Source organism: Geotrypetes seraphini, chromosome 2, assembly GCF_902459505.1.
Source record: "Geotrypetes seraphini chromosome 2, aGeoSer1.1, whole genome shotgun sequence".
NCBI lineage: Eukaryota > Metazoa > Chordata > Amphibia > Gymnophiona > Dermophiidae > Geotrypetes > Geotrypetes seraphini.
This window is the reverse complement of record NC_047085.1, coordinates 251,591,397-251,842,690: the sequence shown is the minus strand read 5'-3', so window position 1 is coordinate 251,842,690 and position 251,294 is coordinate 251,591,397. Positions and strand designations below refer to the sequence as shown.

The 251,294-nt window shown below is 44.7% G+C and overlaps 1 protein-coding gene across 3 annotated transcripts; it reads left to right on the top strand.

Annotated features, from left to right (window-relative positions):
- The first annotated feature begins 10,615 nt into the window (after positions 1 to 10,615).
- On the top strand, positions 10,616 to 191,622 carry SREBF2 (sterol regulatory element binding transcription factor 2). 3 transcript variants are annotated; one of them, XR_004537939.1, is made up of 20 exons: positions 10,617 to 10,917; positions 25,880 to 26,218; positions 30,284 to 30,504; positions 31,552 to 31,698; positions 33,310 to 33,531; positions 46,440 to 46,554; positions 52,871 to 53,052; positions 64,984 to 65,176; positions 86,968 to 87,152; positions 96,010 to 96,271; positions 96,584 to 96,753; positions 105,158 to 105,329; positions 112,004 to 112,115; positions 139,325 to 139,434; positions 149,509 to 149,641; positions 158,611 to 158,779; positions 159,289 to 159,474; positions 178,995 to 179,106; positions 182,720 to 183,435; positions 183,617 to 191,622. XR_004537939.1 is itself a non-coding variant. In XM_033929355.1 (19 exons), exons 1-19 carry the CDS (start codon positions 10,833 to 10,835, stop codon positions 182,938 to 182,940), a joined length of 3,333 nt encoding a protein of 1,110 aa, XP_033785246.1. In that variant the 5' UTR covers positions 10,616 to 10,832; the 3' UTR covers positions 182,941 to 191,622. The 3 variants fall into 3 exon arrangements, 2 of the variants coding, with proteins under 2 accessions (XP_033785246.1, XP_033785245.1); XM_033929355.1 differs by having other exon boundaries at positions 10,616 to 10,917; positions 86,971 to 87,152; positions 182,720 to 191,622; XM_033929354.1 differs by having other exon boundaries at positions 182,720 to 191,622.
- The last annotated feature ends 59,672 nt before the right edge of the window (positions 191,623 to 251,294 follow it).

Here is a 251,294-nt window from a genome sequence, read left to right as displayed (position 1 = left end):
AGCTACTGCTACTTGCGCTAGTAGACATACACAGTACTGTAGAAATATATAACAGAGAGAGAGACAGTTCATGCTGCACAAGCTTGCTTTCTCTGTTGACAACTCGGAGCAAATGCAGGCACTCTTACTGGTGCTGCACCCTAGTGGACCTAACCTCCCCTGGCTTAGGATAGGAACACTTCTCATTGTCCCCTCATTGAAACATATTAGTACAATGAAGAACACGATCTTTTCTGTAAGTGCTCCTTTTCTTTGGAACAGTATCCCCAACTACTTATGGGATAATACATCACTGATCAAATTTAAGGAAATGCTAAAGACATTCTTATTCTGCGATGCCTTTGTAACCTAAACTGTCATTTTAAGGACGACTTAGTTTTTAGAAAAATATTTTAGTATTACTTCCCCAACCTTCTGTTTTTACCTGTAAGTGTTTTCTTTTTTTCTCTAATAATTGGAGTTCCTATCCCTTCTTTCCTCTTGTTCCTGTTCGTTTTTGTCCTCGAATTGTTCTTTTCCCTTGGTCTGTTTTAGATTAAATTATACTTTAACTGGTATATTATTATGATATGTTTGTACACCACCTAGAAGTCTCGAGTAGGCGGTATAGTAAATTTTAAATAAACTTGAAACTTGAATTAGCTCTTCTGAGCATGCCCTGGTGCTTCCCCCAACCCCCTTATACCTGTCCGCTTAGTCTGGGAGTCTGTTAGGTGAACTTTACACGCACAAGATCATCTTTGCTTATCAACCGCTCTCCCCCCTCCACAACTTCAGCAGGTCTCATGGGCACCAGTAGGAGCTTTTTTTTTCCCCTTGATAATGAATAAAGCCACAGACCCTCCAAGCTATCCTTTCACACAGTGAGCCCCTGCACAATAGTCAGGCAAGATAAGTAGAAAAGAAGCAGATAACTCGAGCATCAATCAAACCAGCATGTACCTGGTCTCCCATAGCGAAGACATTGGTCAAGATACCCCTAGAAAAATTATGGCACAGCTCTCATTCCAATGCTGTCTACAGGTCTATCCTTGTGCCTGAAACAAGTAAAGGACAGACTTGCTTCATATGCCCTGGGTTAAATCCAGCCCAAGCAGGAACATTGCAGTCTTAAAGGGATGCACCCTCGGGAACGAGAGCCAGCACCAAAATCTAGCTCCCACTCGAGACACCTCAGGACAGCTACTCATGCCCTCGTTGCAGCTAAAATATAGGACACTAAACCTAGGCAGTAAACTGATGGATACAAGCATGCTTCTGTTACAGTTTCTGCAAAAATCAATCCAAGATGACATGATGCTCTACCCTGCTGCAGACCTGCCAACACACCAGCCATTGTGGAAAACACACAGGATCTCATACTAAATCAGTGTCCTGAGAGAACTTCTAACCTACCTATCCATCATGACTTTGAGGACCTACAGTGAAAAATTTGGCAGAACTTGATCCCTGTAGTGGCCATGTCACTATGTAGACTTTATGCTTAAAGTGTTCCTTGCTCTAGCACACTAACATTTTTAGCTGTCACATCAGTCAAAGTGCAGCTGCATTTCCCTGTTGTCCAGTTGAAAACTGTGATTATAGGTAGGCAGCTGTACTATCAAATTCAAGCATAAGAATTGCCATACTGGGACATCCTGTTTCCAACAGTGGCCAACCCAGGTCCTAAAGAGTAAACAGATTTTATGCTGCTTATCCTAGGAATAAGCAGTGGATTTCCCCATGCCATCTCAATAATGGCCTATGGACTTCTCTTTTGGGAAATTATCCAAACCGTTTTTAAACCCTGCTAAGCAGGCACATATAGAAGACAAGTAATTTCTAATACACACTTATAATGACAGATCCCAGAATAACGGAAGCCTGCCCACAGGGATACAAAATAACAGTGGTCTGCAGAGAGAAAAAAGAGGAGGAGGACTAGCAATCCTAATCAAAGACACCCTAACCCTAAATGTAATTGAAAAAACATCCACCCCATACATGGACCTTCTAGCATGTCAACTCTCAGGCACCACACTAAAAGACACACTAAACTGCATGCTCTGTTACATAACACTGGGAAACTGGACTACAGCAAAACCTGAATTTGAAGACTTCATTTACCAAAACTCGCTAACATCAACCTTATCCTAGGAGATCTAAACCTACATCTTGAAGACCATTCATCTAAACAAGTAGATAACTTTCTCTCATTTCTCAACGCCTTATCCTTCCAAATGTTAAATCCACAAACCACTCATGAGAAAGGTCACCAACTTGATATCGGAGCCTTCATGACCCATCAACCTTCTCTAACAGAAATTCATACATCTAATGGAACATGGACACGATCCCTCTGGTCAGACCACTACACATACACCTTCAACATCAACTGTACCAAAAACAAAACCTTACTAAAATAAAAAAAAATAACTTACACCTCACGCAAACACATTGAACCCTCCAAATTCTGGTCTAAAATAGATGAAACAATCCAAGAAAGCAACCCCCTAGACTTCATTTCACAATGGGATAAATTGAGCACCAACACCCTTGATGAACTAGCATCAGTACAAACCAAAACCAGAATCAGCAGACAATCAGACAAATGGTTTGACAACGATCTACTACTACTCAAAAGACAATGTAGACAACTAGAAAGAAAATGGAGAAAAACTAACCTAGATCATACAAAAACAGCCTGGAAAAAAGTTAACAATCAATACAAACTTCAACTAAAGGACAAGAGAAAAGCGCACTACACCAGCCTGATAGACACAGAAACCCAGGACACCAAAAAACTATTTCAAATACTAAAAGACCTAACAGACACCAAACCCTACCTAACCACAATCAATACCCCCCACCCTCAGCCACCCTATTAGCAGAACACTTCCAGAACAAAATTAAAAATGCCAGATCTACCCTCAATGATTCCCCAACCCACATTATGGAATTCACAATACATCCCAAAGATAAAGACTCAACTGCAGCAGACAGAACATGGTCCCAATTCCCCAACATACAATGGCCCAAATTCAACAAACTCTACAAAAAGTACAGCCATGTTTCATGTGATCTCAATCACTGTCTTCCATATCTCTTTAAAAACCTCCAGCACTAAATACCTAGCTCTTCTCCTACATTGGATACAAACCACGCTCACAAACGGCATCTTCCCAATTGAACTCAGCGAAATCATCATCACCCTGATCCTAAAAGACCCTAAAGAACCAATTGACCAACCATCCAACTACAGACCCATTGCCTCCATACCGCTATATGTCAAAATAATAGAAGGGCTAGTAGCCAAACTCCTCTCCAATTATCTAGAAGACCACAACATATGCCACCCCACACAATCCAGTTTCAGAACCAACTTCAGCACAGAGACACTACTAGGATCCCTCATGGACACTGCTACACAACACCTCAGTACAGGGAAAAAAATGATGCTCATACAACTGGACCTGACCGCTGCATTCGACCTAGTGGACCATAACACCCTACTACAAATTTTGGACACAATAGGTATCGCAGATAAAGAATACTCATGGTTCGAAGGATTCCTAAAATCCAGATAAAGAAAAATCAGAAACTTGGTCAAACCCTGTGGCATACCCTAAGGATCGCCACTATCCCCCTACTCTTTTCAATCTCTACACTGCCTCCCTCGGTGCCCACCTGGACAAACTAGGTCTATCTTCCTACAGTTATGCAGATGACATCACCATTCTCATACCTTTTGATCAACCAAAGCCCTCCATGATAGTCGCACTTCACCAAACACTTGAAACAGTAGCGACTTGGATGAAAGATCACAAACTGAAACTGAACCCAGACAAAACAAAATTCATCCTCCTCGAAAATAACAAAACTCCAACCATAACCAACATAGCAATTAACAACCCCATACAATCCACCGGAAAACTACTAGGAATAGCAATAGACAGATGCCGCACCATGCAACTGCAAATCAATAAAACAATACAGAAATCATTCGCAGTTATGAGAAACTTAAGACAAGTCAGAAAATTCTTCAAGAAAATACAATTTTTGCTCATAGTACAATCACTAATACTAGGACTACTAGACTATTGCAACATCCTCTATCTCCCGTGCCCTGCTACAATAACAAAGCAACTACAAACAATTCAAAACACAGCTCATCTTCTCATTGAGGAAACACGACCACATCACAGAGGCTTGCTTCAACTGTCACTGGCTTCCAATTCCAGCAAGAATACTATTCAAATTCTACCGTCTACTATTTAAAACTTTAAACGGAGATAGCCCAACCTTCTTGAACAACCGCTTCATCCAAACCACCTCAACCAGACATAGGAAAACTCACACCCCATTCACACACCCGCCAATCAAAGAAGTTAAACGGAAAAAAAACTATATGATGGCCTTCTAGCCACTCAAGCAGCAAAAATAGACAACCAAATCGCCAACCTTCTGATAACGACCCCAGATTACAAAACTTTCAAAAAAGAAATAAAGACTATACTTTTCAAAAAATCCCTGAAAAAGGCCTAATCTCTCAAGCTTCCTTCTTTCATCCCTCTAACCCAAGGGTAGGGAACTTCGGTCCTCGAGAGCCATATTCCAGTCGGGTTTTCAGGATTTCCCTAATGAATATGCATTGAAAGCAGTGCATGCAAATAGATTTCATGCATATTCATTGGAGAAATCCTGAAAACCCGACTGGAATACGGCTCATGAGTTCCCTACCCCTGTTCTAACCCCCCAAACCAACCTGCTCTACTCTTTTTTTTTTTTCCCCAAAAAGGACTAGAAATCTTTTTGTAAAACATCCTCTAACTCTTTTGTAATCCGTCTTGAACTGCAAGATAATGGCGGAATAGAAATCCCTAATATACTGCTCATGCCAGAGAAGTTTATAAGGTATGGGGAAAGGGAAGGGGAAATGTGCATGCCCAGGAAGAAGGCGAGGAGGGGCGCCACCATCCTAGGCACTGCTCGCCCTTACTACTCCACTGATGGAGAACCTATATATTACCTTGACTACAATGAAGCAGCTGTATAGTACCAATGAAGCTCCTTAAATAATAGGGACTAATTTGCTCTTAACTGGAAACTAACATACTTTCGAGTGCAATAAGTGAAACATTCTAGACCAGGGTTCCCCAAAGTCCCTCCTTGAGGGCTGAATCCAGTTGGGTTTTTAGGATTTCCCCAATAAATATGCATTGAAAGCAGTGCATGCACATAGATCTCATGCATATTCATTAGGGAAATCCTGAAAACCCGACTGGATTCGACCCTCAAGGAGGGACTTTGGGGAACCCTGTTCTAGAAGTAGGTTATCTCCCAATGGCCGCATGCCATATGCAGAAGGAATCCACTCCGGATTTTTTTCTGACTCTCCTCTAGTTCACTGGGAGCTCTAGCACTGCCTGTAGTTTTTCCCTTCTGCACTCTGCAGTCTCTTTCCATAGGCATGCCACTGCGGATTGCTTCCTGGGTCATTGGGATGACGGATGCCAGCCTTCGGGGCTGGGGAGCCCATTTCAATCATTGTCCCATTCAGGGGAGTTGGACCCTTTCTCAGAAGAAATGGATGATCAACCGTTTGGAGCTGAGGGCCATTTGTTTGGTTCTGGTGCGATTGCAGAAGACTTTGGAGGGCCAAGCGGTCAGAATCTTCTCTGACATGACGGCAGTGGCCTAAGTCAATCTCCAAGGAGGTACAAAGAATGTGCTCACTGGGCAGAGTGCCACCTGAGGATTGGCACTCGCTCGTGGGCTGTAGGGGGCGCTAATGTGTTAATGGAATGGATAGTGTGCAGGACAATGGTGCAAGTATTTTGTGGATTTGGTCTTGAGGGTCGGCGCAGTCAGCCCGCCCTAGCTCTTTGGGACTGCTTTTGTACGTCCCACATGTTTAGAATGTCTCACTTATCTACTGGAAAAGATATTATCAAGGTAAGAACATAAGCTTTTTTCCCAGTGCAATAAGTGAGATATTCTAGACTCTTAGCCTGCCCTTCCTGCATCTGCCTACTGTCTCATTCTTTTTATGCTTCTCCAAGTTGTTCTTGGATGCCAGTCAGTCCTTCAGGGTTTTGAAGAATTCTGTATACAGTATATGTATATGTGCTTGTAGGGATCTGTGTTGGGGCTACTGCTTTTTAACATATTTTGGTAATAAATGACCTTTGGAGTTGGAAGTAGTCCTTTGGGTGGGTGGGAAAATAGGAGGAGGTTACTTTCTCAGCTTTATAAATGTTTGGGCCAAATCATTCTCCTCACAGGGTTGCATGGGTGGAATGGTTACCTTGCTCGTTACAAGAGGAAGACTGGAATGCAGTTTTCCAGGGTGTTGAGCAATGATCAGTATCTGTTACATGTTGACAAATGATGATTAAGATTTCTCTACTCTGGAAGAGGCGGCAGAATCTTTTGGAAGCCTGGGGTAGTCATGAAGGGTGGACTGTAGTGCAGTAGGAAATTCCTTTTATATGTGGTGAGGGTGTGGATTGAATGTCTTATTTGAGCACGTTGCAGGATTGAGATGGAACCTGTGTGTTTTTTCTTGTGCATTGGCAAATGGGAGTGGGGGAGGGAAGGACATTTGTTCATGATAGCCCAGGTGGTTATGGCCTGATCTTGGAGAGAAGCTGCTGATCCATAGATTAAGGAATGCCTGGAGAGTGATGGCAGTGATGGATTGTAGTAATCTTACCTATGTATATGCTGTGTAACAGATGGATGGTCTTGGATGAGATTTGGGCCCCCTTTGTTCAATATAATCACCAATTTTTTTGTGTTCTAATCAGTGCCATCAATTATTACAGGATGTATACTTTCTGTTCTCTATAGGGGGAGACAATGAAAGGGGTAGGGGAGGAAAGTGATTTGTTATTTGGGTCAAGATTACTGTGAAATGGAAGGGGACGAGATAGGTCAGGTGTTATGTCGGGGTACGGCTTGCCATAGATTGTATTGTTTATTTCTTCTTTGAACCATTATTATATATGCAGGTGGCCCTCTTTGACAAATGTACTACTATGTTATGTTCCCTGTTTAGAGAAAACTAAAGTTAAAAAATTGAATGAATGACCTGGAAACAGGACTAATGAGTGAAGTGATCAAATCTGCTTATGAGACAAAGTTATTCAAAGTTGTTAAATCACAGGATGATTGTGAAAAATTGCAAGAGGACTTACAAGACTGGGCATCCAGTTGGCAGACAAAATGTCATGTGAGCAAGTGCAAAGTGATGTGGGTAGGAAAGAGTAACCCAAATTGTAGTTACATGCTCCAACATAAGGAGTAACCATCCAGGAAACGGCCCCAGGTGTCATTGATAATAGGATAATATCCTCTGCTCAGTGTTTGGCAGCCAAGAAAGCAAATATGTTAGGAACCATTATGCAAGAAATGGAGAATCAAAGAATATTATAATGCCTGTGTATTGCTCTATGGTGTGACTACATCTCGAATATTGTGTGCAGTTCTGCATAAAAAAAGGATATTGCTGAATTAGATAAGGGGAAACCAAAATTATATGCAAAACAGTTTATATATATCTATTTACAGGAACTTATATTTGTGCCTGGGGCAATGGAGGATTAAGTGACTTGCACAGGGTTACAAGGAGCAGCATTGGGTCAGTCTAGAGGAGGTGTGTAGGCAGATTGATAGGCTTAAAAGTGATAAATCTCCGGGGCCGGATGGCATCCATCTGAGAGTCATCAAGGAACTGAAAGGGACCATAGCTGAACTGCTTCAACTAATAGCCAATCTGTCGATCAAATCGGGAAAGATTCCAGAAGACTAGAAGGTGGCGAATGTTACGCCAATCTTCAAGAAAGTTTAGAGGGGAGATCCAGGAAACTGACCTTAGTACCGGGAAAGATGGCAGAGGTGCTGATAAAGGATCGCATCATTGATCACCTTGATGGACACGATCTGATGAGGACCAGCCAGCACGGTTTCAGTAAAATCAGATCTTGCCTGACAAACTTGCTGTACTTCTTCGAGGGAGTAAACAGGCGGATAGACAAGGGTGACCCAGTCGACATTGTATAACTGGATTTTCAGAAGGCGTTCGACAAAGTTCCACATGAACGACTACTTCGGAAAATTGCATACCATGGAATCAAGGATTAAAAACTGGCTGGGGCATAGGAAACAGAGAGTGGGGGTAAATGGACAATTCTCAGACTGGAAGAGCATCACCAGCAGGGTGCTGCAGGGCTCGGTGCTTGGACCTGTGCTCCTCAACATCTTTATAAATGATCTGGACATTGGTACGACGAGTGAGGTAATTAAATTTGCGGATGATACAAAATTATACAGAGTAGTGAAGACACAGGGGGATTGCGAAGATCTGCAACATGACATAATCAAGCTCGAGAAATGGGCATCAATATGGCAAATGAGGTTCAATGTGGATAAGTGCAAAGTGAAGCATGTCAGGAACAAAAATCTCATGCATGAATACAGGATGTCTGGGGCGGTACTAGGAGAGACCTCCAAGGAAAGGGACTTGGGAGTTCTGATCGACAAGTCCATGAAGCCATCTGTACAATGTGCTGTGGTGGCAATGGCGGCGGCGAAAAGGGCAAACAGAATGCTAGGAATGATCAAGAAGGGGATCAAGAACAGATCAGAGAAGGTTATCATGCCACTGTACCGGGCCATGGTGCGCCCTCACCTGGAGTACTGAGGAGTGTGTGGTGCAGTGGTTGGATCTACAGCATCAGCACCCTGGGGTTGTGGGTTCAAACCCCGCGCTGCTCCTTGTGATCCTGGGCAAGTCACTTAATCCTCCATAGCCCCAGGTAAGTTAGATAGATTGTGAGCCCACCGCGACAGAGAGGGAAAAATGCTTGAGTACCTGATTGTAAAAACCGCTTAGATAACCTTGATAGGCGGTATATAAAATCCTAATAAACTTGTATACTCAACACGGTACTACTCGAAAGGGTCCAGAGAAGAGCGACTAAAATGGTTAAGGGGATGGAGGAGTTGCCGTACAGTGAGAGATTGGAGAAGCTGGGCTTCTTCTCCCTTGAAAAGAGGAGACTGCGAGGCGACATGATCGAAACATTCAAAATACTGAAGGGAATAGACTTAGAGAAAGACAGACTGTTCACCCTCTCCAAGGTAGAGAGAACGAGAGGACACTCTCTAAAGTTGAAAGGGGGATAGATTCCGTACAAACGTAAGGCAATTCTTCACCCAGAGAGTGGTAGAAAATTGGAACACTCTTCCGGAGTCTGTTATAGGGGAAAACACCCTCCAGGGTTTCAAGACAAAGTTGGACCTGTTCATGCTAAAGTGGGGAGACTCAGTTACCGACAGGTCTGCAGTAGTCAAGTTTGTCACTTCCCTCTTTCCCCTCCCTTGCCCTTTCTCCCCATTGTTCCCCACATCCCTTAAGTTAATTCAACTTGTACGTCAACTCAACTTGTACTCCACTAATCTTTTGTAAACCGCATAGAACTTAACGGTATTGCGGTATATAAACTGTTATTATTATTATTAAAACTCGACTCAAAATAGCCAAGCAATTGTTAGTAAAGCAATCGCTTGGCTATTTTGCATGGGGTTTTACTAATTTGCATGGGAGGATTGGGATCGGATCGCTATAGGCCTTAAGGCTTAAGGAATGGTGCAGGAGGGAAATTTGGTTGCAAAGGACTAGCAAACTCATCGGTTTGCTTAGTGAATCCTGGCCTATCTCTCTTCACTTCTCTCCCCCCTCCCCTGAGCTCTGCTCAATTAGTAAATCCCTCCTATCTGTGCCCTTATCTTCCTCTGCCACCTCCAGACTCTGTCCTTTCTGTCTTCTGTGCCATATGCCTGGAAGAAACTGCCTGAATCCCTACAGTGGGTTCAGTCTCTGGCAGTGTTTAAGTCCAAGTTAAAAGCCCACCTAACTCCTCTCACTTTGGACTCTGCATTAGAGAATGACACGGGGACAAATTTGTCCCTGCAGGAACTCAATCGCCTGCGAGTTTTGTCGCTGTCTGTATCTCTGCCCCATTCCTGTAAGCTCTGCTTTTTAACCGCACAGGCTTCAAACACTTATGGTTTTAAAGTGTTTGAGGCTTGTGCAGATGAGGACAGAGCTTGCAGGAATGGGTCAGGGACAGGAAAAGAACTTGCGGGGATGGGATGGGAAAATGAGTTCCCGCGGGGACGGGGAAAAATTTGTTCCCGTGTCAATCTCTACTCTGCATTCCTAACCCTATATGACAAGACTGTCTGTCCAAGTTAGACTGTAAGTTCTTCCAAGCAAGGACTGTCTATTTAATGTCAAATTGTACAGCACTGCGTATATCCTTTAGCGCTATACCGTAGAAGTATTAAATAGTAGTAGTGGTAGTAGTGATCTTAAGCCGCGCCTCTAATTCATCGCTTCCGACTCTCCCATTGATTCAGTCGAGGATCGAGGCGGGGCGCTATGCAAACCTCCCTAGCTGCTGATCAGTGACGTATCATCACACCACGAGCGACTGCGCGATCTGATTGGACGGCGAGAACTGGTCTCACTGAAAACAAAACAAGAACCATGCGACCGAGGGAGGTTCGCGTCGGCAGGAAGGCGTTAACTACGGTCCGTCATGCGTTTCAAGCCTCATTCTATCTCGAATATCCGTGAAATTCATTGGCTGGCTAGAAGCCGTGGGGTGTAGGCGTCAAAAGAGAGCGAGCGCTACTGAGTGGGTGACGTCATCGAACGAAAGAAGCGTGCGATAAACCAAGATGGCGGTGGCGATGGAAGTACGGGCTGTGGGACTGTGAGCAGCAAAGAGGTGCAGGATGCAGTGATGCGCGGCTAATTTCTTTTCGTATTCCCGAGTTCAGCCATGGAGACCTCGGCGGAGCTGAATGTGGAGAGCATGGAGACTCTGACGGAGTTGGGAGACGAGCTCACGCTGGGCGACATCGACGGTGAGAGATCTCCGTCATCCCCCTCAGCCCTCGAGCGGTGGGATGTCACCGGCACTGCCCGAACCCCGGCTTCAAACTCACTGCCCGAGGGGGAAGGGGGATGGCTTTGACCCCTCTAGTGCCTCAGTTCAGGGGAAAAGGGTGGGAGTGGGAATGTGCAGCTGCTTGTAGTAGAGACACCAGAGGTTTTTTTGATGATCTGAAGATCACAGAGCAAAGGAATGCTATGAATGCATAGAAAGAGGCATAAACTGTGTAATAAAAATTGGTGATAATGCTTCTGTACAAATGGGTTTTACCGCTCTCTTAGACTATTATGTTCAATACTGGAATCCTGACTGATATGGAGAAGATAGAGCTAAACCACAGTAGCGCTACCAAGACTACTATGAGATGAGGCTTAAGTCTTTATAACTAAAGAAGAGATAGGACTTATTCTCTAGTTTTGTGGTTTACCGGTAATTACTTTTGAAAACCTGCGTTCAAGGCAAGTTATATATTCAGGTAGGGTAGGTATTTCCCAGCCCCAGCGGTGGTGAAGGATTGGGTAACTTGTCCAAGGCAACAAACAATTATCATTTGAGAAGCAGGATTTACCCTGTTTTCCCTTGTTCTTTGGCTACTACAGTATTTTAGAAACATTTAAGCAAATGCATTAGAAGCAAGCCTGTGTTTAGGAGACTATGCTCTGGGTTAAGATAAGAGGTCATAGCATAAAAGGTTGGATGGGACAGAATTTTAGAGCAGCATTAAGAAATTTCTTTATGGACATTGTAGTTGATAGTCTATGTTTCTGTGAAAGCAATGTTTATGACATAATGATGATTATATCAGTGGAAAGTTCCTTATTAATAGTTCTTTGTTAAACCATCAGTGAGTATTCACCACTGTGTGTCATACCTTAGTCTTGCAGTAGCCAGGTAACCTTGTATTACCTTTAATGACTTCTTACATGGAAAAGATCTAATCTAATTTAGTTTTCGATTTATATACTGGGTCATCTCCCAGCAGAGCTCGACTTTTTAAAAAGTAATTAAAGACCAGCAAAAAAAGCGAACAAGAGCATAAAAGGAAATAAGTGTTGTAGATCTATCAATTCATTGAATCTTTAGGTAATCTGTTAAGTATTGTGTAAATAATAAAGTTTTTAGGACTTTATGAAATTATTGTAACTGACCTATCAATCTGACAGTCAGAAAGCCCATTCCACATTTCTACCAGTTTATAAGCGAAAGATTGACTGAGTTTCCCAACCGATTTAATTCCTCTGAAGGAAGGGAACAGTAGTTTATATCGGTGTTCTTACCACTGGTCCATGGACCAGTGCCGGTCCACAGAAATTTCCTGCTGGTCCACAGGGCCAGCATTTGCATCAGGCCCAAAACAGTGCTCTTCAACCGTCGGTCCACGGTGCGATAGATGCGGCATTATCTTTGAGCCAGCTCCCTCTTCCTCACTGATTCAGTACACAAAGCCATGGGCAGTGGCTCCTATGCGTGTCCTGCGCCTGAACAGGAAGCCTTCTCTCTGACATTGCAACATCAGAGAGAAGGCTTCCAGATGAGGCACGGGACGCGCAAGGAGCCGCTGCCCACAGTTTTGTGCACTGAATCAGTGAGGAAGAGGGAGCTGGCCTGAAGATAACACTGGGGGCGGCATAAAATGGCCAAGCGGGAGCAGGCCAGAAGGTAAGGCATAGCATGGAGGGAGGGAGACAACAAAGGTAGGGGGAAATGATTTTATTTTTGAATTTAGTGATTGAATTATGTCAATTTTGAGAATTTACATCTGCTGTCTGTGTGCTTTGTGTAGTTTAATGTTGTGGTTGATCATTATGTGTTGTTAATAAGTTTATATTGTGTATCTGTGAAAAATGAATGGAAAAAAATAGTGAGTGTTACAATTAGTACTATTGTGGGGGTAGGATCTGGGGTGGGGATTGGGTAGAGATGGGTGGGGTCTGGCCCACGACTTAGCCCAGTGTTCTTTAACCGCCGGTCCACGGACTGATGCCGGTCCACAGAATAATTCTTTTATTTCTGCCGGTCCATAGGTGTACAAAGGTTGAAAAACACTGATCTCTATGTATTCATCGAATGGCAAGATCTAAGGGTATTCCAGTATAAAGGGACCAAAGGACCAAATATTCCATAGAGAAGCTTAAAAATGACGCAGGCATATTTAAACTGGATCCTAAAATGGTTTGGGAGCCAATGAAGCTTTCTCAACAGAGGGGAGACATGATCGTACTTTCTCTTCCAAAGATTAGTTTAGCTGCCGTATTCTGTATTAACTGAAGTCTTCTTAAACTACCCTGTTTGATACCTAGATATACAGAATTACAATAATCCAACTGGGCAAGTACAATAGATTGTACCAGCACTGAAAAATGATCTTGATGAAATAACAATCTAACTTTCCTTAACATACGTAAACTAAAAAAACACTTTTTTACCAGAGAGTTTATCTGTTCATGAAATGTGAGTGATGAGTCTAGGACAATATCCAAAACACTGGAAGAAAAATCTATCTGTAATAAAATACCTTTGTGATTTGGCATTGAATAGCTGTATTATGCCCATGATGTAACATAGCAGATGACATCAGAAAGAAAACAACTTACTCATCTTGTTGGCCTACTAATCTCTGTCTACACTACAAGAATATATTTAGGATTCTTCGTTAGCAGTTGAGAATAAGGCCTATCAGCAAGGTCTTTTATTTAAAACATTTGTAATCTGCTCCATATACAACTTGGGCCAGAGTACAGGAGAGTATATATAAAAATGAATAATAACAAAAATCAGACCAGACAACTTTCATAGGTTGGCCTGCAAAATATCTTGCATTAACATTATTAATCACATTAGAATTTTTAAACTAAAATACTTGTAAATTGATTATTGGCATCAACATTTTGAATTGAATATGTTAATTACCTCAATGAAGCTAGAAAAGCCTTTTGAAATAACAGTTTTTGGATTCTTTTAAAATACATTCAAAGTTCTTTTCCTATGCCCTCCCCCAAGCCATATGAATGATCCTCTGTACCACATGAATGAAGGCTTTGAAATTATTACTTCAGCATAGTCCAAGTGCTGTGCCTCAGTCCACAGCATCTAAAGTGCCAGCTACCACCACTGAACCTATATATAGCTTTCTGCCTCTAAAGCTAGAGCAGGCTGCAGCACAGATATTAGTATTTGCTTGAAGTAGTGCAGCTGATGTGTTTCAGATAGCTCACTTGTGTGCTCTGGCCTCCCGAAATATTTGCTGCTGCATCAGCCCCTCAGCTTGCAAGGCTATCCTAACTCTGGAGCAGCTTGACATGCTACTTTTCTAGGAGCACCCTTTCTCAACTTCCTTTCCTGCTAAAAATATAAAGTGATGGTAATGAATAAAATAAAAATTATTATTCTGAAACAGGCTAGGAAAGAAAAAGGGGAGATGGGTTGGGAGAGGTGATAATGGAGACACTGGAGAAGAAAGAGAGAGATGCTGGGGAGAATGGAGGAAGAGAGGAAGGAATTATTGGGAGACAGGAGGAGGGAAGAAAGTGGGAACAGAAATGTTAGTGTGCTGGGTGAAGAGGTCATTAAAATCTAGCTTTAAAAAAAACACAAAAATCTAAATTAAAAAAAAAATTCCCTCCTCCCCATTCTGGGATCCTAACTTAAGAACATAAGAATAGCCTTACTGGGGAAAACCAATGGTCTATCAAGGCCAGTAGCCCATTCTCATGGCGGCCAATCCAGGTCACTAGTAACTGGCCAAAACCCAAACAGTAACAACATTCCATGCTACCGATCCAGGGCAAGCAGAGGTTTCCCCCATCCATAATAATAAAACCCTTAGCGTATCTGTGTGCCTCCGCATGTGCAGTGCACTGCTGAGCAGGGAAGCATCTCGGCGCAGTGACAGTAGTCCTGACCTACCAATCCCCCATTCCTTACTCAAAGCAGCAGTGGCAGCACTGTAAACAGGCTGCTCGCGGCAAACCCTGGCAGGGCCTTTCTTCTTATGTGGTAGAAGAAAGGCCCTGTTGGGGCTGGCTGTGAACAGCCTGTTTACAGCGCTGCCACTGCTGCTTTGGGTAAGGAATGGGGTTTGACAGGTCAAGACTACTGCCACTGTTACTGCTTTGGGGCTGGAGCGAGGGAAGAAGGTTGGCGGATCAGGACCGCTGATGCTTTGGGGCACAGATGGAGGAGGAGTTGGTAGGTCAGGACTGCTGCTGCTGCCTCGGGTAAGTAATGGAGGTCCAGGAGGCCTGAACCACGTGGAGGGAGGGAGGGAGGGAAGACCTGTGGGGGAGGTGGACCAGGTGTATGTGTGTGTGTGGAGGGTCTATCAGGGTGAAGGGGAGGGGAGATGGATGGATGTTGGACCCATAGTTGTGGAGGGGAAGGATTGAGAAGTGGGGGATATAAAGTGACAGACCAGAAATGAGGGTGGGTAGGAACAGATACTGGCCCTCCAAATGGGGGTGGGGGTGATAGGGAGAGGAAGAGGAAGAGATTGAGATGGGAAGGGAGACAAAACTATTTTTATAGTAACCCTCAAGCAACCAAAAATTATGGTACAGTTATCCAGTATCTACCAATCCCCATGGATTCCGGATAACTGAGAGTCTAGTGGATTTAGGAATATTCAAGGTGTTTTTTTCAGCTTTTGGGGCAAGCCGCTGCAAGCTTGCCCAAATATTCAGTACAGTGGCTGGGGAGGAGATAGGTGGGAGATTCAGGAGCTAGAGAGAGTGGTTGAGGATACCATTGGCTTGAGGTTTGAATTGGTGCAGGCTCTGGTGTTGGAGTGTGGTTGGGTGAAGAGGGTTAAAGTGGCAAATATTAGAATGGGGAGGAAGACGGTTGCAGTACCGTGGGAAGGGGAAGGGGAGAGACAACAGAGAAATTGGTGCTGGGGTGGGGTATAAGAGAGAGGGTAAAAAAGGAAGAGAAGCTGGGTGAGGGTGGAATACAAGGGACAGGAAGAATGGCCTTGGAGGCAATGGAAGGAAGGATAGATAGGAATTGAGCTGGGACTGAAAGGGTGATAAATGCAGTGGAGGATTGATGAGGGTCAAAAGGGTACAGAGGACAAAGGAAATGATGAAAGGTCAGTTGGAACTGGGATCAGTGGAAGGCAGGGTCTGGGCATGGTAGAGGCATGGGTGGGGTCAGGGTATAGGTGGGGCTATTTTAGCACCCGTTATTGTATTGAATGTAACAGGCTAAAACACTAACTAGTGTCTTAATAACAGACTGGACTTTTCTTCCAGGAATTTGTCAAAACCTTTCTTAAAACCAACTATGCTATCCCCTTTTTTCCACAATCTTTGGCAACACTTTCCAGACCTTTACTATTCTCTGAGTGAAAAAATATTTCCTCCAATTGATTTTAAAAGTATTTCCCTGCAGTTTCATCGAGTGTCCCCTAGTCTTTGTAAATTGATCCACTTGTACCTGTTCTACTCCACTTAGGATTTTGTAGACTTCAATCATATCCCCCCACAGCCTTCTCTTTTCCAAGCTGAAGAGCCCTAACCTTTTGCCAAAGTGCTCAAATCCTGTTTTTTGAGGGGTTGTCTTTATTTTATTTTTTTAAAGTGAAGACTCACTTTTATTTTCACCGATAGTCTCCGGTTTTGTTTTTGTTATAATAATACCTCCTGACTAATCTAGAGGGAAAAAATTAAAATATAATGAAAACTGAAAAAGAAGGTCCCTAAATATTTTTTTAGTTTCAGTTGTAGAGTGCGACCATCTGCGGTATATCTCCTTATCAGAACAGTTTTAGTGCTTTTTCTCATTTTATTCAATTGTTTTGGGAGATGAACATCAAAATCCCCCATTTAGTTCACACCCGTATGCCTCCCCCGTTTACTGCAACTTATTATTTCTATATCACTAGAAGGTGTGCAGTGCTGTGCACATAAAAGGCAGTCCTATAACCTATTCAAGGCAAAGAGGGCAAATAAAAGAATTACAGAAATGCTTAAAAAACGTGAGTATGAACAGAATAATGGATTAGTATTTAAAATTGCTCTTAAAAGGGTGGTCTCGGGAGCAGGATTTGAAAAAGGCCCGAGAGGGATTCTGATAAATTTGCAAAGCTTTGGATTAATACTTTCTGGTGGATGATGCGTTTTGAATACTGCTTCAGAAATGTTACTATGACTCCTGCATTATCTTTAGGTTTTATTTCTCTCAGCTGGTAATAATCTAAAAAACTACCAATATAAACATCATGGTTTAAACTGGTCTCCTAAGTGCCCCTCATAGTCTCTCAGACTTGCCTGTGTGTGTGCTTGCATTTGCACTAAGCCAGGGGTACCCACACTTTTTTGGCTTAAGAGCTACTTTTAAAAATGACCAAGTCAAAATGATCTACCAACAATAAAATTTTTTAAAACCCCACAAAGCATACTGTATGCAGAGAAAATGTTAATTATCATTTATATTCGGGGTTTTTTTCAAGGAGATCAAGGCAGATGACTTTATGCAATGTCACCTCAGTAACAACTATACAAAAATAGTCAAATATACTCCCTCCTTTTTACTAAACCATGATAGTGGTTTTTAGCACAGGGAGCTGCGCTGAATGCCCGCACTGCTCTCGATGCTCATAGGCTCCCTGCGCTAAAATCCACTACTGCGGTTTAGTAAAAGGGTGTCGTAGTGCAAAATATAGACAGCAGATAATTCTCAAAACTGACACATTTTAATCACTAAATTGAAAATAAAATAATTTTTCCTATCTTTTGTCTGGTGATTTCATGAGTCTCTGGTTGCACTTTCTTCTTCTGACTGCATCCAATATTTCTTCCTTTCTGCCTCTTCCAGACCTCATTCCATTCCCCAACCAACATCTGTGTCCTTCCATGAGTCCAACTTTTTCTTTCTGTCTCCCTGCCCCCCTTTCTTTCTCCCCAAGCCACTGCTGGGGCTGCCGTCTGGGAACAGTCCCCCATGCCACCGTTGCCACCGAGTTCTTCTTGTTGCCTGATGCTGCAACAGGCCAGCAGCAACTGCAAAAGCACCGGGCGCACCAGCCATCCCCCCCCACCCTGACGTCAATTCTGATTGGCTGGCCTGGAACTTCCTCTCCGATGTCAGAATTGACATTGGGGGAGGGGGGGAGGAAATCTGGTGGGCCCAGCGCCTCTGCAGTCGCTTCTGGCCTGTTAAATATCAGGGAACAGGGAGAATGCAAAGGCAATGCGAGTCGACATCCCTCTTGCCATTTGTTTTTTTTTTGGAGGGGGGGAGTTGGCATGAAGGTAGGAGGGAGTCAGCATACCTCCTGCCATAGTTTTTTTTTGGGGGGGCTTTATTTATTTTAATCGGGAAGTTATTTTGCGAGTGTAATACATGCAAAATATCTGCCTGAATAAAAATAAACCCCCCCTCCCCCGTGCTTCTCGTTTGCATGTAAAAAAGATATTGAATCAATTGCTGTTTTAAAATCGGCCAACAGCAATTAAATTGCTATCTTTAGTGAATCAGGACCATAGTCAGATAAGGCAAGATCTGGTGTTTTCCAGCCTTGTGAGCAGATGTATTGTCTTGCAAAAAGAGAACTCCTTTCTGCAGCTTCCCTCTCCATTTTCTTTCAATGCCTCCTTTTAATCGGCACAGTAAGTTACAGTAGTATTCTGCATTAATTGTTTGGCCCCGTGAAAGATAGTCATTAAAATACCTTCCTGATTCCAGAAAACTGTGGCTTGAACTTCCTTGGCCTTGGAGAACTTGAGTACCTCAATTGCATGGACTGTTTTGTCTCAGGATCATAGTGGCGTAACTATGTTTCATCAACAGCAACTAGTCATTCCAAAAAGTTGACACTAGCTTACTGAAAATACTGCAAAATCAACTTGGAAGTGTCCACTTGATGTTGTTTCATGTCAGCATTTAAACATTTGGGCATCCACTTGGCTGACAGCTTCTGCATACCCAGCTGCTTGTGGATTGTACACCCAACACATTCCCTGGATATCTATAGTATCTCAGCAATTGTTTTAGCTAATATTTGCCGATTTTCCAAAATCAGGTCATGAACATGGTCAACAATATCAGGAGTTGACACCATTTGAGGCCTCCCAGACCTTGCTGCATCTTCGCTCTCAAAATCTCCACGCTGAAAGTTTACACACCAACCACTTCTTCACTGTGGTGTATGATGGACATTTGTCGCTCAATGTTTGCATTGCTTTGTATTTTAAGGATTTATTGGCATTGCACTATATTTAACTGGGTCTGTTTCCAGTAGATAATTTATTGTGATCCACCATGAAATCATAAGAGCTTTGGTGGAATACAAATTGTAAAGTAATGTATATTCATGGATTTTTCTTTTGCAGAAATAGGGACTTAATGACGACTTGGAGTTCCACACTTGAAGATTCCACATGTTTTATTGACATGGTTCAATCACTGATCTGAAACATTGTCAAAACATAGCATTACGATTCTGCAAATCGGCACTTTGCAAAATAAAATAACACTCTTCAGCTACAGTGGCAAAATAATGCTCAGAATTTAGGAAGTTGGTTGGGCTGAGAACTTTTCTGCACCCCTTTGTATACATTTCCTTAAAATTACATCCATTTAAAACGGTGACGGGACAATCGCGCGCCAGACACCAATGCGCCAACAATCGAGCGCTGACAATTCGGCGCAAGACACCAGTGCGCCACGGGAAAACTTAGTTTTAAAGAACTCCGGGGGGGGAGTGTGGGGGGAATCCCCCCCACTTTACTGCATACTGTTTGCGCTGCCGTTGGGGTGTGGGGAGTGCAACCTCCCACATTATAGAGAAAATGGAACTTTTCTTGAAAAAAATCAGAAAAAATTCTGTTTTCTCTATAATGGAGGGTTCCAAACCCCCACCAACAGCAGCGTGAACACTATGCAGTAAAGTGGGGGGGGGTTTCCCCACTGATACCCCGCTTTGAGCTCTTTAAAACTAAGTTTTCCCGCGGTGCGCTGGTATCTTGCGCTGAATTGTCTGCTCTCCATTGTCGGCGTGCTGATGTCTTGCGCATGACTGACTATGAACCATTTAAAACATATCTCCTTCAACTGGTCTATCAAGAGGAAATGACCTGTGAAGGAAGCGGTGGGGCCGTTGGATGACCATGGATTAAAGGGAATACTAAAGGAGGACAAAGCCATCGCCGATAAACTGAACACAATTTTTTGCGTCTGTATGTACCAAAGAGGATATACACAATATACCAGAAGCCGACAGGCTATAAGCAGAAAATGAAGATGGGAAACTGACAAGGTTGATGGTCAGTCTAGAAGAGGTGTGTAGGCAGAATTGATAGGCTTAAAAGCGATAAATCCCCGGGACGGGACGGCATCCATCCAAGGATAATCAAGGAACTGAAAGGGATTATAGCTGAACTGTTCCAGCTAATAGCCAATCTGTCGATCAAATCGGGAAGGATTCCGGAAGACTGGAAAGTGGCAAATATTACACCGATCTTCAAGAAAGGTTCAAGGAGAGATCCGGGAAACTACAGACCAGTGAGTCTGACCTCGGTACTGGGAAAGATGGTAGAGGCACTGATAAAGGATCGCATCATTGATCACCTTGACAGATACAATCCGATGAGGACCAGCCAACATAGCTTCAGCAAGGAAGATCTAGCTTGACGAACTTACCACACTTCTTCGAGTGAGTAAACAGGCAGATAGACAAGGATGACCCGGTCGACATTGTGTATCTGGATTTTCAAAAGGATGAATGACTACTTTGAAAAATTGTGAGCCATGGAATTGAAAATAAAATACTCACGTGGATTGAAAACTGCTTGGCGGATAGGAAATAGAGAGTGGGGGTAAATAGACAATACTCGGACTGGAAAAGCATCAGAGTAGAATGCCGCAGGGTTCGTTGCTTGGACCTGTGCTCTTTATCATATTTATAAATGACCTGGAAATTAGTACAACGAGTGAGGTGATTAAATTTGCAGATGATACAAAGTTATTCAGAGTAGTGAAGACACAGAAGGATTGCGAAGACCTGCAACATGACATAAACATGCTTGAGAAATGGGCTGCGACATGGCAAATGAAGTTTAATGTGGATAAATATAAGGTGATGCATGTTGGTAACCAAAATCTTATACATGAATACAGGATGTCCGATGCGGTACTCGGAGAGACCCCCCAGGAAAGAGACTTGGGAGTACTGGTAGACAAGTCAATGAAGCTGTCCACGCAATGTGCGGTGGTGGCGAAAAGGGCAAACATAATGCTAGGAATGATTAAGAAGGGAATCGCAAACAGATCGGAGAAGGTTATCATGCCGCTGTACTGGGCCATGGTACATCCCCACCTGGAATACTGCATCCAGGACATAGTACTACTCGAAAGGGTCCAGAGAAGAGCAACTAAAATGATTAAGGGGCTGGAGGAGTTTCCGTACAGTGAGAGATTAGAGAAACTGGGCCTCTTCTCCCTTGAAAAGAGTAGACTGAGAGGGGACATGATTGAAACATTCAAGATAATGAAGGGAATAGACTTAGTAGATAAAGACAAGTTGTTCACCCTCTCCAAGGTAGAGAGAACGAGAGGGCACTCTCTAAAGTTAAAAGGGGATAGATTCTGTATAAATGTAAGGAAGAACTTCACCCAGAGAGTGGTAGAAATCTGGAACGCTGTTCCGGAGGCTATTATAGGGGAAAACACCCTCCAGGGATTCAAGACAAAGACAAGTTCCTGCTGAACCAAAATGTATGCAGGTAAGGCTAGACTCAGTTAGGGCACTGGTGTTTGATCTAAGGGCCGCTGCGGGAGCGGACTGTTGGGCACGATGGACCACTGGTCTGACCCAGCAGCAGAAATTCTTATGTTCTTATCTCTTTCTTTCAAATTTCACATGCTTAGAAATAATTATAGCAATAGATACAAGAAAACAATACAAAAAAACCCCCTTAATGCAATAATGATTATAACTAGCAAACTAAGATTAGTCCTTAATTTCAAGAAAACTATAAAGCTTTTACTGTTCAGTTTTTTAAAACTGTTGCATTTGTAGAATGGCCATTCTGACGACAGACAAGTCTGCAGCATGATGAGACAGTTCTGATGCTGTAAATCATGTGCATCCTTGTTAGGGCTTCTCTGCAAGGCTGCAGTGAAGATGTGCATTGTGGCACCTTACACGTAGCTTGGTCTTTCATCCCTGGGAAGATTATGAATGGAAGGCTTCAACAAGTGTTAAATGGAGGTTTTGTTTAAAACAGTAAATCAGTTAAAACACATCAGTCACTTCATCATTGTTTGGATTATGGGCCTCAGATTTGTTTAGGCTATAGTTCAGTCAGTATCTGCATAACTTCTAGCAAGCCAATGCTTTAATGGAGTGTATCACAAAATGTGTGCCGCGGCGAGATTCCGGGTGTGCTATGAGGCACGTTGTGTAGGGAAATCAGCCAACGCCTCTCCTGGTCTTCGCACCTTCCCACCAACATAGTCATTTTAGGGTTAACAAGCTCAGGGCCCCATCTGGGAGGGGCCTTAATCATCTGAGCCAATCTGCTCGGTGCATCCTAGGATATACTGGGAGGAGCCTAAGACCCTGATTGGCTCAGACACCTAAGACCCCTGAGCCAATCAGAGCCTTAAGCCCCTCCCCTTGCATCCCAGGTTGCACTGGGAAGGGGAAGGCCTGCCATTTTGGAGCGGTGTGCAGGAGTAACGGCATCTCTCCTGCTGTCTTCAGGAAAGAGGTATGGGGCGATTTTGGCGGATCCGTGGGGCTGAGGCAGAAGGGAGTGGGCATCCTTCCTGCTAATTTTTATTCAAAGTAAGGGGAGTGGGACATGGGGGACTTCCACGAGGGGGGGAACACCCAGTGGCAGAAGGGAGTGGGCTATGTCAATCGTCATGGGGCACCAAGAGTCATCTAGTGGTGCTGAAGATCTCCCTCCTCTTGGAATGGGCGGAGGCTCATGTTCTGGACATCACGGCCTCCCACATAGCCAGAGTGGACAATGTCCAGGCAGACTTTCTCAGTCGTCATGCTCTGGATCCTGGCGCGTGGTGTCTTGGGTTGGAAGCCTTCGAGTTGATTGTTCAGGTCTGGGGTCGGCCAATCAGGCACCTCATGGCCACGAGTGTCAACGGCAAATCGCCGAGGTTCTTTAGTCGGCACAGGGATTGTCAGGCCGAGGGACTGGACGTTCTGATTCTGGCTTGGTCAGCGATGGGCCTGCTATATGTTTTTCCACCATGGTGTCTGGTGGGCAGAGTTCTTCGAAATGCCTGACACACAGGCTGTGTGATTCTCATGGCTTTGGATTGGCCCAGGCACCTGTGGTATGCAGATCTGGTTCATCTGCTCATGGCAGATCCTCTTCCACTGCCCTTGTCCGATATCCTGTCTAAGGGTCCCTTAAAAATGTTCGATCTGAGTCCCTTTTGTCTTATGGCTTGACTCTTGAAAAGGCTCGCCTAAGAATGAAGGGATATTCGGATAAGGTGATCTCCACTCTTTTAGGGTCTCTGAGATTTTTGACCTCTCGAGCTTATTTGGTATCTCTTTTGAGAAGTGGTGCTCCACCGGGGGGGGGGAGGGGAGGGGGGTTGTCTTCCTTTCGTGGGCTCTTGCATGGTCTGCTGTTGGCCTCTTCTCCGGATGTGATTAGATTCCTGATAGTTGCTAAAACATCGGTTCCTGCCTGGGACCTCAATTTGGTTTTCTCGATGCTTGTTCGTCCTCCATTTGAGCCTCTCGGTTCCTGTACGTTGAAGGACCTTACTCTTAAAGCTGTCTTCCTAGTGGCCATTAGTTCCTCGAGATGCATGTCTGAACTGCAGGCTTTCTCTTGTAGGCCACCTTTCCTGGAGTTCTCTCAGGGGTGGGTTGTGCTGCGGCTGGCTCCCTCCTTTCTGCCGAAGGTGGTTTCGCCTTTTCATGTCAACCAGTCCATAGTCCTCAAGGTCTTGGGGTAGTCAGGAGGGCTCGTTGGCACAGAGACAGTTGTGCAAATTGGATGTCCGTAGGGTCTCTTGTTTGTATGTTCAGAGGACCCAGGATTTTCAGAAATCTAATCGTCTTTTGTCCTCTTTGCAGGTCCTTGTAAGGGGGACGATGCTTCCAAGGCTACCATTGCGCGATGGATCACAGAGGCAGTGGCAGTAACATTTGACGCTCATAGAATTCCTATGAGCATCTAAGAAGTTGCCGGCGCTAAAACCCACGCTGTGTGTTAGTAAAGGAGGGGGTTTCTTTGGTGATTTCATGAGTCTCTGGTTGCACTTCTTCTGACTGCATCCAATATTTCTTTTTTTCTGCCTCCTGCACGCTTACTCTCCTCTGGACCTCATTCCCTTCCCCAGCCATCATCTCTCTCCCTCTCCCTCCATGAGTCCTACCTACTTTTCTTCCTCTCTCCTTCGCCCCTATTGGCAACATGTCTCGCTCTCTGTCTCACTGTTAATGTCTTTCTTTCATTCCCTCCCTTGCTGCAAAGGGAGTGGGGAAAAAGAGAGAGAGATCCAGGGTGTCCCTCTTCTGCCACATCCATTTCTCCCTCTCTCATCCCCTGGATCATGTGCATCATTTTTCACCACTGCCCACCAGCCCCATTTCTCCTTCTATCACCCCTCTTTAGCACCATGCCACATCTCTCCCTCCATTACTATGTCAAACATTCCTCCCCTTCATTCTGTTCCCTCTCCACCACTATATCCAACATTTCTCCTTCTCATCCTTCTGTTCCCCATTCATCTCTTCCTCACTCCTCTTTCTCTTTGCCCAACTGTTTTCCTTTCTTCCTTTCCCTATGTGCACCATCTCTTTCCCTGTCATACACTCCCTCCTATGTCCCAAGTTAGTGCCCCTTCCTCCCTTCTATGTTCCATGTTCATGCCTGCTCCCTGCCTTCCAGTCTTTGTCCTAAATTTGTGTGAGCAGATTGCTGGGCACGATGGACCACTGGTCTGACCCAGCAGCGGCAATTCTTATGTTATGTTCTTATAGGTCTGATGTGAACTCCCCCGCTCACTAGACCACCAGGATTTTGTGGGAAGGGTTGGAGTGATCAGAAGAGGGGGGGGGGTGCACTTGGTGTCGGAGGGAAGGCAAGGCATGTGCTCGGCAAGGGGTCAGAGAAGAGGAGAGGTGCCGGAGCCCCTCCCACCCACCCCACTCCTCTTACTACGCCACTGCTAATACAATAAACTTCTTGATTTAGCTTTCAAGAGTCATCACCTTATTTTGTTTGTTGCTCTTTATTTCTGTTCACTAAAATAAATTGATTAGGATCTAATTTGGGGGCAAGGTGCTTCAGTTTTGAAATAGGAGCTGGTACTGCTCAAAAGGCCTTTTACATATAGGTTATTACAAAAATCCATTGTCGTTATTCGAAACAAGAAAAGTTCACAGAATATGCAACCTGAATGAAAAGTAATTTTTAAATTCCTTCTTAGTTAGTGCTTGAGTAAATTGAAAGAGAAGATAGTCACAGAGGAACTGCAGTCGGATAAGTTTTGGTAATGTTTTCCCATGTAAAGTGTATCATCACACTGGAAGGTCAAGACAAATTTTGTTCCCTGGAAAGCTTTCAAGCCTGTTTGGCCTGCAGCTTGAAGTTAGCTTGGATAGCTGGACCACTTGGAAGTTGAAGACCTTATTTTGCATACTGAATAAGCTTAATCTTTTTCTAGTGTAATTGGTTCTTTGTCTCTTACCTAGTGCCAGTGTTTTTTAAAAAGACAATTTTGTTGGGTGTGAGAGAGTTCCTTGGCCCACAATGTACATAAGCGTTAACTCTTTCTGGATGGAAGATATGGGACTGGACAGTTGCTCAGTAACTATGTACAGCTGCTTTCAACAGTTCAGTGGGCAACAGTATATTATGTTTGAGACAAAACGGGGCTCGTACATTTTATTTTCTGCCAGCTTTGATCATGACTGTCTCTTCTGTTTTCTTTTGTGCCTGTTCCAGAAATGCTCCAGTTTGTCAGTAATCAGGTTGGTGAATTTCCTGATCTCTTTGATGATCAGCTGTACCAAAGCACGAATGGTTTGGAGCAGACTCTGCAGAGAACTTATAACCAGGTGTCATCGCAGCCCCACCAGTCCTCTCTCCAGTCTCTACCAGTGAAAGTATCCCAGGCTTCCACTCCACCAACGCCTCAGAGAGTTGCCCCCATTCTTCAGCCTCGACCCCCAATCCAGCTCCAGCAACAGACAGTGATGATTACGCCCACCTTCAGCACTACACCCCAAACCCGCATCATTCAGCAACCCGTCATATACCAGAACGCCACCACTAGCTTTCAAGGTATGTCTGAAACATTTTACTCTCTTACTGCTTGAGCATGAAAGCTGTTGAGCTGCCCAAGGTATTCAGCCATGTATGCTGAGATTATTTATTTTATTTAATGGGGGGAGGGGGGGTTAGTGGAAATGTGTTGAAGCAAACAAAATAGGGATTGTGGATTAAGCAAAAGCATATTACAATGCCTGCCCTCAGGATGACTTGTTACTTTGAGAAATATCATCTAGGCCCTGGAAATGTTTTTCCACTGTAAGATTGCAGGGAAATAATTTTTTTTAAAAAAAATTCTTTATTCATTTTTACATAGTACAACAAGTGCAACATAAAAACACAGTTGACCTTATACAACATCACTTGATTAACTTACATATATCACATAAATATAAAGAAAATACCACCCCCCAACCCTAATAATGCATACTTTAGAGTTCATGATATATAGAGTCCATTATATTAATAATATTCCTAATTACAACTCTTACTACCAAATCTGAGATCCTTTCCCTCCCTCCCTATCTTTACCTATGTCCAACCCTAACACTCCAACCATATTCATATATTTATACATCAAACTATTTTCTAAAATATTACCCACACATTCGCATCCCATCATTACAATTATTTTATCTTTGGGAAAATGTTCATTACTCATTACAAAAATCTGTTAATGGTCCCCACACCTCCTGAAATTTACCAAAATATCCTCTCTGTGTTGCTATTGTTCTTTCCATTTTGTATATATGACAAACTGAATTCCACCAGAAACTATAATTTAATCTGCTATGATTTTTCCAATTGAATGTAATCTGTTGGATGGCAACTCCAGTCAAAATAATAAAAGCTTATTGTTTTTTTGAAGTAATCTGACTCTTTGCTCTCATTATTGTGCCAAATAAAATAGTATCATATGTCAAGGCCACTGGATTTTCCAACATCCTATTTATTTGAGGCCAAATTGATTTCCAAAATAATAATATAAATGGACAATAGAATAAAAGATGATTTAATGTCCCAGGCTCAAGATGACAATGCCAGCATCTATTAGGCTTAGAGCTATCTAATTTTTGCAAACGAACAGAGGTCCAAAAATCTCTATGAAGAAGAAAAAACCAAGTTTGTCTCATAGATGCAGACACTGTACAACTCATCCTCCAAGACCAAATTCGTGACCATTGAGAGGCATTAATTTGATGCCTAATCTCAATGCTCCAAATGTCTCGAAAACCAGTTTTTGGTTTTTTATTCACAAATCCAGAAAACTGTGCGGTCTGGTGTCCCATGAAATCTACCTGAAAGCATAAGAATTCCAAACTAAATTGATTATTTAGATTTTTCCATTCAGGGAACCCCTTCTTTGGGAGGTGCAATGCTTTAAAAATTATCCTTATTGTTAGGGATTCAATAATTTCTCCCAGGGTTTACTTGTCAGGGAAGAAATGAACTTTCCATCAGGGTTGGGTTGTAAAGAAGTACAGTTATTTCCTTGTCACCAGCAGTAGATGATGAATCCGGAGACAAGTGGGATATGACCATCCACCAGGAGGTGGAAATAAAGAACACAAAGGTTGTACTCTGTTTTTTGTCTCTCACAAGCTCCTGATTTTCTTGTCTACTTTGCTTCTGAGTTTCTCAGTTTAGTGAAGCAAGGGGGATGGTGGTGTTTAGGCTAAACAGTTCCTACTTTAGGGGAGTACATCTGATGGTACCAGATCCCTCCTTCCATTTTCTGCCCCATTCTCCCTCACAAAAAAGGCACTTTTTGGCATCTTCTAAGTCAGGGCTGCCCAAGTTCGGTCCTCGAGATCTACTGGCAGGCCAGGTTTTCAGGATATCCACAATGAATATGCATAAGAGAGATTTACGTGCACTGCCTTCTTGGTATGCAAATTCCTCTCATGCATGTTCATTGTGGATATCCTGAAAACCTGGCCTGCCAGTAGATCTCAAGGACCGGACTTGGGCAGCCCTTTTCTAAGTGCTTGCGGCTACAGTTTGAAGGAATCTGAATTAGTTCTGAGCCACTGCAAACTGCTTCAGGTCTTTCAGAACCTTTACAATGGTGAGTATACCTTTTAAGTTTCTTATTCTTTTCTATCTCGGCTGGAACTATAACGTGCTGCTCTCTTGCTGGGATATGAAGAGCAATAGCAGAGCATGGTTTGGGATTTCCTTCAAGGTCTCCAGAATCTCCAGATTTTGCGTTGGTGTTAGCAGAGCCATTAGGTTCCTGCACAAACTTATAGCTCAGTCACGCTCAGTCACTGTCACCCATGGTCATTTTGAAACCCTTGTTTCAGGCTCTGCTGGTGAGAGGACTCCTTATTTTATCAGCTAGCTAATTTCAGTGTCTACACAGTTTGCTGTACTGTATTTCTTTCTCCTATGGCTGCTATTACTTCTATCTTGAGTTTGTTTTCTTGGTTCAAGCTGATTCATTTTTGGATAATTTCACTCCTTTCCAGAACTTTCTGAAGGGGCATTCTGCGATTCCTGTTGGCATTTCTGTCAGCTGGTATTTGCAGTGCAAATAGGTGTGTTGTTCTGGACAAATGGGTAATCTCCCTATGGCTGCAAGCCTTTGCAGAAGGAATCCACTCTGGATTTTTTATGTAACCCTCCTACTTCACTGAGAGCTCTACTGCTACCTTTACAGTTTTTTCCTTATGCATGCGATCCTGAAGGAGCATTTCTGTTCTGCGGAGTGTCTCTGTTCTCTGCTTTTTTCTTTTCTTTTAGTTGGTTTTTTTAATTTTTTTTTTTTGCCTCTTTTTCTTCAGTTTTCGGTGTTCAGAGCTTCCCAATTCCAGGGTTCAGTTCTGCTTGCATAGAGAAGAAGCATACTGTGGTCTGCAGCTAACGGCCCAATCCCTTGTGGTACCTATTATCCAGCCTGTAGAAGTGTTTTTGGAACTCGTGGCCGTCCCCAGTTAGCGTTGCTCACCTACTGCTTGACAGGGGTTTGTGCACAGGCCTTCGGGCATTCGTACGAGGCTCAACAGTGTCTCGCAGAGTGCTCACAGGGGCTTGGGAGATCTTTCTGAAGGGGATACAGATGATGATGGGACTCTCGCAATTCCCTTACTGACTTAAGATGCACCCTCCATGTCTGGGGATGCAGGGCTGCAGTCTGGCGCTTGGGATCCCATAGTTGCTCTGGATCCTGGATATGATCTTGGTTCGACACCTATTCAAACCTTCTGTTTTGCTGGATCTCATTTCTGAGTCCCTCCAAGATCTAAATTTGAATTCCCAGGTGGTCCCCTCTATTTCCTCCTACCTTATGAATGGAGCGAGGGTTCAGTCTTCTACATTTCCCAGGCATCCTGATGTTAATAGCCTAGTCACGGAACAGTGGGATTCTCCAGAGGAGTCTCTCAAAGTAGTGAGAGTCATGTCTCAGCTGTAACCTATGGCACAGGAATGCCAGTAGCTGTTTATTCAGCTTCGGGTGGATTCCTGGGTTGCACAGATTACTAAATGCACTTCTCTTCCGTGTGAGGGTGGTTCTCAAAGATAAAATGCTGAGGCTAAAGGTAAAATAGGCATGGGCTGAGAGGAGAGTTGAGAAACGTTTAATGTTCCGATTCGCATGGGGGGGAAGGGGGGCTGCTGGAAGGACTCATGGAGATGCTGACCTGGGTGCAACTTTTAAAAAAAAATTTAACAGGTGAGCAAGATCTTTTACCATACCTTGTTTCTGTATTGGTGATAAGACAGTCCAATTTTTTTCCCATCCACCGCGGTGTTTAGTTACCGTGTCAAGGGCAAAGAGCCCATACCTCAGCTCCTCTTGTCTAGACTTGATTATGTGGCAGATGCTTTTCATGACATTATTTGTTCCATGAGTACAGCTTCAACTTATTTAGTCTTGTAAAGTATATATGTGTAGTTGCTTGTTTTTATTGGATAATTGTGTATAGTGGAACAGCTTTATCAATTAAATAGGCCACTGGCTACAGACTACCACTATTTCTTAAATATGATTTCTATTTCTTCCTATGGCCTAGCTTTTGTCCTTTTCATGTCACCTAATTTTTATTTCTTTTTTGTTTCTTTGTGTGTGTACAGTGCTTCAGCCTCAGGTTCAAAACTTGGTAACTTCGCCCTCAGTTCAACCAGTCACAATTCAGCAGCAACAGGTGCAGAGTATTCAGCAGCAACAGGTGCAGAGGTTACTGACACAGACTGCCAGCAGCGCCATCCAGACGCTGACACCTACAGCGGCAGGCACTATCCAGACGCTAGGCCCCACCACAGTGCAGACAATAGCTCCCCAAGTCCAGGTCCCGGTAAGCATTGAGAGTGAATTACCATTGAAGAGGGCCCAAGGCGGGAGTGCAGCATGCTTTTTTTCTGACTTAAGTTAGAATTTCACTTCCTACCCAACTGCTGTCTGCTTGCCACTTTTCTGTCATGGTACAGAGTATTTCATTTTTAAATTCTTGAATCTTGGATAAGTACTGTACTGGTCCTTCTGGAACTGAGAAGCAGGTAGATAGACATCACTAATAAGTGTCTAACAGAGCAGCACTGGGTTACGGTATTGATTTGCTTGACAGGTACTCCTGTATACTACCTGTTTCCAAGATTATTAGTTACTTTTATACCGCTTATCAATGGAGGTTGTCTAGGTGGTTTTTACATTCAGGTACTCAAGCATTTTTTCCTGGCAGGTTCACAATCTACCTAGTGTAATAATAATAATAACAGTTTATATACCGCAGGACTGTGAAATTCTATGCGGTTTACAATTTTTAGAAATGTTACAGATTGAATGGAATAAACAAAGTACAGACTTAATTATTGGTAGTTCTAGCGATCATTTGTTGAGGATTGAGATTGTATAGGTTGGTTTCCTAAGTATTTCAGGAACAGATGTGTTTTTAGGCGTTTCCTGAATTCCACATAGGTAGTGGGCACAAGCAATTGTTCGAGGTAGTGTACCTGGGGCAATGGAGGATTAAGTGACTTGCCCAGGGTCACAGAGTGCAGTGCTGGGTTCAAACTCACAACCTCAGGGTGCTATGGCTGTAGCTCTAACCACTAGGCCACTCCTCCCTCTCTCTGTCTCATCCTGGGAAAGATGACATTGGAGGTGAAAAGTGTGTATTTAGGCCCCATTAGGGCTAGATCAGCCATTTCTGGTTATCAGTCTGATTTTATAGTTTCTTTGCTAACATGGGCAGACATTTAGAAATTGTAAATTCTGGTTTCGAATGAGATTTTCTGTAACTGACTGATCCTAGTTTGCGTTTTAGTAGGTAAATAAGGCTATGGATGTGTTTGATTTTACTAGCCATTTAATATCTCAAAATTTTCTTTTCTGACTTCTCCAGGTGCTGGTACAGCCTCAGATAATAAAGACAGACTCCCTGGTTTTAACCACATTAAAGGCAGATGGCAGCCCAGTGATGGCTGCAGTACCAAATCCAGGAATAACAACCCTGACCACACCAATCCAGACTACAGCCCTGCAAGTACCTGTATGTACCTTACTCTGGCTTTTTTTTCTTAAGTTTTATAAGCATTATGGGGTCCTTTTACTAAGGCGCGCTGGCCGTTTTAACACGTGTTAACGCTAACGCGTCCATTATAGTCTATGAACGTGTTAGTGTTTAGTGTATGCTAAAACAGCTAGCACGCCTTAGTGAAAGGACCCCGATGTTCTTGTAGTTAGTTATCCTAGTGGTGATATCCTAGCAGCAGGAAAAGCAGAGTATGCAAGGACCGTATCCCCTTCTTTCTCACTGGTCAGGAAGAGGGATTGTCTAAGAAATTAGGGAAGCACTGTTGATGTTTATTTTGTGGCTGGTTTTAATACTGCAAATCCTAAGCTCTTATTTGTGCAGAAAGAAAGGGTACAGCATGGGGTGGCAGAGGTGCTGTCTTACATTACATTACAAATATTCTTGTATTCTGCAAATACTGCAAAGTTCTAGGTGGATAACGATGCAAGAAAATCAGATAAAACCTTAGTAATACATAATCAGTATTAAATTTTTTAAAAAATTGTAACATCAAACCTGTAGGTATTTATTTAGAAGGTTTTAAAAACATTTCCCTAGCAACAGCAGCAGATGAATCCAGAGACCAATGGGTATAGCCCACATCTACCAGCAGGCGGAGATAGAGAAACTGATTAACAGGTGGTCCTATTGGCTGGCACTCCTCCTTATCCACTTATCCAGTATTCTCTATCTCCCAGCAGGAAAAGGTCACTATTCAACTAGCTCCTAAATTCTGGCTGTGACTGGAACTTTATTTTCTCCTGTTGAGGTTTCTCTTCAGTGAGACTGCCATTCTGTTTCTCCTGTTGAGGTTTCTCTTCAGTAAGCTGGCAATGCTATTTCTCCTGTTGAGATTTTCTCTTCAGTGAGACAGGGGTGTCCGGCTGAACGGTGCCGGCTTTAGGGGTTACACCTGTGCCCCCCCAGGTCTCTGCCTCACCCTCCCTCCATTGCTAGAGGGTCTGACTGGGTCTCAATTTTTTTCTTCTTTCCCTTCTCTGTAAAAAAAAAAAAAAAAAAAAAGACCACAGTTGCTACATTCTGCCATGCTTCATTTGCACTATTTTGGGAAAAATAATTCTTACTCATTACAATAAGTTGTTAATGGCCCCCACACATCTTGAAATTTATTGAAATTTACTTTCTGAATAGATATTGCTCTTTCCATCTTATAAATATGACAATGAATTCCACCAAAAACTATAATTCAATCTACTCCAATTCTTCCAGTTAATGTTATTTATTGTATGGCAACTCCTGTTAGGATAAGTAAAAGCTTATTATTGTTGGCAGAAATTTGTCTCTTTGCCCTCAATTTAATGTTACACTTACTGTAAGTTTTGAAAATAATAAAGAATTGGAAGAACATTGTAGCCTGTGGCATTTATGCTGGATTCAGACAGATAATCAAGAAGTGAAAAACTAGCCTTTGACAGTTCTTTTCCTTATACAGATTTCTGGACTTCAGAGTCAATACCAAATGCCTAAGAATGGTCAGATTTCTGGGACTGCCAGGCTGTGTCATTAGGTTACTGGTTTGCAGTAGTTCCTTTCTGTTTACAATATTATTTCCTTTGTATCTTTCAGACTTTGGTTGGCAGTACCGGTACCATTTTGACAACCATGCCAGTGATGATGGGACAGGAGAAAATGCCTATCAAACAGGTTTCTGGAAGTCTGAAACAACTAGAGGTCCCAAAGGAAGGCGAGAGAAGAACAACTCATAACATTATTGAGAAGCGATACCGATCGTCTATTAATGACAAGATTCTTGAGCTAAAAGACTTGGTTATGGGAACAGATTCCAAGGTAAAAAAGATTTGAGGAAGGGGGCATGTTTTAGAGACCAGCAAGAGACATGGCTTTCTTCAGCCAAAGCTGGAATGTTGCATTTCTGTTAATTTTCAATATTTGTGAGTAGGTGTGAGCCAGCACGATATGGCAGCTTAACCGCGGCGCTCCTGAGTCCCAGGCAACAACTGAATAAAAATAAAACTCTTTACTTCACTTGCCCGATTTAAAAATAATAAAAATCAACGTCGGAGATGGCAGCGATAAGGCAAGGAAAGAATGAAAAACCTTGTACATCGGGAGTGTCGGCGAAAAGGTCGAAGGTAACTCCCGTATCGCCGTCCAGTGTACCAATCCCGCTGGAAGCTGAGGAACTTAATGAAAAATCGGACATCATGGCGGAATTATTTAAAATCAAAATAATGTTGACTGATAATGCCAACAAAATATCAGAAGTTAAGGAAGAGCTGATCAATCTGAAACAGGAGATCCAAACTGACAGGCAGAGAATGTCTGTAATAGAGGAAAGAATCTGGCAGTTGGAAACTTTCACACAAAAGTGTGAAGAGGAAAAGAAAGATGTTACAGCCTTAAAAAATCAACTAATTGATATGGAGAATCGAGGAAAAAGAAAGAATATTAGAATCCTTGGCTTAGCTGAAAATATTGAAGGAGAAAACCCTATACAGTTTTTGGAAAATCTTTTGCCTAAACTGCTGCAGCTAAATTCTAAATGGCCGTTGGAGATAGAACGTGCCCACAGAATCCCCACAAGAAAACCAACAAACCAGACAGCTCCTAGACCTCTGATCTTCAAAGTATTAAGATACCAACAAGCATTTGAAATCTTAAAAGTGGCAAAAGCAAATAAAAACCTAAACTATAAAGGATCTAAATTGATTTTCGTTCCTGACTTTGCTAAATATACTGCAAATATAAGGAAACAATTCCTCACATTCAGACAACAATTAAAAGAAAAGGGCTACATATATGGTCTATACTATCCGTCTACAATGAGAATTTCTACTGGGAATAAATCTATGTATTTTCAAGATCCAGCAAAACTGAAAGAATTTTTGACACAAGAAGAACCAATGTCTACATGATAAAACAGAATAAGTAAATGGAAACAAAAAAGGGAAAAAAAGAAGAGGAACCAATGTCTACATAAAATAAGAATAAAATGAAAGTTTCATCTGAAGATAGGATTTAGAAAATGCAAGATAAAATAAGGAAAAAGAAGATGGTTAAAAAGAAAGAAGAAGACAATGACTACTAACAGAACAAGTTATTTTTTTTTTTTTAATGTTGACAATCTTTGATTCAAATATTATTATAATATATTATAATATATTGAATGTTATGATTTTAATTAATTATTGATTTTATTCCATCCATTTAAAAAAAAAAAACATTTTATAATTTTTGATTAAATTATTATTAATATATATATTGGACGTTATGATATAATTATATTATAATAGAAATTAATACTATTTATAAAATTATTGCATCTATATTTAATACTGATAATATTAATTGAAAAAAAATAAAATTTGAATTGATTAAATGAATGGGAAATTATTATAAATTGATATTAATTATATAATCTTCTTGATATAAAAATATATTTTATTTAATTACCTATACATATTAGGTTACTATAAATGATGATATATAAAAATGTTTAAAATAATTTATTAAAATTTGATATATGGAATTAGAAATATATTTGAAATATATTGAATTTAATGTAGGGATAATATATTAGTTATATCTAAGACTTGAAAATATTAATATGATTTATCCAATTATAATTGATACGAATTATTGCATCTATATTTAATACTGCTATTATTAATGAGGAAATTTTTTGGAATAGGTTAAATGAATGGGAAATTACTATAATATAGATATTAATTATAGAATCTTTTTGATATAAAATGATTTTATTAAAATATTTATTATTATCTTTATAGGAATAAATATATCTAATTTATATATATGAGAATTTGATATATGGAATTAGAGCTATATTTGAAATATATTTAATTTATTCTATGAAGGTTTAAATGAATATATAGGATGGGTAAAGAAATATGGAATATATTGAATTAGAAGTTATTTTTAAAATAATTTATGAATGATTTGTTGCCTGGGGAAGGGGAATTAGGTTTTGCATGACCAATGTGTGTTTCAAGTCAAACATTGATAATGGGAGGGTGGGGAGGGAAAATAGAGGGTGGGAATGGGGATCAATATATATTAATTGTGCTAAGATCTAATCATGTATATTATCATAGAATATTGGTTAAAATTTAATGATAAATAAGATGGATATAAAAATTTATTCTATGAATGTCAATGGTTTAAATCATCCTATTAAGAAGAAGAAAATATTATCGTTCCTTAAAAATCAAAATGTGGACATCTACTTCATTCAAGAAACGCATCTTTCTGAAATTGAATCTAAAAAATTATTTGGGGGTTGGATCTCTAATTGTTTATTTGCACCGGCTTTAAAGAAAAAAGCTGGAGTGGCTATTCTGATAAACAAAAAATGTAATGCGAATTTCAAATTAATAAATTATGACCCCTTAGGTAGATGGGTGCATGTCAAAATGGATCTGGGAAATACAACCATGGATTTATTCAATTTATATGCTCCTAATACGAATCAAATGGAGTTTTTCAAACAAATTCAACAGTTACTTTTACCACTGGCTACATCTAATTTAATAGTAGCAGGGGATTTCAATGCTGTAATGGATCCAATTTTGGATAAAAAACCAAGTAGAATTATGAAATCATTAGGCTTAGATAATTTGATTCAATCTTGTGATTTAATAGATATATGGCATATTCTTCACTTTAATGATCAGGAATTTTCTTTTTGTTCTCAGGTCCATAAATCCTTTTCACGAATTGATTATATATTTGTTTCTAATAACCTAGCGCAGCGTGTATTAAAAGCAGTAATAGATCCTATTATAATTTCGGATCATGCTGGTGTGTGGATTAATCTTCAAAATTATGATATTGAACATTTCAATTCAATTTGGAGATTTAATAATAATTTTTTAGCAGATTCAAATTTCCTCGAAGAATTTAAATTAAAAATACAAGAATTTTTTCAAATTAATGATTCAGATAATATTAATGCTGAGATTTTATGGGATGCTTTTAAAGCAACAATGAGAGGAAATATTATTTCATATTCAGCATATATTAATAAACAACATAAAAAACAGTTTCTTGAATTAGGAAAACAAATTAAATTATTAGAAAATAAATTAATTGAAAAATGGGAAAATAATACATTACAAGATTTATTAAAACTAAAAGTTAAATATAATGAGATTTCTTCTCAATTTGTGAGGAAAGATTTATTTAATAGACAAGTTCAATTTTATGGAAATTCAAATAAAGCTGGAAAATTATTGGCCAATTTTATGGAAATTCAAATAAAGCTGGAAAATTATTGGCAAATTTTCTTAAAGCAAAAAAAAGAAAATCCAAGATTATTGCAATAAAAGATATACAAGGTAATACACACACTAACAATAAAGACATTTTAATACAGTTTCTTGATTTTTATAAAGATTTATATTCTTCTGAATCTTATGAAAATAAAGAACCAGATGGACTTAATTTTTTAAATTCATTTATTGGACCAAATGTTCCAGATCATATAAAAGGAAGTTTAGAAGAACCTATATCTATAAAGGAAATAGAATCAGCATTGAAGTCTCTTAGAGTTGGATCCGCTCCAGGTGGTGATGGTTATACGGTTGAATTTTATAAATCATTTCAAAACATTATTTTACCATATCTATTAAAATTATATCAGTATCAAATGAATAATGGAAATATATCAGGTACTATGGCTGATTCATTAATTATTGTCTTACCAAAACCAAACAAAGATCCTACTTTGGTTTCAAATTACAGGCCTATTTCTTTATTAAATGTAGATGGTAAATTAATTTCTAAAGTACTAGCAATAAGATTAGCAAAAGCTCTTCCTTTCATTATTGATGTGCATCAAACAGGATTTATTGCTAAAAGACATTCATCACACAACACTAGATTAGCATTCCATTCTTTAAACCTAGCAAAAACTATAAATGATCCTGCATTTATGATATCTTTAGATGCAGAAAAAGCATTTGATAGAGTAGAATGGAAATTTATGTATCAAGCTCTAGAATGGTTTGGAGTAGGCCCCGGCTTTATTAAAATGATTCAAACCTTGTATAGCTCTCCTGGTGCAAGATTATATATAAATAACAATTTATCAGATAGATTTAACTTGCAAAGAGGAGTTAGACAGGGATGTCCTTTGTCCCCCTTACTTTTTGATGTTGTTTTAGAACCCTTGTTAATTGCAATTAATCAAACTAAGGAGATAAAAGGAATACCATTTTCTAACTGGGAATATAAACTTTCTGCATATGCAGATGATATTTTATTATATTTAAGAGAACCGGGGAATACTATTCCAAGTTTACTTAATCTTCTAGAGGAATTTGGAAAATTTTCTGGATATAAAATTAATTGGAGTAAATCAGAAATTCTTCCTATTAATGTTCATTGTACCAAAGGATTATTTGATTCATATTCATTTATTTGGAAAGAGGAAGGTTTAAAATATTTAGGAATTATGATTAAAAATACAATTGATGATACAGTCAAAGAAAATGAAAAACTTTTATTGAAAAAAATTACAGAAATGTGTGAACAATGGAATCCTTTACATCTTTCATGGTGGGGAAGAGTTCAAACAATTAAAATGATGATATTGCCTGTGGTTTGTTATCAAATGAGTATGATACCAATATTTTTTCAGGGGTCCTTTTATAAAAAATTAAACAATATTATTACAAAATTTGTTTGGTTTGGGAAAAGATCCAGAATAGCTTTAGTATCTTTACAAAGACCAATTGTGGAGGGAGGGGTAAATTTTCCAAATTTTTATAGGTACCATCAAGCCTATATTCTAAGACAGGGTATGTATTGGATCCTCCCAGATCTCATGGAGAATGTACCAGATTGGCTATATTTAGAATGGCGGCTCCTGTTCCCATTACATTTAGATCATTTAATTAGTATAACAATGCCTAGAAAATACAAAGATAATAGAATTTTAATAGACACTTGGAAAACATTAAGATATATTAATAACCTATCACCAGATCCAATTAGTAAATCACTAAATCAATCTATTTGGGTAAACTCCAGGATCAAAATTGGCGGATTTAAGATCGTCTGGAAACAATGGATAAGTGCAGGAATACGAACATTAAATGATGTCATTTCAGAAGGTTCACTGCTTAGTTTTTCACAATTGCAAAATAAATTTGGCTTAAATAAAACACAATATTTTAAATGGATGCAATTGAAGCAGGCCATTCAGGTAGGGTTCTCTGAATGGAAAAATCTTAATACTCAATATAGTATGCCGGTTTTATGTTTCCAGGCGGATTTCTTGGGACACCAAGCCGCAAAATGGTACAAATTGATATATGGATTTTTAAATAAAAAGAAGAAAACTGGTCTTAGAGATATTTGGAGTATTGAGATTGGACAGACAATTTCTGCATCTTAATGGCCACGATTTTGGTCCTGGAGACTAAGATCTACAAAGTCAGCATCTATGAGTCAAACATGGATGTTTTTATTACATAGAGTGTTATGGACCCCTACGCGCCTGCAAAAAATAGATAATACTAGATCCAATAGATGCTGGCATTGTAAAATAGAAATAGGGACGTTAGATCACTTAATTTTTTTTTGTCCCTGTGTAAATGCCTTTTGGAATCTGATTTGGCCCCAAATTAACAAATTACTAGAAAATCATGTAGGACTCTCATATGACACCGTATTATTTGGAACTGCAATGAGAACTCAGAGTCCGATCTCAGTAAACAATAATAAGCTGCTATTAATATTGACAGGAGTCGCCATGCAACAAATCACTCAAAATTGGAAAGACTATACCAAATTAAATTATACGTTCTGGTGGAACTCTGTCTGTCATATCTACAAAATGGAAAAAGTATTAGCATTACAACATGGGAATTTTCATAATTTCAAAAAAATTTGGCAACCATTGACTAATTATTCTAATGATTAGACTTCTTAGCACAATTATAATACTTATATAGGAATGGGGTGGGATATGTATAATTTTTAGAATCATTAATTGTAAAAAGGGGAGGGATTTATAACTTTTGATTATATATAATTTATAATATATACTGTTTATAAATTAAGTTGTATTAATGATAGATACAATGATATATAGTAATTAATTATATTACTTGAGATTCAATTATTGTAAAAAATTGAAAAATTTAATAAATAAAATTAAAAAAAAAAAAAAAAAAAAATATTTGTGAGTAGGTGTGAGCCAGCATTTAACATTGGACGTGTCTCTGGGAGTGTTTGCCCTGTACTCTCAGATTCAGGCTGCCTTTGCAGTCTTTGAGAAGGAGAAAAAAAACAGGACTAATACATCAACGCACACAGTTTAGGAAACAAGATCCTGGAATTGGAAACAGAAATAAGGAATGCCGACCTGGATGTGGTGGCGATATCCGAAACCTGGCTCACAGACTCCCACGGGTGGGACATGGTCATACCGGGTTACAACTTGCTTCGCCGGGACAGAGAGGGTAGGAAGGGAGGGGGTGTAGCATTATATACTAAAGATGACATTAAGGTCACGAAAATCTCAGATGTCCAGTATACTGGGGAATCCCTTTGGGTTAATTTGGCCAGAGGGAAGGACAAATGCTTGTATCTTGGCGTAATTTACAGACCCCCAAGACAACAGGATGACCTGGATATGGAAATAATCGAAGATATAGAAAATATCACCTTGCGTGGGGACACAGTATTGCTAGGTGACTTCAACATGCCTGATGTGGATTGGGTTACACTTGCCTCTGCTTCCGGCAGCAGCAGGAGGCTATTAAACTCTATGAAAGGAGCAAGCCTCAGGCAACTGGTGTTGGAACCGACAAGGGATCAGGCAATACTGGACCTGATACTTACCAATGGAGAAAGTGTCACAGAGGTCTCGGTGGGCGACACATTGGCCTCCAGTGACCACAACATGGTATGGTTCAATATCAGGAAAGGTTTCACTAAATCTACTACACTAACCAATGTCCTCAAATTCAAGGACACAAATTTCAAAGAAATGGGAGACTTCGTTCACCAGGCGCTACAAAGCCAAGAAGAAACCGATAACGTGGAAGACATGTGGTCGACTTTGAAAGCAACCATACAAGAAGCAACAAACCGCTATGTAAAATCAGTAAGTAAACGGCGAAGGAACAATAAGCCACAGTGGTTTACTGCGGAGATCTCAGACCTGATCAAGGAGAAGAAAAAAGCATTCATCTCTTACAAACAATCAGGGAAGCAGGACTCTAGAGCAGACTACCTGGCCAAATCAAAAGCCGTCAAAACAGCAGTCAGGGAGACTAAATTCCTCATGGAGGAGTCTCTAGCAAAGAACATCCAGAAGGGAGATAAATCCTTCTTCAGGTATATCAGTGATAGAAGAAAAAACTCAGGCGGGATTGTACGTCTTAGGAAATCAGACGGAGACTATGTGGAAAAGGATTCGGAAAAAGCCCAACTATTAAATGAATACTTCTGCTCAGTCTTCACCCGAGAAGCGCCAGGGCTCGGCCCTCAGCTACAGACAAGGGTTGGCTCAGTTGACCCGTTTAGTAACTTTGAGTTTACGCCCAGCAATGTCTACGGTGAGCTGTCAAAGCTCAAGGTTAACAAAGCAATGGGGCCGGACAACCTGCACCCCAGGGTGCTTAGGGAGCTGAGTGATGTCTTGGCGGAGCCACTGTCCGCGCTCTTCAACCTCTCCCTTAGTACAGGCAGCGTCCCGTTGGACTGGAGGACGGCTAACGTCATTCCACTCCACAAGAAAGGCTCAAAGATGGAGACAGCAAACTACAGACCAGTGAGTCTAACATCGATAGTGAGCAAACTAATGGAAACTCTAATCAAACACCAATTAGATAAGATCCTGGATGAGGAGAATCTACGGGATCCCCGACAACATGGATTTACTAAGGGGAGATCCTGCCAGTCCAACCTGATCAGCTTCTTTGACTGGGTAACGGGGAAGCTGGATATTGGGGAGTCCCTGGACATTGTGTACCTGGACTTTAGCAAAGCATTCGATAGCGTACCACACCGCAGGTTACTGAGCAAGATGAGTTCTATAGGATTAGGTAACACATTGACGAAATGGGTTGGGAGCTGGCTTGGAGGTAGGCTCCAAAGGGTGGTGGTGAACGGCACCCCCTACGAAATGACGGAGGTGATTAGTGGAGTACCACAGGGCTCAGTCTTGGGCCCAATCCTATTCAACATCTTTATAAGAGACTTGGCAGAAGGGCTTCGAGGTAAAATAACATTATTCGCCGATGACGCCAAACTGAGTAATGTAGTGGGCAAATGCACAACAGACGAAGATTCAGTGCCCGACAACATGATGCACAACCTACTCCTACTGGAGCGATGGTCTAGGACATGGCAACTCAACTTCAATGCCAAAAAATGCAAAGTTATGCACCTGGGCAGCCAGAATCCGTGCAAGTCTTATACCCTTAATGGCGAGATCCTAGCAAAAACGGTAGCAGAACGAGACTTGGGGGTAATCGTCAGTGAGGACATGAAGTCTGCCAATCAAGTGGAGCAGGCTTCGTCCAAGGCAAGACAAATCATGGGCTGCATACGAAGGGGTTTCGTCAGTCGTAAGGCGGAAGTCATTATGCCATTGTATAGATCCATGGTGAGGCCCCACCTGGAATACTGTGTGCAATTCTGGAGGCCGCATTATCGCAAGGATGTGCTGAGACTGGAGTCGGTGCAAAGAATGGCCACCCGGATGGTCTCGGGACTCAAGGATCTACCATACGAAAAACGGCTTGACAAATTACAGCTATACTCACTCGAGGAGCGCAGAGAGAGGGGGGACATGATCGAGACGTTCAAGTATCTTACGGGCCGCATCGAGGCGGAGGAAGATATCTTCTTTTTCAAGGGTCCCACGACAACAAGAGGGCATCCGTTGAAAATCAGGGGCGGGAAACTACGAGATGACACCAGGAAATTCTTTTTCACTGAAAGAGTGGTTGATCGCTGGAATAGTCTTCCACTACAGGTGATTGAGGCCAGCAGCGTGCCTGATTTTAAGGCCAAATGGGATCGGCACATGGGATCTATTCACAGGGCAAAGGTAGGGGAGGGACATTAAGGTGGGCAGACTAGATGGGCCGTAGGCCCTTATCTGCCATCTATTTCTATGTTTCTATATATGATATTTTGACTACAATATCTGTGGAAAGGGTGGGGGGTGGAGGAAATAAATTTATGTATGTAAGATGATAATATTAAGAATTTCAAGTGATGTGTATAAGTTCAATTGAAATAATATTTGTGCACTTGATATAAGATGAAAAAAATGAATAAAGAATTGGAAAAAAAAAAGTCCCTTATGACAGTGTTTTCCTAAGATATCCACAATGAATATGAATGAGGTTGCTTTGCATATCCTGCTTACATTGTATGTAGATCTTTCATACATCTTCATTGTGGATATCTTGGAAAACATTACCATAAGGGACTTATATTTATGTTTAAATCTTTTTATTAAATTTTTAAGAAAATAAGTGCAATAGACAATATCACAGCAGAAAAGTTAAAAATACAACAGAGACAAACCCCCTCCCTCCCCCCTTGGGAACAGCTTCCAATTGGTCCCAAACCATGATGAGCATATCAGTTCAATAGTCTGCTTCTGGCAGTTGAAGTTAGAGTAGAACAAAAGGGTAACCAGCAGCAAAGAAACATTGCATCAGGTTTAGAGTCCATATCAGAGATAGCTTGGCGCTCAAACCCTGCCAATTGAATTATCTGGGTTCACCAATGCGCCAGCGTGGGAGTATGTGGGGACAGCCAGCATTGTAGGATTTTTTTTGAGTCCCATAAAAATAACTTTCTGGACAAAGGCAGCTGTGCCCGGTGGTACCAGCGAGAGTTTGAAAGTAAAAAGAAACTTGTCCGTGGGTATCCAGGTACAGTTCCACACGGATTTAATCAAGAAAAAGAGGCATCTCCAATAGGCCTGAATGCCAGGACAGGAACAAAACATATGGCCTAAAGTGGATTGGGAAGCAGCACATTTTGGTCAACAATCCATGGCACTGATATACCCCCTATAGGCTCTGTTAGGTGCAAAGTAAACCCGAACCACAAATTTATAATAGTGCTCTCATTCCATAGAAACATAGAAGATGACGGCAGAAAAGGGCTACAGCCCATCAAGTCTGCCCACTCTGCTTACCCACCCCCTGTCTATGCCCTAATGACCCAATTTCCTTATCTTGACCCTCGTAGGGATCCCACATGGGTATCCCATTTATTCTTAAAGTCTGGCATGCTGTCTGCCTCGATCACCTGCACTGGAAGCTTGTTCCAATGATCAACCACTCTCTCTGTGAAGAAATACTTTCTGGTGTCGCCATGAAATTTTCCACCCCTGAGTTTGAACAGGTGCCCTCTTGTGGCTGAGGGTCCCTTGAGAAAGAAAATATCATCTTCCACTTCGACATGTCCCGTGAGGTACTTAAATGTTTCGATCATGTCTCCCCTCTCCCTACGTTCCTCAAGAGTGTAGAGCTGCAATTTATTCGGTCTCTCTTCGTACGAGAGACCCTTCAGCCCCGAGATCATCCTGGTGGCTGTCCGCTGAACCGATTCAATTCTGCGCACATCTTTACTGTAATGTGGCTCCAGAATTGCACACAGTACTCCAGATGAGGTCTCACCATGGCCCTGTACAACGGCATTATAACTTCAGGCTTTCGGCTGACGAAACTTCTATTGATACACTGCTGAGATCAATAGTTGCGCATCAAACTTGACACTCCGCTTGATCAAATCTGCAGAAATCTGTATGTTGAGATCATGAGACCAATTAGTTGCCAGAGCCTCATAATTCAAATCACCGGCCAACTCCTGTAGGAAGCGGTGATGAAAGCGTAGTGGTATCGGTACTTGTGCAGTCAAACAAAGGGATTCAGACAACTTCTCCTGAATGTCTTCCAACCAAGCCACTTTAGGACGAGAGTGGACATAATGTTGCAGAGGTTGTAGAGTACCATCAGACTGTAACACCTGGGATAAATATAACAAACCCTTCAGAGACCACTGATGAAATGTCTCTTGACTCATCCCAGGAATAGGAATAAAGTCCCATTTCCCCAATGGGCAAACACAGGGTCACATCTGGCCTAATAGTTAACTGTGCATATAGACGTTTCCAAGTTTTATGTACTAGAAACAGATACATAGCCCCATAAGAATAAGCATGCTCAGGCAAGCGTTTAGTATGGAGCAAGTAACTAAAATGATAAGGTAGGTATGCTTGACATTCTGTCCCTGTTGCTGAAAAGTAATCTATCTTAAAGAACCAATCATTCACATGTCTACTTGGGAAAATGACTGCCTTATGGGAACTGCATGAGAAGCAAATTTATAATTGGGAACTTAAACCTGTGAGATTTTCTAAGTTTCCTTTCTTTTTTTTTTTTTTTTTCAAAATATTTATTCATTTTTCATCTTACATCAAGTGCACAATATTACAACATTTAAATTTATACACATCACTTGAATTTCTTTCTATTATTATCTTAAATACATAAATTTATTTCCTCCCCACCCATCCTTCCCACAAATATTTTAATCATAAAATTTGTATAAATATTACATTCTTATCTACTGATTAAACCTTAAAAAGAACTTTATACCACCTCCCCCATATTATAAATGCACTTTCAATGAAAAATGGCGTCTAATCATTGCAATAAGTTGTTAATGCCCCCAGATCTTTTAAAAATTATTATAATTTCCTTTTTGTATGGCAATTGTTCTTTCCATTTTGTAAATATGGCATAATGAGTTCCACCAGAATGTATAGTTAAGTCTACTACAATTTTTCCAATTCCTGGTGATATATTGTATGGTGACTCCTGTCATCTATAATAATAAAACGCTAGGCGCGCATGCGCACTCACGCTGCGTGTTCCCTGATCCCTGATCTGTCGGGATGTGGCGGCACGAGTGCGCATGTGCGCTTACTACGTATCCGAAGGTGCGCTAGAGACGCAACAGGCGTGTTCGGCAGCGGGACATTTAGAAGCAGCCACAGAGGGGGAAAATAAAAGTGTACCATAGTCGTCAGAAGGCGCGGGGCAGCGGTCCGTGAGTGACAGAAAAGGAAAAGCAAGAGTTGGTGTCACTCGGAGACGGCCTCCACAGCCCCTGTCACAGCCTAGGCCTCCCGGCTACTCACACGCACCCTCCGAAGGGCTGGGGCACAAAGAGCGCCTCCTGCCCCTCCCCCCGGGACGAACCGAGAAACAGAGCTGGCCCGGCCTCCGCGACAGACCCGAGGAGCCCAGCAACTTTCCGCCCCGGCTCTTGTGCTGACCCCGCCGCCAGGGACCCGAGTCCTTTGCTGCCCCCCCTTCCCGCCCCGCAGTCCCGACTATGAACCTGGTGATTCCAGACCCTTCCCACGGTCTGTCCGGCTCCCTTAGTCCCTTACCACCCCCCCCCTTTCTTTCCCTTCCTGCGGTCCCGACTACGAACCTGGCAATTCCAGCAGCGTGTGCAGCAGTCTTCACACGCTGCTTCGGGTCCTTCTACTGCCCTGATTTGCTCTGCCGCGTCTCTGATGATGTCATTTGAAATAACATCATCTAAAATCCGTATACCAGCAATAATCCAATGCTTCCATACGATTTTAAATCCGCCAGTTTGAATCTAAGTTTCCTTTCTGATATTGACCCTATGACAACATTCTTGTTGTTTTTTGTTTGCAGATGCACAAGTCTGGGGTATTGAGGAAAGCAATTGATTATATTAAGTATCTGCAGCAGGTGAACCACAAGCTGAGGCAGGAAAACATGACCCTAAAACTAACCAACCAAAAAAACAGTAAGTATTTGTGTACTTGATACCTTAAGACATCACCATAAAAATATGTTTCACAAAAAGAAAGCCATTGGAAGTGATAAATACCTGTGTAGCTCTTTATATCCATTACATGTTTTACTGTAACTTTTTTATAGCAGGGTTTTCTGTTTCCAAGGAATATGGGTACCTATTGGGCAGAGCCCCCACCCTGCAGCCTTATGCATCACCATGAGGGAGGCCCTATATTGAGGCCAACTGAGGCGGCAACCTCAGGCGGCGCAGTTGAGGGAGTGAAATCTTGCTACAGGCCAGCCTACCTGCTGGTTGGCTTTCTCTGCCGCTCCCCTTCCCAGCATCTAATGCTTTCACTCTTGTGCCATGTGCTGCACAGCATGTGAAAGAGAGGTGGGAGCATTGGTTTTAGCCTCCCCTTTGGTCTCTAGGGCTGAGGAACCTCGGGGGGGGGGGGGGGGCTGTCTGCTACCAACAACAATTTATTATTTCTATAGCATACCAGGTGCATACAGCACTGTACCTTGTATATGCAAGAGATGATCCCTGCTCAGAAGAGCTTATAATCTAATGGGCAGACACACAGAGGGGGCTAAAAGTTGTAGGGGACTATTAAGGGAATGACTGACAGATATGTTGGCTAGGTCAGTATTTAAATGCAGCTTCAAATAAGTGGGCTTTTAGTCTGGCTTTGAATACCACCAAAGATGGAGCCTGACATAGTGAGCCAGGCAGGTTGTTCCAAGCATGAGGCGCAACAAGGTAGAAGGGATGGAGAAGGGAGTTGGCGATAGAGAAAAAGGGTACCAACAGGAGAGACTTGTCTAATGAGTGGAGTTCCCAGAGAGAAGTATAGAAAAGTAATGAGAGGAGAGATACTGAGTAGCAGCAGAGCAAGTACACTTGAACATCAGTGAGGAGTTTGAATTGTATGTGGAGACGGACTGGGAGCCAGTGAAGCAACCTGAGGAGAGGTGTAATGTGGGTAATAACGACTGTTGGAATATGAGGCGCACAGCAGCGTTTTGAAAAGATTGAAGTTGAGTGATATGGCTTAGCGGTAGACTGGTGAGAAATATTGCAATAATCCAGACAAAGGGTGGCGAGGGCATGGATGAGGCTCAGAAAGGAAAGGATGGATTTTAGCAATATTATAAGAGAAAGAAACAACAAATTTTGGCAGTCTGTTGGATATGAGAGGAGAAGGAGAGCGACGAGTCCAAGATGACCTCAAGCTTATGAGCTGTCAAGACAGTGTATGAGAAAATCTCTCCCAGAGCCCTAGAACAGCGGTGTACCTAAGTATAAGAGTGTGGAAGCTGCGGAACTCAAGAGACATAAGATGGAGTTACCTAAAGAGGACTCTGTGATGCCTAGTAAGACTTTTTCTCTTGAATTTGTTAATTTGATGTGGGGAGCTTATTTGGATAGCCAGGATCCTCATATGAAGTCTGGCATTGAACCAGGGGTTGCTCAAGGGGGCTTAAGTTCCCATGGTGCATCAGAGTCATTAACCGTAGCTGCCCAAGATCCTGTGGATTTTTCTGACAGAGACTCAGTCTGTATGCCCTTGCTGTTACAGTCTTCCCTGCTATAGGGGAGATAAAGGGGCACAAATAGGATATAGGGGCACAAATAGGAGGAAGTACACAGGAAGCAGTGGTGGTCCTTGATCAAGGAGAGGATTTCACAGTTCACTGACTGTTCAAACCTTCGGTGCTATTAGAGCTCATTATGGACTCCCTGTGGGAATTACAGTTAGATTCCCTCTACATCAAACCCGTCATCGATATAGCGCAAAAATATAAAATCAAAATCCACTCTTATGCAGATGACATCCAGCTGCTCCTCCCCTTAGGCGAAAACCGGCCATCCCAAATTGCTAACCTCGAACTCTGCCTCACCGACATGAAAACTTGGATGTCAAACAACAAGCTTCAACTTAACGCCTCCAAAACCGAACTCCTATGGATCAGAAACAAAAACACCAAATACCTACGACCTACACTAACATGGGATTCCACTCTACTAACGGCAGCAGATCAAGTTCGCAGCCTGGGAGTAACCCTAGACGGACACCTATCCCTATCTAACCACATATCCCAAGTAGTCTCCACCTCCTTCTACTACCTTCGCCAACTGAAAAGGATCAAACCCTACATCTCCACACCAGACCTTGCCCAACTCCTATACGCAAATGTCCTCTCCAGAATGGATTATTGTAACTCCCTATTTAATGGACTAACCAAAAATAATATCAAACGCCTCCAACGGGTCCAAAATGCAGCCATCCGCCTCCTACACAACCTCAACTACCACGATTCCATCTCCCCGGCACTCCATGCTGAACACTGGCTCCCAATTAGCCAACGCTGTACCTTCAAAGCCCTGGCAATTGCTCACAAGAGAATCTACTCCACCACCCCCTCCTACATAAAATCCAAGCTTCCCATCTACAACCCCACTCGCACCCTCCGCTCAAAGATACGCCTATGCACCCCCCCCCCGGAAGATCCCTGCTCACAGAAACTGCCCATAAACGATCCTACAGCCACTTCATCCCACACCTCTGGAACCAACTCCCCCCCCAACTTAGACAACAGAACTCATTATTAACATTCCGTAAATCGATAAAGACCCTCCTCTTCAACTAAAGATCTCCTCTGTCTTCTCCCCCCCTTAGGCCCCTCCCTCCACTCTCCTATCACCTTCCCGAAATTCCAGTATGACCCTCTCTTACTCTATCCACTAACAAATTGTACCAAAACGCTTATAACTTTCCTTAAACTAAACTACTGTATTTCCCCCTTCTCTCTTTCTGCCTACTCTCCCTGTATTTAATTCTCTCCAAAAACTATAAATCTAGTCCCTAAACCTGTTGTACTACTTATATGTCTAGTTACCCTCCACTGTGTATGTTCATTTGTAAACCGTTCTGAGCTATTGGGAGGACGGGATAAAAATCTAAATAAATAAATAAATAAATTCCCAGCAAAATTCTTCCACTCTGTGTTCTATCCTTAGCGGAGTGAGAGTGCAGCCCACGTCTTTTTTTCCTGGCATCCTGATATGAGTGTTTTAGACAGAGCACTGGGATGCTTCTGAGGGTTCCTTGAAGGTTAGCAAAATAATGTCTAGGCTGTATCCTATGAAACAGGAGTGTCAACAGATGTTCACTCGGCCTAAGATGGATTCCTTGGTTGCTCAGGTAACTAAGTGCACATCCCTGCCAAGTGAGGGTGGCGTAGTACTAAAGAATATGCAGGATCGTAGAGTGGATGTGGTCCTAAAGAGGCAGTTCAAAACTTTGGCCTTAGAAATCAAAGCAGCTGCAGCAACTTCTTTTGTGACACGCGCTTGTCATACCAAGACACATGGGCTCACCCTAGCAGAGGACGAGCCTTTGCCTCAGTTTATGCTAGAAGGGGTGAATTATGTAGCCGATGCTCTCTACGACGTCTTTTCAGCCTGCAGAATGCTCTGGATAAGGCAGTGGGTGGGAGATTCCACTTCCAAGACTACTCAGCAGATTCCCTTTCAAGGGACAGATGTAGTTCAGAAAGGGTCTGATGGCCAGTGTGGCCAAAATCTCTGCTGGACAGCAGACCACGAACCTCTAGAGGTTCAGGGAAGTCTAATTTTCATTATTCCAGGTGCTTTCATCAGTACTCAGGAGGAATCTCGTCTCGGAGATTCACAGGACCCAGGTGAAGCCAAGCCACGAGTACTCGTCCCTCTTTAACCTTCAAGAAGGCACAATGATGTTAGGGCCGAGGTCTTCTCCCTGGGGGGAAGGCTCTCAGCGTATGCAGAGGTCTGGGAACAGATCTCATCACACCACTGAGTGCTAGAGATCATTTAGGGAGGGCACGAGCTTGAGTTCACCCATCCCTTAACAGACTGGTTTGTAGACTCTTTCTGGTGAGGTGCCTAGAAAAGTCATACAGAGTCCTAGCAACAGTAAGAGACTTGTAGAAATTGAGGCCATAGAGCCAGTTCCGCCAGAATAACTGGATTCTGGTAGATACTCCATATACTTCATAGTGTTCAAAAAGGCTCAGAAGACTAGAGACTTATTCTGGATCTTACGCATGGCAACAAGGCCCCGAAGGTTCTACGCTTTTTCATGAAAACCATGCAGTCAGTCATCACAGCGGTGGTTCCAGGGGAATTTCTAGCTTCCATAGAGTTGACAGAAGCCGACCTGCATATCCACATATTTCCAGAACACAGGAGATTCCCGAGATTCCATGTGCTGGAGAGACATTATCAGCTCTCAGTGCTTCCCTTTAGATTTGTAACAGCGCCCTGCATGTTCACCAAGGTGATGATGGTGGTAGCAGGGCAGGATTGCAAGTGCATCCATATTTGATTAGAACTCCATCATTATTGGAAGGGGAACAAGCAGTGACTCAAGTGGTTCAGGTCTTGCAGACCTGGACTGAATAGTGATTTTCGAAAGAACCAAATGATTCTGTCCCAGTACCTGGGAGTACTATTCAACATGGGAGTAGGCTGGGTCTGTCTTCCAGAGGCAAGCAGACAGAAGCTCTGCATTCAAATAACAGTCATGATAGCCAAGCCAACTCCATCTGCATAGCACTATTATCAAGTACTAGTCTCCATGGCAGACATAATAGATGTAGTTCCTTGGGTGAAGGCTCGCATGTGTCCTCTCCAGAATGCCCTACGCTTTGTAGACTCCAGAATCTCACCGCAGTGTGAGTTAATGGCTCCATCCACAGTTGTTATTGCAGGGCATGCTCCTCAGAATAACTTCGTAGGTGATTCTCACAGCAGATGCTAGCCTGTTCGGCTGGCAAGGCCATTGCAAAGGATGCCCAGTTCGAGGGATGTGGCTGGCCTCCCAGAGAAAATGGTCCATCAACAGACTGGAGCTTTGGGCCATTTAATTGGCCCAAAGCTCCAGTCTGTACGTCCAGTCCAGTACGTCCAGGTGCTGATGAAAGGACCTGGAATTACAGAAGCTTGAGAAGATTCTGGAAGGACTGGTGGTCCGTGTCTTCTCAGATAGTGCTTAGTGGTGGCATATGCCAGTCGCCAAGGAGGCATCAAGAGTGTGCAGCTGAGCCTGGAAACCCATTTATTGTTCCGGTGGGCAGAGCTATACTTGCAGGTGATCTCTGTGATACATATAGTGGGAGTGGACAATGTCCAGGCTGATTGGCTCAGCAGGCAGACCTTACATAGACCGGAGAATGGACATTATCTGCAGCAGCATTCCAGTCCACCATTCTTCAATAGGGTCAGCCAACTTTCAGTCTGATGGCTATGATGAGGAACAAGAAGGCGGACAGTTTTCTCAGTCTAAAATCTGAGCCCAGAAGCAAAGGCTTGGACACCCTAGTCCAGCCATGGTCAAAGAACAAGCTCTTGTACATTTTCCTTCCATGGCCCATGATAGGGCAAATACTTCACATAATAGCGAACCACCCAGGAAGAGTTGTTCTCATAGTACCTGATTAACCGTGCAGGCCTTGGTACGCAGACCGTGTGTCTTCAGAGGGACAAGGGTCTCAGACTGCAGCTATAGCCTGATCTTCTATCTCAGGAACCAATGGTCATAGAAGATGTGGATTGCTTAAGTCTTGCGGCATGGATTTTGAGCACATACTGTCCAGAATGATATACCTATGTACTAGAAAAGTTATTTGCAAGGTAAGAGCCTTATCTCTTTTTAAATATGCATCCTATTTCTGATCCCTAAAAGAGGAGAATCCAGTTTAAACATAGGGAAAAGGGTTTCCTACTAGCCTGGAGACTCAGAATTAGTCAATATTACACTAGTAGCTAACATTGGTGTCTTGTGTTTACCAGGGATGAAAGGTGGTGCTGCCACATGGGTAGGAAATATGTGAGGGAGTGAAGAGTAGAAATAGAGGGCAGTTATTTGCTATTAAGAAGAGGTCCCCCAAAGAAACTTGGGATCTGAGTCTCTTTGTCCTTGTAGTCAGTAATGTTGAGCCTTAACTGAGCATCAATAACTAGAAAAGAGGTGACAGAAGTAGATATCTGAGGCAGCTGTAGGATCATTTCATCCAATGCCAATATATGGTGTTGTGTTATACCTCTGAACAGTTCTTGGTGGTGGTGTTCTATTATCAATTGTAAATTGTCTCTCCGTGGTCTATCATAATGAATACCCAGTTGATAAGAATTTTGCCTGTTTTTGCCAGTTTGTACATGGCAGATTTTGAAGACACTTTGAAGACACATCCTTTTGAAAATGATATAATTCTGTGGGTGTGGAGAACAGTGTCCCCGGAACAATTCATCTCAACCTGTGTTCTGTTATCTCTTACAGAGCTCCTCAAGGGCATTGACCTCAGCAGCTTGGTGGACACAGAGATGGATATGAAGATGAATGAATTCCATCAGAACGTCCTTATCATGTCTCCTCCTTCATCAGACCCTGGATCCCCAGCAGGCTTCTCCCCCTACTCCATTGATTCTGAGCCAGCAAGCCCCCTGTTAGAGGACGAGAAGGTATGAATTCTGTTTCCATGAACCAAGATCTAAGTACAGCCTAAGCCTGAGCCATTAATAACATTCTTCTATTTTGTGTTTATGGGAGAAGCCCTAGATAAATCATAGCCTCTATTGTATTGGTTGATGAAAGGTGGAAGGAGCTGTTTCAAGGCAGCAGCATTGTTTGGGGGAAGGGGGTATGGAGGGGATTGGGAGTATTCTTAATGGGATTAAGGAAACTTCACTAGGATAGAGAAGTTGTAGGAGAAGGGGTATTTCTTTTTCTGTCAGGAAGAAGGACTGAGATATTTATTGCTCCTCTTAGCATAGCAGAGTGCTGAAAACCGTGAAATCTTGACATACCGTATTTTTTTGCTCCATAAAACGCACTTTTTCCACCCCCAAAAAGGGTGGAAAAGTGGGTGCGTCATATGGAGCGAGGATGACTACCCCCTCCTCCCAGTACCTTTTTAAAGCACCATTCGCCCTTTAAAAACACGGCCTGCCCGCGGGACTCACAAGAACCAATGCAGCCATTCAGAAAGCGGGGCGGGCCCAGGCAACAGCACAGAAAGCACACTCCTGCTGTCCCATACACTGCTGGCCCACCAGGCTTAAGGGGCGTTTAAAAAGGCACTGTGGGGAAGAAGAAGGAGTTGACTTCCATGCTCAATGGATGAAAACTAGCACGTCCATCTTAGATAAAATTGCCCCAATACGAAAGAGCAAAAGCTGCTCAAACAAATACAACAAATGGTTTGACGTCGAACTCCTAACAATGAAACAATCAGTAAGACGATTAGAGAGAATCTGGAAAAAAACGGGAAAAATGTCAGACCGAAACATCTGGAGATCCAATATAAAACTCTACAAACAAATAAAAGAAAAACGTAAAACATTTTACTCGTCCAAAATCAACTCATCTAATACTGGCTCAAAAGGAGCCAATACAAAAGAACTGTTCAACATAGTTACAAATTTATTCAACACCACACGCCACACTCAACCCATGCATAATGCCAAACTACCCTCAGCAAACGAACTAGCACAACATTTCGACTCAAAAATCAAAAACCTAAGAAACAACTACTCGACAATTCCTGCATACGAACATCAATCAATTGATATACCAAGAAATGAAAAACCAGCGGATATGATCTGGAGTTCCACAACTCAGATTGGAATAACTACATCAAATTATATAACAAATACTCTAATACATACTGTGTCTTGGACTCATGTCCCCCAGAGATTATGAAAACAGCTCCATTAGGCTTTAAATTATCCCTATTGAATTATCTAACCAATAACCTATACAATGGAAATTTCCTCACCAACAATGGTCATATTATAATAACCCCAATCCCAAAAAATTGTAAAGAACCAGCAACATCAATAACCAACTATAGACTTGTAGAATCTATTCCATTTATGGTAAAAATCATGGAAGGATTGGTACACACCCAACTAATGGAATACTTGACCAATTCTCCCTCCTGCACGAAACTCAATCTGGTTTTAGGCCTCTATTTAGCACTGAAACAGTAATTGCGGCCATTCTGGACAATTTGCGCTACTTGTTCAGTAAGGGCCTCAACGCCCTAATCATGCAATTTGACATGAGTTCTGCCTTTGACTTGATGGACTATGGAAAACTGTTATAATGCCTAGACGCAATTGGAATCAGAGGAGAAGTACTGAACTGGTTTCGAGGTTTCCTTATATCACGCACATACCAAGTCCGTTTTAATCACGATCTCTCAGATACATGGAGCAATCCATCTAGCGTGCCACAAGGATCACCGCTATCCCCTTTGCTCTTCAATGTTTACATGTCCTCATTGGGTGCACAACTATCCCAGCTGGGGATAAAACTATTTAGCTATGCTGACAACTTCACAATAATTATCCCATTTACCAACTCTGTCTCAGAATTCACCCCCAAAGCAACAGAAGTATTAAATCGGATGGAGCAATGGATGACCGAATTCAGACTAAAACTAAACTCAGAGAAAACAAAATTTTTCATAGCAGCACCATACCCACTCGACACTAAAGCACCAATGTGTATCAACAACCTTAGTTATCCAATTCAACCCACTATGAAGATATTGGGTGTAACACTGGACCAGAATCTGACCATGAAAGACCAGGTAGACTCCTTGATCAGAAAAATCTTTCACACCCTCTGGAAACTTCGGTCCATCAGAGCTTACTTCGATGCCTCATCATTTCAAATTCTAGTACAATCCCTTATTCTGAGTCAACTCGATTATTGTAACATCGCCTACTTGGCACTCCCCCAGAAGTACATGTGGCGATTGCAACTAGTTCAAATTACAGCGGTTAGACTACTTTGTGGACTGAAGAAGTTTGATCATGTGACACCTTCCTATCGACTTTTACACTGGCTACCGATGGAGGCACGTGTGAAATTCAAGTTTGGTTGTTTTTGCTTCAAGGTACTCTATGGCTTAGCCCCTAAATACATAACAAACCTTTTTTCTTTCTCAACCAATAGACACAAGCGAAGCTCACACCTGAACTTCGTTTCTCCACCGGTTAGAGGTTGTAAATTTAAAAGTCATCATCAACATCTTCTCGCACATCAAGCAGCAATATGGGGTAAAGACCTTGAACAATTGCTTGTGCCTACTACCTATGGAGAATTCAGGAAACGCCTGAAAACACATCTATTCCTGAAATACTTAGGAAACCAACCTATTCAATCTTAGTCCTTAACAACCGAGCGCAAGAACCACCTGTCGCTAAATCTGTACTTTGTTTATTCATTCAATCTATAACTTTGTTTATTCACTCAATCTGTAACATCCCTTATTCTGAGTCACTCAATCTGTAACATTTCTAATCATTGTAAACCGCATAGAACTTCACGGTCCTGCGGTATATAAACTGTTATTATTATTATTATTATTGCATGCAATCGCTGCTGCTGGAGTAATAAGGAGGAACACGGGGATGGGGAAGAGCAGTGGAGAGGAAAGAAAGGGATTGCATTGGGGGAGGGAAACAGAGGGAAAGTTTCCAGCATCAGGGGGGGGGGGGGAGCAGGCCAGAAAGATATGTGGCCTTGAGGTGAGGTGAGATGGGGGAAGGGATCTATAGAAGAAGGTAAGAGATGGGAAGAAGCTGAATATGGGGAGAGATAAGAACATAGAAGAGAGATGCTGGGCAAGGAGGGATCGCAGGGTCAGAGATGTAGACTCAATGGTAGATAGAGAGAGGGTAGGAACAGTGGAACATAAAGGCAATGCTGGAAAATGGAGGAGATTAGGACACTGAGGGACAATGCTGGAAAAGGGGCAGATGGAGACATGGAGGTAGGATAGGGGCAGGGACAGAGAAGGAAGATACTAGGTATGGCAAATAGAGGTGCAGAAGGAACAAGGATGGTGGACCTGGGAATAGAAGAAATGTCAGGGACAGGAGACCCTGCACAAACAGAAGAAACAGATAAAAACAGAAAAGAGACGCATGGAGTCAAAGTAAATTACTGAAAAAACCCAAAATGTGTTCAAACAACAAAGGTAGAAAAAAGTATTTTATTTTGCATTTATTAATTTAAATTAGCTTTTGGAAATCTCTGATATCTTGTATTTCCAAATAAAACAAAAACAGCCTACCACTAGACCACCAGAGGTGAGGGAGGGCAGGTTACATTTCAGGGCAGTGGGACAGGGTACAGAGCCTGGCAGGGAGTGAGGGAGGTTGGATGCACAATTTGGTTCAGAATGTTTTTTTTCTTGTTTTCCTCCTCTAAATCAGGATGCATCTTATGGTCCGGTGCATCTTATGGAGCGAAAAATACGGTATATTCCAGTCTTACCCTCAGCAATTAATCTTGGTTTAACTACATGCACTCATACTTAGGTTGTGAGTTCTAGGAGTCCTTGTATTTTGTGCACTGGTTTATGACAAAATTATATAGTTTAATTCCACTGTGGAATCCTTATGGGTAGAAATTCCATGGATGATGGAGAAAAATATTGAGTATGGTTCTTTATCTTCATTATTCCTCTGTCCTGACAATTTTTGGAGTTCCTTTCTCCTTACTTGGGTTTGATTTGTTTTGAAAAGCAATATATCAAGCAATGAATAAACTGAACTAAGCATTGCTATACTGGGATAGACCAAAGGTCCATCAAGCCCAGTATCCTGTTTTCAACTGTGGCAAATCCAGGTCCAAGAAATTGGCAATATCCCAAAAGAGTAAAACAGATTTTATGCTGTTGCTGCTTATCCTAGGAATAAGCAGTGGATTTTCCCAAGGCTGTTTTAGTAATGGCTTATAGACTTTTCCTGTAGGACCTTTTACAAACCCTTTTTAAATCTCTCTTAGCTAACTGCTTTAATCATGTTCGCTGGCAATGAATTCTGAAGTTTAATTACATGTTGAGTAAAGAAATATTTTCTCAGATTTGTTTTAAATTTATTATTTAGTAGCTTCTAAGTCCCTTGGAAAGAATAAACAAGTGATTCATGTCTACTCATTCCACTCCACTTGGTAAAGCTAACAAATTTAGCCACAGTCACCCTGGTCTTAACTGAGTAAATACCTCACTAGAACACACTATAGGGAGGTCATATTTCTAACTGCTATTGATGACTGTTTTATGGAGCAGAACGACCTAGAATCTATGAGAAAGGAGCTTCTCTAGATTTAGTCCTTGCTACAATGCTGGATCTGGTGCGGGAATAATGGTGGTGAGATTGCCTGGCAATAATGATCCTAGTATGATCAAAGTTTAATATAATTACTGGAGAAAGGGCATTAAAGAGAACTGTTGAAGTTTCAACTTTTATATGGTGTGGACATTATTTAAAAATATTATGTTGAAAGCCTAGATCAAATGCATTCCATGCATTAGATAATATCAAAATGCCAGTTTGGTTAATGAGGTAACCCCCCACCACCACCACAAAAAAGGCTTTCAAAAAATGGAAAGTGGATCCAAATGAATAAGATAGCAAAGATCACAAAAAATGAGGAAGTTTGACATAAGTTTAATAAAGCAGGCTAAAAAAGATTTTGAGGTGGTGGAGAGGAAAATGGTGATGGAATACAAAAAAGCGTGTGATGAACACAGAGGATCTAGAATCAGAAAATAATAGTAAATATTGAAGAACTAAGGCCAGTACTGGGCAGCCTTGCACAGTCTGTGTCTGTATATGGTCGTTTGGGGAAGGATGGGCTGGGGAGGACTTCAATGGCTGAGAGGGTGTAGATGGACTGGAGTGAACTTTGACGGAGACTTCAGTAGTTGGAACCTAAGAACAGTACTGGGCAGAGTTTTAGATTCTTGCCCAGAAATAACTAAGGAGAAGAAGAACAAACCCCCCCCCCCCCCAAAAAAAAAAAAAAAACCCCAACAAATTTTTAGATTGAATGAGGTTGGGCAGACTAGCTGGACCATTCGGATCTTTACTTGCCATCATCTACTATGTTACTATATAAAAGGTCAGTATAGAGGCAAATGCTAATAACTGATTTATTAATGTTTTGAATATTATAAACTAAAACAGAGAAACAGATGGCACATAAAGGCCAAATGGCCCATCCACTATCTCCTCTCCCTAAGAGATCCCACATGCCTGTCCCATGCTTTCTTGAATTCAGACAGTCTTTGTCCTCACCACCTCTACTGGGAGACTATTTTACACATCTACCACCCTTTCTGTTAAAAAAAAAAAAAGTACTGGTTTGAAGAGCAGCATAACCAGGCTAGATTTGATTTAAATCTAATTTAAATCACTAGTCAGAAAGACTTCATTTAAATCATGGCTTTTTACAGAAACACTCATTCTTGCTGGTATCTAATATAATAAAATGCTAGGCCGCGCATGCGCACTAAAAAAAACGTGTTCCCTGATCCGTCCCGAAAACACGAGTGCGCATGCGCGCGTTTTACGTCATCACCTGCTCTCTACCTCGCGCCACCGATCACTCCTCCTGCACTATGCCACGCCAGGCATGTCCGCAACCGGCCTCGAGCTCCTGGGGGCCGGCGGCGTGAGCCGCCCGGCGGTGCAGTGCTGAGGTCCCGCCTCCGCCCTACACGGCGCCGCCAGACCCGGCCCTACACTGAGATCCGCGATCGGGTTGCCATGGAAACCCCGCCGCAGCCTCGCAGCTAGGTAGGGGGACAACAATCGCGCTTATGTTCAAGCCGCCGCCACGACTCCTCTCTCGAACCGCACCAGGATCGAGAGAGGAGCTGCGGCGGGGGCTTGAGCATAAGCGCCATTGTTGTCCCCCTACCTAGCAGGCGGCCTTCCTCACCCGGCCCCACCGTTCCTTCCCTTCAGTTCAGCTCCGCCTATGTTAAAAGGAGCTGCTTTGAAATTGGAGCCCTGCCGCCACCGTAACACGTTCCCTTTGCCGCGGTCCCATATGTCAGAGAAGGAGCGGGACCAAGGCAGAGGGGAATGTGCTACGGCAGTGGCAGGCCTCCGATTTCGACGCGGCTCCTTTTAACATTGGTGGAGCTGCACTGCACTTGATGGAGGGAGGGAAGGAAAGGTGGTTGTGCGCTGTTGAGCCCCTCTTTGCCCTCAGACCCTCTCCTAACTGCTCCCTCCTGTCTCAGACCACTGGGGGGAGGTGCCTGTCTTCAGCTGCCGGGATGGAGGGAGGGAAGAAGAAAGAAGGGGCCCTGGCAAGCGAGTTATCAAAAGCCAACCATAGCCTGGGACCCCTACATGATATGAATAATGACCAGACAACAAAAGGTAAGAAAAATAATTTTATTTTCTGTTTTGTGATTACAATATGTCAGATTTGAAATGTGTCTTGAGGGAGGCTGCTGCCACGGCTTTGGACAGAGGGGTACCATTTTCGTGGGAGCCGGTCTTCGGAGAGGCTTGGGACGTGGGGACGGATGCGGGAGGGGCTGCCGCTGCGAAGGGCTTTGGTGGGGGAGCCAGCCAGACCGCAAGTGTGGGGACGTTGTAAGCGCGGATTGGTCAAGGAGCCGCCGTTGCTGAGGCTTTGAAATTGCTCTCCCACCGTCACTCCCTCCCGCCCCGGCTCTGCCTCTGCCCCTGCCCAAGTTCAAAAGCAGGAGACATCTAGCACCCGTTAATCTAACGGGCTTAAACACTAGTGATCTTAATATTTACAATCAGATGATTTCATTTTCTGAAAAATAACTTTTCAAAAAATTACTGAGTTGGTTAAACTGTTAGAAATACATAAATAATTATGAGTTATTGCTGTACTTAATTGAAAGGAGAAAAATAATCGTTACCTTAATAACAATTTAAATAGTTTTTATTTAACCAAAACAGTAGCATTATAGCATATGTATTCTTGTATTTGATTAAACATCCTTATGTGACTAAGCAAAATGTCTTAAAGAAATTACAGTGCAAAAGGACAGAAGTCTTGACCAGTTTTTCAGCTCTGTGTCTTTGTGTCAGTGGGTAGTGCCCCATCTCCTCAGTTTTTTCTTCTGAAAGCGAAAGTTGAGAAGATGTCTTCTTTTTCTGCTCTGCTCAGAGATCATGTCCTGGGAGGTAGGCTATCTGCCTGGTGCCAAAATTCAAGATGTTATGGAGCAGTTGCCGATATTCATCAAGGCTAATGACTATTATCCAATGCTGCTCATCCATGTTGGCACTAATGATACTGTGAGGTACTCCTCTAAATGTATCAAAAATGACTTTGTGGCCCTGGGAGAGAAGAGATAATAATAATAATAACTTTATTTTTGTATATCGCCATACCGAGGGAGTTCTAGGCGGTTCACATCAATTAAACAAAACTTAATAAGAAATTACAATGAACTATATTTACAAGTAATGAAGATATTGGAACAAAAATTAACAAGAAATTACAATTGATCATAGTTAAAATTGATCAAAATGAGTAGGTCATTGGAGTTAGTGAGATGGGGGAGATCAAAAAGAGGGGGGAGGGGACCGGGAGAGTTGGGTCGTTTGAGGGGGGGGAGAAGGAAATGGAAGAGAGGGGATTAGGGATATTGAGCGTGGAATAAATGAGTTTTAGTATTTTTCGGAAATCAAGGTAGGTGTGGGCCTTGAGCAGAATTTGGGCTAGCCAAGGGTTCTGTTTGGCTGCCTGGAAGGCGAAGGTTTTGTCGAAGAACCTTTTGAGGTGGCATAGTTTTAGGGAGGGGAAGGCGAAAAGATTGATTCTGCGGGAGTTCTTTTTGTTGCAGTTCAGGTTGAAATGAGGGGTGAGGTAGCTCGGAGATAGCCCAAAGACAGTTTTGTAGCAGAAGCACGCGAACTTGAATAGGATTCTAGATTCAAGGGGTAGCCAATGTAGTTTGTGGTAAAAAGGGGTGATGTGTTCCCATTTGTTTAAGCCAAATATAAGGCGAACGGCGGTGTTCTGGATAAGTTTCAGTCTCCTGATGGTTTTCTTCGTAGAGGCCAGATAAATGATGTTGCAGTAGTCTAGGATGCTGAGAATGGAGGATTGTGTCAACAGGTGGAATGAGGTGTCGTCGAAGTATTTTTTTATGGTGCGTAGTTTCCAAAGAACTGAAATGCATTTCCTGACCGTAATGTCAGTATGTTTTTCCAGGGATAGATGTTTGTCTAGGGTGACTCCCAATACTTTTAAGGTTTGTTCGAGAGGGAAGGCAGTTAGGTGCGTGCAGGTAGTATTCTCACTGATCCTTTCTGTCAAGAGTAAAGGTCAAGGCAGAGAAGCTCGCATCTTGGAAATGAATGCTTCATGGATGGTGTTGTCATAAATGTTTTGGCTTCTTGGACCATGGGATGATTTTCCAAGGACTGTTGAGCAGGAATTGGTTGCATCTATTAAAGAAGGGAAGAAATGTCTTTAGCAGCAGACTGAAGACGGCTTTAAACTAAAATTGTCGGGGCAGAGTGATCAAAGCCCCCAGTTAAGTATAAGCCCTCAAGAAAGCGAATTACTAAATACTTGGTTACATAAATGAGGAAAAGGAGCATTTTCTGGAAAGCAGTGTATGCTACTGTAATGCTCAACATATGGGAAACAAGGTTCTTGATCTAGAGGCTGTGATGGAAGAGGCTGAGTTGGATTTAGTGGTGATCACAGAGACTTGGATTATGGAGAATCATGACTGGGCTATAATCTGTGTAGGAAAGATAGGGTAGGAAGAAAAGGAGGGGAAGTGGCATTATATGTAAAAGATCATATTAAAGCCACATAATTGCAGGATCTACAGGATAAGAAAGATGCACTGTGGGTCAAACTGGCAAGAGGAAATGGAAAATATTTATATTGGTGTGATATACAGACCTCCTTCATAGATGGAAGTAGTGGACAGAGATTTAATAGAAGACATTCAAAATTTAGCTGTAAAAGGTGAAGTACTACTAATAGGAGATTTTAATGTGGCAGATGTTGATTGGGGTATCCCTGTTGCAGAATCTCCTGCAAGAACTGTTCCAGCAGTTGATGGGATGGGGCCATACTGAACTTAGTGCTTACAAATGGGGACAGTGTTCCTGATGTTATGGTGAATGATTATTTGACATCCAGTTATCACTGCATGTTGTGATTTGATATTAAGACAGGTGTAGAGAAGGCTTATTCAAAAGTGAATATTCTAGACTTAAAAAAACAACTAACTTTGTTTAGATGGGGATTATGTCAAGGAATTGTTTGGGGGAAAACATCTGGAAGCAGTGGGCAGAACTGAAAGGAGCTATTTGTAAGGGCAACAAGCCATCTTGCAAGAAAAGTAAGAGAAGAAGAAGACCGCTTTGGTTTTCAAAAGTAGTAGTTGAGAAGGTAAGAAAAAGAAATTAGCTTTCATAAACTACAAAAGATTACAGAAAGACAGGCAAAAATAACTGGAAAAGTTAAGGGAGGCTGTTCGAGTAGTCAGGAAAGCAAAGATGCAAATGGAAGAAAAAATAGATAGTAAAATGGGGGGACAAGACATTTTTTTTAGATATATTAATAATAGGAAGAAATGCAAAAATGGCAAATCTCATGTTGTAGAGAAATTTATATGCCAACATTAGGACTTTGAAAATGCAGTGTTTGGTTATGAGCAGCTAATGGGCTGATATCAGTGCTGGAGAGACTGGGTCATGGGCTTGTAGGTTTTTCAGTAGTCTTATTGCTGCATTTTGAACTCGCTGTAGTCATTTCGTGTTTTTTTTTTTTTTTGTTTTAAGACCATTGAATAAAGTGTTGCAGTAATCCAGGCATATAAGGACAAAGGCATAGAATAATTGGGTTAAATCTTGTTCCATGAAGTAGTTTTTTATCTTTCGGAGCTGGCAGAGGTAATAGAAGGATGAAGAGACTACTTGTGAGATGTGTTTGGAGAGTGATTGGTTTGAGTCGAGAATAATTCCTAGGCCCCTTACTTCGTCTTTTGCCATCAAGGTAGTTGATTCCCAGGTTAAGAAGGGCAGGAGTTGGAGCATTTTTCTTTCCTAATCTATAGTAGTTCAGTTTTAGAGGCATTGTTGAAGTTTGTTTGAGGTCATCCAATGTTTAATTTCAGTTAAGCAGTAGTGTAAGGTTTAGATCTGGGTGTTGCGATTTGCTCCTAGTGGTAGGAATACAGTACTCCTCTGAAATTCATGGGGGTTCCGTTCCAGGAACCCCCGCAAATTTTGAAAAACCGCAAATGTGGTTTTTCACCTGTCAAAAGGCAAGGTAGGCTGAAGAGGCAGTAGAGTGCAGTTGGAGTGCTGGCGGGTGAAGAAAATCACTCTCGGTCTGCTCTGACTGCCTCTTCCTGTAGTAAAGTTGGGCTACACCAATCAGGAGCTGCTTTGACACGCAGCTCCTGATTGGTGTAGCCTGACTTAACTACAGGAAGAGGCAGTCGGGGCAGACCACGAATGAGTGAGTTCGTGAACCGCGAATTCGTGGGGAAACACTGTAGTTGAATTTCGTCAACAAAGGAGTGATTTTGATTTGGTATTTTTGGGCTATGTCAAGTACTGATTTGATGTAGAGATTGAAAAGAAGAGGGGATAATAGGGCCCCCTGTAATACTCCATATTTGATTTGTTTCAGTTTGGATAGATTAGTACCGAGTAGTACTCTTTGGGAAAGGGTATGACGTCCTTCAGATGCTCCTTTGATGCTGTTAACCTCACTTAAGTTGGATCCCTTCTTTTGCTAAGGTAGTTTAGAAGATGGAATTGGTTTCTTTTTTCTGCTTTATTACATGAATACTGAGCTTTTATAGGGCTGAACTCACAGCTTAAGAATCTCTTGACTCCCATCCGCTAGCTGTTATAACCCATCACTTCTGGTCTGATCTGGTTTGGAAGGGCTCAAAGAAAGAAAATACAGGTAAAACTTAATTTTTTTTCCTTAGGTTCCTGGAAGAAAAGTTCATAAACATTAGCCATAAAGGCTTCAAAAATCCACCGCTTATCTCTAGGTATGAATTTACTCTTTGGGATCTTGTCGGGTACCTGTGTTTTGCATTGAACACTGTTTGGGCTTGATGAACCCAGTACAGCATGTCTTATCCTTGAAAGACTAACAATGGCAGTACTTGTGGAATCGGCATAATAAAGGGGAATACCTTGATAAAGCCTTTTTTGGCGAAACATAGCCTATGTTGGTGAAGAACCCCTGCTATGCTTTGATAAAGAGATGAGTATCTTTCTTAAACTATTTGAAAAATAAATAAGATAAACTTATATATAGAAAATTTGACCGATGAAGACTTTAGTGCATTTTATGCTGTGAATGAAATCTTCTCACAGTTTGCACCGCTGAGGTCCTAAACGGATAAAACATTAACTCTAGCTAAGGCTATATGGTTTAGATGTTTGATATTTAGCCTTGGAAAAATATATATTATTGCCTTATATACTTGTTTATCCTTGTAAGCACTTCTTATCACTGAAAGCACATCTTATCCTTGAAAGAGGTTTTGTGTGTTTATTTTATGGCCATTTTGACTTATTCCCTCCTCCCTTTGTATGAAGGTGAAAGATGAGCCGGATTCACCTGCAACGTTAGGAATGCTGGACCGCTCACGAATACTGCTATGTTTCCTCACATTCCTCTGCCTCTCCTTCAACCCCTTAACCTCTCTCGTGCAGAGGGGATGGGCCTCCTACCCTGAGAAATCTGCCCGGCATGGCTCTGGGAGGACAATACTAGGAATCGAGATGCCAGGTATGACATCTGCTGAAATACGTCATGGGAGTAGGTGCTTGACTTTGAGATGGGGGCTCGGTCAAAGGTGTTGTAGGACACTGAAGCTGATTGTACATTGTTAGGTAAAACTTGAAAGCCTTACTTTTTGAATCTGATCTTTTAAGAAATGTCAAAAAGATTTGGTTCTCGTAACTACAAGGATGCCCATCATGAATGTCAGGAATTGAGAATATGAAGGTTTCTTGGTGTAATAGGGTGCACAGCTCATTCTCTAACACTAGCAAGATCTACTCCAAGGGGTACTCATAGTTCAAAAGATGGTAAGACTTGCTTTTCTACCTCCCCCCACCCAAATAGACTGGGGGTGGGGTGGAGTGGGAAATAGAAAAGTCCTAGCCAAAAGTCCTAACCAGCTGATCAGTCAAAGCAAGGGACAAGCTTTTGACTTTCCAGGAGAGCATAGGTTCAATTCCCTTGTCTGTTCTGGATGATCTTCCAGTAGGAGAGAGGCTGAATTTTTTCCAAGCAAGGTATCCTCTTGGAACCTCAGACTCAGTTCTCATACTCTGGACAGGATACATTTTGCAATTGGAACATACCCTACCCACCAAAAGCATCAAAGTTGAATTTTGGCTCCAGGAATTAGGAACTCTTCCCTCTTTGTAGATTAGAGCGGTCAAAAAGGGGAAAAAGGAAAGAGATTTTATTCCAAGTACAGTACTCCCCTGAACGGAACCCCTGCAAATTTTGAAAAACTGCGAATGCGGTTTTTCGCCTGTCAAAAGGCAGGAGAGGGCACTTGGAGCGCCGGCGGGTGAAGAAAATCACTCGTGGTCTGCTCCGACCCCCCTCTTCCTGTAGTAAAGTCGGGCTACACCGGAAGAGGCGGTCGGAGCAGACCGCAGATAAGTGAGTCTGCGATTTGCGAACCGCAAATTTGCAGGGGAACACTGAATAACCTGGTCACAAAGAAGATAGGGCCCTGAACCAATACCTGGCAAAATAAGTGATTCGGGCTTCAAGATTGGCTATGCTCTCTGGACTCAGATGCCTGTACTCGCATACAAATACATACCAGTCAGTGGCATACCTAACTTGGTTGCCACCTGAGGTGGAGCACCCATCTCCTTCAGGTACGTCACCCCCTTCCCCCCTTCCCAATATGGAGGTGCATTGAGCAGTCATGGAGCTGCAGTCTACAGGTGCATCGCTATCAGCTCTGTCAGTCCCCTGCCCTGGAACAGGAAGTTGATGTCTGAGGGCCTGGCAGAGCTGACTGCTGCACACCTGTAGATTGCAACTCTGACTGCTCAATGGGCTGTTAATATTATATATAAAAGCGTGATAAATTCTCCAATGTGCATAGAATTCCTGTGAACGTCGGAGCACTTACCTTGCTGGCCCGCACTAGAAACATCTAGCGCAGCTTGATAAAAGGGGCCAATATTTTTATTTATTTATCAGTAACAACACTATTTATATATCAAAACCATAATACTACTAATACAGAATTATCAGATTTTAAACAAAATAGAGGTTATTAAAATAACTTTTAGTCTCCACCTGATCATGATGAGATCTATACCCGCTTGTAAGATCCTATACCGGTCTGGAGAGTGCTAAAGAATACAGAGATCAAGGTTCACAATGTTTTAAAACATACATAACTTATCCCCCTTTTACAAAGCTGCAGTAGAATCTGCTGTGTGGCAAACACTGATATCCCTTAAATCCCTATAGGCATTGGAGTGATTACTGCTGCTTTGTAAAAAGGACCCCTTAAATGCTAGCCTCCTAATATACAATCCAAATTCATTAGAAGTGTTTTATCCACAATTTGGAAATAGCCATAAAAATTATCTCATTAATATAATTTTTATGGCTATTTCCAAATTGTGGATAAAACACTTCTAATGAATTTGGATTGTATATTAGGAGGCTAGCATTTAAGGGGTCCTTTTTACAAAGCAGCAGTAATCACTCCAATGCCTATAGGGATTTAAGGGATATCAGTGTTTGCCACACAGCAGATTCTACTGCAGCTTTGTAAAAGGGGGATAAGTTATGTATGTTTTAAAACATTGTGAACCTTGATCTCTGTATTCTTTAGCACTCTCCAGACCGGTATAGGATCTTACAAGCGGGTATAGATCTCATCATGATCAGGTGGAGACTGAAACAAAACTGTGGAATAGTACATAATAGGTACCTTCCCCTATTCCTATCAGTCTTCTTTCAGTCTCAGCAGGTGTGAGGAGCTGTACCCATCTCCCTTGGTAGGGCTATTGGAATTTGTTTAGGGATTGAGCTTGGGTGGGCCCTGTTTGCGGGTCCATCCAACCTCGGGGGTGTCAAACCCGGTGGGTCTTGTGCTGGGTCCCTCCCCACCCTTTCTTCTACATCCCCAACATTATTTTTAGAGGTGCCTCAGCATTAAGCTTTGCCCCCTAATTCAAGCAAGGCATACAGTCTGTTCTGTGGAAAAATAAAATATTTCTAAGTAGTGCTGGTCTGAAGGGTTGCTTTCCCTTTAAATATGCTGTAAATCACTGTATTTTTTTAACTAACCAGCACTTTTCTTTTAAGCTTGGTCATGTATGGAGCAATTGAGTACTTCTCAGGGGACTTGGTGCTCGATTTGGTTCAGACATGAGGCACTTGCGGCCCAAACAGCTGTTTGGGCCGGAGCAGTCCTGGAGTTCTGTCAGCAGCGACTGCAGGCATCCAGGGCTCCCTGGCCCTAGTGCCTCATGTGTCAGCAGGGAGCAGTGGGGAAGCCTGGTCTTCCCCCACCGCCCATGGAGAGATTCCCTCTCAGCTGTTTTCTTTCACAGCTGATGCCAGCTTGCCTGCTTTAGCGGCTGGGACAGTTCAGGCTTCCCAGCTGCTACAAACCCTGGAGGGGTTATTTTTGGTGGGAACTTCACCATTTTTACAGACAGGCCCCTCCATTTTGTCTACAACCTCAGGTGACCTTCCCTCTGTATTGCAAACACAGGGGCAGGTTTCTGCTTGGTCCCCTGCTATGGCAGGGAGTCCCATGGGTCCCCCTGGTGGGTTTCCCCTTGATTTAATTTTTGCTGTGTGCAGAGCCTATTTTCAGGCAGCTGTGGGTCCCGCGTGCACCAGGGGGGTTTTGGGGGAGGGGTGGTGGTGTTTCCCTTCTTACCCCCTGTGGCTTTGCCTCCCTCTACATCTTTGGCGTTCCTCCTCCCTCATCCAAGCGCCCGAGGGTGTTCTGGGGTGAGAATTTGTGGTCGGAGGAGCGTGTAAGCCTGAATGAGGACCCGGAGTCGTTTTAGGAGTTCCCAGATCCTCTTGAGAGGACGGCCGCTGGTGGCGGGGCGTCGAGTTTCCTGCTTTTCCGGTGAAGAGGCATTCGTAGTTCGCCTTTTTTTTTTCTCCAGAGAGATGAGCTTCCAGACCTGATTCTGCAGGTCTCCTCGGTGCTGCATTTCGAAGAGGTGCCACCGGAGACCCAGCGTGTGGGGGACCCTCTTCTTAGGGGGATCCGTGCTGCTTCCCGCTCTTGTCCTATGCTTTAGGATATTTGGGATCTCATCCTGACGCAGTGGAATACCTCAGAGGTGCCGTTTCGGTTGGTGCGCATCATGGCTCATTTGTATCCCATCCCGAGGGGGATGGTGCTACCTTGAAGTCGCCAGTGGGGGACGCGGTGGTCATGGCAATTGCTAAGCAGCATGCCATACCTGTTGATGGCGGTTCTGCCCTACGGGATTCTGAAGAGCGTAAGTTGGAAACAATTCTTAAAGCACAGTTACTTACCTTAACAGGTGTTATCCAGGGACAGCAGGCATATATTCTCACATGTGGGTGACGTCATCTACGGAGCCCCGATGCGGAAGCATTTTCAAGCAAACTTGATTGAAGATTTAAGTTTGCTCTGCTGCTCCACGCATGCGTGCCTTCCTGCTCCACTAGGGGGTGCATCCCCTCGTGGTCTCCAGTTCACTTAACTAGCAAAGAAGCCAACCTCGGGGAGGTGGGCGGGTTGTGAGAATATATGCCTGCTGTCCCTGGATAACACCTGTTACGGTAAGTAACTGTGCTTTATCCCAGGACAAGCAGGCATGATATTCTCACATGTGGGTGACCTCCAAGCTAACTGAAAAGGGATGGAGGGAAGTTGGCAATTTAAGCGAATAGATTTCGTAAAACCGATTGGCCGAACCGGCCATCGCTTCTGGATAGTGAGTCCAGACAGTAGTGGGAGGTGAAGGTATGAACCGAAGACCACGTGGCAGCCTTGCAGATTTCCTCAATAGGTGTGGACCTGAGGAAAGCTACGGAGGCTGCCATCGCTCGGACTTTGTGTCCCGTTACTCGACTATGCAGCGCGAGACCAGCCTGAGCGTAGCAAAAGGAGATGCAATCGGCCAACCAGTTGGACAAGGTGCGTTTGGAAACTGGGTGACCTAACCGGTTTGGGTCGAAGGACAAAAACAGTTGTGGGACTTTCCGGTGTGACTGAGTGCATTGGAGGTAAAAGGCCAACGCTCTCTTGCAGTCGAGAGTGTGGAGCGCCACTTCTCCGGGGTGAGAGTGGGGCTTGGGAAAAAGCACAGGTAAGACAATGGACTGATTGAGATGGAAATCAGACACTATTTTAGGCAAGAACTTTGGATGGGTGCGGAGTACCACCTTGTCGTGATGGAATACCGTGAAGGGTGGGTCCGCTACCAGAGCTTGTAATTCACTAACCTGCCGGGCGGAAGTGAGCGCGAGTAGGAAAATTACCTTCCAAGTGAGGAATTTTGGATGGCATTTGTCTAGGGGCTCAAATGGAGGTTTCATTAGTTGAGCCAGAACCACGTTAAGGTCCCAAACCACCGGGGGAGGTTTGAGGGGGGGGTGGACGTTCAGAAGACCCTTCATGAAGCGAGAGACTAAGGGATGGAGCGAGAGGGCTTTCCCTTCCAGGGGCTGATGAAAGGCCGCAATCGCACTGAGGTGTACTCGAATGGAGTTGGTCTTTAGGCTGGAATGAGATAATTGAAGTAAATAGTCCAGGACCAGAGGGACGGGGACCGACACCGGGTCCTGGCTGTGGGAGGAGCACCAGGTTGAGAATCTGGTCCATTTTTGGGAATAGCAGGTTCTCGTCGAGGTCTTTCTGGAGGCCTCCAATATCAGTCAGGGGGAGAAAAACCAAGCATTCAGATGAAGAGATTGAAGATTGGGATGTAACAGCGAACCCTGACCCTGTGATAGTAGAGAGGGAAACAGAGGCAGAGGCAGTGGATCTCTGACACTGAGTTGCAGTAGAAGGGAAAACCATGGCTGGCGTGGCCAGCGAGGGGCAATCAGGATCAGGGTGGCTTGTACTGTTCTCAGGTGGACAAGCGTCCGCAGTATTAGAGGAAATGGCGGGAACGCGTACAGGAACCTTCCGTCCCAGTCGAGGAGGAAGGCGTCGGCCTCGAGCCGGTCCGGGGAGTATATCCGGGAGCAGAAGAGAGGCAGCTTGTGGTTGTGGGGGGATGCGAATAGATCTATTTGAGGCGTCCCCCACTTTTCGAACACCTGTCGTAGGGTCTGAGAGTGTAGTGACCATTCGTGTGGCTGGAGGAGGCGGCTGAGTCTGTCCGCCAGACAGTTTTGTTCTCCTTGTATGTACACCGCTGGAAGGAAGGTGTTGTTGGAGATTGCCCATTTCCAGAGGCGCAGGTCTTCCCGGAAAAGGGACCAAGACCCTGTTCCCCCCTGTTTGTTCACGTAGTACATCGCTACCTGGTTGTCGGTTCGGATGAGAACCACTCGGTTGTGGAGCAGATGTTGAAAAGCTACAGCTGCGAGATAGATGGCCCGCAGCTCTAGCACGTTGATGTGGCAGCGACGGTCCTCTGCTGACCACATCCCTTGAGTGCGTAGGCCGTCCAGATGGGCTCCCCAAGCGTACTCCGACGAGTCCGTGGTGAGTACCTTGCTGTGGGGTGGGGCGAGGAAGAGCAAACCTTTGGAAAGATTTGAAGAGTCGGCCCACCAGCGGAGCGATTGTTGCAATGAAGGAGTCACTGTCACGGGACGGTCGATCGGGTCTCGGTCTTGACGCCATTGAGAGACCAGGGTCCATTGAGGGATTCTCAGATGGAGGCGGACGAAGGGTGTGACATGGACGGTGGAGGCCATGTGGCCCAGGAGAGTCATCATCTGTCGAGCTGATACCGAGGTCAGCAGGGAGATCCTTCGACTCAGACTTACTAACGCCTCTAGGCGCGGAGGGGGGAGGAAGGAACGGAGGCGAACCGTGTCCAGCGTGGCCCCGATGAACTGTAGGGACTGCGAGGGGCGTAGTTGGGATTTTGGGAAGTTTATTTCGAACCCCAGACTTTGTAGGTAGGTAATAGTCTGTTGGGTCGCTGAGATAACCCCTTCCCTGGACGGGGCTTTGATTAGCCAGTCGTCCAGGTAGGGGAATACCTGGAGGCCCTGGGAACGTAAGGTTGCTGTGACCACCACGAGGCACTTGGTGAAGACCCGAGGTGATGATGCTAGGCCGAAGGGGAGGACTCGGTATTGTAGGTGCCAGTCCCCTACCTGAAAACGCAAGAACTTGCGGTGCGCGGGGTGTACTGGGACATGTGTGTACGCCTCCTTGAGATCGAGGGAGCAGAGCCAGTCGCCCTCGTCGATCAGGGGGTAAAGTGTCGGTAGGGAGAACATCCGAAATTTTTCCCGTACCAGAAATTTGTTGAGGCGTCTCAAGTCTAGTATTGGACGTAGGTCTCCCGTTTTTTTCGGTACCAGGAAGTAACGGGAGTAGAAGCCCTTCCCCTGTTGGTCGGGGGGAACCTTCTCCACTGCTCTCAGGCGAAGCAGGTCTCGAGCTTCGGAGAGGAGTAGGGGTAGCTGAGTCCGGTTGGGAGGGCAATTCCTTGGGGGGTTGTCCGGAGGAATGGCCCGAAAGTTGAGAGAGTACCCTGATGAGATCACGCCAAGGACCCATGCGTCCGACGTGACTTGTTCCCAGCGAGGGTAAAAGGCTTTGAGCCGGCCCCCGATGGGAAGGAGGCCTGGGACTGTGGCGGAGGGGGCCCGCCCCCTTCCGCGTATCCCATCAAAAGGACGGGGATGGTTTGGTAGTCGCAGGCGGTTGGGACTTGGGCATGGCCCGGTGGTGGGCTTGCGGACGCCTGGGTGGGGGCCGCGAGAAGGCAGGGGTGGATTTTTGTGGGTAGCGGCGTGGAGGGGCCCTATACGGCCTGGACGCGGGCGGTTTGGGCTTTTGTCGGACAAGGGAGGCAAACGAGCGTTCATGTTCGGAGAGGAGTTTTGTAGCCGCCTCGATAGTGTCATCGAACAGTTCTTTTCCCACGCAGGGGAGGTTTGCCAACCGGTCCTGTAGGTTGGGGTCCATGTCGACCAGGCGTAGCCAAGCTAGTCGGCGCATGGCGATAGCAAAGGCTGCCTCTCTGGAGGAGAGTTCGAAGCCATCGTAGGCTGCGTGGAATAGATGGAGGCGTAGGTTGGAGAGGGATTCCAAGACCAGGCTAAACGCTCCTTGGCGGGAGGCCGGTAGGTCAGACTCAAAGGCTCTCAGTAGTCCAATGAGGTGTTTGAGGTAGGATGTGAAGGTGAAAGTGTAGCTTTGCACCCTAGAGGCCATCATCGCATTTTGGTATAGTCTCCTGCCGAACTTGTCTAGGGTTCGGCCTTCTCGGGGACCGCCGCTGAGACCCGGGAGGGGTGGGCCTTTTTTAGGGAGGATTCTACTAACAGCGACTGGTGGGAGAGCTGCGGTTGTTCAAATCCCGGAAAGGGTACTGTGCGGTACTTGGCCTCCATTTTGGAGGGCACGGCTGTGACCATATAGGGGGTCTCCAGGTTCCTGAAGAGAGCCTGTTGGAGTATTGGGTTAGGCGGTAAGCGAAGGGACTCTCTGGGCAGTGATGGCATATCCAGTTCCGCTAGGTATTCTTTAGAGTATCTGGAGTCGGACTGGAGGTCTAAATTCAAAGCGTGGCCCATGTCCTGGACAAAGCGCGAGAAGGATGGTCGGGATATTCCCGAGGCCCCGTGCGGGGTCGGTGAACGAGACCTTCGTCGGGTGGAGAAGGAAGGGGAGGCTTCCCTCGAGTAGCGAGGTTCCTGTTCCGATCTAAGCTCCGAAGCCGGGGAAGCACTGTGAAAGTGTTCCGGGGTCGTGGATCTCCGACGTCTCGAGGAGCCCCTCGGAGACGATGCCGGGGTTCGGGGTACCGATCGATGTCTGATCGGTGACCTCGACCCGGACTCCCTCGGTGAAAGCCCGATACCTCGGATCGGAGCCCCGGTCCGAGGAGGAGTTCGGAGGATGCGTGGGTTGGAGAGTGATAACTCCGCCACCCTCAGTGGTCCCGTACGAGGTGTAGGTGAACGTCCTCGTAGAGTGGGAGAACCCCGGGCCTTCTTAGAGGTACGGCGGTTCGAGGTTTCTGTCGGTTTGGCCCGACGTTTTGCCCTGTGGCGGTCTGTGGAGGGAGAGCGCCTCGGGTGCCTCGGCGAGGAGTCCGAGGAGGATGAGATGCGGCGAAGTTTGCGCACTTTCCCCCGAGGTGGCTCGACGCGCTGCTCAGGCTGGTCTGGCACATGCGAGGTCGAGGCAGAGGTCGATTGTAGATGGGCCATTGCAGCGGACAGCTCCGACGAGATCATTGCTCGGAGTAGGTCCTGGAAGACGGGCACGGACACCATCGAGGGCATGTCCCCTGCCTCGGTGCACTCCACCGGGGGCGACCTCGTAGCAGAGTATTCCCGTGTGGTGGAGGCACGGCCCGAAGGCTTGGAGGGCCTTGTAAGCATGGGACTTCCGCCATGCGTCGCCGTTGTCCCCGAGGTTGGTTTCTTCACTGGTACAGAACCTGAAGAGGGAAGAGGGGACTTACCCGGAGCCGAGGCTTTCTGTTGTCCCGAGGACTTCGGAGTCGAGTCTCGAGGCGATGCCGAGGTATTCGGGGCCGAGGTCAAGGCCGAGGCCGAGGCCAGGGCCGACCTCGAGGCCGATGTGGAGGGTTGGTCTGGGGCGAAGAGATCCGCCATGCGGGCTTTCCTTCGACGGAGGGCCCGGTTTTGGAAGTTAGCGCACTGGGGGCAAGAGTCGGTTGGATGAGCGTCCCCCAGGCAGAGAATGCACCGGCGATGCGGGTCTGTGATGGAAAGAAGCCACTCGCACCGGGTGCACTTTTTAAAGCCGGTCAAAGGCCGGGACATAGAATCGAAGTGGCCGCGGCTCGAGTAGCCACGCGGCCACGGGGACCCGGAAGCCTCCGGGTCGATCAAACGAAGCAGGAATCAAGTTGAAGATGGTAAAACTTTTGCGCACAGCGATTTAAACGATGAAAAAACAAGAAAACGCGGTGCTAGAAGGCAGTTGGGGCAGAGCCTGAAAAAACACGACTTCTAGGCTCAGCGGAAAATTTTGAACTGGAGACCACGAGGGGATGCACCCCCTAGTGGAGCAGGAAGGCACGCATGCGTGGAGCAGCAGAGCAAACTTAAATCTTCAATCAAGTTTGCTTAAAAATGCTTCCGCATCGGGGCTCCTTAGATGACGTCACCCACATGTGAGAATATCATGCCTGCTTGTCCTCGGATAAACAGAATTTTGATGTCTCAGCCTTGGGGGTCCAGGCAGCTATTTGTGGTGGCTGGTGGCTCATGACGTTTTTCGGTAGGACTGAGCGTGTCCTGGATTGTGAGTCTGATGACTAGTCCTTGGTGGATCAGGAGGTGGCAAAGATTGAGATGGCTGCCTCATTCCTCTTCGATGCCCTTTATGACTTGGTGTGGACGTCTGCCAAGTCTATGGGTTTTGGAGTGGCTGCGCGTCATACCTTGTGGCTTCATGCTTGGTCGGCGGATGCTGCGTCCTAAACTAAGCTCACTGAAATTTCCCTTTCTGGGGTCCTTTTTTATTTGGAGAGGATTTGGATAAGTTGGTTCAGACTCTGATGGACTAAAGTGCCCCGCTTGTCTGAGGACCGTGCCCGCCCAGCAGCTCGGTGTGGCACTGCCCGGAGGCGTCTGCGGGAATTCTGCCGCTACCGCCCTGGGCTTGGGGCTGCTACTTTTCCAGCTTCGGGATTTTTCCCATGTTCGTTTTTATCAGCGAATGCAGTCCTTTTGGGGGCCCATCTGGGGGCTGGGACTCCCAACACCGGTTCCCCCACTGTCTGTCCTACCCAATGACTCATTGCCGGTGCCCCCTTTGGTTCTGATGGGTGCTTGGCTATGTGAGGTTTTTTCCCCCCCGAAATGGGCAGCGATCACGTCCATTTCGTGGGTCCTGGAGGTGGTGCGAGTCGGATATGCTCTGGAGTTTGCCCGCTCTCTGCCAGATTATTTTCTAGCTTCTCTGTATCAGGCGGCATGGAAGAAGCAGACCTTTCGCCAGACCTTCAATACTTGCTAGATCTCAAATCGGTTGTTACAATACCTCATCAGGAGTATGGCTCTGGCAGGTACTCAGTTTATTTTGTGGTGCCCAAGAAGGAGGAGACCTTTCGGCCCATCTTGGATTTGAAAGGGGTCAACAGGGCTCTCTAAATTCTGTCCTTCCGCATGGAAACTGTGCGGTCTATGATTCTGGTGGTTCAGTCAGGGGAGTATCTGACTGCTGTCGCTCTGCCAGAGGCCTACTTGCCTGTTTCAATTTGGGCCTCCCATCAGTGCTTCCTTCGCTTTGCGATCTTGGGTCAGCACTATCAGTTCTGTGCGTTTCCTTTTGGTCAGGCCATGACACCCTGGATGTTCACCAAGGTGATGGTGGTTGTCGCAGCGGCTTTGCGGACAGAGGGCATTCTGGTGCATCCCTACCTGGACGACTGGTTGATTCGGGCAAAGTCGTTTCAGGAGAGCACCCGGGTCACGGCTCGGGGGGTAGTGTTCCTGCAGTCGCTGGGGTGGGGTGGTCAACCTTTCCAAAAGACGGTTGGCTCCATCTCAGCATCTGGAGTACCTTGGGGTTCTATTTGACACCTCCTTGGGGAAGGTCTTCCTCCCAGAGGCCCTGGTAAGCAAATAGCAATCTCAGATTCGCCTGCTTATGGCATCCCTTTATCTGAATACCCCTTCTTACCTAGGCGTCCCCTTTCAAGAGCTGAGACGTAAGACAAAAGGGACCTGGATCGAACATGGAAATGGGGCTCCGAGTGAAAGAGGCAGAGGAAGAGGATCTGACACCAGATGCCGAACCAGATTCGCATACCACGGACGTCGGGTCAAACCGGAACCACCAGGCCCGGGTAGCGAACAATGTGGAGAAGAACTCTTCGGGTACTGGATTGCCTCCAAGTCTTGGGGTGGTTTGGTGGCTTCCCTAGACGTTGTTAGGTTGGCTCGGGCCCACATGCATCCTCTTCAGTATGCTCTGCTTCGGAGGTGATTGCCCCAGAGCTTTAATCTAGATGGCTCTGTTCCTCTGCAGGGCTTGGCTCGCTGCATTCTATGTTGGTGGCTCCAGACCTTCTCTCTTGTTCAAGGGTCGAGTCTGGCTTACCCACAGTGGATGGTGCTTCTCACAGTTTCCAGTCTCCTCGATTGGGGAGCTCGGTGTCTAGGTCACTCAGCTCAGGGCACCTAGTCCACGGAGGAGGCGTCCTAGTCGATCATTGTTCTGGCGCCCAGAGCCGTCCGTCTCGTGCTGTTAACCTTCTGCTCCTTCTTGACAGGCAAGTCAGTCAGGGTTCTGTTGGACAATGCCACAGCAGTGGCCTATGTCAGTTGTCGGGGGGCACCAAGAGCATTCAGGTGGCATAGGAGGTGGCTCTGCTCATGGTCTGGGCAGAGTCTCACCTTCAGCACATCTCGGCCTCCCTCATACCCGGAGTGGAGAATGTTCAAATGGACTTCCTCAGTCGTCGTGTGCTAGATCCTGGAGAGTGGTGTCTAAGCCACGTGGCCTTTCAGTGGATAGTGCAGTCTTAGTGCCAGCCCCTCATGGACCTGATGACCATGAGTGTCAACGCCAAACCACCCTGCTTCTTCAGTTGTTGCAGAGATGGTCAGGCTGAGAGCCTGGGTGCTCTGTTTCAACCGTGGCCAATGGAGTGGCCATTAGTGGGCAGAGTTCTTCTCCGCATTGTTCGCTACCCGGGCCTGGTGGTTCTGGTGGCTCCGGTTTGACCCGACGTCCGTGGTATGCGGATCTGGTTCGGCATCTGGTGTCGGATCCTCTTCCTCTGCCTCTTTCACTCGGAGCCCCATTCCCATGTTCGATCCGGATCCCTTTTGTCTTACATCTCGGCTCTTGAAAGGGGACGCCTAGGTAAGAAGGGGTATTCAGATAAAGTGATCTCCACCCTCTTGGGGTCCCGGAGACTTTCCACATCTCAGGCTTATGTGCGGGTTTGGCAAATCTTTGAGGATTGGTGTGGGGCACGTGGAGTGGTCTTTTTTCACGCTTCCCTTCCTAATATCTTAGAATTCTTGCAGGATGGCCTGTACAGGGGCCTGGCTTGGTCTTCTCTCCAGGTTCAACTGGTGACCCTTGTCGATATTTTAAAGGTTCTTGCGAGGTCAGGGCTGACTGCCATGCCTGATGTCGTTTGCTTCTTGCAGATGGCCAAATTGCTCAAGCCTCCCGTGCGGCTGTCTGTTCCTTCTTGGAATTTGAATCTGATCTTATCCGGGCTGGTGCACCCCCCTTTTTAGCCTTTGGACACCTGCTCGTTGAAAGACCTTACTCTTACAGCGGTCTTTTTGGTGGCTATTACTTCTGCTAGACGTGTTTCGGAGCTGCAGGCTGCCTTGTAGGTCTCCCTTCCTGTAGTTTTCTAGGGAGCGGGTAGTGTTGAGGCCTGTTCTTTCTTTTCTGTCAAAGGTTTCTCCTTTTCATGTCAAATCAGGCAGTGGTCCTCCCGGTGTTGGGGAGTTGGGAAGGTTCTTCTGAGCAGGAACAGTTGCGCAAACTAGATGTCTGTTGATTCTTTGCTCTTCTGTGCAGAGGACACAGGAGTTTGGGAATTCGGATCATCTCTTTGTCCTTTTTGCGGGTTCTCGTCAGGGGGATGGCTACCATTGCGCATTGGATCAAAGAGACTGTTGCAACTGCATATCTTCTTCAGAACAAGACTGTTCTAGAATTTCTCAAGGCTCATTCCACTCGGGGTCAGGCGGCGTTTTGGGCTGAGTTTTCGCTAGTGCCTCCAATGGACATTTGTAAGGCTGCTGTTTGGTCTTCCTTGCATTTCTTTGTCAGACACTACTGTGTGGATGTTCAGGTGCGTCGGGACACGGTGTTTGGTGAGCTTGTTCTGGTGTCGGCCCTTCGGAGGTCCCACCCATGATGGGGTCTGCTTTGGTACGTCCCGCTTGTAAGATCATATACCAGTCTGAAGAGTGTTAAAGAAAGAGAAATTAGGCTCTTATTTGCTAATTTACTTTCTTTTAGATTCTCCAGACCGGTATAGGACCCTACCCTGTCTGTTGTGTTGTTCTTGTGGCTGTTGCGCGTGCAAATTTTGTTTTTTCTGCGGGTTCTAGTATTTTTCTAGGGCCGGGGAGAATTGAAGAACAGCAGCTGTGGCTCAGCTGTCATAGCTGGCGATCTTTGGGGACATTTTCTTGCTGGGATCTTTCCTTTGCATTTTCCAACAGCATTTGGATATGTTAGTTGTTACTCCTGTTTGGAGTCTTGTTTATTTCTGTTTCCAGTTCTTATTTCTGCTTGGCTATTGGGCAGACTGATAGTAATAGGGGAAGGTACTTCTTATGTACTATTCCACAGTTTTGTTTGTCTCCACCTGTTGGTCATGATGAGATATATACTGTACCATCTAGTAAGATCCTTTACTGGCCTGGAGAAACTAAAAGAAAGTAAATTAGCAGGTAAGAACCTATTTTCTCCTTGTTTTATAACAATCTCATTAATAGAACATAGAAACATAGAAACATAGAAGATGACGGCAGAAAAGGGCTACAGCCCATCAAGTCTGCCCACCCTGCTTACCCACCCCCTGTCTATGCCCTAATGACCCAACTTCCTTATCTTGACCCTCGTAGGGATCCCACATGGGTATCCCATTTATTCTTAAAGTCTGGCACGCTGTCTGCCTCGATCACCTGCACTGGAAGCTTGTTCCAATGATCAACCACTCTCTCTGTGAAGAAATACTTTCTGGTGTCGCCATGAAATTTTCCGCCCCTGAGTTTGAGCGGGTGCCCTCTTGTGGCCGAGGGTCCCTTGAGAAAGAAAATATCATCTTCCACTTCGACACGTCCCGTGAGGTACTTAAATGTTTCGATCATGTCTCCCCTCTCCCTACGTTCCTCAAGAGTGTAGAGCTGCAATTTGTTCAGTCTCTCTTCGTACGAGAGACCCTTGAGCCCCGAGATCATCCTGGTGGCCATCCGTTGAACTGATTCAATTCTGCGCACATCTTTACTGTAATGTGGCCTCCAGAATTGCACACAGTACTCCAGATGAGGTCTCACCATGGCCCTGTACAACGGCATTATGACTTCAGGCTTTCGGCTGACGAAACTTCTATTGATACAACCCAATATCTGCCTTGCCTTAGATGAAGCCTTCTCCACTTGATTGGCAGTTTTCATGTCTGCACTGATGATTACTCCTAAATCTCGTTCTGCTGAAGTCCTAGTTAAAGTTTCTCCGTTCAAGAAGTACGTCCTGCATGGATTTCCGCTTCCGAGGTGCATGACCTTACATTTCTTAGCATTGAAGCCTAGCTGCCAGGTTGAGGACCAACTTTCCAATGTAAGCAGGTCCTGCGCCATATAATTCTGTAAACTGCATTCACTTACTATATTACATAGTTTGGCGTCATCGGCGAATAGTGTTATTTTACCTTGAAGCCCTTGAGTCAGATCCCCTATGAATATGTTGAAAAGGAGTGGACCCAGGACCGAGCCCTGCGGCACTCCACTGGTCACCTCCGATGTTTTAGAGAGGGTACCATTAACCACCACCCTCTGAAGTCTGCCACTCAGCCAATCATTGACCCATGCAGTTAGTGTCTCTCCTAACCCCATCGATTCCATCTTGCTTAGCAGCCTGCGGTGTGGGACACTGTCAAAAGCTTTACTGAAGTCCAGGTACACGACGTCCAAAGACTCTCCCAAGTCCAACTTTCTTGTTACCCAGTCAAAGAAGCTGATGAGATTGAATTGGCAGGACCTACCCTTGGTGAATCCATGCTGACTGGGATCCCGAAGATTCCCTTCATTCAAGATCGTGTCCAATTTGCTTTTAATTAGTGTTTCCATGAGTTTGCACACTATTGATGTGAGACTCACCGGTCTATAATTCGCAGCCTCTGCCCTGCAACCCTTTTTATGCAGAGGAACGACATTAGCTAATTTCCAGTCCAGGGGAACTTTCCCCTTACTTAGGAAGAGATTGAATAGCTCAGCCAACGGTTTCGCCAGGACATCGCTCAATTCTCTGAACACTCTTGGGTGCAAATTGTCTGGTCCCATGGCTTTGTTCACCTTGAGTCTTGCCAGTTCACTGTAAACTTCACCTGGTGTGAACTCAAAATTCTGAAACGGGTCTTCTGTACTTTGTGTTGCCTTCAACTGCGGACCGTGTCCCGGTGCCTCACAGGTGAAGACTGAGCAGAAGTATTCATTCAGTAGTTCGGCTTTATCGGAATCTGCTTCCACGTAACTTCCGTCCGGTCTTCTAAGGCGTACTATCCCGCCTGTGTTCCTTTTTCTGTCACTAATATACCTGAAGAAGGATTTGTCCCCCTTTTTAATGTTTAGCTGTTCCATTCATGTGCATCCTTGTATCATAGGTCAAAAGCATTGCCATTAATCATAAATTCATGTACCTCTAGATGAGATACATTACTACCAAGAATAATTCATTATATCATATTCATCATCTTATTATAATTCACTCACACAACATACATATCACAGGGCTAACAGTTGTAATTTATCCTTTTACATTTTACATGCCATCATCATTCATTTATTATTTATTACTTTTTTCAATATAAATATAGTCTATCATTTTTCATTGTTGTGATCACTCCATGGTGTAAAATTCAATTTTTACAATATAAACCAGCACAGTTCATTATTTTTTATTTTTGTCCCAAAAAATCTATATACAGCACATCACCATTTACAACTCTTTTTTTGAAGTACTATACACATCCATCAAGTTTTTGATTACATCTCATCTCGTATCTTCTGGCGCAGTTCATCTATGGACACTATGTGCATACTAACCAGCCTCATTACTTCTCTTTCTCGTTATCCTTCGGGTATTAAAACTGACAGGGTCAAATTAGGTCCAAGCAATTCCAGTCTCGCAGTCACTGATAGGATGTGCCCCTCTATGCGTTCTTCTCTGTGTCCATCAAGAGTAATTCTGCACTATTATATTTCACAATTCATCATTTCTCATTTCTTTATGTTTATAATTTGTTTTATTATACAAAGTAATACAGTTCATTGTTGACATCAATGTCATTAACATATACATATTACATAATTTTCTTCATTCTCCAGTTTTCAAAAGTATATATACATTTTCTGTTGCTGTTCATATCTCCCAGCACTCATTTTAGTGCAGTGCTGGTGCAGTAGTTCTTTCATAGACATGGTGTGCAGACTAGCAAGCCTCATAACAAGCCTTTTTTTCCTTGGGGCTTTGCAACTTACTAGGACCAAACCCATCCTGCAGATGCTGACAGGATTTGCCATTGTGTACGTTCCTCATTTACATATACATCACGCACATAGGCGGTTCTTTAAAAAGCTCATCTTTGCCCATGCTCATACTTGTGGTGCTTCTTTTTGGAAGAAGAGACGCTAACACAGTAAGCACTCCTTTTTAACTTTATCCTGGTGAGAATTTTCTGTGGCATCCCAGTTTCAGAGTCATTTTTTATCCGTTTTTGATTTATTTCTGTAGTTCACATGCACTGTCCGCAATACGCTGCAAGATCAGTATAAATTTAAAGAAGGACTTTCTCATATTCAATTCTTAGCCATGCATCATAGTCACTGGCACTTTGCATGTAATGGTTTAAGCACTTTGATCTGCCTGACCATCCGCTTTCATTTACTCTCTGGTACACTTTCAAGCGATTTAAGTTCAAACACTGCAGGTACTATCATTGGACACATATATTCTTTTATTTTTCCCGCCTGCTTTAAGTGTAGAATTATCGTTCATTGTGATCTTTTCTAATTACATTCTTGCATCTGATAACGCTCTATCGAACAATGTTTCATCGGGTACACAACTTTAATAGTCACTTCACATCTGTTTTCCTCCCAAACATAAAAGAAACCAGCCATGCAAAACATAGTCATAATCAACAGACTTGGCACATTCATCATGCAGGATGCATGTAGTTATTTTTTGAAGCCTGTTTCCTTGTATATATTGAACTCAATAAAAAAATTATGTGCTATCATTATTTTACTGTTAGAGCTCACACCATATATGTTTTTAGAAGTTTTGTACCACAAATATTTTATAATAACCCTTGTTATAAAGGTTACAAGAATAAGTGTGCAATAAGGCTTTAGAAAAGTCAAGTTTAAACAGTATCAGTTTTTCATCTTTGGTTTTTATTATTAACATGGTCTCTACCACCCCCCCAACTTCAACTTCGTTGTTCACAACTTTGATCAATTCCGGTATAGAATTGCCTGTAACTCTGTTAAATTGATGTGAACCGCCTAGAACTCTTCCGGGTATGGCGGTATACAAAAATAAAGTTATTATTATTATTATTATCTTGAGGGTATTTATTCAGCATATTGGTCTTTGAAAGATATATGTATATCGTTATCCTTCATTCAGTCTGGTTCACCCTTTTTATTCAATTTTTAAAGAATTCCCTTTTTATTATTGTGTTTCATTTATGCGTATATGATCCAGTATTGCTTTTATCCATTTTTACAGCTTATATACCGCAATACCGTGAAGTTCTATGCGGTTTACAAAGATTAAGCAAAGGTACAAATTGATTGACTTTAAGAGGGGAAGAAGAAAGAGGGTTAATAGGACAGGAAATCCATTTTTGAGGAAAGAGTGATCAATAGAACAAGTTAATCGTTATAGAGGGGAGAGAGAAGAGAGAATCAGTTGTCTAGATACTTTAGGAACAGGTGTGTTTTCAGACGTTTCCTGAATTCCTCAAAAGTAGTGGGCGAAAGCAATTGTTCTAGGTCTTTACCCCATGATGATGCTTGGTGCGAGAGAAGATGTTCATGGTGTTTTTTCAGTTTACAACCTCTCACTGGGGGGGGAAACGAAGTTGGAATGTGAGCTTCTCTTGTGTCTGTTGGCTGAGAAGACAAAAAGGTCAGTTATATATTTAGGGGCAAGTCTGTATAGTGCTTTGAAGCAGAAGCAGGCAAATTTAAACTTTACGCGCGCCTCCATTGGCAGCCAATGCAGCTGCCGGTAGTAGGGTGTCACATGGTCAAACTTCCTCAGCCCAAAGATCAGTTTGACCGCTGCATTTTGCATCAGTTGTAAACGCTGCATGTTCTTTTGGTAAATTGCTAAATAGGCGATGTTACAGTAGTCAAGTAGACTCAGTATCACCATTTTTATTACTTACTTGATTTCAATGTTGCCATCATCGATGTTTGATGTGTATACATTGTGGCGGGGAATAGAGTGCTAATGCGCTGTCCTAACCCCCCACACACAGCATCTCATACTCTGGCTCTGCAGTATTATTTGTATTCTCAAACCCTTTGAATTCTGAAGACATTTCAGTATCCTGGCTTACATTTTCTTCCTCTTACTGGCAATCACAGCTGCTCTCATTAGACTCCCTCTCTAGCTGGGAATTAGCTATCTGAGCCCCTGTTTCTACACCCCTAGCAGGCAGATAAAGAATTTACCTTGCTGGTGGTTTGGGGTGCTGGCTCCTTTTAGAATAGCCTTCAGCCTGGTGAGGTTTTGGGCAACTAGGAGTCCCCACTTGCCTTGAGGCTTGCTCCTGTCTTGCCAATAGTCAAGGTATGTCTGGTCCAGAGTCTGGAATGAGTTTCCTCCCGTGTTCTCTCCAGTCTTTCTTCCCCTCTGGGAGTTTCCTTTGTGGTGATCTCCTGCTGTGTGAGTCAGCTCCCTGTGTTTCCTTACTGTGTGAATCAGCCCTGTGTGATTCCATGCTGTGTGAATCGGCTCCCTCTTAACCAGGTGAGCTGAGCCATTCAGCTCTTTGATTGGCTGCCTAGTCAATTGTTCCCTGAGGTCTGGTGTTACTTTGTATGAAATGTGCACCCCTCCCCCGTTGCTTACTGCAGCTTTGAAAGTGGGTATAAAACTTTTCCTTGCCTGTTGTGCATTGCCTTGCTTATTCAAAAGCAAATAAATCCCTGCTCCTGCCTTTTCTAAGTTTACAGGAACTGCCTCTGTATGGTCAAGGTTTGCAGTGCTAGTATTCCAACCAGTGGCAGGGTTGTCCTTGACTGGCATACTTTATGTCTTAGGGCTTGGCCCCTTCTGCCTACCACAACATAAATAATGATATATTCACAAACTTTAATTTTTATCTTGATTCGTTCTCAAGCTCTTTCCGCTTATGTTATTATCAGAACCTTGATAGAGCATTCCATGAGTTATTAAATATATTAGTTTAAATGAGTGCATTGGCAACGTGATATCATTTTCATAGTACAGTAAAACCTTGGTTGGCGAGCATAATTCGTTCCAGAAGCATGCTTGTAATCCAAAGCACTCGTTTATCAAAGCAAATTTCCCCATAAGAAATAATGGAAACTCAGATAATTCCAAAACCCAAAAACTTTAATACAAAATACTATATGCACTCGTATTGCAAGACCTCGATCATTTAGAACAGTCACTACACTCCTGCAGCGTCAGAGTGAGAAGAACCATCGGCTCAGTTGTGATGATGTGACGCGTGTATACTGTATGTACTCGTATTGCAACACTTTGCTTGTTTAGAATAGTCGCTACACACTTGCAGTGTCAGAGAAGAACCATCGGCTCAGTTGTTATGTGTGTACGAGGGCTGTTCAAACCTTTATTCATAAAAAATACTCGTATTTAGATACAACAATCTTATACTAATCTCTTTCAAAGTAGTCCCCTTGGGCTGCCACACACTTCTTCCAACAGTTCTGCCACTGTCGGAAGCAGCGCTGGAACGCCTCTTTTGAGATTGCTCTCAACTGGTCCGTCGCATTCTGCATGATGTCTTCTCTTGACTGAAATCTTGTCCTTTTCAGCTTGGGGAAAAGCCAGAAGTCACACGGAGCCATGTCGAGAGAGTAGGAATCCTGAGGAATCATAGGTGTGTTGTGTTTGGCCAGGAAACTCCGTATCAAATGTGAAGAATGGGCAGGTGCTTTATCGTGATGGAGCTACCAATTGCCCGCTGCCCACAGGTCTGGTCGTTTGCATCTCACAGCGTTACGAAGGTGACGCAGAACCTCTTGATAGTACCCCTTGGTGATGGTTGTGCCGTGTGGTGCAAACTTGTGTTGATCCATGCCACTGGAGTCAAAGAAGACGGTCAGCATAACTTTGACATTGCTGCAGACCTGCCTTGCTTTTTTTGGCCTTGGGGATGTTGAATGCTTCCATTGTGATGACATCAACTTAGTTTCTGGGTCGTACGCATAAACCCAGGACTTATCGCCAGTGATCGCTGTGCTGAGGAAGTTGGGATCACTGTTCACAGTCTCCAGCATGTCCTGTGTGATTTCCAAACGGAGTTGCTTCTGCTCGATCGTTAGCAGCTTTGGCATGAATTTGCAGAAATTATAATTGTCCCCTAAAGAAGGCGACAGAGTCGCCGAAACTTGGATCTTAGTCAGGACTTTGTCTTTTGGAACTTTGCCTGTTTAAGCATTTTTAAAGATTCTGGTACAAACTGTCAGTAAAGGATTTGTGTCCCCAGGTTGGATTTGACATCTGCAGTGCCTCTATTTGTTTGTTCTGCTTTGCCTCGAGGCTTGGTACCTTCTTTCCTTCCCCTATTTAAAACATTGTGCACCATGAACTCTGTATTGTTCAAACTCTAAAATTCAACACTGTTCTTCCTGAAGCAGTATTCTGTCAACATTTCCTCCTATCCAAGATAATTAAATCAGAGAAAGTATGATTGCATGCCACACAGTGTTCTGCCAGGGGAACAGTAATAACTTTCCTTTTGGTATTACTACTGTGTTTTAACACCCTTGTCTTAATTTTCCTGATGGTTTTGCCAGTATACAGCGGATTGCATGGACAAATGGCAATATAGACAACTTTATCTGTATTACAATTTAAATGCCCATTGCATCCATCATATGCAGATCTTTCTCATGCATATTCATTAGGGATATTCTGAAAACCTGGCCTGCTTGTAACTATTGAAGACTGAATTTGGACAAACCTGATCTAATAATGTTTTAGGAGATGATGATGACTAGTGAAAGAATATATGAACTTAATGGAAATCAGAGTTAGCACAGAGAAAGCATGTTCTGCAACTAAAGTTATCTTTTATTTTCATATATGTTGGGTATAGGTAATACCTATAGAGTTGCAATTGCTTTTAGATTTCTCTGTTGCTACTCTGTCTTTTTTTCTTTGAAACAAGTATGTCCCTCAGTTATATGTCAATGTGTGAATTCATGAGCTTTTGAATCACCAGAAAATTTTAAACTTAAGCCAGATCTTGTATGAACATTATCATTGTTCCTGTTCAGTAATTCATTTCTATCTGCTGCTTTTGATGCATACATGAATCTTTGGGGAAATTTTAAAAATAAAAGTTTGGGGATTGATTGTTGGATTTTGACTGCATTATGAATATCTGCCTGACTATTGGGTGTTTGGCTCTTCCTCATTCCAGTAGGTGTTGAGGATTGGCTCAGTTGGATGCTGCCTACAATCTTCCTTTGTCTTATGAATGGTATTATCATACTGAGTGTCTTCGTGAAGCTGCTGATCCATGGTGAGCCCATTACACGATTGCACTCGCGCTCCTCTGTGAAGTTCTGGCGACATCGCAAACAGGCAGACATGGACCTTGCTCGGGTAAAGTACCCTCCTCCTCTCCTTTTCTTTGGACTTGAACTTAATGAATACCTCTTAGTATAGTTGCTCATGTTGTTTGTTAGCAACCCTCTAGGCCTGTTGTTTTCAACCCAGTCCTTGGGACACACCAAGCCAGTCTGGTTTTTCAAGATATCCACTATGAATATGCATGAGATAAATTTGCATGCATTGCTTCTATTGCATGCAAATCTATCTTTTGCACATTCATCATAGGTTTCTTGAAAACTTGACTAGCTGATTGTATCCCAAGGACTGGGTGTGAGAACTCCTGCTGTAGACCAGTGCTGACACTTGGGTTTATACACGCCTACCATCAGATGGAGACGGAGAAATATTGACTCAAATGTGATCTTTAAGAACCCTTGGCAGCTCACATCCAGCCATTATTTGTCAATCTCCAGCAGATGGTAGATGTGGGTAAACCCATGCAGCCCAGGTCTAGAGGAGATAGTTATTAGCTAAGTCCCTTATGGAGTGTGTTGGCTACTAAAAAGAAAAGATAAAAGGTTTGACTGAGGGGCAAGGGTCAGTGCAGCTTCACAGTGTGCCCAGGGGTGTTATACTTCAGTGATCTATGTGCCTCGATTTCTCCTCCATGACTTTGGAGGGAAATCATGAGTGCCAGGCAGGGAGTTTGAATGTGACCAGATTAAGCAAAAAAAAAAAAAAAGGAGAAGGAACTGGAGAACAGCTCATTTCTAGATCTTAGTCTCTTGGTGGCCCAGTCCACAAAGGTCAGAAGTAGAGCAACATATTAGGATTACTGAGTGGACACAGATGAAGGACTGTAATTGGTCTTGCATGTTGCTAGCAATTTGTTATAGCAGCTAGGGCAGAGAAGTCATGGTCGCCAGGGTATTGAAACTATAGGCAACTGCTTTAAATTTTGTGGGCCCCAGTCAGGCGGCAGTGAGGTGGTACCGTATTTGAGCTTGGCAGAGGAAGACAGTTCTAGCCCAAGGACTTGGGCAGCTGAGGCAGGAGCAGTTCACCAGCAGGCCTGTCTGGTGGGAATGGCCACCTTCTTGGGCACTGTGTGTGTCGCAGCACCACTGCAATTGAGGCCCCTGAAGCCCCTAAGAACATGTGTGGTTTGGAGCATGGAGATTTAGACACCTTTAGGGAGGGGGAGTTTTCTCCTTGAGTTTTTTTTTTTGTGGCCACATATCAAGCATTTTGTCTGCAACAAGCAAGGAGCATAGGAGGACAGAGTCAGAATTACTTAGAGAGCCTGGGAGCTCCTAAGAGGCAGATACGGGAATATTTGGAGGATTTGGCTGACATCCCCCCCTATAACTCTCTCACCTCTAAAATCCTTATTTACTGGACAAGGATGGGGAGGCCCAAGGTTACCTTGACAGATGCCAGTGCAGAGGAAGTAACCTGAGGAGAGGATCCTAAAGTTGTGTGGTGCTTTCATAGAGGACTTACAGGAGTAAATCTCCCTAGTGGACTTGGTTCTACGTTTGTGAGAGGAGTGCAAGGATGGTTCCCAGGTCAAAGCTTCATGGTTGGCTTTATTGGGAAGCCTCCTCATTTTTTCCTATGCATAGATCTCTCAGGGATATGATTTCCACAGAATGGGATGCCCCTGATAGGGGCTTCAGTATTAACAGATCAATGGTGCAACATTAGCTGTTGCTAACAGAGGAGGATGAGTTTTTTAGGTTTACTAAAATGGATGCAGTGGTGCAAGGCAGGGCTGCACTTATTCATCCCCAGTGTTGGCATATGGAAGCCCTTCATGAGTAAACCTTTGTTGTATTGGCCCTGGCGTATCAGGTAGCCAATTGGTTGAATTCATTGCTGACAGATATTAGATATCAAACTAATTAGGGAACATTTTGTAAGCCTTTGAAAACTTCTATTTTGTAAAATGTGTTATTTCCCAATGAGATAAGTTACTGTTTGTGCTTTGTAAATTCCCAGGAATGCCCAATTTCTTTAATAATAATAAATTTATTTTTCTATACCGCCATAGTCAAACTGACTTCTAGGCGGTCCACATAGAAAGAAGGCTGGACAATCAGCGAATTACAAAATGCAAGAAGAATGAAGTTACATCATGAATTGGGGAAGCATGGGGAAAGAATACATGAGAGAAGAAAGATGTTACATAATGCAATGGGTTTATAAGGGGGGGAAAAAAAAGTAAATTACACTTAACTCAAAGACGCTAGTATGGGATTTAAATGTCTATGTAATCCGCTATAATAAAACCCTCAGTGTGCATGAGCACTTCAATCTTCGTGATCCCTGCGTCTGATCCGTACTTCCGTGCTGCCGCATGCGCAGTAGAGTAGAACTCTGCCTGCAGCAGTTTCCCCATTGACCTCCCTCGGCAACGCAGCCGATCGCATGGGTCCCTGCCCCATCCCCAAAAAAGCCCTTGGAAGCACCTGCGCACGTGGGAGAGTAGCCAGAAGCAGTCAAAGGCCACGGCGCTATCCTGTCAGCTCCCAGACACAACCCACTCCTCCGGCCCGGAACACCTACCCAAAACCCCAGCAATGAACTCCACAGACACGCAGTGTGGGCAATCCAGTTACCCGCAGCTCGGCAGAGACCCTGCACCAGAGTACGTTGACACTCGATGCAAGTCAACTCCCCTGGAGCCCAAATCCCACTTACACCAGACGTACCCGAACTTGTGCTGCCACCCTGAACTCCCCCACCTCTGCTGACTCGCGCCCCGGCCTGTCCCACAGGGTGCCTCCGGCAATCCTGGCCCACAATAGCCGGCCCGGATCTGAGGCAGAGGAGACACCGGAACGCCAAAAATGCAACAGGTACTCTACTACCTACCAAAGAGGCCTCCGAGGAACAGAGAAGAACCCTGCACCTCGGAGGCACATGCTCCACCTAGCCCTGCGCATGCACTTCCCATCTCCCGACAGGAAGCCCAATTCTCCTTGCCTACTGCCTCCCCCCCTCAGAGACAGCAGCATGCTGGATGGGATAGCAGAGAGAGAAGAAGATGGGATGATGCTGGATGGGGAGAAAAAGGTAGAAAAAGAAAAGGTAAAAGGGGAAATGGGAGCCTGAATAGAGGTAGGTAAAAGGAAGGGAGAAGGGCTACTGCTGGACAGGGGGGGAGCAGGGAAGGGGTACTACTGGACAGGGGGAGGTAAAAGGGGGGAGAAGGGCTACTGCTGGACAGGGGGAGCAGGGAAAGGGTGCTGCCGGACAGAGGGGAAGTAAGAGGAAGGGAGAAGGGCTACTGCTGGACAGGGGGAAGAGACAGAAAAAGAGAAAGAAAGAAATGCCTAAGTCTACACATCTATTCTAGCATCCGTTAATGTAACGGGCTAAAAAACTAGAGTAATATATTTGCTTCAGTTTGCAGTTTTGGGTCAACATTTTTTTCCAGTTTTGTGCTCTGCCATTTGGAATAGTAATGGCTCCAAGAACCTTTTCCTAGGTGATAGTAGTCATGGCAGCAGCATTGTGCAAAGAAGGGATCCTGGTGCAACCCTATCTGGATGATTGACTGGTTCAAGCGAAGTCTTGTCAAGAGAGTATGCAAGTGACATGAGGAACTGAGTTAGGTGATCAGTCCGAGCATGAGCAAGTTGCTCGTCGCAGATGCTGGAATTCATGGGAGTGTGCTTTAATACTGGGTAAGAAAAGATTTTCCTGAATGAGGAATGCTTCTGAAAGCTGAATGGACAAACTGCTGTTAGTCAGGAGCCCCTTACCTTGGGATTGTCTTTAGATATCCGGGGCCAGAGCTGCTACAGAGGATTGGCACCGTAGTTGTAGGAATTGGATTATTTCACAGAGGCAAGGTGGAGTTTGGCATAGTGACAAGAAGAAGTGGAGTTGTTGAAGGGAGTCTATTTGGAGGACTTGGATTGGATTGTGGTCACCATGGATACCAGCTTCAAGGGTTGGGGAGCTCATCCCCTGGGGTAATTAGAACAAGGCCTCTAGACAAAAAAAAAAGAGTTGGACGATATACAAGTTGGAGACCAAGGCAGTTGCTTAATTCTATTGGCTTCAAGTCTGTCCTTCAAGACAAGGCAGTACAAGTTCTGTTGGACAGTGCTACAGCAGGGAGCCTATATCAGTGTTTTCTAAGTCAGTCCTGGAGTACCCCCTTATCAATCAGGTTTTCAGGATATAGAAACATGATGGCAGGTAAAGGCCAAATGGCCCATCCGGTCTGCCTATCCCTTCAGGAAGCAGAATCACAGAAATGTCCTACAGCTGATCATCTGAAAGCTGTTACAAAAGAAGACTTTAAATTTAAACCAGGCCATAAATTTTGTCCTCATTGTAGGCAAGATCTTACTGCAAAGATGGAAGAAGTGGAAGGTTCTCAATCTGATTCTGGTAGTGATAATCCCCCATAATGCAGCTGGAAATTTGAATGCCAGCTTTATTCCTCTTGGCAATACCTTTGATGCCTAATTTATGAAAATACGTCTGAGCAAAGATGTGTAATAAGCTTAAAGCTTGGTAAGCACAACAAGCTAGCTGCATTGTAAAATGTCACATCTCTAGCTCATTTGCATGTTACACGATAGGGCGCCAAAGATGGCTCTGTATAATGTAGTGTATCCATGCATGCAAATGATGCATGTCTTTGAGACCTTAATTCTAACCAAGCAAGACTAGGTCCTAGATGACAGGGTGGCTTTTGCAACAAAAAAAAAGATGTTCTTTCAAATGACTTAAAATAAATTAAAACCTGTACAATGGAGACATTGCATCCAAAAATGACAAAAATTTGCATAAAAAAGTGGCATAACATCTTTGTCATTATATCTTCACTTCCAGTTAGCTGCAAACCCTCATGGGCCATTACTACTGGTCCAGCTATGACCTGAATCAAAGTATGTCAAGAGCAATGAGTAGTCAAAATGGGACTTAAATTTCTTATTGTAACATCTTTCATGTAGTTTGTTGGCCCATAAAAAGGGAGGTAAGCTCATGTTAGGTTCCAAACTTTGCACAGGAACTTGTTTGTTTATATATCACTTATAGCCTAAGTGGTTTACATTCGGGAACTCTGTATTTCTCCCTATCTGCCCTGGTGGACTCACAGTCTGACTAATGTACCTGGAGCAATGGAGTGTTAAGTGACTTACCCAGGGTCACAAGGAGCAGCGTTGGGCTTGAACCTGCAACTTCAGGGGGCTGAGGCTGCAGCCCTAACCACTAGGCCATTCCTTCACAATGGTAACAGGGGTTGTACTAATCCAAAAAATTTCAGTCCTCTGACAGGTTTTGTTTGGCCACAGCGCCTGGACAAAGTGGCTGTTTTGTGTTATGCAGCAAGTGGCACTCTGAATGTGACCTCCGTTCAGCTGCCTGCAAATCTTGAACCAATAGAGACTCAGCCAAAAACATTTGCATGATTTAGTTTGAGACCCTAGTGAATGTCCACACAAAATTTTATTCAATTTGGAGGAGGCTGAGTGTGGATGATTTTCAAAATTAGTCCACTTGATGTGGAATGTGCCAAAATGGACATCCGTGCATTCTTTTGTCGAGTATTGGAGATTTGATGACCAGGAAAGATGAGATGCAGACTTTGGAGTTTGAGTGTTCACTGAGGGGTTTGGCAATTTCCCACTAAGAGAATTGAATTTCATTACTCAGTTTAAGTTGAAATAGAAACAGGCTGCCACTAATCAGCATTGCGCCTTTCCACTCCCCAACCCCCTCCCCCGCAGCCTGGAACAGGAGCAACTCCTCGCCGAGGTCTCTGCCCTTGAATAAAAGCAGCCTCCCTCCTGGACCCCACCTGGTACCTTTCTTATAAGCATTGGTGATCCAGTGGTGCAGCCTGAACAGGAGTGATCCCCACCTGCCTGCTCCATTGTCAACATGGCTGCTGTGACTTCAAGTAGACTCAGCAATGAGGCAAAAAAGGTCTAGGGGTTCCCACAGTGGTAGCGGTGAAGAAAACAACTCAACTAACAAAATCAATGAATAACTATAATGAAGTGAAATTAGGTGCCCTCAGTGTGAAGGGACAGCGACGGGAGAATTTCTCCAACGCTACTCACATCAAGGCGGAGACAACCAAGCCCCCACCTACACACCATCACCGGGCACCTAAATGTGCTTTAAATCAAATGATGCAATCACCATAACATAATAACATAATAAACAGTGAACAAGTGCATTCAAACATGGCTACCACTCTGGAAACCCCCCCAGGCAACTCCCAAAGCTGAAAGGAATTTTTGGAAAAAGAGTACTTAGCTCAATGAAAGTTGTAATCCAGGCGTCCAAAATTAAAGCCAACGAACGCCGCGAGAAGCCAGGTTCAACCGGCCTGGTTTCGGGAGCAAGTCCCTTCCTCAGGAACCTGTAATTCAAAAAGTCCTTTCCTCAGGTCAGGACAGGATACCATAACAACAAAATACCTGTTCTGAAGAAAGATTTGGCCTCTGAAAGCTAATTGAAAAATGGATTAGTCCAATAAAATGGTATTTTCTTATTTCTCATTATTTGTTTTGTTTTATTTCTGTTTGTTAATTTGTAAAGTGGTGATTGTTATGTATCAGTTTTTTCAAATTTACATCTACTGTCTTTATATTTTGCACAGTATTAGGGGACATGTGTCACTGTTTCTGTGGTGGTGTGGTGTTGCATTGTATGCAGAGTCTGGTTTCTTGGCGGTTCAGTTTTTTTGTCTACATGTTTCTATTTTTAGTTTGTGTTTATCCCATATTGGGCAAGGGTGTATATCTATTCTGTGTGTATGAAAAGGACATAGTTTTCAGTTGGCATTGACTACAGGATTAATTGACACATGATCCACATGATCCAAGTCAGCTGGGCGGAGGGAGGAGCTAACAGAGAGGAGCAGAAACGGGGCTTAAAAGGCCAAGCTTCATGACGTCACATATAAAACAACCAATCACACATACAGCCACAAATAAAGAGCATAAAGAGAAAGAAAAACACAGAACTACACGATACTGTTCCATTCAATGCAATTATTTAGTCCATGAGGAGACACACACTGTAGTTGAAAAATCCAGAATTGCTCCCTAAGTGTAAGATGAGCCATCTTGTCACCCCTAAATTCGCTTGGGAGTTGTTCAAGTACAAACCATGACAGGTCAGCGAATTCATGATTTTTTTCTAGACAATGGGGGACAAGAGGGGCAGAACTGGAAGCAGTGTGAATCCTGCTTTTATGTTCTAACAGTCTCGTTCTGACTTTCCTGCTGGTGCGACCCACATAGATTAAGTCACAAGGACAAGTGATCACATAGATGACCCACTGCGAATCACAAGATGTGGACTGTCTTAGCTGGTAATTCAAGTGAGTATGAGGGTGTTGCCAGCTCGAGATGGATAAAGTGTTGCCACATGGACGCCTGGATTACAACTTTCATTGAGCTAAGTACTCTTTCCAAAAATTCCTTTCAGCTTTGGGAGTTGCCTGGGGGGGTTTCCAGAGTGGTAGCCGTGTTTGAATGCACTTGTTCACTGTTTATTATGTTATTATGTTATGATGATTGCATTATTTGATTTAAAGCACACTTAGGTGCCCGGTGATGGTGTGTAGGTGGGGGCTTGGTTGTCTGCCTTGATGTGAGTAGCATTGGAGAAATTCTCCCGTCGCTGTCCCTTCACACGGAGGGCACCTAATTTCACTTTATTATAGTTATTCATTGATTTTGTTAGTTGAGTTGTTTTCTTCACCGCTACCACTGTGGGAACCCCTAGACCTTTTTTGCCTCATTGTTGAGTCTTTTGAAGTTCCTCTGGCATATTTATTTGGGAGTCTTGTTGCGTGACTTTAAGTAGACCATGATTCATAGCCCTTTTGAGATTAGAACTAGCATGGATAAGCAATTGCTGTTGGGCAGAGGAGGATTTTCCTCAAGGGTAGCCACTTCAGTATTTTCTAACCATCTGTTAGATAATCACTGAAAGAACCAACTTGCTCACTCGTCGGTATCGGTATTTCTTAGAATTGAAACCAAACTCTGGTCATATGTTTTGCAGTATACACTGTCATCTGGTTGACCACAGGGATGACTGTTTGATTTCTGAGGGACAGTAAGGCACCAGCTTCAAATTCTTCACAAGGGTATAGGCCAGTGATTCCCAACCCTGTCCTGGAGGACCCCCAGGCCAGTCGGGGTTTTCAGGATAGCCCTAATGAATATGCATGGAGCAGATTTGCATGCCTCACACCTCCATTCTATGCAGATCTCTCTCATGCATATTCAGTAGGACTATCCTGAAAACCCGACTGGCCTGGGGGTCCTCCAGGACAGGATTGGGAACCACTGGTATAGGCTATATATCCAGCAGAGGCTATAGTATTAATCCTGTACATATTAGGCACCTTTCATTATATTACAGAAGGTAGACCACTAGAATGTCGGCTAATATTTCCTCAGCCTTGCAACTTTTCTAGCCAGAAGGTGTGAAATAAGGCAGAATCTAAGAGGAGTAGGGTCTTTGAAAAGTGATGGCCACAAATCTGTCAGTCTTCTAATGACTGTCTGACTCCACTAACAGGTGATCTGACCTCGCAGGTCAGGTGTTCCAATCCTTTCAAACTTTCCTCAAATTGTGCATCACTGAAGTCATCTGTGTTTCGCACATCTTTTGATTCTCATCTTCCATTTCCATTGTATTATTTGTTACTGCTTAGATTTATTATTCACATACTCTTTGGGATCTTTCTAGGTACTTGTGACCTGGGTTGGCCACTTTTTGAAAAAGGGTACTGGGCTTGATGGTCCTTCAGTCTGTCCCAGTATGGCAACTCTTATGTTCTTAATGATAGTCATAAGAAGCAGAATTCAAGTTATTTAGCTTTTTATGAACCTGCTGTATTTTTCTTTTGCTGTAGGGTGACTTTGCTGCTGCCTCTTTGAATCTGCAGACCTGCCTCTCTGTTCTTAGGCGACCTTTGCCTGCATCCCATTTCGATTTGGTCTGCAGCCTATCCTGGAATGTGATCCGCTACAGCCTGCAGAAGCTGAGACTGGTACGTTGGCTGCTGAGGCGCACACTGGGCCATCGATGGAAATCTGAGCTGCAGGATGAGGCTAGGACCAGTGCTCGAGATGCTGCTTTTGTGTATCACAAGCTTCACCAGCTCCACCTCACAGGTAATTTTTTGCTGCTTGCTACTTCCCTAGTGAACCACATGTAGCTTTCAGGACACCATATAACTTAATATTGAAGTCGACCATTAGTCTCTAGTGTAAAATTTTTTTTCTAAAAACATTTGTATATACAGTATTTACATTTGGATCTGCTTGCTGTAGTTTTTAGGCAACCATACTATATGTGTTTTAATATGTTTGTTTTATTTGTAGTAGTTATACCACCACTTAAGTTATCCACTGTACCCAAAAGATGACAGTTACCATATTAGTAATGATGGATGTTAATCTCTTATTTTTGTCTGATCTGCATAGGAAAGTTTGCAGACAGCTCACCATTTTCCTGCTTGAATATGGCCCTTTGTTCAGTGAACCTGGCAGAATGTGCTAGTGAGAAGGTCTCCCCAAGCATGCTGGCAGAAATCCACTTAACTGCAGCTGTTGGCGTGAAAAGCTGGTGTAGGGGAAAACTGGGTTTCCTGGCGGTAAGTAGGGTATACCCCTATTCCCCCAGATATGAGTTATACAGAATGGCCAGGTACAAGAAGAGAGCTTATGAAAGAATAGTAATCCCAGTGCTAACTATTATGCTTAATGTACTTTGAATAATAAAAGTCCCTGTATAAAACTTGGGACTTTCCAGTGGGCCTTATTCATATGAACTAGAGCTGTGCATATAATGGGGGGGGGGAGAAAGAGAGAGAGATACCTGACCACAGAGGGAGGGGAGGAGGAGGAGAGAGAGAGAGATAACTGACTGCAGAGGGAGGGGAGGAGGAGAGAGAGAGACCCAACCTCAAGAGGGAGAAGGGTAGGAGCACAAGAAGATTTGCTGGGAGAAAGAGGTGCAGACCCTGGGGGGGGAAGGGGGAGAGTATGGTGATGTTTGAGAGGGCCAGATTCTACAAATAGGGGTGGAAAAAACAAGTGAGATGTGACAGAGAAGGGAAGGAGAGACATGTTGAGCATAGAGTGGTTGGGAGGGAAGAGAGGGTACCCAAGGAAGAGGAGGGAGATAATGGTGCCCGTGAATGGCAGGGAAGAGACAGAAACTAGACAGATTTGAAAAGGAGGAAGAAAAGTTGATTGTGAAAGATGGCTGTAGGGCAGGAAGTAAAGAGGAGATAACAAGAAAGAGTGACTAGACACAGCAAAGGAAAGCAGAACCAGAGATGCGTAATGAGATTATTAGAAAGATAAAATCACCAGACAAGATAAATAAGGAAGGAGTTAATGGGATTTGATATACCACCTTTTTATGGAACAATTGCATTGAAATGTCAGTTTTGAGAATTTATGTCTGCTATCTATATATTGCACTATACAGAAAGAAATGTGAGGAGGCGCTTTATGTGATTAATTGTGCCAAAAGGAGAGGAGAATAGCAGGATAGATGCACTCTTCTTTGGATGACCTCTGGTCTACTTTACATCTTCTTGCCATGACCTTTAATTGCATGGGTGTTCAGAAGGCTAGAGCTTCACCCAAGCTTGATCTTGTGGCTGCAGGTTGGCCTAAGTCAGGGGTGTCCAATGTCGGTCCTCGAGGGCCGCAGTCCAGTCGGGTTTTCAGGATTTCCTCAATGAATATGCATGAGATCTATTTGCATGCACTGCTTTCAATGCATATTCATTGGGGAAATCCTGAAAACCCGACTGGACTGCGGCCCTCGAGGACCGACATTGGACACCCCTGGCCTAAGTGGTCCTGGTATGCAGAAATCTTTTTCCACTACCATGTGGCGGTTGTTTGTTGAGCTAAGGTCTCATCATTTGGGAAAATCTGGGTCCATTTTACGATATAACATGACCATTGAAAAGCACCAGTTATGCAGGAAAGACCACAACTGCTATGATGCAAGTGAGCAGGTCTCCCTTTCACCTTAGCAGGCAGGGTATCCCTTTTGATTCCGAGGTCTTTCACTTATTGGATCTCTGCTTGTGCTTGTGCAGATATTGAAAGTAATGAATGCCTTTCCCAAGTTGGTCAGGCTATTTGTGGTAGTGACCTGACTGAAAAGGGGACGTTAACATTCAAAGCTGCCTTATCCAGGTAGATTAGAGATATCTCTATACTTATTTGCCCAAGGGTCATATGGTCTCAGAAGGAACCCTCGTGCATTTGACCAGAGCTATCACTACTTCTTGGGTGCAGGATACTAACCTGACACCAGAAGATATTTGTTGATCAACTAATTGGTCCTCCGTACAAACCTTATTGAAGCAATACAAGTTAGATATTAGAGCTAGGGAAATTTTTAAAGAATTGGCGCTTCAACTCAAAAAACAATCACAGAGGGTGGGGTAAATTTTCCTAATTTTTGTAGATATCATCAATCCTATATTATGCGTCAAGGTATGTATTGGATCCTCCCAGAGCTCATGGAAAAGCTCCCAGACTGGTCGACATTGGAATGGCAACTCATGTTTCCTCTGAGATTAAGCCATGTTCTCAGTATCAAAATGCCTAGGTTATACAAAGAACTTACTGTTAAATGGTTATTTTATAGATCAATATAAATATGACGCAAACCATTAAACAAATTAGAATGGTTAGTGGACTTTCAATTCAAATCCTGTAATATTTAGATTTTAAATTTAAACAGTGGGACAGGCCTCAGAACATGGAGTTGATTTTTGGGACTTCAAAAAGAAGAAACCATCTTCTCTTACACTCCTTTTAGCATCATAGGCTTGAGACCCACCTCTCTACCGACTAACTTTATTATTTAATTAATTTAAATTACTCTACTCCTTCCTTTAATTCCTTCAACTTTAATCACAATTAAAACCTCTTCTAAAATAACCTCTATAAAATAACTATTTAACAATAAGTTCTTTGTTGTATTGTTATCAAGCAAGTATGGCTCAACACACATGGCAAAGTGGCATTAGCTTCTCTACTGATTTCATTAGTTCAGTGCTAGATTCATCACACTCTATGCAATGGGAACAGCACTCAATGGATAATAGTATCAAATCATTCTTCGGGTACGTTAAGGGGAAGCAACCAGCAAGGGAGGAAGTGGGACCCTTGGATGATGGGGACAGAAAGGGAGTGGTAAAAGAGGAAAAGGAGATAGCTGACAGGCTAAATAAGTTCTTCACGTCAGTTTTCACGAGGGAGGACACAACCAACATTCCGGAACCCGAGGAGATCGTAAAAGGAGAGCAGGATGAAAATCTGGTCCAACTAGAGGTGAGCAAGGTGGATGTCCTCAAGCAGATAGACAGGCTAAAGAGCGACAAATCGCCAGGTCCGGATGACATTCACCCAAGGGTACTCAAGGAACTAAGGAACGAAATAGCTGAGCCACTTTGACAAATATGCAACCTATCCTTAAAAACTGGAGAGATTCCGGAAGACTGGAAAATAGCAAATGTCACGCCCATCTTCAAGAAAGGCTCAAGGGGAGACACAGGAAACTACAGGCCGGTGAGCTTGACCTCGGTCCCAGGAAAGATGATGGAAGCACTGATTAAAGACAGCATCTGGGAACACATCGACAACTATGGGCAGCTAAAGTCGAGCCAGCATGGCTTCTGCAAGGGCAGGTCATGCCTCACGAACTTATTATACTTCTTTGAGGGGGTAACCAGCCAGGTGGATAAAGGGGAATCCATAGATATCATTTACCTTGACTTCCAAAAAGCCTTCGACAAGGTGCCACACGAAAGACTACTAAGGAAGCTATGGAACCACGGGGTGCAAGGGGAGGTCCACCGATGGATCAAAAACTGGCTGGCGGACAGGAAACAGAGGGTTGGAGTAAAGGGCCATTACTCAGACTGGCAATGGGTCATGAGCGGAATTCCACAGGGGTCGGTGCTGGGACCGCTCCTATTCAATATATTCATTAACGACCTGGAGGCAGGAACACAATGTGAGGTTATTAAATTTGCGGATGACACCAAACTATATCTCAAGGTCAATAACATGGAGGACTGCGAAGATCTCCAAAAAGATCTGACAACACTGGAAAAATGGGCCAAAAAGTGGCAAATGAGTTTCAACATAGGGAAATGCAAGGTCATGCATATAGGGAAAAAAAACCTGATGTTCACTTACAAAATGGGGGGATCAGCGCTAGCGGTGAGCGACCTTGAAAGAGACCTGGGAGTGATGGTAGACACAACATTGAAGGCGTCGGCGCAGTGTGCAACAGCCTCAAGGAAAGCAAACAAAATGTTGGGTATCATTAAGAAGGGTATCACAACCAGGACGAAGGAAGTCATCCTGCCACTGTATCATGCTATGGTGTGCCCGCACCTGGAGTACTGTGTTCAATTCTGGTCGCCGTACCTCAAGAAGGACATGGAGGTACTTGAGAGAGTCCAAAGAAGAGCAACAAAGCTAATAAAGGGCATGGAGGACCTCTCATATACTGACAGACTGAAAAAGCTAGGGCTTTTCTCCCTGGAAAAGCGGAGACTTAGAGGAGACATGATAGAAACCTTCAAGATCATGAAGGGCATAGAAAAAATAGGCAGGGACAGATTTTTCAAATTATGGGGATCAACAAGTACAAGGGGCCACTCAGAGAAATTGAAAGGGGAGAGGTTTAGAACAAACGCCAGGAAGTTCTTTTTCACACAGAGGGTGGTGGATACATGGAACGTGCTACCGGAGGATGTGATAAACAGGAGCACGCTACAGGGGTTCAAAGAAGCTTTGGATAGGTACTTGGAGGACAAAGGGATTGAGGGGTACAGATAAAGAGTAGAGGTAGATTATAGGGATGGGATTAGAGGTAAGTTATAAAATTAATCAGGGACCACTGTTCAGGCACTAGGCCTGATGGGCAGCCGTGGGAGCGGACCGCTGAGCAGGATGGACCTCTGGTCTGACTCAGCGGGGGCAACTTCTTATGTATCCTATGGGACGAATTGTCTCAACAATCCAAAAGATATATTAGGGCAGAGTTGCATGGGATGACACTTATTGAATATTGCAAAAAGGAATATTTAAAACGCGGTTTACGCATTTTTAAAGAACCCAGGATGTTTAACAAAGATAAGGAATTTATAAATAAATGGATTCAAATACTTAATAAATGCTCGCTTGATATAATGGTCCTGATAATAGAAAAAACCAAGAGTAATGCAAGAAATTAAGATCAATATAGAAGATAAATTAAAATCTGTAAAGGATAAAACTACTGAAGTAGAATTTAAAAAACATCAGGATGATATGCGTGCTAGTGTAGATATTTTTAGAATGGACTTACAAAGAAACAAATTTAAAAAATTTAAACGAGATGAGGAGGATGATTATGTCAATCAAAGAATGCACCCTTGGTTAAAGAAGAATAAATTAGAGAAACTCAAAAGGAGAAAAAAGTGACCTTTGATAAGACTTCTGAATCATCAGCTAGTAATTTCAGTTCGGACGATGATTTTTTAGACTCCAGACCACCAGTATCAATAAAGGAGAAGACGGCGAAGAGCAAATCATCAAGGTTTTCAACAGAATCAACCAAATTTTCCACAGAATTACAATTACAACCAGAGACCACAGACAAGGTCACAGAGAGGACAGAGGTTTCTGTGATTAACCTTTCAGATCACCAACTATCTGTTGATGAATTAAATATCCTCAATAAAGGGTTAATATTTGTATCAACAAAACATGTGGACTTCTTTCAGACTCGGATTGATATTGAAAGATTCATCCAAAAATTGCGAATTAAGATGTTTTTTGGACAAGACAATATAGCTGATGATCGTTCCATTGTGTATCCGAAGTCCCAAATATGGGAAAGATCAACTCCATGTTCTGAGGCCTGTCCAACAGTTTAAATTTAAAATCTAAATATTACAGGATTTGAACTGAAAGTCCACTAACCATTCTAATTTGTTTAATGGTTTGTGTCATATTTATATAGATTATATAATGAAAATAGAATATTAGTAGATACATGGAAAACCTTAAGATATGTTAATAACTTAACACCTATTTCAATACTTAAATCAATGTATCAGACCCTATGGCTAAACTCCAAGATTCAAATTGGCGGATTTAAGGTCATCTGGAAATATTGGATGAAGGCAGGTATACGTACTTTAGATGATGTTATTTCTAATGGTAAGCTGCTTGACTTTTCACAATTGCAACACAAATATGATCTTAATAAATCACAAATTTATAAGTGGTTGCAATTGAAGCAGGCCATTCAGGTAGAGTTCCCTGAATAAAAAATCTTTGTAATCAGTATAGTTTGCCGTTCTTGTGTTTTCAGGTGGACTTTCTGGGACACCAGGCTGCTAATGGTACAAATTAATATCTAGATTTATGAATAAAAAACAAAAACTGGTCTTTGGGACATTTGGAGAATTGAGATTAAGCATCAAATTACTGCATCTCAATGGCCACAAATTTGGTCTTGGAGGATGAGATGTACAGTGTCTGCATCTATGAGACAAACTTGGTTTTTTTCTGTTACATAGAGCATTTTCAACCCCAGTTCGTTTACAGAAGTTAAATAGCTCTAAGTCAAATAGATGCTGGCACTGTCATCTCAAATCTGGGACATTAGATCATTTGTTATTCTATTGTCCATTGATTCTTGCTTTTTGGAAATCAATATGGGGGTCAAATAAATTGTATGTTGGAAAATCCAGTGGCATTATTGTATGATACTGTGATGTTTGGCATGTCAATGAAGGCTAAGAGCCAAATATCATCTAAGAATAACAGACTTCTAATTATTATGACAGGGGTTGCCATACAACAGATTACGAGTAATTGGAAAAACTGGAAGAGACTTAATTATAGATTCTGGTGGAGCTCTTTATGTCACATTTATAAAATGGAAAGGACAATAGCTACACAGCAGGGGAATTTTAGAAAATTTCAGATTTGGGAGCCATTAACAAAATAGTGTAATAATTGAATATTATTTTTCCCCTTAAAAATGCACATCCAGAGTGGGGGGAGAGGTTTTTTAATTTGAATATTAAATAAGGTACTGTATATAGGAATGGGATTTCTGGTAGGTTTTCTTGAACTTAAAGAATGTTATTGATTAGGGGGGAGGGGGATAAATTCTGATATGGATTTTAACAGAACATTAAGTGTTGTATCTGAGTTTAAAATGTTATAAATGCTGTTACACTTATTGAAAGTTGTTTTTTTAAATGAAAAAAGAATTGGTGCTTATAGTGGCCTCATCTTCCTCCTATGTAGTGTGAGGTGAAACTGATCTAGTCTACAAAAAAATGAGAGGAGACATTTTTATTTTTTCTTTAAATTTCCATTCCTTGAGTCCTGCTAGATAGTTTAGGATCCTCCAGGAAAGTAGTGATTGCTGCAGCGGAAGAATTGCCCTAAATTCAATAAGAGATTTCTGTCTATTATTCTGCAATTTTTGTATTGCCTATCCCACAATTACTAATTTTGAGAGGTTCTCCATGTTGGTAGGGGGAGAAGAGCAGGAATTGCACAAGAGCTTTGGACAGAGCAGTTTGATTCTGGTTTAATGTATTTCATTCATGATTATCTTAGCTTCGACAGTAATATTCTGTCTTGTCCAGGGCCCAATTTTAAAAGTATCCCATGTGTAAATTCTGTTTTAGAAAAGGGGCAATTGCATATGGTGGTGATCATCATGTTTACATTGCCAGTAGATGTGATAGGAGCTAGAAGGGGAGATGGTTTGGGAAGGCCTAACATATTGACGTGAATTCCCATATTATAAGAGAAATTCATGTAGATCCCAAAAAATTTAGCATTTACATCTGCTGCAGGCATTAAGGATCTGATTCTGTAAATGGTGCCTTAACTATGAACGCCTAGCAGTTCCTAACTAAATTTTGTATCCAACTCAGTTGGTATTTTAATTGGTTAAATGGCCATTAAAAAAACCAAAAAAATAAATTTTTTATTACCAATTAAGGTTGCATGCAGATATCAATGCAGTACCTAAGTCAAGGCGCCCTCCGATGCTTAATAACACACGAAAAATAGGTGTAGTTAAGGTCAAAGAATACGTGTGGTAAACTTATGTGTTGCTAGTTAGGCATTGATAAATTAGATAGGTAAACCCTGGTATAATATACTGACGCCTACCTCAACGCCTATGTCTGCCTACGTCACCACTAGATGTGATTCTATATAGGATGCCTAGTGCTTGATTGACAATCGTGCAGACCGATGCCATTTATAGAATCAGGCCCTAAGTGTGTGCTTTAAGAGACAGGTATCAGTACTAAAGTCTGATTTCCCATCTGCCCCCCCCAAGCCCCCCTCCCTACACACACACAGATCAACCCTCACCCTGGCATTGAATTTCTCTTCTCCCCATGCCCTTCAATGAACCCTACTATCCTTCTGCCTCCTGTTCCCCAATTTCAATTCCTTTTCATATTGCCAGTCTTATCGGGGGTCCTTGGCATTGAGCAGGATCAATTGTCACATGAGCCTACTTTTCTGGTTGTGGGTGCAGAAAATGGTCACCATGACCCCTAGCAGTAATGCTGTGAGACTACCACTAGGCACATTTTTTTTATAGTTGCCCTGTTATAAAATAGTTGGCCATGCAAAGCATGCCAGAAAATGACTTTTTTTAATGAAACAAAATATTTTATGTAATATACAGAAGTTTATATACATGTGCCATATAATTGCTCCAAAATCTCAGAAATCTTGCCACAAAATCAGCCCTTGAGTTGCTTCATAAATCTGGAACCTGTTTAATCCAGTCCACATGGTTATAGACTTAACATTACTTACATTTTATTAAAGTAATCTGTAAAAATGTATCCAGTTCATGGATGGACAGAAGCCATTTGTAATGAACTGAAGAGGTGTCCGGGCTTACCGGTGCTATTACATGTGGATTAGTGGACATAGCTTTGTTGGCTGCTCAAAGTGGTGTTTTTCCCCTTCCAGAGCTATTTCCTGAGCAGAGCTCAAAGCTTGTGCCCTGGCTCGGAGGGCAGTACTGTTCCAGATTCTTTGGGCTGGCTCACACATCCACTTGGACGTCGTTTCTTTCTGGATTGTAACTGGTCAATAAAGGGTGCAGCAAAAGAGAGTATGTACAGTTCTCCCAGGAACCCAGGTGAGGTAACCCAGTTTCCTATGCTACAGTCCCTTTCTGCCTTCCAGCAAGCAAGGAGTTACTTCTTTAGGCCAGGAATACATTCATCCTGCATAGAAAATATACTGTTCTTTAGAATGCAGGAATGAAAGCTTTGCTGTCTTTTTGCCTTTTCTTACTTTCCTGTTTTTGTTGTTGGTAACTGATAAACTATAATCTTACCAACAAGAAAATATTTCATGCTCTCCTTTTTCTTCAGACAGATCTTGTCTTATGTGTTCAGTATTTTTGTATCTATGCCTGTTCCTGTTGTATTTTCTATATTATTTTGACTGGAGCATACCTTGGAGAATTGTTATTGGGGTATATTGGTAATTTGTTTATTCATTCATTTTATATTCACCTATTTCTTAGCATTCTCACCAGATCAGACAAACATTTGTGGGGGTTTACCTGTCAGTCAGTGGAGGAGACAAGATAAAGAAGTTCTGCATGCTTTGCCCCATAATGGCACTGCACAGCCTTAGGTGGTGACAGATGAATCATGCAAATCCTGGACTGGTTACTGAGACTGCTCCTAACCCAGTTGGAGAATTGGGCATCAGTTGAGCAAGTAACCTCTGCCTTCTCTAGCACTCTCCAGACCGGTAGAGGTTAATCGTGCAAACAATACATCTCATCATGACCAGCAGGTGGAGACTGAAACAAAACTGTGGAGTAGTACATAAGAGGTACCTTCCCCTATTCCTATCAGTCTGCCGAATAGCCAATCAGAACTAAGAACTGGAAGCAGAAATAAACAATACTCCAAACAGAAGTAATAACTAATACAGTGGTACCTTGGTTTATGAGTGCACCGGTTTGCGAGTGTTTTGCAAGACGTGCAAAACATTCGCAAAATTGGCACCTTGGAAACCGAGCGTGCCTCGATTTGCGAGCGGCATCCTCCCCCTGCGATCCGGCACCCCCTGCCACGATTGGGCACCCCCTGCCGCTTCTTACTGTCATCTGGCATCGGCACCGGCATGTCCTGTGCGTTGGTGCCGGTGCCCGAAGATCGGCCTCCTCTTCTTGCTGGGCCTTGAGCATCTGCGCATGCTCAAGGCCTGTGAGTTCACGCTCTCTCCGGAGATCTCAGAGAGAACATGAACGCGCAGGCCTTGAGCATGCGCAGATGCTCAAGGCCCAGCAAGAAGAGGAGGCCGATCTTCGGGCACCGGCACCAACACACAGGACATGCCGGTGCCTAGATGGCAGTAAGAAGCGGCGGGGGGGGGGGGAGGGTGCCGGATCACAGGGGGGGCCTTCAGGGGGAGCAATGCCGGTTCTCGGGGGGGGGGGGAATAGAGCAGCACTGCTGGCCTCGGGGGGTAGGAACGTATCAAAGCGAGTTTCCATTATTTCCTATGGGGAAACTCGCTTTGATAAACGAGCATTTTGGATTACAAGCATGCTCCTAGAACGGATTATGCTCGTAATCCAAGGTACCACTGTATACCCAAATGCTGTTGGAAAATGCAAATGAGAGATCCCAGCAAGAAAATGTCCCCACAACTCGCCAGTCAAGCCATAGCCGCTGTTCTTCAATTCTTCCCGGCCCTAGAAAAATACTAGAACCCGCAGCAAAAAACAAAAACTGCACACGCAACAGCCACACAACAGTAGACAGGGTGGGGACCTCTACCAGTTTGGAGAAGCTAAAAGAAAGTAAATTAGTAAGTAAGAACCTAATATCTCCTTCTTTAGCACTCTCCAGATCTTAAATCTTACAAGCGGGACATACCAAACCAGTCCCCATCATGGGTGGGACCCCCGAAGGGCCGACACCAGAATATGCTCACCGAACACTGCGTCCCGACGCACCTGAATGTCTACCCAGTAGTGGCTGACAAATGAATGCAAGGAAGACCAAACTGCAGCCTTACAAATGTCCACTGGATGCCCTAGTAAAACTCAGCCCAAGAAGCTGCCTGACCCTTAGTGGAATGAGCCTGGAGAAATTCTGGAATAGGCTTCTTCTTCAGAAGATAAGCGGAAGCAATAGTCTCCTTGATCCAATGCGCAATAGTAGCTTTAGAAGCGCCATCCCCCTGACGAGGACCCGCTAGAAGGACAAAGATGATTCGAGTTCCGGATTTCTGGGATCCTCTGCACATAAAACACAGTTACTTACCGTAACAGGTGTTATCCAGGGACAGCAGGCAGATATTCTCACATATGGGTGATGTCATCCACGGAGCCCCGATACGGACAGCTTCACAAGCAGACTTGCTTGAAGAACTTTTAGAAAGTTTCATGACTGCTGCACCATGCATGTGCGAGTTCCTTCCCGCCCAAGGTAGGGCGCGCATCTACTCAAAGTCTCATTAGTTCAGATAGCTAGCTAAGAAGCCAACCAGGGGAGAGGGGTGGGTTGTGAGAATATCTGCCTGCTGTCCCTAGATAACACCTGTTATGGTAAGTAACTGTGCTTTATCCCAGGACAAGCAGGCAGCATATTCTCACATATGGGTGACCTCCAAGCTAACCAGAATGGGATGGTGGGAGTGTTGGCAAATCAGGAGAATAAAGTTTATAATACTGCCTGGACAAAGTGGCCATCCCGTCTGGAAAAAGAATCCAGACAATAATGAGAGGTGAATGTATGAACCGAGGACCAGGTGGCAGCTTTGCATATTTCCTCAATAGGAGTAGATCTAAGGAAAACTACAGATGCCGTCATGGCTCTAACTTTATGGGCTGACTCGACTCTCTAGATGCAGTCCAGCCTGAGCATAGCAGAAAGAGATGCAAGCAGCTAACCAGTTGGAGATGGTGTACTTGGAAACTGGCTGTCCCAACTTATTTGGATCGAAGGAGACAAAAAGTTCAGTAGAAGATCTTTGTGGCTTAGTCCTTTGTAAGTAGAAGCCCAAAGCATGCATACAGTCCAGAGTATGAAGAGATGTTTTTCCAGGATGAGAATGAGGCTTTGGAAAAAACACTAGAAGTACAATGGATTGATTGAAATGAAATTCTGAAACAGCTTTCGGTAAGAATTTAGGATGAGTACAGAGGATCTTGTCGTGATGGAATGCTGTGAAAGGTGGGTCCGCTACTAAAGCTTGTAGCTCACTAACTCTGCGAGCAGACGAGAGAGCAATAAGGAAGACCACTTTCCAAGTAAGATATTTCAGATGAGCCATAGACATTGGTTCAAATGGAGGCTTCATCAAGTGAGCAAGAACAACATTGAGATCCTAAACCACGAGAGGCAGTTTGAGAGGTGGCTTGACATAGAAAAGTCCTTTCATAAATCTGGAAACCATAGGATGAGCAGATAAGTTTCCCTTCCAAGGGCTGATGAAAAGCAGCAATTACACTGAGATGGACTTTAATGGATGTTGATTTGAGACCTGATTGAGAGAAATGCAACAGGTAATCCAGAACTGAAGACAAGGAGGTAGATTGAGGCTCCTTGTGATGAAGGGTGCACCAAGCAGAAAACCTAGTCCATTTCTGGTTGGAACATTGCCTAGTGGTAGGCTTCCTGGAAGCCTCTAAAATGTCCTTGACAGATTGAGAGAACTGGGAATTGGTAGTTACGTTGAGAGGTACTAAGCTGTCAGGTGCAGAGACTGCAGGTTGGAATGAAGCAGAGACCCCTGACTCTGTGCAAGTAGAGACGGAAAAACTGGTAGAAGTAGTGGCTCCCTGCGGCTGAGTTGAAGTAGAAGGGAGAACCAAGGTTGTCTGGGCCACCGAGGAGCTATGAGAATCATTGTGACATGTTCGTGTTTGAGTTTGAGGAGTGTCTTGAGAATTAGAGGGAATGGAGAAAATGCATACAGGAATTTGTTGGTCCATTCCAGAAAAAATGCATCTGCCTCGAGGTGTTGAGGAGAGTAGATCCTGGAGCAAAACTGAGGCAGCTTGTTGTTGTGGGGAAACGCAAAGAGATCCATTTGAGGAGTTCCCCACCTGGAAAAAATGTAGAGAGGGGAGGAATTGAGTGTCCATTTGTGAGTTTGTAGAAGACTACTCAATTTGTCCGCCAGACAATTTTTCTCTTCTTGAATGTAGACTGCTTTCAGGAAGACATTGTGAAGAACTGCACAGTTCCAAACTCTTTGAGCTTCCTGGAAAAGAGGGCGGGATCCTGTTTCTCCCTGCTTGTTGACATAGTACATGGCGACTTGATTGTCTGGAGAAGCTAAAAGAAAGTAAATTAGCAGGTAAGAACCTATTTTCTCCTCATTTGATACTCTGTAAGAGTTCTCTGTTTTAGCGCTAGTGGATACAGTTTTAATCCTAAAGTCTGATCTGCTCTTGTTGTTCTTGACACGATGCAGTATAAAGTGGTGGCTTTGGTTCAGCATTATGTACTGAGGTGTGAGTCTTAATATTCCCTATTGATTGATAATATCAGATTCCAGTTTTGGTTGACTGGGATGCTCACTTTCAGAATTGAGTATTGAAAGGTACTTGATCTCAGCCTAAGTATTCTGGTCCTTCATCTCTCTGGAAGAGGTTATTTTTTTTTTCCTGTTTGATTTTGCAGTTTGACTTCTGCTTTGGGCCTTCAACCTTCATTTTCATTGAGGGCATTTTCTTCTGAAGACCTTTTTGCCGTGCCTTTTTAAGATACGAGTTCTAACCTTTAGGGCCTTACATGAAGGTATTCCATCTTACGATTTTGCTTTGCTCATTATTCTTTATGTGTATAGTAAAACAAACTGGCTTCAATAGAAGAAAAGGAGTGATTGAGAAGTGACCCAGTTAGGCTTGAAAAACTGCTCAGAAATATGAAACTCTGAAGGGAAGGCTGTTAAGAGTTCACCTTCTCTATGATCTATAATGAACCCCAGTTCATCACTAGATTGCTCATTCCATACAACGTTTCACGGACCCTCCGATCAGCTTCAAACAATCTGTTAACAGTTCCATCTTTAAAAATTATTGGTACTAGAAGACAAGACATGTTTTCAATTATTGCCCCTACCTTATGGAACTCTATGCCTCAGTACATTAGAGACATAAAGGACCTCATTTCTTTTAAAAGAGCTTTAAAAACTTATTTTTTCAAGGATGCTTTTAATATATGACTCTCAGATTTATAAATTTTTTAACCCTAGGTTTTATATCCCATAATTTTGCTTTTTTTCCCTTCCTTCAGTTATTTTTCCCTTTAATGTATATTTTCTTCTACAAATATATTGTAACTTTCCCCCTCTACCTTCATGTTTCTTGTGTGTTAACCCAGTATGTTTTTTTTTTAATTTAAAAGTCAGTGTATTTGTATTTCTATTTTACTTGAATTGTACATCGCTTAGGTATTCAATAAGCGATTTATCAAGCACTAATAAAACTTGGAAACTTCCAGTCACTGCAAACTTAACAAGTTTATGGGCACACTCAAAAACTCGAAAGATGTTTGAAAAAAACAAAGTTTCGAAGTCTTTCTGTTTTATGCAAGAAATGTCTTCATTTGGTAAAAGTTAAAACTGCCACCACTGAGTTACTTAGCTCTGTTTATTGTCTTTGGGGGTCCCAACGTGGCCCCGTTTCAAATCCTGCTTCAGGAGACCCGATGTAGATGAAAATCAGAGAGTAACAAATGTGGACATGTGTGAATCTACAGTTCTTCATTAGCTAAATACTTTTACTGGTCGTGATGTTCAGTTGTATCTAGAAATAAGATTTAAAAACAAGTCTGTGTGAATATAATCTCTAATTCACACTAGACTACAAAGGTTATGCAATCTTTAGGCAAAAGCAGAGGAGAGAAGCTCATAAATTGTACATACTACGGCTCTGGAGACTGACATGTAACAAACTCAAATTGCCAGCAAGATGCTGTGGGCTAGCTGCTGTTTAAATAGATCAGCTGAGGGGGAGGAGGGAGAAAAAAACGTGATCACATGACATGCTGTCAACTGTAAACTTAATGGCTCTATTGATGTCAGTCTCCTTCTGCTCTCCTTGTGCAAGATACAACAGGATTTGTGTAGTATCCATTTTTAGAATCCACAGCGTATACAAATCCACATGCATTTCCTTTTAAATCAGACAACATGGTGAACCTTAATAGAGCCATCAAGTTTACAGTTGACAGATATTGAAAAGAAGAAGAGAAATCCTATTATTTATTCATTACAATATTTTGTCAATGGCCCCCATATTTTTATAAATTTAGTATATGTCCCTCTTTGTATTGCTATTGCTCTTTCCATTTTAATCAGCCGTTAGATTCTTCATGTTTAACCTTGTTTTCTCTAACAGTTTCACTTTCTGAAGTGTTTTACTGGCAATATGTTTGATGAATATTTAATATAGCAACTCAAGCAAAATGGAAAACATGTGGTCCTTAGCTTTCTCAGTTGAAATACTGAACTTCCAAGGCTGCATATGGGGCCTTTACTGGGTAAAGCATACAGGACTTCTCTCTCTCCATTCACTGATTGACGGGCACAACTCACAAGTTCTTGACTAGTCTGGTAGGACTAGTGGAAAGAAAATTAGCAGGTAAGACCCAATTTCTCTTCATTTTATAATGTATTCATTCGTTTTATGTACATTTGTTATAGATCCAAGGCTGTTCTAGGCATATGGTTACATTTTTTTTCTGTATTTGAGATGCAGCAGTTTGAGTTCAGACAGTGCTTATTCTAATGTCTGCATATAGGTACACAATAACTCTTTTCTATTTCCAACAGCGGATCCTGTTGTACAGGTTCATCGGGCTTTCTGTGAAACCTTACTGGAAAGAGCCATATACTCTCTAGTAAAGCCAGAAGCTAGTAAAGCAGCACCAGAAGATGATGCTTGGTATGTGTCCTTTTTTGGCTCCCCTCACCCCACCCCCAAATCCCTCTTAGAAACTTTTCTTCATGCTATCGTATTTTTTTTTTTTTTTTTTAGATCCTCTGGGTAACAGCTTTTAGTTTTCCCCACTGCTAGCCCATCCAGTTAACCTTGTTTCAGCACCCAGTAGTTCCTTGAAGGCAAGTAATATTGCAGATTCACACGAGTGGTCACTGACCAGCATTGTTTGAGTTGTCCAATAATCATCTAGTAATTTCCAATAGGAGACCCTAGTGACTTTGTTTTTATTTTGTCCACAGTTCAAGAAGAATCATTTCATTGCACATAGAAATGGGTTTTTTTGTGGGTATTCTGCTGAAGGGAAAGGGATTGGGACTTGTATACCACCTTTTTGTAGTTATACAACCACATTCAAAGTGGTTTACATACAGGTACTTCAAGCATTTTCCCTATCTATCCCGATGGGCTCACAATCTATCCAATGTAATGTTCAAAATCAACAAGAACAGGAACTCTCAATATATTATACGAGCAGATTGTACTGTGGCATTGAGACCACCACTCCCGCTGTCCCTAATCATTTACTCATCTAGATACAGTCAAAATGTTCTTTAAATGCTTGCTATCAGATTGTCATTTTTTATGCAGCTATGGCAGAAAAGCCACAGTTCCAAATGGGAGAGTTTAGCTTTGGAGTAGATGAATTGACAGCAATTCCTTTTACCTGCATATATAACAGCAGTTGAAAGCACTTTTCTTTTGAATGCTAGATTAGTCTAGAACTTCAAGGTTATTCCCACCCACCAGTGGAAGGAGACAGAGAAAAAAGTTCTCAGTACTTTGCCCAATAAGGGCACTATGCAGCTGTAGGACTTCAGCATTTGTTTGACGCCAGTAGATGGTGACGGGTGGACTGTGCAGCTTCTGGATTGATTACTTAAGCAGCTCCTGAACCAGTTGGAGAGCAAAGCTTCAGTTGAACAGGGTATACTTCTCTGGAGGTCTTGGATTCCTTCAATTCAAAAACAAAAAGGAACCCCCCCCCCCCCCAGGAAAATGAAGATTGGTGAGCTGGAATATAAGTGCAACTTGGAAGAATTTTGATTTCCTTCTCCCCCTTCACTAGTTTTTTTTTTTTTCCCTCTGAGAAAAATTTGCAAAGGAAAAAATGTATTTGCTTAGCATCCCGCTGGATTAGACCAGACACATAGGTTTATGCATCCCTACCAACAGATGGAGACTGAAAACTACTTGGTTTCAAAACTTTGTGTAGCCTCAGCCACTAGTATTTTTCATTCTCCAGTAGATGGTAGACATGTGTAAACCTGGGCAGCCCAAAGCTGGTAGTGGTAGACCAGGTAGCCATAAAGTATTTAGGGCCTTAGGGGCTGGTGTCAAGAGCCCTAAGAAAATTTAACCTCCCCCCCCCCCCAAAAAAAAAAAAAAAAAAAAAGCCAGATTATTGTTGAGTAAGAAAAAGAAGTTAACGAATTTGGCCAGCACAACGTGGAGGAGGCAAGGGTCAGTATGGCTCATTATCCCAGGTCAAGCAGGCATGATATTCTCACATGTGGGTGACGTCATCTACGGAGCCCCAGCGCGGACAGCTTTTCAAGCAAACTTGATTGAAGTTTCAAGTTTGCTACACTGCACCACGCACGTGCATGCCTTCTTGCCCACTAGAGGGCGCATCCCACCTCGTGGTCCTCAGTTCAGTTTTTTCCGCGGAGCCAGAAGCCCTGTGGAATTTGAGCTCTGCTAAAATTTGCCTTCTGTCGCCGCGTCCGGTGTATTTTAATCGGTCGTGGTACTTGATTTATCTTTCATTTGTAGTACTTTAAAAAAAAAAAAAAGATTTTTCTCTTCGTTCGGCTCCGGGGGCTCCCGTGAGCCGCGACCCGGCCTCCTTTTTCGGTTGGTTCGGTTTTCATTTCCCGTCCCTTGACGGGTTTCAAGAAGTGCACCCGGTGTGAGCGGTTACTTTCTATCACTGGCCCCCACCGGTGGTGCTTGCTCTGCCTTGGACCCGAGCATCCGACGGACTCCTGCGATCGGTGCTCCACTTTTCAGGCCAGAGCGCTCCGTCGACGCCGTGCCAGGATGGCGGAGCTCTTTGCGGTCGACTCCGCGGCGGGGAAAGCCTCGACGTCGGCCTCGGCTTCGGCCCCGGCCTTGACCTCGGCCTCGGGATCCTCGGCTTCGCCGCGTCCCTCGACTTCAAAGCCTACACCTCCGACGAAACCTGCTTTGGGTAAGTCCTCTCTTCCATCCTCGACTCCAGGGTCGACAAAGAAGCCATCTTCGGGCTCCTCGACGGCGGGTGGGTCATTCTCGGCCCCACCAAGAACTACGGCCACTAATGCCCCGAGGGAATACTCGAGACCGAGGTCGCCCTCCAGGGAGCATCCCCCGGCCTCGGACTTGCCTACCATGGTGGGGATCCCGGCGTTCCAAGATTTGCTCCGAGCATTAATTGCCACGAAGCTGTCTGGAGCCCTCGAGCATTTGCAGCAGGCTTCGGCCTCGACTGCTTCGGCCTCGAGGACCCCTGCCTCGGCGGCCTCGGTCTCGACTCCCTGGGCCTCGGGTACCGGGGCGCCGCCGACCTCGGCCCCGACCTTACCCTCGGCCTCGGGGGCCCCGCCAGAGAGTAGCGTCAGGCCCCGTGACAAGGTGCGCAGGGTGAGGCTGATCTCCTCCTCCTCTTCCTCGAGGTCCTCCCGGGGTTCCTTGCCCTCGGGCCGGCCTCGGGCGAGGCGTCGGCCGAGGAAGCCTAAGCGTTCGCGTGGCTCCCCTCGACGACGCGGTCGCTCCTCGCCGCTCAGGGGCGAGGCCTTGCGGGTCTCGGAGCTCCGCCTCGACAACCCGAGGCTGCTCCGTTCCCCCGCGAGAGGGGGTTCGCGTGACTCCTCGCCGAAGAGGAGGGGGCGTGCCTCGGTCCCTCGGACACCTGGGACCTCTCCCAGGGGTTCTTCGAAAAAGAGACGTTCCCCGACCCCCTCGAGGCCATTGGATTTGGCCTCTTGGGACTCAGGGTCCGGTAGGGAACCACGATATTCCCACGAGGCTTCCCCCTTCTGTTCGGCAGAGAAGTCGAGAACCCCCTCGCCGCCCGCCAGACCGTCCTCCTTCTCCAGCTTCGTGCAGGACATGGCACGTGCCTTGGGTCTGGATCTCATGGCTGGATCTCAATATACAAAGAAGTTCCTCGAGGAGCAGGACCTTCCAACTCCCCCAAGGGAAACCCCTCGGCTGCCCTTGAATAAGGTCCTTCATCAGACCTTGCTCAAGAACCTGACTTCACCTCTTACAGTCACTGCGGTCCCGTCCAAGATGGAGTCCAAATATAGGACGATACCACCCAAGGGTTTTGAGAAGGCTCAACTCTCTCACCAGTCTTTACTGGTCGAGTCTGCGCTCAAAAAGACGCAACCCTCCCGAGTTTCTGCGGTGGTCCCACCCGGCAGAGAGGGTCGGACCCTTGACAAGTTTGGTCGTCGCCTCTATGCGAATTCCTTCATGGCAACCAGGGTTTTAAATTATGCCTTTACCTTTTCATCCTATCTGCGTGGCATGGTAAAGGATCTGCCCCAATATCGCGAAGCCTTGCCGGACTCCCGCAAGGAAGGGTTTGACAGGTTTATGTCCAACCTGTCTCAATTGCGCCTGTACCTTTTTCATGCGGTGTACGATGCGTTTGAGCTGGTATCGAGGGTGTCGGCTTTTGCGGTAGCTATGCGCCGGTTGGCGTGGCTACGCACCCTCGATATGGACCCAAACCTGCAAGAACGCCTTGCAGACTTACCTTGCGTGGGGTCCGAATTATTTGATGAATCCCTGGAGGCGGCGACCAAAAGGCTCTCGGAACAGGAGCGCTCGTTGGCCTCCTTGGTCCGTCCGAAACCTCGGGCCACGCCACAGAAACCCTTCCGGCCTCCCCCGAGGCGGTACCCTCAGAAGTCGACCCCGGCCTTTTCTAGGCCACCGCCTCGGCGCCCACCTCGACAGGGAAGAGGGGGACAAACCAAACCTCCGGCGTAGGGTCCTTCCAAGCCAGCGCCGTCCTTTTGACGGGCTAGGCGGATGGGGCCGGACCCCCTTCCCATAGGGGGTCGACTCCGGTCCTTTTACGCGGCTTGGACCGAGATAACATCCGACGCTTGGGTGCTCCGGACCATCTCCGAGGGCTATTCTCTCAACTTTTGTTCTGCGCCGCCGGATCAGTCACCGGGGGCTTGCCCATACAATCGGACCCAGCTCCCCATCCTCATGGCCGAGGCCAGGGCCTTGTTGAGGCTTCGGGCGGTGGAACCGGTACCCCCCGACCAGCGGGGGCGGGGTTTTTACTCCCGTTACTTTTTGGTCCCAAAAAAGACCGGGGACTTGCGTCCCATTCTAGACCTCAGAAAGCTCAACAAGTTCCTGGTCCGGGAGAGGTTCCGGATGTTGTCACTTCCGATTTTGTATCCTCTCTTGGAGGAAGGGGACTGGATGTGCTCCCTGGACCTGAAGGAAGCGTACACCCATGTTCCGGTGCATCCCACCTTCTGCAAATTCTTACGGTTCCAGGTGGGCGAGCTACACCTGCAGTACAGGGTCCTCCCCTTCGGCCTGGCTTCGTCCCCTCGAGTCTTCACGAAGTGTATGGTGGTAGTCGCTGCAGCCCTGAGGTCTCGGGGGCTTCAGGTCTTCCCTTACCTGGACGATTGGCTGATCAAGGCCCCGACCAGGGAAGGGGTTATCTCAGCGACCCTACAGTCTATCGCCTTCCTTCAGCGACTAGGGTTCGAAGTGAACTTTCCCAAGTCACAGTTATGCCCGACCCAATCACTTCAGTTTATAGGCGCAGTGCTGGACACTGTTCGCCTCCGTTCATTCCTCCCTCCTCCTCGGTTGGAGGCTTTGGTTCGGTTGGGCCGTCTGATCTCTCAGCTACCGGTGGTGTCGGCTCAGCGCATGATGATGCTTCTGGGCCACATGGCTTCTACAGTCCACGTCACTCCGTTCGCCAGACTGCACATGAGAATTCCTCAGTGGACTCTGGCCTCTCAGTGGCGCCAGGAGTGCGATCCTGTCTCTTCTCGCATAACGGTGACTCCTTCTTTGAGATGCTCGCTCCGTTGGTGGAACGACTCTTCGAATCTTTCCGGGGGTTTGCTCTTTCTCGTTCCTCCACATCGCAAGATTCTGACCACGGACTCCTCGGAGTACGCGTGGGGGGCCCACCTCGACGGTCTGCGGACCCAGGGCCTGTGGTCGGCGGAGGACCGACGCTGTCACATCAATGTGTTGGAGCTTCGCGCCATCTTTCTGGCGGCTCGAGCATTCTGCCACTTGCTCCGCGATCAGGTAGTCCTCGTGTGAACGGACAACCAGGTGGCCATGTATTATGTGAACAAGCAAGGTGGGTCGGGCTCTTGGTCCCTCTGCCGGGAAGCTCTGCGCCTGTGGGAATGGGCGATCTCCCAGAACATCTTCCTACAGGCGGTCTATATCCAGGGGGAACAGAACTGCTTGGCAGACAAACTCAGTCGGCTTCTCCAGCCGCACGAGTGGTCACTCAACTCCAGAGTCCTGCGCGAGGTCTTCGACCGCTGGGGGACTCCACAGGTGGATCTGTTTGCCTCTCCGGAGACTCGCAAACTACCCCTGTATTGTTCCCGGATGTACTCCCCGGACCGTCTAGAAGCGGACGCCTTCCTTCTCGACTGGGGAGGGAGGTTCCTTTATGTGTTTCCTCCTTTTCCCCTGATCTTGAGAACGTTGGTTCGTCTCAAATCATCCGGAGCCACTATGATTCTCATTGCACCTCGGTGGCCTCGTCAACACTGGTTCTCCCTGCTTCTTCAACTCGGTGTCAGGGAGCCTCTGCTTCTGCCTGTGTTTCCCTCTCTGCTATCTCAGAGTCGGGGTTCGCTGTTGCATCCCAATCTTCAGTCGTTACACCTGATCGCTTGGTTCCTCTCCCCTTGACTTCGGTCCCGGTTTCTCAGTCGGTGAGGGAAGTTTTGGAAGCCTCGCGCAAGGTCTCGACCAGGCTTTGCTATTCTCAGAAATGGACCAGGTTTTCCTCCTGGTGTTCCTCGCGTCATCTGGATCCGGATTCGGTCCCGGTGTCTTCGGTACTGGACTATTTGTTACATTTGTCTAATTCCGGCCTGAAGACAACATCTGTTCGGGTACATCTCAGTGCCATTTCTGCTTTTCATCGGCACTTGGACGGACGTTCTCTTTCGCTTCATCCTCTGGTGACGCGTTTCATGAAGGGTCTAATCAATGTTTGTCCCCCTCTGAAGCCTCCTCCCGTCGTTTGGGATTTGAATGTTGTCTTAGCTCAACTGATGAAACCTCCCTTTGAGCCTATCGACAAGTCTCTCCTGAAATTTCTTACTTGGAAGGTGGTATTTCTGATTGCGCTCACATCTGATCGACGGATTAGTGAGCTGCAGGCTTTGGTTGCGGACCCACCTTTTACTGTGTTTCATCATGACAAGGTGGTTCTCCACACCCATCCTAAATTTTTACCTAAAGTTGTGTCTGATTTCCACCTCAATCAGTCCATTGTCCTTCCTGTGTTCTTTCCTAAGCCCCACTCCCATCCTGGCGAGACGGCGCTCCACACGCTTGACTGTAAGAGGGCGTTGGCATTTTATCTCCAACGTACCAGGTCTCATCGGAAGGTTCCTCAATTGTTTTTGTCCTTTGATCCTAATCGTTTAGGACACCCGGTTTCCAAGCGCACCTTGTCCAACTGGTTGGCTGCTTGTGTTTCTTTTTGCTACGCTCAGGCTGGTCTTACACTCCCGGGTCGAGTCACGGGGCATAAGGTCCGGGCAATGGCAGCTTCGGTTGCTTTCCTCCGATCCACTCCTATGGAGGACATATGTAAAGCTGCCACTTGGTCTTCGGTTCATACGTTCACCTCCCACTATTGTCTGGACACTTTGTCCAGAAACGACGGCCGGTTTGGCCAGTCGGTGTTACGTAATCTGTTTTCCTAAATTGCCATCCTCCCACCTGCCCTTTTTTGGTTGGCTTGGAGGTCACCCACATGTGAGAATATCATGCCTGCTTGTCCTGGGATAAAGCACAGTTACTTACCGTAACAGGTGTTATCCAGGGACAGCAGGCATATATTCTCACAACCCGCCCACCTCCCCGGGGATGGCTTCTTTGCTAGTTATGGAACTGAGGACCACGAGGTGGGATGCGCCCTCTAGTGGGCAAGAAGGCATGCACATGCGTGGTGCAGTGTAGCAAACTTGAAACTTCAATCAAGTTTGCTTGAAAAGCTGTCCGCGCTGGGGCTCCGTAGATGATGTCACCCACATGTGAGAATATATGCCTGCTGTCCCTGGATAACACCTGTTACGGTAAGTAACTGTGCTTTTTCTGCCTTGGGGGTGTCATGCATAGTATTATAGGCTCCTTCCCCCTTCTCTGGTGGTGTTAAGGGCTGATAATTAGTGTGTGCTTCTGCTCCTCCCAGATCCAGGGAGCGGAATCTTGAGTTCCCAGCTGAGATAATAACAAAAGATAAAAATAATTAGTTAGGATCTGTAAATATAGCTTACCTGCACTTCCCAATCATCTTGGGAGGGATCAGTGGAAGCAAGGGGAAAAGAGATCCACAGTCTGGTATGCCCAGGCCCGACTATCCAAGATCCTGAGTGGAAGAGAAGCTTGCAATAGCTGTGGGTTAGATGTGGCTTGTGGTCACTGTAAACGGTGTACCCTGTAGTGGTGATAGATGTGTCATCGGAAGAAAAGAACAGAACTGCCCTAGAAAGCATTGAAAGATTTTAGAGGCCTGTTATTAGGAACATTGGAGCATTCTGATATTGGTGGTTGCAGAGACGTTGGAATTCTTACAGAATGGGCTGGACATGGGGTTGGCCATAATTTCCTTCAAGATGCACACCTCAGCCCTGGCACTCTATTGTGGCCTGGTCTGGGCAAGCTCTTGGCTTCACATCCGGATGTGGGACAGTTCTTTGAGAAATGTTAAGGCTCTAAGACACCCTTTCCCCCAACACCAACTGATGCCTCTATGGAATTTGAATGTGGGGTTATCATCTCTTGCGCGTCCACCTTTTGAGCCCTTTAAAGAGGCTGCATTAAAGGATGTCACATTGAAGGCAAAAATAGCCAAGGAGGCAAAAAACTTCAAGCCGTTCTTTCAATATATTAAGGGGAAACGACCCGCGAAAGAAGTGGTGGGGCCGTTGGATGACCATGGAAGTGCTAAAGGAGGACAAAGCCATCGCTGACAAACTGAACACATTTTTTTGCATCTGTATTTACCGAAGAGGATATATACAACATACCGGAAACTGACAGGGTATACTCAGGAAACGAAGATGGGAAACTGAAAGGGTTGACGGTCAGTCTAGAAGAGGTACGCAGACAAATTGATAGGCTTAAAAATGATAAATCCCAGGAACAGGATGGCATCCATCTGAGGGTAATCAAGGAACTGAAAGGGGCTATAGCTGAACTGCTTCAACTAATAGCCAATCTGTCGATCAAATCAGGAAGGATTCCGGAAGACTGGAAAGTGGTGAATGTTACGCCGATCTTTAAGAAAGATTCGAGGGGTGATCCGGGAAACTACAGACCAGTGATTCTGACCTCGGTACCAGGAAAGATGGTAAAGGCGCTGATCACCTAGATGAATTTGCTGCACTTCTTCGAGGGAGTAAACAGGCAGATAGATCTTCCTATACTCCTGCCCTGTGCAAAGCTGTCATCAAAATGGCTGCAATGAGTTCCCATTGTAGTCTCGAGACTACAACGGGAACTCGCGGAAGCCATTTTGATGACAGCTTTGCCTGGGGCAGGAGTATAGGAAGATCGCTCCTACCATGTGTCACTGCTAGACCACCAGGTAAGGACCGAGGAGGTTCGGGCAGCTTGAAAAAAAAAAAAAAATCGCAAATAAACGAAACCACGAGTAGGGAAACCATGAATCTAGAGGGAGAGCTGTATGTATTTTTCAAGGGAAGCAATTTTCTAAAGATTTGAGTGGTTTTCTACCCCAGTTGTTCTGACTTTGTGAGCAGACTTGACAGTGGTGACACCATTTGACATCTGCAGACCAGTGGCATGGTCATTTATTAATAGATTTCAAAGTATTTTTTTTTAAAGATGGGACAGGTTTTACTGTAACCATGCTTTGTACTAATTACTGAGGTATATAATCAGTTTTTGACAAAATCTTCAGGTAACAGCACCACTAATATAAGATTGCTACCTGTTGGTGAGATAAGACATCAAATAAGAAGAATTGGAGCAACAACATCCAATTCCAATCATTGATAGTCAAGCATAGGAATTCACAAAGACTTTGGAAACTCCGTTCTATCAAACACTACTTTGATTTCTCCACCTTCAGTTTGCTGGTCCAATCCCTAATCTTAAGCACCTTGGATTACTGCAACATCATATATTTGGGTTCCTACAAGAAAACCATTAAACGTCTTAAACTTATTCAGAACACCGCCGTCCGCCACATCTATGGCCTCAAAAAGTCTGACCATGTTCGCCCCTTCTACAGAAAACTTCATTGGCTTCCAATTGAAGCAAGGGTCATCTGCTTTAAAACCTTGACTGGATCATCCCCGATATACCTGTCACGTCACTTTGTGTTCCCAGGCTCTAACCGAACATGCAATTCCCACCTGTTTGCCTTCCCCTCGCCAAAGGGATATATTTACAAAAGATTCCTGGACAAAACCCTCTCTTTTCAAGCTGGCAAATGGAATGATTGCCTTACCACCCTCATCTCTCTTGCCCCATCCTATCCTTCAGAAAATCTCTCAAAGCTTACCTTTTTGATAAATTTCTCTAACCCCATCCTTCCTTCCTTTCCTCTCCTTCCTCACCTATATACCTCTTCTTCCCCGGATCTTACTATCCTCATCCTGCACTCCCTTGTAATTGTATTTATCCCAGGACAAGCAGGCAGCATATTCTTGACTGATGGGTGACGGCACCGACGGAGCCCCGGTACGGACAATTTTAGAGTGATTGCACTCTAAGAACTTAGAAAGTTCTAGCTAGGCTGCACCGCGCGTGCGCGAGTGCCTTCCCGCCCGACGAAGGCGCGCGGTCCCCAGTTTCTTAGTTTCCACGGAGCTAAGAAGACGCGTGTTTCCAACGGCTGATGGATACTACTTTTTTCGCCTTCCCGCTCGCGTATTTTTCTTCGTGAAACGCTTCACATTTTCTTTTTTTATTCTTTTCTTGATTAAAATTTAAAAAAAAAAAAAAAAGTCTATTTTTTTTTTACTTTTATCAGTCGGCCCCGGCGGGGCCTGTTGGCACCATCGAAGCCTCGGGCTTCGATTTTGCTACTGCCGTTTTTCCCTTCATGCCCCCTTCACCGGGTTTTAAAAAATGTCAGCGGTGTGCCTGCCCTATTTCCTTAATTGACCCGCACAAGTGGTGCCTTCAGTGCTTGGGTCCGGACCATAGGGCTGAGACGTGCACCCGCTGTAGTTCTCTTCAAAAGAGAACTTTGAAGAATCGCCAAATTCAACAGCAGATTCTTTTCGGTGCCGCTATGGAAGTTCCACCGGCATCGACCCCGGCATTGGTAACTTCCTCCAAGTCGGCACCGGTGGTTTCGACACCGCAGGATGCCTCTTCGGTGTCGCACCCCACAGGTAAGCCGGCTAAGAAGCCATCCCCTACAGTTCTCGGCCCGCCAGTCGAACATGCAGTGAGCCAAGTCCTGCAGACTGCGCGCCGGCCCCGCAAACTCTCTGCTCCCATAGAAGTGTCTGCCTCTTCATCGGCATCGACTTCACCTGAGCGTCGAGCTGCACCGCAGGTACCGAGCAAGAAAAAAGTGGTACCGGTGCCATCGGGACCGTCTCTGGATGAGTGTATAGCATCCATCCTTCAGGTCCAGCTTAAGGAGCAATTACAACACCTGCTCCCGGCTCTGCTGACTCCGAACCTTCCAGTGTCGGTACCTACTGAGCCTCCGGTACCGATTGTCGATCAGCCTATTTTATCGGCATCGACGTTATCGGCACCGCTTAAATCTGCCTCTTTTATATCTATGCCTATTTTATCGGCAGAGCCAAAGTCTCTTCGTCGAGCTGCTCAGGCTGTCTCTGATCCGGTACCGATCTCCGACACCCGTACCGCTTTACAGTCGCTGGGAACGGTGTCGATGCATTCCGGCAAATCGGTACGCAAGACAAGGCATACTGAATCCTCTACTCCTCTATCTCAGGGCCGTATTCCATCGGTACGTGACCCTGATTTATGGGATGACTCCGAGGATCCCCTCGGTACCGAGGAGGATTTTTCATCGGAGGAGGCTGATCTATCGGTGCAGGATCCTGCTAGTAAGCCAGAGCACTCTTCCTTTACCAAATTTCTTAGGGAGATGTCAGACATCCTTTCTCTCCCCTTGGAGTCTGATTCTAAGAAGTCAAAAGCATTCCTGGATGCTTTGGACTTTGACAAACCTCCCAAATAATTTTTAAAGTTACCCCTTCATGATATCTTACGGGAAACTTTTTACAAAAATCTGGAGACTCCTCTCACCATTCCAGGAGCTCCAAGGAAATTGGAATCACTTTACAAAGTGATCCCTATTCCAGGGTTTGACAAACCTCAGCTTCCACATGAATCTTTACTAGTGGAATCGACCCTCAAAAAATCTGCAGGCTCAAGTGTGTATGCCTCGGTCCCTCCTGGCAGAGAGGGCAAGGCCATGGACAAATTTGGTAAACGACTTTACCAGAATGCTATGTTGGCCAACCGTTCAGGTAACTATGCATTCCACTTCTCCTTTTACCTGAAACATCTTATCCAGCAGATGGCCACTTTTCAAAAATATATTCCTGACCGCAAGCTTTCTGCTTTTCAGTAATGCACTGCCAGTCTCTTGCAGTTCAGGAAGTTTATGGTCCGTTCCATCTATGATACTTTTGAACTGACATCCCGAGCTACAGCTATGTCTGTAGCGATGCGACGATTGGCATGGCTTCGCGTCTCAGACCTTGATGTGAACCACCAGGACCTCCTTGCCAATGCTCCCTGCCTGGGTGATGAGCTGTTTGGTGAATCTCTGGATACCACCACTCAGAAGCTTTCTGCTCATGAGACGAGGTGGGATACTTTATTGAAAAACAAAAAGAAACCCCCTCCTACTCGTCCTTTTAGACAGCAGATGTCGTATCAGCGGCGTTTCTCTGCTCGGCCAATTCAGCCTCATCCTCCTCAGCCTCGTAGACAACGGCAGCAACAACAACAGGCTTGCCAACAACAGCCGCCTCCCATAAAACCTGTTGCTCAGCCTAAACCGACTCAGCCCTTTTGACTCGCTTCTCCAGGGCATTGCCAGTCTTCCTCCCTCATGTCCTCTTCCACAACCTATAGGAGGTCGACTAAACATTTTTCGGACTCAATGGTAAGTAATCACCACCGACCAGTGGGTGCTCTCGATCATAGCCCATGGCTACTCCCTCAATTTTCAGACTCCTCCGCCGTTAGGCCTGCCAAAAGAGTCTGCTTCCAACAAGTCTCAGTCCCTCCTTCTCGCTCAAGAGGTTCAATCCCTCCTTCTTCTCAATGCCATCGAAGAAGTTCCTCAAATTCAGCGAGGTCAGGGATTTTACTCCAGGTACTTTCTATTTCCCCAAAAAACCGGAGACCTCAGACCTATCTCAGATCTAAGAGATCTCAACAAATGTTTGGTCAAGGAGAAGTTCAAAATGCTCTCTCTTGCCACCCTCTACCCTCTTCTCACTCAGGGCGACTGGCTATGCTCCCTCGATCTCAAAGAGGCCTACACACATATTCCTATCCATCTGACGTCCAGGCAATATCTACGCTTTCTCATCAATCAAACTCATTATCAGTACAAGGTGCTACCCTTCGGTCTGGCCTCCTCTCCCAGGGTATTCACCAAGTGTCTGATTGTGGTAGCGGCCTATCTCCGCTCTCACAATTTTCAAGTCTTCCCTTATCTGGACGACTGGCTGATCAAGGCTCATTCTCCTCAGGCGGTTCTGCTTGCCACCAACCAGACCATTCATTTTCTTCAACTGTTGGGTTTCGAAATCAATCTACCCAAGTCACACCTCATTCCAACCCAACGACTTCAATTCATTGGAGCCATTCTGGACACTGTTCTGATGAGGGCGTTTCTTCCATCCAACTGCCTTCAGACCATCCTTTCTCTCTGTCGGCAGGTGTTTCAACAGCTTACCATCTCTGCGAATCACATGATGGTGCTCTTGGGGCACATGGCTTCGACAGTGCATGTCACCCCCTTCGCACGTTTCCACCTGCGTACTCCTCAATGGACCCTAGCAACCCAGTGGTCACAAGCGATGGATCCTTGCTCACAACACATATCTGTGACCTCGTCTCTTCGACAGTCGCTTCTTTGGTGGTTGACATCTTCAAATCTATCCAGAGGTCTACTGTTCCATTTACCTCATCATCATCTTGTGATCACCACAGACGCATCCCCTTATGCCTGGGGAGCTCACTTGAACGAATTCCAAACTCAGGGGTTTTGGACTGCCCAGGAAAAGAAACACCACATCAATTTCCTGGAACTCCGAGCAATGTTTTATGCCCTCAAGGCATTTCAACATCTTCTCTTTCCTCAAGTACTACTCATTTGCACAGACAATCAAGTTGCAATGTACTACATCAACAAACAGGGAGGGACGGGCTCTCGCCTGTTATGTCAGGAAGCCCAACGGATTTGGTCTTGGGCGATAGCTTGTCACTTATTCCTGAAGGCTGTCTACATTCAAGGGGAACAGAATTCCTTAGCAGACAATCTCAGCAGAATTCTCCATCCTCACGAATGGACTCTCGACTCCTTAACTCTCCAGTCCATTTTCACTCAGTGGGGCAATCCTCAAGTGGACCTTTTTGCAGCTCCTCACAATCATCAACTGCCCCTGTTTTGCTCCAGATTCTACTCCCCTCACCGTCTGGCGCCCGATTCATTTCTCCTGGATTGGACAAATCTCTTCCTATATGCATTTCCCCCTCTACCGCTCATGCTGCGGACATTGTTCAAGCTCAGGAGGGAACAAGCTACCATGATTCTCATCGCTCCACGGTGGCCCAGACAACATTGGTTCTCCCTTCTAATTCAACTCAGTTCCAGGGAACCCATACTTCTTCCACTGTTTCCTTCTCTGCTCACTCAGCATCAACAGTTCCTGCTGCATCCCAACTTACAGTCTCTGCACCTGACTGCTTGGTATCTCTCGGGCTGACTTCGGCTCATTCACTCCTCTCTCAGCCTGTCCGTTCTATTATTGATGCTTCCAGGAAACCGGCCACTCTTCAGTGTTATCAACAGAAGTGGTCTCGGTTTTCTTCCTGGTGCCTCTAGCAGTGGGACTGGTGTTGGACTATCTTTTTTCCTTGTCTGACTCTGGTCTGAAATCTACTTCTATCAGAGTTCATCTCAGTGCCATTGCTGCCTTTCATGAGCCCATTCATGGAAAACCCCTCTCTGCTCATCTTTTGGTTTCCAGGTTCATGAGGGGCCTTTTCAATGTGAAAGCACCTCTCAAGCCCCCTCCTGTGGTCTGGGATCTCAATGTGGTTCTTTCCGCTTTAATGAAGCCTCCTTTTGAACCTTTGGCCACAGCACATTTCAAATTTCTCACTTGGAAAGTGGTCTTTCTTATAGCTCTCACTTCTGCCAGGAGGGTCAGTGAGTTGCATGCACTAGTGGCCGATCCACCTTTCACTGTTTTTCACCATGAGGTGGGTCTCCATACACATCCAAAGTTTCTCCCTAAGGTTGTGTCTGACTTTCACCTTAACCAGTCCATTGTTCTTCCTGTGTTTTTCTCAAAGCCTCATTCTCATCCAGGTGAACAAGCTTTACATACCTTGGACTGTAAACGTGCTTTGGCTTACTATCTCGAACGCACTAAGCCTCACAGATCATCTCCTCAACTTTTTTTGTCCTTTGATCCTAAGAAGTTGGGTCATCCTGTATCTAAACGCACTCTATCCAATTGGCTTGCTGCTTGCGTTTCATTCTGTTATGCTCAGTCGGGCCTGACACTGGAAGGTTCTGTCACAGGCCACAAAGTTAGAGCTATGGCAGCTTCTGTAGCTTTCCTCCGCTCCACTTCCATTGAGGAAATCTGCAAGGCTGCTACTTGGTCCTCAGTTCATACTTTTACATCTCACTATTGTCTGGATGCATTCTCTAGACGGGATGGACACTTCGGCCAATCTGTTTTACAAAATTTATTTTCCTAATGGCCAACCTTCCCTCCATCCCTCTTTTTGTTAGCTTGGAGGTCACCCATCAGTCAAGAATATGCTGCCTGCTTGTCCTTGGATAAAGCACAGTTACTTACCGTAACAGGTGTTATCCAGGGACAGCAGGCAGATATTCTTGCGTCCCTCCCACCTCCCCAGGTTGGCTTCTTAGCTGGCTTATCCTAACTGGGGACTGCGCGCCTTCGTCGGGCGGGAAGGCACTCGCGCACGTGCGGTGCGGCCTAGCTAGAACTTTCTAAGTTCTTAGAGTGCAATCACTCTAAAATTGTCCGTACCGGGGCTCCGTCACCCATCAGTCAAGAATATCTGCCTGCTGTCCCTGGATAATAATAATAATAACAGCTTATATACCGCAATACCGTGAAGTTCTAAGCGGTTTACAAAAGATTAAGCAAAGGTACAAATTGACTGACTTCAAGAGGGGAAGAAGAAAGAGAAGTAATTAGACAGGAAATTCATTGTTGAGGAGAAAAGTGATCAAAAGGACAGTAGGTCGCTATTGAGAGGAAAGAGATAAATGGATCAGTTGTCAAGATGTTTTAGGAACAGGTGTGTTTTTAGACGTTTCCTAAATACCTCATAAGTAGAGGGCGAAAGTAATTGTTCTAGGTCTTTACCCCATGATGCTGCTTGGTGTGAGAGAAGGAATTCATGGTGTTTTTTCAGTTTGCAACCTCTCACTGGGGGGGAAACGAAGTTGGAATGTGAACTTCTCTTGTGTCTGTTGGTTGAGAAGGAGAAAAGGTCAGTAATGTATTTGGGGGCAGGTCCGTGTAATGCTTTAAAGCAGAAACAGGGAAATTTGAACTTTAAGCGTGCCTTCATCGGCAGCCAATGTAGCTGCCGGTAGTAGGGTGTCACGTGGTCAAATTTTTTTAGTCCAAAGATTAGTCTGACTGCTGCATTCTGCAACAGTTGTAGGCGTCGCATATTTTTTTGGGAAATTGCCAAATAGGCGATGTTACATTAGTCAAGCAGGCTTAGTACGAGGGATTGGACTAGGATTCTAAAAACCGATTTAACAAAATAAGCTTTAAGGGATCTGAGTTTCCAGAGAGTGAAAAATCCCTTTCTGATTGAGGAATCTACTTGGTCTTTCATGGTTAGGCATTGATCCAGAGTTACACCTAGTATCTTTATGGAGGGCTGGATAGGGTAACTAAGGTTATTGATACAGAGGGGTGATTAAATGTCAAGTGGATGTGGTGAAGCAATGAAAAAAGTCGTTTTATCTGAATTAAGTTTGAGCCTAAAGTTTGTCATCCATTGTTCCATCATGTTTATAGCTTTTGAAGCTTTGGGAATAGTTTCAGAGACAGAATTGGTGAATGGGATGATAATCGTAAAATCATCTGCATAACTAAATAGTTTTATCCCCAGCTGGGTTAGCTTCGTGCCCAGTGAGGACATGTAGACGTTGAAGAGCAATGGGGATAGTGGAGAGCCTTGGGGCACACCAGATGGATTGCTCCAGGTGTCGGAAAGCTCATAATTAAAACGAACCTGATAGGTGCGGGATATAAGGAAGCCACGGAACCAGTTCAGCACCTTATCCCGGATACCAATGGCATCTAGGCATTGCAGCAGTTTCATGTGGTCCACTAGATCAAAGGCAGAACTCATATCGAATTGCATTATCAGGGCATTAAGGCCTTTACTAAACAGTAGGTGCAAATTTTCTAAGATAGCCACAATTACTGTCTCTGTACTGAATAATGGCCTAAAACCAGATTGAGTTTCATGGAGGAGAGAGAATTGATCAAGATAACCCATCAGTTGGGTGTGAACCAATCCCTCCATAATTTTTATAATAAACGGAATGGAAGCTACCGGTCTATAGTTTGATATTAGGGCTGAGGATACTTTACGATTTTTTAGAATTGGGGTTATAATAATGTGACCATTATTAGAGCGGAACTTCCCATTGTTTAGGTTGTAAGCCAAGTATTGCATCAGTGATAATTTAAATTCTAAAGGTGCTGCTTTCATAATTTCTGGGGGGCATGAGTCCAGAATGCAATAGGATCTAGAGCAGTGTTCTTCAACCTTTTTACACCCGTGGACCGGCAGAAAAAAAATAATTATTTTGTGGACCGGCAAACTACTAGGACTAAAATTTAAAAATCCCGTTTCCGCCCCATCTCCGCGAGCTCGGTCCCCACAAATCATCTGATCCCATCCACACAAGCCTCAGTTATGATTTTATATTGAATGTATTTTATTAAAGTATAAAAAGAAACAATATTCTGTAGAATTGTCATTTTATAAATACAAATAATTCAGAGCAAGGATCAACAAAACCCCTGTCTCCCCTCCCCTTCACATATATCCCCTCTACTATCAAGAAAACTGAACAAGCCAAATTATTACAGAATGCTACACAGAAATATCATGCTAACAGAATACTGAAGTAACACATGACAGGAATAGTTTTAGGGGAGTGCAACTAGGGCAACTGCCCCCTGGTCAGAGAGCGCCCTAAGCCAGCTGAAAGCTAAAGAAGCACTGCCTGGGTTTTGCAGTCCCCAGTTATGTCTAATACCAGCTCTAGCAGGATATATATTTCAAATCTGATATATTCTAATCACAAAATAGAAATAAAATTATTTTTTTCTACCTTTTGTTTTCTCTGGTTTCTGCTTTCAATCTTTTTTTCACTCTCTTCCTTCCAGCGTATGCCCTCTCTGTCTCTTCAATCCAGCATCTGCCCCTTCCATCCACTATCTGTCCTCTCCCCCTTCCATATGGTATCTGTCTTCTTTCTATGTCCCTCTCCCCTTTCCATCCAGCTTGTGCCCCTCTTTCCTATTTACATGATTCATTCCAGCTTCACTGCTCTCTTCATTTTTATCTCTCCTACACCAGATCTATCATCGTTGTCCCTCTGCTTATTTTTCTGCTGACCCCTTCCTATCATCAATCTCTCTACTTTCTCATGCCTGTCTCACCTTCCCCTCCTCTAATCTCTCTGCCAGCTGTTTCCTTCCTTTTTTCATTCTCCCTTCCCTCCTCCTCCTGTCCAGCAGTAACTCTCTTCCCTTCCTCCCCTCCCAGCAGCATCTCTCCGTCTTCCTCTCCAGTAGCAGCTGTCCCTTTTTTTTCCTTGCCCAGCAGCTTTCCAGATTCCTTTCCCTCCTCCCCTCCCAGAAGCATCTCTCCTTCTCCCTCTCCAGTAGCAGCTGTACCTTTTTTTCCTTGCCCAGCAGCTTCCCAGATTCCTTTCCCTCCTCCCCTCCCAGAAGCATCTCTCCGTCTCCTTCTCCCTCTCCAGTAGCAGCTGTCCCTTTTTTTCCTAGCCCAGCAGCTTCCCAGATTCCTTTCCCTCCTCCCCTCCCAGAAGCATCTCTCCTTCTTCTCCCTATCCAGTAGCAGCTGTCCCTTTTTTCCTTGCCCAGCAGCTTCCCAGATTCCTTTCCCTCCTCCCCTCCCAGAAGCATCTCTCCTTCTTCTTCTCCCTGTCCAGTAGCAGCTGTCCCTTTTTTTTATCTTGCCCAGCAGCTTCCCAGATTCCTTTCCCTCCTCCCCTCCCAGAAGAATCTCTCCTTCTCCCTTTCCAGTAGCAGCTGTCCCTTTTTCCCCCCTGCCCAGCAGCTTCCCAGACTGATAGTGGTTTTCTCCCCTCCCAGCAGCTCTTCTTACTTTCCAGCGAAGCGATTCACGAAGGCAGCCTCGGGTCCTTTGTTGGGTCGCGCCGCCTCTGAGGAAAGAGGAAGTTGCATCATCAGAGGCAGCCGCGACTCAGCAAAAGCCCCGAGGCTGCCTTCGTGAATCGCTGCGCTGGGAAGTAAAGGAGAGCTGCAGAGAGGGGAGAAAGCCACTGTCGGAGGCTCCCCAAGATCTCTCCGGCCCAGCGCACGCTTCCGATGCTGATCTTGCCGGTCCTGCGCGGACCGGCAGGAAGTTCAAATGAGTCAATCTTGCCGGTCCTGCGCGGACCGGCAAAAATTTCCTGCGGACCGATACCGGTCCGCGGACCGGCGGTTGAAGAACTGTGATCTAGAGTATTTGTTATATAATCTGATATAATCATTCCACTCTAAATCCTGAAAGGAGCTCCAGATCATGTCTGCCGGTATATCATTTCCTTGGGTGTTCGCTATTTGATGATCACAAGAGTCGTTTGTTGAACAATGGATTCTAAGGTTCTTAATTTTAGAATCGAAGTACAGAGCTAAGTCATTTGCAGAGGGTAGTTTAATGTTGTGTGTGGGTGAGGTGTAGCGAGTGGTGTCAAATAAATTTGTGATCAGGTTGAATAGCTCTTTTGTATTGATTCCTTGTGAACCATTACAAGATGAGTTGATTTTAGTGGAGTAGAATGCTTTACGTTTGTCTTTTAACATTTGGTTGTAGATTTTTATGTTAGCTCTCCAGTTGTTACGGTCGGCTAGTTCTCCTGTTTTTTTCCAAGTTCTTTCCAGTCGTCTAGCTAGTTGATTCATTTTTAGAAGTTTGATGTCAAACCATTTGTTATATTTATTTGAATTGCTTTTGCTATTACGTATAGGGGCGATTTTATCTAAAATGGATGTACTGGTTGTCATCCAGTGATCTCAAAAATCGATTCCTTCATCTATCTCTGTTTGCAATTCGTATTGTGACCAGAATTCTTTTGGATTAATATAGCCTCTTGTGTGATGTTCTCTTTTTTATAATTGGGCGTGTTTTAGATTTATGATAAGACCAGAATAGCTGGAAATAATAAGTAAAATAACACCTGTTACGGTAAGTAACTGTGCTATATTCCTTTCTCTCCTCTCTTCATCCTTCCAAAGTATTTTAGATCAATGTAGTCTTGTTAGAATGTTTATTTCTTATTTTTCCTCTATCTTTATTTTTCACTTCTTTGTTATTCTCCAGGTACTTTAGTTAGATTGTGAGCCTTCGGGACAGTAAGGGAATTTCTAAGTACCTATCTTACTTTTTAATTTTAATTGTTACTGTTACTGGTTACTTTACCCTGGTTAATCAGACTCTGCATCTTCGCTGTAAATGTACAGTCTCTTCTCCTGTAAACCGCTCTGAACTGTTTTATGGTATTACGGTATACAAAAATAAAGTTATTATTATTATTATTATATTGTTGATACCAAGAGTCAAAAAAATGCCACCTCTTCCAGCCAAATGATTCCGATGCATGGCTGTCAATTTACTTAAATAATAAGCTTGCAATATACTGTGGACCAGAGCTTAACTATGAAAGACCAGGTGGACTCCATATTTGATGTGTCATCATTCAGAGTTCTGGTACAATCCCTCATACTGAGTCAACTTGATTACTGTAATATCGCCTACTTGGCAATTTCCCAGAAGAATATGCAGGGACTACAACTAGTGCAAAATACAGCGATCAGACTGATCTTTAGGTTGAAGAAGTTCGATCATGTAACACCTTCCTACCGACTTCTGCATTGGCTGCCGATGGAGGCACATGTGAAATTTAAGTTTGGTTGTTTCTGTTTTAAAATACTATTCGGTTTAGCCCCTAAATACATAACGGACCTTTTCTCTTTCTCAGCCAACAGACATAAGAGAAGCTCACACTTGAATTTTGTTTCCCCTCCGGTTAGAGGATGTAAATGTAAAAGACAACATCAACATATTCTCTCACATCAGGCAGCATTATGGGGTAAAGATCTAGAACAATTGCTTACGTCCACTACTTATGGGGAATTTAGGAAACGCCTAAAAACATATCTGTTCCTAAAGTACTTAGGCAACTAACCTGCACAATCTCATTCCACAATAACTGATCCCTAGAGCTGTTAATCATTAGCTTTTAACTTTGTTAAATCCACTCAATTGGTAGCATCTTTTAATCATTGTAAACCGGCAGAACATTGTTAAATCCGCTCAATCTGTAACATCTTTTAATTGTAAACCGCATAGAACTTCAAGATTCTGCGGTATATAAACTGTTATATTATTTTTATTACTAGTTTTATAGCCCGTTACATTAACGGGTGCTAGAATATATGTGTGTCTGTCTTTGTTTCTTTCTCTCTCTCTGTCTCCTTAGCCACTTTTTCCTGTCCATTCTCCCTTATTTTTACCTCCCCTGTGTCCACCATCATCCCTTCACTGCTCCCCTTATCCAGCAGCAGCACTTCTCCCTTTGTTTTACCTCCCCCTGTCCATCAGCACCTCTTCCTGCTCCCCCTGTCCAGCAGTAAGCCTCCCTTCATTTTTCCCCCGTGTCCATCATCACCTCTTCCTGCTCCCTCTGTCCAGCAGTAGGCCTCCCTTCATTTCCCCCCCCTGTCCATCAGCACCTCTTCTTGCTCCCCATGTCCAACAATAGGCCTCCATTCCTTCCCCCATCCATCATCACCTCTTCCTGCTCCCTCTGTCCAGCAGTAGGCCTCCCTTCATTTCCCCCCCTGTCCATCAGCACCTCTTCCTGCTCCCCCTGTCCAGCAGTAGGCCTCCCTTCATTTTTTCCCCCCAGTCCATCAGCACCTCTTCCTGTTCCCCCTGTCCAGCAGTAGGCCTCCCTTCATTTTCCCCCCCCTGTCCATCATCACCTCTTCCTGCTCCCTCTGTCCAGCAATAGGCCTCCCTTCATTTCCCCCCCCTGTCCATCAGCACCCCTCCCTGCTCCCCCTGTCCACGGGAGTTAGTACAGGGCCGGTGTCTTCCATTCTCCCCAGAGTTCTTGCGCCCCCCCTTCCCTTCCCAAGGACCTGACTACCTACCTGGCGATTCAAACAGCGTGTGCAGTAGTCTTCACACGCTGCTTCGGGTCCTTCTACTGCCCTGATTTACTCTGGCATGTCCCTGATGACATCATCAGAGACGCGGCAGAGCAAATCAGGGAAGTAGAAGGGCCCGAAGCAGCGTGTGAAGACTGGTGCATACGCTGCTTGAATCGCCAAGGTAGTCGGGTCCGCGGGAAGGGGGGTGAGCGGAAAAGGACTCGGACTCCTGTGGTCTGTCGCGGAGGGTGGCCAGGCTCCATTTCAACCACAGGGAAGGCTCACTGCCCCAGCTCCTTACCCGTCCGCAGCCCGGGCCAGGTCTCCCGTGCTTTCTCAGCGCCCTGGCTCGCTCGGTTGTTTTTTTTTTGTTGTTTACCTGGCCACTCCGCTTCCTGCATTCGCTGCTCTCCGTCAGCGACGTAATAAGCGCGCATGCGCACTTGTCTTGCAACATCCCGACAGAAAAGGGATCAGGGAACACGCGAGGCAAGTGCGCATGCGCGACTAGCATTTTATTATTTAAGATTATTATTATGAATAAGCTGATATAAAGAAGGTACATTTGGTGAAGTCCATAACTTCACTAGCTCCCTATGGGCAACTCCTATACAAACACAGAGTACCTTAAAATGGTGATCATCAAGACCTGGAGGTTCCCACTGTAAAAGAAAAAGTTTAATATCAAACAGTACAGAAATTTGAAGCATATCTGTAAACAATTGGGCACAGTAAGACAAAAAGGTTTGAACCAGGGGACAATGCTACCACCCTTGAAGTCCACATCCTCTCCAAGGGAGCATAAACCCATGCATTTGGACTATTCAGAAATAGCAGTATTATACTTAGAAATATGTGAAAGATATAAATATCATCTATAGAGTGCCTTGAACCCTTGCTCAATCAAATGAATAGAAATAGATATTTTATACCTGTTAGCATGTATTTTGTCCCAGTCTTGATCAAGCAAAGGTACACCAAAATCCTGTTTCCACTTCAATTTAGGAAAAATAATTTATTTGAAACAGTTTAAAAACAAAATAAAAGCAACCTCTGGATAAATTAGGTACAGATTGTGTCACTGATGGTAGTACAAAAAGTAAGACTTGGACATTACGCGTTGTCCAGGTGCTGCAAATTTTACCTAGATACAGGTTCAGGAGAAGTTCCACAGAATGAAAATTCCTCTCTTAAGCAGTAAGAGAAGAGCTTCCTGTCCTGATATGTAAAAATTGGACACAAAACACTGAAGACCTTTAAAACAAAATCTTTGAGATTTATTATAATAAATGCAAAGTAAATATCAAATTATAAAGTAGTTATATGTTCAGTTGGAAGGAATAAGAAACTCACATTACATTCTTCTGTTCAAATCCCTTCAACAAAATCTAGTCAAAGCTATACATTTTATCCTTTCTCTGACATTAACATACAATAGTCTGACGTGTAAGCGGTAACACGGTTATTATGGGAGATTTCAACTACCCCGGGGATAGACTGGAGTCTTGGAAGCTCAAGATGCGCTAGGGAGACAGAATTTCTGGAGGCTACAGAAGATTGCTTCATGGAACAGCTTGTTAGAGAACCGACGAGAGGAAACGCCACTCTGGATCTAATCCTAAATGGGTTAGGAGGACCTGCAAAGGAAGTAGAAGTAGTGGGACCGTTGGGAAATAGCGATCATAATATGATCAAGTTCAAGGTTGAGGTTGGAATACTGAAAGGAAAGAGAACCATAGCGACAACTTTTAACTTCAGGAAAGGAAACTACGAAGCGATGAGGGAAATGGTAAGGAAGAAACTTAGGAACACTTCCAGAAAATGGCAAACGGTAGAACATGCCTGGTCTTTTTTCAGGGACATGGTGAGCGAGGCGCAAAATCTATATATCCCCAGATTCAGAAAGGAGTGCAAAAAGAGTCGAACAAAAGACCCGGCGTGGATAACTAAAATAGTGAAAGAAGCGATAGGTAATAAGAAAAGTTCTTTCAGGAAATGGAAAAAGGACAAAACTGAGGGGAACTGGAAAGAGCACAGGAAGTATCAAAAAGAATGTCACCGTGTGGTTAAAAAAGCCAAAAGAGTATGAAGAGAGGCTAGCCAGGGAAGCACGGAATTTCAAGCCGTTCTTTAGATATGTTAAAGGGAAGCAGCCGGCTAGGGAGGAGGTGGGACCGCTGGACAACGGAGACAGGAAGGGAGTGGTGAAGGAGGGGAAAGAAGTGGCAGAAAGATTTAACGTGTTCTTTTCATCTGTATTTACAAATGAAGACACAACCAACATACCGGAACCTGAGCAAATCTTCAATGGAGATCAAGCAGAAAAATTAACATCCATGAAGTGAGCCTTGAAGACGTACGCAGGCAGATAGAAAAATTAAAAACTGACAAATCCCCAGGTCCGGATGGAATCCATCCAAGGGTTCTGAAGGAACTAAAGGAGGAAATAGTGGAACTACTGCAGCAAATTTACAATCTATCCCTGAAAACAGGTGTGATCCCGGAGGAATGGAAGATAGCCAATGTTACGCCCATCTTTAAAAAGGGATCAAGAGGTGACCCGGGAAACTACAGACCGGTGAGTCTGACTATCAATGTTCTGGGGAAAATGGCGGAAGCACTGATAAAAGAAAACATCGATGAATATCTTGAAAGAAACGAACTTCTGATAACCAGCCAACATGGTTTTTGCAAGGGGAGATCGTGCCTAACAAACTTATTGCACTTCTTCGAAGGAATCAACAAACGGATGGACAGTGGAGACCCCATAGACATCATATATCTAGATTTCCAAAAAGCCTTTGACAAGGTACCCCATGAACGCCTACTTTGGAAACTGAAGATCCATGGGGTGGAAGGAGACGTACATAGATGGATCAGAAACTGTTTGGCGGGCAGGAAACAGAGGGTAGGTGTAAAGGGCCACTCCTCGGACTGGAGGAGGGTCACGAGCGGTGTCCCGCAGGGCTCGGTGCTCGGGCCGCTGCTATTTAATATATTCATAAATGATCTAGAAACGAAGTGTGAGATAATAAAATTTGCGGACGACACAAACTATTTAGTGCAGCTCGGACTAAAGAGGACTGCGAAGAATTGCAAAGGGACTTTAACAAACTAGGGGAATGGGTGACGAGATGGCAGATGAAGTTCAACGTTGAGAAATGTATAGTACTACATGTGGGAAGCAGAAACCCGAGGTATAGCTATACGATGGGAGGGAGGTTATTGAATGAGAGTACCCAAGAAAGGGACTTGGGGGTAATGGTGGACATGACAATGAAGCCAACGGCACAGTGTGCAGCGGCCGCTAAGAGAGCAAATAGAATGCTAGGTATAATCAAGAAGGGTATTACTACCAGAACGAAAGAAGTTATCCTCCCGTTGTATCGGGCGATGGTGCGTCTGCATCTGGAGTACTGCGTCCAATATTGGTCGCCGAATGGCGTTACTCGAGAGGGTTCAGAGGAGAGCGACGCGTCTGATAAAGGGGATGGAAAACCTTTCATACGCTGAGAGATTGGAGAAACTGGGTCTCTTTTCCCTAAAGAAGAGGAGACTTAGAGGGGATATGATAAGAGACTTACAAGATCATGAAGGGCATAGATAGAGTAGGGAGGGACAGATTCTTCAAACTTTCGAATAATAAAAGAACAAGAGGGCATTCGGAAAAATTGAAAGGGGACAGATTCAAAACGAATGCTAGGATGTTCTTCTTTACCCAACGTGTGGTGGACGTAATAGGGCAAAGTACGGTACTGGGGTTCAAGAAAGGATTGGACAACTTCCTGCTGAAAAAGGGAATCGTTCTACCAGTGTTTTTCTCCAAGTCTCATTCTCATGCTGGAGAAACCGCTTTGCATACTTTGGACTGTAAATGGGCTTTGGCCTATTACATTGACCAGACAAAGCCTCACCAAACTTCTCTCCAACTGTTCATCTCGTTTGATCCAAACAAGTTGGGGCATCCTGTTTCCAAGAGAGCGATTTCCAACTGGCTGGCTGCCTGCATCTCGTTCTGTTATGTTCAGACTGGACTGGCACTGGAGAGCTGTGCCACAGCCCACAAAATTAGAGCTATGGCAGCTTCTGTTGCTTTTCTCATATCTACTCCCATTGAGCAAATCTGTAAAGCTGCCACCTGGTCCTCAGTTCATGCCTTCACGTCTCACTGTTGTCTGGAATCATTCTCCAGATGGGATGGGCACTTCGGCCAATCTGTATTATAAAATTTATTTTCCTAAAGGTCAACACTCCCACCATCCCATTTCTATTAGCTTGGAGGTCACCTATACGTGAAAATATGCTGCTTGCTTGTCCTGGGATAAAGCACAGTTGCTTACCGTAACAAGTGTTATCCAGGGACAGCAGGCAGATATTCGCACAACCCACCCACCTCCCCGGTTGGCTTCTTAGCTGGCATATCATAACTGAAGGATCGTACACCCTATGTCGGGTAGGAAGGGACTCGCGCATGTGCGGTTCGGGCTATCGCAAACTTTCTAAAGTCCTAAAGTGGCAATGCACTTTTAAAGTGGTTCTATACTGGTGTAATGGACTAAAGGAAAGAAAATTAGCAGGTAAGACCTAATTTCTCCATATGCCAGATAATAGCCTAGAACAGGGGTAGGCAATTCCGGTCCTCGAGAGCCGGAGCCAGGTCAGGTTTTCAGGATAGCCACAATGCATATGTTTGAGATGGATTTGCATGCACTGCCTCCTTGAGATGCAAATCTATTATGGATATCCTGAAAACCTGACCTGGCTCCGGCTCTAGAGGACTGGAATTGCCTACCGCTGACCTAGAATATTGGGAGGGTTGGAGGGAGGCAAACTGAGGTGGCAGCAATAAAGAAGTGCTCTGAAGAGTATTGTCTGTTTGTTACTATAGCAATGGCAGAAGCATGGAATTGTGCATTTTTATTGAACTGATTTAAGTTATATATTTTGCTCTTTTCCTAACTAAACTTGCTTCCAAGTTGTTTCTTGTTCTGTGAAAACTGTTATTTGCTGTCATGCTGCTTATTTCCCTTCATTCTCTCTTACCTACTGTCATTCATCAGGCAGAGCACTACCATACTGTTGAATGAGTAAGCTACTCCTGTGGAAGCTTGACTGGATCAGATTACTGATCTCACTTACTGAGGAGTTTTTAAGAGTCCGATTCTCATAACTAGCAGGGCTTCCTCAACTAAAATCATTGCTATGTGTTTTTGCTTTCCTCAGTGAGTTCTCAAGTGCTCAGGAGTACCTTAAATTGCTGAAGATGTTTTCTGACAGTGGTGGGAATGTGGCCTCCCCTTTTGCAACCTGTTCTTCTATGAAGTCCCCCATGGGTGAGTAGCCAGGCAATGTGTGCCCTGTGGAGCTTCTGGTCATGATACCAGTAAGAGGCCTTTATAGTGTTGCACAACTTAAGATTTGTGGAGATAGTGCTTTAGGAGCAAATGATTAGAGAGGAAATCCATTTGTATGTGTAGGTACTACAGTAAGCCCTTGAATTCTGAGGTCCAAAAATAATTGTTCAAGCCAACTTCACCTGCCATCTGCTGGAGACTGAGAAATTCTGATTGGCCATAGTATGTACAGAGCCACATATATGGTGATGTCATCAAACCAGTGGTTCTCAGTCTCCCATCTGCTGGCAGGGGAGCATAAATCCATGCGTTTGGACTATTCTGAAAGGACAAAGAGGAACTGGTACATTATGGAGCAGTGTTTGTGCAGACTTCCCCACATGGCCCTATTGGTAATCTTCAGAGGTTCTTCTATTGAAGGAGAATTCTGATCTCCAGGCCTGAGACTGCCCAGCAAAGGTGGAAATTGGATACAAAAGACCCTATCTACTGAGCAGCTTTCCTATAGACATGAAATGGGAGAAAGTCTTCCGTAACTAGGCCCTGAAAGGTGATGGTAGTTAGTGAAGTGAATTGAGACTACCAGCTGTTTTCACATAAGTCACTAGGTAGCTTCCAAATGGAAGTTTCCTTATTGACCTTACCATACCAGCACAGTAAGTGGATTCTGACTTCCCTGCTACCAGATGGAGACAGAGAAAAACTTCTAAAGCTGCCCCGTTCCTTATTAAGGCTGAGGCACATTATGGCTAAGCTGTATCAACTTCCAAGGGATGACCTGGATAAATTGTTAAATCTGCCCAGGGTGGACACATTGGTTATAGATGTTATGTCTAAGGCAACCAACCCTGTAGAGGCAGGTATGGCTTCAAGGATAAGCAGTATTGCAAGGTGGAATACTGGTTGAAATTGGACTTTGCAACAGCCGATTTGGATTTGCAGGCAGTTGTTTGTCTAGGGCAGTGGTTCCCAAACCTGTCCTGGGGGACCCCCAGCCAGTCAGATTTTCCAGATATCCCTAATGAATATGCATGAGAGAGATTTGCATACCTGTCACTTACATTATGTGCAAATCTCTCTCATGCATATTCATTAGGGATATCTGGAAAACCTGACTTGGTGGGGGTTCCCCCAGGACAGGTTTGGGAACCATTGGTCTAGGGCCTTGCTCTGTCTGTTGCAGGACATAAAACCCCTTCAAGGAAAAGGACTTGGAGTTCATCTGAAAGAGCTTACTTGGAGTCTGATGTGGCTTCCTTGTGAATACATATGATTTTTTGGCTAAGTCTGTGGGTGCAACCTCCAAGGTGCATATGTGCAAGCTTCTCTTCAAGGAGTCTCTCTTGAAGAGTTACAGAAGCTGGTTAAGGAGTTGGTGTCCAAGATTTCAAGACTCCCAAAGCACAAGTTCCAAGACTGGGCATTGAGGGTCTAGGGAGAGACTTGCGGAGGTCCTTTCAGGTCATAATATAGCAGGAATTAAAAAAGCCCTAGAGAAGGAGGCAGGGAGACATCTGCTGGGTCCATTGGTGAAGGTCAGCAAGTCCGCTGAGTTGGGTTTAGCTCAGCTGGATCTCCTCTAACCAAGGTTTTTATGACCCATGAAAGAAATGTTTTAAGTCCTACAGTTAACAATGTTTTGCTAGATGTAGATGTCTGAAGTCTTTTCCTTCCTTTCAAAACAAGTGATGCTGAAAGATCAATATATTTTTTTTTTTAATTTTTTTTTTATTTTTAAACTTTCTTCAAGTGTACAAAATTCATAATAACAATATTAATTAGAAAACTTGAACATCTTATCAGTATATTTTATAAACATAAATGCAACCCTCCCTCTAAGCCCATTATTAATTGTAAGATCATAAACCCTCCAGTAGAAACCCTCCCCCCACCCAACACTAAGTGTTTTTTTTTTTTAAAGATCAATATTTTGTAACTTTGCAGTATACTTTGGTTGTTTGGTAACTACACTTTTCTGCAAGGGTTTTCTCCTATTTTTATATGTAAGAGGTTTGTAAAACTTTTGCAGGACATCTTTGTAGAGGCGCAGAAGGCCCACCATAGAGAGGACTCTGGTTTTGGTTTTTCCGGAAGAACATAGTTGGGCAGAAACTCTGTCCTTTGTCATGGTACCAATAAAGGATAGCATCTTCAAACTATTTTGCAATCAATGGCAAGTAAGCTTTGAAGTTTGAAACAGCCGGTCAGCCCTGTTTGGGAGCCCTGTTTCAGAATGAAAACTCCATCAGTCAAGATGGCAGTTCAGTGATTGGGGGGGGATTTATTCCCCCACCCCCAGCTCTTACAGAGGCATATATTCACATCCCAATTTGACACATTCATCAGCATTTCCTACAGTTTGCTTTGTTGGGCAGTCATTTTTAGTTTCGGCCTTGCTGTTTGGCCTTGCCATATCACCTAGAACCTCCTCCAAGGAAGTTCATCTGTGCAAGTTCATCTGTGGGTGATAGTACACCCATACCTCAATGAGTGGTTATTAGAGAATGACACAGGGACAAAGTTTGTACTTGTCCCTGCAAGCTCTGCCCCATCCCCGTCTGCACAAACCTAAAATAGTTATGATTTTATATTGAAATCATTTTATTAAAAGTATTTTTTTTAAAAAAAAGCAATATTCTGTACAACTATATAAATCACAAATGTAGAACAAAGATCAACAAAACCCCTGTCTCTCCTCCCCCTCACAAATATCCTCTCCACTTTTGAGACAATTGAATAACCAAATTACTACAAAATGCTGCATAGAAAAATCATGCTAACAGAATACTTCAGTCACACCCAGAGAATATAAATGCCAAATCCATAATAGCTGACCAAAAATGACAAACATAAAAACAAAATCCCAAGAAGCCACACCTTGCATGTAGTATAAGACCAAAGAAATAGAAATAGGCATTTCCTCCTATATTGTGCAAAACATAAAGATCACACATGGCAGGGATAGTGTTAGAGGTAGGGCAGCTATCCCCTGGCCAGAGAGAGCCCTAAGCCTGCTGGAAGCTGAAGAAGGTACAGCCTGATAACAGGCTTTGTAGTCCCCCAGCTAAATCAAGCACCAATTCTGGAAGGATACACATTTCAAATCTGATATATTCTTATCACAAAATAGAAAAGAAAAGGTTTTTTTCTATCTTTTGTTGTCTGGTCATTTTATTTTTTAAATCAAGGGTTTGCAGATAGCATTCAGTATTTTAAGAAACTTCTGAAAACATCTCTATTTGTGGAAGCCTTTTAAATAGACATGAGGTATATAAGAAATAGTAGATGAAAAGCATTGATTTTATGTTATGTTGGGGTTTGTTTTATATTCTTACTTGATTTTATGTTATGTTGGGGTTTGTTTTATATTCTTACTTTGATTTTATATATGTTTTATTGTAACCCACTTCAGTTTTAAGACTGTTAAATAAATAGATAAATAAAATGCTGGTCTCGGGTTCTGGTTTCTGTTTCCTTCTGTCTTCTTTTAACTCATTTGCTAGGGTCTCCTGCCCATCTGACATTTCTTCTTTCTCCAAGCTCACCATCCATCTTCCATCTGTGTATGTATTTTTTCCCATGTTCAGCATCTCCCTTCTCTGTGTCTGCTATACTTTTCTAGTATTTCCCCTGTGTTCATCTCCCTACCTTCATCATCACCATTCTATGTCTCTTGCCCCATCTCTTTCCTTCGTCTCTTTGCTGTATTCAGTATTTCACTTCCTCTTACTTCATCCCCTTAGTTCAGCATCTGTCTTTCTCTTCCCTTCTTCCTCTTCCTCCCTGCAAGGTCCAACATCTCTCTCCCTTGCCTCCAGCTTCAGTCATCCCCACCCCCCCAAAAAAAAAGTTATAGCATCTCTGTCCCTTCCCTTCAGCCTCAGCCCCCCCCCCCCAACATGGATACAGCACCTCTCTCCATTTTGTATAGCTCCAGTCACACTTCCCTCCCCTTTGCAGGTCCAGCTCCCTCTTCCAGCCCTTATCTTTCTCCCCCCCCCCCCCAGTTCATGGCCACAGTGTTTTGGGATCAGGAAGGTGTTGTAAGGCTGACTATCTTTCAAGGGGCCAAACAGTTAATGTAGAATACTACTGTAACTTGCTGTGCCAATTAAAAGAGGCATTGAAAGGAAAATGGAGAGGGAAGCTGTGGAAAGGAGCTCTCTCTTTACAAGACAATGCACCTACCCACAAGACTGGTAAAGCGATTGATGTTTTGACACAGTTGGGGTGTCAGTGCATAGACTATCCACCCTACTCACCAGATCTTGCTCCATCTGCCTATTTTCTATGTCCAAACCTTAAAAAGAGTTTGAAAGGGCAACAATTTTTAAGTGATTCGGAGGTGATTGCAGCAGCAGAGCAATATTTCAGTGACCAGATATGAGTATTTTTTGGAAGGGTTACAAAAAGCTTCAGACATAATGTGCCAAGTGTGTTGAACTTAAGGGTGAATATGTGGAGTAACTAAGTTGCATGGCTCCACATCATTCCCTTTTTGATTGGGATCAGAACTTTTCATCACTCCTTCATATGCCATCCCCTGAGGAAGTCCTTTAGTTGCAGAATATTTTTATAGAGATCATAACTTGGATGACCAAAAATCATCTTATATTGAGTATTACAAAAAATGAATTATTGTATGTTGGGTCAAATTCTACTATTCAATTCCTCAATGAAATTCTGTTGCTTAATACTTCAATTATAGTATCTCATAAATTAAAAAAACCTGGAGGTGGTATTGGATATGGATTTATTGTTTAAGCAGCAAATACAATATGTTAAAAATATATTTTTTAAAGTTACGCTTATTGAGTAAGCTGTGTCTATTGATTATGCAAGTGGACTTTTAGAAGGTCCTGCAGAGTATGATACTACTAGTGGGCTTGATTATTGTAATGTTGGATATTTAGGACTGCCAACTTTGTAGATTCATGCTTTACAGGTTATACAGAACTCTATAGCCAGCTATTATATGCATGAACATATTACCCCCCTTTCTTAAAAAAATAATACAATGGTGTGCACTAGTGCTGCCTGATTCATGATTCAAATCGATTTAAAACAAAAAAAAAATCTCCCTCCCGATTTGATGACTGACCTTTCCCCACTCGCCCCCTAAAGCAGGAGTGGCAGCACTGCCTCTTGCTGGCCAGCCGCTGCCGCTCTTGTTTTAGAGGATGAGGGGGGAGGGTCAGTCGGGTAGTGCTGGAGTACAGCTTCCCCCCTGGCCTCCTGCTGGTATCCGGCTTCCCCCCTGGCCTCCCAAGCATCCATTTACCTCATTTCAGCAGCCTGTAGAGAGGATCGCTTATGCTAGCAATCTTTGCAAGCTGCTTTAGGCCTTCGGAGCTGTTTCCTCTGCTGCGATCCTGCCTCTGACATCAGAGGAGGGGCGGGACCGTGGCAGAGAGAAGATGGCTCCAAAGGCCTATAGAAGCTTGCAGAGATCACTAGCACAAGCAATCCTCTCTGCAGGCTGCTGAAATGAGGTAAATAGTTGCGCGGGAGGTCAGGAGGAACGCACAGGCCTTCTAGGGGGAGTACAGTCGTTTGGGGGTGGTGGCACAGGCCTTCAGGGGGGACAGGCAGGCCTTCGGGGGGGGGGTGTGTAGGCCTTCGGGGGTCAGCCCTTAGGGGAGGGGGGCCCTGGTGTAGAAGTACACGGAGGGAGGGAAGGGGGGTTCAAAGAGACATCCATATGCTGGACTTTGGGGGAAGAAATAACGGGTCTAAAAACAGAGGAGAGGGAGAGATGGTGGACAATGGGATTTAGGGAGGGAAGGAACAGAAAGGGAGAGAAGTTGGACACAAGGGATGGTGTAGAGAGGTGGATAGAGGGAAAGGAGGGTAGTTGGAAAAAGAAAGGGAGAGATGGTGGACCCTGGGGTGGTGGGGAAGGAGGGAGGGATGCTGGATGAAAGGGTAGTTAAGAAAAGATGGATCTGTGGAGGGAGACGAAAAAAGGAAGGATACCAGACCTCCTTGGGAGGGAAGGGAAACGAGGAGGACAGAGATGGCAAATGGATTGTTAGCATGAAGGAAGAAGGAGACCCTGGCAAGCAAGTTATCAGAAGACAACCAGAGCCTTGGACCAACAAGATTTGAAAAATAACCAGACAACAAAAGGTAGAAAAACTAATTTTATTTTCTGTTTTGTGATTACAATATGTCAGATTTGAAATATGTATCCTGCCAGAGCTGGTGTTAGACCGCAAACGTGAGCTAGGATTTAACAGAGAGAGGAAAAGTCCTTTTTGTTTCTTTATTTTATTTACACCACAGCGCCAGTGTGGTTAGGAGAAGCCAAAAGGGGGTGAAAAAGCTATAAAATAAACCCACCAGGATGTTTGAAAAAAAAAACACCCAATTGGGCAAGGAAATCGAATTGAAAAAACAATTCAATAGGCTGAATCAAATCAAAATTTTTTTCCCTGAATCGGGCAGCACTAGTTTGCATTACTGTCTTAGACTTTAGGACCTGGGAATGGGGAGAGATGGCATCTTCAGTACTTTATAGTGCAAGTGAAACGAGGATTTGGTCAGACTTTTGAAGGGTCTGCAGAAGAAAAATATTGTATAGGCCGGGGACATGAGACAGCAGGAAACGGGAATTTTTCTTCCTTCTATTTTTTGAATTGCAAGGCTGAGGATGTCAGAGTTCAGTTAAAATATGTGCTTTATAAGAAAATATAATAATGTGTTTTATAAAGTTTATAAGCATTGCTGGCCTACCCGGTGGGTGTTCTAGTGGTGGTGGTGGTGGCAGCGTGTCAATGTGTTGAGAGGAAGAGGTGGTCTGGGAAATTCTGCTGAGCAAACTCCGGGCCCATTTCCACCCCCCAGTTAGTCCACTCCACTCAGCTGGTTCATACACTGAAGTGGGTCTTTGGGTGTTGTTCCTGGGTAGTTGTTTTGGGATCTCTTTCAGTGGTTTGTCAGTATCTCCTTCTGGTCCAAGGAAGTAAACTTTGTTAACCTTAGCATTGACCTTCTGAATATGTTTGTAACAGTGCTGCTTGTGTGGCATTAGGCTATGTAGTGATCGAAAGAAAAAAAAAAAAAGCAGACCTTTGCACATTTTTGCACTATATGGTGGGTGTATGAGGAGATTCACATTTCTTTCATAGCTAAGTCCGTGTGAAGTTATCTTGTGCTGTATTTGACATCTAGCAAGGTCTCTGTTTGGAAGGAAAGATCTAAGCTTAAAAATGAAGTGGCCAGAAGTTATGGTAAAAGCAGATAGCGTTGCTGATTTTAAGAAAGGTTTGGACAAATTCCTGGAGGAAAAGTCCATAGTCTGTTATTAAGACATGGGGGAAGTGTCTGCTTGCCCTGGATCGGTAGCATGGAATGTTGCTACTCTTTGGGTTTTGACCAGGTACTTGTGACCTGGATTAGTTATCATGAGAATGGGCTACTGGGCATGATAGATGAAAGGGTAGTTGAGAAAAGGTGGATCTGTGGATGGAGATGAAAAAAAGGACCTCGGTGGGGGGGGGGGGGGGGAGGAAACGAAGGAAACGAATGGGAGGACAGAGATGGAAGATAGATGGTTAGCACGGAGAAAGTTATCAGAAGACAACCAGAGCCTGGGACCAACAAGATTTGAATAATGACCAGCCAACAAAAGGTAGAAAAACTAATTTATTTTCTGTTTTGTGATTACAATATGTCAGATTTGAAACGTGTATTCTGCTAGAGCTGGTGTTAGACCGCAAACGTGAGCTAGGATTTAACAGAGAGAGGAAAAGTCTTTTTTGTTTGTTTATTTTGTTTACACCACAGCGCCAGTGTGGTTAGGAGAAAGCAAAGGGGATGAAGAGGCTATAAAATAAACCCACCAGGATGTTTGGAAAAAACATCCACTTGGGCAGGAAAATCGAATCGAAAAATCGATTCAATAGGCTGAATCAAATCAAAAAATTTTTTTCCTGAATCGGGCGGTACTAGTGTGCATGATATTTTATATCAAGAATAATTTCAGTATTTGATTGACCAGCAACAGTGGTATGTCCCGTGGCGATCCATTAGATCAGAGGATGCATGTATGTTTCCGGCACACTAGATTGGAAAGAATATGGAGATGTTCTTTTGCAGGCCTTTTGAATGGAATAAGCTACCAGTGGAAATTAGACAGAAGAACTTGACAGCTTTTAAATGATTGTTGAAACAGCATTTACTTTTGTAGGCAGATTTGGACTACAAATGTATCACAGTAGTTTTTATTATTATTGAATGCTATTTTATGTATTTTTGTAGAAGTGGTATTTGTGTGTCTGATTTTGTATATGTTCTTTTGTACTCTGCCTCGGGAAAAAGGCAGATTATAAATTTGGAAGCTCAATTCCATGATGATTTTTTATCTACTGGTGTGTTGGTTTTTTTTTTTTTTTTTAATATTTTATTAATTTTAAGATAATCAAAATATACAAATCAGTACAACTATACAATTAATAAAAATATACAAATATACAGTAGTTAACTATAACATGAAATCAACTAGTTGCTTATAACACAAATGACATACATAAAATGATGTTGACTATAAGGCCATACAACTAGTGTCTCATGTCCAATATATAGTAAGTATCACAAAAGTCAAATCTTCACTCCTATGAAGAAGTCTATACTCAAACACTCGCACTCCACTTTTATAGTTTATCTATACTTGGAGCTTGATATTCGTTCAGGAAAAGGACTCAGAAATAAGGAGTACTACGCTTATAATTTCAGTGGTAATCATTACCAGCGTAGGTGTATTCCAAACATGTACTCCGTACTGAAATCACTGGCCAAAAACCTGTTCTTTTATTTCATTATCCATATTATTTTTCTGGCTCTAGTCTCGAGAGCGTTGAAAGCTCCGGTTCTGGTCCCGAGTACGAAATAGCACAGAATTGAAGAAGCTCAGAAATGAAAACAGAATAATGAAAACACTAAAGATAAGGTTTTTCAAATTCTGAAGTGGTCTACACTCAATCAGTTAATGTGCAAAATAAGAGATATAAGTTATAACAAAAAAGTTTAAAAAATAGTTTAAATTAGCAGAAACATAATATGGATAATGAAATAAAAGAACAGGTTTTTGGCCAGTGATTGCAGTACGGAGTATGTGTTTGGAATACACCTACGCTGGTAATGATTACCACTGAAATTATAAGCCTAGTACTCCTTATTTCTGAGGCCTTTTCCTGAACGAATATCAAACTCCAAGTATAGATAAACTATAAAAGTGGAGTGTGAGTGTTTGAGTATAGACTTCTTCATAGGAGTGGAGATTTGACTTTTGTGATACATTCAATATATAGTAAGACCAGTACATTTAACTATGGCTGATAGTATGCATGAAGAGTTCCCAACAAGCTTCAAAGGATAGCTTCATTTGATAACTCATATATTAACACTGAAGTACTACATGTCAATGATCCAAAGCACAATAAGTTTGGACAGAATTTGGTGGAAAGAACTAGTAAAGTTATGTTTTTCAGCAATAACGCTTTCAAATTTGGTAGTTATGCATACTGTGTTCCACCATACAATTAATTCTACTTTAGATAAGTCCTTCCAACAATGCAGGATATTTTTTATAGCAAAAACAGCAATATATTAAGCAAACGGGTATTGGATTCAGACAAAGAATGTGCAAGGCCCTGTTGACCAAGAATAATAATTTTAAGGTGTTTATTCTGAGACTTGCTCAAAGTTCATGGACAAGTATGTTTTTGTTTTTCTAGAGCTTTGTTAAACAGTATTGACTGGGGGAAGGGGGGGCAACTTCAGGAGTTTCTGTCTTCACCTGCTGACAGGGAAGCCAAAACCAACTTATCTGGACTGATCTAGTAATATTCAATCAAGGGAAAGCAAATTAATAAATATGATCAGTTTTCACCAACTTTGAATGGAGGACCAGGAGACAAGATTTTGTTGCTCGTTGTCAATTTCTTGAGCTGTTCTGTCCCTTCTCCCGTGTGATATTAGGATTCTGGCATATATTTGACCTTTTTGGGTCCAGTGTATCTTATTGATTGAATTTGTTTATTGCCCTCTCAGGTTCTGATGTTGTTTCTCGTTGGTGGACATCTGTGTGTTCACTTGCAATAAGTTGGCTTCAAGGAGATGATGCAGCTGTACGGTCACAATTTACTGACGTGGAGAGGATACCTAAACCCCTGGAGATGACAGAGTGAGCACATTTTAGCCTCTTCTCCAAAGATGTCTCTCTTATTTTCTCTCTAGCTTCAATATTTTATGTATGTTTTAAGCATTTATTCTTTAGCAACTCTCCAGACTGATATATGTAATCTTACAAGCGGGTATATATGTCATCATGACCAGCAGGTGGAGACTGAAACAAAACTGTGGAATAGTACATAATAGGTACCTTTCCCTATTCCTATTAGTCTTCTTTCAGTCTCAGCAGGTGTGAGAAGCTGTACCCATCTCCCTTGGTAGGGCTGTTGGAATTTGTTTAGAGATCCTGGTCCCCATTTTTGTGCCAGATTGAGCTTGGGTGGGCCCTGTTTGGGAGTACGTCTGACCTCGGGGGTGTCAAACCCGGTGGGTCTTGTGCTGAGACCCTCCCCCCTTTCCTCCACCTCCCCAACAGGCGGCTTTGCTAGACATAGTGAGGTGGGTGCGCGCTCACATGCATCCTCTTCAGTATGCTCTGCTTCGGAGGTGGTCACCCCAGAGGCACAGTCTGGATCTCCCTATTCCTCTGCGGGACTTGGCGCGCTGCAGTCTTCGTTGGTGGCTCCAGCCCTCCCATCTTGTTCAAGTGACGAGTCTGGATCAGCCACAGTGGACGGTGCTTCTTACAGATGCCAATCTCCTCGGTTGGGGAGCACAGTGTCTAGGTCACTCAGCTCAAGGCACCTGGTCCACAGAGGAGGCGTCCTGGTCGATCAGTATTTTAGAGACCAGAGCCGTCCGTCAGGCGATGTTAGCCTTCCGCTCCTTCTTGACAATCAAGTTAGTCAGGGTTCTGTCGGACAATGCCACGGCGGTGGCCTATGTCAATCGTCAGGGGGGCACCAAGAGAACTCAGGTAGTGCAGGAGGCGGCTCTGCTCATAGTCTGGGCAGAGACTCACCTTCAGGACATCTCGGCCTCCCACATAGCCAGAGTGGAGAATGTTCAAGCGGACTTCCTCAGTCGTCACGTACTAGATCCCGGAGAGTGGTATCTAAGCCACGTGGCCTTTCAGTTGATAGTGCAGTCTTGGGGTCAGCCCCTCATGGACCTGATGGCCGCTTCTTCAGTCGTCGCAGAGACGGTCAGGCCAAGGTTCAACCATGGTCAATGGAGGGGTTGTTATATGTGTTCCCTCCATGGCCATTAGTGGGCAGAGCTCTACTCCACATTGTTTGTCCTCCGGGCCATGTGGTTCTGGTGGCTCCGGATTGGCCCCGACGTCCATGGTATGCGGATGTGGTGTGGCATCTGGTGTCGGATCCTCTTCTTTTGCCTCTTTCGCTCGATCTTCTGACTTGGGGCCCCATTCCCATGTTCGATCCGGGTCCCTTTTGTCCCTTGGCTCTTGAAAGGGAACGCCTAGGTAAGAAGGGGGTATTCAGATAAAGTGATCTCCAACTTCTTGGGGTCTCAGAGACTTTCCACCTCCGGGCTTATGTGTGGGTTTGGCGTATCTTTGAGTACTGGTGTGGTGCATGTGGAGTGGTCTCTCTTCACGCTTCCCTGCCTAACATCTTTGAGTTCTTGCAGATGGCGTGTACAGGGTCCTGGCTTGGTATTTTCTCCGGGTTCAGCTGGGGGCCTTGTCAGCCTTTCGTGGGTTGTTACGAGGTCAGCGGCTGACTGCCATTCCTGATGTCGTTCACTTCTTGCTTCAGGAGCCAAATTGCTCAAGCCTCCCATGCAACCGTCTGTTCCCTCTTGGGGTTTGAATCTGGTCCTGTCCTGGCTGATGCGTCCCCCTTTTGAGCCTTTAGGCACCTGATCGTTGAAGGACCTTACTCTTAAGGTGGTCTTCTTGGTGGCTATTGCTTCTGCTAGGCATGTTTTGGAGTTTCTGACTCTCTTTTGTAGGTCTCCCTTCCTGGAGATTTCAAGGGAGAAGGCCATGTTGCGGCCTATTTTTTTCTGCCAAAGGTAGTTTATCCTTTTCATGTCACTCAGGCATTGGTCTTCCCGGTGTTGGGTGTATGGCTGCTGTTTGGTCTTCCTTGCATTCCTTTGTCAGACACTACCGTGTGGATATTCAGGTGCGTCGGGATGCAGTGTCCCACTTGTAAGATACCTATACCGGTCTGGAGAGTTGCTAAATAAGGAGAAATTAGGTTCTTACCTGCTAATTTACTTTCTTTTAGCCTTTGCAGACCGGTATAGGACCCCACCCCTGTCTATTGTCGTGTTGTTCTTGTGGCTGTTGCTCGTGCAGATTTTGGTTTTTCTGCGGGTTCTGGTATTTTTCTAGGGCCGGGGAGAATTGAAGAACAGTGGCTGTGGCTTGACTGGCATAGCTGGCGAGCTGTGGAGACATTTTCTTCCTGGGATCTCTCCTTTGCCTTTTCCAACAGCATTTGGGTATATTAGTTTTTACTCCTGTTCGGAGTCTTGTTAATTTCTGTTTCAAGTTGTTAGTTCTGCTTGGCTATTCAGCAGACTGATAGGAATAGGGAAAGGCACCTATTATGTACTGTTCCACAGTTTTGTTTCAGTCTCCACCTGTTGGTCATGATGATATATATTCCCTCTTGTAAGATACCTATAATGGTCTGGAGAGGCTAAAAGAAATAAATTAGCAGGTAAGAAACTAATTTCTCCTTATCTTATTTGCTCAACAGAACTGGGCACATATTTAAACATATACAAAACAGGCTTAGTTTGTGAACACTAGAGCACTTTGACAAATAACACAGATACACATTGGAAAGTTTGAAATTTTAGTTGCCTTTCTTTAAAATTTTATTACACCTTACTGTCCTTATTGCGATTACCAGCAAGCAATTTGTTAACGTCACAATGAATAAGAACAGCTAGTTTTTCAGGCTTAGAACTTTACAAAGTTGATATTTAGTAAACAGTAACTGTAAAAGTAGAACATCTCTAATGAGTTTGAGTCAACCAGCTGTCAGTAGTTATTTATAAAAATTGAGAAGTTCATTGGATGTACTGATGGCCACTCATTACACCTTAAGGTAGGGGTGCCCAAAAGGTCGATCACAAAGGCAACGTGAGTCTATCGCAGAGCCAATCCTGGGCTCCATGATAGACTCGCGTTGCCTTTGCGTTCTGTTCTCTCTGCTTCCCCAACGCCAGGCCTGGCACATACAAGCGCAGTGCCCACAGCCTTCCCCCCAACGTCAGTTCTGACATCGGAGAGGAAGTTCCAGGCCAGCCAATTGCTGCCTGGCTGGCCTGGAACTTCCTCTCTGACATCAGAATTTGATAGGTAAGGCTTGTGGGCCCGGTGCTTGTACGTGCCTTTCCTGGCATCAGGGAAGCAGGGAGAAATTGACGGTGGTTGCTTTTGGGGGGGGGGGGGCAGGGAGACAGAAAGGAAGGGAGCAGGGAGACAGAAAGAAAGAGGGGGCAGAGAAAGATAGAAAGAAAGGGGAGGGGGCAGGGACAGAGGAAGAAAAAGTTGGACAGAGACAGATGTTGGTTGGGGAATGGAATGAAGTCTGGAGGAGAGGAAACATGCAGGAGAAAGAAAGAAATATTGGATTTACAGTTAGAAGAAAGAAGTGCAACCAGAGACTCATGAAATCACCAGACAGCAAAGGTAGGAAAAGTGATTTTATTTTCAATTTAGTGATCAAAATGTGTCCGTTTTATTTTAAATTTAGTGATCAAAATGTGTCCGAATTTATATCTGCTGTCTATATTTTGCACTATGGCCCCCTTTTACTAAACCGCGATAGCGTTTTTAGCGCAGGGTGCTTATGAGCGTCGGGAGCAGCGCGGGGCATTCAGCGCAGCTCCCTGTGCTAAAAAACACAATCACAGTTTAGTAAAAGGGGAGGGGGTATATTTGTCTATTTTTGTGTAATTGTTACTGAGGTGACATTGCATAGAGTCATCTGCCTTGACCTCTTTGAAAACCCCCCCAAATATAAATGATAATTAACATTTTTTTTTAAATTCTTTATTCAGTTTTACATATTACAACAAGTGTATAAGAAAAATCATTCGAACTTATAAATATACACTTGATTAACTTTCATATATCATTAAAAATATAACTTTTCAGCCAATACCTATATTCTATAACAGGGGTGCCCACACTTTTTGGGCTTGCGAGCTACTTTTAAAATGACCAAGTCAAAATGATCTACCAACAATAAAAATGCTAAACATATATATATTTATTTATTTATATATATATATATATATATATATATATATATATATATATATATATATATATATATATATATATACACATACACACACACCGAGTGTACTTTGTATTTATGTTCAAATATTTTTTTTATTATACAGCAAATACAGAATACAAAAATACAAAGCCAACAATAACCAACAAACACAAGTAGCACAGAGAAAAAGACAACCTCCCCTACTCATATCAACCCACCCAACCCCCAGGACCCCCCCTTTCAAAAGATTAACAGTACCCTTGGCAACCCATGATAAATGCAAAGGTACTCCCAGCCAAAGGAAACTGGAGAGATACTAACTTTCAGACTGTACAGCTCAAATGAAAATGAATAAACTTGGAAGAGCCATGGGGTAAACTGGTCGTAGTCTCCTTGTGAATATGTTATCTTAAGGAGCCTTGTGGCCTTTTGCTTTTGCTCAGTATTGGACGCTGTCTGTTATTTGTTTTTCTTTCTCTTCTCTCTTTCTTTGCTTCTCTTCTGGGGGAGGGGGAAGGGATTTTGGTTTCCCGGGATCACCAGAGTAAGACCTCCAAGAGCCCATACTCTTCTGACCCTTGGAACCCAAAATCCCCTCCCCCCAGCACAGAAAGAGAGAATAGATGAAGAAGAAGAGAAAGATAAATAACAGACAGTGTCCGATACTGAGCAAAAGCAAAAGGCCACAAGGTTCCTTAAGATAAAATATTCACAAGGAGACTACGACCATGGGGTGATAAGGAAGCCAAATAAGCTCCCCAAATGAGCAAGTAACTCTTCTGACGACGAGTATGACCCACCGCCTCTCATTTATATTTTAAATATATATTGTTTACCTTGCAAAACAGCATGAACATGTATAGCACAATACAATTTTGTACATTTTTGGCCATTACCTTATTCCGATGAAGACGTGGCCTGAATGGAATTAGCTAGAGTTGCGTAGTCCGGACAGTATTTGCTGATAGCCAGCCTCAAACAGACTTCCAAATGATCATCAGTCATGGTGGAACGGTATTTGGACTTAATAATCTTCATGTGGGAAAAGGCTGACTCGCATAAATAAGTTGAACCAAATAATGCAGTCAAGAAGGTAGCACATTTCCTCATGTTTGGGTACTTTTCCTTAGGGAGTAAGTTCCAGAATTGTTCATGAGCCCTAGACTTCAGCTCAATGTCAGCCTGTAGTATGAAAATCTCCTCCTCCACTCCAGACGCGTTCAGATGAAACAGCGTTGCAATTTTTGATGCAAGTAAATCAACCTCAACATCTTGCCGAAATGGGTAGCACATAAATGTAGCAACTGGCTCGAGTAAAGCAAAGTCTTGAAAGCGTCTGTCAAACTCTGAAAGACAATTGTCAATCTGCTGAGTGTAGCGGTCACTGTCGAGTTGCGCATAAGCCTTTTGCTGCATCTCCAGCTCTGATTCGAGGTTTTGAAAGTTTCCGAAATCATGGCGCTGCAGCTTTGAAGACAGATGTTTCATCTTTCCTTTGAAAGCATTAACTGAGCTGATCAATTTGACCACAGTTTTGTCTTTTCCTTGCAGCTCTACATTGAGATCATTCAACATGTTGGTCAGATCGGTTAAAAATGCCAAGTCTAGCAGCCACTGGTCGTCATTTAGTTGGTTGTATTCTGCATGTTGAGCGACAAGGAGAAACTCCTTTATCTCCGGACATAGCTCTTGAAATCTCTGCAGGAATTTCCCCCTACTGAGCCATCTCACATCAGTGTGTAGTAACAATTCAAGATGGTCGCAGTCAGCTTCCTCCAGATGCGCACGGAACAGACGTCTTTGAAGAGATCTGGCTCGAATAGAACAGGCGATCTTCATTGCCACATCCATTATCTCCTTCATGTTTAGCATTTTTCCGCATAATGCTTGTTGGTGAATTATACAGTGGTAATTAAGGAAGTCAGGGAAAGCCTCATCCTCCCTGCACCTGGCAATAAATCCATTCGAGGAGCCAACCATTGCGGGAGCACCATCCGTGGTGATTGACACCAATTTGCAAACTGGGAGCTGGGTTTGCTCCATAAAGTTTTTGAAACACTGAAAAATGTCTTCTCCTCGTGTGTGTCCCTTCAGTGGTAGTATTGTTAACTGCTCCTCTTTTGAAGTCATATCTTTGAACACCATTCGAATAAAAATGCACAACTGTGCTGTGTCGTTTAAGTCTGTTGACTCATCCAATTGCAGCGATAAACACTCACAATCCGCAATGTCCTTCCAAAGCTGCTACGTCAAATCCTTGGCCATTATTTCACAACGCCATGTAACTGTGTTTCTTGATAGCTGGAGAGCTTTGACTGCAGATAATATCTCTGGTTTGTTTTTGAAGTCCTGAAACAATGAATTAGCTGCTTCAACGAATACTTCTTTTATCATCTGTCCGTCTTGGAAGGATTTCTTGTGTTTAATGATGGCATGACTCCCCTGAACGATGCATCAGTGGCTGCCTTTGCTTTTGAGGTTAGCTGTGAGAAAAATGACCGCTGTCCGGACAACTGTGATTTCAGTTCCCTCACCTTTCTTTTTCTTAGCTCGCTTTTCGGTGGGTAGTCAGTGTCGTACTTTTTATGAACAGTCCAAAAGTGTCGTTCCACATTTCCTTTCTTTGGAATAGCGACGGTAGACTGGCATATCAAACAAACACACTTTGAATATGACATTGTGAAAAAAAAATCCTCCTCCCATTCTGAATGGAAGTAGTACATTTTTGGTTTCTTACTTGGTCCAGCTCCCCCACTCATTTTTAGACCCGTTCTTTAATATAAATAAACTGGAAGCCGCTAACTAGGGGCAAGATTCTCAAAAGTTTAAAGCCGTCGCTACAGAAGATTATCAAAACAGATTATTTGCATCTTTAGTGAGGTTACTATCAGTCTCCGACACTGATATGTGTGGTGGAGTTTTGTAGTAACTTGAAATAGAATCAAGTGTGCTTTTAACATATACTGAGGTTTTTCCAAGTTCTCCTAACTAGCTGATCAGGAAAAGGCAGCAAGAGATCCACAGCAAACTGGAATGGATCCACAGACACACTGGAGAGAGAAATAAGGGGAAAAAGCCCAGATAAAATTTGATATTAATTGTATTAGTGATTTCAAGACATCTATGCTTGATAACATGATTCTCAACTAATACAACCATTCATATCATTGTGTTTCGTCTATCTAAACACCAGTATTGGCTTAATTTATTAGTCATTACAAACACTAATTTGTTCCCACTCACTATCATGAGCTCAAATTCATATTAACAAACCACACACACACAGTATGTTAAAACAACGTCAACTTGCCACACTATTGGGTTCAAATTGTCCCACCTACTTCCTTTTATGTAGCTCACTGGTTTTCAGCTACCGTGTTTCCCCAAAAATAAGACAGTGTCTCAAATTAATTTTGGGCCCAAAAAACGCACTAGTTCTTATTTTCGGGGTAGGTCTTATTTTCGATTGCAGGTGTCATTTCAGACTGGCCATATTATGTCCTGAAGCAACTCTTCCCAATTAGTGCTGCCCAATTCAGGAAAAAATTTTTTGATTCTATTCAGCCTACTGAATTGATTTTTCGATTTGATTTTCCTGCCCAAGTGAGTGTTTTTTTCAAACATCCTGGTGGGTTTATTTTATAGCCTCTTCACCCCCTTTGCCCTCTCCTACCCACACTGGCACTGTGGTGTAAACAAAATTAACAAAAAAGACTTTTCCTCTCTCTATTAAATCCTAGCTTACGTTTGCGGTATAACACCACCTCTGGCAAGATACACATTTCAAATTTGACATATTGTAATCACAAAATAGAAAATAAAATTATTTTTTTTACCTTTTGTTGTCTGGTCATTATTCAGATCATGTTGGTCCCAGGCTCTGGTTGTCTTCTGATAACTCACTTGTCAGGGTCTCCTGCCCATTTGTTGTTTTCTTCTTTCACCATGCTAACCATCCATCTTCCATCTCTGTCCAACCCTTCTGTTTCCCTTCCCTCCCCCCAAGTCTGGCATCTTTCCTTTTCATCACCATCCACAGATGGTGATGAAAATTTTATTGATGGATAGATCATTTTGACTGGGTCATTTTAAAAGTAGCTCGCAAGCCAAAAAAGTGTGGGCACCCCTGGCTTAAAGCTATTATCACACAGTTCAAAATATATCAGTGTTTGCTTTTATCAGGGTATGTAAACATACAGAGGTTATTAAAGGACTTTGCTCAATAAACAGACTGCTAAACACTAATGTCACCAACAGTTTCCTCCTCCCCCTGCTTCTTTGTAGCCATTGTGGCTGGAGGAGCCTGTTACAAGAGGTGCAGTCAGGGACTTTAGACAGACACACCACAGAAGCAGAAACCATTTTCTTCTTTTTGTCTTGGGTTGGAATACACCATCTACTTGTGCAGCACATCCATGACCTCTGGTCCCTGCCATATTAGGGACTAGAATCTGGATCTTCATACTGTAGTACACAGTGCTAACCATGGAGTCCAGCCTTGCAGGGTTTCTTTGCTTTTCCTGTACTGTACACATAGTTGGTCAAATCTGAATAGCTGAAGAGGATTTAACTGAATAAAGCCAATTTTATATTTTAGCTAGTCTACCCAATAAAGTATTGCAGTGACCTAGTGACTCAGAGCCACCTTTGCACTAGTTTATGGCCTGTTGTCAGTTAATACAGAAGTTTGTGCTGTAAAGATGATATGATTACATCTTTCCCAGCCTCACGTGGAGGGAGGGGGATGAATAGAAACATTTCTCTTCTTTGGTCATTTTTCTGTTTTCACTTTTTTTTCCCCCTATTTTAGGAACCCCCTGGTGAAAGCTGTTTTTCATGTGTGCAAGGCCATGCAGGTGTCTCTACTGGGGAAGATGGATGGGCAGCAGGGTTCTTTCTATCACTGTGAGAGAGCCAGTGGGCATCTTTGGAACAGCTTGAATATGAGCTGTGGTCTCTCAAGCACCAATCTCAATAAGGTAATGGCCATAGGGGATCCATCCATAAAACACACAAGTTAGGCATGATGAGTGCCAGTGTCTAAGAATGATTTGCTGTTGGTGAAGGTGAAGCTTCCAGGCTTGCCTTCATACTTGGTGTGACTCCATGGAAGGGACTTCCTTTGTGGACTTCTCTATTGCAGAATGCTCATATGAGTGTGAGAGCTAGGTGCAAGTATGAATAGAACAATTGGACAGTCCAAGACAGCCTTCAGAAAAAGACAACTTTCAGTCCTACAGGTGCTGGTGACCTTCTGTTGTCTGCCTTATTCCATGTCTGGATGTCTGCTGCAGTGCATTGTAGTTGCATTGCACGTCGCTGCAGTCTCTGTGCAATGTTTCTTCAGTGCATTATAGAAGCATCTCATGCTCTGCTTCATAGAATGTGAAGATCTGGAAGATAAGGGGCTGCTTCTGAGGACCTCCACTGTTGCTTCCTTATCCAACCCTTAAATATTAACAGATACAGGTGTGTGATCTCTATGCAGGTAGTCCAGCTATTGGTGTGTGATTTGCTGCTCTCCCTCCGAACCGTATTGTGGCAGAAGCAGGCTGGATCTGTTCAGGCTGTTGGTGACACGTACCATGCTTCGCCGGCAGAATTGACAGGATTCCAAAGAGACCTCAGCAGTTTACGCAAGTTGGCGCATATCTTCAAACCAGCCTACCGCAAGGTGAGCATCTGAAAATCTTCATGTCACTAGGACATCTCCAATCCTTTGCATGTATATGAAGATACAGGAAAGTTGAGGTACTAGGAATATGAGTGTTTTGTGCACTGAAAAGTTTTCCTCATCAGTCTTTATGCCTCACTTTCTCTTCTTTTTTTTATTTATTGCCTTTTCTTTATTATCCCTCCAGACTGACACAGACGGATGGTTTACGCTCCTCTGCCGCCCCCGTCTAAGCGGCCGTGTGTTTCATAGGAGAACAGTGTTTTCCTGGATGATGTTTTGTCCCCTGATGAGGACCTGGGTACCTCTGGGGACCAGTAGGACTCTCAAGGGAGGGTGGATGATGCGGGTGGCTTTCTGTCTGAGCCACCCGCAGGGTAGGATTCATCTGTGGTGTGCATTTTTCACAGGGAAGAGCTCCAGGAGCTTATTCTTCAGGAGTCCTCTATCTTGTGTTTTGAGGAGGACACCAGAGAGGTTCTGCAAGTGGTGGATCCTCTTCTTAAGGGGATTCAGACAGCTTCCCATTCTTTTCCCAGGCATCAGGATCTCTGGGATATAGACTCAGTAGAAGACTCTGGATGCCCCTTTTCAGCTGGCGCGGTCCATGTCTCAGCTTTATCCTATTCCTGAACCTGAAAAAGATTCTTTTTGGTCACTGGTTGTGGATGCTATTGTTTTGGCTATTGCCAAGAAGCATACTGTTCCAGTGGAGGGGGGTTCAGCTCTGAGGGACCCCCAGGACCAGAGGATGGTGTCTCTTTTTAAGCAGAGTTTTGATGTGGTGACTCTGGTGGGCCAGGCAGCGATTTGTGGTGGTCTGGTGGCCAGGGCCTGTTTCCGCTGGGCTGAGCATGTTTTGGATAGGGAGCCTAATGACTGGTCGCCGGTTGATCAGGAGGAGGCTAAAATTGAACTGGGCTCTTACCTTTCAGACACCTTGTATGACTTGCATGCTTTGGCTATGTATATGGTCTTGGGGGTGGCTTCTAGACGCACTTTATGGTTTTGGTAGATATGGCCTTCAAATCCAAGCTCAGTAAGTTTCCTTTTATGGGTTCTTTTCTCTTTGTGGAGGAATTAGACAAGCTGGTTCATAGTTTGGTGGACTCCAAGGTGCCCTGGTTACCAGAGAACAAACCTCGCCAGTCAGCTAGAGGGGGTCTGAGTCAAAGTTGTCTTTGGGAGTTTTGCCAGTATAGACCTGGTCTAGCGTCTTTGGCGGGGGTATCCTCCTGGGGTCGTTTCTTCCAGAGGATGCAGTCCTTTCGGGGTGCTCATCAGAGAGGCCGGGACCCCCTCCTTCCTCTCCTCCGCTGCTCAACCTGCCCAATGATGGTGCTCGGGTCCTTCCCCCAGTTCAGGTGGATGCCCGCTTAAGGGAGTTTTACCAGGGGTGGACCGAGATCACGATGGATCATTGAGTCCTGGACATGATTCGAGATGAGTATACTCTTGAGTTCAACCGACCCTTGCCAGATCTTTTTCTCCCTTGTCAGGCTTCTTGGAAGAAGCAGGCGTTTTATCAGACTTTTCAGTAGTTGATACTACTACTACTTATCTATAATAATAAAATGCTAGCCGCGCATGCGCACTCTTGCCGCGTGTTCCCTGAGATCTGATCTGTCGGGCTATGCTGGCGAGAGTGCTCATGTGCATACTACGTCACCAGCCGACGATCGCCTCCACAAGCCCGCTTCCAGCCAGCTGACAATTGCCTCCACAAGCCGGTACTGGGGCACAAAGAGCGCCTCCTGCCCCCCCCCCCTCTCCGGGATGAACCGAGAATTGGAGCCGGGCCGCCCTCCGCGACAGACCAGAGGAGTCCGAGTCCTTTGCCACCCCCCTCCTTCCCTTCCCGCGGACCCGACTACGAACCTGGCGATTCAAGCAGCATGTGCAGCAGTCTTCACTCGCTGCTTCGGGCCCTTCTACTGCCCTGATTTGCTCTGCCGCGTCTCTGATGATGTCATCAGGGATGTGTCAGAGTAAATCAGGGCAGTAGACCCAAAGCAGCGTGTGAAGACTGCTGCACATGCTGCTGGAATCACCAGGTTCATTGTCTGGCCCGCGGGAAGTGAAGGGGGGAGCGGCAAGGACTCTCTATCCGAGTAAAGAACATATGGCAGAGACTAGGCCTGTACTAACTCCCGTGGACAGGGGGAGCAGGAAGAGGTGCTGATGGACAGGGGGGAAAAATGAAGGGAGGCCTACTGCTGGACAGGGGGAGCAGGAAGAGGTGCTGATGGACGGGGAGGGGGGAAATGAGGGGAGGTCTACTGCTGGACAGAGGAAGCAGGAAGAGGTGCTGATGGACAGGGGGAAAAAAGGAAGGGAGGCCTACTGCTGGGCAGGGGGAGCAGGAAGAGGTGCTGATGGCCAGTGGGGGGGGGGAAAGGAAGGGACGCCTACTGCTGGACAGGGGGAGCAGGAAGAGGTGCTGATGGACAGGGGGGGAGGTAAAACCAAAGGAGAAGGGCTGCTGCTGGATAAGGGGAGCAGCGAAGGGGTGGTGGTGGACACAGGGGAGGTAAAAAGAAGGGAGAATGGACAGGGGGAGCACGCAAGGGGTGGTGGTGGACAGCCAAAAGAAAGAAAGACAGAAATACAGAAAGTGGCTAAGGAGACAGAGAGAAAGAAATAAAGATAGACACACACATATATTCTAGCACCCGTTAATGTAACGGGCTATAAAGCTAGTTACTTATATAGTGCTGAAAATTGTACGCAGTGCTGTACATTTTGACATTTATATATGGTCCCTGCTTGGAAGAGTTTACAATCTAAATTGGACAGACAGACATGAAATATAGGGTTGGGGATGCAGAGCCCAAGATGAGAGGAGTTAGGAGTCGAAAGCACGCTCAAAGGGATGGGCTTTTAACTGGACCTTGAACACTGCCAGAGACGGAGCCTGCCATAGGGATTTGGGCAACTTGTTTCACGCATATGGTGCAGCAAGGCAGAAGGAATGGTGTCTGGAGTTGGCAGTTGATAGAGCTCAAGACAGTGGTTCCTGTACCTCCTTCAGAGATTTGCACTGGGAGGTATTCCATTTACTTTGTGATGCTCAAGAAAAGGGGTCTTTTTGTTTGGTTCTAGATCTGAAAGGTGTGAACCGGGTGTTCGGGTTCCTTCTTTTCCCATAGAGACCCTAAAGTCCTTGATCAGTAGCAGTACAGCTCTAGGAATTTCTGACTTCTCTCAACCTCACAGAGGCCTATCCTTCATATTCCCATTTGGGACTCATGTCAGCGATTCCTTCACTTTGCAGTTTTGGGAAAGCAATATCAATTCTATGCATTTCTGTTTGGTCTGGCCATGGCCTGTTGCTCCAGCCTATCTTCCCTTTTAACTCTTCCAACTTCACTTATTCAGATCACTTATTTATATTCTCTTATCTGTGTGGACACTCACGAGTATATCGGGATGAATGTCTAAGGCATGTATATTTCACGATGTGCATGTATCTGCTTATACAGTTTTATCTGGACATCCTTTTCCTCATGTATGCACTCATCTGTGTGGGAATTGCTTCCATATATTTGGGCCTATGTATTGACTGGATTTCTACATAAGGGGTAATTGTGAAAAAGGGTTTTCTGCATGGAAAAAGCCTTTTATAAAATTACCTGAGTTATATAATGAAAAGGAGGCACTGAGAATGTTTGTTTATGCCTACTTCTACGTGATCTGAATGGAGGTGTTCTGCAAGAGGAGTTGGGGTATAATGTGGGCAGAGTTATGATGTGTGTGAATGTATTATATAAAATGGTTTATTAGATTTAATATACCCCTTTTCTTGGCAAAATTGCAAAGCAGTTTTCAAAATTAAAATCAAGCTAAGAAAGGAACTCCATGAATTAACAGAATAGAGAAGTAGAGAAACAAGAACAAAGTCATATAGGTTGTAGGAGAAGAATGAAGTATAGGTAGAGTTGACATATTCTAAAGCCCTTCTAGAAGACTACAGGAGGCGGGCTAAGCAGAAAAAAGCACAGGAGCAAGTAGTATCAATTCTGGCTCTGGACTCCAGAGGAATATGAAAATGTTGGTTATTAAGGGAGCATAGTTTTCTCACTAGGGTGTAAAGATTACCATATTTTTCGCTCTATAAGACGCACCTGACCATAAGACACATCCACCTGTAGAGATGGAAAAACCAAGAAAAAAAAATTTCTGAACCAAATAGTGCCATGTACCCTGTCCCCCCCTCTGGTGGTAGGCCGGGATAGGGTACAGGGCACATCTAGTGTTTGGCGGGCAGGGCTCTTCCCCTGGTATCTTTTTAAAAATCTGTTGGTCCAGTGCTGAAAGCTCCTGCCCCTCCCTCGCTGGACGGCTGTCTCCATCTGTTGTGGCAGACTCAGAGCAGCGCAGAAGGCAGGTGCAAGCTTTTCACGGTCCTGCCTGGTCCCGCGCTGCACCCCAAATGGCGTGATTTACTGTGGCAAAGACTAAAACTCTAAAGATTTCACGAATAACAGGTTTTATAAAAGGAGCCTGGGATGAAAATGAAGTGAAACACTGAACTTGACACAGGAACCAGGCATGACGTCACCAACCCCAATACTAAACATCACAATGGCTACTCACAGTTCGGCTTCAGTGTGCCCGCCGTGATGAAAAGACAGCAGGAAGCTTATTTGCATATTGGAGCAACTTTGCGCATGAACTGCTGGCAAGTTGCCAGAAGCCTCGCTCTTCTCCCAATCAAGCTCTTTGGAATTCTATCATAAGAACATAAGAACTGCCATCTCCGGATCAGACCTTCGGTCCATCAAGTCCGGCGATCCGCACACGCGGAGGCCCTGCCAGGTGTACACCTGGCGTAATTTATAGTCCTAGATATAACAGGGGATTCAATCAGATAAATCAAAATGTATACAAGGACGTATTGAAATCAGATTTTAGTAGCTGGACATCATTCACACCACATTAACAAAAACTTTGTGACCACACACCATCAATGAGACAACATATGAAAAAATATATATATAGGACAACGGAGAAAAATGAACCTCAATTGTGAGGGGCCAGGACTACACAAGTACCTGAGCCAACTCACATCATCACGGGTTCATAAAAAAACTCCGTGTACATTTAAATAAATAATTTTCATTCATACGTTTTTTCAAAAACTATTTTTCTTTTTCAAGCTTTTTATGTGTGAGCAAAGTCAACAGTATTCACAATCTATTTTTCAGTGTGAATCGAAACCAAACTGACCAAAAAATTAACGAGGGCAACAGCTCAACTTCACAGGTGTAAACAGTTGTAGAGGCATGAAAATTATAACAGCAACAAGAGAAAAAAACGTTCACTCATCTGAAAAAACAAGATGGTTCTAAAGATTCCTCAGTTCGTGTCCCAACAGAAAAGTCTTTCTGTTTCTCCTAAAAGGCTACTTCAGGGGAGTATTGCATTGTCCCAAGAATTTCCCGCTTCTTCCAACAAAATCACTATAAAGCTGGCTCCTCTCCAAATGGTTCTGGGACTGTGAGACGCGCCCGGTTCGAACAAAAAGACGAACGAACCGGGCGTCATGACGTCATCACAAAAACGTGATGCGTGATAGGCTAAACCCCAGCTAACAATTAATCACCTTATATTATATTCTCTATACTTCATAGATCATCACCAAGACAGAATAAACAAACCCGTAACTAATACCCTTCAGAAAAAAGGTTGCCATTCATGTACAGTATTTAAACCATCAGGCTCTAGCGTTTGTAACCGATTGATCCACTGTTGCTCTTTCTGCCAAAGTACTCTTCTAATATCGCCTCTCCTCAAAGATATCATTAACTTCTCTATCACATAACATTTCAGGTACTTGTGTAGTCCTGGCCCCTCACAATTGAGGTTCATTTTTCTCCGTTGTCCTATATATATATTTTTTCATATGTTGTCTCATTGATGGTGTGTGGTCACAAAGTTTTTGTTAATGTGGTGTGAATGATGTCCAGCTACTAAAATCTGATTTCAATACGTCCTTGTATACACATTGTAATTTATAGTCCACCATATCCTTATATGCCTCTCTTAAGGAGATATGCATCTAGTTTGCTCTTGAAGCCTAGGACGGTCGATTCCGCAATAATCTCCTTTGGGAGGGCATTCCAGGTGTCAACCACTCTCTGAGTGAAGCAGAACTTCCTGACATTAGTCCTGAACCTGTCCCCCCCTTAGCTTCATTACATGTCCTCTAGTCCGTGTCAAATTGGACAATGTAAATAATCTTCTCTGCTCTATTTTGTCGATTCCTTTCAGTATTTTGAAGGTCTCGATCATATCCCCACGCAGTCTCCTTTTCTCAAGGGAGAACAATCCTAGTGTTATAAGTCTGTCCTCGTATTCCAGTTTCTCCATACCCTTCACCAGTTTTGTTGCTCGTCTCTGCACCCTCTCCAGCAGTTTTATATCCTTCTTTAGGTAGGGAGACCAATGTTGGACGCAGTATTCCAAGTGTGATCTGACCATTGCCCTATAAAGCGGCATTATAACTTTCTCCGATCTACTCGAGATTCCTTTCTTTATCATGCCCAACATTCTATTTGCCTTCTTTGCCGCTGCCCGCGCATTGTGCCGACGGCTTCAGGATCCTATCTATCAGTACACCCAGGTCCTTTTCTTGTTCACTCTTCCCCAGAGTTGCACCTGACATTGTATACTCTTATTCCTTATTCTTATTGCCTAAATGCATTACCTTGCATTTCTCCACATTGAACTTCATCTGCCATTTCTCCACCCATGTTTCTAACAGACACAAGTCGCTCTGGAGTTTCTCTCTATCCTCCTGCGATCTGATCGCCCGGCATAGTTTTGGATCGTCTGCAAACTTGATGATCTCACTGGATGTTCCTTCCTCCAGGTCATTGATATAAATATTAAAAAGGATCGGCCCAAGTACCGAGTCCTGGGGTACACCACTAGTCACTTTCTCCCAGTCGGAGAACTTCCCATTTATGCCCACTCTCTGCTTTCGGTTTTCCAGCCATTTGCCTATCCATCTTTGTATATCCCCCTCTATGCCATGGCTTTGTAGTTTCCTGAGAAGTCTTTCGTGTGGAACTTTGTCGAATGCTTTCTGGAAGTCCAAGTATATTATGTCCACTGGCTTCCCACTATCAATTTGCTCGTTCACGGTCTCAAAAAATTGGAGTAAATTCGTCAAACATGATTTCCCTTTCCTGAATCCATGTTGACTGGGTTTCATCAAGTCGTGTGCGTCCAAGTGCCGGACTATGCTATCCTTGATCAGTGCTTCAACCATCTTGCCGGGGACAGACGTAAGACTCACAGGTCTATAGTTGCCCGGTTTCCCCTCTCGATCCTTTTTTGAAAATTGGGGTGACGTTCGCTATCCTCCAGTCGTCCGGTATCTGTCCAGTTCTGATTGTCAGGTTTGCAAGTTTTTGCAATAACTCTCCGATTTCAACCTTCAATTCCTTTAAGACTCTCGGGTGAATTCCATCCGGTCCAGGGGATTTGTCACTTTTAAGTTTGTCGATCTGATAGTATATCTGGTCTAAGTCCACTTCAACTGTGGTGAGGCTGTCTTCTATTTCTCCTGCAAACACTTTCTCCACTTCAGGTATTGTTGAGGTGTCCTCCTTCGTAAAGACGGACGCAAAGAAGGAATTTAGTTTGTCTGCGATTTGTTTATCTTCCTTGATGTACCCTTTTCTTCCCTGGTCGTCCAGGGGTCCCACTGCCTCTTTTGCAGGTTTTTTCCCTTTCACGTATCTAAAGAAGGGCTTGAAGTTTTTGGCCTCCTGGGCTATTTTTTCCTCATATTCCTGTTTTGCATCCCTCACCGCCTTGTGACATTTCTTCTGATCATCTTTATGTTTGTTCCAGGCTTCGGTTGTCTTTATACATTTCCATTTTTTGAAAGAGTCCTTCTTTTCTTTTATGGCTTCCTTCACCTGTATGGCAAGCCATGCCGGTTCTCTTTTGCTCTTTGTTCTCCGATCTTTGGAAATCCTCGGAATGTAGAGATCTTGTGCTTCTGTGATAGTATTTTTCAGTAGGGACCATGCCTGATCTACCGTTTCAAGTTTGTCCACCATCTTCTCGAGTCGTTTTTCTACCATGGCTCTCATGCGATCGTATTTACCCTTTTTAAAGTTCAAGGTGGTGGTTAAGGTTTTGGCATGTTTCCCTTTCCCGATGTCAAGTTTAAAGTTGATTACATTGTGATCACTCGTTCCCAGTGGAACCATGACTTCCACTTCTGTTATCGATCCCGTGAGGCCATTTAGGACCAAGTCCAAGGTGGCGTTGCCTCTTGTCGGCTCTTTTACCATTTGTTCCAGGAAGCAATCCCCTAGCACCTCCAGGAACTTGGCCTCCTTGCCGCAGTTGGAGGTTGCTAGTTTCCAGTCTATCCCTGGGAAATTGAAGTCTCCCAATATAATTATATTGCCTGTCTTGCATTCTTGTTTGATTTCCTCCATCATTTCTGAGTCAGTTTCCTCCGCCTGTCCTGGGGGACGATAGTAAAGGCCAATTTTCGTATCTGCGCCATATTGACCAGGAATTTTGATCCAGAGTGACTCAAGCTTCTCTTTCATTTCTGTTGTAACCATTTCAACAGAATCTATTCCCTCCTTAACATATAGAGCAATACCTCCACCTTTCTGCCCTACTCGATCTCTTCTATACAGTTTGTATCCCTGTAGTACTATGTCCCATTTGTTTTCTTCATTCCACCATGTTTCTGTTATGCCAATGATATCCAATATGTCATGTCTTGCTATTGTCTCTAGTTCCCCCATTTTGTTACCTAGACTTCTAGCATTCGTATACATACATCTAAGTTCCCTTCGTGTTACCTTTTTGGACCTTCTACTCTTGGCCGTCCCTGTAGTTTCAATTACGGTATCCTTTACTGCTCCTGTGTTATCACCCTTGTTTGCTGTGTGGTCGTCCCCTCCTGTGTCTGAGTTGTCCCTTCCTGCTTTTTCTCTCTTATTGGCTGTGAGGTCGTCTTCTCTTGTGTAGGAGTAGTTTTCCTTGGCTTCTTCGTCGGGGCATCCTGCTATCCGTGCCATCGACCGGTGGTCGACTGTCGGCTTTCCCCTATCTTTCAGTTTAAAGCCTTCTCGATTGCCTTCTTCATGTTGCCTGCCAAAACTCTTGCTCCTTCCTTGTTGAGGTGTAGTCCGTCCCTTCTGTAGTACTTGCTTTTTCCCCAGAACGCCGTCCAGTTGCGCACGAAGTCGAAGCCTTCTTCTTCGCACCATCGTCTCATCCAGGCGTTGATTACTTGCAATTCCCCTTGTCTCTTTCCATCCGCTCTTGGTACTGGGAGGATCTCAGAGAAGGCCACCTTCACCTCCCTGATCTTCAGTTGTCTTCCGAGTGAGCGGAGCTGGCCCTTCAGCTCTTCCCTGTCATACTTCCGCCCGCTCACATCATTTGTTCCCACGTGGATAAGCACAGCGGTGTCCTCTCCCCCTGCGCCATCTATGATCCTGGAGATCCTGTTGGTCACATCCTTCACTCTTGCTCCAGGCAGACAGGTGACGACTCTGTCCTCTCTTCCTCCTGCGGTGTGGCTGTCCACATGTCGTATAATGGAGTCACCTACGATGATCCCCATCTTCTTTATTCGGGAGTTCCTTGGGGGGCGTAGGTCCACGTCCTTGGAGTAGGGCCAGTCTTCTTCCTCCAATGATACTCTTGAAATTGTTTCCTGTTCTTTGGGTGGGGCGATGTCTTCCTGTGCTCTCACCATTCCTCCTGATGTGCGGTTGTCTCCTACCTCGTCTTCGGTTTCTTCTGTGTTTGCATGGGTGTCTTCTCTCCTCACATCGGTTTCCTGAGTACAGTTTTCCAGCCCTGGGATCTCTACATGGTGCTGATGAGCTTCCTCTATGAACATTTCTAGTTCCTTGACCTCGTCGTTTGGGCTGTACTCCACTAGAATCTTCTCCTGTGCTCGGATTCTGTCTTCGAGTTCCATCACTGTTCCTTCCAATAGTCTTACCTGACATTTCAAGCTATCCATCTCCATGCATCGATTGCAAATGTATGCCTGGATCCCCGAAGGGAGGTAGTCATACATATTGCAGCCGATACAGAAGACCGGAAAGCTCACCTTCTGACTTCCTTGGGCTTCCATTTCTTGCTTCCCTTGTGTGTGCTTGTGTCCCTTGCCTGCTGCTTCCTTATGTTGCTTGCCTTGCTGTCTCTTTTGTGTGTGCTGTCTCCGCTCTACCTCACCTTGATTGTATGTGTGGGTTTGTTCCCTTGGCGTCTGTCTCTTCCTTACCTTTTGTGTTTGTCGCTTCCTTACCGTTCAGTCCTCCTCGGTGTTCTTGATAGTAGATACTCGTCCCTTGCAAGGCCCTTCGCAAAGGCGCTCTCGCTAAGGCGAGCACTTTTACCGCTCGCCTTCGCCGCGCGCCGAACGGCTGGGCGCCGTTGGCTCTGCCCCTTTTAAGGGGGAGTTTGGGCTCTGACCTCGCCGACGCGGTGGAGGTGGGCGGAGCTAACTCTCGCCGCTACCCCTAGCTCTGTCTCCTTCCTGCTCTTGCCTTCTGCCTCACTCTGCAAGTCTCCCCTCCTCCTTCTGCCTGTTCCACTGGTTTCAGCTGCTGCTGCTGGTGCTCTCCGATCAGCGAGTGCCTCGATCCGTTGGCTCCGCCCTTTTTAAGGGGGAGTTTGGGCTCTGACCTCGCCGACGCGGTGGGGGTGGGCGGAGCTAACTCGCCGCTACCCCTAGCTCTGTCTCCTTCCTGCTCTTGCCTTCTGCCTCACTCTGCAAGTCTCCCCTCCTCCTTCTGCCTGTTCCACTGGTTTCAGCTGCTGCTGCTGGTGCTCTCCGATCATCCGGAAGTTAATACACCATTCGCAAAGGTTGTTCCGCAAAAGGGGGTGTGGTACCCCAGTTGCGTAGTTGGCATGGAGCCAGGGGTCTCTGTAGAAAGTTTTATTCTGCCAACAGATGGTGGCTGTCTGCTGAAGCCAGGTGGTAAAATAGAATGAATGGAACGGCTTTTACTAACTTTGATTCCAAAGGAGCGAGCTTTGAAACTGGGAGAGAGTTTCAAGAAAGAGCCACAGTGCGGGATTCATACTATTCAATGTAAGGTTCTGTCCTGGTTTCTTTTCAGCATGGGCTCTTGTGGTGGTTGGGAAGTTTGGACAGTGGGAAAATGGCTGATGGAGAGTGCCCTAAAGAAGGCTTCAAAGTTCCAAGACGGTGATATGAAGCTAATTTTGTGTGTGGCAGCTCCAGCCAAGTTCTGTATATGTTTTACACATTATCGTATGGGATCCGTGCTTTGGCTAATCTGGCGAGGGAGGGGGCAGGAGCTTTCAGCTCTGGATCGACAGATTTTAAAAAAGGTACCGTGGGGGGAGGGGTATATTTGCTCTCTAAGATGCACCTACATTTCCACCCATTTTTTGGGAGGCAAAAGTGCGTCTTATGGAGTGAAAATACGGAAATTAAAGAAGAGAGATAAAGAGGATTATCAGTATGTAGGAACTTGGGTGTCAGCTTGAGTATTTAAGCTGTATCCTGAAATAACACTGGAAGCCAATGATGTTGTTTTAAGGAGTAGAGCAATTTGATCAATTTTTTTTTTTAACAAAATTTAAACAAGAACCATTTAAACAATTCTATGTAGATTACAAATTATTCAGGTACTCAAGCATTTTTCCCTATCTGTCCTGGTGGGCTCCCACTATCTAATGTACCTGAGGTAATGGGGATTAAGTGACTTGTCCGGGGTCACAAAGGAGCAGTGCAGGATTTGAACCAACAACCTCAGGGTGCCGCGGCTGTAGCTCTAACCACTACACCACACACTCCCTGTGTGACAAAGAATTTGGATTGTAGAGTTCTCCACAGTTTGTAGATGGCAACTCAACAACCGGTTAAAACCAGAGTCTACAGACTATGTTGCAGAAGTCTAATTGCAAAGCTTTTAGTGTGTATAGGAGTGTTAATTTATGAAGTCTTGTCTAGATATAGCTTGCTTGCATGGAATTTGTCGAAGGGCAAAGAAGCAGTTCTTCTTTAGCACTCTCCAGACCAGTAGAGGTTAATCTTTACAAATGGGTATATATCCAATCAAGACCAGCAGGTGGAGACTGAAAACAAAACTGTGGGACAGTATATAATATACTCCCTTCTCTATTTACCTCAGTCTTCTTTCAGTCTCCAGCAGGTGTTGATGTGATCTGTACCCATCTCCCTTGGTAGGGCTGTTGGAATTTGTTTAGGGGGTTTATAGTCCCTGTTTTTGGCCGGACGGAGCTTGGGTGGGCCCTGTTTGGGGGTCCGTCTGACCTCAGGGGTGTCAAACCCGGCGGGTCTCGAGCGGGGTCCCTCCCCCCACTTCCTCCACCTCCCCACATTTTTTTTAGAGGAGCCTCAGCAGTAAGCCTTGCCCCCTAAATCAAGCAAGGCATATTGCTTCGAGAGCCTGTGGAGTCTGTTCTGTAAAAAAAAAAAATATATCCTGAGGTAGTGCCGGTCTGCAGGTTTGCTTCCCTGTCAGTTTACTGTTTTTTACTGTATTTTTTCATCTAACCGGCACTTTGTTTCTAGCTAGGTTGCGTATGGAGCAATTGTGCCCTTCTCTGGGGGAGTGGGACACAATTTGGTCCAGCCGCGAGGCACTCGCGGCCGGCCTGAACTCGGCAGTTTGGGCCGGTGAGGTGGTGGAGCTCCGTCGGCAGCGGCTGCAGGCGCCCAGAGCTCCCCACCGATGGTGCCTCGCGAGTCGGCTGGGAGCAGTGGGGAAGCCCGATCTTCCCCAACCGCCCATGGAGGGATTCCCCGAGCCGCTGACGGTCGGGTTGTTGGGGATTCCCTCTCAGCTGATTTTTTGACAGCTGATGCCGACTTGCCTGTTTTAGCGGCTGGGACTGTTCAGGCTTCTCAGCCACTACAGGCTATGGAGGGAGTATTTTTGGCGGGAAAGTCGCCATTTTCAGTCTGGCCCCCTCCATTTTGTCTTCCACCTCAGGTGACCTTCCCCCTGTATTGGAAAAACAGGGGCAGGTTTCTGCTGGGTCCCCTGCTGTGGCAGGGAGTCCCTTGGGACCCCTGGGGGGTTTTTCCCCTGATTAATTTTTTTATTTGTGCAGAGCCTATTTTCAGGCGGCTGGGGGTCCCGGATGCGCCCAGGGGGGTTTCGGGGAGTGGGGTTTCCTCCGCGCTCCCTGCGGCTTTGCCTCTCTCATCTGTTGTGGCGTCCCCTTCTCCTCCTCCCTCGTCCAAGTGTCCGCGGGTGTCTTGGGACGAGGATTTATGGTCTGAGGAGCGTGTCGGTCTGGATGAGGACCTGGACCCTTTTGAGGATTTCCAGGACCCTCTCGAGGGGATGGCCGCTGGCGGTGTGTTTTCGGGTTTCTCGTCCTCCGGCGAAGAAGCGTTCGTGGTGCGCCTTTTTCAGAGAGATGAGCTACCGGACCTGATTTAACAGGTTTCTTCGGTGTTGTGTTTTGAGAATGCGCCGCCGGAGACTCCGCGTGTGGGGGACCCTCTGCTTTGGGGGATCCGTACCGTTTCCCGCTCTTTTCCCATGCATCAGGATATTCGGGATATTGTACTGGAACAGTGGAAAACGCCGGAGGCGCCGTTTCGTTTGGCGCACGTCATGGCTCGTTTGTATCCCATCCCAGAGGGGGATCGGGCTACTTTAACGTCGCCAGTCGTAGACGCAGTGGTCTCGGCGATTTCTAAGCGGCATACCATGCCTGTTGAGGGCGGTACTGCCTTGCGGGACTCTGAGGAGCGCAAGTTGGAGAGCATTCTTAAGCAAAATTTTCAGGTCTCTGCCTTTGGGGTCCAGGCGGCTATTTGTGGGGGGCTGGTGGCTCGCGCCGTGTTTCGGTGGGCTGAGCGTGTCCTGGATCAGGAGTCTGATGACTGGTCTTTGTTGGATCAGGAGGTGGCGAAGATTGAGATGGCTGCTTCGTTCCTCTCGGATGCTCTTTATGACTTGGTGCAGATCTCGGCTAAGTCTATGGCATTTGGCATAGCCGCGCGGCGTATTTTGTGGCTTCGCACTTGGTCGGCGGATGCTGCGTCCAAAGCTAAGCTTACTAAATTTCCCTTCTGGGGGTCTTTTTTGTTTGGGAGGAATTAGATAAGTTGCTTCAGACTCTGACGGACTCAAAGGTGCCCCGTCTGCCTGAGGACCGTGCCCGCCCGGCGTCTCGAGGTGGCACTGCCCGAGGACATTTGCGGGAGTTCCGCAAGTATCTCCATGGGCGTGGGGCTGCTTCTTTTCTGGCTCCAGGGTTTTCCTGGGGTCGGTTTTTCCAGCACATGCAGCCCTTTTGGGGGGCCCGTCGGGGAGCAGGGAATCCCTCCACCGGTTCCCCCGCTTCCCGTCCTGCACAATGACTCCTTGCCGGCGCCCCCTTTGGTTCCGGTGGGGGCCCGGCTGCGCAAATTTTTTCCCAAATGGGCCGAGATCACGTCCGATCAGTGGGTCCTGGAAGTGGTGCGGGACGGTTATGCCCTGGAGTTCGCCCACTCTCTGCAGGACCTTTTCCTAGCCTCTCCATGTCAGGCTCCTTGGAAGATGCAGGCTTTTCGCCAGACCTTTTAGCGCTTGCTAGATCTCAAAGCAGTTGTTCCAGTGCCCCCTCCGGAGTGGGGCACCGGCAGGTACTCAATTTACTTTGTGGAGCCTAAGAAGGAGGGGACTTTTCGGCCCATCCTGGATTTGAAGGGGGTCAACAGGGCTCTCAAGATTCCCTCTTTTCGCATGGAAACTCTGTGGTCGTTCATTCTGGCGGTTCAGCCGAGGGAGTTTCTCACTTCTCTCGATCTGACGGAGGCCTACTTGCATATTCCCATTCGGGCCTCTCATCAGCGCTTACTTCGCTTTGCGATCTTGGGTCGGCACTATCAGTTCTGTGCGCTTCCCTTTGGTCTGGCCACGGCTCCCCGGACGTTCACCAAGGTGATGGTGGTCGTCACGGCGGCCTTGTGGTCGGAGGGCATTCTGGTGCACCCCTACCTGGACGACTGGTTGATTCGGGCAAAGTTGTTGCAGGAGAGCTCCCGGGTTACGGCTCGGGTGGTGGAGTTTCTCCGGTCGCTGGGCTGGGTGGTCAACCTTTCCAAGAGTCGGTTGGTCCCGGCTCAGCGTCTGGAGTACCTTGGGGTTCTGTTCGACTCCTCCTTGAGGAAGGTCTTCCTTCCAGAGGCCCGGGTAAGCAAATTGCAATCTCAGATTCGCCTTCTTTTGGCGTCCCGGTGTCCTCGGGCGCGGGATTTCCTCCAAGTCTTGGGGTCCATGGCAGCGTCCCTGGACGTGGTGAGGTGGGTGCGGGCCCACATGCGTCCTCTTCAGTATGCTCTGCTCCGGAGGTGGTCACCCCAGAGGCACGGTTTGGATGTTCCTGTCCCCCTGCGAGGCGTGGCGCGCTGCAGTCTGCGTTGGTGGCTCCGGACCCCTCACCTGGTTCAGGGGGTGGGTCTGGATCTCCCGCAGTGGACAGTGCTCCTTATGGATGCGAGTCTCCTCGGTTGGGGAGCTCAGTGTTTGGGTCACTCAGCTCAGGGCACCTGGTCCACGGAGGAGGCCTCCTGGTCGATCAACGTGTTGGAGACCAGAGCGGTCCGTCTGGCGCTGTTAGCTTTCCGCTCCCTTTTGTTGGGCAAGTCGGTCAGAGTCTTGTCGGACAATGCCACGGCGGTGGATTATGTCAATCGTCAGGGGGGCACCAAGAGCACTCAGGTGGTGCAGGAGGTGGCTCGGCTCATAATTTGGGCGGAGTCCCATCTTCTGGACCTCTCGGCCTCTCACATAGCCGGGGTAGAAAATGTTCAGGTGGACTTCTTCAGTCGTCACTTCTTGGATCCAGGAGAGTGGTGTCTCGGCTCCGTGGCTTTTCAGTTGATAGTGCAGGCTTGGGGGCGGCCCCTGATGGACCTGATGGCCATGAGTGGCAACGCCAAAGTGCCCCGCTTCTTCAGTCGTCGCAGGGACAGTCTGGCCGAGGGTCTGGATGCTCTGGTCCAACCATGGCCAACGGAGGGGCTGTTGTATGTGTTCCCTCCTTGGCCATTAGTGGGCAGAGTACTTCTTCGCATTGTTCACCATTCGGGTCTGGTGGTTCTGGTGGCTCCGGATTGGCCTCGACGTCCGTGGTAAGCGGATCTGGTGAGGCATCTGGTGGCGGATCCTCTTCCTCTGCCTCTCTTGGACGATCTTCTGACGCAGGGTCCCATTCCCATGTTCGACCCGTCTCCCTTCTGTCTTACGGCTTGGCTCTTGAAAGGGGTCGCCTTAGTAAGAAGGGATATTCAGATAAGGTGATCTCTACGCTCTTGGGGTCCCGGAGGCTTTCTACCTCTCGGGCTTATGTGCGGGTTTGGCGTCTCTTTGAGGGGTGGTGCCGGGCACGGGGAGTGGTCTCTTTTCGCGCTTCCCTACCTACCATTCTAGAGTTCTTGCAGGATGGCCTGGATAGAGGCCTGGCTTGGTCTTTTCTCCGGGTTCAACTTGCGGCCCTGTCGGCTTTTCGAGGGTTAGTGACAGGTCATCGTTTGTCGGCCATTCCTGATGTGATTCATTTTTTGTGGGCGGCCAAGTTGCTCAGGCCTCCCATACGGCCCTCTGTTCCATCTTGGGATCTCAATCTGGTTCTCTCTGTTTTGATGCGCCCGCCTTTCGAGCCGTTGGACGGCTGATCTTTGAAGGATCTTACTCTGAAGGCGGTCTTTTTGGTGGCCATTACTTCCGCTAGGCATATTTCTGAGCTACAGGCTTTCTCTTGTAGGGCTCCCTTCTTGGAGTTTTCTAGGAAGCGGGTTGTCTTGCGGCCTGTTCCTTCCTTTCTGCCGAAAGTAGTTTCTCCTTTTCATGTCAATCAATCGGTGGTCCTCCCAGTCTTGGGTAGTCGGGAAGGCTCTTCTGAGCAACGGCAGCTGCGCAAGTTGGATGTCGGTTGGGTCCTTCGCTTTTATGTGCAGCGGACCCAGGAAGTTCGGAAATCCGATCATCTCTTTGTCCTTCTGGCGGGTCCTCGTCGGGGGGCTGGCGCTTCTAAGGCTATTATTGCACACTGGATCAAGGAGACGATTGCTTCCACTTATCTTCTGAGACAGAAGCCCGTTCCGGAGTTTCTCAAGGCTCATTCCACTCGGGGTCAGGCAGCTTCTTGGGCTGAGTCGTCGCTCGTGCCTCCAGTGGATATTTGTAAGGCTGCGGTTTGGTCCTCCTTGCATTCCTTTGTTAGACATTATCGGGTAGATGTTCAGGCGCGTCGGGACGCGGTGTTCGGTGAGCGTGTTCTGGTATCGACCCTGCGGGGGTTCCGCCCGTGAGAGAGACTGCTTTGGTACGTCCCATTTGTAAAGATTAACCTCTATTGGTCTGGAGAGTGCTAAAGAAGGAGAAATTAGGTTCTTACCAGCTAATTTACTTTCTTTTAGCTTCTCCAGACCAGTAGAGGTCCCCACCCTGTCTGTTGTTGTTGTTGGGGCTGTTTCGCGGGCAGTTTTTGTTTTTTGCTGCAGGTTCTAGTATTTTTCTAGGGCCAGGGAGAATTAAAGAACAGCGGCTGTGGCTCGGCTGGCTTAGCTGGCGAGCTGTGGGGACATTTTCCTTCTGGTATTTCTCCTCTGCATTTTCCAACAGCATTTGGGTATGTTAGTTGTTACTCCTGTTCGGAGTATTGTTTTCTTTCTGTTTTCCAGTTCTTGGTTCTGCTTGGCTATTCGGCAGACTGAGGTAAATAGAGAAGGGAGTATATTATATACTGTCCCACAGTTTTGTTTTCAGTCTCCACCTGCTGGTCATGATTGCATATATACCCATTTGTAAAGATTTACCTCTACTGGTCTGGAGAAGCTAAAAGAAAGTAAATTAGCAGGTAAGAACCTAATTTCTCCTTTACCACTTTGGAAATTGTATTTGCTTTTTTTTCTTCCAAATTCTTTATTCATTTTTAAAAACTTACAATACGTGTAACAGTATGTATAGTATTTAAATTCAATTACAACACTTAATATTCTGTTAAAATCCGTATCTGAAATTATCCCCCTCCCCCCTAATCAATTACATTCTTTAAATTCAAGAAAACCTACCATACACCCCATTCCTATATACCATATTTAATATTCCAATCAAAAACCCTTCCCCCATCCTGGATGTGCAATTTAAGGGGAAAAATAATATTCAATCGTTACAATATTTTGCTAATGGCTCCCAAATCTCCTGAAATTTTCTAAAATTCCCCTGCTGTATAGCTATTGTCCTTTCCATTTTATAAATGTGATATAAAGAGTTCCACCAGAAACTGTAATTAAGTCTCTTCCAGTTTTTCCAATTACTCATAATCTGTTGTATGGCAAACCCTGTCATAATAAGTAGAAGCCTATTATTCTTAGATGATATTTAGCTCTTAGCTCTCATTGACATGCCAAACAGCACAGTATCATACGATAATGCCACTGGATTTTCCAACATACAATTTATTTGACCCCATATTGATTTCCAAAAAACAAGAATCAATGGACAATAGAATAACAAATGATCTAACATCCCAGCTTCGAGATGACAGTGCCAGCATCTATTTGACTTAGAACTATCTAACTTCTGTAAACATACTGGGGTCCAAAATACTCTATGTAACAGAAAAAACCAAGTTTGTCTCATAGATGCAGACTCTGTACATCTCATCCTCCAAGACCAAATTTGTGGCCATTGAGACGCAGTAATTTGATGCTTAATCTCAATACTCCAAATGTCCCAAAGACCAGTTTTTGGGTTTTTTATTCATAAATTCCGATATCAATTTTTACCACTGAGTAGCCTGGTGTCCCAGAAAGCCGACCTGAAAACACAAGAACGGCAAATTATACTGATCACTAAGATTTTTCCATTCAGGGAACCCTACCTGAATGGCCTGCTTCAATTGCAACCACTTATAATTTTGTGATTTATTAAGACCAAATTTGTGTTGCAATTGTGAAAAGTCAAGCAGCTTACAATTAAAAATAACATCATCTAAAGTGCGTATACCTGCCTTCATCCAAAGAATTCCTGTTCAAGAATCATGCCTAGGTATTTGAAATGGGAGACTAGGGTGGTTGGCGTATTGTAGAGGAGTGGCTTCAGAGTGGGGCCCCCAGTTAAGGATAAGTTGGTTTGTATGTAACCAATCCCAGATCATCTTTAGAGCACACCAAATTGGATGTAGAGTGGGTTGGAGTGAATTAAAAGGATGTCATCTGCATAATAAAAAACTTAGATACCAAAGTCTCGTATAAAAATACAGTTTATGAGCTTAGGAAAGGGTTAACTAGGAGGGAGACAATACCGACTCTTGTGGAGCAGGTAAAATTTTACTTGATTGCTTTTACCTGCTATTTCTGCGGCTTTCCTATGAAGACTCATAAGCAAGTAGTGTTAAACTTACCTCCCTGATGTGAGTTCTTGTGGCTATGCTGTAGAATGGGTTCTGGAGACACATTTATACACATTTACATATTCTCAAAGGAAAGTGACCATCCTCTTTTTCTCCTGCAGGTGTTTCTGCACGAGGCCTCTGTGCGTCTCATGGCAGGTGCAAGTCCCACTCGCACGCACCAACTACTGGAGCACAGCCTGAGGAGACGCATAACCCAAACCAGCAAGCAAGGTCAGCCAGCAAGAGTGTGTATGTGCTACCTTTGTATGTAATGCAGCTCCAGTTCTATTACCTCATGTTTACTGGTGCTGTCTTAGTTGTTTGAGGTTTTTTTCTCTGTCATTGCTTTCTATTCCCTTTTCTTTTCTTGCCACCTTCATTCACTATTCTCCTATCAGTCTTGTTAAGCAAACTAGGAGATACTTAATTGTAGGGTTGCCAGATTTTCCGGTGACGGTACAAATACGTGCCAGACACCAGCGCGCCGACAATTCAACGCAAGACACAAGCGCGCTGCAGGAAAACTTAGTTTTAAAGAGCTCTGATGGGGGGTGTGGAGGGGAACCCCCCCCCCACTTTACTGCATACTGTTTGCGCTGCTGTGGGGGTATGTGAGGGGTGCAACCCCCCACATTATAGAGAAAACAGAACTTTTCCCCCCCCAAATTGGAAAAAGTTCAGTTTTCTCTATAATGGAGGGTTCCAACCTCCCCCAGCACTATTCAGTAAAGTATGGGGGAGTTCCCCACTCACACCCTGCTTCGGAGCTCTTTAAACTAAGTTTTCCTGCGGCACGCTGGTGTCTTGCGCCAAATTGTCTGCCCTCCATTGTTGGCGCACTGGTGTCTCGCGCGCGACTGATTATGAACCGATTTTCCAGTTGGAAAATCCGGACCCCCTAAGCCCACCTAGTCCCACTCCCCACTTCCTGCTCTTGTCAGGCAGGGAGGAAGTCCATGCATGCACACCATGTACAGAATACAAAAGTGTCCAGGTTTTGATAGACCTCAGCTGCAACATTATTCCTTAGTTGTTGAATCAGTTCTAAAGCTCTCACTCAGTTCAAGGTCTCATGCTTCTCCCAGGAAGGGAGGCCAGAACTTTGGATTCATTTGTCAAGCAAATTTTTCAAGCATCCAAGCTTACAAACAGAAACATGGATTACCAATTCTATACCATCTTTTATTTAAAATCTTTAAACAGTTGCCATCTTTTGAGGAATTTCTCCCTCAAGACAGACTTAAAGAATACCAATAACTTTGGTCAATATTGAACCAAGGCCAGTACTGGGCAGACTTGCACGGTTTGACCGTTTGGGGGAGGATGGGCTGGGAGGGTGTAGATGAGTTGGGGTGAGTTTTGACAGAGATTTCAGCAGTTGGAACCCAAGCACAGTACCAGGTAGATGTTTGGATTCTTGGCTAGAAATAACTAAAGAAAAAAATGTAAAAAATTTAAATTGAATCAAGAAGGGCAGACTGGATGGACCATTTGGGTCCATCTGCCGTCATCTACAATGTTACTATGTTAACTTTGTCAAAATGTGTTAAACCACTAGAAAGATTTTTGCCAGAGACACTTTCAGTACTTTTGATGTCTCTTCTTGTACATCTGCAGTAGCAGTGTCAATTTGTTGTTTGTCTTGGCTTAGAGTTTCTGTTCTGGAAAAGATTTTGTTCTATGTTAATACTTTTCAAGTATTTGAATTTCTGATCAAATCTCCCCTATCCCTCCTTTCCTCAAGGGTATACATATTCAGGGCTTCCAGTCTCTCCTCATACGTCTTTTGGTGTAAACCCCCTACCATTTTTGTCACCTTTTTCTAGACCGCTTCAATGCTTCTTATGTCCTTTGCCAGATATGGTCTCTAAAATTAAACACGGTTCTCCAAGTGGGGCCTCACCAATGATCTGTACAGGGGCATCAACATCTCCTTTCTTCCACTGGTTATGCCTCTCTTTACAGCCTAGCATCCTTCTGGCTACAGCCATCAATTTGTCACATTGTTTCTGCGCCTTCAGATCCTGAAACACTTATTACCCCAAGATCCCTCTTCCTATCCGTGCCCGTCAGCTTCTCACTTTCCAGTACATATTGCTCCCTCGGATTTCTACTCCCCAATACATCACTCTGCACTTATTTATATTGAATTTTAGTTGTCAAACATTGGACTATTCTAACTTTTGCAGATCCTTTTTCATATTCTCCATTCCCTCTGGAGTGTCTGCTCTGTTACAAATCTTGATATCATCCGCAAAAAGGCAAACCTTACCATCTAAACCTTTGGCAATGTCGCTCACAAACAAATTGAACAGGCTTAGCTCTAGCACTGATCTTTGAGGGACTTCATTACTCACCTCTCCTTCCTCCAAGCGAATCCCATTAACCACCACCCTCTGGCGTCTTTCCAACATACAGTTTCTAATCCGTCAAGTTTGTTCAAGAACCTTCTATGAGGAATCATGTCAAAGGCTTTGTTGAAATCTAAGTACCATATTTTTTGCATTATAAGACGCACCTAGGTTTAGAGGAAGAAAACCAAGAAAAAAGCCATTCTGAATCAAATTGTGTACTAATATATTTAATAAAAATACCAGGCTCTGCTCCCTGTCCCCCTTCCTTACCAGGCTCTGCACCCAGCCCCCTTCCTTACCAGGCTCTGCACCCAGCCCCCTTTCATGCCAGGCTCTGTACCCTGCCCTGTACCCCCTCTGGTGGTCTAGTGGTAGGCAGGGACAGGGTACAGGGCAGTTCTCATGGGACTCGTGAGAACTGACGGCAGCCATTCAGGGAGCAGCACAACGCCAGGCTGGAGCATGAAAAGCTCGTTCCTGCCTTGTGTGCCTCTGGCTGCAAGATATGAGGAGGCAGCTGTCCAATGAGGGAGGGGCAGGAGTGCGGAAAGCTTGCCCCTGCCGATACACCGCTGGACCACAAGAATTAAAAAAGGTATTGGGGAGGTTAATTGTTATATTCGCTCCATAAGACGCACAGACATTTCCACCCACTTGGTGGGGGGAGGGGGGGGAGGAAAAGTGCATCTTAAGGAGTGAAAAATATGGTAAATTACATCAAGCACAAGTTTTTGATCCAATTCTCTAGTCGCCCTGTCAAAGAATTCAATCAGTTTTATTTGGCAAAATTTAACTTTAGTAAAACCATGTTGTCTCAAATCTAGTAACCCATTAGATTCTAGGAAATTTGCTATCCTTTCCTTCAGCAATGCTTCCATTATTTTCCCAATAACTGAAGTGACATTTAAACTCTCTTGAAGTCATGATCCTGGCGGATAGGGAAACCACATGTAAGACTATAATGCCTGCTTGTCCTTGGAGAAAATGATGATACCTTTAAGCAGGTGTTCTCCGAGGACAGCAGTCATATATTCTCATAAGCCACCCATCTCCCCTAGTTTGCTTCTTAGCTTTTTTTTTTTTAAATTATTTTTAAATTGTACTGATGGTCCTGCGCTTTGATGTCAGTGGGAATGTGGGGGCACTTCCTCAAAGCTTTAAAGTGACAGTACATATGGCAATGTCCACACTAAGCTCTGTGGATGATGTCACCCACATGTGAGAATATATGACTGTTGTCTTTGGGGAACCCCTTTGTTATCCCTTCCTTGCTTAAGGCTGCCAACAAGGAAGCTAATTAACGCTGGTGGTTGAATTGGGTACCTGTCCATTGAAAATGACTTTGTGCTACCATCAGCATGTGTTGGGTGGGTGGCCAGAGGTGAAGAGCTTTATTTCTCTATTCTCTGGACCTTGCATTCCATCCTTTGTATTATGCTCATTCTTTGTTCTATAATTTTCCTCAGCAACTGTGTTTTTCCTTCTAACAGGTGAGCTGGATGCTTTGCCAGGGCAGCGAGAGCGGGCTACAGCCATCCTATTGGCCTGCCGCCACCTCCCTATCTCCTTTCTCTCATCCCCAGGGCAGAGAGCAGTCATGCTAGCAGAAGCTGCCAGGACGCTGGAGAAGGTGGGAGACCGGCGCTCCTACAACGACTGCCAGCAGATGTTGGTGAAGCTCAGCAGTGGCACAGCAATAGCAGTTTCATGATTAGAACGGAGCCTATCTCTTCCACGTGACTGAAACCAAGAAATCCCAGCAGATTTATTTGTGGACTTTATGATCAGACAATTATGGGGGAAAGGGGGTGAATGAAAGCTTTTATAATTAACAGATTATTGAGCTTTCTAAAAGTTAGCTGCTTTAACTTGCGTTTGTGTATTTTTTTTTTCTTGACACTGATCTCTGCTTTGCAAAGTGGATTTCAGGACTGTCCAAGGAGTCAACAGTGAAGTTTTCTCTGAGCCTCTGGTGGGAGTTGCCCTTGCTCCAGCTGTGAATTGCATTAGCATTCCTGTTATGCAAGAGAAATCTCAGCATTTTGGCCACCTATTTTAGTTCATTATGTCACTGCATTTATGTTGGGTTTTGGGGATTTGTTTAATTTTATTGGTAAATAGGCATTGTAGTTAGAAACAAATTGTTAAAGCAGTGGTTCTTATGGGCAAGATATATTGAAACTGGCACTGATGGATATCTTAGAAGGTAGTCCAAAAACTATCCCCCTCTTCTACGAAACTGCAATAGCAGTTTCTAGTGTGGGGAGCCGTGCTGAAAGCCCCGTGCTGCTCCCGATGCTCATTGAGTTCCTTAGTGCGTCGGGAGCACCGCGGGCCATTCAGCGCGGCTCCCTGCGCTAGAAACTGCTATCGCAGTTTCGTAGAAGAGGGGATATGGGTCATAAAATTTGAAACATGAGAAGGTCTGCTGCATTTACTAACCTTCTTTGGAACCTGTTCATCAGAACTATGTATGCTTCTCCTTTGCCAAGTTCACAGAAGGGTTTTGAGTTGGTGATGTTTTTGAGGATGCATCGGACAACTCTGGCCTCTTTTTAAGTGGGACTGCAGAGGACTGTACATTTGGTTTATTGATGCTCTGGTCTGCAGAGGAATAGTTACACAGCATTTTTGCAGTTTTTTTTGTCTCTAGCTGGTACACCATCCAAAAAAAGGACCTAAATTTTCCATTAGCAGAACTCCTTTAAAATTGTTTCTTTGATCATTTTGAAAGTAGACTCTTTTCCCCCTCTTTTATTAAACTGCACTAGCAGTTTTTAGTGCAGAGAGCTGCACTGAATGGCCTGCGCTGCTCCCGACGCTCATAGGAACTATATGAGCATTGGGAGCAGCGCTGCTCCCCGCGCTAGAAAGTGCTAGCGCAGTTTAATAGAAGAGGCCCTTTGTAGTGTATTTTCTCCTAGCTTCTTGCATGTGATTAAAAGTAGTCCCTTGAGTGTGCTGTGGCATAGTGTAGCTTGAGCAGTGGTAGCTTGGCTTGTTCCTTAGCAAAACAAACAGTGGAGAAAGACAAGAGGAACAGAATGTAGCCAGAATGGCATGATTTTAGTTGCATTTTGTCGATAAACAGACAAAATGCAAATAAAATCACGCCATTCCTGGATAAGTTCTGTTCCTCTTGTTTTTTTTCTTCGCTGTTTATTTTGATTTGGACCACTCCATGGAGAAACTTCTGTAAAATATTTTATTGGCTTGCTCCTTTTCCAGTTCCTTGGTGCTAAATGCACTCATACAATGAGCACTGAGGTGTTTCTCCAGAGCCTTGGCAGGAAAATAGTGCAGTTTCTCTAAACCAAGTTTTGATGATTCACTTTTTTCATAAAATTGTGTTAAAGTACCTTTGGTGGAAGTGGCAGCAAAATTTGGTGTCCAGTTATCTACGTTTGACTCTCATAAAGGGCCATTCAGTTGGCACTTGCTGAAGTAGAATACACAGTGACCTGATTGCAACAAAAAGCATTTCTGTGAAGTCACCTAATTGCTGCTGTTTTTAAAAAGGCCTTTTGCCTGGTTCCATTATTTGGGCATTGTAACAGCTGATGTGGCACCAGTTTACCCTGTGCTCTTGGTTTTGTTCTTCGTATATTTGGTCAGAATTGATGCAGGAATGCACTGCATTACTGACTGTTACTGTGGTGAAAAGTAACCTATGCTAAGAGAGAACTTCAGAGCGATTTTTCAAAGGCCATGGCACTTATTAAAGCGTGGAGAAACATGATTATAAAATAGCTCCTCCCAGATGTGCAGCTGCTCTGTAACTTTATCTTACATTTGTTTAGGAATCACATGATAATAGCTTTTGAAGTTAAGCTGATTTCTCCCTGTTGACATCATCAGGCAGTTCTCATGTATTGAAACTTTGAACACAAAGCTGGTGCAATACTGAAATAGTAAAATTTAAAATAGTATTGGAGAAGAGGTATGATCCTGGAAATTCCAGAGCTTTACAGTGACTCACATGCATTCACATTTCAGCTACAGACATGTCACAGTTGGTAATGCATGTTCTCCCTGTGTGCCTTTTGTCCATGGTGTAAGGCAGCTTTTTGATAATCATTTCATGTCTCAAGAGCAGTTAAACAATCTAGCTTTTGAATACTTCATGACAACATATTTAGCTTTTGGTTTCGTTTTGTTTTTTTTTTTGCTACCTCAACTAAGGAAAAATATAAGTGGGCAAAATTTAAGTTCAGTCAGAGGAGGACTAGGATGAGATGGAGTCAGTGTTGATGTCCTTGCTTTTCAACTCTGGATCGTTAGCAGGGGATTCTGCATTACGTCTGGCAGAGCTGGATCCTAATCACGTGGAGGCTCAGGATCTGGGAGAGGACCAAACACTGCACAAGCTGTTTAAACCTTCAGCACTACCAGAGATAATTATGAAGTTTCTCTGAGAATTAGAGATAGACTCCGCAGTCCTCGGTGGCTTAGTGCTCACTTATGGGCAACAGTAAGGCTCAGCACATGTGCATCAAGACATTACTAAGATGTTAACGGACCATTGGGAGGCCCTGGAGGAGCCCCTTCAGGTGGCCATGGTGAAGCTTTACCCAATATATGCGAAATTTAACCAGCTATTTGTCCCACCAAAGGTAGATTCCTAGGTGGCACAGGTAACCAAGTGTATCTCTCTCCCCAGTGAAAGCAGAGTGATGTTAAAAGATAGGTCCATAGACTGTATTTTGTCCTCAAGAAACAATTTGAGGCCGTGGCTGTGAGATTGAAGGTAGTAACAGTGGCATCATACATAGCATGTGCCTGCCACTCCAAGTTGTGCTGGGATTCAGAGACTGGATCCAGAGTAGATTATGTGGCAGATGCTCTTTATGATATTTTCATAGTATTGAGCAAAGTTGCTGCCTTGCTATCTCTGCCTGCAGATTGCTGTGGATTAGACAGTGAGTGGAGGGCTGTTCCTCCAAAGCGACGTTTAGCAAGTTATCTTTCAAAGGGCAATTACTTTTTGGAAAATGTTTAGAGGATCTCATAGCAAGTATATAGAATCGCACACCGAATTCTTTACCAGACAGCAGACCAAGAACCCCCAGTCAGGTTGAGGTAATTTTTTGCATTTCTAGGCGTTTTCACCAGTATTTGGGGACCACATCAGTCCAGAGATTGTTGCAAGGCACAAGACAAAGATGCCCTACTCCCACTCCCAAGATGTTAAGACAGCATCTGGACTTCCAAAAGTTGGTGGGAGGATAACAGCTTATTGGAAGGTATAGGCAAGGATCATTTTATTTATTTCTTTATTGAAATTTTTTGCAGTAATACAACTGGCAGGGATCATTTTAGACAACTGGGTACTAGAGAGTATTCAGGAAAGAGGTACAAGCTTGAGTTCTTTCAGCCCCTTCCGGATCTTTTTATGGATTCTCCAGCAGAGAGACCAGAATAAACAGTCAAAGTTTGAGCCACGGTGCAGATGCTGCTGGATCTTATGGTCACAGAACCCATACCAGACAAAGAATCAGGCATAGGCAGATACTCCATATACTTTATAGTGCCCAAAAGAGACTCGGAAGACTAGAGGCCAATTCTGGATCTCAAGTCAGTCAACATAGCTCTCAAAATGCCCCGCTTCCGCATGGAGATAGTGCAGTCGGTTATTGCTTCAGTGGCGCCAAGATAATTTCTTGCCTCTCTGGATTTTCAGAGGCCTATGTGCACATTTCCATCTTTCCAGAGCACAAGAAGTTCTTAAGGTTCCATATTTTGGAACAGCACTTTCAGTTCTCGGCCCTATTATTTAGTCTGGCCACAGCGCCATGTATCTCACCAAGGTAATGGTGGTAGCGGCAGGGAACCTCTGCATTAAGGATGTACAGGTGCACCCATATCTGGATGACTGGCTGATAAGAGCTCCGTCCAAAACCGAAGGAAAGACAGCAGTGCAGCGGGTAGTTCAGCTCCTGCAAGACCTGTAGATTCTGTTCAACACAAAGGAGAACAAAGTTTTTCTGCAAGAAGCCCACGAGTAAAATTCATGAGGCCGATCAAGGAGTTTTGGAACAGGTCAGCCATGACAGCTTGGCATTACCTGCAGGTACTGGGGTCTGTGATAGCGACTATGGATGTGGGTCCCTGGGTGAGAACGTACCTGTGTTCTTTTCAGAATGCACTCCTTTCCCACTGGTGCCCATAGAGGGATCTGTTACAGATGCTTGTACCTTGGACAGCAGAAGCACAACTTACTCTGAACTGGTGGCTGGAACCTCAATCTTTGGTCCAAGGGGTGTCACTCCGCATCTCATGGATGATCCTGACAACAGATGACTGCCTATACGGTTGGGAAGCACATTATGAGGACCATATGATGCAGGGATGCTTGTCTCCCTCCCAGAAATGGTCGATCAACTAGTTGGAACTGAGAGCCATCTTCATGGTGCTGCAGGCATTCAAATGTGAACTGCAGAATAAAGTGGTGCGAGTCTTCTCGGACAATGCAACAGTGGTAGCATATGTCAATTGGTAGTAGGGGGCACCAGGATTGCTGCTCTATGCCTGGAAGCTCAACTTCTGTTTTGGTGAGCAGAGTTCCACCTACTGGCTCTCTCGGCAGCTCTTGTAGCAGAAGAGGACCATGAAAGTGGATTTTCTCAGCCATAAAACCCTAGATCCTGGGGAATAAGACTCTATCTTTAATAGTGTTAAACAGCATCATGAGTCATTGGGGGTGACCGATGTTCGATATAATGGCATTGGCAACAAACAAAAAGGTGTGGTTATTCAGCCAAAGATACAAGTCAGGAAGCGACGGCTTGGAAGCCCTGGTGCAACCTTGGCCAAAGGAGGGACTTCTATATGTTTTCCCTTCATAGCCCATGATAGGCAAAATTCTACGAAGAATAAGGTCACACTTGGGATTGGTTGTTCTAGTCATATCAGATTGGCCAAGGCATCTGTGGTTTGCAAATCTCGTCCATTTGCAGAGGGATCAGAATCTCAGACTACCATGCTACACAGGACTATTCACACAGGGCCCAATTGCCCTGGAGGATCTGGAATGCTTTGGTCTTAAGGCATGGCTCTTGAGTGCGCAGCTTTTGTATGAAAAGGCTATTTGGACATGGTGATTGTCAGGATCCAAGAAGCAATCAACCTTAGTTGCCTGTGCAAAAGCCTGGAAGTGTTTCCAGCTCTGGTGCACACAGATGAGTGAGGACCTGGTTGCAGCTCTGATTTCTTTGGTCCTAGCATTCCTACAGGAGGGACTTGAAAAAGAAGTCCTTGACTTCACACCCATTTGTTACCAGGTTTCTGAAGGGGGCTTTGCATTTGAATCCTCCCCCTTCCATCATTAAGTCTTAATCTGATCCTGTGAGCACTCGCTAGAGCTTCATATGAGCCTTTGGATCAGGCATCATTGGTGGACTTCACAGTGAAAACGGCATTTCTACTGGCAGACACTTCAGCTCGGAGGGTGTCTGAACTGCAGGCACTCTTGTGCAGAGAACCTTTTCTCAGGATTTCAGAGTCTGGAGTGATAACTGCGTACTGTACTGTCCTTTTTGCTGAAAGTGGTTTCCACTTTTCATGTCGACCAAGAAGTACACCGACCCGCCTGCATGCCCTTGGGATCCAAGAAGGAGGACAAAGTCCTGAAATTACTGGATGTTCGCAATGAGTTTCAACTGTCAGATCATCTTTTGGTGCTGACAGGTGCTGCCCATAAGGGTCGACCAGCTTCTAAAGTAACCATTTCATGATAGGGTTTGTATGGCCATTTCTTCAGCATGTATTGGGAGCGAAAAGCAACTTCCTGTATTCTTAAAGGCACATTCCACTAGGGGAGTAGCATCCTAGGTAGAGGCTACAGCAGTTTCCCCTGAAGAGATTTGCAGAGTGGCAGCATGGGCCTCCCTCCATACTTTCACAAAATTTTACAGGGTGGACATGGCGACCAAATTGGACTCAGCATTCAGATTATCTGTACTTTTAGACAGGGTCATCTGTGCCGCCCTAGATTCTGGAAACTGCTTTGAAATGTCCCAAGAGTTCAGAAATGATACGCCTGTTGCACTAGAAAGATTAAGTACTTATCTCAGTAATCTTTTTTCTAGTAAATAGGAATATCATTCCTGAAGTCCACTCTGTCAGATGTTGTTTAGCTTACTTACTGCCTCAGACAAGCCAGGAATTCTGTTTTTCTTGTTTCTTTCCTTTATGCAGCTGGAACAAGGATATGAGGTGATACAGCTATTTCAGTGCATTCAAAGGGTGTGCTTCAGAACCCTAAGACTGGTAGTGCAGGTTGCACATGAGTAGGTGGCTAGTTTGTTCTACCTCATTATATCTTAACTGTTTATATGTTTCAATAAATCATGTTCAAAATGTGTTACATGATTGGAGCAGAACAGACTTGTTTCTTTGTGAGTATCCCCATACCTTTCCCTCTTTTGTTTCTTCGTTAGGGCTGCCCATCTGCATTGGTACGAACTGAGGAGGTACAGGACAGCCTAGAGTGAGAGGCGGAGCAAAGAAAATGTTAATGAGGCTCTCTATACAGGTCTTGTGGGAAGGGATTGACTAACCAAGAGTTCAAGAATGATATGCCTATTTACTGGAAAGATTACCAAGGTGAGTACCTAATCTTCCAATTAAAAATAAATAAATAAATAAATTTGGACAAGCATGGCATACCCAGTACCTTTTCTAGAATTATGAATCTTTTTTTTGTTTATATGGATTTAATTTTGGATTTGTAATGATAAAGACTAACAGAAGTTATGTATACATATAACAGAAGTTATGTATACATATAAAAGAAGGATATCTCATGGCCTATGGCCTATTTGGGAACTGAACAACTAGGTAATGCATGTCATATTTGTATCGGGGTCATTTGTTAACCCTTTGATGTGTACCAAGTAAATTGTTGAGAGAGAACATGCCCAGTGAAGCCCGGAATTTATAGCAAACTTTTGAGACATGTTTTTTTACGTATCTTTCAATGGAATAAATGAGAGAGCCTTTAATACATTAGTCATTGCAATCCAAGATGCTTTTCTCGTTTGCTGCAAAATCCATTTTCTGCTCTTGTTAATCCTGTAGCTATGGCTGTCATTTCAACTCTGTCATGTTTGGGGGTTTTATATACCGGTACTATGTTATTTATACATATGCTGTCTCATCAATACCAAGGATGTCAAACCATGTTATGTAAATATCTGTGCTGTGTTTCTGTTTTGTTTTTTTAATTGTACAGAAATTTATCTGAAAGGGACAATAGAACATTGTGCTTTTAGTGGTTTTGAGGGTGAAATGGGCATGTTTCTGCTTTTGAATTGATATGTGATTTTAAAACGGAGTAGTTACTGTACTAGCAAGCTAGCAATATTAATATACCAGTTTTGTTCACGGTAGCATCGTTCTAATTATTTTCATGTCTAGATTAGGTGGGTCAGGGAGGTCAATATGAAGGTAAAGCCAGATTACACAAGCCAGCCCAGGGACCTGATCCCTAGTATTGTAGTTAAGACATTGTTTTGCATGCCTTTGCTGTTGGAGATGGCTTGGAAACGTTTTGGTGATGTGCCTGACATACTGAGATGGCGGAGGAAGTGGCAGAAGAGTGGTAAAGGGTTCAGCCTTGGAAAGGCATTCTCCCTTTGGCCCTCAGCCTTGGAGGGAACTTGGTCACCTGGATCTGTCCACTGGAAGGGCATTTCAAGACAAAGTTGGACAAGTTCATGCTAAACTGGTGAGACTGGACTCATTTGGAGCACTGGTCTTGACCTTGGGGCCGCCGTGTGAGCGGACTGCTGGGCAGGATGGACCATTGGTCTGACCCAGCAGCGGCAATTATTATGTTTTCATGGAACTGGAGGCTAGGTAAAACTTCCCAAAAGCTGAATTTTTGGAACATTTTTATGAGGCATTCAGTTGGTATTTACAAATGAAATTTGATTCCTTTTGTTTAAGATTTTTCATATTTATTTTACTTAGAAATTAAATACTCTTCCTTTGTGGCCCTTTTCATAATCCTAATTCTGCAAACATCACACAGATTTTTGGAATGTCTGAATATAGTTTAGACAGCTAAAAAATGGGGCAGAAATAAGTGCAGGGATGTGATTAGGGACAAAAATAAATAAATAAGTGATTTTGTTGAAGACATCAGAAATCAGACCAAAAGTGGAATCAGGAGGAGGATTGATCTGTGTTGTGATCTTAGTCCTATCACCAGAAACCTGTAATTGTATTAGTATGCTAACCACTAAAAATGGCCATTATATTCCTATGGGTGTCCTTAGTGGTTAGTGCGCACTCCCTCCTAAGTATGTAAATACAGCTAGATTTATCAAACTTTTACAGAATGGAAAAACCTAGCAAATATTAAAAATATAAACAGTAATTTTTTAAGTGATTTCTCAGGGGTACTAAGTGTTTTATCCAAATAAATTGTCAGTCTGAAAATTGTCAACCCTTAATGTACCTAGAATTATGTGAAATATTACATGACACACATTTTCCTCCCCTTATCTAAATATGCCCCATATATGTAAAAGTGCCTAAGTGCAGATGTTCAGATGCATGCATGTACTTCAGAGAAATGTATACCTGAAATAAAAGTGGGCATCACTATTTACCTAGAAACATGATGGCAGATAAAGGTCAAATGGCCCATCTAGTCTGCCCCTCCGCAGTAACCATTACCTCTTTTCGAGAGATCCCACGTGCCTATATCAGGCCCTTTTGAATTCAGACACAGGTCTGCTGTTTGCCAGGGGCCAGGATCTGGGATGTAACAGCTTGCCTGGACAGACTCATCAAGCCCCGTGACCATTTCCCCATGATTCTCATCCACATTGGAACCGACGACACCGCCAGGAGCACCCCGGAGAGCATACCTGAAGACTTCAGAGCCCTGGGTGAGAAGCTGAGGAGGATGGATGCGCAGGTGGTCTTCTCCTCGATCCTCCCAGTAAGGGGCAAGGGCAGTGCCAGGGAGGATCGCATCCAGAGGGCAAACGACTGGCTGCAGGGATGGTGCAAGGAGATGAACTTTGGGTTCTTGCACCATGGAGAGGCATTACAAGGACTACAGGGACTAGACGGGTTACACCTGACCAGAAGAGGGAAGAACGTCCTTGGACACCGTCTAGCCTGCCTACTACACAGGGCTTTAAACTAGGTAAGTTGGGGGAGGGTACGGGCACAAACAACCTACCTGGCGAGCTAAGCTGCCAGTACTTTTTTGAGACTAAGGTAAGTAAACACCGATCTGGGTCAGGGGAAGAGTATACACACTTTCGAGTCTGGGGTTGGCTCACATTATAATTCTGGGTCTAAGGGGAGTACACATTGTAATTCTGGGTCTAGAGGGAGTACACATTGTAATTCTGGGTCCAGCGAGAGAACACACATTGCAAATTGTACTAAAGGAGTTTAAGTAGCCCAAACGGGAATACCCCCACAGGGTACACACATTTCCGAGTCTGGAATAGGAACACACTGTAGTTCTGGGTCTGGGGAGTCTGGGATAGGTGCACGTTGTAACTCTGGGTCTAGGGAAAGTACAAAACATGCGAATAATGCTAAAGGTGTCCAAGTAGCTCAAGCGGGAACATCCCCACTGAGACGTAACAAACATACAACATGGAGGGCTATGTACGTAAATGCCCACAGTTTGGGAAATAAGATCCTGGAATTAGAAACAAATGAGGAATGCCTACCTGGATGTGGTGGCAATATCTGAGACCTGGCTCACGGACTCCCAAGGACATGGTCATACCGGGTTACAACTTGCTTAGTCGGGACAGGGAGGGCAAAATGGGAGGAGGTGTAGCATTATATACTAAAGATGACATTAAGGTCACCAGGATGACCTAGATATGGAATTAATCGGAGATAAAGAGAATATCACCTTGCGTGGGGGACACAGTATTGTTAGGTGACTTCAACATGCCTGATGTGGATTGGGACACGCTTTCCTCTGCTTCCGGCAGCAGCAGGAGGCTATTAAACTCTATGAAGGGAGCAAGACTCAGGCAACTGGTGTTGGAACCAACAAGGGATCAGGCAATACTGGACCTGATACTTACCAATGGAGAAAGTGTCACAGAGGTCTCAGTGGGCGACACATTGGCCTCCAGTGACCACAACATGGTATGGTTCAATCTCAGGAAAGGTTTCACTAAATCTACCACACTGACCAAGGTCCTCAAATTCAAGGACGCAAACTTCATAGAAATGGGAGACTTCGTTCACCAGGCGCTACAAAGCCAAACAGAAACTGATAACGTGGAAGAAATGTGGTCGACTTTGAAAGCCACCATACAAGAAGCAACAAATCGCTATGTTAAATTAGTAAGTAAACGGCGAAGGAACAATAAGCCACAGTGGTTCTCTGCGGAGATTTCAGACCTCATCAAGGAGAAGAAAAAAGCATTCATCTCTTACAAACAATCGGGGAAACGGGATTCTAGGGAAGTCTATCTGGCCAAGTCAAAAGCCGTCAAAACAGCAGTTAGGGAGGCCAAATTCCGCATGGAGGAGTCTCTAGCGAAGAACATCCAGAAAGGAGATAAATCCTTCTTCAGGTATATCAGTGACAGAAATAAGAACTCAGGCGGGATAGTACGTCTTAGGAAACCAGATGGAGACTATGTAGAAGCCCAACTGTTAAATGAATACTTCTGCTCAGTCTTCACCCGCGAGGCGCCAGGACTCGGCCCTCAGCTACAGACAAGGGTTGACGCAGATGACCCGTTTAGTAATTTCGAGTTTACACCCAGCGGTGTCTACTGCGAGCTGTCAAAGCTTAAGGTTAACAAGGCAATGGGACCTGACAACCTACACCCCAGGGTGCTCAGGGAGTTGTGTGATGTCTTGGCGGAACCACTATCGTGCTCTTCAATATCTCCCTTAGTACGGGTAACGTCCTGTTGGACTGGAAGACAGCTAACGTCATTCCACTCCACAAGAAAGGCTGCAAGATGGAGACAGCAAACTACAGACCGGTGAGTCTCACATCAATAGTGTGCAAACTAATTGAAACTCTAATCAAACGCCAATTGGATACGATCTTGAACGAGGAGAATCTACGGGATCCCCGTCAACATGGATTTACTAAGGGGAGGTCCTGCCAATCCAACCTGATCAGCTTCTTTGGGTGACGAGGAAGCTGGATGTTGGGGAGTCCCTGGACATCGTATACCTGGACTTCAGTAAAGCATTCGATAGCGTACCACACCGCAGGTTGCTGAGCAAGATGAGTTCTATAGGATTGGGTGACACATTGACAAAATGGGTTGGGAACTGGCTTGGAGGTAGGCTTCAGAGGGTAGTGGTGAACGGCACCCCCTCTGAAATGACGGAGGTAATCAGTGGAGTGCCGCAGGGCTCGGTCCTGGGCCCGATCCTATTCAACATCTTTATAAGAGACTTGGCAGAAGGGCTGCGAGGTAAAATAACACTATTCGCCGATGACGCCAAACTAAGCAATGTAGTGGGCAAAAGCACAACAGACATAAATTCAATATCCGACAACATGATGCACGACCTACTCCTACTGGAGCGCTGGTCTAGGTCCTGGCAACTCAGCTTCAATGCCAAAAAATGCAAAGTCATGCACCTGGGCAGCCAAAATCCATGCAAGACTTACACCCTTAATGGCGAGATCCTAACAAGAACTGAAGCAGAACGAGACTTAGGGGTGATCGTCAGTGAGAACATGAAGACTGCCAATCAAGTGGAGCAAGCTTCATCCAAGGCAAGGCAAATCATAGGTTGCATACGCAGGAGTTTAGTCAGCCGTAAGCCTGAAGTCATTATGCCATTGTATAGATCCATGGTGAGGCCCCACCTGGAATACTGTGTGCAATTCTGGAGGCCGCATTACCGTAAGGATATGCTGAGACTGGAGTCGGTCCAGAGAATGGCCACCCGGATGGTCTCGGGACTCAAAGATCTCCCGTACGAGGAACGGCTGGATAAGTTGCAGCTGTACTCGAAGAACGCAGAGAGAGGGGTGACATGATCGAGACATTCAAGTATCTCATGGGCTGCATCGAGGTGGAAGAAGATATCTTCTTTTTCAAGGGTCCCGCAGCAACAAGGGGGCATCCGTGGAAAATCAGGGGCGGGAAACTGCACGGGGACACCAGTAAATTCTTTTTCACTGAAAGGGTCGTTGATCGCTGGAATAGTCTTCCACTTCAGGTTATTGAGGCCAGCAGCGTGCTTGATTTTAAGGCCAAATGGGATAGACACGTGGGATTCACAGAGAAAGGTAGGGGAGGGTCATTGGGGTGGGCAGACTAGATGGGCCGTGGCCCTTATCTGCCGTCTATTTCTATGTTTCTAGTATATGATTTCATTTAGGCACTCATTGTATTATTCCAAGTACAGGGCCATGCATACTTTCCATCAAAACAGGCAGTTTGAATGTTGCTCCCATAGGGCATTTCTGCATGTATATGATCATATATACACAAGTAAAATGGTGCTTATAAAATTATTCCTTGTAAAAGTAGGCACATGACCAGCTATGTGCACTATTGTGCTACTGAAGTGTAAGTGTTTTGGGGGCAGATTCTGGGCAAAGCACTAACCTATCCGTGTCCAATATGTGTCCGTTTGCATGCAGGCCAACAAATTCACTTAAGGCCTGCATGCAAATGGGGGCGATCATTGGCACACCCCCCACCGACCACACGCTAGAGAGCGAACCTTGAGCATGCGCAGACCATCTTCCTTGCCTGTAGATGGTCTGCGCATGCTCTCAGTAGGAAACTTTTTTTTTGCAAGCCCGTGGTTGGGTAATTCCATGTCAACTGGTCCAATTTCAAGGAGGGTCCCCACTCGACAACTTCCACAAATACAAAAAAGTGTCCCAAATAAAGGGGCCCCTACCTCTGGACCTAGTTGAGACCATGCCTCAAAATTTTGGATATCTTTATCAGAAGTCCCTGAAAAAAATGTCATCAGTATCTGAGATGGTCAAGTGGGGAGCTCTGGACCACTTGACATAGAATGACCCGGTTTTAACCTGCTTTAAGCCTGCGGGTTAAAACTTCGGACTTGCACTGTGGGGAAGAGCAGGTGAGTCGGGGAAGGGCGGCCAGAGCAAGAGAATCAGGGCAGAGAAGAGAGTAGGGTGATCAGAGCAGGAGAATCAGGGCAGAGAAGAGAGCAGAATTGGGGCAGAGAGCAGGGTTTTGGCACAAGCGACTTGTCCTCACCAGTCGCTAGTTTTTTGATCAGCCAGCCAGTCGGTGTGCCAGAAGTTTTGTGAATCGCATCCTTCCTGCTTTGCATGCTTATTCCCCTCATTTGCATGCATGGATTAGGATCAGATTGGTACACAAGTTAGTGAATCGCGTCAGAAGGAAATCGGGTCACAAAGGACTTGCAAATCGATTGGTACACAATCGGTTTGCTTAGTGAATCTAGCCTATTATCTTTTAAAATGGAAAAGCAACAGGAGGAAAGGGAAAAAAAGTCAATCCCCGGAAAACAGGCTGCTGTAGAAGACTGCAACTAATTCATACAAATACCAAGCAGTGGTGTAGCAAGGGTGAGTGCACCCGGGATGGTGGTGCCTCTCCCCGCCCTCTTCTCAAACCCCCTGTCGCTTGTGCACCCCTCTTCCCTTCCCCCTACCTCTTTTATTTTCTCATCGAAAGCAGCATTACGAACTGGCTGCCTGCTTCGTTTCAGCTCTCCCTCTGATGTCACTTCTGAGGTGCAGAAACTAGAAGTAACGTCAGAGACAACCGACAGTGATGCAGGCAGCAAATTTGTAAAACTGCTAATGCCAAGAAAATTAAAGAGGGAAGGGAAGGGAAGGGGCACATGTGCATGGCAAGAGGGATGGAGAGGAGGATGGGAACCAGCGTTCCCACCAAAATGGCGCCACTGATACCAAGTAGCAGAAACAAACAAAAAAAGTACTTTGCTACTGAAATCGAAACTTAGACTGGCAACTTAGACGGTTCATAGACAACGGCGCGAAAGACAAAAGCACGCGCCGACAATTGAGCGCAACGCGCGCTGCCGCGCCGTTCTAAATTACAGTTTTTAGGGGCTCCGACGGGGGGTTTTGTTGGGGAACCCCCCCATTTTACTTAATAGACATCGCGCCGGCGTTATGGGGGGTTTGCGGGGTTGTAACCCTCTACATTTTACTGTAAACTGAACTTTTTCCCTAAAAACAGGGAAAAAGTGAAGTTTTCAGTAAAATGTGGGGGGGTTACAACGCGGCGCGATGTCTATTAAGTAAAGTGGGGGGGGTTCCCCCCACGCCCCCCCGTCCGAGCGCTAAAAACAGTAATTTAGAGCGGCGGCGCGCGCTGCGCTCAATTGTCTGGGCACGCCTTTGTCCCGGCGCGCTTTTGACCTGACACCACTTAGACTCCAAGCAACTCTTCTGCATTATGCGCACGCTAACTACCTCCCCCGCCCCCCCCCCCCGCACTTGGTGTGTCCAAACTCTCATCTCAACCGAGCATTCAGAAATTAGCTTATTACTTCAAGATGATATTGTACAAATAACCAGCATTTCCAGGCTCGACTCGCCATATACACCCATTGCAGATGACTCGTGCCCTGCAGACAGAATCTGGATTACCTTCCCCCTATAACCATGCACCACACTCCTCACTAAACTATCCACATGCAGCAGTACCCTTGACACATTCCCCAATAAATTATATGTGAGTGCCCCAGACACTATTGTTCAATGGATAACCAGATTTCTCAATTCCTTATTCCACAATGGGAGCCTACCATGCCAAATGGACCTTATAGCCTTATCTCTCATTCCCAGAGTGCAGACCTACCCATTCCATCAAACTACAGGCTAATCGCAGGAAATCTGATACTAACCATACTACTCAAAACCATAGCCTACAAACAACTGAACAAATATGTGGAACACTCTTGCCTACACCCAACCTAATATGGCTTCAGAGCCCAACAAAGCACTGAACTGCACTTACAACCAATATCAAGCAATCATTAATCAAAGGAAAACAAGCAATTCTACTACAGTTCGACATCTCAGCTACATTTGATTCAATGGACCATAATCTCCTTCTATTGAAACTCAGTGAAATCGGAACTGGAGGATCAGTGCTTAAATGGTTTAACTCATTCTTAAGCAACAGAGAATATGTTGTATAGAAAGATAACACCTCTCACAGCTGGAGATCCTTCTGCAGCGTGCTGCAGGGTTCCCCCCTATTTTATCTAACTTATTTATGAGCTCACTTGGTGAGATCAAATTCACAAACAGAGAACAATTCCTAACCTACGCAGACATCTTCCTACTGCTGCATATTGATCCTGTTGACGCAAACATCACAGAATCAATCTCAGGAGGAATAAATAAAATCTCAGCCTGAACTAATAACAAGCTCAAGCTGAACACTGCCAAGACTAACTTAACATAGTTCCATATCCCTCATCAAACAATCCTTACTTGTGTTAGCCTACCGTCTGCAACTGCACAATGTACAAAGTTCATCCAAAATCCTTGATGTAATCTTGGATTCTACTCTTTCTTATGCCCCTCAAAAAGACCATCAGTAGTATGCAACATCTTTAGTTGGTCAGACCCTTCTTTTACGAATGCCACTGCTCAGCTAGACTATTGCATCTCCCTATATTTGGGAATAGACAACAATCACTCATTAGAGGAACTTATTCAGCTATTCTCCAAACACTACTTCACATCAACCTGAAATCACTAACAGATTGCAGATGACTTTCCCTTCACCAATAGGAATCAAGTACAAGCGCATCTTCAATTCCTTGTTCACCTTTGTTGCTATCAATACATGGACCCTAGAAAGAGACTTGCTATCAAAAATTAAGAAGGAAGCTAAAAACATTTCTATATGATAAACATATATGACTGATCCAACTTCAACTCCCTAGACTCCTGTGGAAATATAGAGCATGCATTCTTTTTCTTTTTAATCTTTATTGATTTTTAATCTGAAACAGTGCCATACAAATAAAAGAACAATAATTTTTACATACATTGCACTATTAGCAGTACAGATAACATATATATCATTCAAAATTTTCCAGAAATACTATATTTAATGGTAACATAACATATTATAGTATATAATATAAAGTGAAGAGAATAAAGTTACCCAAATATAACCATCAATATTTATTTCCCTCCCTCTAACCCACCTCCCCCCATGGATGTGTAAAAGTAAATGTGCAAAAAACAAAACAAAAACCCCCAACAAATAAATAAATTATTATATATAAAAATTATAATTTCACAAATTTAGTCAATGGGCTCCAAACTTTGTTAAATACACTACTAAATCCCCTACATTCCGCATTAATTCTTTCATATCTGTACATAGTGCACAGATTCACCCACCAAAAAGTGTAACTTATTCTGTCATGGTTTTTCCAATTACTTGTGATCAATTGAACTGCTATACCTGTCATGATCATAAAAAGACTGTTCTTATATTTATCTAAAGTGGGTTTCACATGTAGTATCGTTCCACATATTATAGCTTCATATGATAGTGGAACATTTGAATCCAGAACCAGATTTATTTGTCCCCAGATTGAATTCCAAAATATAAATATAAAAGGACAAAAATATAACAGATGATCCAGAGTCCCTATATCAATATGACAATGCCGGCATCTATTAGAAATGCATTCTTTTTGTTAATTTCTAACTAGCAGGCTGTATTGAGCCCTGTTAATGTAATTCACAGGATCTGTAGTCTGCCTTCCCTTCATCTGTATACCCACTGAGTTCTCTGAATACTGGAAAGTTTATTGTCTTTTTATAACTTATTCCTTGTAGCTCCTCGTGTATGCACAGGTTCTTGACACTGTAAATCATCTTGATCCTCTACAGGCATAGAGCGATCCACAAATCTAGATTAGATTAAATAATTATTATAAAGTATCTCTAGGTCAAGTTCCGCAATATTTGGCTAAATCTTTCTGTACATTGGCATAAAAGTGTCCTCGTAAAATTCATCTTCTTTTTACATTTCTGCCTGTTTTGGGTTGTAAATTCTAAAAATACCATGAGTGCACCCTTTCCTACCAAGCTGCCATTTGGGAAAGGAGTTTAAACATCTATTATTATCCTCTGCTTCCTATTTAAATTTCAGGAAGCAATTAAAAACATATTTGTTTTCTAAATTTTTGTGTAATTAATTGCAAACTTAGAAGTTCCTCATTTATTTGTAGCTTTATTATTAATCTTTTGTTAACCACAAAGAACTTAATGGTTATGCAGTCTAGAAATTGTTGTTATGTTATGTAGAAAACCCAGTTCTTTGTTCAGCCTTTTCTTGTTACTTGCAAAATGTCTGAATATAGCTAGTCTTTAATCAATATAAAAATGTAACAGCTGGTGTAGCCAGGATACTGTGTAAAATGGATTCTGAAGGATCTAAGAGGCTGATGTTCAAGCAAAAGTCATGCTAATATAGGTAACTATTAGATTATTACAAAGCTTTATGGTTAGATATGGGAAGAAAATGGTACTCTATACTCATCTGTCTACAATAGCAGAATATAAAGAAGGGAGACAAATGAGAACCGACAAAAACGACTGATTTAGATAAGGAATCGCATCTTACAAACGGTTAAGCTTTTTTGGTTTGCATCAGTGTGAACAGGAAAACTGAATAGCTGGGCTTTTTCTATTGCCATTTATATCATCACATAGTGAATTTTCACAGAAATATAGTAGCTAAGTAAGGATTTAGTCAAATCAAAATCTTTAATAAAAAAATAAAAAAAAAGAAGAAAAAAAAATTACCTCTAACTGAATAGTTAAAATCTCACCTAGTTAGACTAGGCAGCTATTTCTAAACACTCAAATTATGGAAATACCAAGGGCAGATTTGGTTTGGGGAAAACCCCCAATGTGAACTAATTTTTATAACTAGCTAAATTTAGCTATCTAAGTAGTTGGTCTAAAATTAACCATCTAGGTCCAAAAACAGAAACTAACCCCTCGCCCAACTTCAATCAAAGCAGACTCTCCCCCCACTTGAAATGAAAATGCCCCTCTGTCCAAACACCAAAGTTCCAATATATTAGATACCTCCTCCGCTAACCATGTGTCCAACCCCCACTTTTAACCTTCACAGTTCTAATGTACTGACTATAACCTCTTGCTCATCTGACAGCCAATCTCCCTCCTAAACTTGCCATGCTTAAGAAAACTCTTCATACACAGGAGCCCTGCCAGGCCCACCAGCTACCTCCCTCTACTTCCGACAGTCATGATCCAGATTGTATAAGATGCAACTTGTAACTAAAAACAGCACTTTTAGCTACCTAGCAATTTTTGGACTGTTAAACCCTATAGGAGTAATTGTACAACAGCAAACCTACATAAAAATAAGCACAGAGATGGTGCATATTATATAAAGAAAGTAGGCACCTACTTGCCTTTATAGAATACTAGTGTAACTTGGATATACACACATATTCACTTTGGCATGAGTGCGTATGCCAGTCACAAAATAATAATAATAACTTTATTCTTGTATACCGCCATACCCAGTGAGTTCTAGGCGGTTCACATTAATTAGACATGGTTACATGCAGTTAAGTATTAACTGAACAGATTTACATTTATTAAACATAGTTCCGTGTATAGTTACATGTGGTACAGTATTAACTGAACAGATTTACATTCATTAAACATAGTTACATGTATAGTTACATGTGGTACACATTATTTAAACAGTTACATGCAATTAAGTATTAATTAAACAGTTTTACGTAGAGTTAAGTGTTCAATTAAATGGGATGCGGGCAACGAAGTAGATAAAATTGGGGAGGATAGAATGGATCGGGGGGGGTGGGGGGCGAGATAAAAAGGGGGGTGGGGCAGGGTGCTTTGAGGAGGGGGCAATTAAGTGTTGTGGCGTTGGAAGAGGTGTGTTTTGAGTAGTTTTCTAAAGCTGAGGTAGGTTGGAGCCTCGAGGATTGATTGGGCTATCCATGGGTTTAGTTTGGCAGCCTGGAAGGCGAGGGTTTTGCCGAAGAATTTATTGGAGTGGCAGAGTTTTAGGGAGGGGAAAGCAAATAGCTGGATTCTGCGGGAGTTCTTGTTTCTGTGATTCAGGATGAAGTGTGGGTTGATGTAGTTTGGGGCTAGGCCGAATACTGTTTTGTAACAGAAACAGGCGAATTTAAATAGGACTCTTGATTCCAATGGTAGCCAATGAAGTTTGTGGTAAAAAGGGGTAACATGTTCCCATTTTTTCAGGCCGAATATGAGGCGGACAGCGGTGTTCTGGATCATTCTGAGTCTTCTGATAGTTTTCTTCGTGGAGCTCAGGTAAATGATATTACAGTAGTCTAGTATGCTGAGAATGGAGGATTGCACTAGGAGGCGGAATGACATTTCGTCAAAATATTTTTTTATGGTGCGTAGTTTCCAGAGCGCCGAGATGCTTTTCCTAACTGTAATGTCGGTGTGCTTCTCCAGGGTTAGGTGTTTGTCTAGACTCCTAGTATTTTTAGGGTTTGTTTGAGGGGAAAGGACGATCCTTTTACTTGAATTGTGGTGTCTATGATTTTGTCTTTGGGGCTAGCCAGGAAAAATTTTGTTTTTTTGGGGTTTAGTTTTAGTCTGTAGGATTGCATCCAAAGTTCTATCTGATTGAGTGTATTTGAAAGGGAGGTGAGGAATACTGGAGTGAAACTGGATAGTGGGATGACTATTGTGATGTCATCAGCGTATATGAAGAATTTGAGCTTGAGGCTATGCAGAAGATTACCCAGGGAGGCGAGGTGGAACCCCACAGGAGTTTTCCCAGCTGTATGAAAAGGAGTCATTCTTAAATACTCGGTATGATCTGTTTCTTAGGAATCCCTGGAACCAATTAAGGACCTGGCCGGAGATGCCGTTGAATGCAAGGCAGTCTAAGAGAATGTTGTGGTCGACTAAGTCAAAAGCACTGCTCAGGTCGAGTTGCACGATCAATGCGCTGGAGCCCTGGCTAAAGAGTGTGTGTAAGTTGTCTAGTAGAGAGGCTATGATGTGGTACTGTGGTCGGAGCGGAAACCTGATTGATTGTCATTTAGGATGTTGAATTTTTCCAGGTATGTGGTTAGCTCGTTATTTACTACCCCTTCCGTTATTTTGGTGAATAGTGGGATACTTTTCATTGGTCTGTGATTAGACGGTGAATTGGGTGATTCTTTCGTGTTTTTTATGATTGGGGTTATCGAAATGTGTCCCTGTTCTGCTGGATAGAAGGCAGTTTGTCCAAGCCAGCATATTGGCTTTGAAGTGGATCGGAGCAGTTTTCATGATGTGTGGGGGGCAGGTATCCAGTCTGCAGAAGGAGTTGGTGTATTTGTTGAAGGTGTGCCAGTCGATGGCTGTGAATTGATTCCAACTTAGGTCCGTTCTGGACCCTGGGTCTCGTGTAGTCCTGTCTGTGTCTGGGAGGATTGGGAAGTCCCCGTGGGGGTTGAGGGGGGGAGTTAATGATGATCTTAGTTTCTGTATTTTAGAGTTGAAGAAGTCTGCTAGGGTGTTAGCGGTTAATGAAGATTCGTCATCATGGTTTTCAGTGAGTGTCTCTAGGTTGTAGAGGTCATTGACCAGTTTAAAGAGGCTGCTACTATTGATTGTGACATTTCCAATTTTGTGGGCATAGAAATTTTTTCGTTTTTCCGAGGTGAGGTTTTTGTATTTTTTTAGTTTGAGTCTCCATGCTACTCTGTGCTCCTGGGTTCCAGATTTAATCCAAATTCTTTCTAATTTTCTAAGGTCTTTCTTTAACAGTAGTAGCTCTGAATCAAACCATCCCTCCTGATTTGGAGTTCTGATTCTACGAGTTTTTATGGGGGCTATTTCGTTTAGAATGTTTGTGCTGTCTTTGATCCAGGAGGTCATAAGTTGATCCGGTTCTTCATTTTGTTTAACAGTGGTTTCATAGTGGGACCAGAATTCGACCGGGTCGATCTTACCTCTGGAGGTGTGAGTTTTGGTGTTTCTTTTTTTGCTGTTTTTGGTGGTTTTTTGTTGGCCGTGAATGGAAAAGCTGCATAGTTTGTGGTCGGACCATAGGGAGTCAGTCCAGTTGTCTTGGTTCCAGAGGAATTTGGGATTGATTTGCTCTTTGGTGGAGAATGTCACCAGGTCAAGTTGGTGGCCTCTTTCGTGGGTTTTGATGGGCGGGGGTTTGAAGTAGCCTAGTTGAGAGATTAGTGACCAGAAGTCTGATATATCTGGCTGGTATGTTTGCTCTAGGTGAATGTTGATGTCTCCGCATAATAGGTTGTATGGACTTTCTAAAGAATTAGTAGGCATTCTGCGAAGTCATCCTTGGCTAAAGTCCATTGGGTGGGATATAGAACAGTGTGATTGTTAGGGAGGAGGCCAGTGACTTTGAGGTTAGTGAGATGGCTAGTGTTTCTGAGTTGGGGGAAGATTTGGAGTTAAGAGTGGTGCAGTTTAGATGGTCTCTGTAGATTATAGCTAGTCCTCCACCCCTTTCCCATGTTCTGGCTAGGGATAGGATCTTGAATCCTTGGGGAAGACAATCTTTGATAATAATATCTTTATCTGATAGCAGCCAGGTTTCTGTGAGTAGGACAAGGTCGGGGTTGGTTTCAGTTAACCAGTCTTTGATCAAAATGGATTTGTTTCTCATCGATCTTATGTTTAGGTAGAAACCTTGGAGGGTCTGGATGTTAGTGAGGTCTGTTGGGGAGTAGTGGGAGTAGGCTAGTTTTTTCAGTGATCTTTGTATTTTTTTGCGGGGCTTGGTTGGTCTGTGGGAGAGGGGGGAATTGAGGTGGGGGGAGAACCTGTGTCAGCGGGTGATCTTATTTCTGGAGAGTTGTAGGGAGTGTGGGATGTGATGTGGAATTTGGATTTTACCATGCGGTATGAGGAGTAGAGCACTGGGATGGGGGCAGAGTATATTGGGTCGGCTGTGCAAATCTTGATGGTGAGTAGATAAAGTAGAAGCAGTGTGGCACATTGGTGAGAGTTTGGTCGGGCCATGGTGGCGTGTTGTGGGTGAGTGGAGGGTGGTGTGTGTGAGGTTAGGGGTGAGATGTCTTTGTCTTGGTTGTACCAGCAAGTCAGGACAGGTTGAAATAGTCTATGTCTGGGTAGACAGGTTGTGGTGCTTGTCTGGTTGAGCAGTGTTTGTCGGACTGAATAAGCTGTATGGGATGAGGATTGTCAGGTTAGTTATCTGCTGAAAACAATGTTGTGAGAGGTTATGGGCTGCTGTGTTGTTGTGCAGGCCACAGATAACTATAGGGTTGCGGGGTAAGATGGTGGGTTACAGAGTTGCAGGTTAAGGGTTGTTACATAGTTGCAGGGCTGTGCAGTTGTAAGGTTACGGGCTGTGGCTGAGACTTGCAAGGCTACAATGGTATACAATGATTTACAAGGCTATCAGCTGTTACAATGTATTACAAATTTTGGACTGCCTTGGTTACTAGTATGGTGCAGCAGTGTGTTGCAAATTTACAACTGTGGCTTTTACAGTATCATGCACGGCTTTACATAATCAACAAAGGTTTTTGTAATACTTATCGATCTGGAGTAGTGCGTCTGGGGTCCGTGCTCCCACGCTCCTCTCCCGGTGGCAGAGGAGCTGCTTTAAGGAAGGCAGCAGAGATGTTGTGGTTTTTGGGGGGCGGAGCAGGGCTCCCACGCGGCCCGAGGTCGCTAAAGTTGTGAAGGCAGCTCCCGGTGGCAGAGGAGCTGCTTTAAAGGAAGGCAGCAGGGATGTTGTGGTTTCGGGGGGCGGAGCAGGGCTCCCACGCGGCCCGAGGTTGCTAAAGTTGTGAAGGCAGCTCCCGGTGGCAGAGGAGCTGCTTTGAAGAAAGCAGCAAAGTTGCTGGGGTTTCGGGGGGTGGAGCAGGGCTCCCACGCGGCCCGAGGTCGCTAAAGTTGTGAAGGCAGCTCCCGGTGGCAGAGGAGCTGGTTTGAAAATCTGGTATAAATGCATATTTCAGAGATACAGAATACTACAAATTAGGTGTGCAGGTTATACACATAATTGAGTGCTGTCTGTGTATAGCCAAAGTTATGCTACATGCTGAAGATGTGCATGTAGTTATAGAATTGTATTTAGGTAGAATATTGGAATTTGCTCACATATGTGCATATAATTGGCATGTAAATGTTTGCATTTACTTTATAGAATTATACCCTACTAGTTTTTAAGCCCGTTATATTAACGGGTGCTAGAATAGAATATATGTCTTTGTTTTGGTGTCTGTCTCTTTGAATCTGTCTCTGTATCCCCCTGTCCTTCTATGTGTGTCTTTTTTTACCTTTTGTTATCTCTCTCTACTTGTTTTTTCTTTAAATCTGTCTCTTTAGACTCCTGGTCTGTGTGGTTTTTTGACTGTCACTTTCTGTCTATATCTTTGGCTGATGTCTGTATTTCTTACTTGTGGTCTCTCTATCTGTTTGTTTTTTGTATCTTTGGCTGCTATATGGGTGTTTTTTTTTTCCTGTGTATGTCTGCCTCCCTGGGGTTTTTTTGTTGTTGTTTTTGCTGTGTGTCTCCTTGAACAATGTCTGTTTGTCTGTCTTTGTTTTGGTGTCTGTCTCCTTGAATATGTGTGTGTAGCCCCCTGTCCTTCTGTGTGTGTCTTTTTTTTCTGTTTGTCTCTCTCCTTGTGCAAATTTTTTTTTCTTTAAATGTGTTTCTTTAGACTCCTGTTCTTCTGTTTGGTTTTTTGACAGTCACCTTCTGTCTATCTGTTTGGCTGCTGACTGTAATTCTTACTTTTGGTCTCTCTGTGTTTGTTTTGGTGTTTGTCTCTTTGGCTGCTATAGGGTTTTTTTTCTTTCTGTCTCTCCTTTGTGTTTCTTTTTTTTTTTTCCTGTTTGTCTGTCTCTCAAGTAATTTTCCTTGTCCATTGTCTGTCTGTCTTTGTTTTGGTGTCTGTCTCTTTGAAGCTGTATTTGTAGCTCCCTTGTACTTCAGTGTATGTATTTTCTGTGTGTGGAGATGTCTGTCACTTACCTTTTTTTTTTTTTTTTTTTTTGTAATAAGGGAAGTTGCACAGAGTAAGTTATTTGAAGTAAATCGGCACAGTAGAAATGGTCCAAAGTATGAAATAGGCACAGAGTGACTTGTGTAGGTCAAACCGTCACTTGACACTCATTTAAATGCAAAAGTTAGCACATGGAACGGGCCTATTAGTAACCAGATGCAACATTGTTATGGCAACCGTCTAATGCGCCTACTATTACCCGGATGTGAGTTGTGATCTCGAGGGAGAGGTGGCATGCAAATGAGATAATTTAGTTTTGGATCAGCATTGGCATCGAGCATGATAGGTGCTGGCTCCGGATGACAAAGTTCATTTTTTAATTCAAAGCCGACGACGCGGCTCCTCTCTCGATCCCCGCCTGGTGCGGTTCGAAAGAGGATCCGAGGCGGCGATTTTGATTTTTAAAAATGAACTTTGTCATCCGGAGTCAGGAGTTGTGGGCTTAGATCTCTTTCCGCCTCTGCCGACGGGGACCACCGAGGCCTGGGTGCGGCGGGGAAGGGGGGTCTTGCCTAGCCGGGGCCGGATGAATCCCCGGCATGCTCTCCTTCCCCTAAGAGAGAGTACTAACCGCTTGCTGCTGGTGAAGATTGAGGCTCTGAAAGGACAGCGCTTTTTTAATTCAAAGCCGACGCTGAGGCTCCTCTCTCGATCCCCGCCTGGTGCGGTTCGAGAGAGTAGCCGCGGCGGTGGCTTAGATGCGCTGTGTTGGGGGGGTAGGCAGGCGCGGGGACCGGGTTGCGCTTTCACGCTCAGTGGATTTTGCGGCTTCTGTGGTGCCTGAGCTGCAGGAGAGGGAGCGGGTTGTGCGCAGCAGGGGAGGCCCCGACTGCCCCAGCTGCAGCTTCTTCGTCGTCGGTGATGTTGGAGAGGGATTGGACTGGTGAGGAGCTTCGGGGGCTGCTACTGTTCTTCCACCATGTCGGGCCCTTCTTCCTGAGTGAGTTGAGTTGCCATGTGTGATGTAAAAAGTGCGCATGCGCACTCTTGTGGCCACTTCCCGACAGAAAAGGGATCAGGGAACACGCAGCACGAGTGCACATGCGTGCTTAGCATTTTATTATTATAGATGTTACTGGGATTAATTCTTTCAAAAGATATAAAGAGCTGATGTGGAACTGACCCATTCTTGCCCATAAGTAATTTAATCTCGCGACGTGACCTCCTGGTGTTATCCGTAAGTACCTCAATAAGCAAAGAGGAGCCTCCAGGGCCTTGTCCTTCATACAGGTCATAGGCCTTTGTTTTTTCCTGCAACAGATAAACACAGATTGATCCCAATATCTCCATTCACACATGCAGATATTTAGAGTGAGTGCAAGGTTTAACTAACTACTATGTACAAATGGCGAGGAACCATGTTTGTTTCTTAAGTATATAATCTGTCTGTGGGACTCATCTAAAATCTGTAACATTTATGACATGATGCAAAATTGAGGTCTCTACCATGCCAGGATTCTCATGAGGAACCACACTGACAATAACGATGGATATTTTCTGTTGTCTAATAAGATTTTTTAAAGATATCTATTTTTTCAAATTTGACATTAGTACATTGTGAACCAGAAGTACAGTTTTGAGCTTTTAAATATTTGTAATTGCAACAGCATAAAACTATTACAAAATAATAACGACCATCTGTCTAAAAATGGAAGATTAGGTTTTTACCTTTGATAATCTTCTTTCTGTTAGTCTCTGTAGGATTCCATGTGATAGGTGTTCAATCCCTTCCTGCAATCTGGGAGTTGCAGAAATCAAACACTTTTTTGAGCACATCCTCCTCCTTAGTCCCAAAGCCAAGCAACACACCTGAACAAATCCATGACAGGGGGAGGGGCACGGGGGAAGAGTCCCAGCAAAACATGAAGTAAGTAATAAACAGGTACAAAGATAACCCATAACAACATTGAGGGACAATATACAAAACTAACCTGCTGTGTGCAACAAGCACCCCAAGAAACAGCCTTCAGCAAAGCGTAAGGTTACTAGGCGTCCAGATTTCCCGGATATTTCCTCCTTTTGAGGACATGTCTGGGGATCCGGACAGCTTTTCCAAAACCCAGCACTCTGTCCAGGTTTTGAAAAGAAATCACATTGGGGGGAGGCATTCGCGCATGCACAGATACAACTTGGTGATGTCACACACATGCGTATGACATCATCATGTCACATCAGTGCATGCGCAAATGCTTTCCTGCCTGATGAATAGGCAGCAGGGGCTGGGGCGTAATCTAGAGATCCGGATTTTACTAACGGAAAATCTGGTAAACCTAGCAAAGCACATACTCACAGAAAATTCCCCACAGGATCAGTCAACTGGCTGGAAATCTACAAACTTCTAAGAATAACCGAGGGAGAAAGAAGCAGGTTATTCCATACAACTGAGTATACACAGAGAAGGCAGGTCATATGGAATCCTACAGGGACTAACAGACAGAAGATTATCAAAAGTAAAAACCTAATCTTCCATTCTGTTATGTCCCTTTCAGATTCCATACACTAGGTGACGCACCAAAGCAATGGTAGCAGCTAGGAAGGGACAGAAGAGCCTGCCCTCAACACAAAAGTCCCAAACGCGACAACACAGCGAGCTGCCACATCCACTCAGTAAAACCGGGTAAAGGTATGAAGAGAGGACCAAGCAGCTACCCTGCAAATTTCAACAGATGAATCATGCAAGACTCCGCCCATGACAGCAACATTTCAAGTTAGGTGGCCTTATGAGAAACTGGCAGCTGCTTGCTGCAGGTGATGGAAGTTGTGCAAATGGCCATTTGAAGCCATCATACAACCGAGGACTTGGATGCCGGCCAACCACAGCAAGGCGCAGCAGTCAAGACAAAGAGGTGATCAGACAGCCGAAAATCATTAGTCTTCTCCAAATAGTGGAGCAAGGCTCTCCAGACTACCAACTTGTGCAAGATCTGATCCTTGTGCTCCAAACCTGTGAAATGAAATGCAGGCAAATGAATTTCATAGAAACATAGAAAGATGACGGCAGAAAAAGGCTATAGCCCATCAAGTCTGCCCACTCCACTGACCCACCCCATTAAGTCTGACCTAGTTCCTTAACTCGACCCTCGTAGGGATCCCACTAGGACGTCCCATTTATTCTTAAAGTCAAGCACGCTGGTGGCCTTGATCACCTGCTCTGGAAGCTTGTTCCAGTGATCTACAACCCTTTCTGTGAAGAAATACTTCCTTATGTCACTATCAAATTTCCCTCCTGAGTTTGAGCGGATACCCCCTTGTGACCGAGGGTCCCTTGAGAAAGAAGATGTCCTCTTCCACCTCGACACGTCCCGTGATGTACTTAAATGTCTCAATCATGTCCCCCCTTTCCCTGCGCTCCTCTAGAGTGTAGAGCTGCAATTTGTTTAGTCTTTCTTCGTACGAGAGACCCTTGAGCCCCGAGATCATCCTAGTGGCCATCCGCTGAACCGACTCAATTCTAAGCACGTCTTTACGGTAATGTGGCTTCCAGAATTGCACACAGTATTCCAGATGAGGTCTCACCATGGTTCTGTACATTGACATTATGACTTCAGGTTTGCGGCTAACGAAGCTTCTATTGATACATCCCATAAGTTGCCTTGCTTTGGATGAGGCCTTCTCTACTTGTTTGGCGGCCTTCATGTCTGCACTGATGATTACTCCCAAGTCTCTTTCTTCTGAAGTCCTAGCTAGTGTTTCTCCATTTAAGGTATAAGGTTTGCATGGATTTCTGCTACCGAGATGCATAACCTTACATTTCTTAGCGTTGAAGCCCAGCTGCCATGTCGAGGAACAGTTTTCCAACGTTAGCAGATCCTGCTTCATACTATCTTGCTGATTGCTTTCACTTACTATATTACATAGTTTGGCGTCGTCAGCAAATAGTGTTACTTTACCCTGAAGCCCTCGGGTCAAGTCCCTTATGAATATGTTAAAAAGGAGTGGACCCAGAACCGAGCCCTGTGGCACTCCGCTGGTCACCTCCGATGTCTCAGAGAGGGTGCCGTTGACCACCACCCTCTGACGTCTTCCACTCAGCCAATCATTGACCCATGCAATTAGTGTCTCACCTAACCCCATCGATTTCATCTTGTTTAATAGTCTACGGTGTGGGACGCTGTCGAAGGCCTTACTGAAATCCAAGTACACTATGTCCAGAGACTCTTCTGAGTCTAGCTTTCCTGTTATCCAATCAAAGAAGCTGATAAGATTGGATTGGGTACAATCACCTTAGTGAAAGCGTGGGGAGCTGTTGCTAGGCCAAAGGGAAGCGCCACGGACTGGAAATGCTGTTGCAGAACATGGAAACGCTGAAATCCATGATGCTCTGGAAATATTGGAATATGAAGGAAAACTTCCTTGAGATCCAAGGACACTAGAAGTCCCCAAGAGAGACAGCAGCAATGACTGTGCACATGATTTCCATTCGGAAACGAGGAATCCGCAGGAAGCGATTGAGCGACTTGAGATCCAGAATGAGCCTTCAGTCCTCTGAGCTGTACTTTGGCACGATAAAGTATAAACAGTATTTGCTGAAGCATGATTTGTGTTCTGAAACAGATTCTAGTGCTTGGATGTGCAAGGGATGCTGCAAAGTAGTACGGTCTTTTGACTCCTTTTCCGGTCATCCTGCTGCTGGCGAGTCCAGAAACAAATCCGCAGGCAGGCAAAAGAAATCTATCTTGTTCCCCTCCAGAATAATGTCCAGTACCCATTTACCTGAGGACATGCGAGTTCACTTCTGGTAAGGCTGAGCGAGGCGAGCCTCTGAAGGGCTGTTTAGGAGCAGTAGTTGCCTGGGATCCGGAGGTCTGAGGACAGCTGGAATTGGAAGCATTGTTACGGGGACTGTATCCCTGAGAATAATTCTGGGAGGAAGAGCCCAATGATCTCTTGACAAAAATGGCAGGGCAAAAATTACTACTGTCCCCTCCCAAAGTCTGGCGAGACTCGTCCACAGGGAGAGACTTAGGGCGGTGATCAGTAACACTGGCCATGAGGTCATCCAGGCCTGTCCCAAAAAGAAGTTGATTCTGGAAAGAAAGTCTAATTAAAGTGGCCTTGGAGGCAGCGTCCTCAGCCCAAGGACAAATTCAAAGAGGCCAGCATGCAGACACTGCATAAGTGGTAAGAACTCAAATGAGATCAGAAAGGGCATCCGCCCTTGAATCCACACCATCCAGCACTAGCTAGGGACAGACATCCAATTCCACAGAGGGCACTCTGCGCAATCTCGTGTGACAAGCACAAAAGAGGCACTGCTGCCTTGATGCCTGAATAAGTCACTTCATAAAGGGTTTTTTTTTGTTGTTGTTATAATATCCACTGTGCTATTTTGGGAGTCCTTAAACACCTACACCTCCATCACTAGGGAGATCTGTATGCTGGGTATCCTGTACCACGGTGGAATCCACCTTAGGGTGCTCAAAACTGCTGAAAAGCAGAAGCCAGTGGAGAAAGCTTAGACATAGCTTGAGAGAGCTGGAAAGAGCAGCCTGGGCATCCTATTGTACTGTAACCAGACCAAAAAGCTGGGAACGGGCTGGAAAAAAGGAGTACATTAGAACTGTCCATAATCGAACACTGTGATGTAGAAAGAGGAGATTCCAACTTTTTTTTTTACTCTTTCAGAACCCCAGCAATAAAATGGTAGATAAAGCCATGCTTAAAAGGGCTGCTTACGGAGGGGTCCTTATTCAAATCCAGACTCTCACGACAACCATGTTGACTAGTTCCAGCAAGAATATCATCCAGATCCAAAATAAAAGCTGTGTCAGGAGACAAAAGCGGCATAATATCCATAGGGCATAATGCAATTGAGCCCTGCCATAGCGAGATGAGAGGGCTCCTGAAAAGGGACCTCTGTCACTGGTGCAACTGGATGCGAAGAAACTGATGCACTTGCCGGCTGTGTCCGAAGAATACACTTTCCAGAGACGCCTAAAAAAAGTCTGGTGAAAATTCACACTTTGTCCACTGCAGGGCCCTGCTGAGGCACTCACAATGTGCCAAAAGATTCCCCAGACTCAGAACACAGGCATTTGGTGCTAAACTCCAGAATGGCCTTTGGGCAAGATAATTTTCTGAAAGTATGGCCCCAGGCCAGCTCCCCAGCCATGGAGGACCTGAAGAAGACAAAGCCCAAAGCTCCTTCCTCCTCCCCCCCAGTGCGCTGCGGCACATGGTATACGGTCACTGATCTGGCGCCAATACAGCACAATCAATACACATATTCGACAGATTAGGGGCTGGGGAGTCCATCCCAAATGATTTTTAATCAAATCAATGGGTTTTGAGGCAGAGATCAAACTTAGAAAAAAAAAATCAATTAAAATCTAAGATGGCCACCGCTAAAGCATTCACAACAAAAACGGCAAAAATAAACAAAATCTGAAAATAAAAAATAACGATTTGGGGTTTGGGGAGGTGGGAGACCTGAACCCTACTCTCAGAAACTCTCATAAATGAGTTTTAAAACGTTTTACAAACCACCCACAGGAAATAATGGTGGTTTACTCACAGTCTCCGAAGTGCCAGCCTGTCAGCTCTTTTACACAGCAGCGAATGGAGGAAAAGGATTTTCTAATTCAGAATAGCTTCAAAATTACCAGACTTGAAGATTTTCAGACTGCCAGCTCACTGAATACCGACTGTAACCTCCGCCCTCTCGGATCCTCTCCAAATGATGGGGGTTGGAAAATGCAGCCTGCGCCCTGAAACCTGTGGGAGTTTCACTCAGGACACATACAGCCTGTGCTTAAACCCGACAAGGTCAGCGGGCAAACAAACTCTCAGGAGAATGGAACTTGAGTCCAAGAATGGTGGCACACACAGATCCACCAAACTTTCTCATGAAACAGCAGTCCGGACTCAAGGGACTGCGCTCTTTCCTCCAACAGGAGACCACCGGAAAGGGGTCTCAAGACACTGAAGCCACCAAAACAGACAAATTTTAAGCAAAATAGAAGAAAAAGATGCAGAGCATATCCAAAAGACTTCTGCATGGATTGCTTGCAGAAATTGAAACTGCAGATGGCTCTAGCTCTCACTCTAAGGGGGAGGAGCATGTGTTAAGAAAAGTGTTTGGATTTCTTCAACTCCCGGATTGTGGGAAGGAATTGAACACCTAGCGTATGGAATCTGGAAAGAATGTAACAAAGCACTGTAACGGGTGTTATCCAGGACAGCAGACAGATATTCTCACATATGGGTGACTTCGTCCACTGAGCCCCAATATGAACAGCTGCTACAGTGTATGTACACTTTAAGAACTTTAGAAAGTTCACGACTGACTGCACCGCGCGAATGCCTTCCTACCCGACGTAGGTGTGCAGTTCTTCAGTTCAGTAAGCTAGCTAAGAAGCCAACCAGGGGAGTGGGGTGAGTTGTGAGAATATCTATCTGCTGCCCCTAGATAACACCTGTTATGGTAAGTAACTGTGCTTTATCCCAGGACAAGCAGACAGCATATTCTCACATATGGGTGATTGCCAAGCTAACCAGATGGTGGGAGAGTTAGCCTTTAGGAAAATAAATTTTGTAATACTGCTTGGCCGAAGTGTCCATTCCATCAGGAATAAGATTCCAAACATTAATGTGAAGTGAATGTATGAACTGAGGACCAAGGAGCAGCTTTGCAGATTTCATCAATAGGAGTAGAGTGGAGAAAAGCTACTGAAGCTGCCATAGGTTGAACTTTATGGGCTGTGACCAAACTCTCCAGTTGCAGCCCAGCCTGAGCATAAGAAAAAGAGATGCAAGCAGCCAAAAGGTTGGAGAGCATTCTCTTGGAAACAGGGTGCCCCAACTTGTTCGGATCGAAAGAGACAAAAAACTGGGGAGATGATCTTTGTGATTTAGTTCTTTGCAAATAGTAAGCCAATGCTCGTTTGCAGTCCAGAGTATGAAGAGCCTGTTCTCCAGGATGAGAATGAGGCTTGTGAAAAAATATTGAAAGAACAATGGATTGATTGAGATGAAATTCAGTGATGACTTTTGGTAAGAACTTTGGATGAGTATGAAGCACAATATTGTCATGGTGGAACACTGTAAATGGTGAATCCGCCACTAATGCTTAAAGTTCACTCATTCTACGAGCAGAAGTTAGAGAAATAAGGGTAGGGGGGAGTTGCTGCGTTGTGGTTCTGTTTTTCAAAATTGTGAGCTTGTTTATTGCTTTGTTATGCTGTATCTTTCTTTTTCTTTGACGAGCTCAATAAATATATTTACAGATCTGAGATTGGCAGAGGATTATGGCACTCCCTAAACCGGGAAAGGATGCTACTTTATGTGGGAGTTGTAGACCTATTTCATTATTGGGCATTGACACCAAAATTTTGGCTTGTATTTTGGCTGATCGCTTGTCTGCCCATATACCGGCGCTAATCCACCATAAGAACATAAGAATTGCCACTGCTGGGTCAGACCAGCGGTCCATCATGCCCAGCAGTCCGCTCACACAGTGGCCCTCTGATCAAAAGACCAGCGCCCTAACTGAGACTAGCCCTACCAGCGCACGTTCTTGTTCAGCAGGAACTTGTCTAACTTTGTCTTGAACACCTGGAGGGTGTTTTCCCCTATGACAGATTCCAGAAGAGTGTTCCAGTTTTCTACCTTATGTTTTCTTCCTTATGTTTGTACAGAATCTATCCCCTTTCAACTTTAGAGAGTGCCCTCTCATTCTCCCTACCTTGGAGAGGGTGAACAACCTGTCCTTATCTACTAAGTCTATCCCCTTCAGTACCTTGAATGTTTCAATCATATCCCCTCTCAATCTCCTCTGTTAGAGGGAGGATGCCCAGTTTCTATAATTTTTCGCTGTACGGCAGCTTCTCCAACCCCTTAACCATCTTAGTCGCTCTTCTCTGGACCCTTTCAAGTAGTACTGTGTCCTTCTTCATGTACGGCGACCAGTGCTGGACGCAGTACTCCAGGTGAGAGCGCACCATGATAACCTTCTCCGATCTGTTCGTGATCCCCTTCTTTATCATTCCTAGCATTCTGTTCGCCCTTTTCAACTAAGACGCACATTGCATGGACGGCTTCATCGACTTGTCAATCAGAACTCCCAAGTCCCTTTCCTGGGAGGTCTCTCCCAGTAACACCCCGGGCATCCTGTATTCGTGCATGAGATTTTTGTTACCGACATACATCACTTTACACTTATCCACGTTGAACCTCATCTGCCATGTCGATGCCCATTCACTGTCGCTGATTATGTCACATTGCAGATCTTCGCAATCCCCCTGCATCTTCACTACTCTGAATAACTTTGTATCGTCTACAAATTTAATCACCTCACTCGTCGTACCTATGTCCAGATCATTTATATAGATGTTGAAGAGCACGGGTCATAGGAGGGAGGCAGGCGTCGGATGGTATTCGGCGGGTGTTGAACTTGGTTTGGCAGGCACAGCGATCGGGGTCTGCGTGGGTGGCAGTAGCGGTGGACGCCGAGAAAGCACAGTTACTTACCATAACAGGTGTTATCCAGGGGCAGCAGGCAGATATTCTCTACATGTGGATGACGTCGCCGACGGAGCCCCCTAGCGGACGTTTTCACAAGCAGACTTGTTCGAAGACCTTCAGGCTTGCGATTGGCCCGCGCATGCACGCATGCCCCTCCCACCCTGCCTAGGGCATGCGTGTCCTCAGTTCAGATAGGTAGCAAAGAAGCCAACCACGGGGAGGTGGGTGGGTTGCGAGAATATCTGCCTGCTTTCCCTTGATAACAACTGTTACGGTAAGTAACTGTGCTTTATCCCAGGACAAGCAGGCAGCATATTCTCTACATGTGGGAGACCTCCAAGCTAACCATAATGGGATGGAGGGAGAGTTGGCAATTTCAGGAGAACAGATTTTGCAAAACGGACTGTTCAAAATGGCCATCACGCCTGGAGAAAATATCCAGACAGTAGTGCGAGGTAAATGTATGAACCGAGGACCAAGTGGCAGCTTTACAGATTTCCTCGATGGGAGTCGAGCGGAGGAAAGCAACGGACGCCGCCATCGCTCTGACCTTGTGGCCTATGACTCGACCCGGCAGGGAGAGACCAGCCTGAGCGTAACAAAAGGAGATAAAAGCGGCCAACCAGTTAGAAATGGTCCGCTTAGAAACAGAGCGACCCAGACGATTAGGGTCGAAAGAGAGAAACAGCTGGGGAGCAGAACGATGCAGAGCAGTGCGCTTCAAGTAGAAGGCCAGCGCACGCTTATAGTCCAGAGAATGGAGAGCCACTTCTCCAGGGTGAGAATGGGGCTTCGGAAAAAACACAGGAAGAACAATAGATTGGTTGATGTGAAAATCAGAAACAATCTTAGGCAAGAACTTAGGATGAATACGGGGAACCACCTTATCATGATGGAAGACAGTGAAAGGTGGGTCCGCCACCAAGGCTTGAAGCTCACTGACCCGACGGGCAGAAGTGAGAGCAATAAGAAACACAACTTTCCAAGTAAGGTATTTCAAGTGAGCTCGCACAAGCGGCTCGAACGGAGGTTTCAATTAAGCGAGGACCACGTTAAGATCCCAAATCACCGGAGGAGGTTTAAGGGGCGGATGAACGTAGAAAAGCCCTTTCATGAAGCGGGAAACCACAGGATGAACAGAGATAGGCTTCCCGTCAATCGGCTGATGAAAGGCAGCAATGGCACTAAGGTGGACTCGAACCGAAGAGGACTTGAGTCCAGCGCCAGACAAGTGCAACAGATAATCCAGGACAGCAGACAGAGGCTCCAACTGCCGAGTAGCACACCAGGAAGAAAAGCAGGTCCACTTCTGATGGTAACAATGGCGAGTGTACTCCTTCCGAGACGCATCCAGGACATTCAGCACAGGCTGGGAGAGCTGGAACGAGGGAATTAAGTCTCGAGGAACCAAGCTGTTAAGTGCAGAGACTGGAGGTTGGGATGAAGCAGAGAACCCCGATTCTGCGTAAGTAGGGAAGGAAAAATAGGCAGAGGAAGAGGCTCCCTGATACTGAGTTGCAACAGAAGGGAGAACCACGGCTGTCGGGGCCACTGAGGAGCTATTAGAATCATGGTGGCACTTGTGGACTTGAGATTGACGAGAGTCTTGAGAATCAGAGGGAGTGGGGGGAACGCATACAGGAACTCGTTCGTCCAATCCAGAAGGAAGGCATCCGCCTCGATCCTGAGAGGGGTGTAAACCCTGGAGCAGAAACGGGGCAACTTGTGATTGAGGGGCGATGCAAACAGATCGATGTCCGGAGTCCTCCAATGACCAAACACCTGACGCAGGGTCCCGGAGTAGAGTGACCACTCATGGGGCTGCAGAAGATGACTCAACTTGTCTGCCAGACAGTTCCGCTGTCCCTGAATGTAGACAGCTCAAATGAATATGTTGCGGTGGATGGCCCAATCCCAGAGCCGCAATGCCTCCAGGCACAGGGATCTGGACCCCGTGCCCCCTGTTTGTTGATATAATACAAGGCGACCTGATTGTCCATGCGAACCAGCACCACCCGGTCGCGAAGCAGGTGACAAAAGGCCTTCAGAGCGAGGAAAATCGCTCGAAGCTCCAGGAGATAGATGTGACAAAGGTGGTCGGCACGGGACCAAAGACCCTGGGTGCGCAGACTGTCCAGATGAGCCCCCCAAGCATTAGTCGACAAGTCCGTCATGAGGACCTTTTGCGAAGGAGGAGCATGAAACAGAAAACCTCTGGAAAGATTGGAAGAGAGCATCCTCCAACGGAGAGACCTCTTCAACAAAGGGGTCACGACAATACGTCAAGAGAGAGGATCTTGGTCCTGTTTCCACTGGGATGCCAGAATCCATTGAGGAATACGGAGGTGAAGTCTGGCAAAAGGAGTCACGTGAACCATGGAGGCCATGTGACATAAGAGGACCATCAGGAGCCGAGCTGGCGCTGAGGGCAGATGGATCACCATTTGACACAAACGGATAAGGGCCTCTTGACAAGGCTGAGGCAGGAAGGAGCGGAGATGAACCGTGTCCAGGACCGCTCCGATGAACTCGAGAGACTGGGACGGGGAGAGGTGAGACTTGGGAAAGTTCACCTGGAAGCCGAGACTCTGAAGGAGCACGATGGTTTGATTCGTCGCTCGCAGGACTTCGTCACAGGAGGACGCTTTGATTTACCAGTCGTCGAGGTAGGGAAACATCTGCAGGCTGCGAAGGTGCAGGGCCGCAGCTACCATAACCAGACATTTCGTGAAAACCCTCGGAGAGGCCGCCAGGCCGAAGGGAAGAACACGATACTGGAGATGGAGAACCCCACCCGGAATCTCAAGTACCAGCAGGAGGCCGGATGTATCGGAATGTGCGTGTACGCCTCCTTGAGGTCCAGTGAGCACAGCCAGTCCCCCTGGTCCAAGAGGGGACACAACGTGGGAAGGGTGAGCATTCTGAATCGTTCCCGGACCAGGAACTTGTTCAGAGCATGGAGATCCAGAATCGGACGCAGATCCCCCGTCTTTTGGGTACCAGAAAGTACCGGGAATAAAATCTGGAATTCCACTGTTCCGGGGGAACCTCCTCGATCGCCCAAAGGAGAAGCAGGGCCTGAGCTTCCTGCAGAAGGAGAGGGAGCTGAGATTGAGCAGAAGGCATATCCGGGGGTACATGACTGAAGTGGAGAGAGTACCCCTCCCGGATGATAGACAGAACCCAACTGTCGGTGATAAGACCTTCCCATTGGGTATAGAAATGATGGAGACTACCCCGATGGGAAAGGGGGAAGGCTCCAGGAAGGGAACCCGAAGGCTCGGACTGGAATTGTCAAAAGGACGGCCCAGTCTTCGCCAGGGCCAGAGGCTAAGTCTTAGTTTGACGTGGCTGCTGCTGCTGGGGCCGTTTCGCAGGAGGCCTTGAGAAAGCAGGGGTGGATTTTTGTGGGTACCTCCGGAGAGGAATTTTATATTGGCGAGGCGGAGGAACCTTCGGCTTAAGTTTCACCAGAGACGTGAAGGACCGCTCGTGGTCCGAGAGGTGCTTCGTGGCAGCCTCGATGGAATCATCAAAGAGTTCATGACCCACACACGGGAGATTGGCAAGGCGATCCTGGAGATTCGGATCCATGTCCACAATTCGGAGCCAAGCAAGGCAACGCATGGCGATCGCAAAGGCTGTAACTCGAGGACAATTCAAAGGCGTCGTAAGAGGCCTGAAACATATACAGGCGGAGTTGGGAGAGGGTCTCCTCGAGGAGATGAAACTCCCAACGCCGAGGCTCTGGAACGACCTCTCGGAACAAGCGAAGGGCATCTATACAGAACCGGAGGTAGGAAGTGAAGAAGTTGTAATTAAGGATACGGTTCGCCATCATTGAATTCTGATAAAGGCGGCAAATTTGTCCATTGTGCGGCCCTCCCTGCCTGGAGCGACAGCAGTGTAAATCTTCGAGGAGTTAGACTTCTTCAAGGAAGACTCAACCACCAAGAATTGGTGGGAAAGCTGAGCACTTTCAGACCCTTTAACCGGGATAGTCCGGTAACGGGACTCCAACTTGGAGGGAATAGCCGTGACAGCATACGGTGTCTCCAGGGTCCGGAGAAAAGTGTCAAAGAACCTGATGCACTGGAAGGTGAAGCGCCTCATGAGGTGCATTGTCAACTCCCAATTCCACCAGGTATTCCTGGGAGTCGGACTGAAGTTCCAAGTTCAGAGCTCTGCCCATGTCAGAGATGAAACAAGAAAAGGAGGAAGTCCGAGAAGAAGATTCATCCTCCGGGGGAGACTCTGACCGAGATCGTGGTGCAGCTGAGAAAGAGGGAGAAACTTCCCTGGAATAGTAAGCCGGAGCCTCAGAGTCCCGCGAACGGGAGACCGAAGATGTTCGACTAAGGCGAGTAGGGGGCGTCGAGGAACGGTCCCCTGCCAGATGGACCGGGGAAGAACCTGGAGTCCGAGGGAATCACTGGGGAATCCTCGGGGAAGACGGGGTATAGGAAAATTCCCCAATTGGCTTTGAAGTAGGCTCATGAGAAGCCGGAAAGCGCCTCGAAGGGGAACAGACACTAGAGTCCAATTTGAGGACAAGTGTGTATCTAGACGGTCTCGAGGTCGGAGACCTGCCCCGACAGGGCGGGGAGTACCGGGGCTTTTTAGAAGAGGCGAGACTCGCTGCAGTAGCAGGGGAAAATTTGGCCCCCGGCCTGGATCCCCCAAAAGTCACTGGCGAGTCAGGGGAGGAGGATACGCTCAAGGGAACCCAACGAGTCTTACGGGTAAGGCCTCGAGAGACCAGGGGACGCTCAGGCTGGTCAGACCGCGACTGGGTCAAGACCGAGGTCAAAGGCATCGAAGCCGGGACAAGTTGGCTAACCACCGAGGAAAACTGATTGGTAATAATAGCCTTAAGCATGTCCTTGAATATAGGCACTGAGACCAAAGGTAGGTGGGTCAGAGGTGCAGCAGTGCGCTCCTTCGGGGGCGACCTCAAGGAAGAATATTCCCTACATGAGGAGGCACGCTTAGAATGATGTCTCGAAGAGGCCGACGAGGCGGCGCTGACATGAAACTCTGAGGTAGGCTTCTTTGCCGGCACACCTGAGGAAAAAGGAGACTTACCCGAGGCCGGAGTAGCAGGAGGGGCCGAGGCTGGAGCCTTTGAGACCGATGAGGACTTCGAGGCAGAGGCACCCGAGGGCGCCGAGGCCAAGTTCGAGGCCTGTCCCACAGGATCCATGGGGCCAAAGAGTTGGAGAATCTTGGCCACTCTCCGACGAAGAGCCCGCGGTTGCAAAGTCGCACAATAGGGACATGACTCAGCAAGGTGCTCTGCACCCAGGCACTCCACACAACAACAATTAGGATCAGTGATGGAGCTAACCCGGTTGCACTTACTGCAGTTTTTAAAGCCGGAACGAGGCCGGACATAAGAAAAAGAGATCCGTGGCTCCGCAAGGCCAGAGAACCTGGTCAAAATTATATGAACCGAAAAAATAAAAATAAAGAAAATGAAAGACGCGAGCACAGAGACTCAAAGGAAACAAACCAAATAAGCCGCGGTGCATGAGGGACAAAGAGATCACGCGAAGCAAGGGAGAAGTGCTTCTGGCTCCGCGGAAAACTAAGAACTGAGGACACGCTGAGGAGACGCATGCCCTAGGCAGGGCGGGAGGGGCACGCGCGCATGCGCGGGCCAATCGCAAGCCTGAAGGTCTTCGAGCAAGTCTGCTTGTGAAAACGTCCGCTAGGGGGCTCCATCGGTGACGCCACCCACATGTAGAGAATATGCTGCCTGCTTGTCCTGGGATAAGGCTTTTGATTGTATGGATTGGAAGTTTATGGAGGCAGTCTTGCGCTAGATGGGTTTAGGTTCGCGCTTTAACTCCTGGATACTGACTTTATATCATACCCCAATGGCCTGTGTCAAAATTAATGGGGCCTACTCCAAAGTCCTTTGAATTCCATAGGGGAATGCGATAGGGGTGCCCGCACTCAGCTTTGCTGTTTGCTTTGGTGATTGAGCCTTTAGTGCAACATATTCACCAGTCCAGTCTACTGCAGGGTCTTCAGATACAGCGGGTGGAACACAAATTGTCCTTGTTTGCAGATGATATTTTGGCCATCGTGGAGGGATCGGAGCAGTCGCTTCTGGCTCTCCAAGACCTTATGATAGCTTATGGGCTACTATCCGACTTTGTATTGTAACTACTTCACTGATTGTCCAGCGCCTCTTGTTGTAAACTGCCTCGAACTATCATGGCTTTGGCGGTATATAAAAATAAAATTATTATTATTATTATTATCCTGCTTCAAAGGTAATGTGACCAAAACAGAGATCTTTAATCTTTTGGTGCCAGCTTTGAATGTTCAGGAGATACAGCGCAGGGTTCCCTTTCGTTGGGTGAAGGGTCCTATTAGATATCTAGGGATTCATCCCTATTACGACTTAATTATATACTGTTGGTTGCGGCTTTGAGACAGGACCTTGCTAGATGGGATAAATGTAAGGAAGTTATTATTTATAGAAATGCCTGCCCATTCTGCCGTCTGTGGGGTTAATGCTTTATGCATGTGCTTTTTTCTATCGCTTAGATATAAGACTCATATTGCTTAGATATAAGACTCATAGAGTATAAAATTTGCATTGTATTGTATTGTATATTACTGTATCTCGCTTATAAGGTAAGGTAAGCGAGATTTGTGCATTGCCATATTGTTTTGTAATGGGTCAGAAAGGCAGTAAAGATCCTCCCCCTCCTAAGAAAGATGAGATTTGTAAGGCTTATGTTGCCCGTGTGTGTGACACTGGATATTATCTTATTGACCCTTGGGTAGATAATTTGGCTGGTTGGACTGAAGGACTTCGTAGTTCCACATGGATATGGTAAAGGATTTGTGTTTGGGGGATCATGAGGCATGGTCATACTATTCAGGGGACCCGCACTGGGACAAAGAATACATGAGAAGGGGAGGCATTAATTGGCTTACATATGCTCCCTATTGGTCAGCTACTGCCAAAGACAAAAAAACCAAGCAGCCCATTCTTTTCTCAGCCCAATTACATGCCGCAGAAAAATCTATCTGCGCTGCCAGTCCTCCTCTGTATAATTTACAAGTTCCATCACCCAGTGCTCCTCTTAAACTTTATCCCTCCTTATCTAAGGATGATATTGACCTTCTTGTCGGCGGCACTCTCGCTCTATCTCCTCCTCCTGTCCGGTGCGGCTGAATCGGGACAGGTTAATGACACTTTGCCCCAAGCCATACCATTATCCACTATATCCACCACCAGCCCCACCGTGCCGGTAATCTCTTTTTCACCCATCCACACTCGCAGCGGCACTCAAAGGGTTGGGAAAGTACAAGAGTTGATGCAAGAACAGATGCCCTTTCTCACAGTGGGGGATACCCTCTTAAAGAAACCCATTGAATTAGATACACCAAGACACTTCCCCACACCCTAACTTGTCCTCCATCTCTCTCCCTGATGCTTCCTCCATTTTTGTTGATGGTTCCTGCTCCCGCCCTAATGACAACACCTTTCATATGGGCTATGCTGTGGTTGACCTCCCTGACATTATCCATGAGGCCTCTTCCCTCCCCTATCCCTCGGCCCAGGCTGCTGAACTCATTGCTCTTACTCGCACATGTCACCTTTTCTCTGGTGAACGCGTTAACATTTACACTGATTCCAAATATGCCTTTGGTGTTGTACATGACCACAGTGTTATCTGGCAACGTCATGGCTGTGTGGCAGCTGATGGCAAGCCCATTTCCCATTCTTCCCTTGTTTCGGACCTTCTCTCTGCCTTACTACTGCCTGCTGCAGTTGCTATCATTCATTGTCATGCACACACTGGTCTCCAGACCGAAGTTGCCAGAGGTAATGCTCTGGCCGACCGCACTGCTAAACAAGCTGCTTTGGATCCCCCCTCCCTCCTCTGTCCTCCTTCCTTTTCTTTCTCCTCCTGCTTTTCCCCCTTCCTCTCTTTTTTCTCAGCTTCAATCCTTTGTTACCCCCTCTGAACTTGATGCCTGGCGACTGGCCGGTGCCCAAAGCTGCCCTTCGGACAGACTTTGGTGCAAAGATGGGAAACCCTGTATACCAGCCGCTAGCTCCCCCTTATTCATTGCCCAATATCATGGCATTGGTCATCGCAGTGGTCGCTTGACATTTCAACTTCTTGCCAGTGATTTTTTTCATTCTTGACCTTCGCTCCCTGATACAGACATATATAGCTCGATGTCTAACCTGTCTCCGTGCTAATCCCAACATACCCCATAAAGCACCACACCAACACCTTACTTACCCCACTTCTCCTTTTACACACTTATAGATTGACTTTACTCATATTCCTCATGCCACCAGGACCCGACAGGATTATGCCCTTGTTATTATTGACATGTTCTCCCGATGGCCTGAAGTTTTTCCCACCACAAATGAAACTGCTCAGACTATGGTGAACATTTTACTTCGCAAAATCATCCCTAGGTGGGGATGCCCCACACACATTAACTCAGATAATGGTCCTGCTTTCACTGCCAGAGTATGCAAAGAATTAGCTACTGCACTCCGCATTGAGTGAAAATTTCATCTCCCATATCACCCACAGAGTTCCAGTACTGTCGAACGCATGAACAGAACTATCAAGGACAAAATCAGGAAAGCCACAGCTGGCACATTTGTGAATTGGAAGAAATTCCTCCCTATTGTTTTAGCTGAAATTAGGATGCAGCCTCACTGCACCACTGGCTACTCTCCCTTCGAAATTCTAATGGGACGACCTTTCCCCGCCCCATGGGTAGACAAACCCTCGATAGTTGAGAGTAGTGATCTCCCCTTGATTCAGGAAGAATACGTCCGAAAGCTCATTGAAACATTAGGGCATGTTGAAAGAAACGTATCTTGCACCTCTCCTTTCTCTCCACAGATTCCTACCCATTCCTTCCAGCTTGGCGACGTAGTCATCGTCCAGAAGCTTACCAAGGATAGGAAGCAGACGTACTTCCCTTTTGGCCCTCCCACCACTGTGATCACTGCGACCAGGACCGCTGTACTCACTGAGGAGTCTCCTGTTTGGATCCATGCAAATCGCTTGAAGAGGGTTAACCTAAAACCCCAGAAGTAAGCCATCCCTGCACAGACCTCACCCCCTCCAGTGGAACAGCACGATGATCTCGCTGCAGCATTCCACCAACTTTATCATTCTCCTCCTAGCAGCGTTGCTGCTAATTTTTCTTGACACCCCAGCACCGTACTCATCTGTATACAGCACCCCTAGCACCTCTTTGCGAACACGATGTCAAGCTGGAATACCTCCTTGCAAGGGCTGCCCTTCAATTGGAATCCAGAAAGATAGCATACTACCTTTTGGTATAATTCCAGCAGTGTGCACGTGGCCACTTTCTCCTTTGATTATTGTGACATTATGGATTGCTCACAAATTGATGCCGCATGGCAGTGTCATTGGTTCCATGATATTCCTAAAACTAAAGACATATACATATGTGTTACTGACTCACATTGGGGGGATAAGTGTGCTTAGAAAAGAGTGGACCAAAATGGTAAATCTCTGCTTAGCTGTATGACCCTAGGTGATATTTACTGGCTCTGTGGAGACCTTCAGCTCCGTGTTAAATTACCCAGACAGTGGACAGGCCAGTGCGCTTTAGCTAAGGTTATCATGCCCCTGCATATCTTCTCTGAAGGGCACCCTTCCTATTCGCATGGTACCTCCACCTCTTTACCCCGACATAAACGTGATCTCCTTGGTAGTTTTGATCTGCATGTATACATAGTTGCCATAGGGGTCCCAAGAGGGGTCCCAGATGAATTCAAGGCCCGAGACCAAGTTAAGACTGGGTTCGAGTCTCTTATTCCCCTTAGCACTATCAATAAGAATGTTGATTGGATTAATTACATTTATTATAATCAGCAACGCTTTGTGAACTACACCAGGGACGCCTTGCGAGGTATTGCTGATCAGTTAGGCCCCACTTCTTGGATGACTTTCCAAAACCACATGGCCCTGGATATGATCCTAGTTGAGAAGGGGGGTGTCTGTAAAATTCTCCCCAGTACTTTATCCTGTTGCACCTTTATTCCTGACAATACAGGTCCCACGGGTGATTTGCTTCTGCCCACACACAAAGTTCTGGGGAATTCTAACAGTATCCCAGCTTGGGGGGAGACCTGGATCTTCCCAGGTACATCCTGCAGAAATTTGCGTTCATTTTGGTAGTGTCCCAACTTCCCACACCAGTAACACAAGGCAAATTGCTTATTCTACCTTCCAGTCTGCCCCACACTACTCTTGGGTTTGTTAGGTCCCTGCAGTTTGACTCCTTTCCCAGTTGGGGAAATCCCTCCCTTCTGGGATTCAACCTTGTTTTGTAATGCAGCCAACTAAGTCTTCAATGTGTCTATCTTAGCCAGATACTCCTTAAGTGGATACACCATGCCTCTTCCCCTTCTTTCTTCTTGAGGGATCACAGTCAATTTGAAAGATTTAGGCTGTTCTGGAGAGATTTTCTCCTCTTGCTTACATGTGTTACTCCCTTGTAAAAGGTCCCCAAGAGCTCCTTAAAGCCTCTCAGTCCTACCTCCTCTAGTCTTTCTCATGATATACTAAAGGAAGGAGGATTACTTCTCTGAGTAGCCAAACCAGTACTGATTACCAAACTATCTAAGTACAAGGCACCTCTAAGAATCTGCTCAAGTCTAGCTCTGTCCATCTCCTGTCCCTTAACAACACCCTTTCCTTAGTGCTCTGAGCAAGACACATATTGGAGCAATTTCTCCCCAGGCTCCTGAATAGTAGACTTGAAGTGGATAAAACAATCCTCCATACTACCATTCACGCTTTATAACAGAGCTAAGGAATCCTTAGCAGCAGCTATAGGTTTGGAGAGAGTCAGGGACATTACCATAACAAGAACGTGAGCGAACTTTCCACCACCCTCTTCTTTTTCTCTCCCTCGGCACATTAAATAGTACACGAATGGCAGAGTGCAAGAATCATCCAATGATTAACGGTTTCCTCTCTAGAAGGGGGAGGAGGGGGCAATCAGCCTCTTAATAGGGCCTGCTATCATAGTGAGGCTGCAAACATTTCTCCAGTAGCTTACCTATAGCACTTCAGGAAAATAAGCTACCTATCCCCCTTAAGGAAAAACACCTGATTCATCCTGCAAAGTCTTCCCCACACTTTTCAAGTCATACTGCAATTTCTTGTTCCAATTAGGAGGAGTTGGGGGGGGGGGTATACCACACTCTACCACTGTAATTATGGGGACATAATAGCACTCCCCTAAGGACACTGTAAGGGGTAGCTGTACAAGATCTCTCTCTCTCCCAAGCAGGGTAAAAAAAAAACATCAAGTATGTGGAGCAAAAGAAATTTAATACAACATATGCCTAATATGACTACATTTCATCCAAAGATTACATCAGAGGCACACACAAAAATCTCTCTGGTTCATAAATCCAGCAGCAATAGGATTACTGCTACTGGATTTTTTTTTTTTTTAATGTGTGTTTGAGTTCTCTGGATGTTTTTTGAAAAGTGTTACACGACTAGAGAGAAGCTTGGTGTGTGTTTTACCTCTCTAATTTTGCCTGTGACACAGCCTTTGCGCAAAACGTGGCTACATCAAACATTTATTGTATTAAAATTTATTTTGCTCCACATACTTGACTGGTCTGTCAGTAGTTGGAATGAATTTCCTATGGTGACTCCCTCTTTAGCATGCTCATAAGTGTCTCTTTTTATAGTATGATAATTTTTTGCTGTAAATTATATTTCTGCTTTTATAACAGTTGCTGTTCAAGATTTACCTTCAAAAGCCAACAAGGAGGAAGTGACATCATCGTCGAAGATGGTCGGTTGAATGCAGAGCTCTGCATGCTCGGGCCTTAATTTAGCTTTTACACCATCAAAAATGTCTATAGTTTGCACAGAAAACAAGCATATTTGGTGGGCGCCGTTGCGGAGACCAGTTTTAGAAGGTCTTCATGGCTGTATCCACTCATAAAGCTCTTAAAGACTTTGCTTTCGTATTAAGCCCTGCAGGTTTATTCAATATGGCGGCTCCTGGCGTAAAGCATGCGCTCCCCCCCCCCCCCCCCCCCCCAGTTTTGGTGATGGCCCCAGAGATAGCGATCGCATTGTCAGCCCTGCCGGAGCCAATGGCAGAGGTTAAAGATCTCCTGCATGAAATCTGAGCTGATATTAAATCAGTGCGGGCTGAGCTCACTACGCTGACCTCAGCTGCAAGATTTGAAGAATCGGGGCCAGTGCTCACATCGTCGGGTGAGTGGGGTCCCTGAATTGGGTGAATATATGAACTGAGAGGGTGGTTCAACAAGTAGCCAGCCTGCTACTCTCCACTGATACTGTCTCTGTTTCTCCGGATGCGATTAGCATTGAAAGAGCGCATCAAGCTCTTACATCACTGCGTAGCAATCGTCCGCTGGACATCATTGCTTGTTTTTCTGACTTCAAGACTAAGGAAATGGTCATGAGGGTGGCAAGAGCACAACCTAATCACAAATGGGACATCTTTGAAATTGAACTATACCAGACCTGATATCGATGACACGGAGAGCCAAATTGAAACCTGTGCTGCTGTATCTCAAGAGACAGAAATGTGAGATATCAGTGGCGGCACCCATTTGCTTTGTTGTTCTACCTGGAGGGAAAATTGCATTCAGTGCAGTCCCTGGAGGAAGCAGCTCAACTTTTCCCTGCAGAGCAATTTCAGCAGAGGGTGGCTCCAGTGCACGGGCCTGCCCTGTCCTCGACCTCTCCGATCTCGATGGCAAAGAATGGGGCACATTAACCAGGCAATCCTTGGGGGCCGCTGCACAGCCTGGTCCTTTAACTTGAGATGGAACCCATGAGCTGTGGTTTGGACTTAAGCTTGTGAACGACTGTCTGGCTGGTACTCAAGCACCTTTCTGACATTCTAGGGCAGGGGTGTCAAACTCGGTCACATTAAGGGGCTGAAATCTAAAACACAGGCTAAGTCGTGGGCCAGACCCTGCCCAATCTCCGCCCCAGACCCCACCCTATAATAGAACTAATTGTAATATCATTTTTTCCATTCATTTCTCAGATATATACACACACAATATAATCTTATTAACAACACAAAATGGTTAACCACAAAATTAAACTACACAGGCGCAAGCTTGCCATAATCTTTTCTGTACTTCATTAGAATCTGTCTTCCATCACGACTACACACATACTTTCTCAGCTCTTTAATCAGGATTAGGCTACGAGTCATGAAATCCTAGTAGCCATTGATGTTCCACGTGTTCAAACCTTGGGGGAAGGGGAGAGTGGCTTCATTAGAAGAATGAGGGTCTTCCCCAGGTACCTGTGCTCTTATGCCTTCCGTGTCAATGCAGTCTTGGGAGATGAAGTAAGTTCTAGGTCCAAAGGTAATTGGGCCAACCAGAAGCTCTCGTTCCCATTCAGGCTTTGACAGATTGTTGTCCTGTGCTGGAAAGTACTTCCATAGCTTTTAATCAGTGTATCTTCTGGCCAGCTCCCTCCTCCTCCTCATTTCCACAGTGTGCTCAAAGCCGCGGGGGGCAGCTCCTAAGCGCATCCTGCGCCTGAACCCTTTTCTCTGATGTTGCAACGTCAGAGGGAATGCTTCTGGATGAAGCGCAGGACGCACAAGGAGCCACTGCCTGCAGCTTTGAGCATAATGCGGAAATGAGGAGGAGGGAGCCGGCCAGTAGATAGAACACCCAGGTGCGGCAGTGAAAATGCAGCATCGCACCGTGGGCCACATAAAACAGCCAGGTGGGCAGGATTCGACCCACAGGCCTTGTGTTTGACACCTGTGTTTTTGGGGCAGCCTGAGAGCGTTGGCCTACTGTTGGTGTTTTATGCTGGGCCTTTGAGCCCCTGATTGGTTTGCCAGTTTGTTCAATTTAATAAGTGATGGTGTTCTAATTGGGAAGTTTGCAGCCTATCTGGCTCGAGCATGGGATGACCCCCTTCCTCCTGATCACGGGCTGGGCCTGTTGGTGGTGGGTCTACCTGGTACTAGGAGTTGAATGGGGGGAAGGTTTGGGGGGGAACAGGCGGTGGGGGAGATTGTATGGGGAGCATACAGCGAAGTAACTACCATAATCAGCACTTGCGATGTGAGGGGCCTCTTTCCAGGGTGTTTGTTGGGAGAGTTGGGGGGGCCGATGGCCCAGCTTTGGCATCCACTTAGTGCTTTTCACTAATGAGGGTCGTTGTCTGGTCGTTGAGCTCTGGCTTTTGTCCATAAATGCTAGAGGGCTTAATGTTTGACCCAAGAGACATTTGTGTTTTTGGGAACTTTTAAGGTTCAAAGCCCATATGTCATATGTCTTTGAGGTATCCCAGATTCCCGGAATTCTATCTGGCCTCCAATAGGGAGAATTAAAAATCTAGGGGAGTTGGGATAGCAATTGCCAAGGGGGTACAGGCTGATTGTAAAAAGGTGAAGGAAGATTTATTATCCTGGTGGCCAAAATAGGGGGCCACAGCTTTACTTTGGCTAATGTTTATGTGTCTAACATAAACCAGAGGGAGTTACTCAAGCCTGAACTTAGTATTCAAAGGAACCTGGAAGGCACTCTATTGATGGGTGGGGACTTCAATCTAACACTCGAACCTAAATTAGATAATTCTACCCTTAAGTTTCAATATAGGAAAGCGGATAGAAACACTCTTTGGTCTGATCTGTGGAAGCTCCATCCAGTGGAGAAGGCCTACACTTATTAATCTCAGGTTCACGGTGCCTCTTCACGCATTGATTTGTGGCTGGGAGAACAGTCATTGCTTTCCACAACATATTTATGTCAAACTAGCTTTATAGCCCGTTACATTAACGGGTGCTAGAATATATATGTGTGTCTGTCTTTATTTCTTTCTCTCTCTGTCTCAGCCGCTTTTTCCTGTAATTCTCCCTTCTTTTTACCTCCCCTGTGTCCACCACCACCCCTTCAGTGCTCACCTTATCCAGCAGCAGCCCTTCTCCCTTTGTTTTACCTCCCCCCTGTCCATCAGCACCTCTTCCTGCTCCCCCTGTCCAGCAGTAGGCCTCCCTTCATTCCCCCCCCCCCCGTGTCCATCATCACCTCTTCCTGCTCGCATTTCCCTCCCCCTGCTGGTCCCTGTGCAGCAGTAGCAGCATTTCCCCCCACCCCCTTCCCTACTCTTACCACGAAGTGGCCTGCTCCTTTTGGCCCCTCCATCTTCCATTCCCGCAGTCTAGCCTGCTCCAAGGGCCCCCCCTTCCCTTATTGTGTTCCCCGCAGGCAGGCCCAGCTTCTCCCTGCACGTTACCTTTTTTTCATTCTGTTGCCCTCCCTCGCGTGGCTGCCTGCCTGGTCCCATTGAGCGGCTCGCGACTGAAGTCTTTTTTGTTGGCACTTCCCTGCCCTGTGTTCGTTTTGGTGTTTGTCTCTTTGGCTGATGTATGTGGATTTTTTTTTTCTGTGTGTCTCTCTCTCCTTTTATTTTTTTCTTTCTTTCAATCTTTCTCTATTGCTCCTTGTCTTTAAGGTTTTTTTTTCCTGTGTGTGTCTCTCTCTGTTTGTATATGGAGGTGTCATATGTCACCTAATTTTTTTTTTTTTGTAATAATTGAAGTTTCACAGAGTAAGTTGGTTTTTTTTAAAATGTATATTACCAGCATTCCCTCCCTCTCCATTTCCCTCCCCCCACACTACTTTCCTGTGCAGCAGCAGCATTTCCCCTACCCCCCTTTCCCTTATCGCGGTCTGGTTGGCTCCCTTAGTCCCTTTCCGCCCCCCCCCCTTCCCTTCCCGCGGTCCCGACAAACCTGCTACACCAGCAGCGTCTGCAGCACTGTTCACATGCTGCTTCGGGGCCTTCTACTGCCCTGATTTGCTCACTTCTGTGCCAGAGTAAATCAGGGCAGTAGAAGGCCCCGAAGTAGCGTGTGTACAGTGCTGCTTGAGTCGGGACCACGGGAAGGTTTCTAGAGAGTAGCTGAACAGGTCACCGGCAGTCAATGAAGGGCTGCTGTCCTCGGGGGCAGAGCCGCGGCAGGAGCTTGAATTTACAGTTTGTGGTTCGGGCGGCTGTCCTCGCACTCCGTCCACAGTGCGCGTGGGCTGCCTCTGCCCTTGGGTGCGCTCGGCGGCGATGCTTGTGGCAGCCGTTGTGAAGGGGCGGCGTGGTGCGGTCTGTATTGTGAGGTGGAGAGCAGAGAAGGACGCGCATGCGCACTTGTCTTGCCACATCCCGACAGAAAAGGGATCAGGGAACACGCGAGGCAAGTGCGCATGCGCGGTTAGCATTTTATTATTTAAGATATTGACCAGTAAATACAATCTCTGATCATTCTCCTGTGTTACTTCTACTGCAAGCTGGGAGAGGCGCACCCAAAGCCTCCTTGGAGGTTTGATGATGCTTTGCTGTTGGACCAGGTGACTATAGAAGAGCTGTCTAAAGCAATTTCAGAATACCTGGAATTTAATGACAAACTGGATATCAAACCCAGGTTATTGTGGGAAGCTCTAAAAGCGGTAGTGAGGGGTAAAATTATTGCACTAGCAGTAAAAAATAAGCAATTAAGATCTTTGAAGGAGAGGGAAATCAGGGAGGCCCTGAAGGCCTTGGAGGGAATGGGGCGGGAGCGTCCATTGACACCCATTGAGCAAGACAAGCATCATGACCTTAAGGTACAGTTGCAGGCTCTGGAGTTGGCGGAGATAACTGTACAGCTTCAGAAAACTAAACAATTATATTCTGAATTTGGTAATAAGCCTACAAACTTAAACAAGTTCTCTGTAATTACATATTCTGTATTAAAATGGCTGATGGAAGGGTCTTGAGCTCCTCAAAGGATATTGGAAGTAGCTTCCGGGAATATTTTCAAGGGATTTATGAACAGGGGAATACCCTCTCAAACATTGATCTGGACTCTTATTTGGCACAAGTGCCGCTCCCTGCCATTTCTGAGGTGGAGGTATACAGCTGTTCCTTCCGATCACACTTAATGAGTTAGAGGAGGTGATTGGGGACCTCCCTAGGGTTGGATGGGTATACTAATGCTTTTTATAAAAACTTTAGAGGACTATTGGCTCCCATATTTGTCCGGGTGTTCAATTCCCTGGGAGAGGAGCCTTCCGTACCACAGACCTTCAGCTCCCCTCCCTTTTGGTTTTTTTCCCCTTTGCATGTTCTCTTTCTCTTTATCAATTGTAGTTCTAATCCTTCCTTCCCTTTTGTTCCCATTTGTCAGTGTCTTTTAAAAGTTGTCATTATTCCTAGTTTTGTTTTTGTTTGTTTAAAATGTATTTTATTTAACACATTGTTTTAGCGATTTTGTACACCGCCTAGAAGGCTTGATTAGGCGGTATAAGAAATTTTAAGTAAACTTGAAACTTGACCTGGCGTTCAGCAGCGATGACGCTGCTGCTTAAGCTGGGTAAACCGGGTACTGCCTGTGAATCCCAAAGACCAATATCTCTTCTCAGTACTTATTATATAAGCTATTTACAAGGATTTCAGCCCGACGGCTACAGGGGGTGCTGCCGAAGCTCATACGTGTGAATCAGGCAGGCTTTATTTGTGAACGGCAGACATTCAACAATATAAAAACGGCTGTGTATTTGATGTGGTATGTAAGGCAGCAGGAGGTTCCATCGCTAGGCTTTCCCTGGACGCCAGGAAGGCTTTTGATAGTCAGCTAGAAATTTATTTTTTGGGGTTCTAGAAAAAATGGGATTTGGGCAGCAATTCTTAAAATGAATTACTTTACTATATTATGAACCCTCTTTCAATTTAAAATTAATGGTTTTCTGTCAGAGCCTGTGACAATGATGAAGGGTACCAGATATTATCATTGGTCTAAAACACCGTTTTTTTTGTGTATGTAGTGCAGGGGTGTCAAAGTCCCTTCTCGAGGGCCGCAATCCAGTTGGGTTTTCAGGATTTCCTCAATGAATATGCATGAGATCTATTTGCATGCACTGTTTTCATTGTATGCTAATAGATCTAAAGCATATTCATTGGGGAAATCCTGAAAACCCGACTGGATTGTGGCCCTCGAGGAGGGACTTTGACATCCCTGATGTAGTGCAACAAACAAAAAATCTTTTTTTTTCAATAAATAATGTCTCATGAAGTGCACTGCAATGTGATTTAAACAAGGCTGAAATTCTACCGGGCCGTTAAGCAAACAAATGTGTCTAAAAAAAAAGACAGAAAAGCTCACATCCAAGTCCTAGCAATTAAGTCCAAACCAGGCAAAATTTCATATTCAGAGGATAGAAAATCAACCAGCAGCAAAAAAGCGAAAAGGCACTTTAACTGTAATCCCAACGGTGGCCTTAACCATTTCACCTGTTGGCTTCATCAGGGGATTTACCAAGTAGCGCTTCATCTCAAAACATATTGGTAATGAAAAACCCTTCGTGGCTTGAAGAGGAAGGAACTTGTTCTTGTTAATTCAATGAAAAACAGAAAATATCTAAATCAATCCAAGAAAATACAAGGATCAAAAAGGAGCATAATTACTAAATCAAATATTTGTTACCAGCGGGTGTAGTTCTTAATTTAGGGCTCCTTTTACAAAGGCGCGCTAAAATGCCATACGCGCTAGCCGCTACTGCCTCCTTTTAAGCAGGCGGTAATTTTTCCTCTAGCGCACACTATAGCGCGCACTAATCTTGTGCGTGCGCTAAAAACGCTAGTGCACCTTAGTAAAATGAGCCCTTAGTAACTGTGCTCCTAGGACTTAGATGTGAGTTTTTGTGTCTTTTCTAGACACATTCGTTTGCTTAACAGCCCAGTAGAATTTTGGGCTTGTTGAAATCACATTGCAGTGCACTTAATGAGACATTATTTATTGAAAATAATATTTTTTTTGTTTGTTGTACTACATACACAAAAAAATGGGGTTTTAGACCAATGATAATATCTTCTGCCCCCGAAGTGCCCTTGAATCAAGCCATGTGTTTTGGGTACGGGGGTATTTGAGGTCTTTTTCCCCATCACAGTAGATATCTTTATATTTTCTGTGTTCATTTTTGGACTTACGTTATATTGTGAACACAGTATGGCTTTCATTTTGATTTGGTGATACTTTATGTAGTTATATTTGGAGACATAAGCCCCCTCAGGTATGGCAGGCAATTTTATATCAGGCAAAGCAGAAGGGAGGGATGGGAGTCCCTAATTTTGTTCTTTATCATCAGGCTGCTTTGTTGCAAGAAGTGGCAGCATGGGTAGGAAACATAGATTGTCCATGGGTGCATTTGGAACAAGCTTTTACTCCAGATATTTCCCTTTGGAGGTTGCCGTGGTCTCCTATGGCAGTCTTGCGTGCTCGCTTCCGCATTGAAAATCCGTTTTTACGGGTGATCTTGCAATCCTGGTATTCCTTGCGCAGGCAAATGTTCCCAGAGCATACATTTTTTGCCCAGACTCCTATCTCTTTACTCGAGAGCTTTGTTCTGGGGGGTGAAAATCCAGTCCGCTTCCAATGGGTGCGGGCAGGACTCCATACCGTAGGGCAGCTATGGCAAGATGGAAAAATGCTCTTTTTTGAGTACCTGCAAGAGGAATATGGCCTTTCTGGGGTGGATGCATTTGCTTATACACAACTGAGGCTTTTTCTTGCTAAGCATGCTTTTTGGGATCTTGGCTTGGAGGAAACTAAGTTAGAATAAGGGTTAACGAGGGGGTGGGACGGGGAGGCATTTCCCGTTTGTATAGGGCTCTCCTTGCACGAGGCTCCGGCAGATTGCTATAGGGACTGATGGAAGTAGGAGCTGGGGAGAAGTTTGGGGGATCCTGCAAACAAAAGCCAACAATACTTTGGTAAATGGAAGTTAAGAACAAGAAACAAAAAAGCACAATTACTTACAGGTGTTATCCAGGGACAGCAGACAGCTATTCTCGCATATGGGTGACATAATTGACGGAGCCCGGAGGCGGACACCTCGCAAGCAGACTTGCTTGAAGAAACTCAAAGTTTCAAGTTGCCCGCACCGCGCATGCGCGAGTGCCTTCCCGCCCAGCACAGGGCGCGTCTCCTCAGTTCAGATAGCTAGCAGAGAAGCCAACCAGGGGAGGTGGGTGGGTTGTGAGAATAGCTGCCTGCTGTCCCTGGATAACACCTGTTACGGTAAGTAACTGTGCTTTATCCCAGGACAAGCAGGCAGGTATTCTCACATATGGGTGACCTCCAAGCTAACTAGAATAGGATGGTGGGAGTATTGGCAATTTAGGAGAATAAATTTTGTAATACTGTTTGGCCAAACTCTCCATCCTGTCTGGAGAAAGTATCCAGACAATAGTGAGAAGTGAAGGTATGAACCGAGGACCAAGTAGCAGCCTTGCAAATTTCCTCAATAGGTGTAGATCTGAGGAAAGCTACCGAAGTTGCCATAGCTCTGACTTTATGGGCTGTGACTTTACTGTGAAGGGGTAATCCAGCCTGGGCATAGCAGAAAGAGATACAAGCCGCCATCCAATTGGAGATGGTGAGGAAGGTGTTGTGGCGGATTGCCCAGTCCCAAACCTTCAGAGCTTCTTGACAAAGGGAGGCAGATCCCGCCCCTCCTTATTTGTTGACATAATACATGGCAACTTGGTTGTCCGTCCGGATGAAGACTACCTGGTCGCGAAGAAGATGTTGAAAAGCGTTGAGAGCCTTGAAAATCACTCTGAGTCCAGTGGCCTTGAGTATGGAGACCATCGAGATGAACGCCCCAAGCATAGCTTGAAGAGTCTGTCATGAGGACCTTTTGATGAGGGGGCGTTTGAAAAAGTAAGCCTCCGGAAAGATTGGAAGAGAGCAACCACCAATGGAGAGACTTCTTCAAGGAAGGAGTGACTGAAATATGTCAAGAAGGAGGGTCAACTTGCGTCCATTGAGATGCCAGGGTCCACTGAGGAATTCTGAGGTGAAGTCTGGCAAAAGGAGTCATGTGTACTGTGGAGGCCATGTGACCCAGAAGTACGATCATGTGTCTCGCTGAGATGGAAGAGCGGGAAGACACTGTGTGACAGAGTTGTAGAAGAGCCTCCAGTCGTTGTTGTGGAAGGAATGCTCTAAGTTGGACAGTGTCCAGAACAGCTCCAATGAATTGAAGAGTCTGTGAGGGCTTAAGTTGAGATTTGGGAAAGTTGATTTCGAATCCCAAACTTTGTAGGAACCAGGTAGTCCGTTGGGCCGCTACAATAACCCCTTGACATGTGGAATCTTTGATGAGCCAGTCGTCGAGGTAGGGAAATACCTGAAGACAATGGTTCCAGAGAGTCGCTACCACTACCAGGCACCTGGTGAACACTCTGGGAGACGAGGCCAGGCCGAAGGGTAGCACTCTGTATTGAAAATGCAGATTCCCCACCTTGAGGTATTGACGGGAGGCCGGATGAATGGGGATAAAGAGATGCCAGGGACAACATTCAAAACTTTTCTTTGACTAGAAATTTGTTGAGAGCCCCGAGATCCAGAATGGGTTGCAGATCGCCCGTCTTCTTCTGAAGAAGAAAGTAACGGGAGTAAAAACCTCTGTTCTGCTGTTCCAAGGGAACTGGTTCGATGGCATGGAGAGAAAGCAGAGCTTGAGCTTCCTGAAGAAGAAGGGCGGTCTGGGATGGATTGGAAGGATACTCTCTTGGAGGAAACTCTGGTGGAACCTGAGTGAAATGAAGAGAGTATCCTTCCTTGATGATGGTAAGCACCCAGAGGTCGGATGTAATTATTGTCCATTGGTTGTAAAAATGATGGAGACGACCTCCTATAGGAGGAAAAGGAGACAAAGACAGAACGGTGGAGGTTATGCTCTGTTGTAAACAGTCAAAAAGGCTGAGAAGCCTTAGGTGCAGCAGAAGGTTGGGGTTTCCGTTGCTTCCGATGTTGTTGTTTTTTCAGAGGAAGGCGAGTATAAGGAGCCGGCTTTGGAGCAAAATGCCTTTGATAGATAAGTGCAGGGCGTGCAGGCTTGGCAGGAGCTGGCTTTGGTTTAGATCTGACTATAGAAGCAAAGATTTTTCATGGCCAGATAATTTCTTGGTGGCTGCCTCGATGGATTCATCAAAGAGGTCGTTGCCCTCACAAGGAAGGTTAGAGTCCATGTCAATGGTACAAAGCCAGGCAAGACGACGCATAGCTACAGAGCAAGCAGCCACTCGGGCCGATAACTCGAAGGCATCATAAGATGATTGGAGGAGATGCAGATGTAATTGAGAGAAAGAAACAATGACTTCCTGAAACTCAAAATGCATTTGGTTATTCAAATAATCCAAAAACTTTGGTAGAAGAGAAATAAGAAATTCAAAGTAAGTGATGAAATAAAAATTATAACTGAGGACTTTAGAGGATATCATAGCATTCTGGTAGATGCGATGTCCGAATTTGTCCATAGTTTTCCCCTCCCTTCCAGGAGGAACTGTGGCATAAACCTTAGAAGGATTGGACCTCTTCAAGGAGGATTCAACAAGCAGGGATTGATGAGATAACTGAGTTGTCAAACCTTTTGCAATGCACAGTTTTAGGTTCAAACAATTTTTATTGATGCAAACAACAAGAAAATAGTAGCAAGGCATCCCAAAGATGCACAGTACCAAACAAATATGCATCATATAAATAGTATAACATACAAGGACAAAACAAGAGGAATATCAACCAAAATCACCCCCCCCACACACACCACTAAGAGCGTGCAGTGGAAGGAGAGCGGAAAGGTACTCCGAGGCCCTGGACTCTGATGAGCCCCGAAGATGCCACACCACTCCCCCCCCCCACTGAATCCCCTGTATCCTGTCCATAGCAAAAGCCCAGAACCTACCCATACCCCTCATTCCCACCCCAAACCCCCCACCCTCCCAAAGGTACTCCCCACCAATACTCGCTAATACTCTCCCAGCCCAACTTTCCGAGCACCCACCTTAGGACACCCATCTCAATACCGCACTACGGCCCTTTGGATGCAAATCTTGCAAATATGGTTCCCAAATATTCAGGAACAATGCGATGCACAGTTTTATATCTAGAGTCCAATTTTCCTGGAACAGCTGGTATGGAAAAAGGTGTTTCCATGCATCGACCAAAAGTCTGATTCAAAAGCTTATGAAGTGGAAGCTTAAGACACTCTGCCGGAGGTTGAGGAAGATGCATGACTTCTAGATACTCCTTAGAATACTTGGAGCCAGTATCCAATTGAATATCCAAGTCTACAGCCATCTGTCGCAGGAAAGAAGAGAAAGATAGCTGATCTGCCAATGCTTTGCCTCGAGAAGGACTCGAGGACGTCGAGGCAGCCTGTGTCAAAGAAGAAGCTTTGGCAGGGAAAAAGGCATCAAAGGAACCTGGTGACTTGGACGAGGCAATCGAGACCGGAATATCCTCGAGGTCTGGCATCGGAGACCTCTAACGAGGAGTTGGTGAACTGGTCGAGGTTGGAGTAGATCGAGGCTTTGAGGAAGATGGTCTGGAAGGATGCCCTGATGAAGGCCTCGAATGTCGGTGAGAACTGTGTCTGGAACCAGATCTCGAGGATCGAGGAGATTTTGCCTCGGAGACGTAAGCAGCCAATGCCGATGAATGAAAAGGACTAGAGGCTGTAGATCGAAGCTCCAGAGGCTTGGTGGAGGAACCTCGATGCACTCTCAAAGACTCTGCTCCTTGTTTAGAGTGTGAGGATTCTCGTCGAGGCACTCGCAAAGAATCTGCTCCTTGCTTTTCGTGCTTGGATGGCAGACCAGACACTCACAGAGACTCTGCTCCCTACATAGAGTGTGTAAGTTCAGACTGGGGCAAAGGAAGCAGCTCGACCTCGCGGGAGTCTGCTGAATGCCCAGGCTGGATAAGAGGAAGCAGTTTGGGTCCCATGTTAGTAAGGAACAGAATAAACTGCTTCTCTAACATGGTCTGGAAAGAAGCCGCCAAGGATGGATCCGCGTCTGAAACCGGACCACCTGCTTTGGCTGGAGGTTCCTTCGAGGTAGTGTGAGTGTGTTTCAACTTAGGGGTCTTGGACACTTTAATCACCACCGGCGGAACCGACTGCTGAGGTATCTGACCTGAGGAAACAGGGGAAGATACAGCAGATGACGTTGAAGCAAGAGCCGCTGCAAATGATGAAGGTCTGATGAGGCTCGAGGTGGAAGCAGTAGGCGCAGAAGGAGTCTCGATGGAAGTCAAGGCCGAAGACGTCTTCGAAGTCGAGGGATCAGTAGGAGACTCCATCTCGAAAATCTTGTCCACCAGAATACGACGCTTAAAAGCATGAGGCTGAAGTACTTGGCAAGGCAGGCACGACCTAGGATGATGTTTCGGCCCAAGGCACTTGAGGCAGCATCCGTGAGGGTCCATAAGAGAGATCTGCGTGCTGACACTTGCTACACCTCTTGAAGCCCGTAGCAGGCTGGGACATAGACAGAAAAATAGCCGCCGCAAAGTCGAAGCCCTTGGGCTGCGGCCGAGCGGCCTGTCCCGGAAAACGAACGGAAGAAGAAAATTTTTTTTAAAAACTAAAATAAAATAAATAAAATAAAACAGCAATTCGTGAAGAAAAAAGCACAAACCGCAGTTGAGAGAAGGCACAAAGTGAACGAAGTTAAACGCAGAGAGTCAAAGATGGACTTCTCAGCTCCGCAGAAAACTGAGAACTGAGGAGACGCGCCCTGTGCTGGGCGGGAAGGCACTCGCACATGCGCGGGCGACTCGAAACTTCGAGTTTCTTCAAGAAGTCTGCTTGCGAGACGTCTGCACCCGGGCTCCGTCGATGACGTCATCCATATGTGAGAATACCTGCCTGCTTGTCCTGGGATAATAGTCAGATGTCCCAATTTCAAGACCTCTGGTTTTTGATATTCCCCTCCTGATACATTCTGGCACCTGAATTTCTTAAATAAAAGAATTCAGGAATGATCAAACTCTCTTTCTTGAAACTGAATTAACCGGATGTTCCCTGTAGCTTTTAGCTGATCACCTTTCTAAACCACGCTTGGTGGGAGAATTAAGTCATAATCACAGGAAAATGGTGTATTCTGGTGAAGGTGAGGGAATTAAAGAAAAATAAGCATTTAGTATTTGTTTCATATAGGTAAAGAATACGTACCACTCCATTAATTGCTGCCTCGATTGAAGCCTTCGGCATATTTTTGGATCTACACTGTTCTATCAGGTATGCCAGATTAGTATTTAAATCTGGGTTCCCACCTCCTTCTGCAATAGAGAGAGAATTAAGTGAAACTTACTTTTTCTTCATGGCACTGATGATTTTCTGATATATTTCACCAGACACTAAGGGCTCCTTTTACCAAGACGCATTAGCAGTTTAACGCGCATAATAGCGCATGCTAATTTGCCGGCCGCGCTAGCCGCTAATACCTCCTCTTGAGCTGGTGGTAGTTTTTCGGGTACCGCGGGGGTTAGCGCGCGCTAAAAATGTGTGTGAGATAAAGCCGCTAATGCGGCTTCGTAAAAGGAGCCCTAAGTGGGTTACTGTTTTATTACTAGCTTTGTTAGTCCAGTACAATACAAAGAACTCACTGATAAGGGCTTATTTTTTACTAAGCTGCATTAAAACAAAAGTTATTTCAATGGGTTTTAGTAAACCAGTACCATACATGCTATGTTTATACCTAGAATGCAGTGTGCCGCAAAGATATGCATGTTCTTCACCTGGGGCCACAATTTTAAAGGGCTCTAGCCCAGTGAAGCTCCCTCATTGCCCCTCCCCCGACCAGCTGATATCATTTTCCCTATAAAGAGCTCCTTGCAAACCTCTGTGCAGGCAGACCCTCTTTTCCAAAAACGAGATCAGACACCAAAATCTATTCCCATCTTAATCAGGTTATTAAAAAAAATAACCACAAGTATCCCTCAATACTCCCCAGCATATCTTCCTTCTTTGGTTCCCCAATTCTCCTACTTTACACCAGGCAATTAGAAAAGTATTCTGGACACAACTGAAGGTCAATTACTTCTAACTCTGCCAGTACCATAATTCAAATTACTAGAATGTGAGACTACTGTCCTAACCTCTGTTTGGGAGGAAGAGGCTAATCTGAGCTGGAAGGGAGAAAGAGACTTTCAACTGGGGTAGTGCCCTTTAAAAATCCCAAGAGAACTGGCAGATGCAGTAGCTTGTAGATATTCTCAGGGAAAGTTCACCATAGTTCCTCTAGTTCAGGGATAGGCAATTCCGGTCCTCGAGAGCATCTCAAGGAGGCAGTGCATGCAAATCCATCTCATACATATTCATTGTGGATATCCTGAAAACCTGACCTGACTCTGGATCTCGAGGACCGAATTGCCTACCCCTGCTCTAGTTGACCTTTTAGGACTTATTGTGCCCAGGGGTAAGGGAGGAGAGGAAGAGTGTCAGTGTACAAGAAAAAAAGCTATGTGGCTGGTTGTAAAGCATCTGCACAAAATAAATAAAAAATAAAAACGAAATACTGGCTGTCAAACAAGTTGGTGATTCTTTTTATTCAACTAACTTTATCAGCATTGGTGTTTTCCAATCCTTCGGGATTTTGATGGTTCCAGAGTGAATTTGTGTTGGAATAAATTTATAGAAATAGATTGGCAAACTTTTAATAAATTCTACAATAAGTATGTAAAAGCTTACTGTAGACTTGACAGCTGTCCACCTAATGTTATGAAAATTGCTCCAGTTAATTTTAAGGCCAATTTGCTGCTTTGGATCAATTTTGTTCCCTGAGAAACTTGGTCAAATTGTGATTACACTGATTAGAAAAAATATTAAAGAATCTGCTAGCATTGCATCTAATTTCAGGCTTATAGCTAATATTCCCTTGGCCACTAAGTTATTGGAGGGGTTGGTTAATTTTGAATTGGTTACACATTTGAATAAGTTCAATATTTTGCAAGATAATCAATCTGGTTTTCAGTCAGGTTTCAGTACTGAAACTGTTATGGCCTCGTTGTTAGATTACCTACATTTATTATTTAGCCAGGGTACAAGTGCTCTTATTCTCCAGCTTGATTTGAGTAGTGCATTTGATTTGGTTGATCACATTATACTTTTGGACTGTCTAGAATCCATTGGAATTTCAGGAAATGTCTTGAACTGGTTTTGCGGTTTCTTGGGTAAAAGATCGTATCGGGTGTGTAAGGATGATATTTTGTCATTTCACTGGGAAAACACCTGTGGGGTGTCGCAGGATTCCCCTCTCTCCCCTACTTTGTTTAACATTTATCTTGTTTCTCTGGGAAACTTGTTGCAAAGCTTAAAGCTTAAATTTTACATCTATGCAGACGATATTACTATAGTCATCCCAATTACTTGTCTGTCATCTGAATTTTTAAATTTTCTTGCAACTATTATTAATCAGATTGAGCTTTGGATGATGGCTTTCAAATTGAAATTAAATAAGGAAAAAACTAAATTCTTTTTGGCAACACCTAATGATAAGGTCAGAGAAATAATGATACGTGTGAATGGGTTGGATTACAATATAGAACAATCCATTAAAATATTGGGGGTAACGCTGGATAAACACCTTACCTTGGAGAAACACACCGATTTACTCATTAAGAAATGTTTTCAGTGCTCTGGAAGCTTCATACCATCAACAAATATTTTTATGAAGTCTCTTTTCGGTTGTTGGTGAAATCTTCCATTTTAAGTATATGTAGGATCTTATTTGAAAATTCTAAAGAGATTAAGGGTAGTCCAGAATACTGCTGTTCACCTCATTTTTGGTTTAAAAAAAATGGGAGCATATCACTCCTTTCTATCACAAACTGCACTGGCTGCCGGTGGAGTCTAGAATATTGTTTAAGTTTTCTTGCATTTGTTACAAAGTAGCAGTGGCGTACCTAGGGGGGGCGTGGGGGGCGGGCCGCCCCGGGTACCAGCCCTAAGGGGGTGTTCCCGGCCTTGCCGTCCAGTCCCCCGCCACCCCCGAAGGACCGCTCGCCCCCCTGGCCTCCCCGCACCACCTATGAACAGCCGCAGCAGGATCGCGAAGTCAGCGTCAGCATCCCTGCGCTGCTTCCTGCGCCGCGATCCCGCCCCTCCTCTGACGTCAGAGGAGGGGCGGGACCGTGGCGCAGGAAGCAGCGCAGGGATCGCTGACGCTGACTTCGCGATCCTGCTGCGGCTGTTCATAGGTGGTGCGGGGAGGCCAGGGGGGTGAGCGGTCCTTCGGGGTGGGTCGGGGCATCAGGCCTTCAGGGTGGGGCGGGCGGGCAGGCAAGCAGAAGGGGTGCAGGCCTTCAAGGGGGGCAGGCAGGCCTTCAGGGGGGTGCAGGCCTTCGGGGGGGGGTGTAGGCCTTTGGGGGGGTGCAGACCTTCAAGGGGGTGCAGGCCTTCAAGGGGGGAAAGGCAGGCAGGCCTTCAAGGGGGGGACAGGCCTACAAGGGGGGAAAGGCAGGCAGGCCTTCAAGGGGGGGGGACAGGCCTACAAGGGGGGGGACAGGCCTACAAGGGGGGGGACAGGCCTACAAGGGGGGGGACAGGCCTTCAAGGGGGGGTGCAGGCCTTCAAGGGGGGTGCAGGCCTTCAAGGGTGAGACAGGCCTTCAAGGGGGGAAAGGCAGGCAGGCCTTCAAGGGGGGGACAGGCCTACAAGGGGGGGGGACAGGCCTACAATGGGGGGACAGGCCTACAAGGGGGGGGACAGGCCTACAAGGGGGGAAAGGCAGGCAGGCCTTCAAGGGGGGGGGGACAGGCCTTCAAGGGGGGGGGGACAGGCCTTCAAGGGGGGGTGCAGGCCTTCAAGGGGGGGGACAGGCCTACAAGGGGGGAAAGGCAGGCAGGCCTTCAAGGGGGGGGACAGGCCTACAAGGGGGGGGACAGGCCTTCAAAGGGGGGTGCAGGCCTTCAAGGGGGGTGCAGGCCTTCAAGGGTGAGACAGGCCTTCAAGGGGGGAAAGGCAGGCAGGCCTTCAAGGGGGGGACAGGCCTACAAGGGGGGGGGGACAGGCCTACAAGGGGGGGGACAGGCCTACAAGGGGGGGGACAGGCCTACAAGGGGGGGGACAGGCCTACAAGGGGGGGGACAGGCCTACAAAGGGGGGTGCAGGCCTTCGGGGGGTGCAGACCTTCAAGGGGGGGACAGGCAGGCAGGCCTTCAAGGGGGGGACAGGCCTACAAGGGGAAGGGACAGGCCTTCAAGGGGGGTGCAGGCCTTCAAGGTGGGACAGGCAGACCTTTAAGGGGGGACAGGCCTTTGGGGGGGGACCATGATTTAGAAGTACACGGAGGGAAGGGGGTGTTCAAAGAGACATGCATATGCCAAACTTTGGGGGGGGGAAGAAATAATGGGTCTGAAAATAGAGGAGAGGGAGAGAGATGATGGACCATGGGATTTAGGGAGGGAAGGAACAGAAAGGGAGAGAAATTGGACACAAGGGATGGTGTGGAGGAGGGATAGAGATACTGGATAGGAGGGTAATTAGGAAAAGAAACGGAGAGATGGTGGACTCTGGGATGGTGGGGAAGGATGGAGAGATGCCGGATGAAAGGGTATTTAAGAAAAGGTGGATCTGTGGAGGGAGATGAAAAAAAGGAAAGATACCAGACTTCCTGGGAAGGGAAGGGAAATGGAAAGGGAGGACAGAGTTGGCAGATGGATGGTTAGCATGCAGAAAGAAGGAGACCCTGGCAAGCAAGTTATCAGAAGAAAACCAGAGCCTTGGACCAACAAGATTTGAAATATAACCAGACAACAAAAGGTAGAAAAATTAATTTTATTTTCTGTTTTGTGATTATAACATGTCAGATTTGAAATGTGTATCCTGCCAGAGCTGGTGTTGGACTGCAAACGTGAGCTAGGATTTAACAGAAAGAGGAAAAGTCCTTTTTGTTTCTTTATTTTATTTACACCACAGCGCCAGTGTGGTTAGGAGAAGCCAAAGGGGGTGAAAAAGCTATAAAACCCACCAGGAGTTTTGAAAAAAATCACCCAACTGGGCAGGAAAATCGAATTGAAAAACCAATTCAATAGGGCTGAATCGAATCAAAATTTTTTTTTCCTGTATCTGGCAGCATTAGTTTGCGCTACTGTCTTAGACTTTAGGACCTGGGATTGGGGAGAGATGGCATCCTCAGTACTTTATAATGCAAGTGAAACGAGGATTTGGTCAGACTTTTGAAGGGTCTGCAGAAAAAAAATATTGTATAGGCCGGGGACATGAGACAGCAGGAAATGGGAACTTTTCTTCCTTCTATTTTTGTGAATGGAAAGGCTGAGGATGTCAGAGAGGTCAGTTAAAATATGTGCTTTATAAGAAAATATAATAATGTGTTTTATAAAGTTTATAGCATAGCTGGCCTACCCAGTGAGGTGTTCCTAGTGGTGATGGTGGCAGCGTGTCAATGTGTTGAGAGGAAGAGGTGGTCTGGGAAATTCTGCTGAGCAAACTCCGGGCCCATTTCCACCCCCCAGTTAGTCCACTCCACTCAACTGATTCACACACTGAGTGGGTCTTTGGGTGTTGTTTTGGGATCTCTTCCAGTGGTTTATCTCCTTCTGGTCCAAGGAAGGAAACTTTGTTATCCTTAGCATTGACCTACAGAATATGTTTGTAACAGCGCTGCTTGTGTGGCATTAGGCTATGTAGTGATCGAAAGAAAAAAACAGACCTTTGCACATTTTTGCACTATATGGTGGGTGTATGAGGAGATTCACATTTCCTGCACAGCTAAGTCCATGTGAAGTTACCTTGTGCTGTATTTGACATCTAGCAAGGTCTCTGTTTGAAAGGAAAGATCTAAACTTAAAAATGAAGTGGCCAGAAGTTATGGTAAAAGCAGATAGTGTAGCTGGTTTTAAGAAAGATTTGGACAAATTCCTGGAGGAAAAGTCCATAATCTGTTATTAAGACATGGGGGAAGTGTCTGCTTGCCCTGGATCGGTAGCATGGAATGTTGCTACTCTTTGGGTTTTGACCAGGTATTAGTGTCCTGGATTGGCTACCATGAGAATGGGCTACTGGGCATGATGGACCATTGGTCTGACCCAGTTAGGCTATTCTTATGTTATGTTCTCATCTGTAGGGGCCTTTGTTTTCACTTCTTATTTTAATGTATTTTTTTTCTGGGAACTTATCAGTGTTTTTTATAATGGGAACAAAAATGGAAGAGAATTAATGTGTGTGGAATGGGGGGTAACTAATTTCTTCAGCTAAATAATTCAATCCACTTCAAACAGACATAGGAGAACTTGTGCACCATTCACACACCCTCCAACCAAAAACGTCAAAAGAAAAAAACTGTTCGACAACCTCCTAGCCATTCGAGCTGCAACACTCGACCCCCAACTCTACAACCAATTGATATCAACCACAGACTGCAAAACCTTCAAAAAGAAATAAAAACCCTTCTATTCAAAAAACACATAAAACCGAACTAACACAATCAGAACTGTCCCAAGCATCACCTGCAACTACTCCATATGTACTTCTAATGTCATGACAATTTAGACATAATTTATGTTATGTTATGTTTGGAATAATGGTTACATATATGAGGTTCAATAAAAGAAAATTTTCACTGCCTGTTTCTATTCTGACCATTTATTCCATTTCATGGTTATTGCAAAAAAAAATAAAAAAAAATTTTTACATGGGGGGGGGGGTGTCAAAAAATGATGGGCCCCGGGTGCCACATACCCTAGGTACGCCACTGCAAAGTAGCATTTGGTCTGTCACCAGGTTATCTTCTTTCTCATTTTTCTTGGAGTCATTCAATTTTCAAGTTTTAAAAAAAAATTTTATACCGCTCATTCAAATTGCTAAGTGGTGTACAGCTATGATTCTAATAAAAACACATGGAGAGTGCATTATTTACTTATCCTTCCATAAAATCTTGCCATTATAAGAGGTTCCTCAAGAAAACTTTTCTTTTCAGGCTGCTAAAATGAATATATGGCTCAGAAAAATGATGTTAGAAGCTTCTTCTTCTTACTTAAATTTTAGGAAATTACTAAAGTCTCAATTATTTAATAGGCTGATATCATAATGTTTTGTCTTTTTCTTTTCATTTCAACCATATTGCATTTTATTCCTACGTTTCTTACCTGCATGGTTTGCACTTCCATTTTGATCAATTTTACTGAAATGTCTGTACTTCTATTCTGATCAATTTTATTGAAATGTATGTATTGCCTTTTTTGCTGTATTTTATTAAAATTTTTTGTTGAAATGTATGTATGATTTTTTCATGCTATGAGCCGCTTAGAACCTCCCTGGTATGGCAGCATATAAATAAATTATTATTATTATTACATCTGTGACTAGTTTAAGATTCAGCAGGTCAGCAAAGTAAACACCACAATTACATTTGGTTTCAACAATATGGAGCAGTCCACATTTTACACTGTTTGCATATGTCATTAAAGCTGAGCTGAATGCTCAGTAAGCCAGGAGTGAGTTTGACAAAAGTGATGAGACAGTTAAAATGTGCAGCTGTAAGGGTTTATATCTGAGAATGGCTGTGTGTGTTTCAGTGTTTTATCATCCTAATGTCAAAATTTTCTCTCATGTCCCCTAAATCCTGATTATAAGAATGTTAAAAGAGTAATCTTCCTTTAATATTTTCACCTTTAATATTTTCTGCCATATTGTTTTTTTGTAATATTTTAAGTTATGCCCAAGACAGATTCTTGTCCTTAATTTCTGGCTTGTTTTACCAACATAGCATCCTTCTTAATGAATTTTTTTTTCCATTGGATCATGTACCACACATTTATACAAAAGCAAGAATATGAACCTTGATATTCTGAATGTCTTTTCCGCGTGGATAGCTGTAGGATCCTGCATCAAGTATTGTCACAGTTTGTATCATGTTGGTTTCTGGGATTTTGAGCCATTTTCTTCTATTAGGGATTCTGTTTGGACCTCACTCCTTAACTGTTGTATTTCAGGTTTTATGTTTGCCGGATAGCTAAACTCTAGGAGCAAGGAATATTTTTTCCAATAATTCATCTCATATTACTGCTAGTTATTTTAAGTCTTATCATTTTCCTTAGATTTCTAGATTTGGACTGTATGTTACTATAAGTATGTCCTATTATTCTTTCCTTATACTGCTGGATGTTTTTCTCTGGGTGTTTTGAGAGAGGATATCATTTTCTTACATTGTGGAACCACCACACAATTTGAAAAAATAAAACACAAAAATCTTTGGACTAACTTACAAAATAGAATCCTAACTTGAAAAAACTGGCAAAAATTCAGCAAGACACTAAACATAAGCTGTTCGGCATACATACCTTTTTATTAGACTAACTAGCATCTTGTTATCATCCACAATTGTTGGTTCATCTTATTTCTACATATCCAATTGCACTAAAGTACATTACTCCTAAGCACTAAAGTACATTACTGCCATGTAGCCAGACCTCAGATTTTGGAGGGGCCAGGGCCCAAAGTAGTAGAGGGGGGAGGGCGGTACAAAATTTTGCCCCACTCCCTGCCATTCCCAAATACTTGAGCTCCCCCATCTTAAACTTGCAAGTTGGCGCTGCCATGCCAGATGCTCCCCTCGTGCATTGTGAAATTAAGCATGTGTGAAGGAGGCCCGTGCATGCTCAGTTTCACAAAAACCAAGCATTGGGGGGTGGGGTGGGGGACAGCCAGCATCACCAACTGCTAGACTTGCCCGATTCACCAATTCACTTCAGTTAATCGATTTGAATCGATTTGTTTTCTAAAAAAAAAAAAATTGGACTCATCAATTCAGCGAGTCCTGACATACCTCTGGATCACCTAAGGCAGCAGCAGCAGTGGTGGCTATCGGACAGAGACAGTGTGGTGAACAGCCTGCTCCTGGCGTGCTCCCACCCCCCCCCCCCGATGCCTTTCCTCTGCTGCATCACTGATAAAGTCACTGATGACGTGGCAGAGGGAAGCCCTGGTGGGGCAGGCCAGAAGCAGCCTGTTCACTGTGCTGCCTCTGCCCACTGGCCACTGCTGCTGCTGCTTTGGGAGGCACAAAGGTATGTCAGATCTCATGGTGGTGGGGGGGGGTCAGTTGGGAGGAGCTGCAGAGGGGGATAGGAGGAAGGAAAGCTGCTGCACATGGGGGGGGTGGAGAGTGTAGAGCTGGAGAGTCTAGAGTGTAGACGTGTGGTGGAGGAGAGGAAGGGAGAGATGCAACAGAGGTGGAAAGGAGTGAGAGGGAGAATTCCTGCATATGGTGGAGGAGATGAAGGCATGCATGAAGATAACAGAGAGAGAAATGTACATAGAGTGGAGGGCAGGAGAGATGGTGCATGGAAAGAGAGAAAGAAATGTTGCATATGATAATGGAGGGGAGAAAGGGAGAGATGCTGCATGGGTACATGGAAGGGACAGAGAGATGGTAGACAGCGGGAAAGTTAGAGAAATGTTGGATAAGGAAAGGATTGTACAGAGATGAAAGATGAATTGTGAGCACGGAGAAAGAAGAAAACATCAAATGGGCAGGAGAATCTAGTGAGCAAGTTAACAGAACACAAACAGAAACCAGAGCCTGGTACCAACATGATTTGAATAATAAAATGACCAGACAACAAAAGGTACAAAAAATAATTTTATTTTCTATTTTGTGATTACAATATGTCAGATTTAAAATGTATATCCTGCCAGAGCTAGGACCTAAGATG

What these genes read in the sequence shown, in the direction of transcription:
- SREBF2 (XM_033929354.1), top strand. Translation starts at nt 10,833, where the DNA reads ATGGAGACCTCGGCGGAGCTGAATGTGGAGAGCATGGAGACTCTGACG. An exon ending in CGCCACCACTAGCTTTCAAG is followed by an intron (nt 26,219 to 30,283) that starts GTATGTCTGAAA and finishes GTGTGTGTACAG; the next exon opens with TGCTTCAGCCTCAGGTTCAA. An exon ending in TTATGGGAACAGATTCCAAG is followed by an intron (nt 33,532 to 46,439) that starts GTAAAAAAGATT and finishes TTTTGTTTGCAG; the next exon opens with ATGCACAAGTCTGGGGTATT.